Below are 238,257 nucleotides of genomic sequence, written 5' to 3' on the forward strand. Positions count from 1 at the left end.
AGTCTATATAGATAAAACAGATGGACAGTTTTCCCACTTTTTTTCAACAAGGGCAGATGCCTTTCTGCGGATATATCCCAAAAAGAGTTACAGGAAATTCCACGTCTCCTGTTTTAGCAAAAATGTCAGTGAAATTTGAGATGCATTTACTTGACAATTTCCTGGACCTGAATTGTTGGGAAAGCGAAGGTTTTTTCTAATATTAAGCTATCAGCCTCAACCATACCAACCTGCGTTTGAATGTTACAAATTAACTCTACATAAATTGACACAAGCACAATAAGTTTTTTTATTGTTAAATTATGGTTACCATATGCAGAGCAAAAAGTAAAGGGACTGTTCTACTTGTGCATTCACATTTTAAATTATTGAATGATAAACAAGTAAATGAATGATCAGTTAGGAAAGGAAAACTAAAGCAAGGGTTTCCTTACAAGTCTTCTAATTTCTCTAATAATTATAGAAAACATGCTCAAGATTTTTAGAAAAACACTTTTTTCTACATGTGATATATTAATAAACAAACTATGTTTACTTCAGTAAATTGGAAAGACTTCCTCAATATTAAGGATAGTCTAATAGGCTAATGCAATTATCACTTGGATATAATATAAGCATCAAAAAAATAAAGGGGTGGCATAGTTTAACATTTTCCAAAGTGTTAATACTCTTAATGCTGAGTTTCTAGTTCCAGAATTGTCCATTCCCCTTGGGGTGAACAATCCTCAGAGGAAAAACTAGCCATGGTGATGCTTGCTGAGGAATCATCGAATGGAGATGTTAGTTCACTCCATCTGTTTAAAGTGTCAACATGTGCTTTACCCTGAGGTTTTGAGCTGTCTCGTGCTAAAAGTAGTGTCTGATTGATTAGATACTGTGCTAAATTTAAGTCTTCAGGAATAGAATTTGTAATATTTAAGTTTGAATCCTCTTCAGAGAGCAGTTGCTTTAATAGCGTCCAATCTTGTTTTGCAAAGTGTTGCTCATCTTCAAAATCCATGTCTGTAACATGTGTTTCTGATTCCATTTTCGGCTCAAATGCTTCTGTTACATCCATTTCATATATTGGAGAGAGGGTTTTTGAAGGCCGATGGTCATACATGTAGTTTTGTGCCACTGTGTCACAATCATCTATGTCTCCTGAAATAATTCATAATACTAAACAATGTAAAAACTGCACATGTTGGTACCCCTCAGAGTTCTGTAGAACAATATTAACACAATATAACAGTTATTGTCCAAAGAAAACCAGAGAATGGGAAAAATAACATTTATACAAAATTGACAAGATTTCTGAGGCATTTCTTTTTCTACGTTTGAAAAAAAAAACTCAAAGGTAATGTTTAGCAGCAAAATCAACAGGCAACTAACAATAATTCTCCAGTTTAATTTGAAAACTTGTGATACAGAAAACAGAAATTATTTAAACATAAACAGAACGCGCACATGTATCTAATTCACTATAATAGAAACTTAAAGAGAAAATAAGAGGCGGTTATTTGATGGTGACTTTTAAGGTAAGCCAGTTTCAAAGGGAGAATAAATACATTTTATCTAAAGACTTACTTTATCTAAAGACTTATATATTGCACATGCAAAGGAGGATGCAAGCAAGGACAAAAAAAAAGTACAACTTTAAAGAGTTCCCTATTCTTGTGATTTTGCTGAACAGGGACTACTGATAAGTATTTTTCTTAGTTCTGGTATACATTAGCTACTCAGTCAGCCACTATTGCATATTTTAAATGTGGGTCATGGTTCAAATTACTATAATAAGGAAGACAAACACACAAAACAATTAGACAGGAAACCATCTATACATATGAAATAAGCCTGGGATTTTTTCATATATTATCATTGCTTCTAAATATAATCTCTTTTAGGAAATTTATCTTTTTACTTGAAAATTTTAGAATAGAATTATAGTGATCCTGAAAGTCTTAATCTCTGTAAAATGTATATAAATTTTAATAATTAATCTAGTTAAAATAGTTCAGTGCTTTTAGTTACATATTACTATACTTATTGCACAGCCCTCTTAGATATATATTAGCATAGTTCATAAATCATATCCAATGTATAATAAAATTTCTAATAGTCAATAATTCCTATGTTAAATTAGACATAAATAACTAAATAATAGCAAACTAAGTTTTTCCCTTTATTCTTTCATGTAAAATCTCTTAGTAGGTTAGCTCTAATAAACCACCCAAATTTTTACTAGATATGAATTTTTCACTAAGATTTTAAGTGAACAATAAAGAGTAACTAGCTATTTTCACTCTATTAAGAAATTTCAGTTTTCATTTAAAATTTGAATCTGTTGCTTAAGTAATTATTCTATCTAACTAAAATATAACATTCAGGGCTACCTACAACTTTAAAATTCTATAAACTCATTTTCTTATGGATTTAGCATTTCTATATCTGTACATTACCTGCAGATAAAGCAATATTAGCTTTCTTGGTAGCTGCAGAATGGCTCTCTTTTACTTGACCTTCTGGAGGCAGAACTTGACTCCAACAAGAGTCCAGAGATTTTGTAGAGCTGTTCTTTGGTATGTCAGAATTGGGGTCTCTTTGATGAAGTTCCAGATGACATGGTCTTTCTTGAGATTTTATATCACTATCTGAAAGTTTGCTGCGTGGCTGAAAGTCATTAACCACATTGCTTCCACTGTTTACTTTTTTATCTTCTGGAGGAAGCTGTCTGCCTCCTCTGGACAGGACATCTGTTGTGCTCTTTTTTTCTGTGGCTGAAGCACTCTGTTTATCTTTTCTTGAAGAGTCAATGCTACTAAGACCCAAGGGAGAGCTTTTGTTTTTATATACACTATTGGCTTTCTCTTGTCTACATTCTAAAATACTACCTTTACTTCCTTGTGAGTATCTGGAGTAGCAGACCCTTCCATGATGTTCATGAGAAACACCATCAAAAACATCAGAAGGTGAAGGCGAATCTACAGAAGGCTGAAAGGGAGCATGGACTTCCCCTTCATCAGAGCCTAGTTCTTCACATTCATCTACCGAAAGTAAAACTGACCTTTTAAAATTTTTAGTTGCACGAAACTCGTGACTTTCATTTTCAGTTGCATCTTCAAAAGCTAAATTAATTATTCCCTGAAACTGCTGAAGAGCTGGGTTAGATGTAGAGAAATTTTCTGCTACATTTTCAGCTTCAGACCTTTCATCTTCTGTTTCATCTGCTGAGGAAGAAACCTGATCTACTTCCTGAGCAAACTGGATACTGCCTCGTGGAATATTTTCTTTTTCCCTAGGGTGGACTCTTGTAGATCGAGACCAAATTTCTGGCCTTTTCCTAGGAATCTCATCATCACTTGTCGAATTAACTTGGAAAAGATCATTACTACTTTGCTTTTTCATTTTCACTTCAATTCTTAAGTTACTATCATATATTTTTAATTCTTCAGGAGTACTGGTGTCACTGCTACTTCTTCCAAGAAAATCATGGCACAGCATAGTGCCACATTTAGAAATACCCCTGTCATTTGACCCATCATCATCCTGAGACCCTCCAGCATCATAGTCTTCAGATCTAGGCTTTATGTCATCAGAGGATGTTGTAGCACTGCCACTGTCAGATTCAGGACTCTCTCTCTGATGCAGAACACTGGTACTCAAATTCCAGTGACTCATGAATGGAGCTTCTGGAGTTTCATGGCTCTCTGGAGTTTCTGTTGTTTCCATGTCTTTAGGAGAGTTTTTCCCTGGTATTTGTTCCAAAAAACACTTGGAGGAAGTATTTGAGTCTACTGTAGCATGTTTGTCTCCATTCATGGCAGAGTCATCAGAAAACTGATGGGGAATTGTCTGTTCTTCCACATGAATTCTAGATTTTCTGTCATCTTGACCAGAATTTAAGGTACCATTTGTCTGTTCAGGAACACAAGGTAAAACATCTTTCACACATTTAATGTTTAATTTTTTGTTTGTATCTTTTCTCCCTGCTTGCTTCTCCCTATCTGACACTGAATGGACTTGCTCTACATTTGTTGAATCTAGGTCACAAACTGGATTAGAGTTCAAAGAGTTTTCATTTGGATTTGAAATCATGGATTTTAGAGCAGTGGTGCTATAAAATTCTGGATCTACATTATCACTCTCATCAGAATGACAATGTATTTTAACTGTGTTGCATTGATCTGTTTTTTTGTGACCAGAAAAATTTGTTTCACTTTTATCTGAATAAATCTGTTTTGATTCCAGTTCATGTTTTATTAATTTATCTAGATTTGAAATATTTTGGCATTCTAACACCAACTTCTCTTTTTCTTGATTGTTTAATGGCTTTTGTGGGTCAAGTATGCATGGTGACTGACATGCTTCTGTATCACTGATTCCGGCTGTGAGATTAATTAGAGGTTCATGAGGCTTCTGTTCAGAAACATTGCCTTTGTTATTATTATCACATACATCACGAAACACACTTTTTTGGACAACAGATGGTTCACTTTTTAAAGGTCTCAGAGAAGAAGGCTGAGTCTTCAATATAACCTGTCCAGGAAGTGTTTTCTGTTTTGAATCCTTATTATTCAAAGTTTCACCTTTCTTAGATTGATTTAGGTTTTTAGGCATTGCTACTATTTTTGCACTAATCTTAGGCAATGTTGTTTGTCCTTGCTTGACAATTTTTCTCTTAGGTGTTTGTTTATCTGTAGTTACACTGTGGTCCAATTTTGTCACATTTTCATCAGACTGCCTTGAAGACCCTGAAGATTTTACTGAATGTGGTGACTCTCCTTGGGATCCTAAGTAAAGAAAATTCAAAAATATACCTTCCAGTTTGTGAGTGAAATTCAATATTTGTTTTTAAATCCCTTTAGAAGAAATAAAATAGATAACAATGAAATGGTAACATAATGATCAAACGGACAATTACAAATTAGGCGTTAGTGATGTGATAAAATAAAAAAAATTTATTACAAATATAGAGGAAGTATTCCAGTATCTTAAGTAAAATTATTAAAATAGGATCTCTCCTCCTCAAGTAAAGAGCATTGATTCTTATTCCAGAATTGGATTTGCATAAATATATGGGGGTAGAAAAATCTGATTTTCTTATGCCAAAAGAGCAGTAAGGGTCTTTCTTCCCTTTGAAGTTCTAGGGGGGAAAACAGACTGTTCCACATAGCTGAAAAGCAGAATCAAGCTAAAACACAAAATAGAAATGTTGAAATTGTTGCAATTTTTTTCCTCAAACAGTAACAAAGCTAATTTATTTCTCATAGCCAGATCATTATTATTGTAGGTCATTAGGGTTAACAACTTAGATCTGCAGTTGGAACTAAAGCTGGTAACTGGAAAGAAAGAGGATTAATTCTGGGAATTCATTTGTTTATAATGGTTGAAATCCTAGAGATGATATTTTGAGCATTTAAATCTGTCAAACAGAATTATCAAATCTTTTTAAATGTTTAATTTTTAGCTGTCACTAGAACATGAATAACTTTTCTCTGGCTTACTTTTAAATTTACTTTCAGTATTAATTCATTACCTACCTCAAAATTGGTTTTAGCATTTTACAAACTGCTCTTACATATGTGAATGCTTGATGCATAAAGCAAATTAATTTTTAAAATCAGTTATTATATTAGCAAATTATGCAATCTGATCAGTATTCTTCTCTTTATTAGAATATGGAAAAACAACAGGCATAGCACAGAGCCCAGAGGGAAAATTCTTCCTCCCTACGTATTACAGCTCTCTAGATTGTACATTACTTTTTAAAGAGCTCTTTAGTGTTGGTTTTGCAGATGGAATTCTTATATTTATCAATGAAACTTTGAAGAAGCACAGGTATAATACACAGAAGGACCAGAAATGCAGATAACCTAGTGACTCCCTTAATTATTTTTTTCACAAAAGAAAATAAAAACTAAACTCACACCCCAAAACACCAAAATACTTGTCTGAAAAGTGGAAGAATAAAATCTCATCTCTAAAATATGAAATGAATGTAAAATGAGTGAAACCACGTTATACTTTGCTTATTTGTTGCTAAAGTTCCAGAATCAGAGTTCTGCTTATTCAATTTAAACAAGGAAGTAATACCTGGGAGTATTTCAACTTTACCTTGAGTTTTAGCAAGATTAACTGTGGCATTCTTTGTCCTCTGCTGAGCTGTACTACATCCATTGCCATTTCCTCTTTTCTTTAAAATTGCCTGTGGTACTGGATCACTGTCTCCTTTGCTGGTGACCTTCTTTAGCACACTAGGAAAAATTATTTGCGTTCAGTATTACACTGAGATTCCAAAACATAATTTTTTAAAAGGTCCATACACGAAATATATTTTTCACAATACTGTAAATCAACTATACTTCAATTAAAAAAAAACAAAAAAATATTTTTTCTCAAAGAAATAAAAAATATATCTCTTTTCTGAAAATAGAAAAAACCATAGGTTCTTAAGTGTTTAAGTTTATAAAACTGTAGATCAACTATGGTAAAGCAATGCATAATAAGGTGCCACAAGTATAAATTATTCTTCTATCATTTTGTATCAATCGTCATTTTACATAATAAATAAGAAAAGTTTTTAAATATCATTATGTAAATATACTAAATTTTCTAACAAAGGAAAGATATTTTAACAATATTTAGCTAGAAGTTAGTATATAATTAACTTCCAGAGAAAGCTAATGTCTAGGTAAAACAATGAATGCTTACCTGTTATTTATATTAGTTTCTTGTTCATGAATGCTTTTTTTATTGGAAGTTCCATTGGTAACTTTTGAAACAGGTCGAGATTTTACTGCTATAAATTAAGAAGAGTGAGCCATGAGACTGAGGAATAAATATGTAATAAGTATGTATAAATTCACTGGTCATACACTATATACAAAATTAAATGTTACGGTGAGAAAAACTGTTTTTTCTCAGTTTGCATGAATATATGTTACTAAAATCTTTTTGCATTTGAAACTAAATAAAAGTCGAAACATAGGTTCATTTTTTTCTAGGAACTTTAACTGTTCCTAAAAAGCTCCTCAATAGCTATTAAAAATTAGAGTGTTAAAACCCACCTACAGTGGAAGTTTTGATACTTTCTACACTGTTTTTCACAGTCTGTCCTGGAGAGTCACAAAGGGAAAATTTATGACCAGAAGGCTTCTCTTTTATTGACCCATTTTCTTTTGGTTCATCCAGACAGTCAGTGGAAGTCAGTAATTCCATACTTGAATTTGTAGATCTGCTGGAGGGCCCTGAAATCCTGAGGCGTGGAGAATCTTTGCCTGTCACTTTCTTCGAAGGCTTTGCTTTGGCATGCACGTTTAAGTTCCCAGTGAGTACCTTGGGTCTGGCACCTGTAATTTGACCTTCCTGATTTCTCACTCCTTTTCCATTTACTGAATTTTTCTGTCCATTTGCTGCTGCTGCTGCTGATCTTTCCACAACTTGTCTAGGTGACATTTTTGCTGACTTTGCATTATCACCGTTTTCTGTTTTGGGCTTTATTATAGGTTTGGGCTTTCCAGAAACATTTTTTCCCACAGTTTTTAATTCTTTTGTACTCTTGGATGCGGTTTTTGTACCATCCTTTTCCTTTAAGTCATCATGCTTCAAAGTTTTATTTATAGAATTTCTATTAGTACTTGATGAATGTCCAGACGCTCCTAATCCATCGGATTTCATCTTTTGATTCGTAGAGGGACAACTCCAATACTCTTTCTTGTTACTTTCTCTCCAAGATTTGTTTTTTATAGCACCAGGGTCAGAAACTTGTCTCCTTTGCTACAAAGAAGAAAAAAAATACTCTGTAACTTGACTGAAGTCTTGGACATAATACTTTATGTTTCAATAGCCAGTTTTTCAAAGAGGAAAAAGCAGCAAAATTCAGATTATGATTTAGGGCCACTTAAAACTTGAATGATCTGGGGTCATTTGAATGTGTCTTTGATCACATTACCTTAATCAAATCTGAAATAAAACATACAAAATTAACAGGAAATTCTACTTTAAAAGGCATACTATTTAACTTTATGAAGTTATGGTAGAGATGAATACTTAATGGTGTCAGGATGCCTTGGGTGAATGATAGCAATATCCAACATTTTTCGAGGGCTCACTCCCGGGTTCTGTGCTCAAATGCTTTTCATGTATCATCTCACTTAATCCTCACAACAATTCTATGAGACAGCTCCTGTTGTTATCTCCATTTCTTCAACAAGAAACTGGGGATTAAAGCAGGTATGTAACCCAAGGCCACATGCTGATAAGGGATTGAACTAGGACTTGAGCTCAGGATTTACTGCTTTAAGCAGGTAATCATCTGTATGTTAATGATTTTCACCAAAAATTCTCTCTTCAATCCTATCCCAAATTCCAGAAGTTTTATCACTAAATATTTAATCCTCTGGAAGCAAGGGCGGGGGTGGGGGGGGGGTGGGGAGGGGGAAGCCCCTGGGAAAGAACACATTACACCTGAAAAGTTTTCTTTTTTTATTTTTTTGGCTGTGCAACGTGGCACGTGAGATCTTATTCCCTGACCAGGGATCGACCCCATGCCCCCTACATTGGAAGCACGGAGTGTTAACCACTGGACCACCAGGGAAGTCCCTGAAAAGTTTGGTTTTTGAGAAAAAAAAAAAAACAAACCACAACATAGTAATACAGTACTGGTTGTCTGGAGAAAGGAAAAGGGGTCCTACAAACAGGTGAAATAGATAAAAAGGGGAAAGTAGAAGGGCACTAAAGACAATGCACCTACTTTATAATTTTGCTTAGAACAACGTTGTATGGAAGGGAATAACAAAATTTAAAAAACTGGTAGGAATTACAGAATAAAATTTTAAGAATATATTGCCATTTGTTATATAAATACTCCCTTTTGGAAGCTGTATGAGACAGTGTCTGTGTTGTCTTCATCTTTGTATCCCTTAGCACCATGCCCATCATATACTGAGTACTCAAGAACATGTGATGATGGCTATCAAATCTGAGCACATATTGATATACAGTTCAAGGTCTAGTTATTTCTAAATATGAAAGCTTCTAATTACAATTAAAATTTGTCTAAGATAAAAATAACATAAATATGTGTGTGTCTATATTCACACATACATATGTATATACATAATAAATGACCTAGTTAAGTTTAGCAAAAGCAAGGTATAATAATAAAGGAATCATTAGATTCTTGTTCTAGCTTTGCTTTTAACTGAAGAATAGAAGATAGGATATTTAAGAAATCATTACTAATATCTCTGGGCCTCAGATTACTCATGTCTAGGGGTGGAGACTGGTCCCATTCAGTGCTGTGTACTAGGATTCTCTGTAATACTTATAAAGTTCAAATAGGCTAGGTCCAAATAGGCTAGATCAAATCTTAGCTCAAAAAAAATAACATTTCTTGGGCTTCCCTGGTGGCGCAGTGGTTGAGAGTCCGCCTGCCGATGCAGGGGACACGGGTTCGTGCCCCGGTCTGGGAAGATCCCACATGCCGTGGAGTGGCTAGGCCCGTGAGCCATGGCCGCTGAGCCTGCGCGTCCGGAACCTGTGCTCCGCAACGGGAGAGGCCACAACAGTGAGAGGCCCACATACCGCAAAAACAAACAGGCAAACAAAAAAAACATTTCTCTATTTTTAATACCTAAAACCAGGAAGACTCTGATGTTAGACCTCTTCCCACCCTTAAAACTAATCCTTCTTAATTCACTCTATCCTTGAATCTATCTACTTTAAAGCATCATGCTATGGGTGAGATCTATGTAGTATATGGGGTGCTCTACCCCTTTAGAAATTTCACATTAACATAGTATACCATGGTGAGGATTCAACGTATATGCATTTTTAGGCAATCTATGACTTACATCTACAAAGTTTATGTATGTTTCTTATATACAACTGACCAGTTGGGAATGGTCACCACATGCTATTGACAAAGATAAAGAAAAAAGAGTAACACTCTAAAGCCCTCCTCTTGGGACTTCCCTGGTGGCACGGTGGTTAAGAATCTGCCTGCTAATGTAGGGGACATGGGTTTGATCCCTGGTCCAGTAAGATCCCACATGGCGTGGAGCAACTAAGCCTGTGTACCACAGCTACTGAGCCTGTGCTCTAGAGCCCACAAGCCACAACTACTGAGGCCCGTGAGCCCTAGAGCCCACTAGCCACAACTACTGAGCCCATGTGCTGCAACTACTGAAGCGCGCGCACCTAGAGCCCATGCTCTGCAACAAGAGAAGCCAATGCAATGAGAAGCCCGCACACCACAACAAACAGTAGCCCCGCTCACCGCAACTAGAGAAAGCTTGTGCGCAGCAACAAAGACCCAACGCAGCCAAAAATAAAAAATAAAATAAAGCATTCCTCTTGGACACACTTTCAGGTCTAGTACTATTCCTTTTTGTTGGTATTATTTTGTTTTACTTTTTATTATAGAAAAATTTAAACATAATCAAAGAAGACAGAACAGTATCATGAATCCCCACATACCTACTACCCAGCTTTAACAACTATCACCTCTTGGCCAATTCTGTTTCATATATAACTACCACCATTTTATTTTGAAGCAAATCCCAGACATCGTATAATTTTAGTCTAAGTATTTTAGTACTAGCACTCTTCTTAAACGTTTCTATTTTATCTCATCAACTTTCTCCCACCTCTAAAAGATCTCATCTCATTTTGGAAGACACACTTATTCATACCACACTTATTGAGGACTTACTACATACTAGACAATTGCACATAAATTATCTCACTTAATTTTCACAATAATCCCGGCTAGGTTTTATTACTCCATTCTACAGATAAGCAAACTAAGACTCACAGATGACAAAGATAATAAAGTCAAGATCTGAACTCTTACGATTTTATGTCCAGCACCCATTTCAGTACAATGCTGCCTTTCTGAGGAAAACATATTAGCCTGTTTCCTTCCCATTGTGGTTAACAGTATAAACCCTTGGACAACCTGAAAGTCAGGAACTGAGGAAGGGAAATGAGATTTTGTTTTGCTGTAAGGCAAGGAAGGAGGAAAAGCCTGGTTGATAGCAGTTAGTAGATAGAACAGGGGAAAGAAAGGCAGGTAGGCTAAATCATGGTGGCCTTAAAACACACACACACACACATACACACACAAAAACACATAGGGTGAAAGGGAACATAGTACATAGAAAAAGTGTTCTAAGGTGCCATTTGCTAACATATGTTCTGTGGAACTGTACAACATGCTTAAAACGGGTCAAGAGGGAGTCTAGTGGTGTTCCATGGTTATAAAATTTGAGGAAATCTTGGGGAAAACAAAATTCAAAAGTGTTCTTTACTGTAGTGTTTCTCAGAGCTTTTAGGTGCTGATGTGCATCGTTAGTGTCTAAGAGGAGCTATGGTGTGTAGCAATTCTCAACCTTAGTTGACGCTAGATGTTCTTAGGTAGAACATATGATGAAGCTAGTATATTATGGAACACACTTAGGGAAATAGTCCTAGGAGGTTTACTAGCAAAAAGCTCCAGCGTCTCACAGTTTCTCACCCAAGACATTTAGAGCTTGACCTCTGCCTCAAGCCATCAGAGCTCTTGCTTGTGGCTTGGAGTTGTGTGAGTTCCTATCTACTGGCTGATAAGGAAGATTCCCAATTCCACTCTTGCAAGGGCAATATATTCTTTGCATTCCAAACTGGAACTCTCAGTGTATGTCTCCATATCATTGTAATGTGTGCCTAGGTTAGTATAATTTTATGCTTCAAATGTATTATTAAGTGACCATTTTTAAGTTAGCTAGATTGGAACTCTAACCATCATTAATAACATTTTAGGGGAAGAAAAATGTATTTCATGTTATAATGAATATACCAAGTAACATGTGTGTTGTGTGTGTGTGTGTGTGTGCGCACTAAAAAATAACATAAAATTTACCATCTTAACCATTTTTAAGTGGGCAGTACAGTCAGGTTGACTATATGCGCCTTGTGCAACAGATATCTAGAACGGTCTCATCTTGCAAAACTGAAACTCTATCCCCATTGAACAATTATTCCCTTTTTCCTTATCTCCCCAGCCCCTGGCAGCCACCACTCTACTTAGTTTTTAAGAGTTTGACTATTTTTAGTTAACTCATATAAGTACACCAAGTAACTTTTAAAGTGAACACAACTGTACTCTTGGTATTAACTGCCTTTTTCACACCAAAAATCTATTATGTGGATTAAAATCTTAGTATAGAGAAAACTGGGACAACTAAAATCTTCTTTTGTAAAAAGTAGGTTAATTAGAAAAACAGACATGGAACTAGATCTAGAATTCTAGACAATTTCTGATCTGGAATAGTTCCAACATGCTAGTTGCCAAAAAGGTTTTCAAGGAAATAAAAATGGTAGACAATATTTCACTTCCCATACCAGCTGGATATAAAAAATGCATATCATTTAAAAATTTACAAAATGTTCACTTGATTAAAAACGAGACTCAAAATTATTTCCATCCAGAAACAGCTTTAGTTAATGAAAGAATAGATTTTTTAAAATTATTCTGAAATATAAAATGATAAAATTTAAATCACTTGTTATCTTGTTTCATCTGGGCCTGTAAAATTGTAAAAGTTTACCTGAGAGCTGCTGAATATAGGCTTTTTGCCAAGTCTTCGGTCATCACCTTTGTCAAATGCAGCTGTAGGAAAAAGAAAGCAATCTAATTTTACAGGAAGCACTATTATTACCATAGAAGTAGAGGGAAAATAGTATATTAGCAGAAAAAGATTACATTTTGATGGAAATAACTTTTAAAAAGTTGAAACCAATCTAGTACACATAAATAATTCCCTATTTTAGAATTTTTCTTAAAGAACTTCATTTTGAATCTTATTTTCTTGTCCCTATGGATTTTATGTTATTAAAATTAATAAATTAGAAATGTACAGTCTCACAGAGAAGACTTATACATTTACAAAAACTTAGAATTTTCTCAAGCTTGAAATTTTAGAGAACCTTTTCAGCTAGTTTTCCAAATTTCAAAAAATTACAGATTTTTTGAAATGTAATATTGAGATATTTGGAGATGTAATATTTTATAAACTATTCAATGGGAGAAAATTTCTATCCTAAAAAATATTAAAATACTCTTAAAATTTTTCTGATTTTGCAGGTATGTCCTGAGGAAGGAGTAAAGAGAAAAAAGGTAAGGTTTTGTTGAAAATAAAACAAGAGACAATCCTTAAACCTATATCATTCTTTTTAGAATTACATAAAATATTCATTTTATAGATTAGGTTTATATGGGAATTATTGGGGAACTCAGTTTATGTTCTTCAAATAAGAATTTAAATGACGTCAGGGAAATATATAGGAATAATGGTATGAGAGCCATAAATATAGTTTAGCTAATGTATTTGTTCCCTTTGAAGGTTATGTAGCTTTAAAATATATTTTGAAGAAATATATACATATATTTTCCAAAATTTATTTTATTTTTATTAAAACAGCTGATGAAAAATACATCAAATTATCTGTAACCCTACCATGCACCTTCTACTATTTCTATTCTATAGGAACTATGTTATAAGACAAAGAAGGATCCTAGAAATAGCATTACAAGGATTGGTTTGTGGTTAGCAAATGACTGCACAAAAATATACAGGTGGAAATTAATACAAGATTTCTCCCAAAGATCAGTAACTCAAACTAGAACGTAAGAAATGTTATAACAAAAACAACCTAGAATTACTCCTTTATCTGGGATTTCCCAATGCAATAATTATGCATAAGTCAGGACTCATTATAATTCAACATATTTAAGATTTTAAAAATTATTTTTACACTGATAGAATGTAATAGATTGAAAAGTTCTTTTTGACAATTAGTTGGATTACCAATAATATTTTGTTTTAGATATGTGTATATATATGTATGTATTTACATGTATTTTATTTTATTTATTTATTTATTTTTGCGGTACGCGGGCCTCTCACTGTTGTGGCCTCTCCCGCTGCGGAGCACAGGCTCCGGACGCGCAGGCCCAGTGGCCGTGGCTCACGGGCCCAGCCGCTCCGGGGCATGTGGGATTGATCCTCCCGGACCCGGGCACGAACCCATGTCCCCTGCATCGGCAGGCGGACTCTCAACCACTGTGCCACCTGGGAAGCCCCTACATGTATTTTAAATTAGCACTTTGAAGAATTAAGATAAAGAACATTGTTCGGGACCCAACTTAACTATGATATCCTCTAAAAATGGAGAAGAGCAAAGTTTACTCCCAATCAGAAGAGAGTTGAATGACACCTACTCATGGAATGCTGATCTTAGTTTTTTACACTGTATAGTACAGATGAACTGTCATCTAAAAATCAGTACAGAAATAGTCACAAGGAAAAAAATTCCAATTTCTAAAGACCTTCTCATGACTTTTGTTGTTTCATGGATTTTGTTGTTTTATTATTTTGTTGGAATTTCTTTGAAAAGTGCTCTTGAGATCATCTGGCTACACCATCGTGTTATGCTTTTAATGCAAGACAGAGCAAATCATATTTTGATTAAATCATTAAAGAATTTAACATATCCATGTACTATCAAGAATATATTATATCACATATGGTCTCCATGTTTTATAGGACAGAAATGTTGCTTCATAAAATATAGTCTCTTAATTTAAAATGTTTTTAAAAGTATACTTACTGAATGTGTCAATATTTTTCCTAAGGTACCTGCTTTAACCCAAAAATAGTCATGAAGCCATTTTTAGTTCCACACCCTCAATTTTTTATTTTAACATTTTTGAAACAAACACACATTCTGAGCAGTATAAATCTTTTGTTTAATGCTAATATTTCAAATGGTACCTATTAAATGTCAAAGAGCACTGTGCGGCTCCTGAGGGACACTCCGCAATAGCACACATCGTATCACTGAACCAATCGATCATGGAATAAAGCCATCTAATCTAGGCAAAACCACAAGAAAGAGTATCTTACGCAAAAGATGGGAAAGCTTTATGGAAAAATATATTTTAAAAGGGAGAGAAAGTATGTTTGGTAATCTGTTCTATATGGGTTACATTTTCCTATACTTCTAAATCTATCTAAAAGAATGCTTTTAAGCAAATTTGGCTAGAATATAAAGTTGCTAAGATAAAGTAGAATTATATATGTATATATAAGGAAATGAGTTTCATTTTCTAAGGACAGAAAAAAAGCATGATTTATTAAAACTGCCTAAACATACCAGCACCAGTTTCAATTAGCAAGCAAACAGAAGCAAACAAACGTTAATCCTATCACTTATTAGAATCCCTTTAAAATATCTCTTGTCACAATTATAAGAATAAAAAATCTCAAGGCTAATATACCTGCTTGGATTTTCTGTTGATCATCTGTGCTCATCAGCTTCCAGCTTTCTGTGTGACGAACAGCATAGAAAGACTGAACCAGGAAGATCCACAGCTTATCACGCAGAGCCTGGATCTTGCACGTAAAACCCTGTGTTCAAGCAACAAATCAGCAGCTGGTCAGAGCCACATTGTCATAGCAACCAGTCATTATTCCCTTCCGAATCTACTTACTCCTAAGCTAGATCAATGATGTCATCACTTAGATTTTTAAGATTGTCGGGTACAAGTTATTTATGAAGGCTTGCTCTTTAACAACAGAATTTTATAGTGAACATGAACCTTATCCTTTCAGCATTATCCTTTTAACCAAACACTGTTTTAAACCACCAATGGCCTTTACGTAAATACCTTCCACAGCCTTTTCAAATCAGCTATGACATTACAAGGTCAAATACTCTATGCAGTAATAATAAATATGATGAAATTTTTTGTCATTCTTGTTGAACAAATAAAAAATGTCAATAATTTGCAATTAGCTTATTAATTACCATTGATTAATTGCATTTAAAAATAAGATATATTTTAATTTTGCTTTTTCTCAGTCAATCCAATTTTAAATGATTTTTTTCTTAAGACAAAAATTAAGAACATATTATAAAATTAAAAGACACTGATGATTAAAACTGTAAAACATTCTTTAAAATTCTTTAAGTTTTATATTTAGGAAATTTAATGTAGTGACTGGGGAGAAATACTAAACTTATGCTGTACCAATTAATATTGCTAAGTACCAAACTATGTTTAGAATTAGCCAGCCAAACTTCCGAATTCTAAACTTTTATAATAAGTGTATTTGGAGGTAAATGAAATTTTTAAAATTTTGTATTATGAAAAATTCCAAATATACACAGAAGTAGAGACTGTAACCAACCTCCAGGTATCAAACACTTAGTTTCAATGAACCATGCAACATTTAAAACGTGTATATATTTAAAAATCTTAAAACAGTTTAAATATTCTATCATTTGTGTATATATTTAAAAATCTTAAAACAGTTTATTCTATCATTTTAATGAATTTTATTACATCAAATACCATTTCCTTTGTACTGTCAGAGTTCAGTAACGTGTCCAGAGCTGTAAGAAGAGAGCAACTATTCTCCGTGGTAATGTTTTCTTCAATTGCTTTTAAAATTTTGTCCAGCAGATCAGATGTGCTACTCATTGCTTGTGACTATAGAACACAGAAATTGATATTTAATAGGAATATATGTAAATGTGTAAGAAATGTGAAAGTCTGGCATAACAGCAGACCATTCATCATAACTGGCTATATGAAGTCAATCAGAAATCTTATTTCCTCTGTTAATAATAATAATTATTATCATTATAATAATAAATATTATACTAATCCCTTTCCTCTGTTAAAAATATCGGCACACACACACAGTTCTTAAGAGCCAAAATAGTCCTAAAACAGAGCCTAGAAATAAGTTATAAAAGTTCTTTATTAAGTAACTAAATTTAGAGAAAGTGGGTCCCAGTAAGACAGAGAATTTTGCATGAACCATAATTGTATTACTGACCAAAACAATATCTTTATGACTTCAATTTCTAAAATATGGCTTATGCCGATTGAGGGTTGGAGTTGCCAGAGTTACACTGTGCCTTGCCAGGGTACTCAACCTGTCCCCTCCTCCCTTCATTATCTTATGAGACAAAAATCCTGTCCATCACTGCCCTAAATGCTATGCAAACATGCCATCTGCTATGGAATTTATTTAAGTCATACTGATTTAATCAAAGGCAACCTGAATTTGAAAACTTACATAATTATAATCAGAACACAAAGATGGGACTAAATATAGGATATAATTTTAGATGCAGTACCTGTAAGAGGAGAGCAAAATTTTCACTTTGAATGATCTTGGAGAAGTTTTCTATAATAAATGCAATACATTCTTCTTGAAGCTGAGATGCCATGGTCAGTGCTGCTTCTGTCCACTTCACTCTGGGTAAACTGATGATTAGCCTGTCACTTTCCATCAGAAGAAAAGCAGCATTCTTATCATTCTTATAATTTTGAAAATATTGGGGAAAAAAGTTAGATTACTGCTCATAAAAATAACTTTCCAAGCAAATTAAATACTTTTGTTTTCTTGTGACACTGCCTGCAAAAACCAAAATTCCAGGTAGCTAATATCTTTGTCATTAGCTTTACATATTTATTAATTCATTCAAAATTATCCCAAGGGGCAAACTTTGAGCTGGAAACAAATCACCTTTAAAAGACAGCGAAAACAAACATGAGAGCAAAGTTATAACTACAAAGAAAAGCTTGACTTCCCTGACATTTTTCACTACTGAATTAATTTTTGTGCTTATAGATATCATTCATAACTGCATGGCTACACTGACATAGCCTTAATTCTTTTCTGACTATAAAATACATGTTATTACAAATTTAGAAAGGCTAAAAATGACTTATAATCCCCAGTGACTTTTTCTTCCTTTCTAATTAGGTAAGACTCTTCTTTTTATATTATATTATTTATTTAATAATGATTCATTTTTATACCATAGGAAAAAATGTTCACGAATACTGATCTCTATAAAAAATGAAATGACAATTCACAAATACCATGTGCTCTAAGGAAAAGGAAAAAATGGCAACTTAAAATTACTATATTTTATTCATGTTTGATTTCTAATTCTTAAAACGATCCTTAGGAAATAATGATTTATTGAATAAATAGTTATCTGATCGATTGTAGTAGATTGAAAAAAATGGCCACAAATTCTGTGTAGCTCAATTCATCAAGAGGTGGACTCTATTTCCTCATCCGTTGAATCTAAACTGGCCTGTTCACTTGCTTGCACAAGCAGTGGTACTGTGCAAGTTTCAGAGCATAGGCCTCAAGTAGCCTTGCAGCCTCTATCTTTACCCTCCTGGTTCTGGGACCATGAAGCCATGAAGAAGCCTGGTAAGAAAGTACACAGGGAGTGGGAGGCCCAGCCTCCAACTTAGCCACCAGCTGAAAGCAGCTGCAGGACTGAGCTCAGGCAAGATAAGCAGAAGAATCACCCAGTAAATCCACAGAGAATAAATTTTAGTTTAAAGCAACTTAGTTTTGGGGTGGTTTGTTACACAGCAATAAATAACTAGTAAATCTGGAGATGACAGTGCTTGATCCTCAAGCACAGTCTTCCCTGATCTCTATACCTACTTCAGATTCCTTTTACACATGCCATCAGAGAGCCTGTCCCTTCTCTTTAGAGCACTTACTTCATTTGTAATTATTCAATCATGAAATAACTACTTGATTAATACCCATCTCTCTCACTAGGCTGTATGTTTACTGCATGTGAAACCATGTCTGTTTTGGCTCACCGTTGTAACCACAGGTCCTAGTACAGAACTGAGTCACAGTAGACACAAACATCTGTTGATCTCTGAGCATCAACAGAGACTGAGAGTTTGTAAGTGAATTCGTAAGCTAAATTAAGTTTAATCCTTGAACATCAAAACTTTAAAAATTTTACCCATTTACCAAGAATTCTTCTGAAAAGTATTCTATACTTCCCCTGCTTTATTTGAGTAAAAAAGTCATACTTTGCTATAATTTGAGTCTTTAAAAAGTTTTTTTACATTTTTACTATAATTTACCATTATCCTTTCCTCCTCTGGTAACTTCCTGAGTAACTGTGCAGTTACTAAGAGTTTTAGGCAATAAACCCAATTTGCTCTACTATAGGCATTGTTCTGGTATTAGAGACAAATGTAGAGTATTCAAATATCTTGGCAGGTATCTATAAAGTGCTTACTATAAACATAATGTTATGTGCTCTGACAGCAATATCTTTTTTTTTTGGTATTATTAACTTTATTTAAGCTCAGGAAGAAAATCATAAAAGCAATAACTCAGTAGAATTGCCAATCAACCTGTCTCTCCTCAAACAGCAAATGGCCAGCTTACAAGCAATATCTTTTAAAAAATACAGATGTATAGCTGTCATAATTTAGCTTGAAATCTATTGGAAAACTAAAACATGGACATAATGATAACAGATGGTGTGTGATCTTATTCCATACTGATCTGAATATATGATAACATTAAATGTTAAGCGTAGCTTAAGGTTCAAAGAAGGAAGAAAATGTAATATACTTCTAGATCAAACACATAAAATTTTATTCTATTTTTTTAACATCTTTATTGGAGTATAATTGCTTTACAATGGTGTGTTAGTTTCTGCTGTATAACAAAGTGAATCAGCTATACGTATATATATTCCCATATCTTCTCCTCCTTGTGTCTCCCTCCCACCCTCCCTATCCCACCCTTCTAGGTGGACACAAAGCAGGGAGCTGATCTCCCTGTGCTATGCGGCTGCTTCCCACTAGCTATTTTACATTTGGTAGTGTATATATGTCCATGCCACTCTCTCACTTCATCCCAGCTTACCCTTCCCCCTCCCCGTGTCCTCAAGTCCATTCTTTATGTCTGCGTCTTTATTCCTGTCCTACCCCTAGGTTCTTCAGAACCATTAAAAATTTTTTCTTTTAGATTCCATATATAAAAACACATAAAATTTTAAATTCAATAGTTAACACATGGTTCAAATTTCAAAACTATATAAAAGGCATTACTAAGAAAAGTCACCCACTCCTTCCTGTCCCTGGCCACCTATTTTCCCTTGTCCCAATCAATATTATTTATTTTCTGTATTTTTCCAGAGTTATTTTATGCATATACAACAAAAAAAGTAATTTTTCCCTTATTTTACTCAAATGGAGGCATTAATATGCACAGTACTCTGTACTTTACCTTTTATACTTAGCATATACCTTGAATATTTTTCTTATCACAATATAAAGAGCCTTATTATTGTTTTAATAGCTATGGAATAGCCCATAATATGGATATATCAGAAGTCATACAACCAGTCCTCTACTTGTAGATGTTTATTTCTTTCCAGTTTTTGTTATTACAGTGTTGTAATGAATGACCTTGTAGATAACATTATTTCACACATATGTGAATATATCTATAGGATAAATTCCTAGAAATAAAATTGCTGGGTCAATACTACTTGTCTTATCCTGGGTTCTGCCTAATAACTGAGCCTGAGAAATAGGCTTGTACGCAAGTGATCCCAAGATGACCCAAGGGAAGGAGGGAAAGCCAGTGGAAGGGTATGTTTTCCAGCTCCTTGCTACTCAAAGTGTGATCCGCAGCAACCATTACCTAGAGCTTGTTAGAAGTGTAGAATCTCAGGCTCCGCCTCTGATTTACTGAATTAGAACCTACATTCAACCAAGATCCTGAAGTGTTTTTTGTTTTTGCCATACCACACGGCATGCGGGATCTTAGTTCCCCAACCGGGGATTGAACCCTGTGCCCCCTGCAGTGGAAGCACTGAGTCCTAACCACTGGACCACCACCAGGGAATACCCAGTCCTGGAGTGTTGTGTGTATACATTTAAGTTTGAGAAACAATGATATAGCATTTGCTATTGGAAGCAACTGGGGATCAATCTTGTTGGGGGCCCTCTGAAGAGCCACAGAGAATACAATTTGAATTATTCACCCAAGGGATAGATCAGGGAAACATTTAATCACTGGTTAATCACTGACCAATCTCCCATTGGTCAAGATTTGTCCCCTGGGATATTAATTCCCTTTCACTTCCAGGTTTGAAGAGCTGTAGGTACCCTGGGTAGATCAGCAGTGAAGCCTCAGGACAGAAAGAGAAATACGTGTGATGTGGCTGAGGGAAAGTGCTGTCAGATTACATCTGTGTGCAGCTAGATGCTGCAGCAATGGTTGGAGTACATACATGGGTCAAAGGATATGAGGTGGGGCACCAGGAGGATACAAAACATTGCCAACATATATTCAACGGAGCACTGTTTTCCAAACTGTAGTTTTCTCCCCTAGCAACCTAGAGAAATAGTGGCTTACAATCAGCATTAGAAGACGAAACAAGAAAGAGATAGAAAAGAGAAAAACAGAAAATATCAGAACATCATATGGAATATGGTAAGTATTCTTTTTTGAAACTTGTTTCAGTTCTACATGTGTGAGTAAACTGGGTTATAACATAAAAAGAACTTGCTCTGGGTCAGTCAAAAAAGTTTGAAAAACACAGCAAAAGTTGTGCTAATTTATACCCTTCCCAGGAGTGAATAGGAGTACTTATTCCCTACATCCTTGTTAAAATAGTACAAATTTCCTTTTTTTCCCCCATACTAAAAGGTACAAAACAGTCTGACATGGTAATTTTAATGTCCATTTCTCTTAAATAAATGAAGTTGAAGATTTGTTCATCAAATTAAGAGGCATCTGTATTTTCTAAGTGAACTATCTAGTCTTACCCTACCATTTAGCTATTTTTTAAAAATCAACTTGTAGGAACTCTCTATATTAGAAAAATTAGAATAAGAGTATGATATGAACTGTCATTTGTTTTCTGACTTTGCTTATGGTAATTTTTACTATATAGAAATTTTGCATTTTTATGTAACCAAATTCTTTTATGGCTTCTAAATTTTGTATCCCCACTCCACTGATGAGGTTATAAACTAATTCTCCCAGGACTTAACTGTAGTGTTTTAGGTTTCATTTTCTTTACTTGTAAATCTTTGATCCATTTGGAATGTATACTGGCATACCAGGATGTGATGTATAGATCCAACTTAAATTTTTTCCAGCAAGCTTCCTGTTGTTGTCCTAACACCATATACTGAATAAACACTATGACTCATACTATTTAATTCTTTTGATATTGTGTTAATTAAATAGGCCTTCAATTATCTTTTGGCCTTAGGACTAAAAGCATAATATATATACAACTTTAGTTTTACGCTAGTGACTATCCCCCACGCCTATTTTTGTTTTAATTTTCCTATATTTAAAAACTATTCATAATTTGTTTTTAAAAAAAGGCTTAAACAAACCTTTTTTTTTTTAAAGATCTTTATTGGAGTATAATTGCTTTACATTATTGTGTTAGTTTCTGCTGTATAACAAAGTGAATCAGCTATACGTATACCTATATCCCCATATCCCCTCCCTCTTGCATCTTCCTCCTACCCTCCTCATCCCACCCTTCTATGTGGTCACAAATCACCGAGCTGATCTCCCTGTGCTATGCGGCTGCTTCCCACTAGCTATCAGTTTTACATTTGGTAGTGTATATATATCAATGCCACTCTCTAACTTCGTCCCAGCTTACCCTTCCCCCTCCCCGTGTCCTTAAGTCCATTCTCTACGTCTACGTCTTTATTCCTGTCCTGCTCTTAGGTTCTTCAGAACCATTTCTTTTTTTCAGATTCCATATATATGTGTTAGCATATGGTATTTGTTTTTCTCTTTCTGACTTACTTCACTCTGTATGACAGATTCTAGGTCCATCCACCTCACTACAAATAACTCAATTTCATTTCTTTTTATGGCTGAGTAATATTCTATTGTATATATGTGCCACATCTTCTTTATCCATTCATCTGTTGATGGACACTTAGATTGCTTCCATGTCCTGGCTATCGTAAATAGTGCTGCAGTAAACATTGTGGTACATGACTCTTTCTGATTTATGGTTTTCTTGGGGTATATGCCCAGTAGTGGGATTGCTGGGTCATATGGTAGTTCTATTTTTAGTTTTTAAAGGAACCTCCATACTGTTCTCCATAGTGGCTGTATCAATTTACATTCCCACCAACAGTGTAGGAGGGTTCCCTTTTCTCCACACCCTCTTCAGCATTTATTGTTTGTAGATTTTTTGATGGTGGCCATTCTGACCCGTGTGAGGCAATACCTCATTGTAGTTTTGATTTGCATTTCTCTAATGATTAGTGATGTTGAGCATCTTTTTATGTGTTTGTTGGCAATCTGTATATCTTCTTTGGAGAAATGTCTATTTAGGTCTTCTGCCCATTTCTAGATTGGGTTGTTTGTTTTTTTGATATTGAGCTGCATGAACTGCTTGTATATTTTTGGAGATTAATCCTTTGTCAGTTGCTTCATTTGCAAATATTTTCTCCCATTCTGAGGGTTGTCTTTTGGAAGTTTTAGCCACAGCAATCAGAGAAGAAAAAGAAATTAAAAGGAATCCAAATTGGAAAAGAAGTAAAACTGTCACTGTTTGCAGATGACATGATACTATACATAGAGAATCCTAAAGATGCTACCAGAAAACTACTAGAGCTAATCAATGAATTTGGTAAAGTAGCAGGATACAAAATTAATGCACAGAAATCTCTGGCATTCCTATACACTAATGATGAAAAATCTGAAAGAGAAATTAAGGAAACACTCCCATTTACCACTGCAACAAAAAGAATAAAATACCTAGGAATAAATCTACCCAAGGAGAAAAAATACCTGTATGCAGAAAACTATAAGACACTGATGAAAGAAATTAAAGATGACACAAACAGATGGAGAGATATACCATGTTCTTGGATTGGAAGAATCAACATTGTGAAAATGACTATACTACCCAAAGCAATTTACAGATTCAATGCAATCCCTATCAAACTACCAATGGCATTTTTCACAGAACTAGAACAAAAAATTTCACAATTTGTATGGAAACACAAAAAACCCCAAATAGCCAAAGCAGTCTTGAAAAAGAAAAATGGAGCTGGAGGAGCAGGCTCCCTGACTTCAGACTGTACTATAAAGCTACAGTAATCAAGACAGTATGGTACTGGCACAAAAACAGAAATACAGATCAATGGAACAGGATAGAAAGCCCAGAGATAAACCCATGCACATATGGTCACCTTATCTTTGATAAAGGAGGCAAGGATATGCAATGGAGAAAAGACAGCCTCTTCAATAAGTGGTTCTGGGAAAACTGGACAGCTACATGTAAAAAGATGAAATTAGAACACTCCCTAATACCATACACAAAAATAAACTCAAAATTGATTAAAGACCTAAATGTAAGGCTAGACACTATAAAACTCTTAGAGGAAAACATAGGCAGAACACTCTGTGACATAAATCACAGTAAGATCCTTTTTGACCCACCTCCTAGAGAAATGGAAATAAAAACAAAAACAAATGGGACCTAATGAAACTTAAATGCTTTTGCACAGCAAAGGAAACCATAAACAAAACAAAACATTTTGAAACAGAAAAATTTAATCTTGTTTTGAAATAGTTCAAGTAATTAGAAGCCCTAACTTTTCTAAAAACTTTCTCTCTTCTACTAACTCCTCTACCCTTCTCTCTCTTCCTCCCAAAAGCAACGGTTTGTACTTGGTAGGAGGGAGTAGCCACTTCTTACTGAACTGCTGCATAGTGAGCAAGAAGGAGAAAAAGCTCAAAGTCCCTTATATTAAAATTTAAAAAAAAATTCTCCATATATAGTCCAATGCAGCACTTTCTTATCTCCCTTTGTATATGACAGTGTTAGGCATATTATTGATAGAGTAAAGAGCCTGCCATGAAACATGTTGTTTAACTGAATTAGAGCCAAAGAAGACTTAAGAAGATTGCTCAATATTTCTTTCATTTGTTTTGGATAACATATTTTAATTTAAAAATTTTTAAATATTCTATTTTTATTAATGTAGCAAAATATATTTTATTTCTATAGTAAAATATGAAGAATATATTAAATTAAGGTTTCCTAAAATTTGAATATCCACAAAGAAATACAAAATTTCAAATTTTCATTATAATCACCACAATGCCAAAAGGCTCGTAAGTTTGGTTGTTCTGATGTTCATCTTTATATCTGTCTTGAAAGAAAAAACCAAGCATTCACAAAGCTTACAAGGAACTGATTAGAGCTATAAAATCAAAATAAAATATTGTAGGAGAGGGAGAGGCATAGTATGAAGAGCTTATTCCTCAGTTATACTCACTTACCACTTGTTAAAAAAAAATCAAACTTCTTGAGACAGTCAGTTAAGATCCCTCCCAATCTGGCCTTAGCCTCTCCCCAGACTTATCCTCTCTCATTATTCCAGTTACAAGAGAATATTGGCACTGCCCAGACTCCAGGTCCCTGGTCACATTTAAAAGTCACTTTTTTATTTTGAAATTGTCCTCTATTTTCAGGTTCATCTCACATCACTTCTCTTATCCTTCCAATCAGAATCAATTGTTTTAACTTCTGTGATTCCACGTATAAACCTGAATTATAAATTATACTTATTCACTCCTTTATTTACCTATCAATATATACTGAGTGCCTAATGTCTGCTAGGCACTGCCCTAAGGCTGGTGCTGCAAAGGTAAATAAGACTGACATGGAACTTAATGCTAGTATTCATCATAGTCTAACTTGTATTTTGCATAGTTGTTTAAGTGCCTATCTTTCCATCAGTTTGCGAGTTCCTTGAAGTCAAGGCTCATACTTCCTAAAAATAATCTTTGCCCATGCTGAGCATCTATTATATTACCTTTAGAATGGCAGCAATTGGTTTTAAGACGTGGTTTTATAATTTACTGACAATGTGAACTTGCATAAAGCATTTACCTCTCTGATTCTTTTTTCTTATATATAAAGTGGAAATAAGAGTACCTATGTCATACATAATTTCAAAATATAAAAAGTATATTTTGAACCATAAAGGTCTTTTAAAAATCCACTAGATAATAATTCACTTCTATTGAACTGAATTATAGCTGGGCCATTTGCTTGCCTCATGAACAGAGTAACCATTCAATGACCAAAGAAACTAATGCAAAATAGTAAGCAACAAAACAACAAAGTCCTTCATTAGCATAAACACAGATTTAGATTTTTTTTTTGCAGTGGTATATCACCAGCTGATGGCCTAAACTTATTTTCCCAGTTAGATTTAGATATTATTTTCTATGAAACCCAGTCTAAAATACCATTCATGGTTCAATCAGAGAAACGGGACCACTAGGAGGTATTTATATACATAAAGGAGTCTGTTAAAGGGATTTCACCTTATGCAATTATGGGAGCTGGTTAAGCACTCTTTGTATATGATGATGTATTGTAGTATGAAGTCCACAGGGAAAGCAGTTGAGAGAGGATGATGGATGTAAAGTGTGAGGGGTAAGGACAAGCTGACACCCAAGAGCACAAGCTATAACCCACAAGGATGGGCTCATTTTAGGTCTCACTGCCTCCAACATGGATTAAATGAGTGTCCTTCAGGAGATGCTAGCACCCGCCATCATGGAGCTAAACACATCCCTGGCCCAGGGGTAAGAGAAACCAAAGAGGATACAGGGCAAGGTGAAGCAGTACAAAGAAGGAAATTCTGGGAAGCATAGTTCATCCTAATCAAGCTAACACATTGCAGAGACACTACAGTCCAACCCTTGTCAACTTGGCATGCATACACATTTCTTTAAATCATAGTTAATTCCTATGGAGACAAAGTAAAGTCATGCTAATGCCTAACATATACAACTATCCCCTATAAAACAAACATTGCTAACCCTCTCCCTAAAATAGGATACAAAGTCTCTCTTCAAACTGATTCAAACTACCCCTTGGCATCCTGTAACTTAAATACAGAGGTATAGTTAACATGTCTCATACTAAATGGTAGGGGAATGAGACAGTGGGGAAAAAAATAATTGGTTAATATATACATAAACATTCATATAAAAAGGGGAAATGAATATGTTTACCTCATAACTACTACAGTGCTAATTTCTATAACTGGTCACGTGGTCATACCTACTATTTATAACTACCTTTTCCTGCAACCATTCCATGTTCCCTTTGTCCTCTGCAAGTACCTCTGATGTTTATAGTTCTTTATCTGGTAAGGTGGCCCAAACTTTCATTCCTGAAGAATCTGGGCCAGTATCAGTGCTGCTTAAATTGAGTTTTTCCATTGATTTTAACCATAGGACATGGGAGCACTGCATTCCGGATATACTCCTCCTTCCCCACATTATATAGCACCAACCCAATTTCTCCTTATAGATAGCTAGTGGGAAGCAGCTGCATAGCACAGGGAGATCAGCTTGGTGCTTTGTGACCACTTAAAGGGGTGGGATAGGGAGGGTGGGAGGGAGACGTAAAAGGGAGGAGATATGGGGATATATATATACATATAGCTGATTCACTTTGTTGTACAGCAGAAACTAACATAGCATTGTAAAGCAATTATACTCCAATAAAGATGTTTAAAAAAAAATAGGCTCAATCTAATAATAATTCCCCTTCTCTGCGTGTTGATTTACAAAGTGGCCAGAAGGAGGTGGTCCCAACTTCCAGTTCAATGGAATCATTGTGTCCATAGGTGAAAACATTCTTCTCTTTGGAACTAAGACCTCTAGATCAGCAGATCCTAAAGTTATAGGGACAAGAAGCAAAAATTCTGCTAGTGGATCACTAGGAGTAATTATATGTGGAGCCACTCTCATTTCCACACCTTGATTTCTGTACCCATGAATCCTAGTTATGTTAAGAAATAGCACCATAAATCAAAAGCTGATTTAGAGCATATACAGCCTCCCGGAGGACACTGCCCCAAACCCACAAGTCACTGCCACGTGGCTGCACTGTAACCAAGTCTTCAAAAGGCCCTTCCTCCATTCTATCAAGCCAGCTGCTTCAGGATGATAGGGAGCACAGTAGGACAGGTGAAATCAGTAAGCATGGGCCCACTGCCATACTTCATTTGCTATAAAGTGAGTTCTTTAGTCAGAAGTGATGCTGTGTGGAATACTATGGTGGTGAAAAAGGCAGTAAGTGCACGGATAGTGGTTTTACTAGAAACACTGGAAGTAAGGAAGGCAAATCCATATCCAGAGCAAATGTTTATTACACTGTGAACAAAGCACTGCCTTTTCCATGATGAAGTGGTGCAATGTAATTAACCTGCCAGCAGGTAGATGGCTGGTCCTCTTGGAGAATGGTGCCACTGTTTCAGTGTTGCACCCAAATCCACCGTAATGAGTGGAGGTCCCTGCTACTGAGCCAATGCATAACCGACCCTGGCACCATGCCCCTTTTGTTCATGAGCCAACGTATACTTTCTAGTGATTGTGGTTCTCTGACTGAATTCTAATGCATTTGGTACAGAGGAACAGAGTCTTAAAGACAGATTCTCTGAATTGGTTCTGGGTTATCTGGAATCGGTCCTTTCATCTTGCTTTTATAATATAATTCTACATTTGTATTTAAAACACCGAAAGTACCTATATAAAATATAATAAACTTTTTGATGACAAACACAAAGTATTCAGGTTATACTTACTAAAGACTGAATCAACATATTAAGACAACTTTTCTGAATCTCAGGAGGTACATTTGCAAAGCTTCTCTCAGACCAAAACCTTGCAAAATGCTTTACAATCCACCTGTTAAAAATCAAAGAATCTCAAGTTAAAGTAATGAAAATATTTTTCATTATAATATTCAGTAACATTTTGGTTTTCAATAATGTAAGTTTTATATATATTATGTTTTGACTAACCCTAACAGTTAATTTTGTGAGTGCTATAATGGACTTAACTAAGTTCCCTTTTCTGTAGACATTTATTTCAAGTCCACTCTGGGTTACGTGCATGGATTTTAACATAAGTAACCATGGTTCAGCTAAAATAACGTGGATTCCAAGCATCTTGAGTAATATCTACATCAATACTTCTCCTCAATTGTTGTAACTAGTTAAGCATTAAGCTATTTACATTGTGCCCAAGAAAATAGGCCAAGTCTAAAATTTCCCAGAAAATTAGGAGAATGGAAGAACAGAATCCCTAAATTAATAATATCAGCACTACTTCAGATCACTTACTTCATGCAGTCAGCAAAAAGACTTTCCACTCCAACTGAATGAGCAATAATCAGGCATTCTAATATAGATGCCAACCTTCTGGGAACAGGCTAAAATTGATAGAAAACACTACATTTATTCTTTTTCAACTTACAGAGGCTAAAAGTAATTGGTTCATAAAAATGATCTGATTTACATACCTAAACTGCAGAATAAATATATGTAACTCAAAAGTCTGTTATTCTTTTAAAATCAAGTATCACTGATAAACTTTAGTTTTTATAGGATAGCATTTGAGTTCTTTTAGCTGCCAGAATGCACACAGTTTATATTCTAATTTCTTTCAGCATAAATATTTTCTAGAGTACAAGTGGTATAATAATTTCTAGCACATCACATTGCAACACAACCATATGGTCTAATCTGCTTCCTAAAGTATAAATATAACTTTAAGTACATGTGCAATGGGAGGTCCTACACTGACCTCAAACAAAATGACAGAATTTAATTAGATCGTGATTATATAAACATATTTTTAAAAAGCACATATACAGAAGTAATGAACTAAAACAAATAAATAAAACGTAGATACAAGTAGTGAAGAACTCACTGCTCTCGGTGTTAAGCCTCAATATGTGTTACGTATTACCTGTGCCATGTATTTTCAGCTTTTTAGACTATGTTCCTAAGCACATCTATTGCCCTATTAGGGTGAATAGAGTTCAGCTTCTCTTTGTACACATTCATTAGTTGTGATTTGCGTTTATACACTTAATAAAGACCAGCAATCAACCAATATGTATATATAGTCTCTAAATATGTATCTGAAGATACCTTGCACTCAGAGAACAGCAAAAGCTTCTTCAGAAATGCCTCCAGCATAGTCCTTCAAATAAGGTCAGTGATTTCCAATTTTTTTTTTTTTTTTTGCGGTACGCGGGCCTCTCACTCCCGTTGCGGAGCACAAGCTCCGGACGCGCAGGCTCAGCGGCCATGGCTCATGGGCCCAGCGGCTCCGCGGCATGTGGGATCTTCCCGGACCGGGGCACGAACCCGTGTCCCCTGCATCGGCAGGCGGACTCTCAACCACTGCGCCACCAGGGAAGCCCTCCAATTTTTTTTTATAGATTTTTTTTCCATTTCATTATTTATTTATTTATTTTTGGCTGCATTGGGTCTTCGTTGCTGTGCGCGGGCTTTCTCTAGTTGTGGCAAGCGGGGGCTACTCTTCATTGCGGTGCGTGGGCTTCTCATTACGGTGGCTTCTCTTGTTGTGGAGCACGGGCTCTAGGTGTTCAGGCTCAGTTGTTGTGGCTCGCAGGCTCTAGAGCACAGGCTCAGTAGTTGTGGTGCACAGGCTTAGTTGCTCCACGGCACGTGGGATCTTCCTGGACCAGGGATCGAACCCATGTCCCCTGCACTGGCAGGCGAATTCTTAACCACTGCACCACCATGGAAGTCCCCCAACTTTTAAAATTACCAATTGCTATTAATTTGATTTCCTAATACCCTTCTCCTAAAGGTGTTACATACTACTTAGGAAATTAACTGTAAATACCTGTTTTTGCACATCAACAATTTAGTTATTCCCTTTGAGATAACTGAAGGTACTCTAAATTGTCCTAAAATCAGAAATGGCTATCACTATATAAATTATACAATAATTCTACTAAGTTAAATAATTTGGTTTTCTGACCCACTTCAGATAAGATAAAAGTAGTATGAGGGAAGAGACTACTGGTATAGACATAATTGACAACCTAAAAGCATCCAGAAGCATAAAAAATTATAAAAGTAAGCACAAGAGTTAAGAAGTCTAGCAATCTAATTTTATTTAGGAATAACCAGCCCTCCACAACACAAAATCCACTACTTGATGTATAACTTAAGAATAATTTCCATACAAAATATTAAAATGCAAAATAATTTGCTGCTTAAAGGCAAAGGCTAGCAAACCAGCTTGTGGGCCCAAACTAGCCCACCACTGTTTTTGTGAATAAAGTTTTATTGGAACACTGCCATGCTGTTCCATTTACATATTGTCCATAGCTGTTTTTGGTCTATAACAGCAAAGCTGAGTAGTTGTGATGGAGACTGTATGGCCCACAAAGCCTAGAACATTAACTATCTAGCCTTTTATAGAAAAAGTTTACTGACCCCTGGCTTAAAGGGATAACTAGTTTTCTAAGAATTTTATTTATATGGAAATGCTGATTTCCTAAGTGTTCTTGTAATAGGATGACTTGATCTTTAGTCATCTTCAAAACCTGCTTGTAAAATCTGGGATGACATATATTTAAATTGTAACCTAAGATATATTTTTAAATCAGTGGCAAAAAACATAATGTAAAACCCACTATAATCCTATAAATGAAGTTCTAAAATTTACTTTTAAAAAAGGCAAGATTGTAAAGTTAATGAAATGACTGAAGCTAGCTTGCCAAGAGTTCTGGGGCCCATTAACCACCATATTATATCCCATCATATATTACTGTGGCATGTGCTATTATAGATTTACTATATTTAAGTCACTGCCAAGAAACTGCATAATTGAGATCTAGAAGTTAAAAATTATACATTCAAAAATATATTTATCAAAATATATATTGTTAAAATATGTAAAGCAAACAATTTAAAGATCAGGTCAATAAAAACAAAAACTGCTCTCAAATATCTGTTAGCACAGTAGTACAGACTTCATTAAAATAAAATAATTTTCAACAAAATGCCATATTGATAATTTGAAAGCATTTCATCTTCTGTTGTTTAAATGGCAACAAATATGCCTTTTGTATTTTTAAAATTAAGTGAATTATTGAAAGTAAAATATAAGAAGCTACATGTAACCTGTGTATAACTCATGAACATACTAAAAAGTAGAGGCAATGGTCCAAAGACAATACATAAAAGAGATTATTTTTTAAATGTTTCATGCAATTGGTTTATTGAGGAGTCTCAGTTTAAAGCAAATACTAACAAAACTTTCTTTCCCCAATTAGCGCTATCAACCACGCTGTGTCAAATTCCCTCTTTTCCCATACTTTAATGATCATAGGCAAATTCCAGTACCTTCTGGTTACTTTTGGTATTGAAATTCGGTATAGTACTATTTAAACACCTACCTCATACTTGATTTAAATCTTTCACTCTCCATCACTGACTACACTTTTAGTTGGGGAGATCTGGAATGGAGAGTAGAACATGGTCTCTTACTCCTCCGTTTTGTGGGTCTAACTCCTGTGGAAGAGGGTTATGGATGGCTATGGCCACCTTATGTAACTAACCAGTGACGAACATGGTAATAGGAAGATGTCCTTGACTACTCTAATCCAGATGTTGGTGGCCTTTGCTAATGTGGTGGCTTGTTAAGAGACAGACTGAACTTCACCCTAACCTCTCAGTGGTAAAGGTTCTTCTAGGGTTCATGATGCTTGATGCCTCCTTACGTGGGACACTGTCATTTGACCCTGTATCAGTCTCTTCTAATCTTCAATGAACCACTAAGGTCCCTTTCCTTCCCTGCATACCGTGTAAAATTGGGGTGTGGAATGGACTCTCCATTATTTTTTTCTATCTATGACAATAACTATTGCCTCTAGTCACCAGGCTAGTACTGGCTTCTCCAGCAAGCCTCCTCCTTCCTTAAGAAATCTCCATATTCAAGTATATTCTCACTGGTTCCTGAGACATATTCCAGGCTCTTCCAAGAAATCTCTTAGTACTTTCTTTTCTTCTTTGATGGAAGTTCCAGAGTGGATTGGTTATACAGATACGATAGATGTCCATCTTGGGGCTGAGAAGACATTATCTCCTCACTGCAGATACCCCTATCTTTAATCTTTATTTGGAACAGGCTCTTAACTTTCTCTTGGCTGGGAAGATGGGGAAAGATGAAAGAGAAGGAAAAGTCTTTCACCAGGATTCTTCACTTTCTGCAATGCTGAGGACACCACAGACTGTGCTCCTTCTTCTAGCTCCCTTACTTATAGAGGCTGGAATGAATGGCTGATTAAAGGTAGCTAAGGAGTTTAACTGTTTCTCAGTGAACCTTGAAGGGTTGGTAGGAGTGGTAGACCCAGTTCATGACTCTGTTTTAGCACATGGGGTGATTCCTCAGCTACAACTTATAGACAGATAGGAAAAGTCCATTCCAACACAAAAATCTAAATTTAAATGTGATTAAAATTATTAAAATTACATAATTACAATGCATATTGTTGGCTCAAGTAGCCAATAAGAGGGGACTATTGATGTAAAAAATTCTTTTAAGGGCTTCCCTGGTGGTGCAGTGGTTGAGAGTCCTCCTGCCGATGCAGGGGACACGGGTTCGTGACCCAGTCCGGGAAGATCCCACATGCCGCGGAGTGGCTGCGCCCATGAGCCATGGCCGCTGAGCCTGTGCGTCCGGAGCCTGTGCTCCACAACGGGAGAGGCCGCAACAGTGAGAGGCCCGCGTACAGCAAAAGCTAGTAGGTAATAATGGGTGACTTTAAGCACTAGGTAAAAGATTTCTAAGACTGAATAATTACCTTTTGAAAGAAATTACAGTAATCTCTTCTTAAAATATAGATTGCTACTTCTTTTAATCCTTCTAGTCCATACATATCAGCCATATTGAGTATGTGCCTAAAATAAGAATAGATGCACTGTTAATTCTTCAATTTAAAAACCAAGGCATAATACACAATAATTTTTTGATAATTATAGTTTAGAAAAAAGAATAATCTTAATTATTTTAATTCTAACTTTACACCCTACATAATAGATACTCTTTATAGATTATAAAAAGGACATAGGTCAAAAGTTGAAAGCCCTGTAACTTGATTTGATTTGTGGGGAATAACACGAAGTAAATTTGGAGATGTTTCAATCAAACTCCCCTCATATTCTCAGTCATATGCAACAAAGCCCAGGAAACTGCTTCAAAGGCTGTAAAAGTTACAACTCTTCACAACAAATACGAATAATAAAAATTTAGGGGGAGGGCAACTAATTGATGCTTATCATATTGAAAATGCCTACAAATGACCATAAGATTGGAGATGGCATCCAATGATTCAGAGGGTTTCTGTTGGTTCTTTCAACTGGCAAGTATTTCTGAGTACCCACACATACTTTAGGTACTTAGGAAACCTACAAGCCTTGATACCATGATAAAATTTCTTATAGGTTTCCAGGGGCAAAACTTCAGTACTTAATCCCTTTGACTCATGATACCTTCTCCCCCAAATCATATTTATTCAGTTTATAACTAAAGGAACTAATGAATATTTAAAAGTAAACGAGCAGCCTTCATTTGTCTGATGTTAGAATAGCAATAAAAGGAGAGAACATTCAGAAAATTAGAAGAGCAAGATAGATTTCACTCTCCAGTAGGATTTCAGCAGCTTAGATGGCATTTCACCATAGAGTACTAAAGAATCATACTACTTTTTCTTTTTTTTCTTTTTTTTTTGGCCACATCACCCGGCATGCAGGATCTTAGCTCCCTGACCAGGGATCGGACCCGCTCCCCCTGCAGTGGAAGCGTGGAACCTTAACCACTGGACTGCCAGGGAATTCCTGTTAATCTTTAGGATGCCTAAATTCTCAGATTAATTTTAGGGTTTTTTCCTTTTCTTTTGACATCCTAAAATTAAAAAATAAAGTAGTAAAAAAATTATTCCAAATTTGATAAAAGTTCAATTAATTTTATAAAAACCTGTCGTCTATTTTCCAAAACAAATCTTAAGTTTTTCTAACATAATTTAAGTATAATAGACTTTTCTTAATCTTATTACTGTGAGTTGCTAGATCATCTTTTCTTCTAAATAAGGTGACTTACTATTTTTAGATATTCCCAAAATACACACAAGATAGGCAAAATAGACAATAAAATTGAAGCTTCTACTCCATTGACACTTTTAAACAAAGCTCAACAAAGCAGAAGCCACAAAATATTAATACTTTTATATTTAAAATCATTAAAAAATCATACATACCCAACATTAGCTTTGTCTGGAAAGTCCAAAGTTCCTCCATATATAAAATGTATCAAAACATTCATTTCTACATGGCTTATCCTGAAAAAATAAAAGAAAACTATACTCAAATCCAGAAATAATTAAGATTTAACTGATAGCAATGATACATTTTATTTTCCCATAAACTTTTAGCCAAGATAAAGTTCTAATCTCATTTTCATCTGAAAAATATATTCTTTGAATAACATCCATGAGGTATGCCATTAATGTAAAAATGAAGCATAACTGCAGCTATGGGTTTTTATATGCTATAAAATGTTATTAGTATATTATAAAATACCTGATTATTTTTGGGACATCTTCCATGATAGACAAAGTTAGAAAGGGCTTTAGAGGTCATAGTTCAACCTCTGGCTCATTAAGAAATCCTTCTCAGCATCTTTGACAAATGGCCTCTGGTCTTGCTTAAAGCCTGGGATGGACAACTCTACTCACTGGAAAGAGTCTTGTTATGCTGTATAGATTTCTTAATTTGTAATACCTATCCAGTGGCTCTAGCTCTGCCAACATCCTCATTTTACAGATTGAAAAGTAAAGACATGACTTAAGAAGTAGTCTGAAGTGATAATCTTTATGTCCCACTGACTACTAGATCTCAAACTCTAAATTCATGACTTCCTCTCCCAACACCCCAAATTCGGTCTTCTTTCTGTTTTTCTTATTTCGTTCATAGCACTGTTACAGGACTTCTTGCATCTTGTCCCACCCTCTATTCCTCTGTATCAAGGGAGGTTAATTATCTGGTTGGTAGACAACAACCACTGGTTGTTGATCAAGTGGAACTTGAGATGAGAGGTAATTTGATTCCTTTTCTCCTTTCTTCTCTGCTGAACCAGTGGTAAGAGGTGATGGGGAAGAAGTGCATCCGCTGTCCAGATTCAGACTTTCTCTCAGGTGGGCTGTCTTAGAGTAGACATAGCTAGCAAATCAACTTTGGATCTTGCGTTAAAGCACATTTTACTGCTTTAACAGTTTTTATCAAAAATCAACGAAATGTTTTCTAACTTCATCTGCTGAGTCTTTTGTCTTATTTTGAGCAGGAAGAAAGTATACTATTTATTGGGGCCCCCTCAAAATTCCAACAGATAGCAAAGATGGAAAGCAGATGCCCCTCTTCCCCATCACCTCTTTTCACGGGTTCAGCAGAGAAGAAAGGAGAAAAGAAATCAAATTACCTCTCATCTAGAGTTCGTCCTGACCAATGCCCAATGGTTGTTGGATAATTCACTCGCCTTGGTACCGAGGAATAGAAGGTGGGACAAGATGCAAGAAGTCCTGCAACAGTGCTATGAACAAAACAGGAATAACAAAAAGAAGACTGAACAATAACCTAAATGCCTAAGTCAGAGCTGGAGGTTCATCTTAATTCTCTCCCTCATTATATTCTGTCATTTTATACCTTCAAAATTTTCTTGAATTCAGCCTCTGCTGTCTAATTTCCCCTTTCATTGCCCTGGTTTAGCCTCTCAGTTTCTCTCCTCTGTACTATGATAATGTATCCTCTCGTGTGGGCTTCTTTCCTGAAATTATCTCCTTGCATCCCATTTCCCACCTTGTTATTAGAGTGACTTCGCTAAAATGTAAATCTGATATAGCCCCTGACTTTAAAAACCCTTCAACAATTCTCCATAGCACCTAGGAAAAAAGCCTACATTCTTTAGCTTGGTGTACAACGTTCTTTATCATCTGATTTCTAGTTCTCTCTCTCTAGCAGCTGTTCCAAGATAAGTAAACTGCTGTTTCTTATACCTGAACTACTTATAATTCTTTATACATCCATGCCTTAGCAGATACTGTTCACCCTGCTTAAAATTCTCTCCCTCTCTACTTATTTCATCTTTTAGACACAAGACGTGTGGCTCTTTACCTCTGATTGTTTCCTTAATGCTCCCAAGGGGGGAAAAAAAAAGAAATCACTGAATGTTAAACATAAATAATAACTAACATCAGTTGAGCATTTATTATGATTCAGTCATGAGCTAATAAGCATTTTGAATGCCATTAGCTCATTTAATCATCATAACAACTCAATGGTAGATATTGTTATTAGTCTCATCTTACAGATGAAACAACTGAAATTAAGTAACTTGCCCATGGGGGCAGGTGCTGGTAAAAAAAAAGTAAATTGCCCAAGGTCAAATGACTAGTGATGCACTGGATCTTAAATCCAGGCAGATAGCACTGGAATTTTGGAATTTTCAAATTTAAATCCAGACTCCAAAGCCTGGGCTCTTAAGCAGTATAACACACACACACACACACACACACACACACACACACACACACACACTTCCCTTATCACATTTATTAAACTGACTTGTAATATCTTTGTTTATGTATTTGTTTCTCCTTCTAAACTGAGTTCTGTGAGGGCAGGATTTGTGTCTTATTTACCCTTGCATCTCTAGTAGCAGCAGAATGTCAGCATTGATTCAATATCCCCAGGTTGAAAAGAATTTCCTTTCCCCACATAATACTGGAGCTCTGCAGTGGAAGCAGGGTGGGCACAGTGCTGATAAGACCTTCACAGTTTGTTAAGCATGGTATCTAATGTCTGCTAAAGGAACAAAAGGAGGAAGGCAAGAAAAAAAGAAATGGAGTCCTCAGGGTAGGACTCAGAAAGGTGTCTGCTTTGATTTTATGGCCTTAAATAATATATGCTCAATAAATGTTTAATGAATATTTAATGAATGGCTTATTAGGGTAGTTATAAGCATCTCCCAAACCTTCAGAAGGAATACTGAGTTGAAAACATAAATATTTTTCAATTTACTTAATAAATATTTACTGCCCCCTACTGGTTTCTGCTGATTCAAAATTCCACATCTTTAATACTTAGAAAAAAGTCAAATCTCTAAATATTCTCATTTATATACGTTGATACAACAAGATTTGATCTCAGAATGATTATGCCATATCATCTATAGTTTGTAGCCTAAAACAGTAGCATAATTATTAGATTCCATGCACTTTTCCTCAAAATTTCAAGAGCCATTCTTATCAGTATTAATGAGGACTGACCATTTCTGTTGAAAGAATAGTTTCTTCTAAGACTTGACATATTTAAGCAAAGGATAATAATGACTAAGTAAAAATAAAAGGAGTTTTATTAAAATAAATAGCAAAAGCTAGACATTTGAGCTTATGTATCAATATATATGATAGCTATAAAAACAGCAAGAAACTGTTTTCCTGCTGTCTTGACAGATGTTTTACTAAACTGCATTCTCATTATTGTAAGTCATCTGTATTTTTACTAAAAATGTTTATAAAGACATGATCAACTGACCTGGAAAAAAAAAAACCCAACAAATTACTGCAATAGCCCACAGTTTAAATGGAAAGATTTAAAGCACTATTCCCATTTAAATGTAATCAGAATAAAATCCTGTAGGAGATGAAAATATAACATATACCCAGAGTTAGAAAACAGAAAAGCCTATGAGAGGACAGAGCTCTAGAATCAGATACAACATGTGCCCAGTCTAAAACCTCTGTGCTTTATATATGCTTCCTAAAGTTTCAGGCTCCTATATATGTGGGCTAAGGTAATGTAGGGTCTCATTCACTCATTCATTTGTTCATATACAGTCAATATTTATTGAATGATAGGCCCTATTCTAGACCTTGAGGATACAAGAAGCTTACGTTCTAGAGAGAGGACATGGACAATAAATATGTCAACAAATATGCAAAGAAGATAATTTTAATAGTGAAAAGTGAAGACAATACAACAGAATAACATAGAAGAGAATAACTAGAGAGTTAGGCTGTAGCTACTTTAGGTGGGGTAGTTTGGGAAAAGCCTATGGGCCAGATCATACAGGTTCTTATAGATTATGGTAAAGATTTGGGTTTAATTCTGATTGTGATGAGAAGGCATTGAAGAATTTTAGTCAGAAAAGAAATATTATCTGACATATTTGAAAAGATCATCCTGAAGGTTCACAGCAAGCCCAGGAATCTCCCAAGGGAGACAAGAAAATCCAAATTTATGCTCTAAAGTCTCAAGCCACCACTGAAAGACCTCTTTTTATATAAAATGGAAACATGTGGGGTTTCTTTACAGAACTATTGGCTGTGGTTCAATTTCCAGTATAGGATGTGGAAAATTTCCCCCTTCCTCCACCAGGAGAACTTCCTTCCAACTATATCCTTCCCCCTCCAACTCTGGGACATGGATAATAGGATAATAGGATAATTATTATCAAGGATAATAGGACCCTACTATTCCTACTATAACTTATTGAAGGCTGTCCATCTTAAAAATATCATGTGCATTACATCGTTGAGCTACCAACTCATTAAAAACATTCGGTTCTTTTCTGTAAGGATTTCAGACAGGATTTCAATTCTAATCTACTGCAGAAAACATCCTACAGATATGCAACAGTGGCACAGTTCCAAAAGCGGTTGCTGACCAAGCACAGCAGGCATTGCTGTCCTGGTACTGTAAATGGCCCTCACTTGAAGGCTTTTATCTCTAGAAAATGAGAACAATATAATTTAGGGAAAGAAGAAAAAGACAAATATTAATAAGCACTACATACTATGTACCAAGCACTATGCCAGGTTTTTTTTCTTTCAACAACCTCAGGAAGCTTAAGGAAGGTAAGCAATGTCCCTAAAGTCATGTAACAGTTTAGGACTGGATGTAGGACTTCCTATAAGGAAGGACCAAAGTCCATGATCTTTCTACTATACCACACAATCCATGGAAACATCTACCCAGGATTACCATATAAGTTAATGTGAAAAGAGATTTTATTTTGTAGATTACTTTGTTATAATATAAAAATTCCTAAAAGATTGATTTTTTTTAAAAAAGTAAAATCCCTAAATCCCCTTTAGCCTTCCTACAGCTTTATACACCATGATGCTAATAACATTTTAGGTGGTAATTTGAGACAGTCAATTTGATATATGATACAGGAGGGGAAAGCAAAACAGATTGTGTGATGATAATAATAATAAAGGATGTAGATAAAACCCAGAATCTGTCAGGAAATTCTCTTTTCATTTTAGCATTAGAAAACCTTGTTACATCAAGCAAAATAAGAGTCAAAAAGAAATGTATCCTCATTTCCAATGTGCTAGCATTAGAAGTGAATAAGCTGATTAGGAGTAAGTCTCCACTGCTGAAATAGCAGCTCTGGGTAAGATGATCCAGTAAGGAGTAGAGTCTTGCTTACAACAGAAGTGAAGGGAAAATACTGTAAGAGGAGTGAGCCTGATCATTGCTGGCACTGCTACAACGTACAGCCTACTTATTTGTAATGACAGTTTAAAACAAATTTGGCTACTTCTACTTGGCTTTCCCTTGAACCACTAAAGTTGGTCAGTAGCAGTCAAGCCATATTATAAGAGGAGATTTTTATCCATTACCTCCACTATAATGAAAGAAGGAAAATTATAGGTGGTGAGTAGAGACCAATAGTTATGCCACTACTTCTTTCTTATCTATTGACCTCTTAATAAATAGACTTCTCCTTTAAAAGCCTGTGTGTTTTGAATGTTTAATCGGATCACTCGTGAGTGCTGATTAAAGATTGCCTTTGTTCCTATAGCTAAACTCAGAGGTCATTTTGAGCAATATAGAATAAATAAAAGTAGAGCAGCTCTGGTTGAAGATGTGCCTCTTCCCTAATGGCCTTCCCCTCATATCCCAATCCCATGCCATGTATTCCCTAACATACCTACCAGGAACTTAAGGGTCCTATGGGAAAATCACTGATTTAAACAGTGGAGAAGATCAGTCTGAGATAGCTCAAGAACACACGCCAATGTGAAACTTTTAATTTCTTCAGTGACTGTTGTGGAATGGACTTTGAATTAAGAATCAACAAACATGTAACTTATATTCAGCATAAGCACTTATTTACCAAGTAACCCCTGGAAGACATTTAATTTATCTGATCTTGTTTTTACTCATCTGTAATATGTGAATATACCCTCTCTCTCAAAGACTGATTCTAAAAATTAAAGGGTACCATAAGTGTGGAAGAATCCTAGAAAATATATGATGTTATTGTAAGGTATTATCACTGCTGAAGACAGAATCTATTTGGAGAGAGGAACAAAGGTATATGTTAATAGGTATCAGATAGTAAAAATTGTCACTAAACATATAAGCAACTAAGATTTCTTCTACGAAATCAGACAAGTGTTCTCTGTAAATTACTTTCCCCTGCTGTCAAGTAAGGTCCAATAATCATACACTTCTTTTGACCTTTATCTCACTACATAGAATCACATGATTTTTAATAAATGCCAAAAAAGTTGCATTCTGAGTCAAACTAGGTTATCTCTTCATTTAAATTTTTATTTAATTCAGTTCTAATGAGAGAAGATTGACAGTTTTAAAAAATGATATCTAAAACATCTGAAACACAGTCCCTAGACACGTTTCCAAAATTACACTAGAGTGATTATCCCTAGGATTGACACACTTAGAGAAATTCTGGCCTCTGCTAGCATTATCCCTCTTCCTATATTCAGCAGATATTTTAAATTCACCATAAAGGAAGAGGCCTTCTTGGTAGGATATATATATCTTTCAGGTTGTTTTTCAACAGTGAATTATAAGGTTTCACCAACTGATTCAACTACACATTCCTTTTACCCATAGGCTAATAAACTCTTTGCTTGGAGTACAAAATCTTCCATAATCAGAAACTACCTGGTGATTGCCAGATTGTGATATGTGTATCGAAACTGTGATAGGTAATATAATTAAAACACAACTCTCTAAAACCCTGGTAAGAAAGAAAGGAGGTTTAGGTTCTTCTGCATATGTGTTTCATTTCTATTAAATGAATGAAATATGAAAAAATAAATAAAAACACATAACATTCTTACAAATGTTTCAATTTTCCATATTTTATAGACTGAGAAATTAAAAATGAGAGGCATTTGGGGATCAACTTTAGTTAGTAAGGAAACCAGACAGCTGTAACCTAGAAGGCTCAAGATTATAAGCCAGTGTAAAAAATAGTGAGAATTTATCAATACTTTCCATGCATCCACTGTTATGGAATCACCAGGACCACCATTCCACACCCAACCCTCTAGCCAAGGTTGACCCAGTCGAGGAAACATCAGCAGTGTGAATGATGCAGGGCTGACAGGCTCCCTCAGAACGCCCAGGCAGTTTTCCTACTGACAAAGCCCTCTCCCATATTGTACCCTCCAGATTCTCACAGTGATCATCTGTGACCAAAAAATATTCCATTTCACCATTTAAGGAAGTAGGTCATCTCTTAATAACTGTCTCAGCAGTTTAAACTGCCACCAACTGTGTAGATTCATCATTGCACTATCATAGGTCAGTGAAATCCACACCTATCCAAATTATTCTTTAAGAAACTACCTATTACAGACTGAATATCTGTGTTCCCCCACCCACTCAAATTCATATATTGAAGCCCTAACTCCTGTGTACCTATATGGAGATGGGGCTTCTAAGGAAATAATTAAGGTTAAATGAGGTAATAAGGGTGGGGCCCTGCCCTGATGTGATAGGATTAGTGTCCTTATAAGAAGAACACCAGAGAGTGAGCTCTCTCCTTCCACCTTCCTTTTACCTCCCTGCCCCCCAGCCCCATGCACTTAAAAAGAACGTCACTGGAGCACACAGTGGAAAAGTGCCTATCTACAACCCAAGGACCCAAGGTAAGAGCTCTCACCAGACACCAACCTTGCTGGCATTTTGATCTTACAGAACTGTGAGAAAACAAATCTTTGCTGTTTAAACCACCAGTTTGTGGTATCTTGTTATGGTAGTCTGAGAAGACTAACACACTATCTCTATTACTAAATGTTCCCAACTACCTCTCATTTTCAGAAAGTGTACTTTGCTGAATTGTACCACATGAGAAACATTTCATTGAACATACAGGGAAATCAGATTCATGAAAAGTGCTTTGTATTAAAAGCATTATTTATAATCATTTGCAGTCAAGCTGCCTTGTAAAAGTTCTGCTTACCCTTGAAGAGTAATGTACTCTTGGGAGCTTTCAGCCCAACAGCCACTCAGCATCGCAGCAAAATAACTAGATCTTGCACTTAAAATGGCTCTAAAGGGAAGAGGGGGAAAAAACACAGGCAAACATTTATGCACAATGCAAAATGTTATTTTTTATGAAACTCTTCATCTTTACCTCTTAAAACATGATAACAATCTATTCATCTTAACTGTATTCACTGGTAGATTTTAATAATACAAATTATAAGCCTATACTTATACCAAAGAATTTTGATTCCTTGATTAAAACATTAATTCCAATGTCCTTTTCATCTTATTTTTTTCTCACTCTCTCTCTCTTTTTTTTTTTTTTGGCTGCGCCATGCACTTGAGGGATCTCAGTTCCCTGACCTGGGACTCAATCTGGGTCACAGCAGTGAAAGCCCAGAATCCTAACCACTAGGCTACCAGGGAACTCCCACTTAATTTTTTCTCTTGAAAGCTCTTAAATTTTAGTAACAATTTCCATGAGTAAGAGAGTAATAAATCATTTACAAATGGAGAAATAAAGACCAAACGATGTCACGTAACATGTTGAGGAAACATTAGTAAGAGACTAGAACTCTAAAGGTCCTGAGCTCCAGTTCAAACCTCACCATAATTATGCTCAAGAATAGCTACTTAGCTATCTCTTAAGTTTGAGAAAATGACAGTAAAGATATTTTCTTTTGAATGTCCATTCTATCTTCCCAGATAGAATGCTAATTCATCCATTCTTTCACTCAACAAATACCTAATGACTTCTATTCTGTGCTAGGCACTATTCTAGGGAATATAACAGTAAATGAGATACAGAGAAAATGTGAATATTCTAGTGGAGGTTGGGAGGGAAAAGTAGAGGGGGAGAGGAATAAGAGAAAGACACTTCTGGCAATGGCTTACTAGGTTGTCACAGACCAACCCTCCTGCTGAATAGCTTGGAAATATATATATATTACATATATATATGTATTATTCTTTTTTTTTTTAAAGAAAGAAAGAAATCATGATTTGAAGTGATCCAAGTATATTTTAGGTTACTTTTTCCATTGAGGACACTGCCAAATATGAAAGCAAAAGCAATGGTTGAGAGGCTAAGAAGCTAAACATAGCTTCTGACAATCTTCACAGGCTTGGAGGCACACAAATTGGAATTTGGGATCCAGCAATGAGAAGAGACTTTGGTGGATGCCCCAGGATTCCAGTTGGACTCTGAAAGGTCTACACCTTAGGAAGAAGAATGAACAGGAAATAGACAAGCCCTTATTAGAACTGAAGTCCAGCTTTTAATGAGCTCAATCCCTGACTGGATTAAAGTGATCTCCACCTAGCCTAAATGCTTTCCAGAAGCAAAAGGAAATCTTGTCTTCATTAAAATTACATCACCCAGACTATTAAATTATTTCTATAAATTTTCAATAAAATATCCAAAGATAATCAGGCATAATAATGAATAACTAGAAAATGAAGGAAAAGAATTTCATTTACACTATTAGCAAACAAGGTCAAATACACAGGAACAAATATAACAAAAAAGTACAAGACCTCTACATTAAAAGCTATAAAACATTGCTGAAATAATTTACAAAGACCTAAGAGAGAGCTAAACTGTGCTCATGGATTTGAAGACCCAAAACTGTTAACATGTCCATTCTGCCTAAATTAATTTCTAGATTCAATGCAGTATTGATCAAGATTTTTTAGTGGTACTGGAACTGGAGGTTTGGAGGGGAAAAAATGAATGTTGACGGTTAACCTCACACCATAACACAAAAATTAACTCAAAATGGATCAAAACCTAAACATAAAAGCTAATACTATAATATTGCTAGAAAAAACACAGGTGAAAATCTTTGCAACTCTGAGTAGGCAAAGATTTCTTGGGAACCAAAAAGCACGAACCAATTTTTCAAAAAAAACATAAAAAATTAAATTTTAACAAAATTTAAAACTTCAGTCCTTTTAAAGCCACTTTTAAGAAAATGGAACGATGAGCAAACTGTTGGGAAAAAATATTTGCAGAACATATATCTGCCAAACAACTGAATCCATAATATATAAAGAACTATACAACTCAATATAAGAACATAAGCAATCCTACTAAAAAATGGGCACACTCACACAAAAAATTATCAGATAAGAGCCAAATTGATTTAAATAGTTTTACTACAAAACTAATGTTTATGGCTCGTTATAAAGAATAACATCACATCAAGTTTTGAGCATTAGATTAAAATTAGAAAAAGCTATGGTCAGAACAGTACATGATTCATTTTAAGGGGGAAAAAAGGTACATGTCTGTTTCTCAATAGTTAATGTATATTAAAATTTGTAACAAATCACTCTTTATGAGTGCTTTAAAAAATGGGTAAAAGATTTGAACAGAAACATCATAAGATATGCAAATGGCCAATAAGCACATAATATGATGCTCAAAATTGCTAGTGATCAGGGTAATGCAAATTAAAACCACAATGTGATACCACTACACACCTACTAGAGTGGCAAATATTTAAAAGACCGACAACATTAAGTGGTAAGGAAAATATGGAAAAACTGGAACTCTTCACAGCATGTAGGTGGGAGTGTAAAATGGTATAACTTCTTTGGAGAAATGTTTCTCAATTTCATAAAAAGTTAACATACATTTAACATATGACTGAGCAATTCTACTCGTAGGAATTTACCCAACAGAAATGAAAATATATAATCACACAAATACTTGCACAAAAATGTTACTACCAGCTTTATTAATAATAGCTAAACACTGAAAACAACAAATATGTCCAACAGGAGAATGGTTAAATAAATTGTGGTGTATGCATACAATGCAATATTACTCAGCAATAAAAACTGAATGAAACACTGATATACATAATACCCAAGGATGAAGCCCAAAAACATTATGCTGAGCAAACCAAGCTCAATAACATGTCTGAGTTCATTTATATGAAATTCTAGGACAGGTAAAATAAACTATAATTTAGAAAATACAGCAATAAGAAAACAAACAGCCCAAATAAAAAATGGGCAAAAAATATGAACAGAAAACTCACCAAAGAAATACAGATGACAAATAAGCATGTGAAACTCAGTTTTTGCCTGGGGCTAGAGAGAGGGAAGGTACTAATGGTAAATGGGCACAAGGGATTTAGGTGATGAAACTTCTCTGTATCTTGATTGTGGTGGGAGTTACCCAGGTTTATACATTAGTCAAAACTCATTAAATTGGACTTTCAAATGTGTGTATTTGATTGTATATGAATTCTAATTCAATAAATTTAACTTTAATAAAGGATGAAAATAAAACTTAATAAAGAAAAGTGGCCTTTTATTACAGGCCAAGATGACTTCCTCAGTGAATTCAAATAAATATTTTAAAAACATATAAAATCAATCTTACTCATACACATTAAAAAATGAATAAAATAGAAAGAAAATAAAAGAAATGCCTCCCAACTCATTTTATGAAGTCAATGTAAATTTAAGACCTCAACCTGACAAGGACATTATAAAAAATGGAAAGTTATAGGCCAACCTATCTCATAAATATACATAAAAAAAATCTTAAACAAAATATTAGCAAACTGAATCCAGCAATAAACAGAATATATAAAACATCACAACCAAGTTGAAATTATTCCAGGAATGCAGGATTGCTTTAACATTTCAAAATCAAGCAACATAATTTAGCACATTAACAAAATAAAGGAACAACACAAAAAAAGGATCATACACCATGATCAAGTTGTATTCATTCCAGGGTCACAAGGGTAGTTCCACATACACAAATCAATCAATGTGATACACCACATCAACAAAAGAAAAGACATAAACCACATGATTATCTCAATAGATGCAGAAAAAGCATCTGATAAAATTCAACATCCATTCATGATAAAAAAAAACTCTTGCCAAAATGGGTATAGAGGGAACATACCTCAACATAATAAAAGTCATTTATGACAAACCCACAGGCAAAATAATACTAAAGGGTGAAAAGCTGAAAGCCTTCCTGCTAAATTCTGGAACAAGACAACGATGCCCAATTCTATTCAACATAGTATTGGGAGCCCTAGTCACAGCAATCAGACAAGAAAAAGAAATAAAAGGTATCCAAATCAGAAAGGGAAGAGGTAAAATTCTCCTTATATGCAAATGAATGATACTCTATATAAGAAACTGTAAAGACTCCATACAAAAACTATTAGAACTGATAAATGAATTCAGCAAGGTAGCAGGACACAAGATTAATATACAGAAATCTGCTGCATTTCTTTACACTAACAATGAAATATCAGAATGGGAAAGTAAAAAAAAAAAAAAAAAAAAATCCTGTTTAAAATCACACTAAAAAACAAAAACCCTAGGATTAAACCTAACCAAGAAGGTGAAAGACTTACACACTGAGAACTATAGAACATTGAAAAAGGAAATTGAAGAGGATTGAAGGAAATGGAAAGATATCCATGCTCTTGGATTGGAAAAAGTAATATTGTTAAAATGGCCATATTACCCAAAGCAATCTACAGATTTAATGTGATCCCTATCAAATTACCCATGACATTTTTCACAAAACTAGAACAAATAATCCTAAAATTTATATGGAACCACAAAAGACTCAGAATTGCCAAAGCAATTCTGAGGAAAAAGAACAAAGCTGGAGGCATAACCCTTCCAGACTTCAGACAATACTACAAAACTACAGTAATCAAAACAGCATGGTATTGGCACAAAAAGAAACATAGATCAATGGAACAGAATAGAGAGTCCAGGAATAAACCCACACCTATGGTCAATTAATCTATGACAAAGGAGGCAAGAATAAACAATGGAGAAAAGACAGTCTCTTCAGCAAGTGGTGTTGGGGAAGATGGGCACCTGTATGTAAATCAATGAAGTTAGAACACTCCCTCACACCATACATAAAAATAAACTCAAAATGGCATAAAGACTTAAATATAAGACATGACACCATAAAACTCCTAGAAGAGAATATAGGAAAAACATTCTCTGACATAAATCATAGCAATGTTTTCTTTGGTCAGTCTCCCCAGGCAAAAGAAATAAAAGCAAAAATAAACAAATGGGACCTAATCACACATCAGTTTTGCACAGCAAAGAAAACCATAAACAAAATGAAAAGACAACCTATGGACTGGGAAAAAATATTTGCAAATGATACAACTGACAGGGGTTTAATTTCCAAAATATATAAACAGCAGATACAACTCAGTAACAAAAAAACAAACAACCCAATAAAAAAAAAGGGCAGAATACCTAAATAGACATTTCTCCAAAGAAGACATACAGAAGGCCAACAGGCACATGAAAAGATGCTCAACATTGCTAATTATCAGAGAAATGCAAATCAAAACTACAATGAGGTATCACCTCACACCTGTCAGAAATGGTTATCATCAAAAAGTCTACAAATAATAAATGCTAGAGAGGTTGTGGAGAAAAGAAAACCCTTCTACACTGTTGGTAGGGATATAAATTGGTGCAGCTACTACAGAAAACAGTAGGGAGGTTCTTTAAAAAAGTAAAAATATGATCCAGCAATCTCACTCCTAGGCAAATGTCTGGAAAACAAAAGTGCTAATTCAAAAAGATACATGCACCCCAATGTTCATAGTGGCACTATTTACAATAGCCAAGATATGGAAGCAACCTAAGTGTCCATCAACAGATAAAAGGATAAAGAAGATGTGTTATCTATACACACACACACACACACACTGGAATATTACTGAGCCATAAAAAAAGAATGAAATAATGCCATTTGCAGCAACATGGATGGACCTAGAGATTATCATACTCAGTGAAGTAAGTCAGACAAAGACAAATATTATATGAGACCACTTATATGTGGAATCTAAAAAGAGTACAAATGAACTCATTTACAAAACAGAAACAGACTCACAGACATAGAAAACAAACTTATGGTTACCAAAGGGGAAAGGAGAGGGAGGTAAGCTGGGAGTATGGGATTAAAAAAATAATAAAATAAAGGAGAAAAGCCATGTGATCATCAAAATAGATACAGAAAAGCATTTGCAATTCTTATGACTTAAAAAATTTAGGAAATTTCAATCTAAGTCCCAGAAAGCTATTTTGTAGATATTGACAAAGTGATTCTCAAACTTATATGGAAAGGCAAAGAACCTAAAATAGCCAACACAATATTGAAAAAGAAGAACAGAGTTGGATGATTCACACTACCTGATTCCCAGAATTACTATACAGTTAAAGTACTCAAAACAGTATGCACTAGTGAAAGTAGAGACTCATTGATCAATGGAATAGAGAGGTCAGAAATAGACCTACACAAATACAATCAACTCAGTTTTGACAAAAGCACAATGGCAATTCAGTAGAGAAAGGATAATCTTCTTAACAGTGGTCCTGGAGCAACTGGACATCCACATGCAAAAAAAATAAACGTAGATACAAACCTTATACCTCACATAAAAATTAACTAATTACCTCAAAATGGATCATAGATATAAATATAAAACCATAAACATCTAGAAGAAAACATAGGATCTTGGGTTTGATGATGAATTTAGATATAACATCAAACGTATGATCCAAAAAAGAAAAAACTGATAAGCTGGATTCTATTAAAATTTAAAAATTTTGCTCTATAAAAGGCACTGTTAAGAGAATGAAAATCAAGGCACCAACTGGGAGAAAGTATTTGCAAAGCACATATCATATAAAGGACTTCTATGCAAAATATCCAAAGAATTCTTAAAATTCAATAGTAAGACAACAACCAACCTAACTTGACAATAAATAAAAGATCTGAACCAAAAACTCTCAAAAATATACAGATGGCAAATAAGCATATGAAAAGATCTTCAACATCATTTGCCATTAGGTAAATAAAAAGTGAAACAACAATAAGATACCAGTACATACCTATCTGAAAGACTAAAATCCCAAAAACAAAAAATAATAAGAACAGTATCAACTGCTGATGAGGATGAGGACCAGAAAGAACTCTCATTCATTGCTACTGGAAATGCAAGTGATAGAGCCACTTTGAAAGACAGTTTCAGTAGACCTGAAAACTTATGTCCACACAAAAACTTGTACACAAATGTTTACAGCAGCTTTATTCATCATCACCAAACTAAGGCAACCATAATGTCCTTCAATAGGTGAACAGATAAACAATGGTATATTCATTACAACTGAATACTACTCAGTGATAAAAAAAAAAAAAGAATTAGCTATAAAGTCACACAAAAACATGAATGAACTGTAAATGCATATTGCTAAATGAAAGAAATCAGTCCCAAAAGGCTACATGTTATATGGCTCTATTCAAATGACATTCTAGAAAAGGCAAAACTATGGAAATAGTAAAAAAAAAAAAAAAAAAAAGCCAGAGGGTTGGGGAGGGGGAAAACCTGAAGAGACTGATCAAAGGGGATTTTTAGTTGAAACTGTCTGTATGATACTGTAATGGTAGATGTAGGACAATATCCATTTATAAAAACCCACAGAGGTTCCTCGTGCTTCAGCGCGTCCCGCACTTTTCATATGTCGCCTCGGGGAGTGCTAGCCTCGTGAAGAAGCTCAGGGTAAAGGCGCAGCCACCAAAGCAGAAGTGAGAGTGACTTGACGCTGGGAGGAAGACCCCAAAGAGGCCGTGGCCACAGGAGGCCGGAGGCCAGAGGCTGTCACCCTTCCCCGAGGGCTTCGACTGGGCCCCTCAGTCTGCGCAACAGCTGAGCGCTGCCCGCTTAATGGACCCTATCCTGCCTCATGTGGCTGACCCAGTCATCCTGCTGCCAGAATGAGGTGAAGTCTGAAAACTGCTCAGCAGGACCAGGCATAGAACAGGCCTCTTCTCCTGTGGTTTCACTCACCAATGACCACCACCTTGATAATTCCATGTGGTTGACAGGGTCTTGGTGCTCCAGCCTGGTGTCAAGACTGAGCCTCTAAGGTGAGAGAGCCGAGTTCAGGACACTGGACCACCAGAGACCTCCCAGCCCCATGTAATATCAATCTGCGAGAGCTCTCCCAGAAATCTCCGTCTCAACCCTAAGACCCAGCTCCACCCAATGGCCAGCAAGCTACAGTGCTGGACACCCTATGCCAAACAACTAGCAAGGCAGGAACACACCCCACCCATTAGCAGAGAGGCTGTCTAAAATCATACTAAATTCACAGACATCCCAAAACACACCACTGGACATGGCCAATGAACCAACCTCACCCACTGGGGGCAGACACTAAAAACAACGGGAACCATGAATGTGCAGCCTGCGAAAAGGAGACCCCAAACACAATAAGTTAAGCAAAATGAGAAAACAGAGAAATATGCAGCAGATGAAGGAGCAAGGTAAAAAGCCACCAGACCAAACAAATGAAGAGGGAATAGGCAGTCTACCTGAAAAAGAATTCAGACTAATGACACTAAAATGATCCAAAATCTTGGAAATAGAATGGAGAAAATACAAGAAATGCTAAAAAAGGACCTAGAAGAACTAAAGAGCAAACAAGCAATGATGAACAACACAATAAATGAAATTAAAAATTCTCTAGAAGGAACCAGTAGCAGAATAACTGCAGCAGAAGAATGGATAAGTCACCTGAAAGATAAAATAGTGGAAATAACTACCGCAGAGCAGAATAAAGAAAAAAGAATGAAAAGAATTGAGGACAGTCTCAGAGACCTCTGGAACAACATTACATGCACCAACATTTGAATTATAGGTGTCCCAGATTAAGAAGAGAAAAAGATAGGGACTGAGAAGATATTTGAAAAGATTATAGTTGAAAACTTCCCTAACATGGGAAAGGATAGAGTCAATCATGTCCAGGAAACGCAGACAGTCTTATACAGGATAAACCCAAGGAGAAACACGCCAAGACACATAATAATCAAACTATCAAAAATTAAATACAAAGAAAAAATATTAAAAGCAGCAACGGAAAAACAACAAATAACATACAAGGGAATTCCTATAAGGTTAACAGCTGAGCTTTAAGCAGAAACACTGCAAGCCAGAAGGGAGTGGCAGGATATATTTAAAGTGATGAAAGGGAAAAACCTCCAATCAAGATTACTCTACCGAGCAAGGATCTCATTCAGATTCGATGGAGAGATTAAAAGCTTTACAGACAGGCAAAATCTAAGAGAATTCAGCACGACCAAACCACCTTTACAACAAATGCTAAAGGAACTTCTCTACGCAGGAATCACAACAGAAGGAAAAGACCTATAAAAACAAACCCAAAACAATTAAGAAAATGGTCATAGGAACATACATATTGATAATAACTTTGAATGTAAATGGAATAAATGCCACAACCAAAAGACACAGACTGGCTGAATAGATACAAAAACAAGAGCCGTATATATGCTGTCTACAAGAGACCCACTTCAGACCTAGGGACATATACAGACTGAAAGTGGAGGGATGGAAAAAGGTATTCCATGCAAATGGAAATCAAAAGAAAGCTGGAGTAACAATTCTCATATCAGACAAAATAGACATTAAAATAAAGACTATTACAAGAGACAAAGAAGGACACTACATAATGATCAAGGGATCAATCCAAGAAGATATAACAATTGTAAATATTGATGCACCCAACATAGGAGCACCTCAATACATAAGGCAAATGATAACAGCCATAAAGGGGGAAATCGACAGTAACACAATCATAGTAGGGGACTTTAACACCCCACTTTCACCAATGGACAGATCATCCAAAATGAAAATAAATAAGGAAACACAAGCTTTAAATGATACATTAAACAAGATGGACTTGATATTTATAGGACATTCCATCCAAAAACAACAGAATACACTGTCTTCTCAAGTGCTCATGGTACATTCTCCAGGATAGATCATATCTTGGGTCACAAATCAAGCCTTGGTAAATTTAAGAAAACTGAAATCGTATCAAGTATCTTTTCCGATCACAATGCTGTGATACTAGATATCAATTACAGGCAAAAATACAAACACATGGAGGCTAAACAATATGCTACTAAATAACCAAGAGATCAATGAAGAAATCAAAGAGGAAATCAAAAAATACCTAGAGACAAATGACAATGAAAACATGACGACCCAAAACCTATGGGATGCAGCAAAAGCAGTTCTAAAGAGGGAAGTTTATAGCAATACAATCCTACCTCAAGAAAGAAGAAAAATCTCAAATAAACAACCTAACTTTACACCTAAAGCAATTAGAGAAAGAAGAACCAAAAAAAACCCAAAGTTAGCAGAAGGAAAGAAATCATAAAGATCAGAAGAAAAATAAATGGAAAAGAAATGAAGGAAACAATAGCAAATATCAATAAAACTAAAAGGTTCTTTACGAAGATAAACAAAATTGGTAAACCATCAGCCAGACTCATCAAGAAAAAAAGGGAGAACACTCAAATCAATAGAATTAGAAATGAAAAAGAAGTAACAACTGACACTGCCAAAAAACAAAGGATCATGAGAGATTACTACAAGCAACTATATGCCAATTAAATGGACAACCTGGAAGAAATGGACAAATTCTTAGAAAAGCACAACCTTCCGAGACTGACCCAGGAAGAAATAGAATATAAACAGACCAATCACAAGCACTGAAATTGAAACAGTGATTAAAAATCTTCCAACAAACAAAAGCCCAGGACCAGATGGCTTCACAGGCGAGTTCTATCAAACATTTAGAGAAGAGCTAACACCTATCCTTCTCAAACTCTTCCAAAATATAGCAGAGGGAGGAACACTCCCAAACTCATTCTATGAGGTCACCATCATCCTGATACCAAAACTAGACAAGGATGTCACAAAGAAAGAAAACTACAAGGCCAATATCAGTGATGAACATAGATGAAAAAATCCTCAACAAAATACTAGCAAACAGAATCCAACAGCACATTAAAAGGATCATACACCATGATCAGGCAGGGTTTATTCCAGAAATGCAAGGATTCTTCAGTATATGCAAACCAATCAATGTGATACACCATATTAACAAAATGAAGGAAAAAAACCATGATAATCTCAATAGATGCACAAAAAGCTTTTGACAAAATTCAACACCTATTTATGATAAAAACCCTCCAGAAAGTAGGCATAGAGGGAACTTACCTCAACATAATTAAGGCCATATATGACAAACCCACAGCCAACATCGTTCTCAATAGTGAAAAACTGAAACCATTTCCTGTAAGATCAGGAACAAGACAAGGTTGCCCACTCTCACCACTATTATTCAACACAGCTTGGAAGTTTTAGCCACAGCAATCAGAAAAGAAAAAGGGAATAAAGGAAAAATAAATAAATAAAAAATAAAAGGAATCCAAATCGGAGAAGAAGCAGTAAAAAGCTGTTACTGTTTGTGGATGACATGATACTACACATAGAGAATCCTAAAAATGCTACCAGAAACTGCTAGAGCTAATCAATGAATTTGGTAAAGTAGCAGGATAGAAAATTAATGCACAGCATTTCTTGCATTTTTGTTGTTGCACTAACAACGTAAAATCTGAAAGAGAAATTAAGGAACACTCCCATTTACCACTGCAACAAAAAGAATAAAATACCTAGGAATAAATCTACCCAAGGAGACAGAAGACCTGTATCAGAAAACTATAAGACAATGATGAAAGAAATTAAAGATGATACAAACAGATGGAGAGATATACCAGGTTCTTGGATTGAAAGAATCAACATTGTGAAAATGACTATACTACTCAAAGCAATCTACAGGTTCAGTGCAATCCCTGTCAAACTACCAATGGCATTTTTCACAGAACTAGAATAAAAAAGTTCACAATTTGTATGGAAACACAAAAGACCCCGAATAGCCAAAGCACCTTGAGAAAAAAAAACAGAGCTGGAGGAATGAGGCTCCCTGACATCAGACTATACTACAAAGCTAAAGTAATCAAGACAGTATGGTACTGGCACAAAAACAGAAATAGATCAATGGAACAGGAGAGAAAGCCCAGAGATAAACCCACATACATATGGTCACCTTATCTTTGATAATGGAGGCAAGAATATACAATGGAGAAAAGACAGCCTCTTCAACAAGTAGTGCTGGGAAAACTGGACAGCTACATGTAAAAGAATGAAGTTATAACACTTCCTAACACCATACACAAAAATAAACTCAAAATGGATTAAAGACCTACATGTAAGGCCAGACACTATAAAACTCTTAGAGGAAAACATAGGCAGAACACTCATGACCTAAATCACAGCAAGATCCTTTTTGACCCACCTCCTAGAGAAATGGAAATAAAAACAAATAAACAAATGGGACCTAATGAAACTTAAAAGCTTTTGCACAGCAAAGGAAACCATAAACAAGACGAAAAGACAACCCTCAGAATGGGAGAAAATATTTGCAAATGAAGCAACTGACAAAGAATTAATCTCCAAAATATACAAGCCGCTCATGCAGCTCAATATCAAAAAAACAAACAACCCAATCCAGAAATGGGCAGAAGACCTAAATAGACATTTCTCCAAAGAAGACATACAGATGGCCAACAAACACATGAAAGGATGCTCCACGTCAGTAATCATTAGAGAAATGCAAATCAAAATGACAATGAGGTATCACCTCACACCAGTCAGAATGGCCATTGACAAAAAATCTACAAACAGGGCTTCCCTGGTGGCGCAGTGGTTGAGAGTCCACCTGCCGATGCAGGGCACACGGGTTCGTGCCCTGGTCCGGGAAGATCCCACATGCCGCTGAGCCTGCGCGTCCGAAGCGTGTGCTCCGTAACGGGAGAGGCCACAACAGTAAGAGGCCCACGTACCATAAAAAAAAACCCCACAAAAAACTATAAACAGTAAATGCTGGAGAGGGTGTGGAGAAAAGGGAACCCTCTTACACTGTTGGTGAGAATGCAAATTGATACAGCCACTAGGGAGAACAGTATGGAGGTTCCTTAAAAAAGTAAAACTAGAACTACCATGTGACCCAGAAATCCCACTACTGGACATATACCCTGAGAAAACCATAATTCAAAAAGAGTCATGTACCACAATGTTCACTGCAGCTCTATTTACAATAACCAGGATATGGAAGCAGCCTCAGTGTCCACTGACAGATGAATGGAGAAAGAATATGAGGCACGTATATATAATGGAATATTACTCAGCCATAAAAGGAAACAAAATTGAGTTATTTGTAGTGAGGTGGATGGACCTAGAGTCTGTCATACAGAGTGAATAAGTCAGAAAGGAAAAACAAATACTGTATGCTAACACATATATATGGAATCTAAAAAAAAATGGTTCTGATGAACCTAGGGGCAGGACAGGAATAAAGATGCAGAGGCAGAGAATGGACCTGAGGACCCAGGGAAGGGGAAGGGCAAGCTGGGACGAAGTGAGAGAGTAGCACTGACATATATACACTACCAAACGTAAAATAGATAGCTAGTGGGAAGCAGCTGCATAGTACAGGGAGATCAGCTCGGTGCTTTGTGATCGCCTAGAGGGCTGGGATAGGGAGGGTGGGAGGGAAATGAAAGAGGGAGGAGATATGGGGATATATGTATACATATAGGTGATTCACTTTGTTATATAGCAGAAACTAACACAACATTGTAAAGCAATTATACTCCAATAAAGATGTTTTAAAAAGAACCCCACAGAGCTTTATAGTACAAGTGAAACTTAATGTATGCTAATTAAAACAAGAACACTTAGGAGGAGGTCAGGAGATCCCAGGATGCAGACTGTGACAAAATTACCTAACTGTATTACAAATGTATGAAATAACCTCATTGAAGCAAGTGGGAGATGGAGTTACTGGCCTAAATAACTTTGGAAATGAGTATAGACTGTATGAATAAAGGCAAAGGAACTGTGTAGTACAAGCAGTGTACTCTAGTTCAGGAGTCTACAACCTTTCTGGCACCAGGGACTAGTTTTGTGGAAGGCAATTTTTCCACGGACTGGGGGTGGGGAGGGGATGGTTTTGGGATGATTCAAGCGCATTACATTTATTGTGCACTTTATTTCTATTATTACGTTGTAATATATAATGAAATAATTATACAACTCACCATAACGCAGAATCACTGGGAGCCCTGAGCTTGTTTTCCTGCAACTGGATGGTCCCATCTGGGGGTGATGGGAGACAGTGACACCCAAAGTGTGTTGCTTATGTCCAGTCTACTCTGTAAGATGCAGCTTAATTGTCACTTACCACTCACTGATAGGGTTTTGATATGAGTCTGCAAGCAATGGGAGCTCGGGAAAATGAGTCAGCTGGAATTTACGGGGCACAGTACAATAGAAGAGGAACTTAAGAAAAAGAGCTCCAAAAATTAGAGGAGGGATCCCGTTGAGCCTTCATCTGAACACAATCTGAGCACACATAGGGTAAAACTTCATGAAGCCCAGCAAAGAATAAAGGTCAGGGAGCTATAAGCCTGTTCATACAGGGCAGGAAGATCAAGTTCCTTCTGGCAAGGACTGAATACTGCTCCTAGGTCCCTGAAGGGTCACACCTCAGTAGAAGAGCTATCCACCCTTCAGAGTAAAGGCTACTCTAGAGCCACCCTAAGTTTAAAAACAAATCTCAAAAAGATGAAGATGATCCACAATAACTTAATTGCCTGCTAAAACAAACTTCAACACTTTTAAAAGAGAGACGACAAAATTCAAACACTCAACAGCATACTATTCATAATGTTCCGAATCTAGTAAAAAATGATCAGGTATGTGAAGAAGTAGCAAAATATGAACTATAATCAGGAGAAAAATCAGTCAATAGAAATAGACCCAGAAATGAAAGAAATGATGGAGTTAGCAGAAAAAGCAGTTAAAAATGCTATTATACAGGGAGATCAGCTTGGTGCTTTGTGACCACCTGGAGGGGTGGGATAGGGAGGGTGGGAGGGAGGGAGACGCAAGCGGGAAGAGATATGGGAACATATGTATATATATAACTGATTCATTTTGTTGTGAAGCAGAAACTAACACACCATTGTAAAGCAATTATACTCCAATAAAAAATAAATAAATAAATAAAACAGGAAAAAAAAATGCTATTATAGGGGGCTTCCCTGGTGGCGCAGTGGTTGGGAGTCCGCCTGCCGATGCAGGGGACATGGGTTCATGCCCCGGTCCGGGAAGATCCCACATGCCGCAGAGTGGCTGGGCCCATGAGCCATGGCCGCTGAGCCTGCGCGTCCGGAGCCTGTGCTCCGCAACGGGAGAGGCCACAACAGTGAGAGGCCTGCGTACCGCAAAAAAAAAACTGCTATTATAGGGACTTCACTGGTGGCACTGTGGTTAAGAATCTGCCTGCCAATGCAGGGGACACAGGTTTGAGCCCTGGTCCGGAAGATACCACATGCCACAGAGCAAATAAGCCTGTGTACCACAACTACTGAGCCTGCGCTCTACAGCCCGCAAGCCACAACTACTGAGCTCATGTGCCACAACTACAGAAGCCTGCGTGCCTAGAGCCAGTGCTCTGCCACAAGAGAAGCCACTGCAATGAGAAGCCTGTGCTCCACAAAGAAGACTAGCCCCCGCTCCTGCAACTAGAGAAAGCCCACGTGCAGCAATGAAGACCCAACACAGCCCAAAATAAATAAATAAAAAGTAAATAAATAAAATAAGATCTTATTATAGATACACTCAAGGATTTTTAAATAAGTAACATAATGAAGAGATCTTTTTAAAAACCTGACAAAACTTTTAGAGATGAAATATGCAATATCTGAAATGAAAAAAAATTCATGAATGGACTAAAAAGATTAGATACTGAAGAAGAAAAGATTGGTGTACCTGTGTATATAGCAATACAAATTATCCAAACAAGACATAGGGAGAAAAAATAAACTGGTTAAAAAAAAAAAGGAGCTTGGGCTTCCCTGGTGGCGCAGTGGTTGAGAGTCCGCCTGCCGATGCAGGGGACACGGGTTCGTGCCCCGGTCCGGGAAGATCCCACATGCCGTGGAGCGGCTGGGCCCGTGAGCCATGGCCGCTGAGCCTGCGCGTCCGGAGCCTGTGCTCCGCAGCGGGAGAGGCCACAGCAGTGAGAGGCCCGCATACCGCAAAAAAAAAAAAAAGGAGCTTAAGCGAGCTTGGGACTAACATAACATAATTGGAGTCCCATGTGGAAAGGAGAAAAAGAAGAGGATGGTAAGAAAACTTGAAAAAAATAACAGTTGTAGAATTTCCAAATTTCATAAAAACTACAAACTCACAGGTCCAGGAAGCTCAATAAATCATAAGCAGAATAAACAAAAGCACAAGATATAACCAAATTGCTAAAAACTAATTATAGAGAAAAAAACTGTAAAGCAGCCAAAGAAAAAGGTACATCAAATACTGACATGGAAAGCTAGACATGATCACAGGCTTCTTGTTAGAGACAGCACAGCCAAAAAAACAATGAAATTACATGATTAAAGCACTGAAAGAAATCCAAATCACAAATTTATAATTTTGTATTCAGCAAAAATATCTTTCAAAAATGGAGGCTAAATGAAGACTTTTCTAGACAAACAAAAGCTGAGAAAAGTCATTGCCAGCTGAACTCTATTACAAGAAATTTAAAGAAAGTTCTTTAGGCTGAAGGAAAATTATAACAGATAGAAACCTGGACCTACACCAAAGATTGAAAGTGTCAGAACTGGTAATATAACTAAAGTATAACTTTTTCCCTCATTTTTAAAATTACTTAAAAGATAATTGTTTAAAAAATTAATTACAATTTATAGTGGGGTTTTGAGTATATATAGAAGTGAAATGTATGGCAGCAATAACACAAGAGACAGAAGGGGGAAAATGTCCTAACATCATACATAAAGGTGTATAATATTAATTGAAGGTAAGTGGTAGTAACAATGCACATTGCAAATCCTAAAGTAACTACTAAAAAAACAAAAACAACACACACACACAATATAGCCAATATGACAATAGTGGAAATAAACTGCATTAAAAAAATTTTTTTCTCGGGCTTCCCTGGTGGCACAGTGGTTGAGAGTCTGCCTGCCGATGCAGGGGACACGGGTTCATGCCCTGGTCCGGGAGGATCCCACATGCCACGGAGCAGCTGGGCCTGTGAGCCATGGCCGCTGAGCCTGCGCGTCTGGAGCCTGTGCTCCGCAACGGGAGAGGCCACAACAGTGAGAGGCCCGCGTACCGCAAAAAAAAAAAATTTTTTTTTCTCAATTAATACAAAGAAAAGAGGAAAAAGAAAACAAAGAAAAAATGAAAACAAATAGTAGCCTTAAATTCCAACACATTAATACCTATATTACCATAAATAATCTAGATTCTCCAATTAAAAGGTGAGATTATGAGACCGGATAATAAAAGAGCAAGACATAACTATAGCTGTCTACAAAAAATTAATTTTAAACCCATTTAAAATACAAAGACACAGAGAGGCTAAAGGTAAAAGGATGAAAAAACATATACCATCTAAATGCTAATCATAAGAAAGCTGGAGTGGGATGCTAACTAGAATTATTGTGATGATCAGTTCATTATGTTAAACACCTGAAACTAATACAATGCTATTTATCAATTATACCTCAATTTTTAAAAAAGAAAGCAAGCTGGCGTGGCCCTATTAACATCAGACAAAAGACTTCACAACAGGAATATTACTTGGGGTAAAGACTAATATTTCATAATGAAAAAGGGGTCAATTCATCAAGAGGAAATAACAATCCTAAATGTGTGTGTACCAAATAACAAACCTTCAAAATATATGAAGCAAAACTGATAGAACTGAAGGGGGAAGTTGATAAATTTACAATTATATTAGAGACATCAACATTCTTCTCAGTAATTAACAGAACAAGTAGACAAAAAGTCAGTTAAGGATATGGAAGACTTGAACTAAACATGCTAAACAGCATGTTTAAACTAAGCAGCATGCTAGCCGTTCCCATCTAAATAAGACAAAAAGCATCTGAGGCTTAAACAATTACCCTGCCCTTAAGACAGAAACTTAGGAAACATTCCCATTTAATTCAGATACAAGCCTAAGTTTAAAAAATTATGCTGTAGATAGCATGGTGTATTAAAAATCTTCACCAGATTTTTCATTTTCCAACACATCAAAATTTTTTTCTCTTTTTGACTAAATTTAATCTCAACTGACAAGGCTGCTTCTGACTCTGTAGAGATGCCCTAATTTCCCCCTTGCTCTTGCTTTAGAGTACATTGCTATTCAATATTTCCTGATTTTAGCTGAACTGGATTCACTACTCCAGGCAGAATAATGGCCTGGATTACTCAGAGAAGCTCTAAATAAAGAATTTCTCACTAGGACTATCTTTTTAAGTACTCTTTCTCCAAGAATATATTTTTTTCCTTTTAGTTCAACATAACTGAATAAAGGTTAAACCCAGAGCAGTGAATGCAAACTTTCTGGTGCTGTCACCATTACCCATTACACTTTGCAAATATTTTAGAGAACATAAACTTTAAAAATGGTAAGTTAGCTTTCTCTTGAGACATCCATTTTGACATACATTGACTACAGCTTTCATAGGATTAGCCTTTCCTAAGTTAAAAAATGATTTGTGAAGTGTAATCGATGCCCTGTTATCCAGTACAATGAGGACTCCTAAAAATTAGGAGAGAATTTTTTAAATGATTTGTCTATATCATAATCATCTTATTCTAACTTAAAAAATAAATATGTATTCATTCACAAATCTTTGACCATACAAGGCCAATCTTTATTTTTTTATTGTGGGTTTGCTGATTGGAGCCTCCTATTTCTTGCAAAAACTATATATACCCATATACCCTGTCTATGATTTTTAGTTCAAACTTCTCTGACGTGAAGAAATTTAAAAATTTTATGAAGCAATCTGAAGTATAGAATAATTTAAGACTTTTATAATTTCCCCTCAAACTTTTATATTGTTTCATCTAAACTGAACTCAATAGCAGTTTTACTTTATTTTTTAATTTATCTTTTATTTTTTGGTCATGCCACGTGGCATGCGGCATCCCGGCTGCCCGACCAGGGATCGAGCCTGTGCCCCCTGCATTGGACGTGTGGAGTCTTAACCACTGGACTGCCAGGGAAGTCCCTGAATTCAACAGCAATTTTAAAAGTGCCTCTCCCAAGATGAGTCTGGGGGTGAATGGATACATGTATATGTATGGCTGAGTTGCTTTGTTGTGCACCTGAAACTATCACAACATTGTTTATCGGCTATACTCCAATATAAAATAAAAAGTTAAATAAAATGCTCAAAAAAAAGTGCCCCTCCCTTATTAATCTTTCTAAAACATTCACTTTAGTTTTCATTGTAACAACAAATTCTTTTCATACATCATGTATCATTGGTTTACATGATATGTCATTAAGTCATGTTATCAAAACAAGAAATTCAAATGGCATCAAACAGGTTTGGGAATAACCCCAAGTGACTCAGGAGACACAAACTCAATAAAAGGAATGGAAATGTTATAGGTATACTAGAGAATGACATCCTAGCCTTGAGAGTTCTGCCTAACATGTCAGCATGCTCTACAGAGAACAGCTGAAGAGTACATTTAGTCACGTTCAGTTAAGGAGTTTCTACTCTAGGTGACTTGTTTCCTTTTAGGCGCTCAGTACCTTTGGCTTTGGTTCCCCATTGCAACCTCCCTCAAAGGCCCATGGTACCAAAGAATCTCACCTCTTTTCTCTCTATTGTTCCCACATCTAATTTATTATTTTAAACCTTTTAAGTGGACAGGGTTGACCATTTCTCATTAATAAAGTAATTAGTATTAAGACGTTCATAACCCACTTTATTGTATGGGAATCTGGAATTTTATTACAATTACTTCATAAAGCTTCTTGGCGGGAGGGGGAAGGGTGAGCTGTGACAGGGCAAGAGAGAGTCATGGACATATACACACTAACAAACGTAGTAAGGTAGATAGCTAGTGGGAAGCAGCCACAGGGCACAGGGATATTGGCTCGGTGCTTTGTGACAGCCTGGAGGGGTGGGATAGGGAGGGTGGGAGGGAGGGAGACGCAAGCGGGAAGAGATATGGGAACATATGTATATATATAACTGATTCACTTTGTTATAAAGCAGAAACTAACACACCATTGTAAAGCAATTATACCCCAATAAAGATGTTAAAAAAATAAATAAATAAAATAAATCTTTCAATTGAAAAGAGGCATTATATTTCCATTAGATCCTATTTTCCATATGTCTGTTTTTCCAGTCAATAATTTCATCTAATTTTAGTTAAAAAAAAAAAAAAAAGCTTCTTGGCAATCCTAGTAAGATAGGGAACAGCAAACTTTTTCTGCAAAGGACAAGATAGTAAACATCAATATAAATATATTAGGCTTTTCAGGTCCCTGTTGCATATTCTTGTTTTTTTGTTGTAGTTGTTGTTGTTTTATACAAAAAGAAGCCACTGACCGGCTTTGGGTTGGGTCATAGTTTGCCAACTTCCACTCTAAGATAAGGTAGAAAAAGCAACAATGTGCCTCCCTCCCAGATATCTAATATATACTTATAGAAACTAATATTTACTGAATGCTTCCAATGTGCCACAGAACCATGCTAAGTGCTTTATGTACATTATCGGATTCAATCCTCACAGCCATCCTATGCTACAATTATTATCATTATTTCTTTTACAGATAAAGAATTTGAGACTTGGAGAGATTAAGTAACTTCTCAATAATTATTAAATGGTACAATCAGAATCTAAACCCAGAAAGACTGACTTCTGAATTACTAAACTGTATACTTCTGAAAAAGTTTTCAGCTGATGGACTCAAGAATATATAGCTAATTAGTCATGTGGCACAGACTAGGACATTGACCTCCTGACTCAGTGCTGATTTACTAAATATTCAGAGAAATCTACATTTTAAAGGGAGATTTGACAGCATTTTAACCCCATGAATGAATGTCTGATGTTATAATATCAGGCACTGAAAAAAAAAGGTATTCTGGAAGGGATATAGGATCTTAAGTGTTACAAAGCTAAAATTAGGAATCACTGCCCTGCTTTTTCAATAAAGCAGCACAAGAGAGTCTTTTTTTTTTGCGGTACGCGGGCCTCTCCCGTTGCGGAGCACAGGCTCCGGTCGTGCAGGCTCAGCAGCCATGGCTCACGGGCCCAGCTGCTCCGCGCCATGTGGGATCCTCCCGGACCGGGCACAAACCCGTGTCCCCTGTATCGGCAGGTGGACTCTCAACCACTGCGCCACCAGGGAAGCCCAAGAGAATCTTAATTATGGAATACTGAAGTGCAACAAATAAATTAGTTTAAAAATATAGCAGATTCAATTTCACTCAGAAAGCATTAGAATAATAATTAACACAATGAAATGGGAGATCAGCAGTGGAGTGGATAAGGTAGGTACTTAGAGGTAGGCTAAAGATGACAGGAGGAAATAAAAATAGAGAGAAATGCCCAATATACAGATGGTATTCATCTGGTGATTGACAGCAATTCAGGAAAGAACGTAATGTTATGTAATGTTACAGAGATCCACAACAGGAGTAATGTGTTGTAGTACTCCAGGAAGCAATACTCAGAAAAGTAGTAACATAATTAACAAATGGGATCCATGGACTCTAATGGGTCCTTTTATTATAACCTCTCTTCCGCCAAATAAAAAGAGCTCTCTTTGTTTCTCCTTTGAGAAGAAGTATTGGAGATAAGAAAGGACAACGATGTGGGAAGGGTGGAGAAGTTATGCTTTGGAGAGGGAAAGGCCTGTGTAGAGGCAGAACAGTGTAGTAAATGTGACTTTCCTGGAGGCCCACTGCTATCCCTTTCCTCCTTGGATTGGGGGGAAATGCAAGTGATTCAAATCACCTTTCTCTCCTTGTGGCACGTAAGTAAAGGACATACAGACTGTTGCTACCATCTACACAAAATCTCGTATCAAAGGCCCATTACCTGGATGATGATAGCAAACACTTATATGGTAATTACAATGTGCTAGGCACTGTTCAAAGTACTTAAATGCTTTTAGTAATTTAATACTCAGAATAACCCTATAAGATGAGTATTATTATAATCTTCATCATTGATGAGGATGCTGAAACATAGAATGGTTAAATGACTTCTCCAAATTCATACAGCTAAAGATGATAGAGCTGGAATTCAAACCCAGGCAGACAGGCTCCATACATAGTTCACATACTCTTAACTACTCAGTTATAAATGATTTCTTTGGCTTAGTTGTAGCACCACAAGCAAGTGATTGTCATCAGATTGTCCGGCAGCACATAAAGGGCTCCAGGTATTGGGCTGCAGATCAAGGGAAAGGCTGGACAGAGCAACTAGCAACTGGAGACATAATCTTGGAAGAACTGGGATACCAGGGATGTTTTTGAAGAAGGAGCTTGAGCATAAGAGAAAGACAGTGACTCAATAAAAGAAACTATCTCTTTACCATACCAGTTTGGACATTAAACTAGCAAACTAAACTGTTCTAAAATTTGAGACCTAAATTGAATGTAATTCTGCCCATAAATCCTGGTCTTTGTGAGTACTTGCACTGATCATTAAATATATGAGTACATATAATTAAAGCAGTCATTTTACAAACGGATTTTTAGCCATACCACTAGGATAAATGCTGACATTGATTATCTAGAACAAGAAATAATTCAGAAAGTTCTGTTGCTGGGCTTTAGATTATATTACATGATACAAGCATACATTGGAGATATTGAGGGTTCAGTTCCAGACCACCACAATAAAGCAAGTCACACTAATCTTTTGGTTTCCTAGTGCATATAAAAGTCGCATTTACACTATACTGTAGTCTAGTAAGTGTGCAACAGCATTATGTATATACCTTAATTTAAAAATATTTTATTGCTAAAAAATGTTACCCATCATCTGAACCTTCGGTGAGTTGTAGTAGTAACATCAAAGATCACTGATCACAGAACACCATAACAAATAATATAATAATGAAAAAGTCTGCAATATTGTGAGAACTACTAAACTGTGACACAGAGACATGAAGCGAGCCAATGCTTTTGGGAAAAAAATGGTGCTGACAGACTTGCTCGATGCAGAATTGCCACAAACTTACAATTTGTAAAAAACGTAATTATCTGTGAAGTGCCATAAAGGAAAACGAGGTACGCCTGTGTTTTCTGAACTACTGACATAATATTCTTTGAACTGAATAATAAAGTAAATATGTACAAACAAAGAGATGTTTAAGTTTGGAATAGGAAGGTAATCTTGGGATTTAGAATTTGCCATTTTAACTCACATAGGGCACTAACAACAAAGCAAGAAAACTTAAGCCAGATCTTCCTGAAACACATTCTCAGGAAACTGCCTTTCTAGTTAACATAAATTTATTTTTTATTGCTAGGTGAACAAAATAAGCCAGAAATGTGGGCAAGAGCTGTCCTAAAATACAAACCTAATATTCTAGATCCAGCTCTTAAACAGTCCATTGTCAGGCAGTACACAGGGAGAAGACAAATACAGACACTGTTTGAGGACATACTGCAAATCATCACAGCGTCCTGCTTTCCCTGTATGACAACAATAGCCTTAGGGCTCCATAGGTAGAATTTTGCTAGGATGCCCATATGGTTTCAAGAAAAATCTGGCACAAAATAAAATCAAAGTAAATTAATTCTAAAAATAAAATTGTGCTGTCCCCCTACCCCAACCAAAAAGAAAGGTGTGCGTGTGCACACACACACCACTTGGGAATTTGTATATTCCCAAATATGAGAAATACATACGCATGATATGGAAAATATATGAATAAATTCTGTATCACACTCTGTATTTTACTATACATAATGCAGATTTCATAAAAAATAGGAAAATGTGTATATATATTTACAAAACCTATGTTCCCAGAAAGAAAAGTTCAAATTCTGAATGGTAGTCTAATGGAAACTGGCAATCCTAGAGTTTAGCAATGTACTACAGTCAGTTAACTGGCAAAACCAGTATGATTTCTGAGAGTACAAACATCACTACTATTTGGCTTGGTGGACTTCTGTAATCTAAACTCACTGCTAATTTCATTAAGGGCTGTGTACCCTTGAACCTACAAGACTGCTTCTTGCATCTGCAAAAATAGTCTGGCTCTTCCTCTTCTGCAGCACCAGAATAACTTAACATTCTATTTTGAAACACAAAGAGATAGGGAGGAGAACTCTGGGTTCCTCAGCTTTCTGGTTCCAATTCTAGTCTGTTATGAGGCCAGCTGTACCTCTTTCCCTTGAGTTCCAAGAAAAAAACCTGTATTTTTATTAACATCTTTTCTTTCTTTAAGCAGATTTTAGTTACTTACCAAAAGAAGAGTCTAACCAAAACAGGCAGCAGGCTTTAATTTAAACTCTAAAAGCCTGGAATGTCTAAGCAACCCAACTCTACAGCAGAAAAATAATTTTTAAAAAGTACACTGAAATATTAAACCTCCTAATCCATGCTATTCAGGAGAATCGGCTATTTTGAATCAAAGGCTTTGAGCCAGAATGAATTCAGAGAAAATACATGTCATTCATGTAGAAATAATCATTTTCAATAGCATAATGCCTGTGAAATTAAAAATTGCATTTAATTACATTTTCTGTGACAGTGGCTTTCAAACCTATTTTAGGTAACAGTATATTTTCTTCTAATAAAATCTTCGGTTCATGCCCAATGCACAGCACAGATCTTCTCTAGCTGAGCATGTGCACATGTCTGGGTAGGGTCACCTGTGCATGTGTGAATGTGCAGATAGAAAATCCTGCCTAATGTCCAAACTCCTCCCCTGTCAGAGACCTCCTGAGGCATCACCATGGAACCCCTGCACCCTATGTGAATCAGCTTGAAAACCACCGTGCTAGAAAAAGATAGCTACCCTTTTACACTTTACTGTCACAACCAAGACACCAAATTAATCACATGCCTATTTACCTGTGAGCTTTAAAACTTTTTCCATCAACATAAATATCAATATCTGGGCAACACTGTTTCACATAAAGCTTCAATAAATCTTCTCCTAATTCAGATGCAGGTTCCAAGTCATAAATATCTTTAAAAGAGAAAAACAAGACTAAAAAAATAGTTTCTTTAATAGTATATATATTCCAAAATTTTGTATTCTAATACGAGCAAAATGTTTTTCCACAGTTATCTCAATTAGCTACTGAAAGAGAGTAACAGTGACTGAAACATTTAAGTGGTAAATTCAAAGTAAAATGAAACTTTAAAATCATCTATCCTTTCTGCTCTGAAATATATATTTCTATTTAAATATAGATATACCTTTAAATATAGATACACATTTAAACATAGGTAATATTGTTACAAAATTATATACCAAAACTGAAGCCACTTCATGAACAGCTGACTTAGAAAATTTTCCAATTTTGATATTCTTTTTCACCACTTAATTTTTTCCTGTTCCTGTTCATGGATTTATGGCTAGGATAATCTGTGAACCAATAGAATTTCAACTAAAATCAATGGGATTTATAGGACACTTACTATGAGTTTAGTACTGTACATAGTATGGAGAGGTATAGAAAATAAATACTTTAAGAACTATCTCTACTTCAAAAGATTCACTTTAGGCAGTGGGAAGTGAAATATAAAACATGTACATATATATAAAAAAAGAAAAATACTAAATTGTATACTATAGCTTTGTCAGTTCAGAAATTTTTGTTAGTACACCTGGTGAGGATGGATCACCAGGAACATATTCCCACTAACCAATTTACAAATGTATACATTGATAAACCAGAATGCCAATACTGACTCTACTATCAAAAGAAATCCAGAATCCAACCACTACTCAATATCTCCACTGCTACCACTGTAAACAGATAAGTTAGGGGGTCCCCGGAGAAAGAGAACCATGAATGGCTTTCTTGACACAAGAGAACCCATTTTGGCCTAAGCCATTTTGTGATCTAGGCCTAGATGCAATGCTTGCCCTTGAACAGGTCTTGGTAATTAATGATCTTAAGGGAGGGGATGCAGAGACAAGGGCCGAGCAGCCAAGAAACGATGGTGCAGCCTTGGAGCAGGAACAATATCTTTTGAGCTCCTTATAGAACTAAAACTCCCAATAAATGGAAGGTGAAGCAATCCTCATTCCAGAGAGAAGGTCATGGTTTGATAGCCTCGAGAACCAGAGAAGCTTATATGGAGACCACCTGAAGCCAGATTAAAGGAGTGCAGGCCCTGCACACACCCTAATCTTATGAGCAACCTCACCCTTGAACTGTTGCTATAAAACTCTCATCAAATTTTCCCAGGTTGGGACACACAGTTTTTGAGGGGCAGGAGCCCGCTGTGTCCCCCTTTGCCTGGCAAAGCAATAAAGCTATTCTTTTCTACTTCACCCAAAACTCTGTCTCCAAGATTTGATTCGGCACTGGTGCACAGAGGCCAAGTTTTTGGCATCACCATCCCAGTTCAAAACAATACGTTTCTCTCCATTTTTTTTAAGAGTAAAAGTCAAAGTCTTACAATGGCTTATCAAGCCCCACATCTGGCTCCTCACTACCTCTCTAATCTCATTGTCTACTCTTTTGCTTATTTCCATACTGAACTCTCTCTCATTCCTCCAAATGGCAAGTTATGTTCCCATGTTAGGATATTTCTACTGCCATTTCTTTTGCCTTGAACACTCATCTCCCAGATATCCACTTGGCTAACTTCCTTACTGGATTCAAATCTTTGTTTAAACATCACCTTTTAATCAAGGCTGACTCTGACCACCCATTTAAAATTGCAACTCCCATCACTAGCACTCCCAATCCTCCTTCCTCTGTCCTATTTTTTCTATAGCATGTCACCTTCTAACTTCTTTACTACATTATTGTCTATCTCCACCCCCACCATACCTTCTCTAACTGGAATCTAAGCTCCAAAAGAGCTGGAAGTCCACTTTAGTCATTGAAGTATCCCTTAGACCTAGAATAGTCCTAACACATAGATCCTCAATAAATATTTGTTGAATAAATTAATGTATCAAATACTACATAAAAAGATTTCTGAAGAAAAAACATAAAACTCCAACCAGAATAAAGCAGGGGAAGGAGGCAGATCCTACCACTTCCAGATATTCCTATAGAAGACTTAAAGCACATAAATTAGTGGGAGATGTTGAAGGAATAGTCTTCATTTAGATGATTCAAAGATCAGAGTATAATTTTTGACCCAAAGGGAAAATCTAGAAACTTTTCAAAAGAAAACCAAGCTAATTTGATAGATGATTACCTACCTCAACTCCCAATTATGTACTCAAATAGCCTCCTGAACTTGATACATCACAGTGGGGTATAATAAAAATATATATTTGGTCTTTCTCCCCCATTCCTGGCACAGAGCTTAAAACTCTTGAAATTTCCTAAATTATAGGAATGTCTTACTTGAGTTTATGCTAATGAGGTGATTCAGGGTAGGGTTACTAAATAGCTTCAGGATGGGGGCTGGTCACCAGAAAGGACAAATATGTGTTTAAAGAGTGGGAACTATCAGTGTTCCCCCCCATATCCAGGGAGGGAAAGGGGGCTATAGATTGAATTATAAAAATTCTTGAATAAGATTCAGGGAGCTACTGGGTTGGTGAACACACTGACTTGTTGGAAATATAACAGGGAAGAACCAAATCTGACTACATATTAGATGTTTCTTTGACTTTAACCCTTGCTTCCCACTGCTTTTGTTCACTAAAAGGATAGTGTCTATACATAATGGCCTGCCTCAGGGAACCCTGCCCCTCTGCCTGAATGTTAAACCAAAGTGCCTTTGTTCAGGGAAACATCCGGACCCTGTCCACCCCGTGGATGGCTGCAAGAAAGAAGAAATTAACACATCCCCTCCCTGAGGCTGGCCATTCCAGGGGATATTTGCAAAACTTATGGCCTTTTTACTTTACTTCCTCATCTCCTCCCCCTCTCTGTGCTATAAAAGAAACTGGCATCCAAACCCCGATAAGATGGTTATTTTGAGACTTTAGTATGCCATCTTCCCGGTCTGCCAGCTTTCCGAATAAAGTCATATTCCTCGCCTCAACACCTCGTCTCTGATTTATTGGCTTGTCATGCGGCGAGCCGAGCGAGCTTGGACTTGGTAACAGAAAGATGGCGCACCCTGAGGGGGCATGGAATTTGTTCTGTATACTGTCCTTGCCCACCCCACCCCATACCTCACCCTATGCATCTTTTCCATTTCGCTGTTCCTAAATTATACCTTTTACGATAACACATAAACGTAAGAGAAATGTGTTCCTGAGTTCTGTGAGTCATTCTAGCAAATTATTGAACCTTGGAGGAGGATGGTCATGGGAACTCCTGAATTTGTAGTCACTGGGCACAAGCCCGGGTAGTAAAAAGCGCCAGAATATGTCACCCCAAAACATGCCACTTTGGCATGAGGATTATTTTGAGCTAAAGGTACTTGAGAAGGAGCAGATGCAGGAAAAGCTATTTATATCCCCCTAACTGCCTAAAAATAAAAGTACAAATTTTCCCTTTTGTAAAGGAAATTTCCATTTGTAAAGATATCTCCTTACTATTCTCATCACTTGACTCTTATTTGCATAACAAGACAATCCTTATTCACCATACATTTTCTCCCCTCATCTTCCCATAACTTGCCTCCACCACCTAGTAGCCCAAAAGTCCTTTCTTTCATTTAGCCTAAAATGATATATAAGCCTCAATCATCCGGCCACCTTCTTGAATCTCCTTTCTTTGTGAAACTCCCGGTACAAAAGAAAGTAATGAAAACCATTTTTCCCCCTTGTGTTAATCTGTCTTACTTCAGTTAAATTCGTAGGCCAGTCACAGAACCTAAGAGCGTAGAAGGAACTCTTTTCTCCCCTACAGTAGCCTAAGCACTCCACTTGTGTTGAAGTGGGGGCAATATTGTAGGACTAAGTCCTTAACCTGTGGGGTCTGTGCTAACTCTGGATAGTTAACTGTCAGAATTGAACTGTTGCATGCCCATTTGGTGCTAGGAGAATTGGTATGTGGAAAAAACCACACACATTTGGTGTCAGAAGTGGTACCCAGAAAAACAAAAACAAAAACACAATCACAGAAACCCAAAACTGTTCCACAACCTGAAGTCATCATTCCACTCTACCTTAAATTTGCTCTGTTCATACTCCTTAAGTCTGCAAAACAGTACCACCTAAACTCCTCAAAATAGCTTATGAGTAAGGTGACCACATCTTTTGGTTTGCCTGGGGCAGTCCAATTAATGCCTCTTGCCCCAGAATAATTATCAACAGCAATAATAATTTTTCATCTTTCACTCTCTCAAAAGAATCCTAGTTTGGACCATAGACTATAAAGTCATCCTTTATAGAAGGCTTTCATTATCTGGCGTTTGCTTATATATCCAGGTTCATCCCTTACTTTGACCATTCCTGTCCCCTACTCTACCCTACACCCACAACAAACCATTTCTGGTTTTCCAAATTTGCTATGTGCCTGGTTCTCTTTGCCTCCAGGCATGTTGTTTCCTTTGCCTGGAACACTTCTCCCCTAAACTCTTTATGCCTGGTTAACTTCTGCTTTTTCCTTCAGGATTCAATTCAGATATCACTCCCTCCATGTAGCTTTCTCTGAAGGCCTAAGCCTAGGTTACATGTGCCCTATCTGTGTCCTTATCACACTTGGTACGTAACTTACCTGACTGTACCTCCTACTAAACTGCAGAATAGGAACACTATCTGTTTTGTTCACTATCAAATCTTCAAAACTAGCACAAAGTTGATACTCAATGTAATGATTAGAATAGTATCTCAGGAATAAACAGCAAGTGCAAAAGAACAGAAGTGGCAAAATATACTTCCTTAGGAGGAAATGCCAAGTAAGTCAGTAAGAATAGAGCTCAGGGGGTACGAGGGGTTGTGAAGACAGGAGGTAGTAGTGTTCTAGGCAGGAGTCAGTTCCCAACATCCCCTTGCACCATGGGAAAGAAGCTGGGATTTATATTAAGGCTGTGTGAGACTACTGCAGGATTTTAATAAGGGAAGTGCCATGACCACACTTGCAATTGATGGACGTTGTTCTGTACAATAGAGATGGAGAGTGGCACAACAAGAGGCCTGGTGACCAGCTGGGGTTCAAATTCTCAAGGAAAATAGCAAATTCCTGAAATAAAGAAATGGCAGGAGGGTAAAGAAGAGAAGTATTTAAGAATATTTAGGAGACAAATCAACAGACATTATCATGAATCGAAGGAAGGGTAAAAGAGTAACTGAGGAGAAAGATGGTAATATAATTCACACTGATACAGTATTTAAGAAAAGAGCAGGTTGAGAAAGCGGATGATTAGGTCAGTTTGACACAAGTTAAATTTTGAGATATTTAAGGTATATTTAGACAGATATGTCTAGTCAGTGGTTAGATACGAAGCTAAAAAAAAAAAAAAAATTGGAGAATACCAATTATTTAAGGGGCAGAAAGAGGAAGTTCCAGTGAAGGAGACTGAGGAGTGACCAAGAGGGAAGGAAAGGAAAAAGCCCCATTATGCCCAAATTGTTCCCTAATATGTCAATTGTGTTGGATCAAACTCATGTTTTGAAAACAAGTGTTATAGTAGAATTGGATGTATTTGAAAGTATCTGTTAACTAAAGAGTTTTATTACTGGTGTTTAGTGCAACAACAGTAAAAACAAACTGATTTAAGCTTAGTTAGATTTCTTTTATATATGTTCACTGTATCTCATTATGGTGAATGAATGAATACATGCATGTATGCCTGTTCTAGGCTTGAGGTAGATCTATTCATATTTTTTAATTATCTCATTTAGTCTCAGTCCTAAGAACTGGTTTCAGACTGATTTTATAGATGAGGACTCTAAGACTCAGAGAGTGTAAGGGACTTTCCCAAGGCCACATAGTTAGAGCAGTTGGCAGAGCTGGTATTTGATACCCATTTTTCCTGCCTATAGTCTGGAGCTCCGCATGGTCCCACAGCAGCCTATTAAAGTGGCCAAACAAGTTTTGAGTATAAGTGAATAGAGCTCATTAACCCCTCAACCCCTTGCCTTCATCTACTTTCTCCATCACTCCATGGAAACCTCCGTGTGGACTGGTTTACCAGACACTTGCTTGTCCACATCTTACACTTGCTTGTCCACATCTTATTAACTCCTTTGCAGTATTGCATACTGTCAATGCCACCCTCCTTGAAACTTCCTTTGTCTTCTCTGACACTATGCTCTTGATTTTTCCCTCTTAGGTGCAAGCTAATCCATGAGAAACACTAGGTCAAGGCAAAGAACTGCACCAAGCCCAACTCAGCCCTGTAAGAATATACAAAACATACACAAACACCTAAAACATATACCAGATACCTCAGTTCACCCACACATACCCATTTCTGGTGTAACAAACTTCTATCTGACTTCAGATAGCAACTTCTGGGAGACCATTTTCTACGAATATTTTTGTGCTTCTGTATGGTCTGGCCTTTCTGAGCAGAGCACTGGCAAATTTGGGTAAAGGATGGTTAAACAACAAACATGTCTTAGAAGTCAGAGATAATGTGATGCTCCAGAAAGATTCAGACTACCCTCCCCTCAAAACCATTTCCTTACACTCTAGGGTACTGAAGCTACCTCATCCTAACCAGAGAAGATTCATTTACCTTCCAAAGTAAAGGTGTCTCTCTCTCTCTGCAGAGGAGGATGGGCAGATCTGCCAGCAGCCTATAAAAGTCTCATAATGTTGGTGTTCCCCTCCTATGGTGCAATCCCACTGCACGTGCAGGACAGGTAACATCAGGCCCTCACCACATAGCCTCGTGGGGACTGAGGGTTGGGAAGTGGTGCTGAGATGCTCTGTAAGTAACAAACAGTCTGTTCTCTGATCCAGGGGCCTCGAGTTTCCTGTTAGAATATCTACTGTATATATATCTATATCCTTAACAAGCTCCTTCCACCAATTCACAATAATTCACAAGCTGCAACCCTTCTGACACCCACTTATACAAACAAACTAAAGGTGTTTTTCAAGGTCAAATGCCACATTTATTGTAGTACTTACACATTTCTGAACCATTTAACATGGGTAAAACTATGCTAACCATTTTTATTAGGTTCTTATCTTTTAAAAATGTGTCACGACAAAAGTTTCAGTGATTTTGTGTCATGACAAAATGTATTGGTGATTTTTGTGTTGCATGGTGTTTTTTAAGGAATGCATATATTGTGTTATAACAGAATTGATTTTATAGTCTGCTAAAGCTTTTATTGGTGTAGATTAGAATAAGGATGACAATATATGGAGGCTTAAAAGGAGAATTATGAATTATGTGTATTTTTTAATAATAACCCCATCTCTAATTACTTAGGAAAACTGGGAGTTGACCATATTATTATTTCCATTTACCCATAATTTACTTTCATTTATTTTTATTATATTGACTTTCATTTACTTTTATTTCATTTACTTATAAAAAGTCATCAGTAGAGCTGACTTGTGAAGTATACTTTTCTCTAATTGTACCAGAATATAATTACTTTCATGGCTATAAAATTTTATAAAAATCCATAAAAAATACCTCACCAGTGGAAATTAAATTGTCCTCCTTGTTGTTATCTTCTGGAATGTCCTCTTTATTGTTATCTTCTGGAATTTCATGCTTCATAAAAGAATGATCAGATGACCTTTTACCTACAGATGACCTTCCATCATTGTCAGTACACTTTCCAACACTGAAGTCACATTTCTTTTGTGGTACTCCACTCTCCACTATCTTTTTCCTGAGAATTTCCTCTTCATAGTTTTTTATGTTTCTATTTGATGAGTATACAGTCCTAAAAGACAAAATGTAAAATAAATGTCAGTGATTCTTAAAAGCTAGTTTTCCAGCATGCTGCTTTCATAGATAACGGCTATATAGTTTTAAAACCTTTCTAATCTGGACTAACTAGAGGAAAGATCAATCTAAAATAACAGAAAGTTTGAAAAGTAGTCTATAAAAATTTTTAATGTTGAAAAGGAATATATAATACCAACAAATTATATAACCTAAATGAAAGGGACAATTCCTAGGAAGGATACACACTAACCAAACTTGATTTAAGAAGAAACAGGGTATCTGAATAGACAAATAACAAGGGACTGAATTAGTAATCAAAAACTTCTCACAAAGAAAAACGCAGGACCAGGTGGCTTCACTGTTGAACTCTACCAAATTTAAAGAAGAATTAATGCCAATCCTTCACAAACTTTTCCAAAAGATATAAGACGGAACACTTCCCAATTCATTATGTGAAGCCAGTATTATCCTGACACAAAAGCAGACAAAGACATCACAAGAAGAGAAAACTACAGACCAACATTCCTTACTAATATAGAGAAAAAATCTTCAACAAAATCATAGCAAAGTGAATCCAGCAACATATAAAAAGAATTATACATCATGACCAACTGGGCTTTATTTCAGGAATTCAAGGGCAGTTAAACAGATGAAAATCAATATTATATACCATATGCTATAGCCTGAATGTTTGTGTCCCCTAAAATCATATGTTGAAAGCCAATTCCCAATGTGATGATATTAGTCGGTGGGGCCTTTGGGAGATGATTAGGTGGAGTCCTCATGAATGGGATTAGTGCCCTTATTAAAAGCAGCTCCAAAGAGATCCCTCACCTTCTTCTACCATGTGAGGGAACAATGAGAAGTCAGCAGTCTGCAACCTAAAATAGGGCCTTCTCCAGAACCCTACCATGCTGGCACTCTGATCTTGGATTTCCAGCATCCAGAACTATGAGAAATAGATTTCTGTGGTTTATAAGTCACCCAGTCTGCAGTGTCTTGTTACAGCAGCCCAAATGGACTAAGACACCATATCAATAGGACAAAAACTACATGATCATCTTAGTTGATGCAAAAAAAAAAGCATTTGACAAAATCCAACACCCTGTCATAATAAAACACTCAGCAAACCAACAATACAGTAGAGGGAAACATCCTCAACCTGATAAAGGAGATCCATGAAAAACTCACAGCTAACATCAGACTTAACGGTAAAAGACTGAAAGCTTTCTTCCTAAGATCAGTAAGGATGTCTGTCTGCTCTTACCACTTCTATTCAACATTTAACTGGAGATTCTAGCCAGGGCAATTAAGCAAGAAAAAGAAATAAGCTGGATTGGAAAGGAATAAGTAAAGCTATCTTCATTTACAAATGGCAAACATGTGTATAGAAAATCCTTGGAAATTCACCCAAAAACTATTTGTTAAACAAGTTCTGCAAGATCCATATGCAAAAATCACTAGCAATGAACAATCCAAAATGAAATTAGAAAATAATTCAAGATCCATATGCAAAAATCACTAGCAATGAACAATCCAAAATGAAATTAGAAAATAATTCAATTTACAACAGCATCAAGAAAATAAAATACTTAGGAACGTATTTCACAAAAAGTGCAAGACATGTCCTGAAAGCTACAAAACAATGCTGAAAGCAATTAAATAAATGGAAACACATTCCAGATGATTTAATATTGTAAAAATGGCAATACTCTCTGAATTAATCTCCAGATTCAGTGCAACAGCTATCAAAATTCAGCTAGTTTTCTGCAGAAATTGACAAGCCAACCCTCAAAGTCAAATAGAAATGCTAGAATAGCCAAAACAATCTTTACACAGAACCAAGTTGGAAGATTCACACGTTCTGAATTCTAAGCTTCCTACAAAGCTATAGCCATCAATACTGTGTGGTACTGGTATAAGGATAGACACATAGATCAGTGGAATAGAATTGAATGTCTAGAATATAGATTTATAGGCAACTGATTTTCAACAAGGGTGTTGTGATATTGTGATTTATAATATGAACTATATATTTCGTCTTTGTCCACTATTCCCAGCACGTAGCTTCTAAAACCCTTCTAATTTTCTATGTAAAAAACACAGAACATCTTTTATTATAGTACTTAAGTTTTGTTCCCAGGTCCTGAAATAGCTCCAGAAGGATAAAGGTGAAATGAATGTCTTTTGTTATTCATAGCAAGCCCCTTTCAACCACACCAGAGTTTACATTAGTGAAGTTGGTGACTTTTTGAAAGCTCCTAAAAATAGGGGCTGGTTGCCTGGAGAACAAACCAAGTGCTTTGAAGGTTGGAACTTTCAGCTCTCCCCTCCACCTCTGGAGAGGGGAGAGGTTGAATTAATCACCAACAGTCAATGATTTAAACAATCATGCCTATGTAATGAAGCCTGCATGAAAACCCTAAAGGATGGGTTTCAGTGAGCCTCTGGGTTGGTGGACACATGGAGGTGCTGGGAGAGTAGTGAACCCAGAGAGGGCTTGGAAGCTCCTTCGCACATCCCTTGCCCTATGCATCATTTCTATCTGGCTGTTCCTGAATTTTTTCCTTTTATAATAAACCAGTAATATGGTAAGTAAGAAGTTTTCCTAAGTCCTGTGAGCTGCTCTAGCAGATTAATTGAACCTGAGGAAGGGGTCATAGGAATCTACATTTATAGCCAGTTGATCAGAAGCACAGGCAACAACCTGAGGCACAGGTAGCAATCTCGAGGTAAATAGTGTCAGAACTGAGTTAAATCTGTAGGACACCCAGCTGGCATCTGGAGAACCTCAGAATTGCTTGGTGTGGGGAAAAACTCCTGTGAATTTGGTGACCACAAGTGTCAGAAGTAAAGTACTCAATGAGCAGAGTATTAAGAGTAAAGGAGACACACAGGAGGGTGTTTTTCCTTTACAGGTATTCAGACAATCCAATGGGAAAAGAAAAGTCTCTTCAGAAAACAGTGTTGGGGAGGCTTCTCTGGTGGCGCAGTGGTTGAGAGTCCGCCTGGCGATGCGGGGGACACGGGTTCGTGCCTCGGCCTGGGAGTATCCCACGTGCTGCGGAGCGGCTGAGCCCGTGAGCCATGGCCGCTGGGCCTGCACGTCCGGAGCCTGTGCTCCGCAACGGGAGAGGCCACAACAGTGAGAGGCCCGCGTACCGCAAAAAACCCAAAAAACAAAAAAAAACAAAACAGTGCTGGGGGGCTTCCCTGGTGGCACAGTGCTTGAGAGTCCACCTGCCGATGCAGGGGACACGGGTTCGTGCCCCGGTCCGGGAAGATCCCATATGCCGCGGAGCGGCTAGGCCCGTGAGCCATGGCCGCTGAGCCTGCGCGTCCAGAGCCTGTGCTCCGTAACGGGAGAGGCCACAACAGTGAGAGGCCCGCATACCGCAATAAACAAAACAACAAAAACAAAACAAAACAGTGCTGGGCCTCTCACCTTCTGAGACGGCCCACACTCTGTCTGTGGAGTGTGTTCCTCCCAGGGCCACTCTCGCCTTTTGAGACAGACCACATTCTGTATATGGAATGTATCTGTGTATCTCTCTAAATAAATCCACTTCTTACCTATACAAAAAAAAAAAAAAAAAATGGTACTGGGACAACTAGATATCCAACTGTGAAAGAACAATGTTGGACCCTAGCCTCACACTATATACAAAAATTAACTCAAAATAGGTCAAAGCTCTAAATGTAAGAGCTAAAAAGGTAGACACAGGATAAGTAATTGTGACCTTGGATTAGGCAATGGTTTCTTAGATATGACACTAAAAGCACATATAGAAGAAAAAATAAAATGAAAGTCATAGAGATTAAAAACGTTTGTGTTTTCAAGGATACCATGAAGAAAGTTAAAAGACAACCCACAAAATGGGAGAAATGTTTGCAAATCATATATCTGATAAGAGACTCGTATCTAGAATATATAAAGAATTTCCAGGGGCTTCCCTGGTGGCACAGTGGTTGAGAATCTGCCTGCCAATGCAGGGGACACGGGTTCGAGCCTTGGTTTGGGAAGATCCCACATGCTGCGGAGCAACTAGGCCCGAGAGCCACAACTACTGAGCCTGTGCGTCTGTAGCCTGTGCGTCTATAGCCTGTGCTCCACAACAAGAGAGGCCGCAACAGTGAGAGGGCCACGCACCACGATGAAGAGTGGCCCCCGCTCACTGCAACTAGAGAAAGCCCTCGCACAGAAACGAAGACCCAACACACCCAAAAGTAAATAAATAAATTTATTTTAAAAAAAAAAAGAATTTACAAAACTCAATAGTGTAAAGACAAATAAGCCTATTTCAAACTGGGCAAAGAATGCGAACAGATAGTTCTCCAAAGAAGATATACAAACAACCAATATGCACATGAAAAGATATTCGACATCACTGTCCATCAGAAGAATGCAAATCAAAACCACAATGAGTTACTGCTTCACACCCACTAGGGTACCTATAATCAAAAAGACATAATAACAAGTGTTGTCAAGAACACAGAGAAACTGGAATCCTCATACATGCTGGTAGGAATGTAAAATGGTGTAGCCAGTTTGGAAGAGTCTGGCAGTTCCTCAAAACGTTTAACATATGACCTAGCAATTCGACTCCTAGGTACATAACACAAGAGAACTGAAAGCATATGTTCACACAAAAACTTGTACATGAATGTTTGTAGTAGAATTATTTATAACAGCCAGAAAGTCAGAACAACTGAAATGTATATCAACTGATGAATGCATAAACACAATTTATATCCATATATACAGAAAAGAGTTAACACAGGTGGGACTGCTATCTTTTGAAAGACTTGATTGTAAGAGGTGTCCTCGGCTGGTATCTGGGAACATTATTTCAACAGTGTTCCTAGCATTCTCTAAATGACAAGGGTGGCTCAGCTGTTTTTAGCTTGTGCATTGTTTATACAAATAATATGGTTTATGCTGAACACATGCTTTCCTTCTAGGAGTCTGGAATATGGGTACACATCAGGCAGGAGACCAACTCCCGGTAAAAACTCCCTTTGTTTCCTTTGTAATAAATCAGAGGCTAGAGTATAACTATATGCCGAGTCTTATGAGTCCTCCTAGTGAATCATCAAACCTGGGAATGGTCTTGGCAACCCTTGATCCATCACACAATGAAATATTCAGCCATAAAAAGGAACAAAGTATTGATAAACAACCCAACATGGATGAACCTTGAAAACATCACACCCAGTTTAAAAACCCACACATAAAAGGCCATATACTATAAAAATCCATTTACATGAAATGCCCAGAATAGGCAAAACCATAATGATAGAAAGTAGATTATTGGTTGCCAGGAAGTGGGGGGAGGAGAGAGTGGAAAGTGACTGCTAATGGGTATGGCAATTGCAATTACCAAGAATTAAGTTATTAGAGAAACTGACAATAGTCAATTTCTTTGAGGAATGAAGAGGACTGACCTGGAGGGGTCTATGGATGACTGACCAGTGGTACAGATTGGTAAGATGCGATTCAAAGATTTTAGGAAGAAGGGAGGGAGAAAGGTCTAGAGGAAGAAGGGAGGGAGAAAGGTCTAGAGGAAGTAATGAAGTTCACAAGTGTTTTAAAATGTACCTGGGGGGAGTTCCCTGGTGGCCTACTGGTTAGGATTCTGGGCTTTCACTGCTGTGGCCTAGGTTCAGTCCCTGGTACTAAGATCCTGCAAGCCACGTGGCAACAAAAAAAAAGTTACCTGGGAATTTAGGTTTATTCAGGTATGGTGAGGCCAACTGATCAGGAGATGATTACCAGTGAATAGATAGTTTACAACTTACAGTTCACAAGAGGAATGGGGAATACCATGCCAGGTAGGGCCACATGGGGAAGCAACAGGGTCTATTTAGAGACATAACAGGGAGGGCAAAGCATAGGCAAAAGTGGTTTTTGTGGGAAGGAATGGGTGAGGCAAGGTAAGCAGCTGACCAAGTTTAGGATTAAATAGTTTGAGTAATTTGGGGGAGAGGGGCTCTGGGCTATAAGGGTGGTCTTTAGTTGTCTGGTACCTGGCTCTGGGATGATTAGGGAAGGAGAGTGTTGCCTTCTAGAGTATAAGAAACAGACAGAAGAGGTGGGTGTAGGAATGGCTTCAGGATTACTTGGTTTGCATATCAAAGTCATGCTCAGGGAATTAGCTAACTCTGGAAGGGGCAGTCTCTCCCCAGTTAGTGAGGCCCCAGATGCCAAGTTACATATATATATAGTTAATATTACAAGACACCTATTCCACCCACTTCAGCCCTACTAGTGTAAGGGATGTGGGAGAGAAAATAGCCACCACCTGAGAAGGGGAAACGGAACCTTTTATACTGTGCTGCTGTTCTATGTGTTTACTTGATTGACATTTTATACTAGCATTTCCCAGTTATTGATGTTAAATTGAAAATTTAAAGGTCTTCCCTTTTTTCCTTCCTTTACACACACACGTGCACGCACACACACACAAACATGCACACACAACTATAATGTGGTAAGTCTTAGGAAATCAAAGATTTTTATTGAATTTTAATCATGAGGTCATAAAGCAGGAACTACTTCCAGTGCCAATCATTTGAGCCATATCTGAAGACACGGTACATAAAAAATTTCTTCGAAGACTGTACTTACTATGCTAACTTAAGTGCATAGCAAAGGACCCTACAATAAGTAGCAATATGACAGTATACTTCAAAATCTTTATTGGTTATTTAAAGAGAAGGATGTGTGTTGAAGATACTTATAAGGACTGCATTTCATACAATAAAAATTTAAAAATCTGTTATCAGAATTTTTACTAAAAAATGTTATCTCAATACTCCACATTATAATCCTCTCCTTATGCTTTATATTAACACAGAGAAATTTCAATACAATCTGCCTTTTAAAAAAGGGGGAGGTATATCACAAGCACTTTCTATACGCAAGACACTGATGAGATACCACTGGGAATGCTCACATCGATGAGATGATCTAATCTCAAGGAGCTTACATAACCACAGACATATTTCACTAACCTAACACAAAACAGAATGTGATTAAGTGCTTAAAACAGAGGATTGTGAAGTGCTAGGAAGCACAAAGCCATTTACTCCAACGTCCTTGTTCTAAATATAAGAAAATTAAGGCTCAAAGAAATCATAAAACAAAGTAATGCACAGCCAGAAGGCATATCTCTGTCTTGTTGCCAAGTCCAGTGCTTCCTCCACTCTACCATACTGTCTCTCATTCAATCTTTTTTTCTAACCCTTTTAAAGACAACAAATAAAGGATAACATTAATGTAATTTCTCTTTCTCTAATATATAAAAATTTGACTTTTCCCAAGCATCTTTTTCTAAACATACACTCAATAGCTGGAGAAATGTGTAATATCAAAGGGCTACTACTATGAATAATACTTACAATGTATTCAGTGCTTACTATATCTCAGGTCACTGAGCTAAGTGCTTCACAAGCATCTAATTTAACCCTCACAACAACGCTATGAGGCAGGTATTATGTCCATCTTTCAGGTGAGGAAACTAATGTAAGTGATCAGTCCAAGTTCACTCAGTTAGAAATGGTAGACCTGGCTTGACCACAGAGCCTACCCTACAACAAAGCCACTATACCACCTACTAGAAAAACAAAAGTGTGTATTTTAAAATTGATGGTTGGAACTCAGTAATGAACCTATTATGATCTATACTGGAAAATGATAATGATTTTCTAAATTGCACTTAAAGTATTTGTTTAAATTATAGTATGTCATACTGTTCTTACAAACAGAGGAAGCCAAGGATACCCATTTTTCTGTTTATGCTTATCGGAGCTTCATATAAGAAACTCTGAAATAATAAAAACAGATCATTCAAGCAACTGTCAGAGCATGAAATGAAGAAAAATACACCAAATCACACACATATACTTAAGTTTAATTATCCAAAAAGAATTTTCAACATTAAAGTCAACATGATTTTGATTATAGGCAAATAGTATGTCAGCAAATAACTAAAAGACTAGCATCTAAAAAATACCTAGGATTCAGGACATAAAAACACAAAAATCCAACTCTGATTTCTCATAAAAGTTAAAATGATAATTGGCACTGGCATTAAGGACAGACATACAGACCAATGGAAAAGCATTTAGAGACTGGAAATAAACCCTAACGTTTATGTGTGTATTAGTCAGCTTGGGCTGCCATAACAAAAATCATAGACTGGTGGCTTAAACAACAGAATTTTATTTCTTACAGTTCTGGAGGCTGGACGTCAAGATCAGATTACACCATGGTGGGGTTCTGGTGAGAACTGTCTTCGTGGCTTGCAGTCAGTCACCTTCTCACTGTACCCTCCCATGGCAGAGAAAGAGAGAGAACGAGCTCTCTGGTGTCTCTTCTTATAAGGGCACTATTCCTATCATGAGGTCCCATCTAAAGCTAATTTACTTCCCAAAGGCACAATCTCCAAATACCATCGCATTAGGGAGTAGAGCTTCAACATACGAGTTTTCAAGGGAAACAATTCAGTCCATAGCAATGGGCAACTGATTTTCAACAAGCCTGTACAGACAATCCAATGGAGAAAGAATAGTCTCTCCAAAAATAGTACTGGGACAACTAGATAGTCACACACAAAAGAATAAAGTTGGTCCCCTTCCTTACATTATACACAAAAACTAACTCAAAATGGATCACAGACCTAAATGCAAGAGATAAAAGCATAAACCCAAAATATTCATAGAAGAAAGTATAAGAATAACTCTTTGTGACCCTAGAATAGGCAATGTTTTCTTATCTACAATAGCAGGAGTACAAGTGACAAAAGAAAATTAGATAAACTAGGCTACATTAAAAAATCTAAAACTTTTGTGTTATAAATGACACCATCAAGAATGTGAAGACAACCCACTGATTGGGAGAAAGTGTTTGCAGATCTATATCTGATAAGAGCCTAATATCCAGAATACATAAAGATCTCCTATAACTCAATGATATAAAGACAAATAATCCAATTGAAAAATGGACAAAGGATGTGAATAGACAGTTCTCTAAAGCAGATATATTTCTCCTCTCTCAGGATCAATCTCAAGCAGAAATTAGCCTCTCCTAATACTAAGCCTCAAAGACTCTAATACTAATACTTAGCCTCTACTAACACTAATTACTAAGATAATATGGAATTTAAGTTAGAAGGTTATAAAATAGATATGAAAATACATGAAATAAAAACACACACATATGTTTAAAAAATAGGCAATTACATACTAGATTTAAATATAAGAGAAAAAAAGATGAAGAAAGCACTTACTGTAAAAATATTCTAAATTCTGAAGCTTCAAAGTTCTCCACAGCAACAGGTTCATGATTTGTTAAGTTATTTGTATGTCCAACAGTATGAAAATAGAAATCAGGAACCCTTGCTAAAAGGACTGCTTTGTGTGCTTTGAACAAAGTACAACCTATTGAGAAAGTAACATCTGTATGGACTTCTTCTCTTAGAAGCCTATAAGGAATAAAAAGGAACCATAGTTTAATTAGTTAATTAATTAAACTAATTAATTATACACAGTTAATATATAATATGCCCATTTTTATAAAATAAGCTTTAAAAATAACACATAGGGCTTCCCTGGTGGCGCAGTGGTTGAGAGTCCGCCTGCCGATGCAGGGAACACGGGTTCGTGCCCCGGTCCGGGAAGATCCCACATGCCGCGGAGCAGCTGGGCCCGTGAGCCATGGCCGCTGAGCCTGCGCGTCCGGAGCCTGTGCTCCGCAACGGGAGAGGTCACAACAGTGAGAGGCCCGCGTACCGAAAAAAATTAAAAAAAAACCACATAAACTAAAAATACAGAGATAACAAAATAAAGTTAGTATGAAAATGAGTTTATTCTCAGTTCATCCAAAGAACATTGTCTAACATTGGTTTAGAAGGCAATTTTCCAAAATTTATAATGAAAACAAAGGTAATTACACTAAAAGAGTAAGACTATTTTTTCAAAAAATATCTTTTCCTTTTAATTCCTTCTACCAATAAAATTTATCTTCTGCTACTTATGTTGATTTTCCTTTATAATGTATGTACTTTAGATTTATTTTGGAAAGAGAACACAAAGTAATGTGATTGTTGACTATTGAATCAATTTTTTAAAATCTTACTAAAACTGAAGCAAAAAAAGTAAACAGTCAAAACCACCAGCAAACCACACGCAATAATAGACAATCCAGTCTAGAAACTGGTATGCCGTACTTTGACTACTGTTAAATACCAAGTCTGAAATGCAGGCTTGGCTATCAAGAATGTGACATTTAAGCCCTTTTCCATTGCCCACCTCACAAAATATAGAACTATGCTCTAATCTATTATTAAAACGACGGACTCGAGGAAAGCCCATTCAAATCCCTTTACTAATGTTAGAACATAGTTATGGTAAAGCTCACATGTAAGGTGATAGAAGAACAGAAATCAGCATCATAATAGAAACTGTCACAATGTTTTTTCTGTGTGGTAACTATATATTTCTGCTCTGTAAATGTTAAATAGTACTTCATATAGTATAACATTATCATCAGCAAGTTATGTATTCTCAGAGGACTTCTGTATTGCAGGATATAACTAGCAATCACACTAGTACACTACAGGAGGTCCAAGTATGGATAAAGATATCCATTACAGTGAAAGCTTAGAATGTTGCCACTGACACTCACTCCCCCAAGATCCAGTTACTGGCTCCTTCCTCTGATCCCTCCGTACATACCTCTATCACAGCACTTGTCACTGTATCATTATTATTTTTATAATAATAAAATTATATTATTTTAATATAACTAAAATATATTATATTCAGACAATGAACTCTCCAAAGGCAAAAACTGTACCTTCATTAGACAGCAAGAGCTCAATATCTGCTTTTTTGGATTTGGCTGTATTTTACCCTAAACAAAACAAATGCTTCAGAGCACAAAGCTTTTAGAACCTTGGAAACAATGAGCGAATAGATGCATTTTAGTCAATATTTTAATCAATAAGTTATTTCATAAGCGATTGTTAAAGTTATACAAGAATGTATTGGTCTCCCAAACATTAATAAAAACTCAAATTGTACAAATACAAATACACCATTTATTCCTCCTTCCCACCCACCTTCTACCCATCCCCCACTTCTCCCCAAGTGAATAAACAAGCATTGCAGCTGGTAGCCATACAACTGTCACTAGGGAATCTGCCTTGTTCATAATAGATGCTCATGAGTATTGGTCAAATAAAAAAAAAGTTAATGTTTTAAAAAATGTTAATGTGAAAATACAGTGCTTTTTATTTTATAAAACTACCTGTATCAGTTATAAGCATATCTTGTTATCTGTTACAAGTAACAATATCTGACTCAGACCTGCTTAAACATTAAGGAGGGTTTTATTGGCTCATCTCATAATAAACTCTAGAGGAAGGATAGGCTGGAGCAAAGGCTCAGTGGTGTCAAGGCCCAGCTTCTTTCCACCTTATTTCTCTGTCACCTACTGTATTCACCTATCTAAAGCATTTTAGACTACTGATTAAACCCAATTCTCACTAAAAATTTACTGAGTATGTACCATGTACGAAGCACTGGGGACATAAAGGGGACTAAAGCATAGTATCTGCCCTCAAGGAGTTTGTAGAAGAGTATGGCTGGGTGAGTACATGAGATTTTTTAGTTGTTTAAAAAAAAAAAACACACAAAAACACTTTTGCTTGTAACAGGAACTTGGGACTTCAGGATCCTATCCTTTCATTGCTGCTAGGATGAGGATAAATTGTTCACCTACTATACTTATGACCTCATTTTCTTTATATAAATTAGATGTATTATCTTCTTTAAATTCATGACACTTCAAGGCTCACAATACAGCCAGAAGAATAGAGCCACTGAAGAGGAGTACCACATCCTTAGAGATTCATCCTAGAAACAGAACAACTTCACTCTCATTTTTTTTTAATGTTGTACATCAATTTCCCCCACTGGTGGAGACAAGGCAGAATCTCTCATAGACAGGCCCAAATTAAAAGGAAATTTTTTTGCTTTATAAAGTTCAGTTTATAAATGGTGGAGCCTTAAGTGTGGGCAACAGTAAGCACTTTTTAAATGTAGAATGCTGCACAACTGTTATTAATAGTAATTATGTTTACACTAGTTCAATAGTTCTCAAAGTGTGACCCAGGCCAGCAGCATCACCTGGGACCTTGCTAGAAATGCAAAAATCTCACGCCCCATCCCAGACCAACTATATCAGAATTAAGGTCTGGGTCTCAGTAAATCTAAGCTCTCCAGGTGATTCTGATGCACACTAAAGTTCAAGAATCAATGTTTTGGTGGAAATGGAAACTAGCTAGGGAATATTTCTAAGCTTCATTTTCGTTATTAACTGAGATGACGTTCCTGGATTCACTATAGCCTGAGTTAAGCTTCACAACAACTCTCCATTTGCTAGAGTCCTCATGGGAACTGGGAATTGCTGGGAGTTGCTGCGGGCTGTAGAGTATTCTAGGAGGAGAGGGGAAGCCAGGTTGTGATCAGGAAGTATTTCTACGAAAGCATTTGTGCTAAATCGTTTAAAGAGCGCTCAAAAGAAAGAGACCTCCAGCGCTCCAGTAATCTGATCCATTTTTACTCATTCTAAATAGATACTCAAAAAATTAAAAAAAAATAAATATAAAAATATATAATAAATATAAAAAATAAATATATCTAATTGTATCATTTTTCTTAGAATTGTTTGAGCTTATAAAAAGTTGTGTAAGTTTCAGGACCACGAAACCTGTATCCACCCCGACATTAGCGAGGCTTTCAAGACTTAAGCCTACCCGTGTTAGAGTATTTTGGCATAAACTGGTGCTGCACAGAACTATGATGGTAATTTTGGTTTTCTTCTTGAATCTGGTACGTGGTCTCCGAGGTGCTCTGGATTGGTTATAAGGGCGAAAGAATCCTCTTTGTAGTGAGGAGACCAGTGAGCGTCCTGCAGTGGCCTGAGGTGAGGCGGACAAAGCAGGGAGGGATGGAGAAACCGAGGAGCCACAGTTTCTGGTACGGAGGTGGGCGCCTTAAGAACTGAAGCAGCCTGAGTTCCCGCCTCCTCCTACCTGAGCAGATCCTGGCTGAGCTGCTCCGACACCATCGCCTTCAGCCGGCGCCGCTCACTGGGCCCCTTCCTTTGCAAGCCCTTACTGGAAACTCCAGGGGACTCCAGAAGTACCACGGGGGCCACGCTATCCTCCCCACGGCGGGCCATGTTCCACAAAGGTACGGCGGCGCCCCGCAGGCCCAGTACAGGGTCTCACTTCCCCGCCTCTGGAAGAAACGGGCGTTTCATACCGAAAGCTCTGCTCCTACCCGAATCCGCCCCCTAAAGGAAAATGCTGACGCCTCTCGTCTCTTTGTTGACGGTCCCTTATGGCTGCCGAACCTCAGTCACGGAGAATCTCGGAGACCCGAACAGCGCCGGCACGTGACCCGGGAGGGTGTGCGCAGGCGTAGTAGCTGTGTTTTAATCCCGCCGGCAGGCGCTCCGCGCAGCACTGCCCAGGGAGCCAACTGTTCTGCGGAGCTAACCAGGTCCGCGCTGCTAACCAGGTCTGCGCTTTATCCCTATCCCTCTGCTTTCCAGTTGGTGCTAACCAGTCATTTAAATAAATGTTTTATCAAGAACTGAGTTCAAATCAACCAGTGCAGCCTTTCAGCACTTTGTCTTCCTGGGGTGTCAGCGCTTTTTTTCCCAGGAAAGACAAGTTCACTAGACCTTTACTGCGGCGCGTCACCCTCCTTCACTTACTGCTTTGGGCAAGAAAAATTGGGGGTGTGAGGGGCGCGGGAAGAACTTCGTAAAATCAGCAGGAGTTACAACACTCCAGAGCCCCCTGCAAAGGGTATGGTATAATGTCTAGAAGACTCCTTCCCCTTCTAATCCAGGGAGTGGCTCATGTAACTGCTCTTGGACTTAAGCAGAGAAATGTCAGTTATATTCCCCCACTTTGCATATAAAGCTATAAAAGTTATGAGGTGGAAGAAAGGAAGTAATGTTGTAGGGGTAGAGCCTTTAATTGACCAAGGAATTGGGTGGATTGATGAGCTATAGAATTTTGAAATTTTGGTGTGGAGAAAAGAGCTGGAGCGAAATTACTTAAAAAGTCTTTTGTTTTTTTATTTGATTACTTCTTCCAAAGGAAGAAGATTCAATCCTTCTGCATCATTCAGAAGCTCTGCACAAGGTAACAAGTACATACTAATTGCTTGGAAAATATATGGATATTGTACCAGAAGATTGGCCAAGTAGTAGCCATTTCTCCAAATAATGACCTTCTCAATTGTTCAGACACCTTAATTATGAATATACTGGATAATTGATTTTTAATCATTCCTATAGAAAAGAGGAGTGTCAAAGATAATATGATAGTTAATATTTATTGAGTGCTTTTTAGGCGGGAAAACTGCTCTACCTGCTTTCTGTGTATTAACTCAATCCTCACAACCACCATTTAGGTTGGTACTGCTATGAGCCCAATTACAGACGAGGAAGTTGAGGCATGAGAGGCTAGATAACTTGGTCAAGGTCACACAGCCAGTAAGTGGTGCTCTAGGTATTAAAACCCAGACAGTTCAGTACAAGATTCTTTCCCTCCAAAGTCCTGTAATACTTCTACCATGCCCCTTTATCAGCTGATGAAGCAAAAATTAGGCTACTCTCTGGTTGGGAACGGATGACAGATGGTTTCTGGTCCATGTAAATTTTTTTTTTTTTTTTGTGGGCCCTCTGGTGTGAGGTCATTCCTGCCTGATTCCCATCCCCTTTGTGATGTGGGCCCTCTGGTATGAGGTCACATCTGCTGGGTTCCTCACCTTTTTATGATGTGGGCCCTTTGGTGTGAGGTGGTTAGTCCATGTAAATTTAATTCTCTTAAACTACCTTAGGCAGCTTAGGCAGCTTTGTGAAGTAATTAAAGAAAAAGTACCCTGTTAAAAAACAAAACAAAAAAATAGTTTTAGGGCTTCCCTGGTGGCGCAGTGGTTGAGAGTCCGCCTGCCGATGCAGGGGACGCAGGTTCGTGCCCCGGTCTGGGAGGATCCCACATGCCGCGGAGCGGCTGGGCCCGTGAGCCATGGCCGCTGGGCCTGCGCGTCCGGAGCCTGTGCTCCACAGCGGGAGAGGCCACAACAGTGAGAGGCCCGCGTACCGCAAAAAAAAGAGAAAAAAAAGAGTTTTAATAATGCTTCACATTCCACCATTAGAGATTTTTTACTTAAAACATTATTTCTATTTTAATTAATTTATATCTGTAATCATTTACACCTTAATGTGAGTGAAATTATCAAAAATTTTTTCCTCAAAGGCTTTATGATCAGGAACACTAGAAAGTCCTGGGAAGCTAGCAACAGGAGCTCTGAAGGTAAACACTGCTAAATCCATAATTTTATTTAGGGTTGGCCTTAACTGTGATCCTTATGTGTGAAATATAAGTTTAGGTAAAATTGCCTTGGAAGGCAAAAAACTCATCTAAGTACTACAATTTCATGAAAAAAAGTGATTCTCTTAGATGTATTTTTTCTTTCTTTAAAAATGTTTTCAAATGAAGCATTTCAAACATACAAAGAAACAAAGAGAAAGGTACAGTGAACCCCGATATACCCATTACCAAAATTCAACAATTATCAAGATTTGGGCATATATGTTGTATCAGTTTTTCTTTCCTTCCTCATCTTTTCTTCCTTTCTTTATTCCTTCCTTCTCTCCTCCTTCCTTGCTTCTTTCCTTCCTCCCTTCCTCCCTCCCTCCCTCCTTTCTTTCTTTCTTTCTTCCTTTCTTCCTTTCCCTCCCTTCCTTCCTTCCTTCCTTCCTTTCTTTCTTTCTTTCTTTCTTCCCTTCCTTCTAAAATTTTTAAAAGTAGAGCCCCAGACACCATTTCATTTTCTCCTATATACTTCAGTTTGCATCACTAAAAACTGTACATTTTCTTACATAACATTACAAAACCATTAATGGTATTCCTTATAAATCGACAATAATTCCATTGCCTATGTAGCCCATTGTAAAATTTTACCAACTGTCCTAAAAAATATGTTTTATAGTTGGTTTGTTTGAATCGGTTTTCAAACAAGATACAAGGTTACATTTGGTTCTTACATCTCCTGAGTTTCTTCTAATCTCCTGTATTTTCCCTCATGACACTGACATTGTGGCAGAAGCCTGAGCAATTTGAGCTGTAGAGTATGCCACATTTTAAATTTGACTGCCTCTTTGTAGCATCACGCACTGTGCTCATCTATCCCATATATTTTCTGTAAATGGAAGCTGTTTTTAGAGGCTTGATTATATTGTTTCAATTTTTTAGCAAAAAAACTTTCTTTTTTTTTTTTTGCGTTACACGGGCCTCTCACTGTTGTGGCCTCTCCCGTTGAGGAGCACAGGCTCCGGACGCGCAGGCTCAGCGGCCATGGCTCACGGGCCCAGCCTCTCCGCGGCATGTGAGATCTTCCCGGACCGGGGCACAAACCCGTGTCCCCTGCATCGGGAGGCGGACTCTCAACCACTGCGCCACCAGGGAAGCCCAGTGAAAAAAAACTTTTATAAGTGGTATATTAGTTTTCTATTGCTGCTTTAACAAATTACCACAAACTTAGTGGTTTAAAAACAGCACACTTGTTTTAACTTTCAATTCTATAGGTTGGAAGTCCCACATAGATCTCACTGGGCTAAAATTCCGCTTTGGGCCGGGCTGCATCCCCTTCTGAAGGCTTGAGGGGAGAGCTTCCTTGCCTTTTCCAGCTTCTCAAGGCTGCCCATATTCCTCAGTTCTCGTCTCCGCTTCTCCAACTTCAAAGTTAACAGGTTGAATCCTCCTCACATTGCATCATTCTGAACTCTTCTTCTCCTTCCTTCTTCCCTCTTTTAAGGACTGTTGTGATTACTGGGGACCAAGTGGATAATCCAGGATAATCTCCTTTTTTTTTAAGGTCAGCTAATTAACAACCTTAATTCCATCTGCAACCTTAATTCCCCTGCCATGTAACCTAACATAGTCACAGATTCTGGAATTAGGAAATAGACATCTTTGGGGGCAGGGGGAGCAGGGCAGGGGGAGCAGGCATTATTCTGCCTCCCACAAGCAGTAATTCATTTTGAATCCTGTCAGAAGGCACATAATCTTTGGTTATCCCCATTTTAATGTTGTTAAAATGTATCATTAATTTTCATCTGATAGTTTTGTCTGTTGATGACTCTTACTTTAATCAATTAACTAGGGATTACAAAATGATTTTATAATTCTATCATTCTTTCTACATTTATTTGCTAGAAATTTGCTGGAAATCTTCTGTAAAGAAGAATTTTCCCTCATCAATGAGAAATACTGGATATCCAGAAATACATTTCATACTGCAAAGGCAGGATAAATGCTTAATTCTCTTATTTAAATTATCCTTTTTTCAAAGACCCACTCATATTATGGAAGGTAATCTGCTTTACTCAAAGTCTACTCATTTAAATGTTAATCTCATCCAAAAAATACCTTCACATCTAGAATAATGACTGACCAAATATCTGGGTACCATGCCCTAGCCAAGTTGGCATAAGTTTAGAAAATACTCTTCTCCTCTTGTGTATCTCCTTTACTCTCACACCACTGTCACACTCACAGTATTTCTGACACCAAATGTGGGGGGGGTTTACACACACCTAGCAATTCTGTGACACCAGATGGATGTCAGGCAATTTAACTCAATTCTGACACTATCTATGTGGAGACAGCATCCGATCCAACAGGTTTAAGGCTCAGTCCCACAAGACTGCTCCTCCTTCGGTTGCCAATTGCAACGCCAGGTTGTTACTATGGTTCTAACCAATCATCTAGAAATATAAGGTTCCCGCAGTCCTATCCTTTGGTTCAATTAATTTGCTAGAGCAGCTCACAGAACTCAGGGGAACTGACTTACTTACTGTTTGCCTGTTTATTATAAAAGGATACAATAAATGATACAAGTAAACATCCAGTCGAGAGAGGAAAAGTTTTGTGTGGGCCAAAAGGTTTGTTCATTTTTTCCTGTAAGATGGCTCTAGTAGCACTTAGTTGTCTTCATCATTTGAAACAATTTTGTTAGATTGTATGTGACAGCTGTCATATCAGCGTGCATTTAAAAAAAGACCTATCAAAATTGGTGAATTTTTGTATAGCCATTTTAATATTGAAGATAGAAGAAAAAAGCAACATTTTCAGCATATTATGCTTTATTATTTCAAGAAAGGTAAAAATGCAACTGAAACACACAAAAAATTTGTGCATTATATGGAGAAGGTGCTGTGACTGACTGAACACATCAAAAGTGGTTTGTGGGGACCCTGCATCGGGAGGCGGACAGTGGTTAAGAATCCACCTGCCAATGCAGGGGACATGGGTATGAGCCCTGGTCTGGGAGGATCCCACATGCCGCGAAGCAGCTAACCCGGTGCACCACAACTACTGAGCCTGCGCTCTAGAACCCACGAGCCACAACTGCTGAGCCCCCATGCCACAACTACTGAAGCTCACGTGCCTAGAGCCCGTGCTCCAAAACAAGAGAAGCTACTGCAATGAGAAGCCCACTCACTGCAATGAAGAGTAGCTCCCACTCGACACTAGAGAAAGTCTACGCACAGCAATGAAGAACCAACGCAGCCAAAAATAAATAAATAAATTAATTAATTAATTTAAAAAAAAAGTGGTTTGCAAAGTTTCGTGCTGGAGATTTCTCGCTGGATGATGCTCCATGGTCAGATAGACCAGTTGAAGTTGATAGTGATCAAATCGAGGCATTAATTGAAAACAATCGTTATACCACGCAGGAGGTAGCCAACATACTCAAAATATCCAAATCAAGCACTGAGAATCATTTGCACCACCTTGGTTATGTGAATCGCTTTGATGTTTGGTTTCCACATAAGTTAAGCGAATAAACCCTTCTTGACCATATTTCCACATGTGATTCTGTACTGAAACATAACAAAAACATTCCGTTTTTAAAACAAATTGTGACGGGCGATGAAAAGTGGATACTGTACAATAATGTGGAAAGGAAGAGATCGTGGGGCAAGCGAAATGAACCACCACCAACCACACTAAAGACTGGTCTTCATCCAAAGAAGGTGATGTGTATATGGTGGGATTGAAAGGGAGTCCTCTATTATGAGCTTCTTCTGGAAAACCAAACGATTGATTCCAACAAGTACTGCTCCCAATTAGACCAAATGAAAGCAGCACTCGACAAAAACATCCAGAATTAGTCAACAGAAAATGCATAATCCATCAGGATAACCAAGACCACATGTTTCTCTGATGATCAGGCAAAAACTGTTACAGCTTGGCTGGGAAGTTCCGATCCATCTGCCGTATTCACCAGACATTGCACCTTCAGATTTCCATTTATTTCGGTCTTTACAAAGTTCTCTTAATGGAAAAAATTTCAATTCCCTGGAAGACTGTAAAGGCACCTGGAACAGTTCTTTGCTCAAAAAGATAAGAAGTTTTGGGAAGATGGAATTATGAAGTGGCCAGAAAACTGGCAGAAGGTTGAATATGTTGTTCAATAAAGTTCTTGGTAAAAATGAAAAATGTGTCTTTTATTTTTACTTAAAAACCGAAGGTACTTTTTGGCCAACCCAATATGTAGGAAGGGGCATGGAGTTTCCATGCCCTCTCCAGGTGTGCCACTCTCCCAGAACCTCCATGTGTTCACCAACCCAGAAGCTCTCCAAAATCCATAGTTTGAAGATTTTTATGGAGGCTTCATCCTATAAGCCTGACTGATCATTAACTCTATTTCCAGCCCCTCTAACCCTCTAGAGAATGGAAGGGTGAAGATTCCAAGCTTCTAATCATGAGTTGATTTCTGGTGACCAGCCCCAATCCAGGAGCCCACCAAGAGTCATCTCATTAGAACAAAAGATGCTCCTATCACCCAGGAAATCCCAAGGGATTTAGAAACTTAGGAACGGGGATCAAAGACCAAATATTAGAACTAAGGATGATCCTAATACTCTTATCACTTAGAAAATTACAAGAGTTTTAGGAACTCTGTGCCAGGAGCTGGGGCAAAGGCCAATATACATTTTTCTATTATTTCACAACATATACAAGGAACCATCACAGTGTCAAAGTATGCATATTTAGATAACAAAAATGTAAAGAAATACAAGAAGTGAAACTATAAAAGTCAGGAAAGCAGTTTAAATTTGGGAGGAAGAAAGAGGTTGTAATTATGATTGGGGGCATAGAGGAACTTATAGGGTGGCTGGAAAAGTTTTAATGTCTTGAGCTGAGTTAGTTGCAACAGTGTTTATCTTAAAACAGATTATATTCATAATATACAATATGTAATAATTATTATTAGCTACAGATTTGTTTGGTATAGTTTTTAACTGTAAGCACTTTACAATAAAAAGTTTAAGTGTTACCTGTTACAGATAGAGAACTAATGGTTACCATAGGGGAGAGGGAAGGGAGTTGCAGTTAGGGGTAGGGGATTAAGAGGTACACTATTATGTATAAAATAAGCTACAAGGATATACTGTACAACACAGGGAACATAGCCAATATTTTATAATAACTATAAATGGAGTATAACCTTTAAAAATTGTGAATCACTATATTGTACACTTGTAACTTATATAATATTGTACATCAACTATACTTCAATTAAAAACTGTTATATATTAAAGAGGGTTTAAATAAAGCAGTGTTTAACATTTTGAAGTTAAAAGGTAGAATATAATGAAATAATGACCCTGACATTTTGTATAACTCACTATCTAATTAGAGATAATTTCAAACTTCAGTGAATATTTGAGTAATAGTACCCTTGTTTGAGTAAAGATACATCTTGGTAACTATTTTTAAGTGAAAATCTCTCATTTAAATGAATAATTTCCATTACCTTTAAAAAATCATTGTATTTGAATTACATATGCATGCATTATTATCATGGAACTATCAAGCTGGGGGGTTGTTACAGAATGAATTATTTGTGTCCTCCCAAAATTCATATGTGGAAACCTAATCCCCAATGTGATGGTATTTGGAGGTGGGGCCTTTAGGAGATGACCAGGTCTCAAGGGTGGAGTCCTCATAAAAGGGATTAGTGCCCTTATAAATTAGACCCCAGGGAATTCCCTGGTGGTCCAGTGGTTAGGACTCTGTGCTTTCACTGCTAAGGGTGCAGGTTCGATCCCTGGTTGGGGAACTAAGATTCCACAAGCAGCACTGAGCAGCCAAAAATAAAAAGTAAAAAAAATATAAATACATAGAGACCCCAGAGAACTCCCTCTGCCCCTTCTGCAAGGTAAGCCCACAGTGAGAAGACATCTATGAATTAGGAAGCAGGGTCTCACCAGACACTGAATCTGCCAGTGCATTGACCTTACAGCCTCCAGAACTGTGAGAAATAAGTTTTGGTTGTTTAAGCCACCCAGTGTATGGTAGTTTTGTTATAGCAGCCTGAATGGACTAAAACAATGGGGATTATGAAATATCACTTATCCATCTCCTTTTTTCAGATCAGAACTGCATGGAAATTATTTCAAAATAATATTTGATTTTTTTTCTTTCCCTTTCCTTAAGCTTTTTCCATCTGCTCACCTTTCTCCCACTCTTATCTCTTCTTCCTTTCTACTCTTTCAAAATACCAGGAAGCTAACTAATGACCCTTAAGCTTTAGGGGCCCCACTTGTACAAGCCCTTGCAAAGGTCTAGTAGGGTCCCTAGGAATGTGTCTACTTGGGTATGTTTTTGTAAGGTCTGCATAAGTAAGAGATTTTGACTACAAGTGATCAAGACTCTTCCCCCTTAGTCATATATCCCCTCATATCTGGTGGCATTGAGTGGCTGTAGGCATTTTGAGGATTCAGCCACAATGAAGCTGAGTTGGGGATACAGTACTTTGGGTTAGCAAGGCATATTTATTGGTTCAAAATCACTTCCACATCTAGATAAGTTGTTGCTCCCTGTCCTGGTGTAGGAATGGCTTCTAGGAATACTTCACTGATTCATCCTACAAGGTGACATGAAGGGGTAGGGCTCAAGGTCACATCACTATGTGAAGATGTCTTACAGCAAATGATGCTGGAAGTACATGGATAGTGAAGGAGGTACACAACAGTAAGCAGATGTTTCATGGGTGCCTAGTCAGAACAAAAGAAATGTTCTCAGTAATGCAAAACATTCGACTATAAACACAAACTTTTCCTTTTTGGTGAGAGTCATACATAACAGAATTTATCAGAATTCCTGTATTTATAACCTATGTTTATTATATTAGCTTTCTTTTCTCATTTCTTTTCTCATGATTTCCCATTCTAAATAATCACTTTTATACCTTAAAAATAAATAAATAAAGGGCAGCTATGCCATATACGTGTTTCAATGGTATTCCCAATACTATATCTTCCTGATGTTTATTTTTATTTTGTCTTGTACAATAAGAACATTTGGGCTACTTTGAGAAAGAGCAAGGAAGCATTTATGCAGCAGATCCTTTTTGGAGGGAAGAATAATGGTAACAAAGTATTTATTTATTGCTAGTAGAGCTCTTTTTTTGTTTTTGCGGTACGCAGGCCTCTCACTGTTGTGGCTTCTCCTGTTGCGGAGCACAGGCTCCGGACGCGCAGGCTCAGCGGCCATGGTTCACGGGCCCAGCCGCTCCGCGGTATGTGGGATCTTCCCGGACCGGGGCACGAACTCGCGTCCCCTGCATCGGCAGGCGGACTCTCAACCACTGCACCACCAGGGAAGCCCTAGTAGAGCTCTTAATGAGGTATTTTCTCTGTAAAAATGAGGGAGAGGTGGTGGGCTGTAATATTTCTCTGACCTTAATTTAGCAAAAAGAAGGCCCTTTATTTTACTTCTTTTTTTCTTACTTTAAGCAGAATAAAGGCACTAACTAGAACCATGCTGGGTGAACAAAGTTATAAGCAGATATTTTTCTACTTTTAGGCCACGTTGAAACAAACATACTATCTGAAGAAGAAAATTAGGTACTATAAAATCAAATTGAAATATATATTCCTTAAGCACATTTTAAATATCATAATTAAGTGCCCAGGCCACTTAGAGTAAAAACTATTGTGTCTTTCCTCAAAGGATAATTTTTATTTCAACCATAGTTTCAACTTGGATGTTAACTTTCACCATTTTCAGGGCTGCCTTTAACATCTGAATACAACCATCAAACCTGTACTTGCTGTGGTAATGAATGATATATAGGCTGCCTGGAGGTCTAAGTATGAACTAAATAACTTGGCATATCCTGGATGCTTCAGGGCAAAGTTCTTAAAGGTCCTGTATGAAATGTACTCTGAATTCTGTCCAGCTATCTCCCGAAAGAGTCTGGAAACATCAAGATTTGGCACTCCAAAAGCTGCCCGAAGTATAGCAGCTAACTCCTGTTCGGTTATGAAACCATCACTATCAAGATCAAAAAGCTTAAATGACATGTGCAGAATCTTTTCAGTGTCGGCAGGATTGCATAGGACAGTCAGACCTATCACATACTCTCTGAAGTCTATGCTGCCATCATTATTCCTGTCAAAGAGGGCAAAAAGTTATCTCAAGGGCTCTGAAATTGGGAGTTTCAAATAATTCGCCAACTCTGTAATTCCTATCTTCCCTCCTTTTGAGGCAGCTGCAATTGTAGCACATTCATCCAAACACTGATGAATATTATCCCAATCTAACTTTAATTTCTGGCTAATTTTTGTAAATTCAACCAAACCGCCTTCCATGGGTAGTCGAAGGTTACCTGCAGAAATCATCAGTCTGCAATCTTCATAAGTGTGATCTGTCACAGGCACCACAAGAGCATTGGCCATGATGTATTGGCAGAAAGGACGGGGTCTTTTTTTTCTCGGTCATTTGGGATATAAACGGGCATAAACTCAACTTCCACCCTGGTGAAGAGTTGACTCAGGGTCAATATACAGGTCTGGAAGCCTGTAAACCCCTGCCAGGTCCAGGTCACGGTGTCCAGGGTGTTTGGCTACCTGAGCAGCACTGGCTGGAGAGAAGCACCTGGAGAGAAGGCCCCTAGTTTAAAGTGACCAGACAGCTGCGGTTGGTACACACTCCTTCCAGGAAAATCAGGATCTGTGGCCACTTCCTATCAGATGTCACTGGCCTCAGGATTTCCTCCCAGTATTCTTCCTCAAGTTGGGGTCATCTCAGGTCACAAGCACCGGCTGCGTTGACAGTAAGAATTTCCCAGCCACGGGGATACGCACATTTTGACTCGCAGAGACCACCGAGGGGAACCCTGCTACGACACAGGCGACTGTGTCAAAGAAACTTGACTGGAGTGCGGTGCTGCAACGAAGATGCGGGCCTCGTCACTTTAACCAGGAACCCTGCTGAAAAACAAGTCACCTGAAACAAGAACTTGAGAGTTGGCTGCACCAGTCTTCTTCTCCAACTCCTGGCGGGCTTGGTTGGTCGAGCACGACGACCTATGGTGGAAAGCGCAGCCACCGGCCAGAGGAAGATGAAGAGGACGGCGATGTAGAACACGCGCACCGGCACCAGCACAGCCCCCATGAGGACGATGTGGGCCCAGCGCCACGCGCTGATGTGCGTCTGCTGCGTGAAGGGGTTGTCCACGGCCGGTGGGTACAGGGACTTGCTTGTGTCTTGGCTGAGGGTGGATTCCAACACCGCAGCCTCGGAGTCCGAGGTGGGCTGTGCCATGAAGCCCACTGTTCCTTAGTCTCAGGACGCCTGTAGCTTGGATCTGGGGGCGGCCCCCGGAGTATACCCCTGCCCCATATTTAAGTGCTCTTTCCGTTCGCACATAATTAGAACTCTTTGAGGCAACTGTGGGTTAATAGACAATGATATATTACCTTTAAAGTAAGAAAAATCAAAAATGGTAAATGATGTAACAGGAGAATTAGAATCATATCAACAGCACAATCTTTTTTGCTTTTTGTAAATGGCCTCCTTTTGACATATATGCTTGATAAATTATTTTCACATAATTTCTGAAATTTACATTAAGCATATTTATATACCTACTAAGGATGAATTAAATAGATGAATATTTATTAATCACAATTTTTTAATTTAAATGCCATTACCAGTCAAGTTTACTTACAGTGAGATGCTTTGGCAGTTGGTAAGTCAAATTCATTTACTCTTCCTACAAATGGATCTCTTTATGCTAAGAGGTCTAACTGATGGCAACCTTGAGCCTTTATATCTGTTACAAGTACTCTTCTACATCCACTGAAAATTAGAATACATCCATTATCATAGGCCAGGATTACCCGTGGCACATTTTGATGCGTACTGTTAATATTAGTCCAGATGAACTGGTCAGCATTCCAAACAGACATAAGTAACAACAACGAGAAACCTTAAAATCACCTTTGTCAGAAACACGTTTTCATTAAAATAAGTCAGGATTACTTCATTGTGTCACCACACATGGTCAATAAAGTCTTGTTCCTTCCTTTGTTGCTGCCCTTTGAAAACGATCAAGAGGGAAGCATAATTAAAGTTGGTGTGAACCAGGCTCTCTGCTAAACCTTGTAGCATTTGCTGTATCAAATATTCCTGTTTGCTAATTTAAATTCCTCCAGAATTAAAAGTCAAATTTTAAGTTTCTGAAAGATGTTTCTAATTATTGGAACACAACAGGTTACCCATAAAACAGAAAGAGTAGTGTGGATACCAAAGCCGGTTAAACAGAATGTGATCTAAGTGGAAAGATTATGGGCTTTACAACCAGATGGATCTAGGTCAGATCCTGGTTCCAACCCTTGTACTGTGGGCACTGGCCAATCTCATTTTCACATCTGTAAAGTGGTGATACTCCCTACCTTGCGATGTTATAAGGCACAAGTACTCCCTACCTTGAGATGTTATGAGGCACAAGTACAATGTACATAGAAAACTGGGCTTTTATTGATAAATACACGTTGCTAGGATACAATGATGAGAATTCTTAGGGACATTCCACTTTCTTCTGTCACTGTCAGAACTATGCTTAGAGAGGGAAACATTCCTTTCACCAGCTTAGTTTTATTTGGGAACACAGTTGTAGTCTTTAAGGAGCCATGATTTGGCAGTGTTACTGGTTGTCTTCCGTGCCAGATGAGAGCAACCCAAGAGAATGAGTAGTAATCCCTTGAGTTGGTCTCATCCTCTATTCTGTAATTCTTCCTGCCTTTTTTTTTTTTTTTTTTTTTTTGGCCACGCCGTGCGGCTTGTGGGATCTTAGTTCCCTGACCAGGGATTGAACCTGGGCCCAGCAGTGAAAGGGCTGAGTCCTAACCACTGGACTGCCGGAGAGTTCCCTTCCCACTCTTATCTGTAAGGCTCATTAATACTTTTGAACCCTTGTTTGATTTAACTGCATTCTGTATATGGTTCTTAAGGGAAAGATCAACATTACCATGCCATCATCTTTCTTTCATATTTCCCGCACAGTGCCTAGCAGTGTATCAAATATATTATTTATTCATTTAGCAAATATTTGAGTTCCCACAATGAGTCAGGCTCTTATTCTAGATGCTGGATATATGTCAGTTAATAAAGCAAAAATCTCTGCCCTGTGGAGCTTAGATTCTAGTGCACATAGGAAGTACAGTATTCAATCCTTGTTGCATTAAATGGGGCAAAAGCACATTTTGATCTTTTTTCTAAATCTCTCACCAATTTAGCTGAAGAATTAAGGCAAGTAATTTAATGGATCTGCTTCCCTACAATGTTTAATAAATATATATGTATATATAGAATCTTCATATCCTCTTTTGTTACTCTTCCCAGTGTAAGTAGTATTTATGGCCTATTTTAAGATGCACATTCATCTTGTCATATCTGCCTTCAAACTAATAAATATACTATAAGTCCAAGTGATTTGATAGAATTTTTTAACGGTTAAAAAATAGTAAAAAGAACTTTGGAACAATAAAATAAAAATTTATACCATTGCAGTTTTGCCTTTTAATATGGCACAGCTAATCTTTAATATACATTTGTAAAAGGCACCATATATTAACAGGGTAAATAACACGAAAAACCAAAACTGAACCACTTTCTCCAACTTCCTTTTTGTACAAGTGTGTACATTTTAAGGCAGATGCTTTTCTGTGCAAAATACAACAAGAAAAAAAACAACATTATGTTACAAGTTCACATGTTCTCAGATTTTTCTTGATGTCATTTGTCAGGATATTTATTTATGGTAAAGCATATTAAAACAATTTTTCCTAATGAAGCTTAAAGAAGTTGATGAACAATTTAAAAAACTTATTTAGAGATTTCATTACAGACTCGTCACAGAAAAAGCCAGTCTTTTCTCCTTGTTTCTTCTTTTAGAAATGTCCATATCAATTTGTTCACTATGTCAGGTTGTTCTTGCTGGAGCCCGTGACTGGCCTCTGACAAAATAGTTAGCCTGAAATAGTTCTTAACGTAAATCTTCGTGCCTTCAGCCATCTCAGCCTCCATAAATGCGTCTTTCTCTCCCCACAGTAGTAGTGTTGGAGTGATCACCATGTGATGCTTGAGAGGCAGGCAGCTATAAAAACAAAATACGTGGGCTTGAGACTCACTGGAAACATTAAAATAACATTCCCCCAAAATGTTTCTTTAGGCCACAGATTTTTAAGGAGGGCAATATCACCACCAAAGGGATGAAAATTTGTTCTTGGGAGAGTGAAAAAAAAATTATGCTTTTTATATATAAACCATGAGTATACACACAGTACATAAACAGATATTAAAATTTCATGGGGTGGGGGGCAATTAGGGGAAAAAAATGCCTAAAAAGGCTCTGAAGGGAAGTGATGACAAACAAAATGGTTGAGAAACACTTCATTAGGCAATCAATCTGTACAATAAAAAAAATTAATGGTCTATTTAAGAAAGGGCCAGATAAAAGTTTTAATTGGATCAGCCGTGCAAAACTTATAATGCAGGCTATAAATTAAATATGAAATTCATCACTATGAAGAATAATTTGCTTCAAAAAGATAAAAGAATTTCTGAATAGTGTGATGAAAGGGAGCTTTAAACAGTGTTACTATTTAAACGTATTTCAATTATCTGTTGGATAATCTAATGCATTTTATGTGAAAATTGGAAGTGAAAAGTCAGAAAATATATACGGAATGAGCCTTAATACTACATGATACTATATTTATTTCGCAAGAAGATTCTTTTTAAAATATAAAGTTTTTATTGTGTATTTTTTAAATACAGAAAAGTATAAAGAATAAAATCATGCATAATTCCATCATTAAAAAATGGTCATTTTCTATGCATATCGTTGAAATCATAAGTACAATGCAGTAAATATACAGTTTATACACAGTATACACATGCAAATTTCATATTAAATTATAATAACTTTCTTGTTTCATATAGTTTTTCAAAAATAATTGTAAAACATACTATTTTATGGCATAATAACCCATAAATGACTGTTCCTGTGTAATTGAATATTTAGATTATAGCATCACTTAAAAGAAGGGGATGTTTGTTTGTTTGTTTTTTGCGGTACGCGGGCCTCTCACTGCTGTGGCCTCTCCCGTTGCGGAGCACAGGCTCCGAACGCGCAGGCTCAGCGGCCATGGCTCACGGGCCTAGCCGCTCCGCGGCATGTGGGATCTTCCCGGACTGGGGCACGAACCCCTGTCTCCTGCATCGGCAGGTGGACTCTCAACCACTGCGCCACCAGGGAAGCCCGGGGATGTTTTAAGTGATGCTGCAATTAGCATTTTGTGCCCAAATCTTAGTTGGCATTTCAGATAACTTCTTTGGGCTAGAGCCCTGGAAGTGGAATTCCTGAGCTGAAGAGGATACATATTTTTAAAGCTTTTGACAACTTCTGCTAAGCTGTTTTTCAGAAAGGCGGGATGGTATTAATTACAACCCTGTTAACTAAGAATGAGAAGGAACATCTAACTAGACACTCTCCAGCACTGAATTACATTTTTGCTAGTTACAAAAAAGCTTGACTTGAGGCTACTTGGGGTTGATAAGATGCTGCTGGAATATGAAGGATATCACATATGTCCACCAAGATCTTAACTTTTGATTCCCATGCAAGTGGCCATCATTTGGTTCTAATGCTCCTAAAAATTAAGTTCTTGGTGAATGGGTAAACTGATATAAAAATATATCTATACTTAATTATTGATACATGGATTGCTATACAAACTTGCAAGTCACTTAAATTCTGGAGCTCATAAAGTGTTCCAAAACAAAACATTTTCTAATAGTTACCTGCATATTTAACAACATGTGAGCATGTAATAGTTGAATTAGTAAGGAAAGGGGACTATTAGTCCCTATTAAAAGGGACTATTAGTCCCTATTAATGAAAAAGTAAAGAGGAATATAAATTCTTCACCAGATCGAATTGAGGGTAAAAGGGAGGAGTTTTCAGAAAATTAAAAGAAAAGCATATTCTCTGGTCCTGAGGTTTCAAATTGTTAAATATCACATGAAACGTAAGTTACAGATAAAACAAAGTATGTACAGATAGGTGACTGTAGTTAATACTGTATTACATATTTGAAAGTTGCTAAGAGAGTAGATGTTAAAAGTTCTCATCCCAAGAAAAAAAATTATAACTATGTGTGGTGACACATGATTAACTAGACTTACTGTGGTGATTATTTTGCAATACATACAAATATCAAATCATTATGTTGTACACCTGAAACCAATATAATGCTATATGTCAATTATACTACAGTATAAATAAATAAATAAATAAAACAAAGAAAAACATTAAATATTTTAAGAGAGTAGGTTTTAGTATACTAAGCTAAAGAACTTAATGGAAAATACTTGATAAAATAATTCTTATTAAAAATAATCAGTAAATATAGTTCTGAAGAACCTAAGGGCAGGACAGGAATAAAGACGCAGATATAGAGAATGGACTTGAGGACACGGGGAGGGGAAGGGTAAGCTGGGGCTAAGTGAGAGAGTGGCATGGACATATATACACTACCAAATGTAAAACAGATAGCTAGTGGGAAGCAGCCGCATGGCACAGGGAGATCAGCTCCGTGCTTTGTGAGCACCTAGAGGGGTGGGATAGGGAGGGTGGGAGGGAGACACAAGAGGGAGGAGATATGGGGATATATGTATATGTATAGCTGATTCACTTTGTTATATAGCAAAAACTAACACACCATTGTAATGCCATTATACTCCAATAAAGATGTTAACAAAAATCAAATATTGGCTCTGTATGGAATTAATATTTTGTTTAGTTAAAAAGAGCAAATTATACTGACCTGAAGATATTTCGGTAATGGTTGATTGGACCATTTAATGCTCCAGGTTGAGAAAAAACATAAATATAAGCTTCAAGATCTTCTGCTGTTAATCGACATCCTTTTCTTCCAGTGCCAGTGCTGTGACTAGTAAACAGATGTTTCAAAGCCTGATAAGTGAGAAGAGAATAATTAAAACTCTTCAGTTACCTAATAGTAACTAAATACTTGGCTTTTGAAAGAGAATGATGGTCAGTGTGCAGTGATAGCTCCCAGTTTCTGCTCTAGCCAGGTTGGAGACCTCATTGTTTACAAGCACATTTTATATATTTCTGCTTTCCTGGCTTTATTTTTGATATTATTCCCTTTTAATCCCCCATGGACACTTCACCCTTATGAAAAGTATCCTGTCTTCTTGGTGTCTCTTCACATTCTACAAGGCTGAGCTCAAGTACTATCCCTGCTCTAAAGCCTGATATTCCAGTTAACAGTTTATCTATTTACTGACAACCAATCCACACACCTCCCCCTAAATTGTTTGAACTTCTTTTGATCACAACCTAGAGTAACAAACACATTTTACATCATGATCCAGTTCGTATCTCTACATATATATTTCTGAAACAAAAGTTTAAAGAAATAGCCCTTACACTTATTACAGCATGTAATGATATTTTCAATTCTGTTCTACTTTATTTTTAAAAACTCAAATTGCAAGCCACTTTACTGAATTGCAAAACTTATTTCATGACTCACTAATGGGTCTCCACCTACAATTTGAAAAATACTGCTCTATACCAGCATTTCTCAAAGTGTGTCTCTAAACAACCTGAATCAGAATTATTGGGATTCTTGTTTAAAATTAGATCCCTCAACCCCAAAACACCCTTGCAAAAATATGAAATGACATGTGCAGGAGGTGATTCATTGAAACATTATTTGTAATAGAAAAAGAATGGAGGACTTCCCTGGCAGTCCAGTGGTTGAGACTCTGTGCTTCCACTGCAGGGGGCACAGGTTCGATACCTGGTTGGGGAACTAGGATCCCTCATGCCCCGTGGTGCAGCACAGCCAAAAAATTTTTTTATTTAAGAAAATAAAAAGAATGGAAACAAATGTCTGTGGGGGGTTGGATGAATAAACTATGGTATAGATACACGATGGTGAATTATGTGTTCTTAGTACTCTAAGAGAAGATGGAGATAATCTCTATTCTGATGATGGAGTCATCTGCAGGGTATATTGTTAACTGGAAAAAAAGCAAGGGTAGAAATAGTGTTTATAGTATGTTATGTTTTGTGTGAGAAGGAAAAGATAAATATATACATATTTGCTTATATTTTTAAAAAGAAACAATAAAAAGAGGAAACAAAACTAACCAAAATGGTTTTCGATGGGAGACAGAATAGGACAGAGACAGAGAAACAGAGGAAACAGAGACAAGTGAGACTTCTCTGAATGTACCTTGTTCTAGAGTTTTGACTTAGAACCATATAATGTTTTATATAAAGTCATAGAAGTTAAGTGAAAACCCTGTCGTCTTAAATTTGCTTTGGAAATGTGAATAAGAACTCATAATTTTTTTCTAAAAAATATGTATGTCTACATTCTGTCCAATGGAAAGATCTAGAAGCAATGAAAACTCAGTAACAATGATCACCTTGATACCCAAACTGTGGTCTCTAAATACCATTTCCTACTAATAGGAGCCAGAGTTCCTTCAATAAATGACTGATTCCAGATCTGGAACAGGAAAAAAATGATGAACTTAGGACATTAAGGAAGCAAGCTATCCCTGACTAAAGGGCTCCTGTGTCAAGAGGACATAGGAGCCAACCTGAAGGAGTTCACACTTGCAACAATTTGGGCATCAAAGAGAATAATGACTGTAATCAATTGATAAATATCAAATATATATATATATATATATATATATTTTTTTTTTTTTTTTGCGGTACGTGGGCCTCTCACTGTTGTGGCCTCTCCCGTTGCGGAGTGCAGGCTCAGCGGCCATGGCTCATGGGCCCAGCTGCTCCGCGGCATGTGGGATCTTCCCGGACCGGGGCACAAACCCATGTCCCCTGCATCGGCAGGTGGACTCTCAACCACTGCGCCACCAGGGAAGCCCTCAAATATATTTTTAAAAATCATGAGCTCATAATGATATGAAAAAAAAACCCTCATTGGTTATCAGTGGAAGTTTCTAGGGCACCAATTCATTACTCTGGAAGTTGTTTACAAAGGGAAATAATGAAGCATTTGTCCTGCCATTCTTGTGGGAACTGTATTTCAGAATAACCAAATATAGATGTGGAAATTCCTCTTTATACATGAATTCCAGTTAATAAAAGCAGAAAGAATAATATTGGGTTGGCCAAAAAGTTCGTTCAGTTTTTTCCATAAGATGGCTCTAGTAGCACTTAGTTGTCTTTAACTTTATTCGAAATAATTTTGTTGTATTGTGACTGCTGTCATACTACCATGCATTAAAAAAAAACTTATCAAAACTGGTGAATTTTTGTGTAGCTATTTTAATATTGAAGATGAAGAAAAAAAGCAACGTTTTCGGCATATTATGTTTTATTATTCCAAGAAAGGTAAAAACGCAACTGAAACTCAAAAAAAGATTTGTGTGGTGTATGGAGAAGGTGCTGTGACTGAGTGAATGTGGCAAAAGTGGTTTGAGAAGTTTCTTGCTGGAGATTTCTCACTGGACGATGCTCCATGGTCGGGTAGACCAGTTGAAGTTGATGGTGATCAAATCGAGAAATTAATTGAGAGCAATAAACGTTATACCACGCAGGAGATAGCCGACATACTCTAAATATCTAAATCAAGCGTTGAAAATCATTTGCACCACCCTGGTTATGTGAATCGCTTTGATGTTAAGTTAGGTGAAAAAAACCCTTCTTGATCGTATTGCTGCATGCGATTCTCTACAGAAACGTAACAAAAATGTTCCGTTTTTAAAACAAATTGTGATGGGCGATGAAAAGTGGATACTGTACAATAATGTGGAACGGAAGAGACCAAAGGCTGGTCTTCGTCCAAAGAAGGTGATGTTGTGTATATGGTGGGATTGAACGGGAATCCTCTATTATGAGCTCCTTCTGGAAAACCAAACGATTAATTCCAACAAGTACTGCTCCCAATTAGACCAACTGAAAGTGGCACTCAACAAAAAGCATCCGGAATTACTCAACAGAAAACACATAATCTTCCATCAGGATAACCAAGGCCGTACGTTTCTTTGATGACCAGGCAAAAACTGTTACAGCTTGGCTGGGAAGTTCTGATTCATCCGCCATATTCACCAGACACTGCACCTTCAGATTTCCATTTATTTCGGTCTTTACAAAGTTCTCTTAATGGAAAAAATGTCAATACCCTGGAAGACTGTAAAAGGCACCCGGAACAGTTCTTTGCTCAAAAGGATAAAAAATTTTGGGAAGATGGAATTTAGAAGTTGCCTGAAAAATGGCAGAAGTTAGGGGAACCAAAGGGTTCAGTAAAGCTCTTGGTGAAAATGAAAAATGTGTCTTTTATTTTTACTTAAAAACTGAGGGAACTTTTTAGGCATCCCAATAGAACTAAAAAATCACTGTTTTCTAAAGAAATAATGAACCTAGGCCGTGATAATCAAGGTATGCTAAAGTTATTTGGTGAAAGGTTGGTTGTTAGGCAATTTGGATAGGCTGACAATTTGTGAGCCCACTGGTTAGTGTTAGCATTACTAAAACTGGGACAACTAAGCATTATGTGCTTCCCTGATGTGACGCATTAGGAAATACACAGAACCACCTATAAAATATTCTTGTCAAATTAAACAGTCTAATCAAGCCTCTAGATCAGTAGCACCTATGAAATAGGAAAGACAAGGCTTAGCAGAACTAGTTAAATAACACCATGATGAAGCAGTCAGTCAAATCCAAAATGTGGACCATTCCTCAGGGCAAATGAACAAATTTCTTCTTAAAAAAGTGATGGTAAAAAACAAAAGGAAAGAACTGTTAAAGATTTTAAAATGCATAACAAACAAATACAATATGTAGACCTTGTTTGGTTCCTGATTCAAACAAATAAAGTGCATAAAGAGAGTTGAGACAATTAAGAGAATTTGAATGGGCATTAAATGATTTTAACAAGTTGTTCATTTTGTTAGCTTTGATAATGGCATTGGAGTTATGTTCTTTTTTTAAAAAATAGTCCTTATTGTCAGAGGTACATGCAGAAGTATTTCCAGGTAAAATAATATTATGTCTTTTTTTAACCTCCCTAAATATTTAACATCATGCTGGACAAACAAGAAGCAACTAATTAACTTCGAAGAAATAGATACTACATATGACTCCTGGTGTCAGTGTATATGGTACACCAATACCTGCAGGCTTAATTTTGTTTGGGGGTTTTTTTTACTCCCAAGGGCTTCCACTTCTGCTACTGTCAAATTCTCTTACCTGGCATTCATATTCTTTCATCTCCCCATGGAATGTTCTCTAGAAAGAAGTATGCCTGTAGGGGAACAGGCTCTCAGAAAAAAATTGAGTTAACACCCAGGCACTCAAACATATGAATAGAGAATGTAAAAATAAGTAAGCCTATCGATGAAGGCTTAGAAACATTTATTAAGTTTTAGCATTTGTCTGTTTTCTTTTCCCTTTTTTTTTTGGCAGCACTGAAAGGCTTTTGGGATCTTAGTTCCCCAAGTAGGGATTGAACCCGTACCCCCTGCAGTGGAAGGGTGGAGTCCTAACCACCTGGACCACCAGGGAATTCCCTGTTTTTCTTTCTTAAAGATGGATTTTAATTTAAAATGTTTCTCATTAACATTATTTGTTTGACTTATTTTTTTGCATAGGAGGAAATGCCTAACAGTGCTTAACACATAACAGATGTACAATAAATGATTATTTAAAATAAATCAGAACAACATAAGCAGAACCGGTTTTCTTGGGTTTTTTGTTTGCTTTTAGTGTTTCAGTCTATGTTTTATTTTTGACCTCCTAATTTTGTCATCCTCTTGGGCACCAGTCTTTCTTTTTTTAATTGAGGTATAATTGATATATAACATTATATTGGTTTCAAGTGTACAACATACTGATTCAATATTTGTATACACTGCAAAATGATCACAGACAATAAGTCTGTAACATCCATCACCATGTTTGACTTACCTTGAAATCATTTATGGAAAACATAAATTCTGGGAACCATGGTATTTGGAAGAAATAATAATAGCTGGATTTGAACAGCTGGGCAGGGTGTCGTAAAATATATTCTGAAATTAAAATATCGTGTTAGACCTTATCCAAGGGGTATGAATTACTTACTATTGAAATAACTTCTTTTTAAGGCAATTTCACCTTTGAGATGATCCCATAAAAGAATCTACAAATAAGGCTTCTGTATATTTCTCTTTGGAACAATTTCTATGTTCTTATATTTTATTTTGGATATTTTTGGTATTTTAAATAATTAAAGCACTTTAAATAAAAAGAAAGTCCCACTTTATAAAATGCTGACTCAGAAAGGAACAGGAAACCCAAAACAACACTCCCTTTTCTCCAAGGTCATTATCAGTGACCAAACATTTTTCCTAAGGATACATGGGGAAGTAATTTTCCCTTGTTGAAAAGATTTTCCTTACAGGCTGATTTGAATATCTTATTCATTTGGCCTCAACAGAAACTAAAGCCTTTCCTTTAAATTCATTCATGTATTGAGAAAATTCATCCATTCAATGAATCTTTGAATATCTACTGTGTGTGAGGGGATTTAGCATTGAACAAGAGAAAAGAGGTTCCCATTCATAAGGAACATACATAATAAATAAGTAATGAATACTTAAAAGATCATTTTAGTTAGCAAAAATACCATAAAGAAAATAGAACAAGGTAATCTGATTGAAAGTAATGGTTGGGTGATGTGAAGGGACTATCCATTAGTAAAGGTGGTGGAACAGGTTTCTCTGGGGATGTGGGATAAGCCTTGAACGCAAAGATCTAGGAAGAGCATCAAGAACAGTAAGTAGGTACTGGGCTTGGCACATTCAAGAAGCAGAAAAAAGGCCAGTGTGGCTGATGTGTAGTGAATGAGGAGGGGGAGATGGTATGAGATGAGTTTTAGAAAAAAACACAGAAACCCAGTCAGGTAAGGCCAGAATGATAAAGATTTTAAGTGTTTTGGGAAGACACAAGTTTTAAACTAGGGAGTAATGTGATCATACATATTAAATGTATGTATTTTTTGTGTATTCTATACTATACTTTTATTTTCCTTGCTATAGAGGTGATTTTTTTTTCTTATTTCTAACTGTGTAACTGTACTCAACATGGTTGGAGTTTTTAGAATTATGATTCTCAGGTAAGTGGAGCACTGTTGTGCTATACTTTTTTGTAAAGTCATCATCGAATAAGATTTATTCGGCTCTGCATTTAGAGATATCAATACAGTTAAGGGAAAATATAGTCATATTAGTTGAAGACTTCATATTGACCTGACCAGGGTTGAACCTATTATTGATAAGATAGTTCCAGAAATATCCAAGTATTTTCTTACTGAAATGACCAATTACAGTTTGTCCATATAGCAGCACCAACAAAATAACATTTACTCTAGGGTCCTGATCAATTGAACAAGCATGTAGCACAACTTCTATTGACTAATGCAACTGAGAGAAATATGATGAACCTCAGTTAGATATTTGATTCCTAAGCAGCCATGCTATTACCTCAGCTGAGATAGGACAATTGAATATGTATCTGAAATTTAACTTTTATACTTATACAGTATTTATGTAGTCATGTTCCCTTTCTCCCTCACCTACTTTAATTTTGAGGAAGAAATAAAAATACGTTTTTCTGAATTTTTTGTTCCCTGGAGGGCTACTGTGGGTCATGACAGTACTGAACCTCAGAAAATTTGACAAGGGTAGTTAAAGAGGACAAAATTATAATTTTTGTCAAAACCAAATAAAAGTGTGCCTAGCCATTGTTCAGTTTTTTTTTGTTTGTTTATTTGTTTTTAATCACTCTTAAGATTAAGGGTTCTCTTTATAGCAGAGGTTCTCAAAACATAGTCCATGTGGACCCCTGGGGATCCTTAAGACCCTTTTAAAGGATACAGATGGTCAAATTATTTCAAAACAATACAATTAACTTTTCTCATTTTGCCGACATTTGCACAGATGGTACAAAGGCAATAGTAGATAAAGCCATTGCTGCCTGAGCACAAATCAAGGCAGTGACACTAAACAATACCCGCAGTCATTGTATTCGTCGCCACCACACACTTGCTGTAAACAAACAAGTACATAAATACATAAAATTAAGTGGCGGTTTCACTTAAGAATGTCTTTGATGAAATAGCAAAAATTATTAATTTTATTAAATTTCTACCTTTTTGTATACGTCTTTTTAACATTGTTAAAAAGAAATAGAAAATAAGGCAGTTCTGTTGAACACCCAAATACAATGATTGTCTCGAGGAAAAGCACTTCTGCAATTGTCTGGTAAGTTGAATTAGCTGCATTTTTAATGGAACACCATTTTTACTTGAGAGAACGACTAACTATCATCAGTCAGATTGGGTATTTAACAGATAGTCTCTTGAAAATGAACAAAGTGAGCCTGTCACTTGAGGGAAAACAATCAACAGTGTTTGTTGTCAATGATGAAGTTCAAGATTTCAAATGAAAATTAGAATTTTGGAAACTTGTGTCTGCTACTGTGAGCTTGACAGCTTTGCAAAGGCTTTTTTGATGAAACTGGGGTGATATTAATGAACATGATTTGATAGCATATAATGAAATGTGTCAACTTACGGAAGACCTGCATAACTCAATGAACCAATATCTTCCAATGCGTGATGATTGCAAAATCATGCATAGGTAGAAAAAATCCATTCAAAGTGCTAGAGAGACCAATGGATTTTAATGTGACAGAGTACAAAAAGTTCATTAATATGACATCAGATTCCACATTGTTACTAACCTTTAAGAAATAACTAATTTTTGAGTTTGGTGTAGTATTAAAGGAGAACATATGCAGTTATTTGAAAAGACTATTAAAATTCTCCTCCTTTTTCTAATTACAAATCTGTGTGAGGCCAGATTTCTTCATATACTTCAATTCAAACATTTGCAACAGATTGAATATAGAAGCAGATATGAGAATCCAGCTGTCTTCTATTAAGCCAAAAGTTAAAGAGGTTTGCAAAAATGTAAAACAATGACACTCCTCTCACTAAAATTTTGTTTTGGAAGATGTAGCTCATTTTCAGTAAAATGTTTATGCTAATATGTACTGGATTAATTATTTTTAAAAAATGAATTAATACATAAACATTTTAAAAATTCTCATTTTTAATTTCCAATACAGTGAATGTTTATGGATATAACCCATATAAACAAATGCTCAATGGGGTCTTTAATAATTTTTAGGAGTATAAAGGAGACCAAAAATTTGAGAACTGCTGCTTTAAAGAATGCTGCCATTCCTGACAGCCAAAGGAGTCAGGCAAGAGGAAAATTTATTTCTAGGCTGTCAAGATTCATTACTGTCAAAGTAGTGTTACTGCATTTTCCCTTTAACTCTTTAACTCTCCCTAAGTTAGCGGTAAAATGTTTTCTAAAAATAAATAAAATTATGCAAGCAAATATAAAGCGACAATTCCTGTGACTCTTCAGGAATATTTAAAGCTGAGATAGCTGACATTATCATGTGATAATATCATATTTTAGTCATTTAATTTAAAAAAAATTATGTTAATCAACTTTTGCTGTTTTTAATCCGTGTCAGTGACAATAGTGAGTTGTCACGCTATCAAAGATGTCTTAAAGGAAATTTAAACTCACCTGTAAATACATTTGGATGAGGGAAGTTAATAACAATAAGCTTCATCACCACTTCAGGATAACAGATGGCAATTAGCCAAGCAATCATGCCTCCCCAGTCATGGCCAATAAGAACACATTTGCTATACCCTGTAATTGAGAAATGAATGTTGGCATCATTGAAAAGAAACAGGTGGGTACATCATTACCGCACATAAAATAGGTATGTTTCTAAAACTAATCTTTCTACTCTCCTACCCTAAATATGCACTTTGTGCAGACATTGAGTTTGGTGCTTCCAAAACCCTGTATGTCTGAATCACCTAGGGTAGCTTTTTAGAAAATTTAGATGCCCAGGATCCATTATAGACCTCAGAATCTCTCTTGGGAATTTATACTTTAAAAAAAATTAGAAATAGTTCAGCTCTGGTCACATAAACCTGAGTTTGGAAAACCATGGTAAAGACTACACATAATTAGGTCATAAGCAAGATTACATTATTGATTTAACTGGAAAATTTCATGATTACAAATTTAGGCCAAGTTTGACTGAATTACCACAAAATGTGAAAGAAATATGGCTGTCGGAAATCAGTGTCTCTGAGTCTATTTTACCGTAATCACAGTAAATTACAACACTGCATTGACACCCCCAGACCTCATCCATTTTTTCCCCTCTAAGAATATTGACCTGATCTACGTTCTCATTAGATTGTTGTAGAAAAGGGTCTTTAATTTGATTTCATGGGTTTCTCACTATACTGGTTCTGTTAACATATCGATGGCAGCAGCTGGGTTTTAGTCAAAAGGGATATAGTGTATTAGATTATTGTTAAAAAATATTTACTCCTCCCCTCTCCCCACTGCCATAGAGGTAGTATACTTCACTGCTCCCCCCCTCTTTTATTAATAAATTTATTTATTTATTATTTATTTTTGGCTGTGTTGGGTCTTCGTTGCTGTGTGCGGGCTTTCTCTAGTTGCGGTGAGCAGAGACTACTCTTTGTTGCGGTGTGTGGGCTTCTCATTGCGGTGGCTTTTCTTGTTGCGGAGCACGGGCTCAAGGCGCTCAGGTTTCAGTAGTTGTGGCACGTGGGCTCAGTAGTTGTGGCACTCAGTCTCAGTAGTTGTGGCTCATGGGCTCTAGAGCACAGGCTCAGTAGTTGTGGTGCATGGGCTTAGTTGCTCTGCAGCATGTGGGATCTTCCAGGGTCAGGGCTTGAACCCATGTCCCCTGCATTGGCAGGTGGATTCTTAACCACTGTGCCACCAGGGAAGTCCCCCCCACCCCACCTTTTTTCTGGCCATGCCGAAAGACAAGCGGGATCTTAGTTCCCCAATCAAACTGTGCCCCCTGCAGTGGAAGTGCAGAGTCTTAACCACTAGACCACCAGGGAAGTTCCTTCACCACCTGTTTGATGTTAGACTTGGCAGTGTGATTTGCTTTGGTTTTGTGGTGGGTGTATGACTTGATTTGGGGCTCAGCCATATGACTTGCTTTGACCAATGAGCTGCGACCAGAAACTTGAAATATGCTTTTGCAACTGGGCTCATCCTCTTGCCACTTCAACCACAGCCAGGAGAAGAGCTTCCCGCAGATAGCTACTCCGCTTTAGCTGGGGCTCCAGCCCCATTCACAGTGAGAAGCCAATCCCAGCTGGACCTGTAGCCTGAGGCAAAGACCCAGAGGGGTCCAGCCTACAGTTGACCTGAAGATCCAGGAGCACAGGAATGAATGCCTATGGCTGTATGCCACTGAGTTTGGGGTGGTCTGTTACACAATATTATTGTGGCACTAGCTGATCAATACAAGAAAGATAATGCAAGTGTTTCTGCATCTTACAACATGTTTAAATAAATATTTAGGTGTTGGTTCTGAAGAAATAAATTTTCTGTGAACAAGAATCAAATTTCTAATAATTAGTTCTGAAAATAATAGATAGTATACCTTAAGTCAATTTTTAAAAACAAATTTTGAGAGTCACTTTTGGCTGTTAGACAGAATAGTTATTCTGGTTGTGTTATTTTAAGTTGCCTCTATAAATATTTTGAGCTGTATGAACCAAGGTGACAGGATCTAGACAACAGCTCAGGTAGATGGAAGAAATGTGGTAATCAGTTTACAATTTGTTGAATGTTAGTCCCTTAAAAAGAATTAACACTGTTTTTTTAAAACCTACCTAAAGAGTCTAAAATATCCTTTATATCTGTAATTAGACAGTCCAATTTATAATTCTCTCGATGAATGGGAGCATCTGTTTCTCCATAGCCTCTCAAGTCCAACGCTACAACTCTATATTCACTTTTAAATTCCCTTAGTTGGTGACGCCAAGAATACCTGCAGGAAATAAGAAACGTTAAAAATACCACAGTAACTAATACAAAGAATAACATTACAGATTTTCTAAGTGGAAAGCTGTAAGAAACCCCTCGTTTTTGAGAAAGGTTATATAGCTGTGTGTGGGCAGGAAAGAAAAGAACTGTTCGAGAAATAAGCACTGACGTTCTTTATTAAAATTATATTATTTTTTTTAACCAGGTCCAGTGAAGTGTAACGAAGGGCCAGGGTTTATAGAAACTACAAAATATCAGATACTAAAACCTTAAGAAATGTATTTAAGAAGTCAATTTTCTAAGCTTTTCTTAAATAATGCTCGCTACTATCACTGAGTCTGTACCTATAAATGCTTCCGCATACTGCACCATTTGATTCTCTCAAAAAATTTGTGAGATGAAGATATATTTTCCTAGAAGGGAGATTTTACTCACCTTAGTCCACTGTCAAATAGGACTCAATGTTTTTAGTAATAACAATGGGTTACTCATGGATGAAAATGTCTGACGATTTAAAAAAATATTTTCATGGAAAGAATCCAATAAAACAACTACTTAAGATAAACCTCTGGGCTTCCCTGGTGGCACAGTGGTTAAGAATCCACCTGCCAATGCAGGGGGCACAGGTTTGATCCCTGGCCTGGGAAGATTCCACATGCCATGGAGCAACTAAGCCCAGGCGCCACAACTACTGAGCCTGCGCTCTAGAGCCCATGCTCCACAACAAGAGAAGCCACAACAATGAGAAGCCCGCGCACCGCAATGAAGAGTGCCCCCCGCTCGCCACAACTAGAGAAAGCCTGCACACAGCAACGAAGACCCAACACAGCCAAAAATAAAAACAAACAAAAAAGATAAACCTCCACTTGCTAAAACAAAATCTTGGGGGGAAGATCCTGAACCATCAGCATAAGCTAGTGTGATATTTAAAACATTTAACAACCAAAATGGCACAGGAACTGACTAATTAGAATGACCATAGTGACAGCCAAGTCCTAGAAGTTTCTGCTGGGCCAGGTGTTCCCCCTGTGCTTGATAATAAAATTGCAGAATTAATTGAAATACAGAGATCCATGAGATTATCTTCTAATAAGCAAAATCATTATGGATGACAAACAGAAAAAGAGACATGGATTTTTCAAAGCGACTCACTATGTTATGGAGCTCAAAATATGCATTTATCAAAAAGCATCTGCATGCACATCTGTCCATGAAAACACAGTGCAAAATTATCTGACACAAACCAAATGGGAGATTGTTGTCTGGAAAGATTTTTGGAGCACAATAGGAAAGTGAACAGAGTGATCTGAGATTATAAACCAATAGTGCAAGGGGACTGCAGTGTGAAGTGCCACAAAGCCATGAGAACAACGAAGCAAATCAACCACCTTACATCAGCAGGTAGATTATCAAGAAGGGTGTCAGATACATATTTGGAATTATGAATGGATAGAGTCTTCAATCTATTACTAGGATACCTATAATTTGTAAAAATCTGCAAAAGCATTGCCAATTAATATGGATTTGAAAATGTTAACAAAAAGTGTCTTTCTTAGCAAGGCCATAGCAGTATTGACAATCTTGTCTCTGGTTTGTAATAAACAAATGAAGCAGTTTCATTCCTTAAAGATACTCATCTGTCAACACATATGATTTATTATTTTCTCATAGCCTTACTTAACATTGTGAATTGATTTTTTATGTCTTCATAACTGAAGCCCAACTCTTCACTCTTTATAATCCCTCATACTCAATCAATAAAGTTCAGTAGATTTAACCTCTTAAATATTTATTTAATCACTTTTCCTGTCCATCCCTGCTACCATTACCTTCATTCAGGCCTCCATTAACACAGCAGCCTATCGATTGGTCTGTGTCCATTTCATTCCCCTTGGCTCTGTCTTCTACAAACCAGAGTGGTTTAGCAAAAACACAAACTCTCTCAGGTCATTTCCCAGCTTAACAGCTTTTCTTGACTCTCTGTTACTCATAATGTGAAGCCCAAGCATGTTATTCTGGCAGACAAAACCTCCAAGATTTGACTTGCCCGATCTTCCAGCCTGACTACTTTATACTCTGTCATTTGCTATATAATAAAAAGAACTAACATCTATATTAGTTTTACTACATGCCAGGCACAATTCTAAGTGCTTCACACATAAGGATGTCGATCTTCAAGGCAGTACTATGAAGTAGGTACTATTATTATCCCCATTTTACAGATGAAGAAACAGAGGCACAGACTGGTTCCTGGATGTGCTGAAGGTCACAGATTTAGCAAACAGCAGAGCCAGGATTCAAACCCAGGTGGTCTGGCCTGAGAGCCCATGCTATGCTGCCTCTGCGGCACTTATCTACTTGCAGTGAATAAACATGGGTTTTGTCTTTATGACTTTGTTTATATAATCTCCTTGCCTGAAACATCATCCCTCCACATCATTCCCTTACTCCCCACAATCCCTGTCCTTCACCCCTCATTGAACTCCTCATGCTGGGCACCTCCTCTTCCAGGAGACTTCCCAGTCTCCCTCCTTCACAGGTGGGTTGGTTGGCCCCTTCCATACTCTCCCACTTGTCTGTACACTCTTCAGTGCACTGGGAAGAGTGTACAGACAAGTGTACTAGACACTAGTCTGTTGGTGCCTGGCACTTCCATTTGATGGTGAGCTCCCTGAATTATCTGGTAGACATGTAGGTGCTCAATAGAGATTTGTTGACTGAGTAAAACAATGAACAAATGAAAGCACTGAATTATGATAGTGCTAGAAATACCAGTTGTTCCATAAAACTCTGTCTCAGTTCAAACCTTGAGACGACCTTGAACTAAAGTTCCCAGATTCCTGTTGGGGAATTTATACTCAATTTCTATTAAAATGTGCGTTGTTTTTAATATCTTAAATACTTGTGTCTTCACTTAGAATTCACTTAATTAGAGATTTCAAGGTAGAAATTTGACTCAAAAAAATGTGTACAATCCTGTAACATTTTACATTTAATGTATTAGAGATTATGCAAACATAATACCTGCACATCATTACCTTATTAATAATTTAAATTGCCTTCCAAATAAATTCAGCTATTGCTATTGTCAATGAGTGGAGCCAAACAATATCTTAAACATTTCTAAGAACGTTTAAGGATTGCAACTGCTATCTTAATAAAGTACAAAATAAATTTTAAATGCAATCTTCCTAGAGTTCATAAATAAATCATATTTGATTTACACATTAACTGTAAACTGAAGAAGAAATCACCCCAGCGATAGACTGATGGGTATGTCATTCACATGAATAAAACAAAACAACCCCCTTGATAGAGGAATGAAACATACTGCAAAATCAGTAACTCCTGACAATATTATAAATAAACAAATCTAGCTATTTTCATCCACATTGTTTTTCCCCCCTCTGGTAGCTTTAGGTAATAGCAGAGGACACTTCAAAAAAAAACAACCTCTTTCTTAGTTATTATTCTTAACATAAGGAGGACCCCTGGTTTACCAGGCTAGCCTCTTTGAAATGTAGAATACCCTCTTCCCCTTCACCAGAGAGAAAAAGTTGCAGTCATCAGATTCTGCTCAGCTGTATGGATGACGAGCCCTCACTTGAGTAATGACGAATGCGTCCCATACAGCTGGTGTATTGCCAGAAATTGCCTGCATCAGCTCAAAATATTTTTAAAAGCAATGCAAATTGAGGTGGAGATAGAGGGGGAGAAATACCATCTTTGACAAACAGCCTTATTTTGGGCTAGTTTAGCTAAAGTTCTCATAGATGTGTATATTGTTTGATGTTTCCTTTATATTTTAAGAAAGAAGACAGAGAATTTTATTGTTTCTGTGTAACATCTAATAGTATACATTAAATGTCACCAATTCTCAACAATTATTCTTAGTTAATGATGATAAATGCAAATAATACATTACATTTGTATAGTACTTTTCTGTTTAAAAAGCACTTTTATACACATTGCCAATTTATGATTATTTTGTTTTCACTGTACCAAATAATCTGGCCTACCTGATCTACAAAGATGCTTATAAATTCATGTGTATTTAGGCAAAACTTGATGATAGAGGAATAATATTTATATTTATAATGTAAATTGAAATCGGTTTGAAGTGCCAGATAAAGTTTTTTGGCTCTTAAAAAGGGGAGAAGTGCAAGAGAAGGGGTTTTTGGAAAAAGAAAAGGGGAAGTTCAAGAGAGAGAGACTTGAAGTGGCTTAATCAATACAGCTTTATCCTAAATTCTGATTCAAATTGACGTTTTCCTGAATGGAGCACATGAATGGAATTGACTAGATTGTATAATGGGGAACAGTGGTAATTTGGAAGGAAAGACAGAGTAAGTGTCAACATAGAGGTCTTGGCTTAGGGTAGGACACACTCAAATAGAAGTTTTTGATTAACAGCAATCTCCATGTGGTTGTTCTAGGAATCTCCCTGAACAACCAGGTAGCTTTCAGATTAATGGCTAGCAAAGTTCAGTGAATTCAATATGGTCTATTTGAGTAACTCAGTTTTCAGGGTTTGCTGTTATTGTTGTTTTAAATTATAGCAAGCCTCCTGCTGGAGTAACAAATAGTACATTTGGTGAACAGAAGGGGACTCATTCCCATGATCTGCATATATTTCCTAATATATGCTCTTCAAAGTAAAAATATCTCTAGGAGTTTTTTCAAAACTAAACCATTCCTCTCAATAACCCTTTTGGACAAAGCCAAGACTTGATTTTGCTGGAGAAAATGGGTCTGATGTCCAGTGACTGGTGTTGGGCCCCCTCCTAGGCTGTCCTATCCACTGAAGATTCTAGGACATGGACAAGAATCACCAGACGTTTCTGTTTTGCAAAAGGGGTCTCATGAAGAGTAAATAAAGGGACAATGCTGTGAAAAATGTGCAAAAGTATCATTTCTTAAAATATGACACAGAGCATCTACTGTCCTATATTAAATGGGTATCACTGCTATTTTCTGGGGCTCCTCAGAACAATTACCAAGTGGCTGAAGTGGTTGCAGGTTCATCTGTATCTTCCACATATAAAGAAGTGACGTTCCAGGAGGAAAAAGAGCACGGACAAGTATCGGGGTTGGTATGAGGTACAGAAAGAGAAGAGCCTTTAAATCTTTTCTTTCTAAAAAGTTAAGTCTCCCCACTCAGATCATGAATTTTATATAGAATGATGATTTAAAATGTTAAAGTAAGGTATACTTACATTGTTGGTTAACTTTTGAATTTTTCTATAAGGTGTGAAATTTGAAAGGTAAAAATCCATGTATGTTATCAGATCATTATCATTCCTATATACCAAGGATATATTAGAGCAGAGGTCAGCTCTGAAGTTTAAGAAGGTATACCTTACTTTCTGGCACTGCCAATTGCAGAAGGGTAGCTGTGACACTCAGAAGAGTGCCAGGCACATAGTAAATGCTCAGGAAGTATTAACTATCATCAGCAGAATCAGGAAATTATTTTTTAAAGGTCTGGGACAATGCTCTGTCCCCAAATTTCTCCCTTACTTTCACTTTTAACCTGCAGTTCCACCATTACATATTTCTCACCTACTTCAGAGTTTTAAAGATTCTGTGCCATCCAAAGCCCTGATTTAAAAAGGCTCTAGCTCTGAAAGAGGTATTACCTTAATACACTTTAGTAATACTTTATGAGTGAAAGGGACTTTATTAATAAATGCATTGAGGATGCTAGTGGTGGCACATGGATCTCCACACTGAGTGAATGGGAATGAGGGAAGAAAATGAACATTTATTGAGTATTCACTGGGGCCATGGGAACGTCCTTTCACATATTTTGACTCCCTTTATCCCCACAACTCTGCAAGATTCTTGTAGATTGTGCAGGGTCCTGCAGCAATTAAATGGCTGAGCCAGAATTCACTGCCCATGTTACTTTATGCAGATTTGACTAACGCTGCAGACTAACATTTTACTTGTGAGCCAGTCAGGTCATAGACATTTGCTCTAGGAAAATGATTAGCTAGATGGGTTTTTGCCATTCTCCATTCTTTTCTTCGATGCCTAATACTTCCTAGTGTGCTCGCAATCTCAATGCAATTATTAATAAAGCCCCTTTCATTTGAAAAGTATTAACTAAAATGTATTAAGGTAATATCTCTTTCACAGCTAGATGTATTTTAAATTAGGATTTTGGATGACCCAAAATCTTTAAAACTCTAAAGGAAGTGAGGAATATGTAATGGTGGAATTCTAGGTGTTAAAAGCGAAAGTAAGGGAGACATTTAGGGACAGGGCATTGTCCCAGAACTTTAAAAACATACCATATATTCTACATTTGAGTCAGTTCAGAGAATATGATTTTTTTTTTTGGTCCATTTACCCATCTCAAGATCATAGCCTTGAGCTATCAAAAATATGATTTTCTTTTTACCACCTTGAAATGTACCATCTTTTAAAAAGATATTCATTTTTTAAAAGTTTAATCATGTGATGTTTCATCTGTACTTACTTGGCTCTGTGGGGTTCAAAGGAGAACAGAACATTTTCTTCTAGGTAACTAGCAACTGCATATTTTTGGCTATAGGTTTTCTTCTCAACGTGAAATATTCCAATCCTTAATTTGTCCTGCATTCATCTGAGCCTGTTACTATGTGCATAGGAAAGAGTTCCTTTTCAGATTCCATGAGCCCTCTTCTCCCTCTGCCTTTCCCTCACCCCAAGTCTCACCAAAAGCTGCCAGGTAACAGGCACTCTAATTCTTTGGTTTCTTGCAAATCTCCTTTTCTATCCAATGTTGTATTTTGTCCGCAGTAGGTACTATAAAAACTGTTTTGTAATTGACTATTCAGAAATTTGAAACACTAAATGATACTTCTTTTAATTATCAAAAAAAAAATTTAGGATGATAATATGCACGTTTCTTTAAAACAGGAGGAACACCATTCCTGTGATTGAGGAACATTTAGGAATAATAACTCTAGACCAGTACTTGATCATAGCATGGGGTCTATTAAAAGCCATTATAAGAAAATGACTCTATGATAAGCCGAGTCTTTAGTGCAAAAGAAAAAGTTAGTTGGTAAGTTTACCAGAATTCTGGAAATCCATGAAGCAGCAGCATAAGTGGTTTGCCTCTTTCTCCAGCGGCAACATAATGAAATCTTAACCCCGAATCCTGCAGCACGAAATAGAGGGCATGAAATTTCAGTGATGTTTTATGTTGACTGTAAAAAGTAGTACATTTAGTATTTCCATGCCGTTAAAAAAAATTCACTTGCATTATTTTTAATATAAAGAAATAAAATAAGTATATTAATTTTCAAAAAGAAAAAATAACCATGATTTATTAACAGGGTGAATTGAATGATTCACTTTTGTCAACATTCCCTTCTCCTTCTATTTACAAGTTCAATTTATATATTATGAGCTTCTGAAACAGTCACAATTTTCTTACTGATGTGTCACATTTCATCGCACTCAAATTCTGCAGAACATGTAAATAATTCTGATCTGCATTTATATTCCTGCCATATTTACCTCCTACTCATGTACTTTTCTCAGCTTGCCCATCAAGAGCTGTGCCATCAGTTACATAATTCACACCACCTTTCCTTATTTTTAGTTCTCTCCTTCCCACGTTAGTATTTTCTGTTGAGGTTGCACGTACAGTTCCCCTGGCTGCCTGCTCCTCATGTCACATCAGTGTATTTCTTTTTTTTTTTAAATTAATTAATTTATTTTTGGCTGTGTTGGGTCTTCATTGCTGTGCGCTGGCTTCTCATTGTGGTGACTTCTCTTGTCTCGGAGCATGGGCTCTAGGCGCACAGGCTTCAGTAGTTGCGGTATGCAGGCTCAGTAGTTGTGGCGCATGGGCTTAGCTGCTCCGTGGTTGTGGGATCTTCCTGGACCAGGGATGGAACCCGTGTGCCCTGCAATGGCAGGCGGATTCTCAACCACTGCGCCACCAGGGAAGCCCCCGTATGAGTGTATTTCTAACAGCCGAATGATCTGAGTGCTCAAGCCTTCACTCTGCATATGGGAGACAAAACTGCCCAAGGAAAACAAAAATGGGAATGAGACAGGAATACAGCAAATACAAAGCAAACAGAAAAGAGGAAAGTGGAGGAAAAAGCAAGAAAGAAAAACAAAAACTCAGAAGGAAGTGAGGAAAGAAACCAAGACCCAAAACCCAGAGACTGGGTTTTTTATCAGATAACCCAAGCAATTGGGTTTCCAGATGTGAAAAAAATCTTAAAGTCATATAGTTCAACCCTATCATTTTTGCAGAGTTAGAAACTGAGGTCCAAAGATGTTAGCACAGGTCGTAAAGGTGGTTGGGGGCAGGGCTATGACTAGAACCTCCATCTTGTCCTGCCACCCAGGACAATGCTCTTTCCACTCCTTGGTTCTATGTCTCTGGGGAAACTCTTTAGGTGGCCAGAGTCAGTAAAAGTGCATTACGAGGAATTCCAGATGATTCTTAAACTGCTTTTCCCCTTCAGGTAGGATGAAGATAACAACTCTGACTTTGCCTGCAACTGCTTTTCCTTTTTAAAAACATTTATTTATTTATTTTTGGCTGTGTTGGGTCTTTATTGCTGCACACGGGCTTTCTCTGGTTTCGGTGAGCAGGGGCTACTCTTCTGTGCAGTGTGTGGGCTTTCTCTGGTTGCGGTGTGCGGGCTTCCCATTGTGGTGGCTTCTCTTGTTGCGGAGCACGGGCTCTAGGTGCAGGGGCTTCAGTAGTTGTGGCTCAGGGGTTCTAGAGCGCAGGCTCAGTAGTTGTGGCACACGGGCTTAGTTGCTCTGTGGCATGTGGGACCTTTCTGGACCAGGGATTGAACCCGTGTCCCCTGCATTGGCAGGCAGATTCTTAACCACTGCGCTACCAGGGAAGCCCTGCCCTCCACTGCTGAATGCCTTCCCAGAAGTTCAATACCTTCTTTTATTGGTGGTGAGTCTTGGAAGCTGAAAGGCTGTGGGCACTTGATTGGATTTAGTGAATAAATACTTCATTTCACTCACTATGTGCAAGGCACTGTTCTAAGTTTTTTGGTTTCGTTCATTTGTTTTCACACGTATTAACTCATTTAAATTCTCATATCAACTCCAGGCTGAATAAGTGTAAGAAAGACATGCCCCTTGGTTTTCTGAACTTCAGCTGCTGGGCAATCTAGTTCCTAATAAGAATCCCAGACCTGGTGACAAAAATATCCTTTCACGTAGTCTATTTTTGAAAGGCCTGCGAGTCAGACTGCAGGGTGCATTTCAAGAAGCCATCTCCCTTCACCACATGGAGCCTCAGGAAATAGAATATCCGAGGGCTGTAAGAAAGCTTGGGACAAGCACGGACAGTTAGAGTCTGCATGCATAGTTGACATTTACTTTTTGTGCCATTCCTTTGGTCTCTGGCACCATAAGTCTGCTTCCTTCCCCACAAACGTACACAATTTATTTATTGTTTCATGTTGCTTAGGTCATCTGTGAATGCTCCATTCTGCTGATCTGAATAAACTCCTGATTTCCAATGACTTATTCTATTTACTCTTTCAATCTCTAAAATTTGGACGAGGACAGCCTCCTGAGACAGTAGGGCGCCACCAGTAACAATTCCCTACAGCTTATCTGAGCTCTAAAGGGCAAAGAGGTGACAGACCACAGCTTCCCCTTACAGGAGGAGAGGGAGCAGAATTATTCTGGGTTGTTGTGGTGGAGGAGGAGGGGACAGTAATATAATAGGACCCAGATTATTAGAGAAGTTCCACATAACCTTCTCTCTCTGTCTTACACACACACACACACACACACACACACACACACACACGCACGCACGCACGCAACAAACAGGGACCGTAAAGACACACAATCCCGACCTTCTCCCGCGACACCTTGCCCCTCTTGCATCCCCCTGGCACCTTCCCCGTCCCCGCCGCACGCCCTGCGAGCCCCGAGAACACTAGGGGATGCTGGGCCTGGAGTCATGCAAGGATCAGCCCGGCGCCCTCTGCTCTCACAGTCGTCACGTTCCCTCGCGACAGCGCCGGGCCCGCGCCGGCCTTCACCTTGATCCGCACGTAGCAGTGGGTACCCAAAGAGGGGTCGTTCAAGCACGCTGGAGGGTGTTCCCGGGCGACCCTCCGGAAGGTCTGCGTGGGTCCCTTGCCGATGCTCCACAAAAGTTTGAGCAGGTAGACGGAAGCGCAGAGCCCGCAGTAGCAGTAGACCAGGGACCAGAAGAGCAGGGACCGGATCGTGACCATCAGGCGGGGGAGGCAATCCCGCAGCCTCGCCATCGGGCGGCGGCAACGGCGGGGTCCGCTGCACTTCCGAGGCGCGGAGAGCAGCGGCGCGCACTCCGGCTACAGAGCGAGACTGCAAGCGCGGCGGCGCGTCAGCCCCTCCAGCCGGTCCGCGGTAGCCGGCTCCGCGCGCGCCTCCCCGCGGGCCCCCGGGCGTCCGTGCCTGGCGCGGGTCCGGTGTCACAGCCCCGGGCTCCCGCACTCACGGTGAGCTCTTGCGGCCACTGCGCCCAGCCCCGGAGCGCCGCGTCGCAGACCCACTACGCTGCGACGTCCGCCCCGGACTAGGTAGGCAAGGGTGGAGACCCGACCTTCCTCCGCAGAGTAAAATCCCATTTTAGAATTGGTAAAATGTGGGGAAAATGAAGGTGAGACTTTCCCAAATCATCCTAGGTACTGTGGCCGGAAGAGCCACTCATTTTGACCAGTGTTCAAATCCTCCCATTGTCCTCAATTAGGCCTTTTTCTGGATCATGGAATTATGGGGCGCGTGGAGGAGGAGCAGTAAACGATTTTCATACTACCTGACAGACATTATTTCTTTATTCATTCCAAACAATCATCTGAAGGTGTTGATATTCTCCAACTAGATTCAGAGTCGTTATCTGCCCAGCCAGGTGTTTGGTTCTAAAGTCATGCCTCTGGAAATCCCTGGTCTTTTTTCTGTTCCTCTGAGTTTTTCCTTTACAAGAATACTGTATAAATAGAATCATGTAGTATGCAACCTCTTGTTTCTGGCTTCTGTCGCTTAGCATAATGCATCTGAGGTTCAACTACACTGTTACATATATTGTTTCTTTTTTATTGCTCATAAGTGTTTTGTTGGATGGATGTACCATAATTGTATATGGAACAGTCCCCAGTTGAGGGACATTTCAGTTTTTCCCCAGTTTTTGGTGGTTATGAATAAAGTGACTCATGTAAAATTTTTGGTTCGAACTTAAGTTTTCATTTCACTTGGGTCAACACTTAGAAGTGGGATTGCTGGGTCAGGTCGTTAAGTGTGCATTTACCTTTATAGGAAACTGCCAAACTGGTTTCCAAAGTGGCTGCAATTTTAATTCACACTAGCAATGTGTGAGAGTTATGATTAGGTCATATTCTTGAAAGCACTTAGCATTGTCAAAAAAAAAATCCCGATTTTAGCCGTTCTAAGAGTTGTGTAGTGTGGTATCTCATTGAAATTTAAATTTGCATTTCTCTAATGATACTAGTGTTGGGCATCTTTATGTACTTGTGTGACACTTGAATATATTCTTCTTTGACAAAGCAGCTGTCCAAATCTTTTATAGATTTAAAAAAAAATTGGGTTGCTTATTTTCTTACTATTGAGCTTGAAAGTTCTTTATATATTTTGGGTATGAATCCTTTATCACACATCATGTGGTTTGCAAATATTTTCCCAGTCTGTCTTTTCTTTTCATTTTTAGGGACTTCTGAAGAGCAGAATTCCTTAATTTTGATGTTATCCAATTTATCACTTTTCTTTTATACGTGGTACTTTTGGTCTTGCATGTAAGAAATCTTTACCTAAACTTCAGGTCAACAAGGGTTTTTTCCCCCGTATGTTTTCTTCTAGAAGTTTTATCATTTCATGTTTTATATTTAGGTCTTCAAGTTAATTTTTGCATAAGATGCAAAGTATGGGTTGACATTTATGTTTTCCATGTGGATATCCAATTATTTTGGTATCATTTGTTGAAAAGAATATTCTTCCTCTATTGAACTGCCTTTGCACCTTCATTGAAAGTCGCTTGACATGTGGGACTATTTTTGGACCCTCTCGTCTGTTTCATTGATCTATACGTCTATATTTTCTCCAATACACACTTTTTTTTTTCTTTTTCGGCTGCACTGTGCAGCATGCGGATCTTAGTTCCCCAGCATGTGCCCCCTGCATTGGGAGTGTGGAGTCTTTTTTTTTTTAAAGGGTTTTTTTTTTTTTTTTTGGCTGCGTTGGGTCTTCCTTGCTGTGCAGGGGCTTTCTCTAGCTGCTGAGAGCAGGGGCTACTCTTTGTAGCGGTGCACGTGCTTCTCATTGCGGTGGCTTCTCTTGTTGGGGAGCACAGGCTCCAGGTGCGCCAGCTTCAGTAGTTGCGGTGCACAGGCTTAGCTGCTCAGCGGCATGTGGGATCTTCCTGAACCAGCGATCGAACCCATGTCCCCCGCATTGGCAGGCGGATTCTTAACCACTGAGCCGCGCCACAGGGAAGTCTGAGTGCGGAGTCTTAACCACTGTACCAGCAGGGACGTTCTAATACACACTTGTCATGACTGTTGAAAGTATAGTCAGTCTAGAGCTCAGGTGGTATGAGTCCTTCAAATTTGTTCTTTATCAAAATTGTTTTGGCTATTCTAGTTAATTTTCCGTACAGATTTTAGTATTAGCTTGTCAATTTTGGCAAAAATTGTTGATTGGAATGAATTGAATCTATTAATCAATTTTGAGAGAACTGATATTTTAACAATATTGAGTTGTTCAATCCATGAACATATCTATCCATTTATTTAGATCTTCTTTGATTTACGTTTTTCATAGTTTTAAACATATGGATGTTGCATGCATTTTGTAAGATTTATACCTAAGTATTTCTTTAAAAAATATTATTGTAAATGCTATTTTTCAGTTTCCAGTTGCTTGCTGATTCTAGTGCTTACATGATTTTTTTTGTTTTATGTCTCAAATCCTGAGACCTTGCTAAACTCACTTTTTAGTGCTGGTAGCTTTTTGAAAAATTCTTTGGGATATTCTGTGTAGACCATCGTGTTATCTGTGAATAGAGGCAGTTTTATTTCTTCCTTTCCAATATGTTTGCCCTTTATTTCTTTTTCTTCCCTTATTGCACTGACTAGGACCTCCAGTACAACACTGAGTAGGAGTTAGAATGGGCATCTTTACCTTGTTCCCAATCATAGGGGGAAATCATTTAGTCTTTTACTATTAAGCATAATATTCGCTGAAGATTCTTTTCTTCTGAGCCACGCAGCTTGCAGGATCTTAGTTCCCTGACCAGGGATTGAGCCTGCGTCCTTGGCAGTGAAAGTAGGGAGTCCTAACCACTGGACCACCAGGGAATTCCCTGAAGATTTTTTTAGATGTCATTTATCATATTGAGGAAGTTCCTTTTTATTTCTAGCTTCTGAGAGTTTTTTTTTTTTTCCACAAATGGGGGTTGAATTTTCTAAAAGGGCTTTCTGCTTCTCTTGAGATAATCACAGTTTTTCCTTTTTAACCTACTGATATGGTTAATTACATATAAAATTTTTGAATGTTGAACCAGCCTTTCATTCCCAGAATAAACCCCAATTGATCATGAAGTAGTGTATTTTTAATATATTGCTGAAATCTATTTGCTAATATTTGGTTAATGATTTTTGCATTTATATTTTTTCTTCTTATATATTATGGAAGAATTTATATAGAATTGGTATAATTTGTTTCTTAAATGTTAGGTAGAATTCTCCAAAAAAGCCATGTATGCCTGGGTTTTTTTTTTTTTTTAATAGTTCTAAAATACAATTCAATTTACTTAATATTTGTAGGATTATTCAGGTGATCTGTTTCCTCTTTGGCAGTTTGTATTTTTTAAGAATTTTATCCATTTCATATAAGTTGTTGAATCTATGGCCATAGAATTTTTCATAACATGCCCTTATTATCTCTTGAATGTCTGTGGATCTGTAATATTCTCCCTTTCACACTTGACATTTGTAATTTGTGTCTTCTCTTTTTTCTTGGTAGGTCTGTCTAGAGGGCTTATCAATTTTATTATCTTTTTAAAAAAAGAAACAGCTTTTGGTTTTATTGATTTTTTTCTCTATTTTTAATTTTGTTTTAATGAAACTTAATTTCATTTAAGTTTAAATGATATCTGTTCTTTATTATGTCCTGTCTTCTGCTTGATTCAGATTTAATTTGCTTTTTCTAGTTTCTTAAGGTAGAAGCTTAAATGACTGATTTCAGATCTTCCTTCTGTTTTAATATAAACACTGAGTGCTAAAAATTTTCCTCTAAATATTACCACTTCATGGCATCCCACAAATTTTAATGTGTTGCATTTTCGTTTTCATACAATTCAAAATATTTTCTAATTTTTATTGTAATTTCCTCTTTTATCATGGGTTATTTAGAAATGCTTAATTTCCAAATATTTTGCAGATATATTTTTATTATTAATTTCTACTTTAAATCTGGTATGGAATCTTATAAACTACCTATTCTTTTAAATTTGTCAAGGTTTGCTTTATGTCCCTAAATATGGTCTATTTGGTGAATGTTCCAGCTGCATTTGAAAAGTGTATTCTGCTGTTGTTAGCTAGAGTGTGGCATTAATGTCAATTAGGTAAAGATGGTTAGCAATGTTGTTCAGGACTATTAGATCTTTACTTTCTGCCGACTCATTCTATCAAGTGCTGAAAGAAGAATGGTGAAATCTGTCTGTAATGGTGGATTTGCCTATTTATCTTTTTAGATCTATCAATGCTACTGTTTTTGCTTTAGCCAGTTATCTTTTTTTAATTTTTTTTTCCCTTTGGCTGCACCGCGTGGCTTGTGGGATCTTAGCTACCCGACCAGGTATTGAACCCAGGCCCTTGGCATTGAGAGTGCATAGTCCTAATCACTGGACTGCCAGGGAATTCCCCTTTAGCCAGTTGTCTTTTGGAGCATTTATAAATAATAAAAAATGAGTTTTATAATTACCTCCATTTATGCCATATCTAGTGTTCTTTATTCATTGTATAGATACAATTTTCTCACTGGAATCATCCCTTCTACCAGAAGAACTTCCTTTAACATTTCTTGTAATACAGGTCTGCTGGCAATAAATACTTTGTTTTGTGTTTGTTTGAAGAAGTATTTATTTCTCTTTCAATTTTGAAAATGTTTCCAGGGGATATAGAATTCTAGGTTGACAAGATTTTCATTTTAGAACTTTAAAGATGCCATTCCACTGTCTTATGACTTTTACAGTTTCTGATGAGAAGTTTGCCATATTCTTTTCTTTGTTCCTCTGTATTTATTGTGTCATGTTTGACTTTGGCTTCAGCAGTGTAAATGTGATATATCTAAGTGTGTGGGATTTTTTTTTTTTTTGTATTTATCTTGCTTACCATTTTCTGAGCTTCTTGAATTTGTGGTTTTGGATCTGTCACTATGTTAGATAATAGAAAATATATATTGGTCTCTGCCCCGCATCCTGACAGATAGATCCTGAAACCCTTGTAATTTTCTAAGTGATAAGAGAACTAGGAGCATCTGTTATTCTAATATTTGGTCTCTGACCCATATCTGATACAGGGCTCTTAAAACCCTTGTAAATTCCTGGTGATAAGAGCCCCAGGAGGATCTTTTGTTCTAATGAGTTCACTCTGGGTGAGCTCCTGAATGGCTCCAGATGGGGGCTGGTCACCAGAAAGACCAAGACATGTTTAGAAGCTTGGAATCTTCAGCTCCACCTCCCTCCTCCAGAGGGGAGAGGGGCTGGAAATGGAGCTAATAATTGATCATGCCTCTGTGATGAAACCTTTAAAACATCCCAATAGTATGGGGTTTGGGGAGCTTCCAGGTTGGTGAACATATCCACATACAGGAGGGTGACACACTCCCAACTCCACACGGACAGAAGCTCCTGTGCTTGGGACCTTGCCAGACCTCATGCCCTATGTTATCTCTTCATCTGGCTCTTCATCTGTATTCTTTACTACATCCTTTAATACACCGATAAACATAAGTGTGTCCTTCAGTTCTGTAAGCTGCTCTAGCAAATAATTGAATCTAAGGGGGAAAATGTCATGGGAACCTCTGATTTGTCTAAGTCAGACAGAAGTTGTGGATAATCTGGGGATCTACTACTTGTGATTGGTGTCTGAAAGGTGCATCAGTGTTGTGGGACTGAGCCCTTAACCTGTGGGATCTGATACTATCTCCAGGTAGATACTTTCAGAATTGAGTTAAATTGTAGGACACCTAGATGATGTCACAGAGAATTGTTTGGTTGGGGGAAATCCCCCACACATTTGGTGACCAGAAGTGAAGCGTTCTGTGTGAATAATAAAGGAAACACACAGGAGGAAGAACTGAGGGTTTTTCCCTACTCAGGAGAAGGAAAAACTGGAGGTTTTTTTTTCTCCAATACAAATTAATTTTGGAGAATTCTTAGCTGGTGTCCCTTCAAATATTTCTCCAGTCCCATTCTCTCTCTCTTCTCTGAGATTCCAATTAGACATATGTTAGATTATAATGCTGCCTTACAGCTTTTGGATATTCTGTTCTGTTGGTCCCACCACACCCCACTTTTTGTGTTCTTTGCTTTTTTGTGTGCATAATTTCTTTTGATCTATACTTAGTTTCACTGATTCTTTCCTTGGCTGCGTTGATTCTATTGACGAGGCCATCAAAGTCATTCTTGATTTGTTACCATGTTTTTCATTTTCTACCACTTCCATTTTATTTTTTCCTATAGTTACTATCTCTCTGTTGAAATTATCCATCTGATCACACATTGTCCATTTTTCCTTTCCAGCTTTTAATACATTAATCATAGTAATTAAAAATTCTCTGATAGTTGCAACTGTGTGTCATCTTTAAGTCCATTTTTGTTGATTGCTTTGTCTCTTGACAGTGTGATTTTTTTTTTTCCTTGCTCCTTTGTATGCCTCATAGTTTTTTCTTGAAAGACATTTTGTGTAAGACAATAGAGACAAAAGTATATACTTTTTTTTTTTTTTCAGAATACTGAGCAGAGTTCCCTGTGCTATACTGTAGGTCTTTGTTGGTTATCTATTTTATTTATTTATTTATTTTGAAGATGTTGGGGATAGGAGTTTAGTAATTTATTTATTTATTTTTGCTGTGTTGGGTCTTCGTTTCTGTGCGAGGGCTTTCTCTAGTTGTGGCAAGCAGGGGCCGCTCTTCATCGCGGTTCACGGGCCTCTGACTATCACGGGCTCTCTTGTTGCGGAGCACAGGCTCCAGACGCGCAGGCTCAGTAGTTGTGGCTCACGGGCCTAGTTGCTCCGCGGCATGTGGGATCCTCCCAGACCAGGGCTCGAACCCATGTCCCCTGCATTGGCAGGCAGATTCTCAACCACTGCACCACCAGGGAAGCCCAAAAGTATATACTTTTTATGCCTGGAAATTGACACATTTTTTCTTTTGCTAGGCCTTTAGTCTGGAGGTTGAGTCAATCTAGTCAGAAGTTGAGCTGGATTTGGATTTTATTGTTGCTACGGTTATCCTCTGTACACCACAGATTCTCAAATTTCTCTGGTGTGGATCTGGTGTGAATCATGAGGGTGGATCCTGGTTTGCCAGTGAATTTTTCTCAATAGTTGCTACATGCTCATCTTTAAGTCCTTCTTTATGCTTAGTGTTAGTTACAGTCTCTTTCCATGCTCTTGCACCTCTGATTGCAGTAGACTGCTTTTACTTGTCATTGACTGCATTTTACCCTGGTGGTAAGAAGGGCAGGGCATTCTCTGCTGTCCTAATTCAGCCTCATCAGCAGGCAGTATGTCCTTGGATATCAGAGTGGGACCTTCTCAATGATCCTTCCCTGCCCCCAGTGACACAGTATCTCTAATGGTCTGGACCCACAATGTATTTCCTGCCCCTCTCCCAGGATTAGAAGTTTTATTTCTATTTCCTTCCCCCAGTTGCAGTGGGTCTTCATTTATGCCCTAAAGTTGATAGAGTTTGCTGTTCTTCCTCCGGAAGCTTAAGCCTTATATTTTTTAGGGAAGATGGGGGAGAAGGATCTGGGGGGCCTTTGTGCTTTTCCTGTATCTGCTGCTCTTCTCTTCTAGGCCTGCATCAAGAGGATGGCTTTCTCAGAACGCTCATCCTGCCCCACCCTCACCCCCAAATCTTTCTTTTAAGTACTGATGAGGTCTGTGGAGAAGAGCCTGAAAGTGATGGCAGATTTCTCTTGTGCTCCCAATGGTTCTATTCTCAAGCTAGCCCACACCAGCCTTTAGCAATTTGTTAGAACTTTTAGATAATTTTTTATTGTTGTTGTTGCCAGATTATATAGCATTTGGTGCTACCCACCTCAGGTAAGCCAGTGCTTATGTCATGTCTCTCCTTTGATGCATTTGTGTTTCTTTAGATTTTGGGTTACCCTGCAATGTCAGCCCTCAGATTAGTTTGTGAATTTAAAGATTTTCTGGCTTTTTAATTCATTGTAATGATGGGAGAAATGCTTTTTCCAGTTTTCTAGATCCTAAGTGGAAGTCCGATTCCCTAATTTTTAAAAATTGAGATATAATTGACTTATAACATTGTATTAGTTTTAAGTGTACAACATAATGATTTGATATCTGTATATATTGTGAAATGATTACCACTATAAGTTTAGTACTTAGTTTTTAGTTTTGAGTATTACCTTTTTTTTTTTTTTTGGTATGCGGGCCTCTCACTGTTGTGGCCTCTCCCGTTGTGGAGCACAGGCTCCAGACGTGCAGGCTCAGCGACCATGGCTCACGGGCCTAGCCGCTCCGTGGCATGTGGGATCCTCCCGGACCGGGGCTCGAACCCGTGTCCCCTGCATCGGCAGGCTGACTCTCAACCACTGCGCCACCAGGGAAGCCCTGAGTATTACCTTTTTTAAATTGACATTTCAAGTGACACAATCACAAAGTTGTAAGAGAAATAATAGAACCTGTGTATACTTTATCCAGTGTACTTTACGCTTTCTAATTGTATCATATATGTGGCTTTGTGTACCCGCCACCAAAATCAAGAATACGGAACAGTTCCATTTCCACAAGTATCCCTCATGTTGCCCTGTAATAACCATACTTACACCTCATTCCTAACCTTTGGTGACTGCTAATCTGTCCTCTGTTTCCAAAATTTTGTCATTTCAAAAATGTTATATAAGTGAAATCATATAGTATATGATCTTTGGGGATTTTTTCCTACTCAGCATAATAATTTCCTATAAATTCAAGTTATTGTATATATCAATAGTTCATTCCTCTTTACTGCTGAGTAGTATTCCACAGTATGTATATATTACAAATTGTTTAACCATTTACCTATTATATGACATCTGGATGTTTTCCAGTTTTTGACTATTATGAAAAAAGCTGCTAGGAACATTTGTGTACACATTTTTGTGTGATCATAAGTTATCATTTATCTTAGATAAATGCCCAAGAGTACAATTGCTGTGTCACATGACTTTGCATGTTTTGTTTATAAGAAACTGCAAACTGGTTTCTAAAGTGGCTCTACCGTTATATTCCCACCAGCAATATATGAGTGACCCAGTTTTTCTCCATCCTTGCCAGCGTTTTATGTTGTCATTATTTTTTTATTTTGACCTTTCTGATAGATGTACAGTGATATCTCATTGCAGTTCAAATTTACATGTCACTGATGGCTAATGATGGTGAACATGCTTTCATGTGTATATGCCATAGGTATATTCTCTTTGAGGAAATTTTGTTCATGTCTTTTGCCCATTTCTTAATTTTTTTACAATTGTTTTGAGAGTTCTTTATTGTATATGATATTTCTTTGTCAGGTATGTGGTTTGCAAATACTTGTTCCTAATCTGTAGTTTATCTTTTCATAGAACAAAAGTTTTAATTTGAAGAGATCCAATTTATCAATTTCTCATTTATGGATCATGCTTTTGGTATCAAGTCTAAAATCTTTTTGCTTAACACACAGAGCCTAAAGATTTTTCTTGTTTTTTTTCCTAAAATTTTATGGTTTTACATTTAAGTCCAAGATGCATTTTTGAGTTAATTTTTGCATAAGATGTGAGACCTAGGTTGAGATTGTTTGGTTTTTTTTTTGGCTATGGATATCCAGTTGCCCCAGTACCATTTGTTGTAAAGACTATCCTTCCAGGACTTCCCTGTTGGCGCAGTGGTTAAGAATCCGCCTGCCAATGCAGGGCACACGGGTTCAATCTCTGGTCCGGGAAGATCCCACATGCCACGGAGCAACTAAGCCTGTGCACCACAACTACTGAGCCTGTGCTCTAGAGCCCACGAGCCACAACTACTGAGCCCATGTGCCACAACTACTGAAGCCCGTGCGCCTAGAGCCTGTGCTCCACAAGAGAAGCCACCACAATGAGAAGCACACACACCACAACAAACAGTAGCCCCCGCTCGCCGCAACTAGAGAAAGCCCTTGCATAGCAACGAAGACCCAACACAGTCAAAAATAAACTAAAAAAACCCCACAAAGACTATCCTTCCATCCTTCCTCCACTGAATTGCACTTTTGTCAAAAATCAATTGAGCATATTTTTATGGTTCTACTTCTGGGTTCCCTATTCTGTTCTAGTCCACTGATCTCTGGGTCTACCGCTTCACTAATACATTTCTTGATTACTGTAGTTTTTTAAAATATTTATTTATTTTATTTTGGCTGTACAGGGACTTAGTTGTGGCACGCAGGATCTTTGTTGCTGCATGTGGGTTTCTTAGTTGCAGCATGCGGACTCTTAGCTGCAGCATGCATACGGAATCTAGTTCCCCCACCAGGGATCGAACCTGGGCCCCCTGCATTGGGAGCTTGGAGTCTCACCCACTGGACCACCAGGGAAGTCCCCACTATAGCTTTTTAGTAAGCCTTAATGTCACACAGAATGATTCCTCATGCTATTCTTTTTTGTCAATATTATTTAATTATTCTAGTGCTTTTCCCATTCCACATACATTTTAGAATAAGCTTGTTTAGGTCTATGAAAAACTGCTGGGGTTTTGATAGGATGTGATTTTGAGGAGAACTGACATCTTTACTATGTTGTCTTCCAATTAATGAACACAGTATGTTTCTTCATTTATTTAGGTCTTTCTATTTTGATTTGTTCCATAAGCATTTTGTACTTTTCAGTATACAGATCCTGTACACGTTTTGTTAAGTGTATACCTAAATATTCCATATTCTTTTGAGTGATTATAAACGTTACTGTTTTTGTTTTCACATGCTCATTAGCCTGCAGAGAACAGATTTTTGTATGTTGATTTTGTGTCCTGTGACCCTACTTAAATCACTGATTAGCTGTAGTTTTTTTTAGATTTCTTGGATTTTCTGTGTAGAAAATCATGTGCAAAAATTCAGCAGCTGTTCCTTAAAGCAAGATTAATTTAGAAACTGTTTAAACATTATAGTTACCCCCCAAAAATAGCCTATGGTGAAATCCTGCAGCCATTTACTTTAAAATTGGAAATATAAATGACTCCTATTGCTTCTATTATTTAACATTTTGGGAAATTATAGCTAAAGAAATAAAAAAACACCAAAAAGTTTTATTCATTTCCAATTTGTATAACTTGGGTTTTTTTTGCATAACTCAACTAAATCACACTTGGAGTAGAATTCTTTTCATACATTATGGGATTTGGTCTGCTAGTATTTTGTTGAAGATTGTTGTGTCTAAGTTCATTAGAGGTAATGGTCTGCAGCTTTTTTGTTTTGTTTTTTTTGGTACTTTGATTGTAGTATCAGGGTATTACTGGCCTTATGAGTTGGGAAGTATTCCCTGTTCCTGTTGATAAAATTTGTCCTGTTGACAAAAATTACAGAATAGGCCAATTTCTGGAAGAGGCATTTTCTAGAATAGATTTTTTTCTTGCAAGAGATTGTTTTACACTGGTATTAATCCTTCTTTAAATGTTTGGTATAATTTTTCAGTGAAATCATATGGGCTTGGAGATTTTTTTCAGAAGCCATTAAATTATGAATTAAAAAAATTTTAATGGTACAGGGCTATTTAGATTATTTCACATTGATTGAGTTTTGATGGTTTATGTTTTTTGAGGAATTGGTCCATTTCTTCAAATTTATGAATGTAAAGTTATTTGTAGTATTTCCCTTTTATCTTTTTTTTTTTTTGCGGTACGCGGGCCTCTCACTGTTGTGGCCTCTCCCGTTGCGGAGCACAGGTTCCGGACACACAGGCTCAGCGGCCATGGCTCACGGGCCCAGCCGCTCCATGGCATGTGGGATCTTCCCGGACCGGGGAACGAACCCGCGTCCCCTGCATTGGCAGGCGGACTCTCAACCACTGCGCCACCAAGGAAGCCCCCCTTTTATCTTTTCAATGATTATAGGATCTGTAGTGATTTGTGTCTTTTTCTTTTTGTTATTCTTGCTAGAGGTGTATGTCTTTCTCTAACCAGTTTCATGGATGCCAAGCAGGCAGATTAATAAAGACTGGAGTTTTGCCAAGTGAGTTCAACAAAGAAAGGAACAATGGAGTTGAGAGTGTACGCAAGGGAGCGATTATAAATGATAATGTACTACAGACTCTGGATGAGGAGAGATGTGAGGGTGTGAGGGGAGAGGTACTGTGAAAAGGCACTAGGGTTAAAGGATCGTAGGTCCTAGTGAGGTCTAATGATTGCTGGAGTCAGGGCCTTTCCAGATTAAGCTAGAAAAAGACAGGAGTAAATAGTGAGAGACTAGGATGCTTGAAACTGAGATTAAGGAAGAGTTATAGTTGTTAGCAATGACAAAGGAGTTGCTAAAGTTGATTAGATATTAAGGTCATTAGCAGAGAAGTCAAGGGACTGAGAAGCATCAATTAGACAGTGACAGTGAAACAGAGACTAAAATCTCTGGGGAACGAGGAGGAGTGAACCAGGGATGCTAAGTGACTATGGGTGGTATAGTCTGATGATCATGAAAAACTTAAAGCTGGGATATTTAGGGAAGGAGAGAATGGTCTGCAAGTAGCACTCCCAAGATAAGAAAACCATTAGTGGAAAAACAAGTACTAAATGACAGCCTGCAGGAGAGAGCCAGGGTTCAGTTAGAGCAGTGATTCTCAAACTTCAGTGTATATTAGAATCACCTGGAGGGTCAACTATAGGTTGCTGGACCCCAAACCAAGAGGTTTTGATTTAGTAAGTCTGAAGTCTGAGAATCTGCGTGTTCCCAGATGATGCTGATGCAGCTGGTCCATGGACCACACTTCCAGAACAACTCAAGAACCAAAAGGAAAAAAAAGGAAAAAGGTTGATTATATAGAGAATGTTGTTAACACAAGTAAACTCCGTGCAAGAAGTTAAGAGAAGCCAAACAATTGTGTACTAAAAAATAATGCGTAACATAGGAAGGATCAGTCATACATCAATAATTTCTCTGCAGAACTGCCTTCAATCAACCTACCAAAATTTTGTTGAGTATCTGCAATGTGCCAGGCCCCTTACAGACTGAGCAAAGGTTCAAGCGTGAAATTGGTTAAACTAAACACTGATCACCATAACATAGCTCTCTATAAGGACTGCTGCAAATGTTTACAGGAAAACCTCAAGTAAGCCATTTAATGTAAAAGGATATGTTAATGAAGCTGAACTCTCTTTTTAGATATAGACAAAGATCATTCATTGAGCAGTTTTATTAGTTATTGAAAGGCAGTTGTTGAAAGATTTAATGTGTATGTGACAGAACTAAATTCTTATTTACTATTTTTATTCTCTTCAAAATGGAAAATTTCCCACAGATCATAAAAGCATTACACAATCAATATTTAAATGAACCAGAAAATACTGAAAAGTCTACAGAAAATGGAAAAAAACCAAAAAGCAAAAAAAAAAATCCTGTAATCCCATCACCTAGAGGTAACCACTATGCATTTCTGAAGTATCTAAGACTATATATATAAATAAACATTAGAATATATATCTATATGATCTTTTAGGAAAAACAATGCATGCTGCTTAGTATATGCATACTAATTTCTTGGTTAAAAATATAGTTTAATAGGTATAGGTATGATTTTCACTTTAATTCTGGCTATGTTTCATGAAGGTATCGTCACCATTTTAGCTACTAGTTAATCATGTTTTCAAAATGGTCAATAGTTTAAAGATATTTCAAAAAATTATCATATTGATTATAAAAATAAACGAAGCCAAGAAAACTTTCTTTTTCTACAATACACATACACTTTGAATTTTCACTTTAGATGATACTGGAATAGTGCCTGAATGTTACACTTCAAGAGATCAAAATTTTAAAATACATGAAGCTGATATACATGACTTATACATAATTCCAACTTGAGAATGATGAAACAAAACTATTTTACAGACTTAAATACTTAGTAAGTAAAACTTTAGATTTCCATTGCTATCACATATGCATATTAAGAAATGTATAGATTCTTATAAAAACTTGCATACATAATTAATATCTACTGCTATTTTGCCTCAAATTCAACATCTTTCAAACCGTAGGTAATATAAATTTTGAATATAGAACCAATAGAGAATCTTATGTAACCTGACACTCAAAGAAACCAAGTATGGTTTGTTAGAGGTTCTAAATATTTTTGAAGGCAGACAAATATTTGTTTTAAAAGTTAAAAACTCATGGTGATCATTTTGTAATGTACAGACGTATTGAATCACTATGTTGTACACCTGGAAATAACAGTGTTGTAGGTTAATTATACTTCAATTTTAAAAAATAAATAAAATACTGAAACATCTGCATTACAAAAGGGCCCATCACTCCATAAAATAAGGTTTGAACTCCATTAAATGACAACTCCCTCTAAAAAGCAAAATTAGAAACTCAACAAGAACTATATTTTTGATACCCTTGTATAGTCTTCATATTTTAAACAGGAAGACACCATCTCTTTAGGATTTTCATTGATTAGACAGGGCCTATAATATATAGTAGACTATTTGTAAAATGAATAACATTTGGGAATTTATTCAATTTTTAGGGATCCAGAACTATAAAATTTCCTGTAAATTATGTCATTAAAAAATGAACATATAGCTATTAAAAAATGTTAAGTGAAAATTGTTTAATCATCTAAGAGCAGTCAAAATACAGTATAAGACTGGTATCTTGGTGTCTGAAAGCAATTATTTTACCATTTGCATTTTAATCTTTTGTATTATTCATTTAAGTTGATGGTTAATTAAAAAACCTAGTTTTAATCAAAGTTGTTTTCAAACATTGTCATAATGTCACTTTGAAGAGTCATATCAATGGTACCAGCCATCTGCAGAAAAGAAGAGAAAACGTAAATGTTACTTAAAAAGTTTATACCTTCATTATGTTACATCTATATGAAAAAATGATAATGCAACATTTGGAACATACAAAATGAATGCAATTTATTTAACATAATGAGTTTGTACATAACTTTTAATATCTGTTCAAATACTATCTGATTTTTGTTAAAATACTGTTCATATAATAAATAAAAATAAGTTTAAAACTTACAAGAACACGAAGAACAAGTTTAACCTATCTCTCCAATAAAGTTCTCAGTGTTAATATATAAACATGAACTGAGATTACGTGGTTTCATGTATCTCTCCAGCCAACACAGTGCTAGACACATAAAATTATTTTCTGAATGAACTAGTATCTTACCTATGTGAGAGAACTATACTATGTTTAAAGCCAAGGGCTTTCCATGATTTTGCCAATTACTGTGTAACCTAAGGCAAATGATCTAATCAAGTTTATTTTATATACAGATATTTATGAAGAGCAACCAGATTGCATGTATAACACTCAGTACAATGTTGTTTATTAAATGCTAAAAAGCTAAATAAAATAAGCTAAAGTATAGGAAAAGCTAATTAAGACAAAAGAAACAAATGTTTCTTACTATACTCTGAAGCCTTCTCTAAAAGTCCTTGTGATACAAGTTAGATAGTATTTGCCACATCTGAAATGATACCAACTAGGAAAGTTCAAAAAATGTTTTGTTTTGTTTTTTTAAATCAGTGAAGAGTAGCAGCCCAGAGTAGTAGGTAAAAGCACCAGTTTGCAACCAGTTGGTTGACTTCCTGGATGGGAATCGGTGTTCTCTGGCTATGTGGAAGAAGACTTGGAATTATGACTTAGCTACCAAAAGGATATTAAGAAGCTATGTGTGACTCTTAAAAACTATGAAAATTTCTTTAAACATGCCTTAGAGACAAAAGGGTAAATTCTTAGATCTTAGCCCAGGCTATTTTCCTAATGCCAGCTCTTAGGATACCAAATATCTAGCCCAAATAGTTCCTTAAAAGTTCTATTTTAACCCTCCAATGAGAGTTGGATACACTGTCCTAGTTTAAATATCACTGATACTCCTAGAAGTATCCAAACATACTGCAAAATTCCAAAAATATGTAATGAAACTTGTTTTGTTTAAAAGTACTTTGGGCAATTTGGAGTCAAGATGGCAGAGTAGGAAGACACGGAGTTCACATCTCCCCACAACTAGGGCACATACCAGACACTGGTGGGGAACCTTGACACCCAAGGGGATGGGAGGAACCCCTGAGTGACCGGGTAGGACGTGGAGGGGAGCGAGTGGGGAGGAGTGGAGACTGGATGGGACTGGCGCTCCTGAGGGGTGGCTGGGAGAGGGGAGGGGTTCCCATGCCTGGAGGGACCCTCAGGAGTTTGGAGGATCAGACTGTACTACAAAGCTACAGTAATCAAGATAATATGGTACTGGCACAAAAACAAATATAGATCAATGGTACAGGATAGAAAGCAGAGATAAACCCATGCACATATGGTCACCGAATTTATGACAAAGCAGGCAAGAACATACAATGGAGAAAAGACAGCCTCTTCAATAAGTGGTGCTGGGAAAACTGGACAGCTACATGCAAAAGAATGAAATTAGAACACTCCCTAACACCATACACAAAAATAAACTCCAAATGGATTAAAGACCTAAATGTAAGACCGGACACTATAAAACTCTTAGAGGAAAACACAGGAAGAACACTCTTTGACATAAACCACAGCAAGATCTTTTTTGACCAACCTCCTAGAGTAATGAAAATAAAAAAACAAAAATAAACAAATGGGACCTAATTAAACTTAAAAGTTTTTGCACAGCAAAGGAAACCATAAACAAGATGAAAAGACAACACTCAGAATGGGAGAAAATATTTGCAAATGAAACAACAGACAAAGGATTAATCTCCAAAATACAGAAACAGCTCATGGACCTCAATATCAAAAAAACAAACAACCCAATCAAAAAATGGGCAGAAAACCTAAATAGGTAACTCTCCAAGGAGGACATACAGATGGCCAAGGGGCACATGAAAGGATGCTCAACGTCACTAATTATTAGAGAAATGCAAATCAAAACTACAATGAGGTATCACCTCACGCCAGTCAGAATGGCCATCATCAAAAGATCTACAAACAATAAATGCTGGAGAGGGTGTGGAGAAAAGGGAACCCTCTTACACTGTTGATAGGAAAGTAAATTGATACAGTCACTGTGGAGAACAGTATGGAGTTTCCTTAAAAAACCAAAAATAGAACTACCATATGACACATCAATCCCACTACTGGGCATATACCCTGAGAAAACCATAATTCAAAAGGTTTTGACACATGTACCTCAATGTTCATTGCAGCACTATTTACAATAGCCAGGACATGGAAGCAACCTAAATGTCCAACGACAGATTAATGGATAAAGAAGATGTGGTACATATATACAATGGAATATTGGTCAGCTGTAAAAAAGAATGAAATTGGATCATTTGTAGAGATGTGGACGGACCTAGAGACTGTCATACAGAGTGAAGTAAGCCAGAAAGAGAAAAACAAATATTGTCTATTAATGAATATATGTGGAATCTAGAAAAATGGTACAGATGAACCTACTTGAGGACAGGAATAGAGACACAGACACAGTGACTGGACTTGTGGACATGGGGCGGAGGGGGGGAGGGGGTACTAACTGGGAGATTAGGATTGACATATATACACTACCATGCGTAAAATAGATAGCTAGTGGGAACCTGCTATAAAGCACAGGAAGCTCAGCTCGGTGCTCTGTGACTTCCTAGATGGGTGGGATGGGGGTGTGGGATAGGAGGGAGGTCCAAGAGGGAGGGGATATAGGTATACATATAGCTCATTCACTTCATTGTACAGCAGAAACTAACAACATTGTAAAGCAATTGTACTCCAATAAAAAAAATTTTTTTAATAAAAAGTAAAAGTACTTTGGGAGCTCCCTGGTGGTCAGTGGTTAAGACTCTATGTTCCCAATGCAGGGGGCCCAGGTTCGATCCCTGGTCAGGGAACTAAGATCCCACATACTGCAACTAAGACTGCGAGCTGCAACTACTGAGCCCACATGCCGCAACAAAGAGCCCATGTGCCGCAACGAAGACCCAGCACAGCCAAAAATGCATAAATGAATTAATTAAAAAAATAAACTAACTTTAAAAAAATGAATAAATAAAAGTACTTTATTTTAGATTCTCTTCCATCTTGACTAAATCTGAACTAGTGGAATACTTATTGATATCTAACTGGTTATTGCCTGTACCAATTAACCTTAGATACCATGATTTAAATATTAAGGCTCTCTGCAGCTGACACCATAACCTGGATATTCCTTTTTTCGGTGGTCCTAATATACACTTCAGCCATTCAAATTTAAGATAAAAAATTGGGTCAAAGGAACTGGCAATAAGCTCTGGTAGGGAGCTTATGCTAGATGTCAAGTTTTTGCAGCTGTTTACAATACGGATCTGTCACGTAGCAGCAGCATAAGAGTTTGGGTTGTCAAGAATGATAGTAGGTAGCTCCAAAGTCAGGTTTTCAAATGTCAAGCTGCTAGAGGTGGCATTTTTAGTCACATTTCAGTGGGTTCCAGAAAAATGCTTGGGGTTTAGAAGTTATATCAGGTTACCTAGTTGGGTTGTTAGGTGGCAGGTAGGTTGCTGAGATGTCACTTGTGGGTGACTGAAGTCAGGCCCTTGTGAGTACCAAAAGGAAAAATTCCTAGGTCACTAGAGAAATACTTCTATTAAAGTACTAATTAAACTTTAATAAAGAACTCCTAAAAAACAAACAAAAAAATAAAACAATGTAAAAACTTTGCTGTTTAAATTAATTAAAATTAAATTAAAAATTTAGCTCCTTAGTTGCATTAGCCACATTTCAAGTGCTCAATGCCATATGTGACTAGCAGCTATTCTATTTGATTGTATAAAGCACATTCCTATAATTGTAGAAAGTTCTATAAGACCATATTGCTCTAAAGTAAACTCCACCATATGTTACAACACTGCTAAATGCAATTTGTTTCTGCCTTCATACTATAGATAAGAGGCTGACAAAACTTTTTTATATTATTTCCTAGGAAGTTTACTTGTATCATAATCAATATCACAGCCAAAGCCAGTGGATTTTTACTTCTGGAACTAATGTTTCTGTATGTCCTATGAATTCACATGAGTTTTCCAGGATTACAAAAATATCCAGCACCTGGGCTTCCCTGGTGGCGCAGTGGTTGGGAGTCCGCCTGCCGATGCAGGGGACACGGGTTCGTGCCCTGGTTCGGGAGGATCCCACGTGCCGCGGAGCGGCTGGGCCCGTGAGCCATGGCCGCTGGGCCTGCACGTCCGGAGCCTGTGCTCCGCGACGGGAGAGGCCACAGCAGTGAGAGGCCCGCGTACCGCAAAAAAAAAAAAAAATATCCAGCACCCAATAAGGTAAAATTTACATCTGGCATCAATGGTTACCAGGTAAGCAAAGAAGCAGAAAAACAATATCTGTAAAGGAGATCAATCAATCAATCGAAACCAACCTGGAAGTGACATAAATGTCAGAATTAGCAGAGAACCCATTAAACAGTTATGATAACTGTATTCCATTTGTTCAAAAGTTTAATAGAGATACTAAAGACATTAAAAAGACCCAAATCACCTTCTAGATATGACAACTATAATGTCTGAGATGGGACAACTTCAAGTGGCCTAATACAAAAGAAATTGGAGTCACTAAAAGGATAAAAAGGAGGGGCTTCCCTGATGGTGCAGTGGTTGAGAATCTGCCTGCCAATGCAAGGGACACGGGTTCGAGCCCTGGTCTGGGAGGATCCCACATGCTGTGGAGCAACTGGGCCCGTGAGCCACAATTACTGAGCCTGAGCGTCTGGAGCCTGTGCTCCGCAATAAGAGAGGCTGCGATAGTGAGAGGCCCTCACACCACGATGAAGAGTGGCCCCCGCTTGCCACAACTAGAGAAAGCCCTCGCACAGAAACGAAGACCCAACACAGCCATAAACAAATATAAAAAAAGGAGAAAAGGGGGAAACAGAAAAAATATGAAGAAATAATGCCCCAAATTTTTCCAAGCTTGATCAAAACTATAAACACATCGCTCCAGTAAGTTCAACAAAGCACAAGTCACATGAAGAAAACAATTAATGAAAACCCAGTGATTAACTTGGAAGCAACCAAGATGTCTGTCAATGGATAAACTGTGGTACATTTATACAATGGGATATTACTCAGCACTAAAAAGATATGAGCTAGCAACCTACAAAGACATAGAGGAAACTTAAATGCATATAACTAAATTAAAGAAGCCAATCTGAAAAAGGTATATATACTGTATGATTCCAATTATACAACATGCTGGAAGCGGCTAAACTATGGTAGTAAAAAGATCAGTGGTTGGCAGGGGTTCAGGAGGGAGGGGTGAACAGGAGGAGCACAGCGGACTTTCAGGAAAGGGAGAGTATTCTGATGGTACCATAATGGTTGGTGTATGTCATTATACATTTGTCAAAACCCATAAGAAGCACAACACAAGGAGTGAACCCTGATGTGAACTATGGACTTTCCTTGATAAAATAAGATTGATAATGGTGTGGCAATGTTGGTTCACAGATCGTGTAGCAAATGTACTGCACTAAAGCGGGATGTTAATGGTGGGGGAGGTTGTGAATTGGTGGGGCAAAGGGGAGAATATGTGGGAACTCTTTATACTTTCAATTTTGCTGTGAATCTAAAACACTTCAAAAATAAAGTCTATTAATGAAAAACAAAGGCCAAATAAAGATATTTTCATGTACATAACAGCTGAAAGATTTCATCACCAGCTGACCCACACCACAAGAAATGTTAGAAGGAAGTCCTTTTAGGGAAAAGGAAAATTATACCATTTGGAAATCTGGATCTAGACAAATCAATAAAGAGCACTAGAAATGGTAACTATGTAGGTAAATACAAGGTTTTTTTTTAAAATGTCATTTAAAACTTTTAGAGACAATTTGACTGCTTAGACAATGGTCTAATGGCTAGGAGGGGGCGAATGGAAGTACACTATTGCAAGGCTATTACACTAAATGTGAAGTGGTGTGATATAACTTAAGAGAAGACTGTGACAAGCTAAAGTATATATTGTAAACGCTAAAGCAACCACTAAAGTAACAAAACAAAGAGTTATTGATAATAAGCCAATAAAGGAAATAAAATGGAATCATAAAAAATACGATTAATCTAAAAGAATGCAGGGAAAAAAAATAACAAGAACAGAGGACACACATCAAAAAATAGCAAGATGGGGCTTCCTTGGTGGCGCAGTGGTTGAGAGTCCGCCTGCCGGTGCAGGGGACATGGGTTCATGCCCCGGTCCGGGGAGATCCCACATGCCGCAGAGCAGCTGGGACCATGAGCCATGGCCTCTGAGCCTGCGTGTCCGGAGCCTGTGATCCACAACGGGAGAGGGCACAACAGTGAGAGGCCCGCGTACCGCAAAAAAAAAAAAAAAAAAAAAAAAGCAAGATGATGGACTCAAACGTAACCATATCAATAATCATATTGAAGGTAATTGGTTAAACACTCCTATAAAAGACAGAGATTGGATTTTTTTTTATGTCAAGACTACACTACATATTGCCTGTAAGAAAATAAATTTAAAGCACAGATAAGTTAAAAGTAAAAGGATGGAAAAAATTTTTGCACCATGCCAACACTAGTCATAAAAAAGGTGAAGTGGTCATATTTCACAGGAAATAATATTACCAGGAGTAAAAAAGATCATTTTGTAATGAAAAGGGGGTCAATTAATCATGAGGACGTAACAATTCTAAATGTCTATGCACCTAATAACAGCTTCAAAATAACATGAAATAAAATTGATAGAATTACAAGGGTAAAAAGACAAACCTATAATTATACCATTGTAGGTGCCAATGCCCTTTCTCAGTATTTGATAGTGCAAACAGGCAGAAAATCAGCAAGAATTTAGTAGACTTGAAAAACATTACCAACCAACTTGCCCTGTTTAATAAATACTCTACCCAGCAGCAGCAGAATACACATTCTTCTCAAGTGCACACAGAACATTTACCAAGGTAGATCATAATCTGGGCCATAAAACAAGTCTTAGTGAATTCAGAAGAATTCAAGACATTGTATGTTCTCTGACCACAATGGAGTTCAATTAGAAATCACTAATTTTCTATTATTTTCACTAGCCAGAAAATTTCCAAATATTTGGAAACTAAATAACACACTTCTAAATAGTCCACAGATAAAAGAATAATCCACCTCAATAAAAAAAGGAATTAATTCTACTTTTTAAAACATCAGTTTTTAAATATTAAGGACTCCTTAAACACAAGTCTTTTTTTTTTTTTTTTTTTTTGGTTTCCAGTTTTGTTAAGATATAATTGACATATAACTTCTTCATCTAGAGTTCAACTAAATAAACACTGACTAGGGACAGATGGCATATCTTTTAGCCACAATTCATAGGCAGTTTATGGATTTTTCAACAGTAATAACAGTAAGTGATTTTACCTCAGTGCCAGGCATTTTCAGATGTGCTTAATACACGTAAATTCATTTCACCTTTTACCTTTATTATCCATACTTTACAAATAAGGAAATTGAGGCACAGGGAGGTTAAATAAATAGCCCAGGCTCCAACATCTAGTTAATGGAAGAACCAGGATTTGAACTCAAAGTCTAGTAGCCTCCAGGATTGATACTCTATTATTACACTATGCTTGTGTCTTTTGACTATGAAATTTTAATTTTACTCTCTGATTTTAGAACCTGATCCTCACCAAAGAGGTAACTGTCACTGAAGAACCACCCAGAATACATCTTTGAACATGTAAAGACACTGCTCTGTTAAATCTTTCCTTTGTTCGTTAGATTTAATAAACTAAAATTCACTTACTGCTTCTCTTCTCCTCCGCTCTTGCTCTTTCTCCCTTGCTAAATTACGGTCTTTGAGAAGCCAGAGTTTGCCTCCATCTTGAGCTTCCAGTGACTGCTGATGTTCTTTCTGCTCTTCTCCAAGACACTTGTTTTGCATTTTATTTGGAAAAGATTCTAGAGTGAAGCCATGGTCCCTTAAAGAAACAGTGAAGTTCAAAGTAGGTTTCAAGCTCCTTAAAAGTTTTTATTATGAAGATACGTTGTTAAATGACAAATATAAAGCAATGTTCTAGGTACCCTTTTTTGTATGTTATGACATTATTTTTAGTATTTTTGATGTCAAATTTTACATCGGGTAATCTATGTTAATGAAGAGAAGGTTTTAGAAAACTATGACCAAGGTTTACCATCATCTTCTTACACATAGAATGGAAATATTAAGACATTTCTGGAAAATAATGATGTCTTTATAATTTAGCAATATTGGTATCTTTAATAGCTTCTTCAATCACTTGATTATTTGTATCCCCTTCAAAATAGATACTACTACTTACCAATTTTTAAAAAATCAATAAAAATTTACTTTTTCTAAATATAATTTGCTTTGTGGTCTACTAAATAGCTGAATTATAGCCACTTACAAAAACGAAATTTATTTTAAATACATGTCTGTATCTCTCAAAGCCTCCATTAATCCAGTAAATTACAGACCTTTGATTTCCTTGAAATACTTTTGGTTCCTTTGTATTCTGTTCCAGATGTTTCTGTATTAGTTCCTGTGTTCGAGCTCTCACTTCCTTTTCTATCGCTGCTTTTCTAAATTGGTTGAAGAGCTCATCTGATGATTTCACTACCCCGGATGTTTTGACTGGTTTGCCTAAACTTTTCCAAGAATCTGCATTCTTGATCTTTATATCCTAAAACAAATATTTGATTCAGTATATGTCTACAGATGTCAACTAAATTTTGGAGGAAAAGCAATATTTTTTGATATAGTAATAGATCAAAAATAAAGATTCCAAAGGCTTCATAACTTTACTAAACTTAAGTTAAAGGTTACTAAAATAGAAAAAATAGGATAACAGATTAACTAAATTCAACTATTCATCTAAGATCAAATTAAAATAGCATGCTTGACAATTACTTCAATTTAATATGAAACATGTATGTTAAGGGTATGACAATCTGTTAAGAATATAAAAATCCCCATGTCACTGTAATCAAGATATTTATGAACAACAAGGTCCTACTGTATAGCACAGAGAACTATATTCAATATCCTATGATAAACCATAATGGAAAAGAATTTAAAAAAAATATATATATGTATAACCAAATCACTTTGCTGTGTGGAGTAATTAACACTGTAAATCAACCACACCTCAATAAAAAAATTAAGTTACAAAACTTAAAAAAAAAAGACATTTATGATCTTATGAGAAAAATAAAGCAAATATACAAGTGATTAATCAGAGGGAAAGTAAGACGATGCCAGAAGAACAGCACAGTGTTTGTTGAGAACCCTCTGACATAGCTATGTTTTCCTTTCTTCGGTATGAAGAAAAAAATTAACTGATTGTGATCACTGTTCTTAACTGTGATATGCCAAGGTCTAGATCAGTGCTGCCCAATAGAAATATATATAGTTTAAAATCTTCTAGTACCACAATTTTTTTAAACTAAAACTTTTAATAATATACTTTATTTCACCAAATATACCCAAAGCATTATTATTTCAACATGCAGTCAATATAAAAGACTGAAGATAATTTTATTTATTTATTTATTTACTTACTTACTTACTTATGGCCGTGCTGTGCGGCTTGTGGGATCTTAGTTCCCCGCCCAGGGATTGAACCCAGGCCCTTGACAGTGAAAGCCTGGAGTCCTAACCACTGGACCACCAGGGAATTCCCTATATTTTTGTAATGTCTTCTAAATTGGTGTTTTACATTTATAGCACATCTCAATTCAAATGCTTAACTTTGATTAGAAATCATTGATCTGTAATTAGACTTCATAAAACTTACAGTTGAAAAAGTAGATATGCATACTCAAACTGTTCCAAACATCCTTACGCTCTCCAATAATTGAACTGAGTATAAGTTTTTAAATTTAAGTTAATTGTAAGTTCTAAAACTAAGTTTCTCAGTTGCACTAGACATTTCAAGGGCTCAATAACTATATGTGGCTAGTGGCTACCATACTGGACACTGGATATTACATGTCTAGATGGCCCTTCTAATAGTTGTCGTATTCTCCAGGATAGTTAATGTTATACCACAAAACAAGTCTTATAAATTTAAGAAGACTGAAATCATATCAAGTGTCTTTCCTTACCACAATGATATGAAACTAGAAATCAATTACAAGAAGAAAACTGGTAAGTTCATAAATATGGAGATTAAACAACATGCTGCTGAACAACCAATGAGTCAAAGAAGAAATCAAAAGAAGTTAAAAAAAATACCTTGAGACAAATGAAAATGGAAATACAACATACCAAAAGGTATGGGATACAGCAAAAGCAGTCCTAAGAGGGAAGTTCATAGCGATAAATGCCTACATCAAAAAACAAGAACTATCTCACGTAAACCTAATTTACACCTCAAGGAACTAGAAGAAGAACAAATGAAGCCCAGAATTAGAAGAAGGAAGGAAACAATAAAGATCAGAGTAGAAATAAATGAAATAGAGACTATAAAAAGACCTCAGAAAAGATCAATGAAAATAAGAACTGGTGTTCTGAAAAGATAAGCAAAACAGACAAACCTTCAGCTAGACTCACCAAGAAAAAAAAAAGAGGACTCAAATCAATATCAGAAATGAAAGAGAAGGGACTTCCCTGGTGGCGCAGTGGTTAAGAATCCACCTGCCAATGCAGGCGACATGGGTTTGAGCCCTGGTCCAGGAAGATCCCACATGCCATGGAACAACTAAGCCGGTGCACCACAACTACTGAGCCTGTGCTCTAGAGCCCACAAGCCGCAACTACTGAGCCTGCGTGCCACAACTACTGAAGCCTGTGTGCCTAGAGCCCATGCTCCGCAACAAGAGAAGCCACCACAATAAGAAGCCCACGCACGGCAACGAAGAGTAGCCCCCGCTCACTGCTACTAGAGAAAGCCTGCAAGCAATGAAGACCCAACTCAGCCAAAATCAATCAATCAATCTAAGAAAAAAAGCAAAAAAAAAAAAAAAAAGAAAGAAATGAAAGAGGAGATATTACAACTGATACCACAGAAATATAAAGGATTGTAAGAGACTACTATGAACAATTATATGGCAACAAACTGGACAACCTAGAAGAAACTGATAAATTACTAAAAACATACAACTTACCGAAAGTGAGTCATGGAGAAATTGAAAATGTGGACAAATCAATTACTAGTAAGGAGACTGAATCAGTAATCAAAAAATTTCCGAAAAGTCTAGGACCAGATGGCTTCACTGGTAAATTCTACCAAACATTTAAAGAAGAACTAATACCAATCCTTCTCAAACTCTTCCAAAATATAGAAGAGGAGGGAACATTTCCGAACTTAACTAGGCCAGCATTACCCTGATACCAAAATGAGATAAGGACATCACAAGAAAAGAAAATTACACACTAATATCCTTGATGAACACAGGTGCAAGAATCCCCAACAACATATTAGCAAACCAAATTCAACAATACAGTAAAAGGATGATACACTATGATCAAGTAGGTTTTATTCCAGGGATGCAAGGATAGTTTAACACCTGCAAGTCAAACAACATGATACACCACATTAACAAAATGAAGGATAAAAATATGATCTTAATAGATGCAGAAAAAGCATTTGACAGAATTCAACAGCCATTTATGATAAAAACTCTCAGCAAAGTAGGTATAGAGGGACTATATCCTAGCATATAAAGGCTATATATGACAAGCCCACATGTCATATCATACTCAGTGATGAAAGGCTGAAAGCTCTTCCTCTGAGATCAGGAATAAGACAAGGATGCTCACTCTCACCATTTCTAGTCAACATAGTACTGGAAGTCCCAGCCAGAGCAATCAGGCAAGATAAAGAAATAAAAGCACTCAAATCAGAAAGAAGTAAAACTGTCACTATTTGCAGATGACATGATATTATATATAGAAATCCCTAAAGACTCCATCAAAAACATTAGAATATAGAAATTCAGTAAAGTTGCGGGATACAAAATCAATATGCAAAAATCCACTGTGATTCTATACACTAACAAACTATCAGAAAGACAAATTAAGGAAAAAAATCACATTTACAATTGCATCAAAAAGAATAAAATACCTAGGAATAAACTTAACCAAGGTGAAAGACCTGTACACTGAAAACTATAACAGTGATGAAAGTAATGGAAGAAGATACAGAGAAATGGAAAGATATTCCATGTTCATGTACTGAAAGAATTACTATTGTTAAAACATCCATATTACCCAAAGCAATCTACAGATTCAATGCAATCCCTATCAGAATTCTAATGACATTTTTCACAGAAATAGAACAAACAATCCTAGAATATGTATGGAACCACAAAAGACCCTAACTAGTCAAAGCAATTCCAAGAAAGAACAACAGAGCTGGAGGTATCATGCTCTCTGATTTCAAGCTATATTACAAACTTACAGTAATCAAAACAGTATGGTACTGGCATAAAAACAGACACATAGCACAATGGAAGAGAATAGAGAGCCCAGAAATAAACAAATGCACTTATGGTCAATTAATTTACAATAAAGGAGTGAAGGACTCATTTCATACTTGGGCACGTGTTCTGCTGCAGAAGAAGATGGGGAAAGAGGAAATTAAAAGAGCAGTGAAGGAAAATAGTGTGGATAGGCTAGCCTTCATATAATTTGGCTTGGCCTCAGAGTCTTGTGGGAGAGAGCCAGTAGCCTCATTATTATTTCATTGGAAAATTTAATTTTCTGTTACATTTAAAATAAAGGAAAATGACCTACAAAAACAAACAAACAAAAAGGAGTGAAGGATGTAAAATGGGTAATGGACAGTGTCTTTAACAAATGGTATTGGGAAAACTGACCAGCCACATGCAAAAGAATTAAACTAGACTATTATCTCATACCATATGTAAAAATCAACTCAAAACGGATTAAAGACTTGAATATAAGACCTAAAACCATAACTATAACTCCTAGAAGAAAACATAGGTGGTAAGCTCCTTGACATCCATCTTGGTGATAATTTTTGGATCTGACACCAAAAGCAAAGGCAACAAAAGCAAAAATGAACAAGTGGAACTACACCAAACTAAAAAACCTTCTGCTTAGCAAAGGCAACCAACAACAAAATGAAAAGGCAACCTACTGAATGGCAGGAAATATTTGAAAATCATATGTCTGATAAGAGATATATATAAAGAACTTAGAAAACTCAACAGCAGGAAAACAAACAAACTGAAAAAAAATGGGCAGAGGACCTGAATAGGCATTTTTCCAAAGAGAACAAACAGATGGGCAACAAGTCCATGAAAAGGTACTCAGCATCACTAATCATAAGGGAATATTAATTATAAGGGAAGTGCAAATCAAAACCACAATGAGATATCACCCTCACACCTATAAGAATGGCAATTATCAACTGTTGGTGAGGACACGGAGAAAAGGAAATCCTTGTACAGTGTTGGTGGGGATTTAAATTGGTATGGCCATTATGGAAAACAGCATAGAGATACCCGAGAAAAAAAAAAAAAGTAGAACTACCGTATTATGCAGCAAATCCTACTTCTGAGTATATAGCCAAAGGAAATGAAATCAGGATCTTGAAGAATATCTGCACTCCCACGTTCATTGCAGCATTATTCATAATAGCCAAGATCTGGAAGTAACACCACGTGTCCATCAATGGATAAACAGAAAAAGGAAATGTGGCATATATACATGATGGAATATTATTCAGCCACAAAAAACCAAGGAAATCGTGGATGGAACTTGAGGGCATCTATTATGCTAAGTGAAATAAGTAGACAGAGAAAGACAAATACCATATGCTCTCACTTATATGTGGAAACTAAAAAAACCCCAAGAAACACCACTCCCCCAAAAACCCCCCAAATTTATAGATACAGAGAACAAAGTGATGGCTGCCAGAGGAGGGGGAGTGGGGAGTGGGCATAATGAGTGAAGAAGGTCAAAAGGTACAACCTTCTAGCTGTAAAATAAGTAAGTCCTGGGGATGCAATGTACAGCATGGTGACTATAGTCAATAATACTCCATTGTACATTTGAAATGTGCTTAGAGTAGATCTTAGAAGTTCTCATCACAAGAAAAAAAATTTTAACTATGTTGGGAGAGGGAGAGAATAGACTTCCTGTGGTGATCATTTCTCAATATATTAAGTTGTATACCTGAAACTAATAATATTATATATCAGTTATACCTCAATTTAAAAAAAAGAGTTAGCCTACTTATCTGGGGTAAGGAAAGACGACAATGCAATACCTGAACATCCTCTGTTTAAATTTTTTTTGATAAATGTCTCCTTAATAATTATGCTTGATTCCTCTTTTCATATTATTTCCATGAAATATTAGGGAGAAATTTGTCCAGGGTCCCAGGTAAAGCAAAAGAAAATTTATGACAAGACTTTTCCATAAGCCTTTTTACTTTCCATCCTGAAGTAATCTCACCCCTACTGTACACACAAGACCTTCACCATAGGTCACCCAGTTGTGTTTATGAAGTCTTTCCTGTATGCTGCCAATAAAACCTGTTTTCGTTCTTACCCATGGAATGGGCTAAATACTAGTTCCAGACTTCATTTTTCTACTGAGTTAGTTAAAGAATCTTGCCTTCAGATAGAGATTTGAAACAGAACAGGTAATACCTGGTAGTATACTTAATAGGAAATAAAGGGAGGATGAAACCCTGGTCTCTGGCTTGATCCCGGAAATGTCTATCTAATTGCAATAAAATTTTGGCAGATCCTAAAACAAGAAAGTTCATAATTGGGTTTGGAGTACAGTACAGTTTTTCAGACATCACAGAGAAGAATAAGAAGACTTTTGACAGGCAGAGATGAGGATGGAAAGCATTCCTCACTGAAGAAATAAAATCATAATTAAAGATATTACTAGATATATCCGGGGAGAAATGAAGAGTTCAATTTCAGTGAATTACAAGGCATATACAGTTAAGACTGAAAGGCTAGATTGGAGTCATAAGGTAAAGGTGTTTAATCTTCACTCTGGAGTCAAAGTTAGAAACTACTGAAGGTTTCATACATATTAGTAATGTGATCAGAGCAATACATCAGGAGGAACAGTGTAAGAATGTTAAAAGCAGAATGGATTAGAACAAGGAAGGTTTCAAGTTAGTCTGACCAGTTACAAATATTACAAAGAGCTCAGACTGAAAGCAATGAGGTCTGGTCTCTGAGGCAGAAGTGGAAAAGGAAACATGTTGAAAGTAAAACCCAGAGAATTTAGCAATTCCTTGGCTGTAGGGGACTGAGAAATCAAAAATGATTAAAACTCACAGGATGTCAGGTCTAGAACTATATATTTGAGTCATCTGCAGAGAGACTGTAACTGAAATCACCACAGTGGATGTTCAACCAGAGAGAGAAGTAGTAGAAGACCCTGGACTCCTTACCCTATCAAGACTTTGGGAGGGATGCAGCCATTTTAGACATCATTGGTTCCTCTGATAGGACAAATTACAGGAATGGGGAACAGCTGGATTCTAGGTAAAATTAAGGTACTGCTTCACAACTGGGGTGATTCTCCTTTGCCCAGGGAAGACCTATGGCAATGTCAGCAAAGTTTTTTGTTGTCACGTAGTGGTAGGGGAAAGGGTGTTGCTAGCATCTAGTAGATAGAGGTTAGGGTTCCTGTTAAGCATCCTACAATGTACAGGCCTACTCCCAACAAAAACTTATCCAGCCCAAAACGTCAATAGTGCTATAGTTGAGAAAGCCTGGTTTAAAATGTAAACAGGTAGTGGAGAAATAAGACAAAAGGAATAATAGAGACTATAGAGATGGCAGGAGAGCTCCACAAAAATCTGTTAAATGAAAGAAAATGAAGAAAAGAGATAGAGAAGTCTTGGCAAGAAGGGATACCTTTTCTTGAGGCAGAGGTAAGTAAGAGACGAACAGCAAAGCTAGAGCTCTGAGTAAAACAACAGAGGTTGGGAGCTTGTTGAAATGTTTTATTTTAGTATCAGCTCTTCTTTGGGCAAGATGCTTGAACTGTCTGGGCCACAGTTTGTTCATAAAGACTAATTCTCAAAGATCTGTTCTAGCACCAAAATTCTGTAGCCTTTTTTTTTTCCAGTAAGTGGTAATAACACTGCTGATAGTGAGTGAGCAACGGTAGGAAATAATGTCAAGGATGGAAACAGTTTAAAATCAAGAAAAAAAAAAGAATGGAAACGGTTTGTTGTGAAGAGAACAAGCCACATAATCCCATTCCTCCTCAAGCTTTCAACATTCTAGTTCTTACTATATGCTAGACATTAGAAATCAACAGAGAGCAGACTTATGTCACTTTTACCTTTAACACAAACTTCAGTGGTATGACATATACTTGATGTTTTGCTGCTTATTTTTGCTGTAATCTCTTTGCCCTTTTGAAAATTTTCTTACTGTTTTCAAAATTTATTTTGGGTCAGTCAAAATTACAGTTTTGTTAAATGAGAAACAAAGATTTTAGTACACAGTAGACCAAATATTTGAGAAACTCTGCTGCTTTATTCTTTGCATCCTAAAGGGGACAGATGACACTTTCAATGTTTAAACAAAAAACAATAACAATAAAAAATTTATGCTGGATATCAGGGGAGGCACTTTTTTAAAAAAATTTATTGTTTTTTTATTTTCCCCCTTGGCCACACTGCTTGCAGGATCTTAGTTCCCTGACTGGGGATTGAACCCACGCCCTTGGCAATGAAAGCAAGGAGTCCTAACCACTGGACCAGCAGGGAATTCCCAGGAAAGGTACCTTTTAAATGGTTCTTATCAATAACAAAACACCCATATTAAACATAGGTCATCTTTGATGATAATAACTATTAGCAGAGCAGTATGTAAGAAAGTCAAAGATTCTAAGAATAAGAAAAAACAAGGGCCAAAGCAATATGCTCCTCATGGTGAAATGTCAGATATTCCTAAGTGTGCCCAAGCAGTAAGATTTGTCCTCTGAAGTACTTACAAGGAAAAAAGAAAGGAAAGAATGGAAGGAAGGGAGGGAGAGAAAAAAGAGGGGATATGTGAATATCTCATTCATAGTCCATTTCTGACAGTTACTAGATTCAAATGTCTAGAATAGTACCTGGTGTATCTAATGTATCCCAAACATCTAGAATACTTGTTGAAAGACTGATCAATGTGTGGTTTGAGATTAAGTGCACCAAAGACTCCATGAGGAAATCACCTACAACAGATTCTAAAAGATAGTTTTATAACATGTTTTAAAATCAGGTTGGCTGGCAAATACCAGCATTATAGAATTTACAATTAAACACAAATATGGGGACTGAAGGTAGAGGGTGGGAAAGAGTGTTGCTCACAGGTTAACTTTTTTTTTTAATAAGTAGGCAAAAATTAGGCTTAGAGATCCAAAATTCATTCAAATTAGGGCTTAAAATACCTCCATGCCATTTCTATATTCAATTTTAAATCCCCCAATATTTGTGAGAAAAAATAACTTTACTCTTACCTTTTGCACTGGAACTTGACATTCTGATTCTAATACCACTGTGTCATTATCACCGGACTGATGCATCACAGTTAGGCCATTCAAGTGTTGTTCAGGATTATCTAATGCACACATTTTTAGAATAGTATAGTCAAGTTATTTCATCTTGATTCTCCAGAATTTGATATTTCCACCCCACCCCCACCCCCCCACCAGGTCAGAAACTATGAAAATAAAATAACTAGTTTTTTTACACTTAATTTTGGAGTATTCTTAGTTGGAGAATTGTAATACTGTAAAATAAACATTTTCACTTGAAATTTTACCTCCTTTATTTCTTCTCTTTTTCTTCTTCTTCTTCTTCTTTTTTTTTTGTCAGCATAAAGTATAGCTGACATTGTGGCTCACCTACCAAGACCTATTTTAGCTTTCCCCATGGTATAGCAGTCTTTCAGCTTGTAAACTGACCTCAGCTCCAGAGATGGGTCTTCATTGGCCAAGCTAGTTATGGTAATCCTACCCCCACACCAGTGAATCATTTAGAAAAGAGGAGGCCTTAAGCCACTGTAGGGCTTCTAAGGAAAGATGCTTCCTGGTAGCCAAATTGAGAACAAAGAAAATACAAAGAATTGAAGAACGAAGATACCAGACACCTAAACTACCCAGTGGGGAATAGGAGTAAGAAATGCAAAATGTTGTTTGAGGTGAAGAGAACAAACCACACAATCCTGTTGACTGTAAAGCTTTCATACAAATATTTCATTTATTACAGGTGAAAATAATTTCAGAAATAGAGCTTGAGCCTTTGTCAAACATGTCTAAATGACTGACCTACTTCTGGACTACAGTATGTATGATAACAAAATTCCTTGTGTAAGCCAGTTTGGAGCTGAATTTTCTGCATTTGTGACCAAAAGCATCCTGGTGTATGAAATTTAATTAGGTCATTTCTGTTTCAGGTCTCTCCAGCTCTTGTCTATAGGTCCTAACTAGTAGCAAAAGGACAGAGGAGAAAAATGAAAACTTGAGTTGCTATCTTTTTGTTAATTGGCTCAAGCTCATAAAATCCTGGCCACTTAGAGTTATAGGAACTTACATTTAAGCTTCTATCACCCATCAATTCCTTTGATTCTCTGGCTAAATCACACTAGTTGAATGTGAGGCTTGAAGAAGGGAGGAACACTAAAGGATAGGAGTGAGCACAGGAGGGTGAGACAAAACAGTCAGTGGACGGATGAATGAAGGAACAAAGTTTAAATTTGTGTGTTCCTATGTGGCCCAATGCACCTATTTTCTCAGTTCAACAGGGAATGGAAAAATAGGGAGAAAAAGTCTAAGTACAGAGCTACATCCCCTCTCTGCCTGGGATCAGATATTATTTAAGAAGTAGAAAGAGTATATATGTCAAGAGAAGTATATTCTAAATGACTCAGTTTGTTGACTCTAAGTTAGTAAGTGGTGACAGTGCCATTATTAAGAACTAAAGAGGAAAGATTTAAATGTAGGAATTAAAAGGGGGAAATTCAGTTTTGACATGCTGTATTTGACATGCCTATGTGCTGTTTAAGGTATTCAGTAGAGTTGTATAAACATGCCTGGGGCTTGGATGCTTGAGTTGTAAAAATGAGACTAGAAGTCATAGACCCCAAGAAGATCATCCAGGAAGGATGTATAGATTGCTGCCTTCCAACCTTTTACATGCCATAATAAGTAGAAAATGATCAATGTATGGCACACCTGGGTAAAGGGAGGTCTTCTCCAAGCCTATTGCTATGAGAGCTGAGGGGGAGGTCCTAGCTTAGTAAGCCTATGCGTTGGAATACAGCTAGAAAAGCCTGTAGTAAAGTAAAAAGAGGCTTAAGGATGTAACTCAGAGTATTATCAACATTAAAGGTAGGCAAATAAAGTAGGTGTCTGTAAAGAACGTTCAGAGATGGGATGATCAAGAGAAGAGTGTCACAGAAGCCAAGGGAAGTGTGTCAAGGGACCGACTCTCTGAAAAACATTTTCATATGGATGCCCTCTGGCACCTCAAAACACTACAAAACTCATCTTTCCTCAGACATCTGTTCTTCATCTGTGTTCCAGGTCTGTCAACCTGGACCAGTATCCAGCCACTATCCTCTGAGCCACCAAAGCTTATACACCCCTTTGTTATTAAAACCCAGCATATATTCATCTTTTGCAGACCTGCTCACTCCACTCTTGTGATTTCTTTCAACTATACCTTTTTCTTTCTTTCCATCACTTAATTTTTTTGTACTACTGCAACAGCCCAGTTGGTCTTGTCCTTCTCTGGTCTCTGTTCCCCATCTCTCCAACTGACCTACACAATATTGGCAGAGTAATTACACTGAAGCACACTCTGTTCAAAAAATCTTCATTGGCTCCCCACTGACTATACTATTATAATTAAGTCCAAAAGTCTCTAGGTATTGAGGTTCTTTATGATCTGATCCTGATCTACCTTCCCAAATTTATTTCCCTGTATTCCTATTTATTCAAGCAAAGCTTTAATTACACTGAATTACTGGTCACCTAAATACACTCATTCGTGTTGTTCCCTCTATCCAAAATGCCTTTTGATCCTACTATACATCAATACACATCTTTCAAAGAGGTCAGGTAATTCTGCCTTCCTCATCTCCTTAAATTTCATTTTGGGTTCTTTTAGGGCACATTATTTTTACTTTATTTTAATTAAAAAAAATTTATATACACATACACACATATCCACAGACATATTCATTTATTTGGTGTCTTAGTTGCAGCAGGTGGGCTCCTTAGTTGTGGCATGTGAACTCTTAGTTGCGGCATGCATGTGGGATGTAGTTCCCTGACCAGGGATCAAACCCGGGCCTCCTGCATTGGGAGCGCAGAGTCTTATCCACTGCGCCACCAGGGAAGTCCCTATTTTTACTTTATATACCAGTTGTTTACTTCTCCTACTAGATGGCAAACTCCTTGATTTACCTTCTCATTTGCCATGTTAATTCACATTGATGTGACAGCATAAGTTTTTTTAAAAAAAATTTCTTAATACAACTGAGTGAAGATATTTTAAAGAGCTCTGGAAGGATAAATTATAAAGTTTAGTAATCCTTCATGACTAAAAACTTCAACTTATTTTAAGGAAAAAAAATTAGACATCTTCCAGTTCATGTGGAGATGATGGCAGAGGTTTTGAAGAAAACTGATAACACTTAAAACTTCAACTTCTTAAATATTTATGTACTCTAACATACATTTATGTACTCTATGTAACTCTAATTTATGTACTCTAATTTATTTCCACCAAGATTACACTCCAGAAAAGTAAAATTCTATATACATTTTATAGCTTATATATATTTGCAGTTTCCCTTGGGCATAGTGCCACCTACAGTTGGCAAATGCAAACCACTTTGGTTCTGAAAAATCTGCTTAAGTGCAGTAGAACAGCCATTCAGCATCATCCAAACTTCCCCTTTACACAATATTATTACTCACAATCACGTATAAACAGAAATTGAAGGAATACAAGAAACGGAACCCGAATGAAGATTTAGATATTTAAAGCCTGACTTTTCATAGATAGGACGTTTTCTTAAAATAGGAACAAAAGACCATCTTGACTGCATTATTTCCATTATTTTTCAATGTCTTTATTCTTCTTCAAAGCTATCCCTATCATTGTCCTAGGAACTTACTATAATGAAAACAGCAACTTTTCCCTACTCTGGTTCTTTGCGATTGACCTCCAAACTCGATCAAATCTCGCCGATTTCAAAATTCAAAACAAAACAACCTCTCTCCCAGTCTTAAAAAAACAAAAACAAAATACCTATCTTCCTGTTAAAGCCACAGCTATCTTCCCATCCTCTTCAATAAAATTCTTGAAAGACTGGTTTACATTCAGATTCCATTACTTCTCAGTTTACAAGAATCTGCTTCCATCTCAATCACAGTAGCCATAAAAGAAGCTTTTGTAAAAGCAAAAAAATCTCACATTGCCAATTTTAATCTTCTCTCCTCATTCCTCATGGTACTTTAAGGCTTTGTATATAGTAGGACATGATACTCGTGATGATGATTTCCTTCGAAAAACATATCTCCTGGGCTTCTATTATACCATTTTTCCTTTTCCTCTTAGCTTTGATTACCTCTTCTTTTAACTTATTAATTTTTTCTACTTTTACAGAGAGGGAGTTTGGTTACCCAGAATTTTGTCCTTGACCTTTCTCCTCCTGCTCTGTACATTTTCCTTCATTCTCATGGCTTCAAGTAGCTTCTACATATTGGTAATTCCTAACTGTAGTTCTTGTTACACCCTATTAGTTCCAGAAACCTATTTCTAGTTATGTATTTCCAATTAGATATTCTGCAGCATCTTAAACATGTCCAAAATGAACAATGTCTCTTATTTTCAAGCCAACTGTTGGATAATACTCTGGTAAGACACTTATTCTAATAAAGCTTAGTAATTCTGCCACAAAAATATCTAATTTAGCCACATCCTTTCTGTACGTACTGCCTTAGTTTTGGTCCTCATAATTTCTTTCCTAGACTATAGCACCCAGCTTCCTTACTTGGTCCCAATTATATCAGAGCATCTTCATCTTAGTCCATCCCTTATACAGCAAGCAGCAATCTCTTCCTAATGTAAAATCTGATTTTGTTATGCTCTTGTTTGAAGCTACTTTCTGTGTGCAAAATAAAAGATCCAAATGTAGCACTGGTATTTAAGGTAATTTATGACCTAGAACAACTACATCTTCAGTTATTCTCCTGAGTACCTTGAAAATATTTTTCCAGAAAAGAATGGCTATAAATATTTCATACTTTGGATCTTTGTTTATACTTCTTCCTGGGATGCCCCCCAGTGTTGCCTCAGATATTTTTTCTCTTGATCTCCACTCCTTCTCCAGAGTCAAGAGCTATAACTCGAGTTAAATGCAAAACGGAATACTCAAACACAGAATAGTAGGGAGCGTTTACTGGAAGCAATAAAGGAGGATCAAAACTTTTGTGTTCCTCCTAATCTGTGCTTCAGTAAAACAGCTTAGAAATTTCTTCTGTTTTGGAGAAACCCCTGCCATTGGAAGGCCAGGGAGCAGTCTAGACAGAAGGAGACATGGATATGGAATATTCACATCTGCTTCTGTCTAGGCCTGAACACATTTGTGTCTCAAAGTTCAGGCACTCCATAAGCTGGGCTCATCACTATCAGAGAAGTATGCTCCTGTGCCACACATCCCCAGGAGGACCAGGCTGAGAAAGGTGATACGTTCACTTCTGATAAGACTAACAGATAAGACATTTATAAAGTCAAATGAACCTAAAAATACAAAAATTTCCAGTTTTAGAATATGTTTTTAGTAAATAGGAACCACCACTAGGCAAGTATTTCTAGCCCAAGTTTCTTTAACTGTAAACTGTTTTTAATGTTTATAACTTCATTTCTCTACCTATAGAATCTCTATCTTTTCCCTATTCTAATCTACCTTTCCAACCCACACAGACATCATGGAACAGACAACATTTCGCAAGTCTGCTCAGAGCTTGCTATGAGCTATGGCAGTGACAGGTTTTTATGCATGGCTCACATGCCAATGTATATAATCTGTATGAAAGTAAGTTGTGTGTGAACTGCACATACAATTATCTTTCATTCAAATGTAATGAGTACCTTGGGGTATAAAGCAATATGCTTCAGGGATTATTTCTAACCTGGAATTTACTAGTTATGATTGTCAGTATTCCAGATACATAACATTTAAGATAATCTTGGCATTTTCATTTAGAAGTCAGTTGTTCAATCACAGTCATTTACTTCTTAATTTCTTACCTGAAAGAGGCAGAATTTGTAAAGGTGAAATGTTTTCCACACTCTGTAAACATTCTGATTCTTGATAATTAAATACTAACTGGTAGGGATTTGGTGGTGTTCCACCTGAACATGTAGTCTGATGAACAAGACTAGTTTTCCCAGAGGCTGTATATTGCACAGATGATTGTATCCGCTAAGACAAAGTTAAACAAAACTATCTTTCAGAGCTTAACCACACAAGAAGTATAACTAAGAAAACAGAAACACAAGAGGATAGAATATAATTTAATACTGTCTTTGAATATGATATTAAATTAAGTCACACAAATTTATAAGGTATAAATATCACTATCTTACAAATGAGAAAACTAAGGTTTAGAACGATTAAATAACTTGGCCATTATATAGCTTATAAGCAGAGTCAAAGTCTATGATCTTAGTTGCTAGTACACATAGACTTATACATGTTATTAAACAGTGTTGCTTATTTTCAAATGCTTCCCTGTGATCTACTGAAAATAAAAACTGAGCTTTTATACCAAATCTAGAGACTAATCCACTTTCTTTACCCCCTTTTCCTTAGTGAATTATAGATATAAAAGGAGGGGTGTTTAAAAAAAGAATAACATGATGGTTGAGCCATAGACTATCAACAAATTCTGATTCCAAACTCTTGTTAACTACTTATTAAGAAAAAGTGTATTATAATAGATAATATTTAGTTAACACTTACGATGTGCAAGGCACCAGGGTAAGCCTTTTATATAGTTCTTAATTTCTCACACTAATCCCATGAGTTTGGTATAATTATTATCCCCATTTACAGTTTACAATAGGACTTAGATATAAGGAAGGTAACTTAACCTAAAATCTCACATCTATTCAGTGGCAAGCTAAGTTACAGTACCAAAGCCCAGGTACCTTGTCTACTAAGCTCTGAGTTATAGATAGTACAGAGATGAATAAGACAATCTTCCTTCTCCATCTAATAAAGGGGTTAGAGTGAGTGAGCCGATAAGGCAAGTGTATGAATACCTATGCTAGTTTGAATAAAACAAAGGGCATAGGAATGTTTATCCCAACAATAATACAGACCCAAGCCCAAAGCTTAAAGGCAAATGCTGAGATTTAAATCAGCAAAACAACACTTTCTGAAACACACAAATATGTGCATTTATTCATGATCCTATAAATATATTTCCTCTTTTGTCTTAAATGAGCATTTTGTTCTTCAGTGAGTGACACTGAAAAAAACTTGGTCACAAACAGATCATAAACATAGCATTCTATGTGCTACGTACTGAGAATTATTCCAAAGTTTGTTCATAACTTGACATAATTTTCTGATTCCACTAATACCTATGGCAGACAGATCATCTGGATCTTCCTTCCACTCAAAAACCGGTGAGAGCTCACGCCTACCTAACAAGTTAAATATTAACACTTTATCTAGGTGTGCAAAGCCCTCCCTATTATATCTCCAAAGCCAACTAATCCCATACAAACACCCTCTGCTACCATATTTCCCTGAACACACCTCCTGTGCTTCCCCCACCCCCCACCCCCGCCCTCTCTCTTACTGCTACTACCTCTGTTTAAAAAAGTAAGTCCCTAATCAGCATGTCAATATACTAACCATTTCTTCCCTTTCCCTATAATTTAAAACCCATTTTAAGCATTCCCTCCTTCAGGCAGTATATATATATTCCTCCTTTATTTTCTCAATATATTATGAATATAGATGATTATAGCACTAATCATACAATCTCTTAACGGTATGATTATCTCTCTTCTCACAACTAAGAGATACTTCAAGACAGTATTATTTATGTTGTATTTCCCCTAACCTAGAGTTAGATGTTGTTAAGTAAGTTTATGATTTAATAAAAGGTATACACCTGTAATTCTATATTTGGGATGGGTACAAAGGATTAAAAATTTTATGAGGATTAGTAGTAAAAGATAAAATTACTTTTATCCTTTTTAAAACATGTCAACTACTAATCAAACATAGATGTGCTAAAAATGAATAGTTGGTAATTGGTACGCACATGGGGACACCAAGACCTTCTCTCTGTATTTAGACTCTCAAGACCAAGCTGAAATTTCTATAATTTGTTCTACTTACCTGTTTGACTAAATCATAAAAAAGTCACATCTTGTTAGAAAAATGTAACCAAATCATTTCACTATTCAATCTTCTTTACAAAGAAATCTTTGAACATTTAGTTGACAAATTAAAATGAGTGACAACTCTTCATGTAAATAAAATCAAGAACAATTTTAAAGAAAGCTACTACTATACCAGTGAGCTATAACCTACATAATTTTAAAATTCTAAGGTAAAAATGAAGAATTAACTTACCTTTACTTTCTCTTTAGAAGAAGAATCATTCTGTTCTACTCCAGTAAATTTAGGAAACATTTCTGCAAACGTATATAAATATTTTAATATTTGCCAACTTAAAAAATTACCATCATCTAAATGACAGCTTTTTTCACATTAGAATGAAAGTGATGATTTTAAGAAAATGGTCAACTTCTTAACTCAAGAAATTCTTTTATTTACAAATTTTTTTGCCCTCTTGGAATCAGTCAAAATTTCTAAAGGGATACTTGCTTTGAAAAGGGATATTTTCTTTTCCACATAATGGAATAAATATCCCCTCACAAATTTCAATTTAGATTATTAGGCAAAAAGAACAATGTGTTACTTCAGAGTAAAGAGCTTGAATAAGCGACAGTTTAAAAAGAAACAAGTTACAACAGAGATAAGGGTTTAAACAAGCAGTACCAATTATACTAAAATCATCTTTAACCAAGTAGCCATTAAGAGGCTTAATTAAAATAATTGAGAATTTACAAGAGAAGGGTATGTCATTACCTGAGAGGATACAGTCTTTTATTAAAAGTGAAGCTATTTGATTATACATGATAAAGTCTGCTCAGCTTGCTAAGCATTATAATAAAGATCCCATCTAATTAATACCCTGTTTACTTCTGAGCTATCTGGCAGCCTCAACTACAGAGAAACAAATGGGTTTTATAGTAGTACCTCCTTTACCTTTAGAAATGCCTTTACAGCTGACGCTGGCAGTAGAGTAGATATAAAAAGAGATCTCTCTGACATGGTGCTCATAGGTTCCTCTTTCTTGATCCTACAATTGATTCTGGTGCTATCCTCCCCAGTAAGAAGCCTAAGTCAGTGTGGTAAAGCACCAAACTGGTAGTTAATGCCTTGATTCACCTCTCCAGCCAGCTTTCATGAGCCTCCTGAGCATTATTTGCCTCAGGCTTCAGGGCACCAAGGCTGGTCAACACCAGGTCTTATTCAAACTTAAAACATTCTAATTTTAATAATTACCTTCTGCCTCCTGAAATGCCATCAGTTTCCGCTGGATGTGTTACTGTTCCTTCCTAAAATGTTTGATGCTGGACACTGTTAAAATTGCTAAGTGCTACTCAATGACGTGCTTTAATTTAAAGAATTCAAGTATTTAAAATGACATGGACCATCTTAATGTCACTCCACTAAGTATTATTTTAAGTGTTGGGGGTTAGGTGGAAAGGGGAAGGGAAGAAGACAGACTGCAAAGATTGAGGGTATAGATCCAGGTAGCTTTCACATTTAGGGGAAAAATTATGATTTCAGCTTTGATCAACAACAAAAAAAACAGACTTCATTAATATGATCATATAATATAGGTACATCTATACATCTGTCTTTTTTTTTTTAACATCTTTATTGGAGTATAATTGCTTTACAATGGTGTGTTAGTTTCTGCTTTACAACAAAATGAATCAGTTATATATATACATATGTTCCCATATCTCTTCCCGCTTGCGTCTCCCTCCCTCCCACCCTCCCTATCCCACCCCTCCAGGCGGTCACAAAGCACCGAGCTGATCTCCCTGTGCTATGCAGCTGCTTCCCACTAGCTACCTATCTTACGTTTGGTAGTGTATGTATGTCCATGCCTCTCTCTCGCCTTGTCACAGCTTACCCTTCCCCCTCCCCATATCCTCAAGTCCATTCTCTAGTAGGTCTGTGTCTTTATTCCTGTCTTACCCCTAGGTTCTTCATGACATTTTTTTCCCTTAAATTCCATATATATGTGTTAGCATACGGTATTTGTCTCTCTCTTTCTGACTTACTTCACTCTGTATGACAGACTCTAGGTCTAGCCACCTCATTACAAATAGCTCAATTTCGTTTCTTTTTATGGCTGAGTAATATTCCATTGTATACATGTGCCACATCTTCTTTATCCATTCATCTGATGATGGACACTTAGGTTGTTTCCATCTCTGGGCTATTGTAAATAGAGCTGCAATGAACATTTTGGTACATGACTCTTTTTGAATTATGGTTTTCTCAGGGTATATGCCCAGTAGTGGGATTGCTGGGTCATATGGTAGTTCTATTTGTAGTATTTTAAGGAACCTCCATACTGTTCTCCACAGTGGCTGTATCAATTTACATTCCCACCAACAGTGCAAGAGGGTTCCCTTTTCTCCACACCCTCTCCAGCATTTATTGTTTCTAGATTTTTTGATGATGGCCATTCTAACCGGTGTGAGATGATATCTCATTGTAGTTTTGATTTGCATTTCTCTAATGATTAGTGATATACATCTGTCTTAATTATCCAAATATGCACCTAAACAAATTATTCAATGATATAAACTCTTAACTACAGTAAAAATACAACATACCACATTAGTGTTCTGACGAAAAATTCAAGGGCATTATCTTAGTTCTCTGACATAAAACTAAAGCTCAGGACTATTATAAAAACTAGCACCTCAAAATCTAAAAAGCACTAGCAAAAGGCATCAAAGATTTTTAATTAAAAAAAAAAAATCAAAAACACCAAATACAGTGTGCCTCAAAAAAGTCTTACAGACTATAGATATATGAATAATGATAGCCTAAAACTCAGTATTTTGCTTCTCATTCTACTCTTATGTAGCTGACTTTCCAGGAACATAGTAAAATAAAACTGCATATTTCTGTTTATTTATGAGTTCCTGGCCTTTGGAATTAAAAGGCAAACATACACATTTTCACTATCAAGCTTAAGACCACATTTCAATAAATGAAGAAGCCCTACCAGGTCTTACAAACATTAATAAAACTGAGCACTATAGTGACAACATACACGCTTGTCAACTAACTTCACCAGGGATCTGTGATAATATGTATACCTACCTTGTGAGGATCCAATTGGATAAAATATGTTAACTACTAAACAAATGAATATTTTGCACATTATATAATGTGTTTTATTTTCACAGCTCCCCAAAAACCTCAATATAAAACTTTCATTGGAAAACTTTCATTTCAAACTAAGCAAAAATTTTAATCACAGAATCAAGAAAAAGAGAGAGATCTGGCATCAAATATTTGATTGAAAGGTTTGCTAATAACCATCACCTATCAAAGCACTGAGATCAATGCTCCAGAGACACCAAATATTATCAGCAAGCCAGTACTGACTAAAAAATTTGATAAATTGAATATGAATATAATACCATACATAATGTAAAACCAGAATGTAATGCCATTACAGCAGAAAAAATTACTGAAGATTTTTAAATTAGAAAAACAAATCACACTTCTGTTCTATAGGACAGGGTACAGAAAAGTGATTGGACGTTATTACCTTATTTTATAGGAAAGAAAGTATGTCCAGAGATGTTGAATGATTTGCCCAAGCTTATCCCCTAATGTTCTATTGATAAAAATCAAGTACTTTGAACGAAAGAAATCTGCTCCCTTTAAAGAATGTTTTGGTATTTTTATTTAAGTGTGTGGTGCTTATGTAATATAGAAGAACAAACCGATTATAAGCTGCCTCTTCCTTTTACCAAAGTAATTTTAACTAGAGTTTAGAAAGTGGAAACAAACAAAAAAACACCTAGACTGATGATTCTCAAACACTGCAGCACATTAGTCACATGGGATACATTGTTTTGTTTTTGTTGGGTTTTTTTGGCGACGCCACATGAGATCATAGTTCCCAGACCAGGGATCGAATGTGGGCCTCCTGCATTGGAAGTGTGGAGTCTTAACCACTGGACTGCCAGATAAGTCCACACATGGGATACTTTGAACACTACATTTACCTGGCCCCACTCTCCATTCAATTCAGATTTGGACACTATTTTTTAAAGTTTTACAGGTGATTCTAATGTACTGCCAAGGTTGAGAAACACTATTCTAGACAGCCTGTTTATTCAGTAAGACCCAGTTTGAACAGAATATTTTTAAATTCACATGACAAAGTTTATCCCTATTTCTAAGACTCGTGGCTCAAGTACAGACCTCAATATATGCAAGTTTTTAATCAAGTCTGAGTCCTTGAATTTATCCTTCTGGGGCTTTAAAAACACTCTAATTGATGAGAAACTAATGAAAGTTTAAAATATTTAAATGATGATTACTAATCATTTCTCTTAAACTTTCTAGCTTGAATGATGAAAAGTACTCCAAACTGTCATTTCATACTTCCTACATTTACTAAACCATTCTCCCCCTTAAAAGGTAAAATAAAATCTAAACTTGGACAAAGTTTGTCCTTTTTCCCTTGCATGAAAAAAAAATGCATCATTGTCACTTCTACAGAAGATGTGGGTTGTAGTACTAAAGAGAAACGGTTATTTTACTCCTTTTAAGTCACCATAATTAAGAAAGTTAAAAAAAAAAAAAGGAACAATTGGTACTTAAAGAATTTCATAAATTTCACTTTCAGAACATTACACTGAAGCCAATAAAAGCAAAAAGTCCAAAATATGAAGTGACAAATTCACTTTGTCTTAACCAGGTAAAGAATTGATGCCATAACCATTCAATTTCTTTGTGTATAACTGTTGTAAGAATTGAAATGATAATCATTCCTGAAAAATATTCTATTCCACACTAATCAAGTATCTGAGCTAACACTTAGACAGTTCCTGAAGTTATTTCCTACAAGGATAGAATCAAAAAAGCACTATTACCTATGAGCTGCTCCATTTGATGGTTTCTCAGTAATAGTATTAAATCTGTTAATAATATTCCTCCCTATTATATCACTCAAGATAGCCAACCTTGTTGAGCATTAGAACACTCTCAATTGCTTGTGTGTGCATTCTAGCGCAGCCCAGCTAACATAGGGTATATGTATCTGGAATTCATTTTATTGTCAAGCCTCACTTATATCTTTGATCTGGCATTTAATGATATTTTGGGTTATGAAAAACAGTTTAGAAAGGCTTTATATTTATACCAATGTTTAATCATTGTTCTTTTTTTTTAGATAGGATTTTATTTTATTTATTTATCTATTTATTTGGCTGCGCCTCACGGCTTGTGGGATTTTAGTTCCCCAACCAGGGGTCGAACCCAGGTCCTTGGCAGTGAAAGCGCAGAGGCCTAACCACTGGACTGCCAGGGAATTCCCAATCATCGTTCTTGATTTCTTGGCACATGACAATTTGCATATGCCAATGTAACTCAAGAAGATAATTTAAACGGCAAAATCGAATCACATTGAAATTTGCAATTAAGTACTGCTTCTAGCCCACAGATTTCTTGCTTATAGTTTTCAAAGATTTGGGATTTCATTACAAGTCTATCTTGGAACTGATTTAGTATCTTGTTTGAAATTATAACTAAAGAAATTTTAAAATGAATCTTTCCTTGGCACTTACTCCCCTGCCATTTAATTAATCCCATTTAATGAAGCAGAATTACTCCATATTTTTCAAACACGCATAAAATAAGGTTTAAGATTACATAGAACATAATAATTAATGTGTAAACAGCTCTAACACTCTTTATAACATTTAAGTGTTTTTCACAGATGTCACCCTTAAAACATTTCAGCATACCTAAACAGAATAATATTGCAGTAAAGAGAGAAACTCATAATACAAGAAAACTACAGAAGAACCTTAAGAGTCAATACTATTAAAGAATTTCGAAAAGTTAATTTAGAGAGCTGTCCTTGATAACAGAAATTATAAAGATTGTGACAAAAAAATAAATAAATAAATAAAAGATTGTGACTTCGTTAAGAAAACTGCATACAGTCTCAAGTTTCTAAAAAATCCAGGAAGACAGGTATTAAAAAATAGATTAAGAAAAATTACTAAAGATCAATATCCTTCTATCAGAAAAGAATTTCTCACAGAAGCTTTCAGAAAAGATTCCACTATTAAAATTTTGGGGAAATGAAATTATATGCATATGTCCTATTTTAAATAATCAAAACTCTTATTTAATCAGAATTCTGATAATCAAGATATTCCTATTTTAAGTTTCAGCTCTTGACAAATTGTAATAAATTTCTTTTTTCTTTTTTTTTGCGGTACGCGGGCCTCTCACTGTTGTGGCCTCTCCCGTTGCGGAGCAACAGGCTCCGGACGCGCAGGCTCAGTGGCCATGGCTCACGGGCACTGCCGCTCCGCGGCATGTGGGATCTTCCCGGACCGGGGCACAAACCCGCGTCCCCTGCATCGGCAGGCGGACTCTCAACCACTGCGCCACCAGGAAAGCCCGTAATAAATTTTAAAGTTACAAAATCTTATTTACATTTTCAGTTAATTTTTACTTATGTAACGAAGTTTTTGCTAATATATCTAATTTTCACAAATTATATTTTCTCCACAGCCCCATTTCCCCTCACCCTGAAACTTGGACTTGGGATTTGTCATCTGCTTCTTGATAACATCATGTGCATTATTAAGAATGGTAGATGCTTTGCTTATTCTTACAATAGGTATAGCTATTGATATAGTCTGAATTAATTATTTTTCACAATTTGCAGTCCTTTTACTTATAGTTTTTGTTGTTCTCAGGAAAGTTAAAAAAATGCTGTTAGCTTACACACTAGAAATCAAGAGCCTTACAGTATTTTAATGGGTACAACTGAAGTTAACAGGAGAAAAGGTCCCATTGCTTCATTTACTAATTTATTTTATTAAGCAAAGAGATAACTGTTCTTTCCCCGTTAAGGTAAGCATTGCATTTGCAACTTATAACCTACATATACAGTGTTTTTCCAATGAAGTATGTAGTTGGTTCATAAAACAATGAAAATTTCAAAGATAAATGATAACTCATACTATCCTATTAGTAGACAAACTGACCTTAGTGTCACAAACCTATACATTATCCATAAAGTAGATTGAAATATAAAAATTTGCTACCTTGATTTTAACAGTGTTTTTAAAAACATCCCCAGTTACTTGCAAAAGATGACATCAAACAAGAATAAAATAAAATAAAATAGTCATAAAATAAAAATTAAATAGTGTTTTAAAATCAGAATTCTGAGGCTGAGTTATTCTGCTAGAAAGTTAGGAAAACATAATATATATTATACTATTTTAAGAACACAATAGATGAAAAACATTCTTTCCTTCAAGCAACATATTGGAAGATTCTATCAGAAACCGATAATTCAAATTAAAATTAAGGTACTTCACTGAAGCACTCTGAAGTACTTTTCTGCTAATACTCAAGGTATTTATTGATCAGTAGTCAATATATAATTAGATAATTTAATAAGAGTTTTATTCTACAAATAAAAGACAAAGTGCTCTAACTTATTAGGCCATAAATTCTTTATTAGATGAAATTACAAATGCTAGTCACAATTTAAAATACTAAATGCAAGTTAGAGTTTTTTCAGTACTTTTTTATGCTTAAAAAGTCAACTATAAGAAAATAATGTATAATCTGAGTCCTAAATTAATTTAAAAATTTTCTAGTGTGACAAATTTCAACAAAAGTAAAAATTCTGTTTATTCTAACAAAAATGTTTACCACTATATACTTCAGAAATGTAAAAACAAAATGCAGACATCAGCACCACAAATTAAAGAGAACCAAAAGTGAAACAATGTACTGTAACGGAGCAGACCCTTACTACCGGACTGAAATAGGAGGGATATTCTTACAAACGGTAAGAATTCCTAATGTGACAATATTCTGGGTGGGATGTTTTAAAGAGAGCTGAATTTCATGACAAACAAGAAATGTCTCATTTAAAATAAAGCAAAATTTTAGGCCCGGAAGTGCCCTGTATTTGAATGTGCCTTTTGGTGAACAATGATGGAATGCCTCTGCCAAGTCTGAAACCTGGGGCAGGGATTAGCTGTCAACTACACAACCATCAGTGAAAGAGTACAAAGGAAACACGAATGCCTTAAGCTTGATATAGGTGATGATAAACTATATAAGGTAACATGGTACTTTAGCATAACTAAGAATCTGAATTTAAAGTACATTTTTCTATAAATGGACAATAATCGACAGTGAAGAAAACACTGAAGTGAAAAAAATCTGCTTTACACGTTTTCTGGGATGACTGGTTTCTTAATTCAAAATGATTATTCAATTCAGAATATATTGTCACAACAGAGCAAACTTTGCAACATTAGAGTGATTTGTTATATCAGAGAATAAAGTGAAAGATGTCCTCAAATAATCTTTTATTAAAAAGCGAAAATCAGCATTTTATTCTGTGCTGTTTTTTGGTATTAGGACCTGATATTATATATCAGACTATCCCACCTTTAGTAAATTATTTTCAACATTACAAGCCTGTAAGTCACATATGTATAATATGAAGTTTCACTTTACACAGTATCTCTTTTAAGGAAAATAGTTCAGATTGTCAACATGCAGTTAAATAATAAGTGTGGCATCCAAACCATAGATTCTGGGTAAGTAATGAACATTTCTTCAAACGATAAGTCTCAGTATTACAAGAAAAATATTTCCCCACAAGCAGAGGTATACTTAAGGGGACAGCTAACCTGATTCGGAATCACTGCTGTCTGAAGAACTTGAATCCCTGCTACTACTTTCAGACTCTGATGAGCTACTGCTGCTGCTACTGCTGCTGCTTTCACTCAGTCGGGAACCACTTCCAATGGCCTTGGATGATTGAGTTTTCTCAGCTACAGAATACAAAAAGACATTAAAAATGGCAGACATTAGGCTCTTCCCTGCTGGTGCAGTGGTTAGGAATCCACCTGCCAGTGCAGGGGACACGGGTTTGAGCCCTGGTCCGGGAAGATCCCACATGCTGTGAAGCACCTAAGCCCATGTGCCACAATTACTGAGCCTGTGCTCTAGAGCCGGCGAGTCACAACTACTGATGCCCGCGAGCCACAACTACTGAGCCCGTGTGCCACAACTTCTGAAGCCCACATGCCTAGAGCCCATGCTCCGCAACAAGAGAAGCCACTGCAATGAGAAGCGAATGCACCACAACGAAAAGTAGCCCCCACTCGCCGCAACTAAAGAAAGCCTGTGTGCAGTAACAAAGACCCAATGCAGCCAAAAATAAATAAATAAATAAATGTATTTTTTTTAAATGCCAGACATTAAATAGTTACAGGAACATTTAAAAAACCGGTACCTACGTTTTGTTTGATGTTTTCTAGAATTTAACTGATTACTGACATCCTGTAACTGCTTTTCCAATTCTTGTTTTTTCTGTGAATGAAGTTCTTCTTTGGACTTCATTATTCTCTTACCTGTGTGATTTAGGAGGGAAAAAAAAGAGTGAATACGACCAAAAACTAACACAAATACCAGACTGATTTCTACTAATATAAAGAAATACATACTATGAGGTTTTACTGGTCTTTTTCTCAGACATGCAGCAACATATTTTTCCAGTTCTCTCAGTGTTGATGCTGTCAGTGTTTCAAAGTCTATATCTATCTCATTAGGGCTGGAATTTCTCAGTGAAGGCTCTCTGCACAGTATTATATGAACGACATGCCCAAGTTTATCTCCAGGGAGTTTGTTTATATCCAAGCTTAACTGTCTTTTCTCATCATAGTTCATAGGTTTAGCATTATCTTTATCTTCAGATTTCGCAGCGAAGACCTGTTGTTTCCCCTTCTTTGGCTGACTGTAACAAAAGTTAAATTTAATCAAATGTATTTTAGATAATGTTATTTTAATAAGGCATCATTAAAGATACTTACTTGCACTTGGACTTTTCCTTTAATTTTATTTGCTTAAACTTTTTCCTTGGATTTTCACCTCTATTATCAATCTTTTCTTTTTTCTTTTCCCTTTTAGACTTCTCATTCTTTCTCTTTCGCTTATTGAAAGGTACTTGGGACAGAACCGGTAGCTGTTGATGAACAGCTTTAAGCTGATAAAGGAAAAATTCTTTAAACATTCATGGCTCTAAATAATTAAAGACAGTAGAAAAAAACGAAGGCACTCAAAAGTCAACATTATCCTTTGTGAAATTCATTTCCTTCAGGTTGATATTTCATTTCACAAATTCATTATTTTGAAAGGCGTATGTTAAATTTCAAAGACTACCATGTACTCAACCCATAAACTTAAATATTCATCTAAAAACAGAACAAGAATCATTAATTTTTCCAGGCAGTCTTAAGTCTTAAATCATTGATTTTTCAGGATTGAGCTCAAAGCAGGTTAACATTTTATCACAAAAGGTAACAAATGTTAAATAAAGATCTCATCCATAAACTATCCAGGTTATGTCATATAAATTGTTTCAATGAGAATTGTGATTAGGCATTTATTGTGATTAGGAATTGTGATTAGGAATATAAATAACAGAATTTTAAGATGTATATATTTTTGAGTGGGAAAAGACTATTAAACATTAAAAATGTGCCAAGAAGTAAATAAAGTCACAGTTAATACGCGATCTAAATATAACAGCTTTTAATCTACAAATAGGATTTTATAATAGATCAGCAGCAGCAGCAGCTCACAGAAAGAATATAAAAACTTTGTATCAATATAAACAACTACCTGCTCCTGAAGCTTTTCAAGACTCTGAGCTTGTTCATCTTCAGAATCACTAGAAGAGTCATCTGCAGAGGAAGCTTCACTACTCCTTTCTCTACCAAGGGTTTCTGTGGTATCTGTTTTGATGTAACATACAGGCATACTCTCAACAGGTTCATCTGGGATCTTTGCAAAATGCATTTCGAAAACATCCTATAATGGAAAATCAGACTGTTAAGGTCTTCTACGTTTCTGATTTAATGCAGCAATAACACCTTTTAAGAAAAGGTACATTACAGTGTCATTTTTTTTTTGTCTGTACCTCACAGCTAGCCAGATCCCAGTTACCCGACCAGGACTGAACTCGGCCCCTCGGCAGTGAAAGCACAGAGTCCTAACCACTGGACTGCCAGGGAATTCCCTCAGTGTCTTTTTTTTTTTTTTGCGGTACGCGGACCTCTCACTGTTGTGGCCTCTCCCATTGTGGAGCACAGGCTCAGTGGCCATGGCTCACGGGCCCAGCCGCTCTGTGGCATGTGGGATCTTCCTGGACCGGGGCACGAACCCGTGTCCCCTGCATCGGCAGGCGGACTCTCAACCACTGCGCCACCAGGGAAGCCCCTCAGTGTCATATTTTGATGAGAATTCTATTTTTCCTTGTGGTACTCATTTCACAATATATACATATATCACAATGTATACCTTAAACTAATACAATGTCAATTATATCCCTATAAAACTGGAGGACAAAAAGATTTACCAGAAATATAATAAGACTCATGCTTCCCTGCCTACCAACCTTAGCAACTTTTCTCCATTTTTCCAGGTAAGACAGACCTCTCAGATTATATAGGGGAAGTCCTTTTAAGATCTGCCCTGTGGCTGGTGCATCATTCTACTACCTGCCAATGGCTTAGCCTCAGAAGTCCTTGAGCCTTCCCTTCAGTGGGACACTGACTGCAGTCAACCCTCTCTCAGATACCTACTGTCCTCTCTTCACTACTACTTCCCCAGTACCTTCTATATGTAGGGCAGCTTCCTTAACAGATTTACTACGAATGGATGCTATGCCTCAGAAAACAAACAACCCCCACAATTTTAAGAGTCTAAATTATGCTTTACTACTTGGTGGGGGTGGGGGATATATTCTTTATCTCTTGAGTTATGGTTCTAAAATTTTTAAACTATGTTCAGAGGAAACTCACTTTCAGAGCACAAGTAAAAACTCACCTGAAGCATTCTTGCCATTGTAACTACTTCATGATCTGGAGGACTGTATTGGTAGCAATTCATGAACATTAATCTAACATCTGCAGCAAATTCATACGCATGTTTATATTCTTGGTTATCCATTTTTGCCTAAATTAAGGAAAAATTACAGGATTCATCAACAATATAGTTCAATAATTGTTTGAGCACCTATGTTAAGTGTTTATATTATGAAATAATTCAAACATACAGAGGAATAATAGATAATACCAAAACTAGATACCCACCATCCAGATTTGACAAACATTAAAATTCTGCTACGCTTGTTTTGTATTTTTAGACTTTGAAAAAATCCAGTAAATTTTGACAAGTAGAGACAAAGGAGGGTGTTTCAAGTAAAGAAGAGAACAGGAACAAAACCACAAAAGCAGGAAAAAAACAGTGTTTCCAGATAATCTTGGATAGACCAGTTTGATTGTGGGAAAACAATGAATAAATAAACTCCTTAAATGAGCCTTGAACATCTAAATGAAAGGTTTATACTGTATTAAAATTCTCCTGGGAATGAAAAGACATTAAAAATTGAACAGAAGAGAAATATCAGGATGGGTTACATTTTTAGGTAGCTGCATATAAAGTGGATAGAAGTGAGGATACAGAGTAGCCAGTTAGGCAGCCACTATAAAAAGAAAAATGAGCAGTCAAGAAAATGCTATAGACTGCTGGGCAAAACAAGTGTATATTAACAGACAATCCATGAATAAATACAAAAGGCCAATAAACAAATACAGCATGCCAGACATCATTTGTAATTAAAGAAACACAAAACTAAAACAAGAATCATAACTTTCTACCACTCAGATCACTGGCAACTGGGAATGATTTCGGAGAACTAAATTAAATAAAGTCACTATCTTCTTATCCCTGGAATTCTATGATAGCCTCCTGAATAACCCAGTCTCCACATTGCTGCTACAGAAGTTACTGTAGGAATCAAATATGAGAACATAATCCTCATGTTTAATGCCAGCTCTAGGCCTCTACAATGAGGGTCTTTCATGTTCAAGCCCCCGTTTCCATCCAGTCTCATTTTCCCCTACTCACTGCTTCATATTGTGTCTCATGTTGGCTTAAATATTGTATTCTGGATGCTTTTATGATCTGAGGGCCTTCCAAGTTGCTCCCCCTGCCTGGAATGTCCTATAACTCAGGGGTCCCCAACCCCCAGTCCTGCTAGGAATAGGGCCACACAGCAGGAGGTGAATGGCGGGTGAGCAAGCGAAGCTTCATCTGCTCCTCCTCGTCGCTTGCGTTATCACCTGAACCATCCCCCCACCGACCCGTCCATGGAAAAATTGTCTTCCACGAAACCGGTCCCTGGTGCCAAAAAGGTTGGGGACCGATGCTATAACTTACTAAGTCTTACTTATCCTTTAAGACTCAGCTCAGGTTTACCTATTTCAGGTATTGTTTCATGACCTCTCATGTAAGTATTAGGGGAAAGTAGAAAAGCATATTTTGAAGAGATAATGCTTAAAATTTTTTTAGAACTTAAAACATGAACTTCAGATTGAAAGTGATAATTTCCAATCAAGATGAATAAAATTAAATGCACAACCAGCGAGAGGAAAGACAGACTGCCTATAAAGGGATGACAAGTAGACTGACAGCAGACTTCCTAGCAGCAACAATAAATGCCAAAGGATATTGTCCTAGTGCTGAGGGAAAATAACTGGTCGTTCTAGAATTCTATAGTCAGTTAAAGAACCATTCAAGAATAAAGACAAAATACAGATACTTTCAGAGATAAGGCTATTAAGAGTTTACTACCTATAAATGCTCATGGAAGAACCACTGAAGTTGGCACTTCAGCAAAAAGAAACACTAAGAGGGGAAAGAGTAAGAAGCAAGAAATGAGGGTAAGCACTAAAATTAGTAACATGTTAATAAACAATGTTGATGATGAAATAATAAAACAAAACTGTGTTTAAAAGAACCAAACTTCTAGACAATAATAAAGAACAGGGAGTACAATGAGTAGTCATTCAGGAGGAACACTGAGATAATGCATCATTTTGAAAATGCTACAGTTCTACTCTTTTAGTAGTTTCCCTTAAAATGAATACACATAATTAAATTTTTCCAATAATTTAAAGCTTCCAAATCAGCAATAAAGAAAACTTACCAATCTGGCAGAAGACCAAAAAATGCAGAGAGGATTAGAAACCACATAAATGCCTTGCCAAAAAAACCTTTTTTGTGTTATAATTATGCAAATTAAAAATACTTTTAATATATAACAAGAAAATATCTACAAAGTAAAAATTCAGGGTAGAGTTGTATTACATACTGTAACTCAAACATTGTGGTAAATAACCATGAATGTGTTTGAACTGAAGAAAATAAAAACATAACACTTTAAAATGTTCCCATGGGGCTTCCCTGGTGGCGCAGTGGTTGGGAGTCCGCCTGCTGATGCAGGGGACACGGGTTCGTGCCCCGGTCTGGGAAGATCCCACATGCCGCGGAGCGGCTGGGCCCGTGAGCCATGGCCGCTGAGCCTGCGCGTCCGGAGCCTGTGCTCCGCAGCGGGAGAGGCCACAGCAGTGAGAGGCCCGTGTACCGCAAAAAAAAAAAAAAAAAAAAAAAAAAAGGTTCCCATGATTTACTTCAGGTGGTATGACTACTAGTGATTTTCTCTTTTATCCTTTTCTGAATTTTAAATTTATGATGACAAGATTACTTTTATAATCAAGAAAAGAAGTTCCTCCTATTAACACAACATTTACCTTGATGGTTCCAAGATCCATTGGATTTTTCACAATATCATTGTAGTTATGCAGTCCCAAAGCATTAATGTCAACAGGATTATAAAAGGGCCATGCATATGACAAGTGTTTCTTTGCAAGCATTTCTTTAAGAATCTCATTACAGTGCCTTAATTGTTCGGTTACTTGAACATTCTTTACAACTTTATATTGTTGCTGAGAATCCGTCAAAACATTCGTCAACACATTTTCTTTTATAGGTGGCATTTTCCCTGATTTTTTTTCTGTAAGTGTTGGGGAAGATTCACCACTTGCTTTAACTACTGAAGCTGTAGGAATTGTATCTGCTTTCCTCTTCATACCCTTTGTAACCTAAAACAAAACAATTTAAAAACAAAAAGAAAACTATATATAAGGTGACATTCAGAGCAACAGTTTCACATTTTGATCATTACCCTTATCAGTTAAAAAAAGGAAATGATATTTAGCACCAATTCTTCCGTGTATTAGTAAAGGTTAATTTTTCTTTCATAGGTAAAATAAATAGTTCAGATATTTCCTTCCCACATCCCAAAGAACTGTCTGGTACAAACCTTTGAGACCAATGAAAGATGGGGGGAAAAAGTCATGGTTATATCAAAAAGTTTCTGAATACCTGAAACCAGCTAGGGTATACAATTTTAAAAAAGAAAATTATCAACCCACCAAGTTGTGAGCCAATAAAAGTTATATCACCCAAAAAAGAAAAAAAAAAGTAGTTAGACAACTGATATTAATACTACAAAGATACTAAATCAGTTCAAATTCTACCTAAGGAATCTCTAAAATTTGGTTTGCCTCCCAGGTCTCTGTTCACAAAATGAACACAGACAAAAAGACTGACTGCTGTATGCTGAAGATCAATTTTCTTATCAACTTATAAAAAGGTATAAACTAACACACCATTGTAAAGCAATTATACTCCAATAAAGATGTTTAAAAAAAAAGGTACAGACATCACATCAAACTTACACTGAAACATTTTAATGCTACAGTAAACTTACTTGGGTGCCTGTTTGTGAGGCAGAGTTCAGTGGAGCACTTTGTGCCGTGTTTGAAGGAGAAATAGATGTTTCGGGAAATACAGAGGGAATTGCTTGCTGCTTAATTATTTTTTCCAGTGCTTTGAGGGATTGTTTTTCTTTAACAGAAACTGCTGCATTCTGTTGAGTATCTAGTAAAGTGTGAACCAGAGTCAGTATCTGAGTAAAACATAAAACTATTTTTCTTTTAGCATTCTATTTTAATACATTTAGTTCAGCTTTTAAAAATATAAACACAGTTTACACTCCCATTCCCCTTTGAAACCCTCCCACACATACTTGCTGACAGTTAGACTGATTTAGATATAATACTGGAGACTTCAAAACCTGTTATATTAATGGTAGGTTTATCAATTTTATTCAAAAAGGTGCCTGGCTTAAACTCAGACTAACAGAGCTCTGTGATTTTAGCTTCAGGTTGCTGTAAACCCGAGCAAAAATTTCAGACGCCCTGGTGATAACTATGTGGTACTACGTGAGGTCTTCAGAATGCTCTGCATAAATATCCTAGGACATTTGTTTCAGATAGTCCATCACTGGCTAACACAGAACAACAGATGTGAACATAATTCTCTTATCAAAGGAACATTTGTGCATGTTCTTTTGCCCTATACGTTCCCAGACAGTGCTAGGACTGGAGACATTTGGATCACATCACCTTGAAATCTATTACAGTCAGCACTCAGTATCCATAGGTTCCACATCTGCGGATTCAACCAACCTTGGATACAACACTCAGAGGCAACCCACGGATACGGGGGACCACTGTACTATGCCATTTTATATAAAGAACTTGAGCATCCGAAGATTTTGGTATCCACGGATGGGTCCTGGAGCCAGTCCCTGTGGATTCTGAGGGATGACTATTTCAAAAGCCCATCCTTCCATCTAGGCAACTCTATTCTTCTAATTGCCCAGGCCAAAAACTTTGGAGTCATCTGTGACTCCACTCTCTCTCAAACCCAATTTCCAATCCATTAGCAAACTTTTTTGCTCTATCTTCTTATCCAGAATCCAACTATTATTATAGGTGGTAATAACCCTGAATTATTGCAGTAGCATCCTACAAGGCCTTCTTTCTTTCCTTCTGCTTTTTTTTTTTTTTTTTTTTTTTGCAGTACACAGGCCTCTCACTGTTGTGGTCTCTCCCGTTGCGGAGCACAGGCTCCGGATGCTCAGGCTCAGAGGCCATGGCTCATGGGCCCAGCCACTCCACGGCATGTGGGATCTTCCCAGACCGGGGCACGAACCCGTGTCCCCTGCATCGGGAGGCAGACTCTCAATCACTGCGCCACCAGGGAAGCCCCCCCTTCTGCTTTTTACAAAACAGCAAGCAAAGGGATCTTTTAAAATTCAAATAAGCAAGCAAAGGGATCTTTTAAAATTCAAATAAGATCATGACACTCCTGCTCAATGTCCAGTGGTTTCTAATCTTCTCTCCAAGTAAAAGCCAAAGTCCTCACAATGGCTTGTAAGGAAACATGTGACCTCTCTACTTTTTCCCCCTACCTCTGCGCTCCTTCCAACCTCACTTTCTATCACCCTTCCCCTCACTTATTTCACTCCAGACTACTGGCCTGCTGTCCTCAAGTTTGGTAACCATAAGCAGACTATTTGCTCTGCCCGGCAGGAGACAGCTTCATGGCTCACTTCAACACTCCCTTCAGGCTTTACTCAAATGTCACCTTCTCAAGCCACCCTATATAAAGCAACCCTCTCTATTCCACTACTCTTTAGTTCTCTTATTTTTTCCGTGTCATTATCATATTTGACATACAACATATAGTATCCCTGACTCTCCAAATTCTATAAATCTGGGAGTTAATAGAACACAGATGGATTTTATGAAAATATCTAATATCAAGCCCTGAAAAATACCTCAATATTTAGAGATTGAGTAGAAGAGGATGATAAGGCCAAGAAGACTATAGAATGGGAAGTAAACCCTCACAACTAGTGTGCACCAAGAAATAAAGGCATTTCAAGAGACAGCAGCCTTCTAAAGCAACTGATAGGGATCAAGTAAAATGAGAACAGAAAAATATTACTTAAATTTAGCAACATAAAGACTACTGACAAGAACCTTTCTAGAGATGTAGTAAGGCTAGAACCTATACTGAAGTGAGTTCATGAGTACGTAAGAGGAAAGCAAAAAACAGGACAGTGGCTGGAAGGATATAGGGAAAAGATGAGTTTTAAAGATGAGATACTAGAGCATGTTTACAGTATAATAAAACTAACCTGATAGAGAATGAAAGATTAATGACGCATGAAACAAAGGGGATAACCAAAGGAATAAAATCCTTAAGAAGGTAAGGAGGGAAGCAAGATCCAGGTCATAAATGAAGGCAATGGCCCAAAGTGATGGAAGGGAAAAGGCCTTTGCCCTAGCTGAGCCCTCTGCCTGGAATGTTCTTTGTTCAAATCTTAACTTCTCAATGAGGCCTACTTTGAACCTATCATGTATGTCTCTCTTTCACTACTGAATGTAAACTCCGAGATGGCAAAAGTTTTTGTTTTGTTCATTGATATATCCCAAGAATACAGAACAGTGTTCTGGTACATAAGAGGTACCCAAATATTTGTTCAATCAGTAAATCAACACCAATTCAATGTACTACTTACAAATTTTTTTTTCTTTGCCATAAAGTATCAACATGTAACCACATTATTTAGACTAGCTACTGTCACATGGCAGTTTCCCTACCACTGTGCATGAAAAATGACATGACTTAGGCAGTAGAAAGCTCCTACTAAAAGTTACTTAGAAACCTAGACCTTCACACCAAAGCCCAATCCTGCCTATCTGTCAAGGCCAAACTCAAGTTCTATCACCTCTAAAGCCCTTCCCAGCTTTTCCAGTGCAAGTCAATTTCTCACTCTTGAACCATAGCACACACCACGTGTAATTTCACCTGACACTTATTGTAATGCATTGCCTTATTATTTTAAAAAGTTTTATTTCTAACTTAAATTTAAACTGAGAGTTAGGGTGGTTATACTTTTTTGTAGTCCCAAAGTACATGCCTTACAGGGACAAACATCCAAGTAGGTACTGACAGAAAAACAAAGTCAAAGAACTTTTGTCTAAGGGAAACCTATGCTTTTAGCAATAACCTGAGCACCTGAAATAAGTAGCTACAACTTAACCATCAAGAAACTGTTAAAGTGTTGTTTTAAAGGAAAACATTCTAAAGGTAAGTAATTTTCACCTTGCTAGAGATAATATTTTAAGTCAGCAATAATTATCACCTTGTTTTAACAATTTAAGTAACATACTGATTTATGTTTTTTGCCTCACAAGGGCTTATTTTAAACCTCTTGTGGAAACCTATGCTTATATGGTCAGACTTACGATCAATCTTCTCCAAAAATAATAAAATAAAAACTTTATTAAACAGTGAGTATCTCACAGGATGGATGGAAAGCAAGCTATAAGTCATGACCCATCCTAAAGATCTATTAACAACCAGCAAAAAAGTACATCATACTATCAATAAAACAACCTCAACCATCACCTGAATTGGTACAAGTCTCATATGTCCCAGCCACTTAACATATACTTTACAAAAATTTACAACCATGAAAGCTAAATATTTTCCAGATATTATAGATGAGGAAACTAACATGGAATGATTAAGTAACTTAACCAAGATTTACAGCTTCAGTGACCCAAAGATAAACCAACATTTGACCTATGACAATCTTGATTAACCTCTACAATAAACCCATCTGAATACTTAAGATTAATTTTAGAACTTCATATTTAAATATTAGGATTATTAGCTGTAAAACATCTCCCCCTACAGTTCTGAGTTAAGATCTAGGAAAAGAGAATCTTCAGACCCACCAGCAACACTTCATTCTTAGCTATGGGATCTTCTGACACAGAGAAATGCTGGCAATTTTGGCCCTCTTAATTAGTATAGCACAGATACATGATCTACTAAAATAGTAATAGTAACTGTGAATTACTTGGTGCCTACTAAGTGAATGGCACTATTCTATAGGAAACTTTGCTCCAAGGCCATAATCTATACAGTCCTCCCAATCTTGTATGATAGGCATCCTTGTGCTCAAGGTTTAGCAGATTGTTTAAAGGGACGTTTTAGATGTAAAAGGACTTCTAGATGTCTACCTCCTTTCAGGTATTTATTATTTTTTTTTATTTTTATTTATTAATTTTTTTGGCCATGCCGCATGGCTTGCAGGATTAGTTCCCCGACCAGAGATTGAACCCGGGCCCTTGGCAGTGAGAGTGCCAAGTCTTAACCACTGGACTGCCAGGGAATTCCCAGGGATTTATTATTTAATTATAGTCATTATACTTATACACACATTCAAATATATATGGAAAAGAGAAAGAAAGAGAACATAAACCTTTTCTTGCTTACCTTTCTTTATTCTTTCCTTACCACCCACAACTTGCTCTTCTTGTGGCATCTGAGATAATTTCTGTCTGAACAGCTTTTCTAGAGCTTGTGCCATAAGAACGATGTCATCTCCAGGCTAGAAAATATATAAAATGTAACATAAGTTTACACAGTATGGTCACTGTATCAAATTTCTATAATTCAGGCTGCCTTAGTGAAGGCAGTGCCATAGTACTCTTAGACAATATTTACTAAACAGTATTTATCACTTCTAAATTAAGTATAGCAGCTTGCATTTAAAATTCTAACATCCTACCCCTATAACTTCTAAAAAGGACTGAGGATGCCATTCTGAGCACTAAGGGTTAAAATCCAACCAATCCTACTAATACAAAAAGGTATTAGAAATTAGAATTTCTACCTTACAAATAGGATAAAGTAAAACTTGTTCATGGCTGTGAAAAGTACCTCATGGTTTGACTTGATGTGATTCAACTTTCAATTAACTAAGCAATAAAGTGACACTGTAGAGCTAAGTTTTTAAATCTTAACTATCTGCTTAGAAGTCTTCATCTTGCTTTACTTGACTACTGAGAAAAAACTAAATTACAAAGCAAGGCCTAAAGCAGACACCTATTTCTAAGTTAGGTAGTTCAGGAAAATTACTGAATTTTGTTTTAAAATATTAAATGTAAGAGGACTCTTTACAATTATTAAATTAAAATGAATTTGCCAATGGTACTTACAGAATACCATTAGCTCTGATTTTTAAAAAAAATCATAGTAGCTAATAGTCTTAAATCTATTATACATAAGGTGGCACTGATGATTACCTTGGAAACTAAACCAACATTTCTATTACATTTCAGTGTCACTAGTGATTTTGAATAAATGGAAAATAAGTTTTAAAAATTTTAGATAGCATAGAACAGCTTGAAAAGGATGCAGTACTTAGGGAAACAGGAATCCTATATGGAGGAAAATTGAATACACAAATCCAATTTTATGGATGAAGACAAAAGTGAAGATTAAGTTCAAAATGTCCACATATATTATCATACAGGCTAACACATTAACACAAATGCAAAACTACTACTGAGATATAACACAGTGTGTCTGATCTTTAAGTTAACTTGTATGAAGTTTAGAAGTATGTAATTTGGCCTTCCCTGATGGTGCAGTGGTTAAGAATCCGCCTGCCAATGCAGGGGACACGGGTTTGAACCCTGGTCTGGGAAGATCTCTCATGCCGCAGAGCAACCTAAGCCCATGCGCCACAACTACTGAGCCTGCGCTCTAGAGCCCGTGCTCCGCAACAAGAGAAGCCACGGCAATGAGAAGCCCGCGTGCCCCGCTCACCGCAACTAGAGAAAGCCCGCGCCCAGCAACACAGACCCAACTCAGCCAAAAATAAATAAATAAATAAATTTATTGAAAGAAAAAATAAGTATGTCATTTGTTTGGCTTCTTAGATTATAACTAGAGATCCATACCATAAAAATTTAACCAAGATTAGTGTATAATAAGATTTATCATTCATATTTTAACTAAAAAGGCAGAAGTGTAGTAGAGAACATTTTGAGATAACACTTTATTCACAGAAACCAGCAATCATTAGTATTTTATTTTTTAAAACATAATAAGCCATTATAGCTATTCAGACAAAAATATAGAAAAAATATGGCAAAATGAACAAATATTGATACATGAAAATTAGGAAATAAAGTAAAAAACATTATCTTTAAAAATATGGAATGTAACACAAATCAAGACTTGAAATTTGAAATCAGCACACTTGTTTATACATATCTCTTTGCTCTGTACGTAAGAGAAAAGAATTAGCAAGTATAGCATAAGGCTTACAGACCTTGTTGTATAAATAACAATTTGAAAACATTGTATTGAAGTCTTCTATACATTCCAAAGCTTTCACATAATATTTATGTTCCAAGCGTTTCCGGATTGTATTTAAATCCATTGGGTTTTTTATTATGGTGTAATAATCCTATGGTGTAAGAAGAAATTCTAAATGTTAGTAGTAAGAATGAATTCACTACAACAATTGGTACACAAATTTAAGAAGCTATACACCTGTAACTAGAGAGAGCAACTGATTAAAAGCGATAATATAGAAACCAAAACCTTTTGCGATGAGAAACAAAGTTGATTACCATGGCATTTTTCTTCAGAGAGAAGAAAAAAAAAGCCAATAAAGAAAGAATAACGAAAGAATATAAGAGTAGAACCATCCTGGAAAATAACAAGGGCATGAAGAAAAAGAAACTAGAATTTATGGAGTCTGACAAATCCAGAGTACAATCCCAGCTCTACAGTTTACAAGTTATATTACAAATTACTTAACCATTCTGTTATCAGATGGCTAAAATTCTTAATATAAGAGCTAAAGTTGAATTCTGTATGTGAAACACCTAAGTCTGTCAGGACGTGTCAAGAGTGACTTCTTGGAGAAGGGAACACTTATGACAACCTTACACCAAAAGGTCAAGGGACATATGCTATAAACAAGAAAGCATATGTTGATACTTAAAATTTACCACAACTTGCTAAAATGAGAATTTCAATGCTCAGGAAAATGAGTTTTTTGTTTTAGGAAAAAATACTCGTTGGGATATACTTTAGTGGTGCTGAATAATTTATTTATTAAGTTAAATATATTTCATAATATTTCTATCAGAGGATATTTACAGGGTTTTACTTGTTTTAAACTAATATAATTATAAGATACACTCACAGGCAACTTTAGTTTGACAGCATCCACAGGCTGCTGAAAAGGCCAGGAAAAACTATGCTTCCACAAAGCCTTCAGGACAACTTTTTGTAGATACTGCAGTTGATTCGTCAATCGCCCATTTTTCTTAGTATTTATATATGCTGGTGGTGGAGGGTTAACAATAGCTGTTTGTCGACTTGGCAGAGACATTCTCAACTGCTTCAAGTCCTTATACTCTAATGTTGTCTATAGGTATATGCCCTAAAAAACAAACAAAAAAAGAAACCAGAAAACAAACAACAAAAAAACTGAGTTATTTTCAAAGCACCTTTAAAATGGTTTTTATAGGAACAGAAAAGTTTTCTTCAAGAGTAGCAGATTTCATATTTTAAAGCATATCATGACTAGGGCAGCAAAAAAAAAGAAGAAGAAGAAGAAAAAAGAAAAGCCAAATGATAAATTTATTTGTAAGCAAATACGAACCTTTTTCTATGGAAGTACTAAAAGTTGTTTCATTATGTACGCTTCCATTTTGGATGATTTAGGTTATTCCAATCTTTTACAGTAATTTCTTTCTGTCTTTCTTAGACACAAATTGAGGTCTCAGCAGGAAAAGTCTATAAATTCCTGGTAAAAATGAACTAACAGGGAATGTTAAAGAGATGGTTAAAGAATAACTATCTGAGTACATCGTTATTCTACAATTATTAATCAGTGAAGGGAGAAAGGCAAAGGAATTTTTCTGGCTAACGTAAATAAAGTGATTTATTTTAAAAGTGAATTATTAGGAAGAAAAATGACAAGTGTTAATATGCTACTCTTTAGTGGATATTTCTATACCTAAAATAAAATACTTTAAAGCTTCACGAGTATTTCAGAAAGATGGTATCTAACATTCCTAGACAACATTATTACTTTAAGGATAAAAGAGCAAAGGTACTACCAAGTGTATCAGTGAAGTATGACTATTAAATAAATTGTCCATTTTTCAGTGTTAACATTTAGCCAATTTACCTTTTTTTTCATTAAAGCAGTGTTAGTTTTCAGCTCCTGCTGCATATTAATCACTTGTGGATCCTTCATTTAAAATTGTGGCTAACTACATACAGCATAAAATTTACTATCTTAACTATTTTAAGTGTACAGTTCAGCAGTGTTAAGTATATTCATATTTTTGAGCAACTAACCTCCTGAACTTGTTCATCGCACAAAACCAGAACTCTATACTATACCTATTAAACAACTCCTCATTCTCCCGTCTCCCCAGCCTCTGGCAACCACCAATCCATTTTCTGTTTCTATGAATGTGACTACTCCAGGAATCTCACATAAGTAGAATCATACTGTATTTGTCTTTTTGTGACTGGCTTATCTATTTTAGCACAATGTCCTCAAGGTTCATCCATATTGTAGCATATGTAAGAATTTCCTTCATTTTAAGGTTTAATAATATTCCATTATACGTATACACATTTTGTCTCCCCATTCATTCATTGACAGACACTTGAGTAGCTTCCACCTCTTGGCTATTGTGAATGGTGCTGCTATAAAAACATGGATGTAGGGGCTTCCCTGGTGGCACAGTGGTTGAGAATCTGCCTGCTAATGCAGGGGACACGGGTTCGAGCCCTGGTCTGGGAGGATCCCACATGCCGCGGAGCAACTAGGCCCGTGAGCCACAACTACTGAGTCTGCGCGTCTGGAGCCTGTGCTCCACAATAAGAGAGGCTGCGAAAGTGAGAGGCCCGCGCACCGCGATGAAGAGTGGCCCCTGCTTGCCACAACTAGAGAAAGCCCTCGCACAGAAACGAAGACCCAACGCAGCAAAAATAAATAAATAAATGTAAAAAAAAAAAAAACCATGGATGTATAAATATCTCTTCAAGACCCTGCTTTTAATACTTAGAGATATATCCCCAGGGTGCAGAAGTGGAACTGCTAGATCATATGGTAATTTGGTAATTTTATTTTTAATTTTTGAGGAATCCCATACTGTTTTCCACAGCAGCAACACTGTGTTACGTTCCCACCATCTACAGGGTTCCAGTTTCTCCACATCCTCACAACACCTGTTACTTTGCTTGTTTAATAGCAGCCAATGTAATGGGTGTGAGGTGTTGCGGATCATTTAAAAAATACCAATGCCCTTCTGAGATGGCCCATCTCCCAAGGTCCGCTTGCCTTTTGAGACGGACCACACTCTGTCTATGGAATGTGTATCTCTCTAAATAAATCCACTTCTTACCTATCAAAAAACCCCCCAAAAAACAAAGAAACAAGAAAACAATGCCTAGGTCCAAATCTCTGGAGATACAGCTTGAGAATCAGTTTTGTTTCTTTTTTAAGTTCCCTGGACATCCTGATGTGCAGTCAGGTTTCAAACCACTACATTAAAATGAATTAACTTGGAGATGACTTATAATTTTATCTCATCATTTCACTTTTCTCCTCATCTTATACAAATATGAACTAGAACGCAATAAAAAGTCATTGAGAAAAAAAAAAAAGTCATTGAGGGGGCTTCCCTGGTGGTGCAGTGGTTAAGAATCCGCCTGCAAATGCAGGGGACATGGGTTCGAGCCCTGGTCCAGGAAGATCCCACACTGCAACAAAGAGTAGCCCCCACTTACCACAACTAGAGAAAGCCCACGCACAGCAATTAAGACCCAACACAGCCAAAATAAACAAATAAATAAACAGATAAATAGATAAATAAATAAATTTTAAAAAGTCATTGAGAAGAAAGAAGGTGCTATTCTAGTGTTGCAACTGCAACTGGCTCTTATCCTGGCTTTGCAATTATTTAAAGCTAGCCTACCTTTTGAATATCCCAATCACTACACCCTCCCTTCTCCACAGAGATAACCACTACGATGACTTCTATCTCCATACATTAAATTGTGACTGTTTCTGAACTTTTACATAAATATAGTATTATTTACTATGTATTACACTGTGCCTAGCTTTCTTTCACCAATATTGTTTTTGAGATTTATCCATGTTTTTGCCTATGTTGTTTGTTCACTTTCACTTTCATTACTGTATTCTATTCTGTATACTGTAAAATTATACTGTATTCTATTGTAAAATTATACCAAAATTTATCCATTCCTGTTGAGACTTTTGGGTTGTTTCCAGTTTTTGACTATGACAAATAATACTATGAAATGCTTTAGTGTATACGTACATGCATTATGCTGGGTATAAACCCAGAAGTAAAATTGTTGGGACATAGGTTATGCATATGTTCAGCTTTAATAGACACCACCAGTTTTCCAAAATGTACCAACTTATATACACAACAGCAGTCTAAGAATTCCAGTTATTCCATATCCTTGTCAATATTTGGTATTATCAGCTTCTTCCATTTTAGCTATTCTGGTGGGCGTATGATGGGATCTCATTGTGATTTTAATTTGTATTTCTCTGATGAGTCCTCCTCCAAAATAAATCTCAGATTCTCACTACTTCCACCACTATGACCCTAGCCCCAGTCATTATCACCTCTAACAAAGACTAATGCCATCGCCTCCAAACTGATCTGAAACCTCCCAAGGTCTGGTTCATTGTTCTGTTCCTTCCACCTCCACTCCTACTCTCCCAGCTCAATCACTTCACACCAGCCATCCTCTTCTTTGAGTTCTTTGCATCAAGCCAGTTCTGGTCTCTGGGCCTTTACACTCTGCTTGAAATGCTCTTATTCCAGACTGATTCAAAATCATCAGCTCCTGAGGGAGACTTTTCCTTCACAACCTCATTTTAAATAGGCATACTTACCCATCCTCCCCAATTCCAATCCATCAGCCATTTCTCTGCTTCACTAATATATTTTTACCTACTTGCTTACTGTCTCCCAACCCACCCTCCCACTAACTCCCAGAATGTAAACTCTATGCCGGCCACGGACCTTGTTTGTATTGATCCAATGCATAGGACAGAGCCTACATATGCTGAATTTAAGTGTTCAGGTTCAATTTTATGTTAGAAATAAAGCAGATGTGACTTGTTTATACAGGGAGAAGTAGGGAGAGAAATCAAGGATGATTTAAGTTAGTTCCTACTGCTCAGGAATCCGCCTTCAAAAAAAATATATATGAATGAATGAATATACATCAATTATAAAATGCTTTTTCCAAACCTGTTCCACTCCTCAAAACCTCAGGCCCACTATACCCATTTGCAGAGGATCTCATCTTAGTTTACATGAGAAACTTTTAAAAATTAATTTCTTAGCTTCTTTTATTTCCTACACTATTACCTCTTATTTAATAAGTGCCTCACCTCTTTTCCATAAGGACCTTCTTTCCCTTTTTCCAGAAACCTATTATTTCATTAATAATTCCTTTATCTCCATTATTGTATGTTTCTTTTTTATTAGGTTTATGAAGCCTTTCCTCTATTTAAAGATTATGCAACACATAGTTCTGTTTCCTGCTTTGTCTTAAGGCTTCATTTTCTATATTTGTTTACATTATTAGCTTCTGCTGATACCTCTGCCTACAGACATGTTCTAATCAGTGTCTTAAAATTTTTTTTCTTAAAAACACCTTTCCATACGAAAATCTGCACGCAGACGTTTATAGCAGCTTTGTTCCTAATTGCCAAAACCTGGAAGCAACAAAGATGTTCTTCAGTAGGAGAATGGATAAACTGTGAAGCAATAGCCAGACAATGGGATATTACTTAGTGCTACAAAGAAATGATTTATACAGCCACAAAAACACATAAAGGAATATTAAATGCATAATAAGTGAAAGAAGCTAATCTGAAAAGGCTACATACTGTATGATTCCAACTATATGACATTCTGGAAAAGGCAAAACTATGGAGACAGTAAAAAGATCAGTGGTTGCCAGGAGCTGGGAGAAAAGATGGAGCATGGAGGATTTTTAGGGCAGTGAAAATACTGCCATTATACATTTGCCCAAACCCTTAGGAATTACAACACCAAGAGTGAACCCTAATGCAAACAACAGACTAAGTGATAATGCTGTGTCATTGTAGGTTCATCTATTGTAACGAATGTACCCTTTTGTTGGGGGATGCTGGTAACAAGGGAGATTATGCATGTTTTTGGGCAGGAGATATACAGGAAATCTCTGTACCTTTCAATTTTGCTGTAAACCTAAAACTGCTCTTAAAACAAACAAACAAACAAACAAACAAAACTTGGGTGCAAAAAATCTTGTAAAGGTCAAATACATCCGATTTCTCCAACTCTTCTGAAACTGCTCTACCAAAGACCACTAATATCTTGAAATATTCCAAATCCCTCACTGGTGTTCCTAAGTTATCTTCCCAGACTCCTCTGTAGTATTTGAAATGGTTAGCAACACTCTTAAAATTGTTTTCCTTTGCATCCCATACATCCTTAGCTACTCATACCACTTCATCATATGACCGTTATATTTCAACCACACTAGTCCACATTTTCTTGCTTCTGGTACTTTGATCAGATATCTGCACCAAATTAGTCAAATCCAATACTGAAGTTTTTGTAGTATTTAGGAAAATAATACTAACTAGAAAGAACTTAAAATAGCATATATTGGGTTAAAAGCCTATATATATATATATATATATATATATATATATATATCTCCTGATAAGACAAAATACAATCTATATAGCATCTATAAAGGCTTTTTGCCAAAAATGTGTAACAAGCTTCTAGATTTAACTTTTCTGTAACAGAAAATTCAAGGGCTACAGCTGCATTGTCCAATGTGACAGCCTCTAGCCACATGTAATTCTGTTTATTTATTTATTTTGGCCAAACCACACAGCATGTGGGCTCTCACTTCTATGACCAGGGATCGAACCCACACCCCCTGCACTGGAAGCATGGAATCTTAACCACTGGACTGCCAGGGGAAGTCCCTAGCCACATGTAACTCTAAATTTAAATTAACCAAAATTACCTAAGTTAAAAACTCAGCAGCATTTTAAGTGCTTAATGGCCACATATGCCTACTGGCTACTGTACAGGACAGTGCAGCTATAGACCACTGCCATCATTGCAGAAGTTTTTTGACGTGCTAGAACAAATGAAACGAAAATCATAAGGAAAGAGACACATGTAGAATACGGAATATTTTATAAGACAAAGGGCCCATCTTTTATAAAAAGCAAGATTGTTAAAGAAAATGAGGAACTGCTCTGAATTAAGACATAATAACTGGGGACTTCCCTGGTGGTCCAGTGGTTAAGAATCTGCCCTCCAATGCGCGGGACATGGGTTCGACAGCTGGTCGGGGAACTGAGATCCCACATGTCACGGGGCAACTAAGCCCACGCACTCTAGTGTCCGTGCCCTCTGGAGCCCACATGCCACAACTAGAGAGAAGCCTGCACGCCGCAATGAACAGACCACTTGCCACTACGAAAGATCCTGCATGCCGCAGCGAAGATCCTGTGTGCCGCAACTAAGACCCGATGCAGCCAAATAAATAAATAAATATTTTTTAAAAAAAGACATAACAACTGAACTCAACTTAACATCCTATATCAAATCTTGGTTTGAGATCAACTACTAAAGACATTTTTGGGGACAACGAGGGAAATCGAGGGAATTTTGATAGGTGTGAGAACAGTAGGGTAATTATGTAAGGAAAAAAAAGTTTAAATACATGCTCAAAAAATTTGGTGTGAATAGCCACATCTGTGAAATATGTTTAAATGGTTTTGGGGAAAAACCTATATAGACAAGCAAACATGGCAAAATGTTGACAATTGTTGGTAGTTATACAGGTGTCCTTTGTACTACTTTATCCGTTATTCTATACGTCAGAAATTTTTACTAATAAACTTAAAGTGCACTGCGATTGAAGGCAGCAGATGGACTGACCATGGACAAGAGCTCTGATAATTATCATTGGGCAAAAGAATAGCTAATATTTGGTAATCTGATGATGATCTCAGAAGTGCTCTGCATTGGCTACAGGCCCTGGTTTCTTTGAGGTGAAATTCTGTCCAGCAATAGAGAGCTAGGAATTATCCCCTTTACAAAATATTCTTTGTAATTATCCCAGTCTTACTGTTCAAATTATTTTAATCTTTTCTTTCTTATTTAAAATTTTTTAAAAAGGAGCTATGTGGCTTTAAAAGATATTTGGCAAATTTCTGTTAGATAGCTGCCAATTTCACTGTTTTATTTTACATTCTCTAAAGACTGTTATTATTTTTAGCTTTTACTCTTAATTAAGAATAAACAAAAAATGCCAGCATCATGGTCCAGCAACATACCCTCTAAAAGATTCACCTTAATTGACATAATGGTAGGTCACAATTAGTAAGGTGTCAGAAGTAATTTGTCATTTAAATAGATTGGTTACTTCAAGATTTTCTCTAAAATTACTTCACTCCAACTTACTGAACTATGGAGTTACAAGTCTACTGGGAACTATGCATAATCCATGGCCTATACTGCTTATGTGAAAATCCACTGTTGTTTCTAATGGTTATGATGAGCTGTCATTTTATTGTTATTTCTGCTTTCAAAACATTTTTTACCCATGGATATATTTCTAAAAAGAAAGATAGCATGGGCAGATGAAATCTAATGTCACTAAGAATTGAATGTTATGTAACAACCACCAGTTACAACTGCTCAAAAACAATGTATCATAAATGATTATTAAAAGTTCTGGTTTAGGGTCTTCCCTGGTGGCACAGTGGTTAAGAATCTGCCTGCCAATGCAGGGGACACAGGTTTGAGCCCTGGTCCGGAAAGATCCCACATGCCGCGGAGCAGCTAAGCCTGTGCGCCACAGCTACTGAGCCTGTGCTCTGGAGCCAGAGAGCCACAACTACTGAAGCCCACATGCCTAGAGCCGGTGCTCCGCAACAAGAGAAGCCACTGCGATGAGAAGCCCACGCACTGCAACGAAGACCCAATGTGGCCAAAAATAAATAAATTAATTAATTTTAAAAAAATTCTGGTTTACTTTGATAATCACATAATAATGTAGCATCACCTTGTCAATTATTCTACGGTTCCATGGGCAAGTTGCCTGAAAATCAGATCCCTTTTGTCCACACAATAGCTCATTATAAAATAATCTTGGGAATTCTGGAGAAATTCTTAAAGATAATGTATCATTTATGGATTTCAAAAAATAAACAAGTTTATTTGAATTTTAACATCCACATGGTTTGAATGGTATACAACAAAGTTTCCTTTCCCATTCTTGTCCCCCAGCCAACCAGATCCCCCTCCTTACTCTTAGCAATTTCTTGGGTATCCTTTTAGAAACTGGTTCTTTACACTTAATTCATCTTAGAAAATGTCCCAGAGCAGCCCCCTCCCTCCTTAATGCCTGCGTAGTATGTAATCTTATGGATGTGGACATATGGATATTATAAGCAATGTTGCAATGAATATCTACTCACTAATAAGTAAATATATTGTTGCATATGTATGCCAAAACCTATTGGATATATTTCTTCCTTTCTTCTTTTTCTTCTTTTGGCCTGGCCTACTGGATTTATTTCTATTGGCAATTTCTGGGCCAATGCATTTAAATTTTGCTAGATGTTTAATTGTTCTCTATAGGTTATTCCAACTTATAGAGTGAAATTTTAAACTTCTAAGAAAAAGAGAGCCTTTGGGATTGTTGTGAATGTTTCAGTCATCCCTGACAAATACATATAGGCCAAAGATTTCCTGAAATGCACACACAAGCTAAAAAGTGTTTCCAAAATGTTACAAGAAACATATAAGTTATTTTGCTGTGTGGTGGCACTTCTGGTTGGGTTCATAGATCTTACACATGCAGGGAAGCAGTACAGCATAAAAAGCTTGGATTCTTTAAGAGTTCTCATCACAAAAAAAATTTTCTTTTCTATTGCTTTAATTTTGTACCTATATGAGATGATGGACATTTACTAAATGTATTGTGATAATCACTTCATGATATATGTAAATCAAATCATTATGCTGTACACCTTAAACGTATACAGTTCTGTAAGTCAATTATATCTCAATAAAACTGGAAGAAAAAAGAAAACAATAAAAAGAAACCACTGTCTAAGAATCTATTGGTCTCGTCTGATTTTCTAATTTAGTTTGGTTTCATATACTTAACATGTCCTGAAATTTACCTTTTTTTCCCTGTTTTAAATTATTTTTTCTTAAAAGCCTCTGGTGTTATATCCCTCAAAGCATTCTCTTTTTTTCTATTTGGGTTTTGTGTGTTTATTAGGTTTGTAAAAGTCTGCTTATTAGTTTCTTTTCAAATACTCCTATCTCCTGTATATCCTGAATAAAAGTGGTGATAGTGAGGTGAAAAAAAAAGTTTGGATTCTGAATATCAGGTGCCTCTAGGGCTCAGAAAGATCAAAAGCAATCTGCCCTGTGATGAGCTCAAATACTGACTACAAATCCTGCACCATCAAATTAGCCATCTCCAGTTCAAGAGAGAAAATGGTTTCTTTGAAATAAAATCAGGCTTTATTTAAGGTCAAACAGGTAATTTGTAGAAAATGTATATTCTTCACAATGCTTCAATCTTCTCATCTGCTCCTTCCTCAATCTTCTTGTCTGAACTCTTTTCCCAGATACTCTAGATAACACCCCTGCTGAAGGTCCTTGCTCTCTTCTGCCTGTATCTTCAATACTTCTATACTAGCTTACCCTCCATATAAACTTTCTCAAGTCTCCTTAAAAATTCCTCTCTTGATCCTATTCTATCCTTGTAGTCTCAATCTTCTCTCTTCTGTATCTCACACCAGAGCATCCTAAAAAATGACAGTCTTTACTCCCCACATCACACATGCCTTTTTCCTGCCATTCCTCTAAAACTCCCCTTACACTAAGGTTAATACTTACGATATTTACTTGTTAAATCCAATGGATTCTTTTTGAATCTTATACCTTACTTGACCTCTCAGCTATATCTGTCACTAGACTATTGTGACTCTCTTGAAACTCTTTTCTGGTTTCCAGGATACCACTTTCCCCAGATTCTGTTTGTTCACTTACTAAATATTTACAAAGCACCTACAATGGTGGCAAGCACTGAGCTAGGAATTGGGGGATACAATAATCTCTTTACAGAGACTTATAAAATAGGCAATTCCAACAGGATACACATAATTATCGCTGTGACAGAGGTTAAGAGGGTGCTAAGGGAACAAATAGGTGGGTCAGATTAGAATTCCAGAGAAATCCATAATCTCATCTTCTGCTAACCCATTAATATCCTCCAGTTTTTCCTTTGTCTTCTTTACTACTTTTCTGCAGATCTCAGCCACTCCAAGGCATCAAATACCTCTAAACAACTGACTCTTGAATATAAATTTACATATTCTGAATACTTATGGTGTTCCTAATTTCCATCTCCCAAACCACTCCTTTTGTTCAATCACTTGTTATCTCCCACCTGAATTCATGCAATGGTGATGCTGTGATTTTTGTTCAGCAACTTAAGATCATACTGCTCAACCTATAGCCCTTCATGACATACCAATAAACAAACCCTCTTATGGCCCCTTGCCTATCTCACTAGACTCATCTCTTCCTACTCTCCCAACACAGTGCCAGCCATGTTCAAAAATCTGCCAGTTTTCCACTGTCCCACCTACTCTTGTGCTCTCACGTCTATGCTTTTGGAAAATTTCCCCTCCTCACCAGAGCTCCCCTCACTCTTTAGACTAACTTCTATTTCATCTCAAGACCCAGCTCAGTTATTGCCTACCCAGAACCCTCCCTTGCTCCCTTCCAACCACCCGGGCCCTTCCCACAGGTCCCAAAGCACCCTGTACATACCTCATTTTAATTCTTAACACAATCCAGCGCCTTGAGGCCTGCCCTAACTCCAGATTCCGCAACACCCAACAGAGGGTTTAATATGTTCCAAGGGCTTAATGTTAGTTGAATGAATAAATGAATCAAGGATGGGAAATTTCCTGTCCCAAATGATCACGCCCAGAATAAACACAACAAAAAAAGTCAGCTACAGTTAAAGTTCCATGTTTTCTCCTTCATTCCCGAAACTACAGTACAAGCAGCGATCCATCAATCCAAGACCTAAGAGAACTACAAAGGCCATGACTGTTTTTCAAATGGGGAGGTGGCTGGACAGCCATTCCTTGGACCAACCTTCCTCTTCTCACCCCTTCCTTGGAAAAAAAAAATAACCACCACCACCACCAAGCGTAAGAGAAAAGCCAAAAACATTTTAGAGGGTCCACTGGGGCAATGAGCTTGCAGCTGGTAAGGCCAAAGAAAAGCAATCGGCAGCTCACCTGGGCTAAAGGCACACGCCGGGATGGCCTCTCTAACGGCCTCTGCTGTCGCACAATGTTGATGGGGGAGGGGAGGAGAGGAAAAAACGGTTATTCCCCACCCAGGGTGACAGCGAGGGCTCGGATCCCAGAGTAGTGCTTCCCGCAAGGGGCTCCCTTACCCCTTGTGGAAAGGACCTTCTCTGACTGTCCCCTTCAGCTTTCACGAGATGAAGCGCTGCAGGGAAGCACCTTTCCACCACCCGTCGCCGCCAACTCTCGCCCCAATGGCGGCCGCTAGCGGGCAGCAACTGGCGCCTTTATTGGCGATCCTCCGGAGGCAACCTGCCCATTGGCTGGAGCGCATCACGTGGCCCGGCCTGGAGTTCGACCGCCTGAAAGGTGCTTGAGGTCTGAGCTGTGCGGCCCCAGGCTTGAGCGTGGATCGGAGATCGTTCACTCACCACGTGCACGTTTGCTGTGTGCTTTCTGAATGCCAGGCCCCGTACAGGGAGCTGAGGATTTAGGAGTAGGAGCGCCGCCCTGAAGGCTTTTACCCTCAAAACAAGTCAGTGGATTAGCCCCCATGTCGTTTAGGGGATTCGTGAGTTTTGCCTTGCGGTGTTGTCATGTTTTTCATACTTTCCTCCCACCCTCCCCAAAGCTCCATTCTCTTGAACGTAGTGAGTACTCAGCATGTGGTAGCAGCTGAGGTTGGAGCCAACATGGTTCATTGGGTTTAAAATAGCACTTAAGATCTGTTTCACAACAGCTGAGTAAGGAGACTGAGTTTGGATTTTGAGAGTCTTGACCACTACCTCATCATTATTTGTGGATGTGAATTAGAAAAATGTATTCAGCACAGTAGTTGTCTTTTGGACCCAACTGCAAACAGTGTTTCTAAATTCGTTAATATTCATTCCTAGATGGAAGAGTGGAAGAGGGAGGGGAGGACAAAAACAGATGACAAACAGCTTGAGAAACCGGTCAAAAACCAATCAACCTCCAGTTTCCTGAAGCGCAAATCTGAGGGTCATTAACAGCTTGGCATGGCTTGATTCAGTCGTTTTTATGTGAGAGAAAAGGTCCTCAGGACTAAGTGTTCACAAGAAAGCCACACACTACTAGAGGTCAACGTAAATAACTAGCTGCAGGCATTTTTACATTAGAGAGACTCTTCTTACTCAAAAAGCTGAAAATGCTTTTCTTTAGTGAAAGAAAGGACTAAAGGTCTTTGTTTCCAAGTAACCCAATGACCAAGAATTGTGTGGAAGAGTTAATACCATAGCGTTTACTTTATTTAGATTTAATACTTGTGTTCTTGTTTTTGTTGTATAAAATCTCATTATGCAGGGAAAAGGTAAGGCTTAGGGTGTAACCTAGGTACAGACCTCTGGTGTGACCATCACACCATGAAGGAGCTAAGGGTTAGAGGGGTGGGATAGGGAGGGTGGGAGGGAGATGCAAGAGGGAGGAGATATGGGGTATATGTATATGTATAGCTGATTCAGTTTGTTATAAAGCAGAAACTAACACACCATTGTAAAGCAATTATACTCCAATAAAGATGTTTAAAAAAAAAAAGAGCTAAGGGAGGTCAAGGGAAATAAAACCCAGGAATGACAGTGCAAATCTTGCTCACTGTCAACTTTTTGGCTCTCCTCCTGAGAACCAGTGGAAGGGATAAAGGCACACTCCACCGAGAAGCCTGAGTAATCTTTTTAAAAAAGCTAAATCTCATCATGTTAACACTCTTAAAACCATTCAATTATTTTCCATTATTTTAACGATAAAGATCAAAACTCTTAGGATGAACTACAGGGTCTTACGTGATTTATCTATCTTCAGCGGCAACCACCCCTCCAGCAATGCTCCCATCTCCAGCCACTTACCTTTCAGCTCTTCCCAGTACCCTGTTTCCTCTCTCTCTCTGCTTCTATACTGGGCTCTTCTCTCTTCTTCTTCCATCCCACACTCAGGTGTCAACCTAAAGCCATTTCCTCAAGGAGGCCTCCACTAGATTAGGTCTTCCTGTTACACTCATTACACTCTCATTACAACTTAATTACATAGCACTTATTACTAAATTGTACTTATATAGCCGGGGTTATATTTCATGTCTTATTTTCCCCACTAGGCAGTAAGCACCATGAGTGCAAGGTATCAAAAGCCTCTAAAGTGTATTATCATTGAGTATATTATCCTTTGATCCTGCTGGGTTTTAAGAACTGTGACAAAATCACATTTGAATTAAGGGTGGGGATGGGTGGGGAAAGGAAGTGTGACAAAACCAGATTTGAGTTTTTGAAAAACTTAAAATGGTTGCAAAATTGAAAAGATATGCAGAATGGATTTATTTGGGAGTAGACTCCCCAGGATTTGGTGTTAGATGAGATGTAAAGATGACTTGGGGTTTCTGGCTTGAAGAAGGCACCATTTACGGGGAAGGGGATTGTAGGAGGGGAAGCAAGTTTGATGGAGCGGGGAGAGCATTAGTTCAGTTTTTTTTGGGGGGGCAGTTTATTTTTCCTTCTGTTCTGTTCTTAGTGGAATTTCTATCATTTAGCAGATTTACTTTCAAGAGTTCTCCTTAACTTTATCTTCCCATTCATTCTACTGATTTTTATTAATTTTATTTTTTTAATACAGCAGGTTCTTATTAGTTATCTATTTTATACAAATTAGTGTCAATCCCAACCTCCCAATTCATCACACACCCCCACCCCCCGCTTTCCCCCCTTGGTGTCCATATGTTTGTTCTCTACGTCTGTGTCTCTGTTTCTTCCTGGCAAACCGGTTCATCTGTACCATTTTTCTAGATTCCACGTATATCTATGATATTTGTTTTTCTCTTTCTGACTTACTTCATTCTCTTTGACAGTCTCTAGATCCATCCATGTCTCTACAAATGACCCAATTTCGTTCCTTTTTATGGCTGAGTAATATTCCATTGTATAATGTACCACATGTTCTTTATCCATTCGTCTGTCAATGGGCATTTAGGTTGCTTCCATTACTGGGCTATTGTAAATAGTGCTGCAATGAACATTGGGGTGCATGTGTCTTTTTTTTTTTTTTTTGCATGTGTCTTTTTGAATTATGGTTTTCTCTGGGTATATGCCCAGTAGTGGGATTGCTGGGTCATATGGTAGTTCTATTTTTAGTTTTTAAAGGAACCTCCATACTGTTCTCCATAGTGGCTGTATCAATTTACATTCCCACCAACAGTGCAAGAGGGTTCCCTTTTCTCCACACCCTCTCGAGCATTTATTGTTTGTAGGTTTTCTGTTGATGCCCATTCTAACCAGTGTGAGGTGATACCTCATTGTAGTTTCAGTTTGCGTTTCCCTAATAATTAGTGATGTTGAGCAGCTTTTCATTAGCCTCTTGGCCATCTGTATGTCTTCTTTGGAGAAATGTCTTTTAAGGTCTTGTGTCCATTTTTTTGATTGGGCTGTTTGTTTTTTTAATATTGAGCTGCAGGAGCTGTTTATATATTTTGGAGACTAATCCTTTGTCTGTTGATTTGTTTCCAAATATTTTCTCCCATTCTGAGAGTTGTCTTTTCGTCTTGTTTATAGTCTCCTTTGCTGTGCAAAAGCTTTTAAGTTTCATTAGGTCCCATTAGTTTATTTTTGTTTTTATTTCCATTACTCTAGGAGGTGGGTCAAAAAAGATCTTGCTGTAATTTATGTCAAAGAGTGTTCTTCCTATGTTTCCTCTAAGAGTTTTATAGTGGCCCATCTTACATTTAGGTCTTTAATCCATTTTGAGTTTATTTTTGTGTATGGTGTTTAGGAGTGTTCTAATTTCATTCTTTTACATATAGTTGTCCAGTTTTTCCAGCACCACTTATTGAAGATACTGTCTTTTCTCCATTGTATATCCTTGCCTCCTTTGTCATAGATTAGTTGACCATAGGTGCATGGGTTTATCTCTGGGCTTTCTATCCTGTTCCATTGATCTATATTTCTGCATATAAAAATATACAGGTCTTTCTGTAAGAGACCATATTGTCTTTTTTTTTTTGCTCATCACAGAGTTTATTATTAATCCATGGTGGTTTCAGTTTGCCCATTCCATGCTATATTATTTCTTAATCCAATGGTTCATCTGATTTGCATATACTGTCTTCAGTTTTGTTCCTTCAAGGCTTGTTTTTTTTTACATCTTTATTGGAGTATTAATTGCTTTACAATGGTGTGCTAGTTTCTGCCCTACAACAAAATGAATCAGCTATACACACACATACATCCCCATATCTCCTCCCTCCCATGTCTCCCTCCCACCCTCCCCATCCCACCCCTCTAGGTGGTCACAAAGTACCGAGCCATATTGTCTTGATTACTGTAGCTTTGTAGTATAGTCTGAAGTCAGGGAGTCTGATTCCTCCAGCTTTGTTTTTTTCCCTCAAGATTGCTTTGGCTATTTGGGGTCTTTTCTGTCTCCATACAAATTTTAAGATTTTTTTTTGTTCTAGTTCTGTAAAAAATGCCATTGGTAATTTGATAGGGATTGCATTGAATCTGTAGATTGCTTTGGGTAGTATAGTCATTTTCATAATATTGATTCTTCCAATCCAAGAACATGGTATATCTCTCCATCTGTTTCTGTCATCTTTGATTTCTTTCATCAGTGTTTTATAGTTTTCTAAGTACAGCTCTTTTACCTCCTTAGGTAGCTTTATTCCTAGGTATTTTATTCTTTTTGTTCCAATGGTGAATGGGATTGTTTCCTTAATTTCTCCTTCTGATCTTTCAGTTTTGAACATGATGAATTCAGGGTGCCTGTAAGATATCTGGGTAGAGATTTTGAATAGGGAGTTTATTATAGAGTTCAAAATACAATCTAGGCTGAAGTTGGGAGAGGAATGCAAGAAGGAGGTTAGGAGGGTGAAAAAGGTTTAAAATAATTATAGAGAACAGGAGAAAAAGCTGACTGGGGACAGGTGTTAGTAAGACATATCTGAGACAGTTGAGACCCAGAAATTGGTGACTGTTCATGGAGAAGTAAGATAGTTGCTTTTATCCAACACTGAGATTTGCCAGGGATGTGTGGCACAGACATGTAGAGAAAAGTAGCTTCTAAATATTGAAAAGAAAGTGGCTGAAGACCAGGATAGTAAAACTAGGATATCACAGGACTATTCTATGACAAATGTAAATAGTTGTAATTACATTTTTTAAGAAAAGCATCAAATGTAATTCCATGAGATATGCATTTTAGTTTAAATCCAGATATCACATGAACATAGCTAAAAGACATTTTAAAGTTTCCATCCTTCATTCTAGCATCAGATTCAACAAGAGGAAGCCTAGCTCTCTGGTCTTCCATGGATTCACAAGTATCCCCAGAACTGAGAGTTAAAAGAATTTAAATGTACAGATGGTTTTGTATAGGAATTTGGAGGCAATAAAATACATATAGACATAGGAGTTGATTCATCACTAAAAATAAAAATATTTGTTACCTCTGTGTTGCTAAATCTAAAAGTCAGTTTTTGCTGGTTCCTTCTTCATCCTTGTTCTCACTGTTGAAATGCTCCAATGTTCAGTCCTTGGACCTTCTCCCAATTGATACATCTGTCGGTGTATCCAGTCCCAAGGTTTACCTGCTCTTGGCTACCAAATTTACATCTTTCTAGCCTGAACGTTTTCCTGAACTCCAGACTCATACACCCAACTGCCTACTGGATACTTCCATGTGGAGAGTCTACAGAGCATCTTAAACGTGGTATATCCAAACCTGAGCTCTTGATATCCACCTTCGAACTCCTCCTCTCAGTCTTCCCCATCTCAGTAAATGACAACTGCAATCTTACAGTTACTCAGGCCAAAAATTTCAGTCATTCTCTCTCTCACCTCTGACAGCTAGTGAAGTCCAAAAAGAGTTGATTCATCAACAGATCTTTATGGTTACATTTTCAAAACCTATCCAGAATCCCAACTATTCTGAGTCTATATAATTTTTCATCTAGTTTATTGCAACAGACTTCTAACTAACCTCCAATGCTTCTGCTTCTCCTTTTGGCCTTCTTCAGTTTAGACTCAACACAGCCATAGAATGATGTTGGTAATCAATTCATGTCACTCCACTTCTCAAAATGTTTTAATGGCTTCCCACTTCCCTCATAGTAAAAAACAAAAACAAAACTTTGTTTTTTAACGCTCAACATTAACTGCTCTTTATCCTCCTCCTTCCTACCCCCCCACCCCACCATTAATACTTGATCTTATTGCCTGCTACTCTCTCCCATGCTCACTCCACTGCAGCCAAACTTGGTGCTCCTAGAACACCCTACCCACACTCCTGCCTCAGAGCCTTTGCTCTAGGTGTTCCCTTTGCCTGGGAGGCCTTTTCCCCAGAGAGCTGAATGGCTTACTCCCTCAAATTCTTCAGATCTTGTCAGCTTTTCAGTGATATCTTCCATAGCTAGCTTATCTAAATGAAAGCATTATATAGGTACACATACATGTATTTCTTATTTCCATCCTGCTTTACTTTTCTCCTTAATTCTAGTCACTAACATACTATATATTTGTACTTATTTATCTTATCTATTGTCTCCTTACCCTATTAGATTGTAAACACCATAAGGACAAGGAGTTTTATCAGTTTTGTTCATGATGTGTCCCAAGTACCTAAAACTACCTGGCATATAGCAGACCCTTAATAATTATTTGATAATTGAATTAGTTAATACATGTTTGGATTGTTCTTCTCTATCACAGAAAGAAGATATGTACCTATGACCATATAACAGGAAAAAAGACAGTTGAAATAAAGAACTAGGATAACCTGTGTTTATATATACATCATCATAGGTAAGTTTACCTGGGTTGACCTACTTAGTGAGTCATATATTAAGAATAAGTAAATTTGGGGGATGCAAAATGCTAAGAAGAATTACAAATATGATTTTGAGAGAAGACAGAAGAATAATACTTGTGATGCATAGGTTCCTCCATAAATGTTTGAAGAAACAGAGCCAATTAGTTGACAAAGCATGAAAAAAAGGTTTTGAGTCAAATAGCACATATACTAACTTCAAGGGGAGACATGACTTGTAATCCTAGTCTTGCTTTCTGCCTATTCAATTTCATGGTTTAAAATTTTGACTTCTTACTTGCCTTAGACATTAATATTTTTATTAGCAGCTTTTCAGCTCTTATATATCCATTCATTTTTTAAAAAGTGAAATTAAACCAGTTTTTAAATTATTTTGACAATAAAATGTATAACATTTACCAATAGATATAAGCTTACAATTTTCTCTAACAAATTTATTTATTTTGGAAATAGTATTAAATACAATTAAATAATGCTCCTCAGGTAGAGCTTAAAGTATAGAAGTTTCAAATTTGAATGCGAATTAACATGTATAGTAAATAATTATTTTAATATATTCATTTCAAATAAGTAAAGATTATACATAAATAATTTTGGGAGGCTGGGCAGTAGACAGGGGCTCCATCTGTGAAAAGAGAAGCCAAAAATTTTGTATAGTACTACCACAAAACTTAAGAATTTAGTTAAGCAGCCTAAGAAAATTTATTTGTAAAATTGTTCCCCATTAATCCTGTATATCAAGATTTTGTAAATAGCACAATAACCCTGGAAAACACTAAAAGAAAGTTAATTGCATATAGAATGGTAAAACTATATGACACAGAGAATTTCTATCTGCAATAAAAAATATAAATCATGTACAGTAGAAAGTTACAGAAAATGTCTCTGTGAAACCACTATAACCTAATCTGGATGTCCTCAGAAATTCCTAGCCCTCTTGAGTCAACTGGATTTCTGTTGTTTGGGCTTGACTGCATTTTCAGTCACCTCCTGAGAAAAGGAACTGAAGAGAGGTATTGGTGAGCCCCACCCTCTAAAATAAAAATAGAGGATCAGAACTACCATATGACCCAGCAATCCCACTACTGGGCATATACCCTGAGAAAACCATAATTCAAAAAGAGTCATGTACCACAACGTTCATTGCAGCTCTATTTACAATAGCCAGGAGATGGAAGCAACCTAAGTGTCCATCATCGGATGAATGGATAAAGAAGATGTGGCACATGTATACAATGGAATATTACTCAGCCATAAAAAGAAATGAAATTGAGTTATTTGTAGTGAGGTGGATGGACCTAGAGACTGTCATACAGAGTGAAGTAAGTCAGAAAGAGAAAGACAAATACCGTATGCTAACACATATATATGGAATCTAAGAAAAAAAAATGTCATGAAGAACCTAGGGGTAAGACAGGAATAAAGACACAGACCTACTAGAGAATGGACTTGAGGATACGGGGAGGGGGAAGGGTAAGCTGTGACAAAGTGAGAGAGTGGCATGGACATATATACACTACCAAACATAAAATAGATAGCTAGTGGGAAGCAGCCGCATAGCACAGGGAGATCAGCTCAGTGCTTTGTGACCACCTAGAGGGGTGGGATAGGGAGGGTGGGAGGGAGGGAGATGCAAGAGGGAAGATATATGGGAACATATGTATATGTATAACTGATTCACTTTGTTATAAAGCAGAAACTGATACACCATTGTGAAGCAATTATACGCCAATAAAGATGTTAAAAAAATTTTCTTCCTCACAGATAAACAGGAAAATGAGAATTCTATGTCATGCTGCAATCATTATCTGGTTTTCTGGAAAATTAAAATATCCCTTTAAATTAATAAACGGATGTTCTGAAAAAAAAAAAAAGAGGATCAAACCCCAGTGTGCTTCTGATTTCGATCCGAGAAGAGAATCAGAATCCAGCAATCCTTCACCTCCACTGGGATCAGTAATCCATTAACCCTATCACATTTTCACTATCCCTTACCTACGTCCTCTCTTCCCTTATTATCCAACTTTAATGCTGTGGTCAATCATGATAATCCCTTCTTGTGATCACCCTCAGCTCCTCTGTCTCCTCTTGCTTCCTCCTCATTTCATGCATGGCAAGGTCACAACCTTTATTAAACCCTTATTAAAACTTAAATTAAATCCTTATTAAGCTTATATCTGCCCTGTGCCTTGCAGCTCCGTTTGCCTAAAGGAAAATGCACAACTGTGCGGTTAAGTATTCCTTTAAATGTATGTCCACGAACGCTAATGGCCAATTGTACTGTATTTCTTAATCCATGACTTTTCTACTCACCTTATTGGTGAGAGCTTTTCTCACCATCCTATTTAAAAGAGCAACCACCATTGCCACCCCTATACTCTGTCCATTTCCCAAATTTTCTCCATAGCATATATAGCCATCTGACACATAATATAGTTGTTTGTTTGTTCAGTATCTATCTCTTCCTTGAATGGAAACTCAGAGAATGGATTTTTGTCTGTTTTGCTCACTAACCTAGTAGAGTATCTGGCATATAGCAGGTGTTCAGTTAATAGTGATCTAATAATGAACAAATGATTTGTTCCTAAAGACCTCCTCTTTTTTATTATTAAAGTATAGTTGATTTGCAATATTATATTAGTTTCAGGTATACAACACAGTAATTCAATATTTTTTATAGATCATACTACATTTAAAGTTATTATAAAATTTTGCCTATATTCCCTGTGCTGTACAATACATCCTTGTGTCTTATTTTATACATAGTAGTTTGTAACTTTTAATCCCCTATCTTGCCCCTCCCCCCACCTTTCTCCCCACTGGTAACCACTCGTTTGTTCTCTATATCTGTGTTTCTGTTTTGTTATATTCATTTGTTTGTTTTGTTTTTTCAGTTCCACTTATAAGTGTTTGTCTTTCTCTGTCTGACTTATTTCACTTACCATAATATCCTCCAGGTCCATCCATGTTGTTGAAAATAGCAAAATTTCATTCTTTTTTATGGCTGAGTAGTATTCCATTGTGTTTATACACCTCATCTTCTTTATCCATTCATCTGTTTATGGACACTTAAGTTGCTTCCATATCTTGGCCATTGCAAATAATGCTTCTATGAATATTGGGGTGCATTTATCTTTTTGAATTAGTGTTTTCATTTTCTTTGGATGTATACCTGGGAGTAGAATTGCTAGATCGTATGGTAATTCTATTTTTAATTTTTTGAGAGACCTCCATACTGTTCTTCATAGTGACTGCACCAATTTACATTTCCACCAACGGTATACTAGGGTTCCCTTTTCTCTACATCCTCACCAACATGTGTTACTTGTGGTCTTTTTGATGATAGGCATTCTGACAGATGTGAGATTTGTGGTTTTGATTTGCATTTCCCTGATGATTAATGACGTTGAGCATCTTTTCATGTACCTGTTTACCATCTGTATGTCTTCTTTGGAAAAATGTCTTTTCAGGTAAAGACCCACTCTTCACCAAAGGTGAGAATGTAGGGGACAAAAGAGGTAAAGGGAACAGAGAAATCCTCTTGCCAAAGTGAAAAGTAGGAGACAGTGCCCTTAACTGGCCTGAGAAGAGGCCTGAATTTCCCTGACGAGGCTCTATATTGACTGCAGAAGAGATAATCTTGTACTGAAGAGTGGATTAGGGAGCTCCTATATATTTTCTGGGATTGCCCAGCAATTTAAACGGGCAACTAGCTTTCAAATATTGTTGAAATTGTATAAACCCTATGTATCTAAACTTCTAATAATTGGCTGAAAATTGGCAAATATATTCTCTATTGCATGGAAAAATCAAACAAACCAAAGGAAAAATTTACACATGGAGCAATGACCTTGTCTTTTGGCTGCCTTTGACAGTCATGATCCATGTAATGGAAAAGAAGAAGATTCCTTCAGTAATCCAACGAGTCCTTCCAATATCTGAATTCTTTGATCAGAACTAAAATAGTGGTTCATAAGGGGGAAAAATCTCCCCTGACCAAATCAGAAAAAGAGCCATGATAGCAAAATTAGTTACAGTGTTTAAAAAAAATTCAAAGGAAAGCAAACCAATTTGTCAAAATTCTTTTATTGCTTATACATTTGTTTCTTAGGAGGCTTTGTGTTGTTAATTTTAGTGAATTCTGACCCCTTGTTTAGGCTTAACAAATTCTAAGGATGCATTTCTATTGGAGAATTGTACATTGTAACTTGGCCATTTCTTAAATTGTTGTTGACACATAGGTAAAATTTATAATGTACATGAAGGCTCCTAAGAAACAAATAAGCAATAGGGGAATTTTATTTTGACAAGCTGGAACACAGATCATGAAAGGGGAAGAAATTCTTATTCATTTTGCTTTGTTTTCCTTTGAATTTGTTTTACTGTACTTTTGAGGGATGATTATTAACACATAGGTAAATTTTAAAATGTTACTAGTGGTGAAAAGATTTTTGACCATATTTAACATGATAAAATTTCTTGACTAAAAAAATTTTTGTATAGCTAGAACCTCAAACACATAACTTCTATGTATTTATTTACCTAGAAAGGCTGAGATTTGCAAATAAGTCAGAATCAATAATGCTTATGTTTCCTGGTCGTAAGTTTCACCAGAAAATGATGCAATTCAAATTAAAAGTGATGAGGTAATGTGTTATAAAATCTCTTAGGTTTATAAACAAATTGTCTCTCAAAAGCACAGTAAGGTAATGTAATATTCAGAGATACAATTACCAATGCTACTAATCTGGAAAACATGTGCCTTTCCATTTATTTTACTTAATGCTGTTGCTGTCTCTTTTATAAAAGTAAGTCTTCAATACAATTGTTGAAGAATGAATAATTTGGGGGGTTTTTTCCACCATAATTTATTTAACGAATACTTGAGTATAGAATCTAATTGGTATACCTACCTTTTTACGCTTTTGGATTGCATTCGAGTAACTTAGTAAGGTCAATTTCAAAAAACATCTTAGAATTCCAGATGGGAGGTTTCAATTTTTAGAGCTTTGGGTCATGTCCCTGGGTTGTGCCCCTGCCAAAGTGTCTGTCCTGGGAACGTTGGAAACCTCTAACCAGGACCTGCAGGGCACTCTGCACAAAATAATGAGGTCACTAGCATGAAGGGCTCTGGGCTCTGAAGCAGTTGGAACAGGGTTCTATAACCTTTCCCAATATTAGATCCCTTCCAGGCTAAGGGTCAGGGAAAGGGAAACCGGAAATGAGATTGCCCTGCTGGGTGGATAGAAAGACAAGGACAAGGGACCATAAGTTATGAGAGGAAAGAACTGTTCAAGAAGCTTGAGGGGGGAATTCCCTGGCAGTCCAGTGGTTAGAACTCCACCAAAAAAAAAAAAAAGAAAAAAGCTTGAGGGAGTGGGGAAAGGAGAGGGATGTGAACAGAGGAAGAAAGCTCCCTTTGAGGTCCTGGCGGTCATGCAGTTCTAAGTGAGGACCAGTCCAACTGAAACAGCTAGCAGGACCCTGTGGGGCCTTCCTGGGGACAACCTCCCCACCTACCCACTGTGTCCCCTCCCTCTTGTTTGTAGAAAAGCTTTAGCCTCCTAGGCCTACCCTGATTTTTTTTTTTTTTTTTTTTTTCCGGTACGCGGGCCTCTCACTGCTGTGGCCTCTCCCGTTGCGGAGCACAGGCTCTGGATGCGCAGGCTCAGCGGCCATGGCTCACGGGCCCAGCCGCTTCGTGGCATGTGGGATCCTCCCGGACCGGGGCACGAACCCGCGTCCCCTGCATCGGCAGGCGGACCCTTAACCACTGCGCCACCAGGGAAGCCCCCTACCCTGATTTCTAAAGAACAAATTTAATCAGAGAAGTGAGAAAATGCAGAAACAAAGGAAAATAGTCAAACAAGACAAAATAATAATAGTTTAGCCATAAAACAAAGTCAAGGACCTTTATTTCCTCCTCAAGGGCTGTAAATAATATCCTGAACAATATCCTTGAATTGTTTTGGAGATGCTAAAACCCCTACTAGGTGGAAAAAGTTAACTGCTTGCTGACCACCAGCGAGTAGACCGCAGACCAGGTGGAATCAGAAAGTTGATGATTGAGATTCCGGAAACATCACCGTGTTACCGAGCCATCAACCAATCAGAGAATTGTGCACAAGCTGATCACACACCCTGTGACCCTCTACCTCACACTGTCTTTAGAAATCCTTCCCTGAAACCTATCGGGAAGTTTGGGTCTTTTGAACAGTAGCTGCTCATTCTCCATGCTTGGTCCCATGTGGGGTGCCTTGCAGTAAGTGCTATACTTTCCTTCACCACAACCCAGTGTCAGTAGATTGGCTTTGCTGTGCATTGGGCGAGCCAAGTTTGGTTCAGTAACACAACGGGGGTAGATAAAAAGCAGTGGAAATAAAAGTCTGTTTTTAGGGAATTCAGAAACTGGGACGCAAGAGTCTCCTGTAGAAGGGCCATCTCTGCTGCTCTCCTTCTGGCCATATTCATTCATTTCCTTCCATCCATGTCTTCTGTCTCTAGCTTCTTCCTCCAGTTCACTAAGTAGACAAAACCCCTTAAATAAAGTAGCCGGTGGTATGAAATCCAGGTTTTTCACTAATGCTGGTTTTAATTTATCATGAAGTCTATGTTGAAATGCTGCAAATCTGGATTAAATTATGGGAAGCATTTCACCATTGACTTGAAATGCGTCACAGACAAAGCATTAAATTACAGGGAATCACATGGTTATGAAATTATTCCACGTTTCTCTTTCAGTCATTCTGATTATACCTCCAGGAGAATACCTCCGTTTGTTGAAAGCTGTTTGTCTTGAACACAAGGCTCAGGCAACAGCATTTAAGGAGTACTGTTGGGGGATTCTGGTGTAGAGGTCTATAGACTGCACTTTGGAAAACCCTGGCCTAGACAAATACAATATTGTTTTGCATGATCAAATACCCCATTAGTAAAAATAAGTTTAGCAAAACCCACAATATTTAATGTAATGAGTGATATAGTGAAAGCAATGTAGCATTTACACATATTTGCTAGTTAAAAATTTTTTTTTGGTTAATGCTTTGTGATAAAGATCTAGTTCAGTCAGCTTTGGTATTTAGTTTTAATGACAGCCCTAGCTGATAAAGCTATCTCACCAAGATACAAAGAGTCAAATGGAAATACACAGTTGTCTGTACTTACTGAATCTTGATACTCATTCTTCAGTTCAGTTCACCAATTTTTCAGGTTTTGTTAAAATCTGGCTAGTAAATTTCTTTCTTTTTTGCTGTCAATCAATATTTTTGTGAACTGGGAGATTGTGCTTTTTTTTTTTTTTTTTTTTTTTTTTTTTTTTTTTTGCGGTACGCGGGCCTCTCACTGTTGTGGCCTCTCCCGTTGCGGAGCACAGGCTCTGGACGCGCAGGCTCAGCGGCCATGGCTCACGGGCCCAGCCGCTCTGCGGCATGTGGGATCTTCCCGGACTGGGGCACGAACCCGTGTCCCCTGCATCGGCAGGCGGACTCTCAACCACTGCGCCACCAGGGAAGCCCCATTTTTAATATTTTTAACAAATAGGTTGTAATATTTTTAACAAAACCCATTGAAATTTCTAAACAAATGATAAATTATGTCTCCAAGTCTTTTTACCATGCAGGTGAGCTTTAGATAGTTACATTGTTTTGGGGGAAAAAATTACCAAACAATGGAAATAATTTCACACATCAATTTTCAAATGTTCTTTCAATAACATGAGTTTCTTTTAAAAAGCAGATGTTTTCTTATTCATTGGATAACTGCTTGTAATATCTAATTAGACTGACACACTCTTTTGCCTGCCTGATGGAAAGCTCATAATATGTCAGTTTTGTCATTTTCTTATTAGCTTCTGTTTGCATTATTATTATTTTCAATATGTGTCTACTTTGCAGGAAACTTTAAAGTCACACTAGATAATATACTGTGTGGGTTTCCTGACACAAACAGTCCTCCAATGTTCCAACACCAACTGGGTTTCCAATAATTTAATTCAATTCTGACACTAAGTGTCTGGAGTTAGCACAGACCCTACAGGTTAAGGGCTCTGTCCCACAAGACTGCCTCTATATCAGATACCATCCACAAATAGGGTACCAAGGCTACCCACAGTTCTGCCCAGCCAACTACAAATTTGGGGGTTCCCATGACCCCCTCCTCAGATTTGTAATTCACTAGAACTACTCACAGAAATCAGAAAAACACTTAAGTTTAAAGGTTTATTATAAAGGATACAACTCAGGATCAGTCAAAAGGAAGAGATGCATAGGGTGAGATATGGGGACTTGTGGTATTGCAGGGGGTGTGCAAAGATTTCATGCCCTCTCCCAGTGACCATGCTCCCAGCACCTTTTGACTAACAGGGAAGCTCTCTGTATCTCCTTGTTTAAGAGTCTTTAAGGAATACAATCTTTAGTCCTTCTTCCCGTCCTTGGAGGTCAGGGATGGGGTGAAAGTTCCAACCCTCTCATCAAGTGTTTGGTCTTTCCAGTGACCAGCTCCTAGCGATCTAAGGGGCCTCACCCTGAGCCACCTTATTAGCATAAACTCAGGTGTGGTCCCAGGGGCCTCTTGTGAATAACAAAAGGCACTTCTGTCACTGAAGAAATTCCAAGGGTTTTAAGTGCTCTGTGTTAAGAATGGGAGAAAAAGACCAAATATATATATTATATATTATATATATATTATTATATATAATATATATAATAATATATATATAATATATATTATATATATTACATATATATACTATATAAATATGTATATTATACCACGTAATACTCTATATGACTCTTAACCAGGCCCACATAAATCGCAACTGTGATGTACTTAAAGTGAACAATTGGGTAAGGGTACCACTGTTAGCTCCCACTTATGCCCAGGATACCTCAGTGCACCAGTTAGGGTTTCTAATTGTAAAGAACAGAATCCATCCTAGCTAATAAATAGGAAGAGCGTTTACTAAACGACAGAGCTCAGAAAAACATTGCTTATGTTTACCAGTTTATTCTAAAGGATACAACCCAGGTACAGCCAAATGAAGAGGTGCATAGGGCAAAGTGTGGTGGTGGGGAGCACACCACCCTCCCAGCATATCAACGTGTTCACCAACCTAGAAGCTCCCTAATCCCATCATTTAGGGGCTTTTAACTAGGTTTCATTTCACAGGCATAACTGATTAAATAACTGGCCATCGATGATTGAACTCAAACTCCAGGTCCCTCTCACCTTCCCAGGAGTCAGGGAAGTAGGGCTGAAATTTCTAACCCTCTCGCCACCTGGTTGGTTTTTCTGTCCATCAGCACCCCATCTTGGAGCTATCTAGGGGCACCCACCCGAAATATTTCATTATCATACAAAAGACACTCTTATCAATCCAGAGATTCCAAGGGTTTTAGGACCTCTGTGCCAGGAACTGGAACAAAGACCAAGTATTTAATTTTTATTGTACCATAATTTCATTTAAAAAATACAAAATTTGTCATGGTTTTGTGAATGAAAGGTCCTCCTCCTCTAAATTTTATCTGTCTTGTTGGGTGTGAAAGTTAACAAGTGGCTATGTAACATGAAACTGCAGCTGTAGTGATTTGTCTGCCTTTCACTGATTCAGAAATTTTTGTCCAAGCAAAGTTCATTTTAAAAGCAGAATCATATATATATACATATATATACATATATATGTATATATATGTATATATATATATATACACATATATATGTATATATATGTATATATATATATGTATAACTGAATGACTTTGCTGTATATCTGAAACTAACACAACATTGTAAATCAACTATACTTCAATTTAAAAAAAAAAAGGAAAAGAAAAAAACAAAAGCAGAATGAGTGTTTTATATGAACCATAATCAAAAGAAGTGCTTTAATTTTAACTGATTTACCATGATTGGTACTTAGCTAGCAAATGTCCATAACATAACAATTTTCTTAAAGTGGAGAAGGATATAAAACACTATCTCAGGAATAAAAGACTAAGCGATAGTACTTTCTAAGAAGGCAGACCTTATAAAAGCCATTGTCAGTAGGTTAAAACACTCCTCAGAAAGAGTAAATTTAAGTTGTGAGTCCATAAATAAAGGTGATGTTTTCTTCTTGTCTGGTTGATCTTTAAGGATATTTATGTGACATTTATTTGACAAAATGAAATGTTTTATATAGCAAGCTAGGAATGGTAATTTCAAAGTAAATTGGGAATTTTTCAGGCTTGTGCAGTCGTTACTTTTTTTAAGATAGTTATTTTTAAGAGATATTGCATTAGTTTGTTATGGCTGCTATAGCAAAGTACCACAATCTGGGTAACTTAAAAGAACAGAAATGTGTTCTCTCAGTTCTAGAGGATTGAAGTCTGAGATCAAGGTGTCCACAGGGACGTACTCCAGGGGAGAAACTGCCCTATGCTCTTCTTTCAGCTTCTAGTGTTTCCGGCAATCTTTGGCATTCCTTGTCTTATGGACATTCCATGTTACATCTTAATTATGTCTACGAAGACCCTGTTCCCAAATAAAGTCACATTTGCAGATATGGGGGGTTGTGTGTGCTTAAGACTTACACATATCTTTTTGGGAGATGCAATTCAATCCACGATTTAGGGTCCCTGGCTGTTCTGGAAATTAAAATAACAAAGGATAATGGGAGAAAAATCACACAAATTTTATCGAATTTTTATATGTACATGGGAGCCTTCACATGAGAGTGAAAACCCAAGGAAGTGACCAAAGCAGGAAGCTTTTGTACCTTTAGACAAAGAAACCAGAAATTTGTGTAGAATTGACAAGACAAAGGGGTTTGAGCTAGGGGTAGTAAGTGGTGAAGAAGTAACTAGGAGGACAGGGGTTAATTTAATGAGAGGTTTGTTTATATAGATTTCTTGGCCCCAAATTCCCTGATTCTGGTGATAAGAATTTCTCCCTTCCTCCTGGTAGAGGGAGGGTACATTTCACTTGGGAGTTTTAAGACGTGTTTCAGGGAAGAAGGGCAAGAGGGTGAAGTTAGCGTGACTTTCCTGTTTCTTCTGCCTTTTTCTCAAACTTCTTCAGCTTAAGATCTTCAATGTGCCAAGGTGCCATATTTTGTGGTAGCATGTCCTGGACCCCATCAAGATAATAATGTCCTCACCATCACTTCCACTGTAGGGCATAGTCAGTGAAATATGCTAAAAGAAAGAAATTAGAGGCATAGGACTGGGAAGGAGAAAATAAATCTGTCATTATTAATAATAGATTTTAGCAAGGTGGCTGAATACAAGATTCTATACAACAGTAATAAGCAACTAGAAAATGTTTTTGAAAGAAGACATTGTTTTCAATAGTGTCAGAGAATATTAAATACTTAGGGAAGACATATAGGACTTCTAAAGGGAAAATTATAAAACTTTACTAAGAGACATTAAGGAAGGAAGATTCAAATAAGTGTAGAGATAAAACATGCCCACAGAAAGGAAGAAGGATCAGTATAGTAATGGTGTCCTTTTTTCCCGAATTGCTCTGAAGTTTCAATGCAATTCCAATCAACATCTCAAAAATTTTTTTATGGAACTTAATAAGAAGGTTTTAAAGTGTATTAGTAAATAGATAGAACTGAGGAAAAATGGTTGTCCATTTGGAAAAAGATGAAATTGGATCTCTAATTTGCACCAACTCTAGGGACTTCCCTGGCAGTCCAGTGGTTAAGACTCCGAGCTTCCAATGCAGAGAGCACGGGTTCAATCCTTGGTTGGGGAACTAAAATCCCACGTCATGCAGTGTGGCAAAAAAAAAAAAAAATCAACTCTAGATGGATTAAGAAGTTAAATCTCAAAAACAATACTTCAAAACTTTAATAGAAAATATAGGTCATCTGAGGGGAAAATGTCTTAAGACATAAAAACCACTATCTATAAAAAGAGAATGTAGATAAATTAGACTATATTAAAGACTATATTAGACTATATTAAACCATGGTCCCATGGTTCCATAAGGCTCCATCCCAATTTGGTTAGTAATTTTAGGAATCCCATAGGCTCACTGTCATTTTCCTGATGGTGATGTGCAAAAGCAATGGACAGGGGCCTCTGTTCTAGGTCCAGCTTCACTAACCAGTGGGACCTTAATTGATCTGATTTTCCTCTTGTAAAACAAGAGCACTGGATTCAATCATCTCCAAATTTCCTTCTAGTTCTTTTCTTTTCTTCTTTTTTTAACTGACATGAAACATTATATTAGTTTCAGCTGTATGACATAATGATTCAATGTTTGTAAATATTGCGAAACATTCACCCCAAGATGTCTAGTTAACATCCGTCAATATACATAGTTACAAAAATGTTTTTCTTATGATGAGTTCCTTTCAGACCTAAAATTCTGAGTCAGCAATCCCAGGCATAACCTCTTGACTTTCTTGGGTGTTGTCCTAGAGCCAGGCCACAGCTCCTGGAACCTGCCCCTGCCCTGTTTCCCCTGCCTCAGTTCCTGCTTGACGTGTGTCCCTCTGCAGCTCATACATGAGCACAGCCTCTTCTCCCAAATGCTATGGGCTTGGCTCCAGCTCTCCTGCATTTATATGTTGCCTTGTGTTACCTTTTTATGTGCATGCATTTTTATCTCCTCAGGTGTATCTTAAGTGCTTTTAAGGTTAGAGCCCTGACTTGTAACCCAAACCAACCTTTCCAGATCACCTGCCTATAGTGGACATTCAGTAAATGTTTCTTCATTGAAGAGTGTCTTGAGAATTTATGTACCATTGTTATGAAAGCTTTTTTTCTTTTTTTTTTTTTGAAACAAGGTAGTAAAACTAGCATAGCTCTGGCTTGCCTGAGTTAACTTGTTTCAGTGTAAAGATACTATACTTTCTTCCTCTATAACCTCCTTGAGTTCCCCTAAAAGAACTGTCTTTATAAACGTTTTGAAAAATTTATGTTCTTATGGGAAACATTTCTCCCCAGGCATTCCATTAAACTTGTCTGTCAGGTTATTTGGTATTTTATGTTGTTTTGTCAGAGAGTTACTCAGAATTATTAGGTCGTTCCACTACTTAAAACCCTCCAGTGGGCTTCCCTGGTGGCGCAGTGGTTGAGAGTCCGCCTGCCGATGCAGGGGACACGGGTTCGTGTCCCAGTCCGGGAAGATCCCACATGCCGCGGAGCAGCTGGGCCCGTGAGCCATGGCCACTGAGCCTGCACTCCGCAACGGGAGAGGCCACAACAGTGAGAGGCCTGCGTACCGCAAAAAAAAAAAAAACAAGAAACCCTCCAGTGCCTTCCCGTCTCACTCAGAGTTCCCAATGCCAAATGTGAATTCCTGACCATGGCCTATACGGAGCTGGCATCCTTACCACCTCTCTGATCCTGATACCTACCGCCTCCTTACTCTCTGCTCCGCGGGCCTCCTTGCTGTTCTTCAATGACATCAAACATATTCCACTTCCAGGGTTTTGTACTTCCTGTCCTCTTGGCCTGAAATACTTTTGACCCCCAAATATCAGTATGCTTTGCCTCTTCACTTCCTTCAGGATTTTCTTTATTGAGTGGCCTTCCCTGATAACCCTACCTGAAGTGGAACACACATCGCCCTTCTGTTCACTCTCAAGTCCCTCGACTCTGTTTTGTTTCTCTTCATGGAACTCATCATCAACTAATATATTTCATATTCATCTACTAATTTTCTCCCCCACTACAACCGTAAGCTCCACTGAAAGCAGGAAATTTGCTTGTTTCTCTGCTGTAACTCTGGCACAAAGTAGCACCCAATAATTACTCTCATGTTAAATGACTATGTGCTGGAAAAAAAAACAACAAAAAAACCCAGATCTAACTTGAAAAAATGTGGTGTTAGATCACAAATTTTAGTTCGAGTACATTACACTTATGTAATTATGTTGCTGGTGCTGTTTTTTCTGCTGGCTCTGTGATACAGCATTGATCAAGTCAGTAAAAGTTGATAAAAATTTGATAAATTGAGAAGACTGATTCAAAGTTCCTAAAAATAATAACAAGATTTGTTTCATTAATTTTCTTAACATTAGCATAGTTAAAAATGAATTCTTTGTGTGGCCACTAGGTGACAGAATATACACACATACTTTGAAAATGGAAGTTTGTCTTCGGGTTCACCTTTTGGGAGCAGTGATACTAATCCCCTCTATTTGAAGAGTACTTTATAGTAGACAAAACACTTTCACAAAAACTATCTCACGAAGCCCCTGTGAAATAGGGAAGACAGGTATTTGTTTGTTTGTTTACTTTTAATCCATTTCCTTTATTAATTTTTTAATTATTTTTTATATTTTAATTTTTTTTTTTTTGCGGTATGCAGGCTTCTCACTGTTGTGGCCTCTCCCGTTGCGGAGCACAGGCTCCGGACGCGCAGGCTCAGCGGCCATGGCTCACGGGCCCAGCCGCTCTGCGGCATGTGGGATCTTCCCGGACCGGGGCACGAACCCGTGTCCCCTGCATCGGCAGGCGGACTCTCAACCACTGCGCCACCAGGGAAGCCCCGTTTCTTGTTTTTAAATAGGAAAACTGAGACTCAGAGTTTAAGGGATTTGCCCAAGGGAGCAAAGAGCAGGGCTAGGCCTAGAACCCATATCCTGGGCATCCTAGTCCAGGGATCTTTTCACAGTTCCACTCAAAGATGGGAAATTTGAGTCCTGGAAATTTGCTGTTGGGTCTAAACTTGTTGTGATGAAAGAGCCTGAAAATACAAATAATTTCCAGCTTTTAAAAAGTAAATGAACCATAAAAGCTTTCCAACCTTCCCCGCTCCCCGCTTTTTCTTTTTTGGCCGCGCCGCACGGCTTATGGGATTTTAGTTCTCCGACCAGGGATCATATCCGGGGCTCCAGCAGTGAGAGCACTGAGTCCTGATCACTGGACCACCAGGGAATTCCCCCAACCTTCCCTTTTGACTTGGGATAGATCCTGAAATGCTTCTCTTTTTGGATCTCCCCAGACTTCAAAATACGTTTAGGGGAAAAAATAGTTTAAGTTATGAAGCTTCCACATTGTGTCAACAGACAGTCTCGGTGGGTAGCAGGGCGCCTAGGCACATGACAACATGTGCCTGATTCTTGGAAGTTTCTGCCTCCTAAATGGTTGAGTGGTTTGGGGGCTGTTTTCTGTGAAGAGCTGGGGTGTGTGATCCCCATTAGCATCAATGGGAACTGCACATGTGTTGAGCCCTGGATGGATCTGGAAGAACACTCGTGGAATAGCAAAACAATCACCTGCACATAAAAAGTATCACTTAAATTCATTAAATATTGCTCTTAGCTTTATCATAAGCAACCTACTGGTGTATTTTTAGCACAGATTTCTATTGACAGAAATGGGATGTAACAAAGTCTCCTTTACTAATTGCACCTTGCTACAGTGCCATGTGGCATATTAGAAATAACTTAGGCTTTGAGGCTAAATTCTGGGGTGCGATTCTAGTTTAGCTACTTAGTGGTTGTGTGATATTCAGCAAGTGATTCAGCCCCTCTAAACCTCACTCCTCCTGTGTAAAATGAGTATAATAACTGCTTCACAGAGGCAGTATGGAGATGAAATGAGATAGTAATTATGAAAAAGGTTTATAAACTAAAATCCTTGTATGCAAAGTTATTGTTTTTATCAGAGAGGCAGGGAGAAAGCATGTTTTTTTGTTTGTTCGTTTTGTTTCATTGTTTTGGGGTTTTTTTTCTTTCCTTTTTTTTTTTTTTTTTAATAAAACTGGAGGTATTGGGCTTTGTCATTACTAGCTGTTGACCTTGGGTTACTTTATTCAAATTGCTGAGCCTCCATTTTCATGTGTGTGTGTGTGTGTGTGTGTGTGTGTGTGTGTGTGTAGGGGTGGATGGTGAAATAATCAGCAACTCATGTATTGAGGACTTCCTAAGTGCCCGACACTTGTCTAAGTTCCTGACATAATAACTGACTTAATCTCTACACCTACTTCTGAAGTGGATTTGTTAAAATTGATTGATTGTTAAAATCTTGGCATATCAGAGCTAGCGGAGTCTTTAACTAGTGTGCTCTACCCTTTTGTTTTATTCATGAAGAAAATACACTCAGGAGATGAGGTAAAGTGCTGAGGTCACCTGGTTAGCTGTGAGGGCAGCTGAGACTAGAAAATAGCCAGTGGCTGGTTTCCAGGGCATTTCATTGTCTCAATTCCTGTAATGTCAATTCAAAGAAATGCAAAAGGGAGAGTTACTCTTGTACCTTTTAGTATGGTTGGAGGGATGAGTAGCGATGAAATTGTGGGAGAGAGCAGAGTGGTAAGAGAGAATAACAGAGGTGGAGGGCTTCCTGCAGGAGAAGAGATTTGAACTGGGTGTAGAAAAACAACTAGGATGTGGTAAACAAAAGGAGGGAATAGATATTGCAGGAGAAAATGGCGTAATTCAAAGAGGGGAGGAAGATAAGAATACGGAAATTGCAGGCACCAAAGCTTCCCCTTAAGGAGAAGTTGCAAATGAGGGAGGATGGGTGGTAGGTGAGGACTAGAGGCCAGGGACCTGGGATACCAGGCAAGATTTGTTCTTAATCCTATAATCAATGAGAACCGTTAGTTAAGCAATTCATTCAGGTGTTTGAGAAAGGTTTATTGGGCATCTACCGTGCGCTGTGTTCACTTGGGCACTGGATATATAGTGCTGAACAAAAGGGGCTCTGGCCTTACCTTCGGGGGGCGTTCAATCTAGTTTGGAGAGATGGACAATGAACTGGTAAGTCAATAAAAACTGAGAAATGCCAATGGAAGTCCTGGACAGGGTGCTGCCTTAGAGAGCAGGGGAGAATGCCTCGTTACACAGGGAAGCCAGGGGCAGCCCCTCTGAGCAAGTAAAGAGGCCCACGTGGCTAGAACACTGTTCGTTTGGGGCTGGAAGACCGCTGGGGAAGGGAGCTGGGTTGGGTAATGCGGGACTTTGTTTTAAGTGCAAAGGGAGTTCTAAGTGTGCTGGGAGTTTAGTTACAGGTTAGTGATATAGTCTGACGTAAAAACTGTAAAAGCCATTCTTGGCTGCTCTATAGGGAATGAACCATGGAGGGGGGAGGAGACCAGAGTGGAAACAGGGAGACCAGTGCTGCTAGGGGGCCATGGCAGAAATTCTCAAGAAAGGCAAAGGTACCTTGAATTGGGGTCATAGCAATGAAGCAATGAAGCATCGCATCTTCAAAGCAATGAAGATAGATGGGCTTGGCTGAGTGAGAAGATGTGAAGGTAGGTTCTTCAGAACTTGTTGATGAATTGGCTGTGAGGGGTAATGGAGAGTGTAGTGGGTTGAATGACGGCCCTCAAAAAGATACATCCATGGTTTAATCCTTGGAGCCTCAGATTGTGACTTTATTTGGAAAAAAAGGTCTTTGCAGATGTAATTAAGGATCTCCAAATGCAATCATCCTAGATTATCCACATGGGCCATAAATGACAAGAGATTTTATAAGAGACACAGACAAAAGTGGAGCAGGCAATGTGAAGACAGTCAGAGGTTATAGTGATGTGGCCACAAAGAATGTCTGGAGCCACCAGACGCTGGACTAGGCAAGGGAGGATTCTCCCCTATAGCCTCCAGAGGGAGCACAGCTCTACTGACACGTTGTTTTCAGATTTCTGGCCTCCAGGGCAGTGGGAAAATACATTTCTGTTGTTTTTCAGCTACCAAGTTTGTGGTAATTTGTTAAGGCAGCCACAGGAAACTAACACAGAAAGGGAGGTATCCAGGATGACCCTCAGGTTTCTGGGTGTTTGGTGTTGATATTTACTGAGTTGGGGAAGTATGGGCTTGGAGGGGGTCCAGGGGGCATCAAAAGTTCTAGTTAGGTGAAACAGATAAACAACAAAGGCCTACTGTATAGCACAGGGAACTATATTCAATACCTTGTAATAACCTATAATGGAAAAGAATCTGAAAAAGAATATATATATATATGTATAACTGAATCACCTTGCTGTATACCTGAAACTAACACAACTTTGTAAATCAACTAGACTTCAATTTTTAAAAAAAGACAAAAAAATAACAAGTAGTGGCAAGGACGTAGAAAATTGGAACTCTTGTGCATGGTTGATGGGTATGTAAAATGGTGCAGCCACTACGGAAAACGGTATGGTACCTCCTCAAAAATTAAAAATAAAATTATCATATGATCCAAAAAAAAAAGTTCTAATTTGGATGTGTTAAATTTGAACTGCTTGCGAGATGTCCAAGCAGAGATAGGTCGGTACGTAGCTGGATGGAGGAGTCCGGAGCTCAGAGGAAGGATTGGGAGGGAAGGTATAAACTCATCAGCGTACAGATTACATTTAAACCACAGAAACTGATGCATTATTTTAGAAAGAGAGCATATTGTAGAACCTCGAAAAATTTGTGAACGGTTGCATGCAATAGTTCAGTCCATCTGTGGGAAACTCCTCAATCTTTGCCTCATGTTTTTTCTTTTCTCACCTCTACTGCCCACATGTTGCAAGAAAGGAAAATTATAGGAAGAGCATGGCTGACTGGGATGGTAGTGTAACTTCAGGGCAAAACAATGCCATTATGCCTTCCCAAATAATTTATCTGTTGACTGATGGCTGGCCTTCCACGATTAGAGATTTTTTAGGTCTTAAAATGTAAATATTCTTTTGGAGAAGTCATGTACCACCTTTTCCTTTACATCTACCTCAGTGAGAATTTGTTTATCAATCAGATGCTTTCCTCAGAGCAGGTTACGACCCGGTGGTGACAGGAGTATGAGACAACAAAGGCATAAAGTCTGGGGCTTAAGCTGGGCCAGCTGAGTACAAACAGGCAATCAGAGAACGCAGGGACCCTGAAGCCTGGCCATGACTGCTCCACTGCTTTGCCAGTGAGGGGGAAATCAGCGAGAGAAAGATTCTCCCCTTCTCTACCTAAAACTCATGCTCAAACTTCTTTCCCTCACCCCCTGGAGTACCCCTGATGGAATCGGAGCTGACATGCCCTTCTCCAGTATGAGAAGTCAGAGAAACACCAGTGGTATACAGCAGATGGTTTTCCACAATTATAAGAAGAAATCTATGGCATGGACTTTGCAGCCTTCTGGTAAGGGCTGTTCTGAAGTTTCCCCTCTTTCCAAGGCAAGGGCTACTTTCCCTGGCCTGTTGATATTATCTCCCCTTGTCTCCAAGGCTACCATCATCAGTCTAGCACCAGCCCACTGGGACTCCTGAGGTACCACATCAGATACCCACACAAGGCCAGATTCCCTGCAGCCCCTCCACCAGCCCTGGACCTTCTTGCTAGCTCTGCTATTGGAGGGAGGGTTTCAACATGAAGCATGCTTCTCACCCTTCAGTGTCTTCCCACTAATCCTTGGATAAAAAAACTATAAAGCTTGATCTAACTATTCTGTACTTCCGGCTTCATATCATCTCCTGCCCCTACACACTCTGCTCTCTGAGACCCAGCTGCAGGACTTTCATTCAGTTTTTCCAGCTGCATAGCTCTCTCCTTGCTCCCTGGTCTGGAATGTTCTCCCTGCCTCCACCTCCCACTCCCTTACTGGCCTTCCCTCCCCTACCCGCTGCCCCAACACAGAATCACACACTTCATTAGGGAAGCTGTCCTAACTGCTCCCTCTACCCACCATATCAAATCCCCCTATTTTCAGCCTTATAGCTCTGTATACCTTTTCTGCCTAGTCCTTTTGATAGTTGTAATTGTATATATAAGAATTGTTTAAAAATATATTTGTATTTTTGTTAGTGGGCTTATTTATTTATTTATATTTTGGCTGCCTTGAGTCTTAGTTGTGGCACTCGGGATCTTCTTTGCGGCTCTCAGGCTTCTCTCTAGTTGTGGCGCGTGGGCCTAGTTGCCCCGAGGCATGTGGGATCTTAGTTTCCCGACTCCTCTGCATTGGCTCACGGGCCCAGCTGCTTCGCGGCATGTGGGATCTTCCCGGACCGGGGCACGAACCCGCGTCCGCTGCATCGGGAGGCGGACTCTCAACCACTGCGCCACTAAGGAAGACCGGAAGGCGGATTCTTAACCACTGGACCACCAGGGAAGTCCTTTGGTGGGATTATTTGATTAATGTCTCTTCCTACTAGACTTAAGTCTTCACCAGGGCAGGTGTCTTGTTCATAGTGGCATCCTTAGCATCCAGCCACCTTTAGCCTGTGACAGGGTCACATTGTACGTTGGCTGAAGAGATGAAATGAATGGACATATATTGCCACTAATTATTGAGCTGCTAGATGAATTCTAAGAATTGTCAGGATGGGTCTCTTCTATGTGGCTTTTTAGGGTTTGAAAAGTGATTCGTAATGATATTGAGTCTGATTGTTTGCTCGGGGAGAATGCTCATTCCCAGACAGCAGGAAGGAGAATAATGTTATCTATCAGTTTTCACTTATGATCATCAATTCATACCCCCGAATGAAAGGAGAGAAATTCTTGCTGGTCCCAGGAGAAATGGAGTCGCTTTTTGATAGCAACCAGCAGGACGAATTGCTCTGTGACAGTCACTTTTGAATGAAAAGAAAGCCCAGTGAAGGGCTTGCTTTTCCTCCTAGCCTCTGGAGGTCCTCCTCCCCCCCCCCACCCCGCCCTCACACCTTAACAATGTGCGGTGGTTATTTGAGAATGCGTTTGGCCTCCCTGAAAGAAGATGATAACCAAACTCAATCACTTTAAATAAAAAGAACACAGGGGCTAAGCGTGATAAAACTACCAAAAAACATTAATTAAGGGGAAAAAAGCCAGTGACATCTCAAATGTAGTTCAAATGCTCTTTCTTTTGAATATTAAGTCTCCAATACATGGCTCTAGTCCGCAGAGTGATGAAAATATGGTGTACATCTGTACATTTGTTTTCTCATGGCTTGTGTTTAATTATCCACAAAGAAAAAAGATTCACAAAATGTTTCATGTTCTTCTCTTTTAACTGCCAAAACAGGAACTTCTGAGGCTTTGACAGAATTGGTTGCAATCCCTTTGAAAGTTTTATTAATGTAGCCAGAGTATGTTTTTAATCTTTCATATTTTGATCACTAAAATGTATTTCCTATGATTTGTTCATGCTTGTTTCTACCGTATTTTAAGTAAACAAGGAATAAGCAGTTCTTACCTTGTAAAATATATTGGGCTTTTTTTTTTTTAATGCAGGACTATGATGATTAATGAACAAACTAAATATTAAATCAGAGGATTCTTCTTTGTCTAGGACATAAAGGAAGTCTTGAGAACGTTTGAGAGATTGGTATCTGCATTCATTTTAACGTAAACATCAGAGACATTCCACTGCGAACATATTTCGTTCCTCTAAAAAATTCTGTATGTGGATGCTGTATTTTCTATGTATTTGTGGATGTAAAAAGGCAAATAAATGAAAGTGCTTATTTTTTGTCTCAATTGATATTTTTTGATACTTCAAGCGTGTGTTTTTAGTAGAGTACTTTAAAAAATAAAAGGGTGCATGAGAAAATATTGAAAACGTACTCAACAGAATCTATTATCATAATTATCTTTATTATTCATATTTTTTAAAGGTTCATTCCAGTTTCATAGATCTCATTGTTTGGGGCGTATTTAAAGTATTTGGAGGATAAAGAGCAGGCTACCTATCCATAATTGCCTGAACAGAAAAGCAAGATGTCTTGTCTTCTGGATGACAAGACATCTTGTTTATCTCAAACAAAATAGAATTCTTGGGTTAACAGTCTCAAAATAGGCATAACTAAGGTAGTTTTAATGCACTGCCCAAGCAAGAAGGCATTTAGTAGAGCTACAAGTCAAAGCATTTGATTGAGATAAGGTAATGCCATCTTTTTAAAGCTAAAAGTTTTGTCTTTTGCTTTTTTTTTTTTGGTCGTGCCGTGGGGCATGTGGGATCTTAGCTCCCGGACCAGGGATCGGGATCGAACCTGTGCCCCCTGCATTGGAAGCATGGAGTCTTAACCACTGGACTGCCAGGGAAGTCCCTAAAAGTATATTTTTTAATTAGTTATTTTGACTTTGCAGAGTCAAAACCTCAAATCTTTGTTTCTTGTTAAAATTGCACTATAATTTGTACCTACAAAAGTTTATTTAAAAAAAAAACAGTACTTCAACAAATCTCACCTGTGTTACTAGGTTTACAGAGACGTAGACACTCTAGCCTAACAGACCATTTAAAGATTGAAGAGAATACCTAGAAGTGGAAGGATAACAACTTCTAAACATCAGGCAATCTGAAATAGGATTTCTGACAGCATGTCATAAAGAACCATTTTTCATCCCTCTTTTATTCACTAACTGAGCAAGTACTTAAGTGCTTCCTACATATCAGCCACTGTTCAAGGTGTTGAGGATACAGAAGTGAACTAAAGAGTTTAAAATCCAGCCTCAGGGATCTTCTATCCTGCTAGGTGGAAGTGAAATGCTTAACATTTAACCATATCTTTTCTTAATCCAATAATCAATCACATGTTATTAAAATATCCCTAGATTTCATCATGGATTAAGTTCAAGAACACCTATGAGATAAATATTATACTACAATATATTACTTTTCTTGTTTTAAAAAAAATATGAAATTCATCCTGTTAGCTCACTTAAAGTTTGCCGTATAAGTGGTAACTTTCTTTATGATTGAATTTGTCTACATCTTAGAAAATTATGCTTTTCTCTGTATTTTACAAAGGAAAACCAAAATGTTTGCTACCTAACTAGTTAGTGGCAGAGCTGGTAATAGATTTTGATGTTTTATCTGATACACTTTGATCTTATTAGTCACTTTACTTTAAATTTAGAACCTTGTTAGAGTGATCTGTTCTGAACTGGAGAGTGGGAACTGACATTTATTTAGTATCTACTATGAGCCAGGTACTTGACATATGTGGAGAAGCAGGTATGATCAGACATAATTCATAATTCCTCATAAGGAGGAGACCTCTCTGAATACAAATTGATAATAGGTAACAAGGCTGAAGTCTGGACCTTGGCCTTTAGCTTTCTACTGTGCCAAGCTAGGGCTAAACGAAAACCGTACATCCGTTTAAATTTAGATTGCCTTTTGAATCCAAAATAGGAATAATAATCAACTTTTAAATTAATGTCTAACAACATTTAATTTGTTAACATTTAATAAGTGCTGTGCTAGGTGCTTTAAATGAAATGCAATGTATCATTTAATCTTCACAGCAACAATTATTATCCCACTTTTATGGATGAGGAAAGTGAGGTTTAGAGAAGTTAAGTGACCTTGGGTCACACAGTTAGTAGAGTCAGGATTCAAACTTGAGATTGTTGCACGCTAGAGGCCAGACTTCAACTGATTTCTTCAGTAAATGTCACCCAAAGGAAATGGAAAGAGGGGCCAACTGAGGGAGCACTGCTACTTCTGGGACAACATCACACGTGCTGGGACAACCTCTTCCCTAGTAGGAAAATCCCCAGTAGGATGCACAGTGAGGTGGGCTGTCCCCTTCTTTCCAACCCTTAAATTCGTTGATCTGACTCAAGGAGACTTAAAGAAAGGGGACTGCAGCTGGAGACTGGCTGTAGTAGATTGGGTGGGTGAAGTGAGGATCTATAATGAGTATACCTGGAAGGTAACAGAAAGGAGTAGTTCTCTGTGTGAGTCATGAGCATTTCCTAAATGCTCCAGTGAAAGAACAAAAAATGGTTTCCTCACATTTGCACAGCAAAATGGGAGTTGGCAGCAGTGTAAATGCTGGCTGAAAATATGTGTTGGGGACAGTATCTCCTTTTGGTAACTTTTCAGAGCTTTTAGTCATTCATTTAAGGCAAACTTTCTGAACACCTTGTGTATAAGTGGCTGTGTGCTAGGCAAGGTGGGGGACATGAAGGCATACTTTGCAGGAGATTGGAAGTGAAAAAAGGCAGATTGAATCTTAAGCCAAATCTAAATGAATTCAACAATCTAAATCAAAAATGAAAGAGGGAGTTTACAACGAAATTAGAATGTTTAGAGAAGAAACTTGATAATTCAAACAGAGATCTAACATAGAATTATCCAGAATAGAATAAATATCTATCTTAATTACATTGACTGAATAGATTGCACAGTCAACTTTTCACATTCGGTTGTATGAATATCATCACTGAAGGATATTACATTTATACCCTATTTAGGTAAATTAGGATGGCACAGGTGAGTTCCTGAAACTCTCATGGTAGAACTTAGTAAATATTTTAAGAATATTAGAGGAAAAATTAGATTTTAATAAAGTGATTCTAGTTAACAACCATGTATAATACGGCATACTATGTCCATTCTCCTTCAAAAGGGCTCTGGATATAAACCAAAAAAGTCTTGACGATATTTCATTTCTCGGATGCCAGTTTATTACATATTAATTAAGTAGTTAATGTTTGAATTTGATGCCTTCCAGATGAGACTTTGTTGTGGTTGTTAAGGCAAAATACAAACACAGACTTATTAAATCCTGCTCAATTCCCCAGTGAAGATCCTTCATTACAAAACAGTTTTCCACACAACTTCAAGTTAAGAGATTGGCATCAGATGAGATTTTTTTTTTTTTTTGGTAGCAAAGTTTTATTGTAAAATAAGAAATCAATATAAAAATGGATCAGATGAGATTTTTTTATGCAATATTCTGGTGATTTAGGAAGATACTCTAATGTTATCAGTAATAAGGTTTCAAATTTTGGGTGTGTCACTCTTGGGAAGATATCTTCAGATGGCTCATCTCATTCTTTTTTGTGTTTCCATTGCAGAGGATGACTTTGCTTTTTTCTATCTCTTTCCCCATATTTTGTGACTATTCCCTGTTTGGGTTGCCTACCCCCATATGTGAAGTTCAGAGAGTTTATATATATATATATGTATATATAGAGAGAGGATTTCTTTTGGGCTTAAAAAAAAAGTTGTATTATGGAGTTTATGTAAATATTTTCCTTTTTCTCCTCCCTGATCATAAACTTGCCCTCACTCCTGGATTTGGAACATAACCAAGCTAAAAGATGAGATCATGTTTGCAGTGCACACTGAGGTCTCAGCAAGAATCTTCTAATTTGAGAGGCATCAGTATTTTATGCATTCATGTGCTGAAATGCTGAAGAATGAAATCAGGAGTTTAAAAGTTATTTTCAACATTGGGACTAAACAAAGGAGATAGGGCTTTCCTTTTTTGTATTTTTTAATATTCAAAATAACATTTTCTGTTGCAAATGTATTTCTGTTTCACTTAGAAAAATTTAGTCAATAGTCATTTGCTAATGCAAGTAATGCTAATGTCTTCCTTTTACTTTATTTTTTAGTATTATGTAAATTGCTCAGAGAATGTTAACTCTTTTGTTCTTATTTTGAAACAGGCAAAATTTTAGACTATTTTTTATCAATTGTCTGATTTGCTTTTTCATCCGGAGAAATTTTTTCCTTTCTTTTTCATGTAATTGTACATTATTATTTATTACTGGTCTTATTTGCTTTTTCAATATGGAAAGATATATTTCCCCCTTTCTCATGTAATTACACATACTATACTGCTTAGGATGTAGAACATATGAGGATAACTATTCTTTTTTTTTTTTTTTGCAGATATTTACCACATGTGGAGCTTAGCATGAAGAATAAGCATGAATCAAGAATGTCCCACCCCAATGCCCTTTTGAAACATTTTTATGTGGTTCCATGAAATAGTGCGTATTTTAATAGTTGCCATGATGGCCATGCTGAGGTCTTTGGTCTCAGACAATCCAACTCTTACTCTCTGCTCTGGGCATCTAACGTTTTTACTTGCTCATTCTACCATCTTCATTTGTCAGGAATCAGGTCTTGATTTTCTTTTGGGAATCACCTCTCCCTAGGCCATGTGGTCCTAGTGAAATGACTACAGTGTCCCACCTACTCTGAAACAAGAAGAATCTTCTTTAAGATTTGTTTCTGTAAGATTTATAGCTTCTAGGAGAGAGAGGAGTTCCTTTTCTCTGGGTTCTCCAGCTGAAAGAACCATATTTGCCTGAAGCTTATGGTCCTAACCTCAGGTTTCATGGAAGAAGCTCTCTGCAGAATGATGCCAACACATGGAGAGAACTAGAGCTTTGTCAGCATTTAGCACCATGTGAAGCTAGATCAACCCTTAAAGTCCTCAGTTACTGGAGGCAATACATTCCCTTTTACTTAAGCTAATTTGAGTTGTATTTCTATTATTTTCAACCAAAAGATCTTTGGATATTGTTTTTCATCTAGAGGTGAGAATGATCAACTTGGTACAAGCAAAAGTAACTTGCCAACAGTTCTGAGTAATAGAAAATACTATCAAAATCTCTTTTGGAGAAGTAGTAAGTGTTTGTTGGTTTGGGATCCTAAATTTAGAAAGCTCAAATAACTAACATTTTCTTGTACCCTAGAGACGTGTTGAATAAACTAACTGATCCCAAGGATTATTCAAAGATGTAATTTCAGGGTATGTCAGAGTGTCATTATAGATTCAACTTAATCACCTACATTTTCAACATTAATAGGATTGTTCTACAGGAATTGATGCCAAGAGAAATGATCCCAAGGCCCAGTGCTAATAACGGCTACAACATATTGGCACATTCTATGTGCCAGGAAGTGTGCAAAGCCTGTCATTATTTTACATTTAATTCTCAGAAATCCTAAAAGGTGGGTGTTACTGTTCTCCTTTTACAGATAAGAAATCTTAGTGAAGTTCAGCAATGTTCTCAAGCCCAGGTATGTCTAACTTTAAAGTCCAGGGTTTTAACCACTGTTTTCTCTCTAAGTTTCCAAAGTTCATAAGAATTCACTCAATTACTGATTTTTTTCAACACATTTTGGAGATACACCTGGCTCATGGTAGGTATATCTATAGCTATATAGATATAATAGATAATATGTAGTAGATATCTATAAGTTTATATATATATATATATATATATATAATCTACAAGGAGCCAGTTATAAGTATCTTTAATTCACATGGCTTATTCCAAAACTCTTATGGATAAACCATAATTTGCCATCAACAATTCAATATCTGAATTTTTAATTCTTTCTCTTACAAGAGAAAGAGGCCCAGGCAGCCATTTAAAAAAGAAAAAAAAGTGAGGCAACCAATCCAGCAGACTGCTAGCAGAACATGGTGTTGCAGCTTCTTCCAAAATTGCACAAACCTTTGGTGGTTTTGGAAGACTTGGAGGGCCTCTCTGCTGATCTAATGAGATCCAAGGGCGATCTGAGGCATAGCAGGCAGGAAGGAGGGAGTGGAGAGCCTGGCCCTGGCCCTGTCCACAACCTTCTGTCATAAGCCAAGTCCCGTGTGTGGATGTGTGCTCCTGACCTGTTTCTGGATGTGTGACAACGCCTTGTTTTCATGTTGACTTTTCACAGCTGGGAGCTGTACTGGCACCGAAAGTTTGTTTTAACTTCCCACACAGAGTCCAAAATGTAATTAATTGAGCCCTTATTTGACGAAAAGATGTGTTTGGTGTATTTAGAGACCCCAAAAAGAGGTAAAAATAATATTTGCAAAACTGAACTAATTCAAATAGAACTATGTTTTCTAATGGAGGAATGAAAAGAAGTAGGGATTTGGAGAGAGAACACCTAGCTTTGAGTTTCAGTTAACCACTTATTAAATATACGTCTTTGGGCAGATTGTTGTATCTCAGTTTTTCAGCCCATAAAGATGCCGGGAAGATTAAGTTAATGTTGATGGGAAAACTTCCTAGAAATCCCTTGAGTCTCAGGGAACACACACCATTCATTCATTTTGATATGCTTATTTCCATAGAATTTCATGAACAGTTAAAGAAGTCAGTTTAAAATTTAATATCTTTAAACACATTACAATGCAGAATACAATACTGTTTGCAATGTTCAATGTTCAATGCTATTATTTAAACAAATAGCTAAATAAAAACAGATTTAAATCCTTGTCATCTTAATCATATGAAAGATCAAGCAATTGCAAAAAATGATTAACTTGTTTTGTTCTGATTTTTGGGCGTAGTTTCCCTTAATTGCATATTTGTAGATACTGGTTCTTACTGTGCTTTCCTTTCATGCTGGAGAAAAGACTTATTTCTCTTTAGACACCACTTGTATGTGTTCCAGGTAATTAAATATTTAGATTAATGAAGAACTATTAGATATTTTTCTCAGAATTAGAACCAATAAAAATATACCTAATGAAACTATATATGACTATCAGAAAAACAGAAAATAAGTGTTGTGATCATGTGGAGAAATTGGAAACCTTGTGCACTGTTGGTGGAAATGTAAAATGGTGCAGCTGCTGTGGAAAACACTATAGAGGTTTCTCAAAAAATAAAAAAAATAGGATTACCATATGATCCAACAATTCCACTTCTGGGTATATATCCAAAAGAATTGAAAGCAGGATCTCAAAGAAGTAGTTGCACACTCATGTTCATTGCAGTATTATTCACAATAGCCAAAAGGTGAAAACAACTCAAATGTACATGAATGAATGAATGAATAAAAAAATGTAGTACATACAATGGAATATTATTTAGTCTTAAAACAGAAGGAAATCCTGTCACATACTGCACCATGTATGGACCAGAGGACATTATACTAAGTGAAATAAGCTATTCACAAAAAGACAAATATTGTACGATTCCATTTTTATGAAGAATATAGAGTAGTCAGATTCATAGAAACAGAAAGTAAGATGGTGATTGTCAGAGTCTGGGGGAGAGGGAGAACTGGGGAATTGTTTTTCAATGGGTAGAGCATTTCAGTTTTGCAAGATGAAAAAGGTCTGGAGAGCTGTTGCACAATAACGTGAATGTACTTAACACTACTGAACTGTAAACTTAAGCATGGTTAAGATGGTACATTTTATGCTGTTTTTTACCGCGATAAAAAACCTCTGTACAAATGCAGTTTAATTTGGGGGATGATTCAGAATACTTCTTTATTATCTTTTCAGGGCTGATGATAATTCATCTTCACATGGGGCCTCAGGATAAGCAGCTCAGATATTTGCTTCAGATTACAAGGCACAGAGGTGCAGGCGTCCTCAAACCCAGTGTTTGACTCAAGGGGATGGTGGTAGTGCCGCAGGGCAGAGAGTTTCTTATCAGTTTGTAAGGACTAAATCCAAGGCCATTTGTAGGGATGGGGAACTGAATTTTGGTCCAGAACTCTTTCTCTGAAGCACGTGAGCTGGGGAAAGCATTCCAGAACCTCATGTTAGTAGATATCAGTCATCGATAAAGGAAATATTTGTTGATGAAATACACCAATGAAATGCACTGTTTAAATCAAATAAATCATGTTTGTTATTGCATATCAGAGTTTCCCTAACTGTGTTCCATAAAACATTAGCTCTGTGGGTATTACATTTA

At 37.2% G+C, this 238,257-nt stretch overlaps 3 protein-coding genes and 1 pseudogene across 4 annotated transcripts; all 4 read right to left on the bottom strand.

Moving 5' to 3' along the window:
* Positions 1-670: 670 nt before the first annotated feature.
* On the bottom strand, positions 671-89,222 carry BTBD8 (BTB domain containing 8; the record flags this gene model as incomplete). Its single annotated transcript, XM_082832305.1, has 18 exons — positions 88,932-89,222; positions 85,122-85,316; positions 75,576-75,826; positions 67,951-68,068; positions 43,023-43,112; positions 34,996-35,076; positions 33,544-33,640; positions 29,036-29,124; positions 28,496-28,598; positions 17,173-17,355; positions 16,379-16,516; positions 15,302-15,431; positions 12,570-12,631; positions 7,047-7,755; positions 6,691-6,778; positions 6,094-6,233; positions 2,439-4,769; positions 671-1,140 (listed from the first exon to the last, which is right to left on the bottom strand). The coding sequence occupies exons 1-18, from the start codon at positions 89,078-89,080 to the stop codon at positions 671-673; spliced, it is 5,424 nt and encodes a 1,807-aa protein (XP_082688431.1). The 5' UTR covers positions 89,081-89,222.
* A 9,791-nt stretch (positions 89,223-99,013) lies between these two features.
* LOC309974438 (lysophosphatidylcholine acyltransferase 2B-like) lies at positions 99,014-100,544 on the bottom strand (annotated as a pseudogene). The gene has a single exon. The product of its transcript is annotated as a lysophosphatidylcholine acyltransferase 2B-like (transcript).
* A 2,592-nt stretch (positions 100,545-103,136) lies between these two features.
* On the bottom strand, positions 103,137-127,528 carry EPHX4 (epoxide hydrolase 4; the record flags this gene model as incomplete). The annotated part of the gene is made up of 7 exons (XM_082859054.1): positions 103,137-103,380; positions 106,115-106,263; positions 111,268-111,371; positions 114,948-115,076; positions 117,107-117,264; positions 124,325-124,410; positions 127,298-127,528. 7 exons carry the CDS (start codon positions 127,526-127,528, stop codon positions 103,137-103,139), a joined length of 1,101 nt encoding a protein of 366 aa, XP_082715180.1.
* A 14,927-nt stretch (positions 127,529-142,455) lies between these two features.
* BRDT (bromodomain testis associated) lies at positions 142,456-191,370 on the bottom strand (the record flags this gene model as incomplete). The annotated part of the gene is made up of 17 exons (XM_082832308.1): positions 190,914-191,370; positions 190,029-190,166; positions 188,183-188,297; positions 183,750-183,919; positions 182,728-183,078; positions 179,960-180,088; positions 178,754-178,942; positions 177,943-178,115; positions 177,577-177,866; positions 177,370-177,483; positions 176,758-176,901; positions 168,320-168,375; positions 165,967-166,141; positions 160,161-160,261; positions 151,181-151,386; positions 150,489-150,663; positions 142,456-142,524 (listed from the first exon to the last, which is right to left on the bottom strand). Exons 1-17 carry the CDS (start codon positions 191,100-191,102, stop codon positions 142,456-142,458), a joined length of 2,784 nt encoding a protein of 927 aa, XP_082688434.1. The 5' UTR covers positions 191,103-191,370.
* Between the last annotated feature and the right edge of the window lie 46,887 nt (positions 191,371-238,257).

Source organism: Leucopleurus acutus (genome assembly GCF_964270905.1).
Source record: "Leucopleurus acutus genome assembly, chromosome: 2".
NCBI lineage: Eukaryota > Metazoa > Chordata > Mammalia > Artiodactyla > Delphinidae > Leucopleurus > Leucopleurus acutus.